Source organism: Triturus cristatus, chromosome 2_1, assembly GCF_964204655.1.
Source record: "Triturus cristatus chromosome 2_1, aTriCri1.1, whole genome shotgun sequence".
NCBI lineage: Eukaryota > Metazoa > Chordata > Amphibia > Caudata > Salamandridae > Triturus > Triturus cristatus.
The window spans coordinates 635069738-635358095 of NC_140581.1; positions in this window are offsets into that span (position 1 = coordinate 635069738).

The window sequence follows — 288358 nt, forward strand, 5'->3', positions numbered from 1 at the left end:
TCAGCAGTGTGCGACCATTTTAGATTAGTTATTTAGTGGCTCTTTGAGCCGGGAAGCCGACGGGCTTAGGTTACGCACCTGCGTTGCTACGAGAGGTACATACCTGATAATGATTTTAGCAGCCTACACAGCAACCCTGCACTCTTTCCTACTCCCTGTTGACGAGAGGCAACAACCTCGAAACACGTGTCCAGGGATGGCACACGCTATTCACACTTGCACTCACGACACGAGCATAGGTGTACTCGCCGACGCTGACTACAGGGACCACAGTTCTTTGGGGTAACACGCAGGTAGGTCAGCAGTGTGCGACCATTTTGGATTAGTTATTTAGTGGCTCTTTGAGCCGGGAATCCGACGGGCTTAGGTTACGCACCTGCGTTGCTACGAGAGGTACATACCTGATAATGATTTTAGCAGCCTACACAGCAACCCTGCACTCTTTCCTACTCCCTGCTGACGTGAGGCAACAACCTCGAAACACGTGCCCAGGGATGGCACACGCTATTCACACTTACACTCACGACATGAGCATAGGTGTACTCGCCGACGCTGACTACAGGGACCACAGTTCTTTGGGGTAACACGCAGGTAGGTCGCAGTGTGCGACCATTTCGGATTAGTTATTTAGTGGCTCTTTGAGCCGGGAAGCCGACGGGCTTAGGTTACGCACCTGCGTTGCTACGAGAGGTACATACCTGATAATGATTTTAGCAGCCTACACAGCAACCCTGCACTCTTTCCTACTCCCTGCTGACGAGAAGCAACAACCTCGAAACACGTGTCCAGGGATGGCACACGCTATTCACACTTGCACTCACGACACGAGCATAGGTGTACTCGCCGACGCTGACTACAGGGACCACAGTTCTTTGGGGTAACACGCAGGTAGGTCAGCAGTGTGCGACCATTTTGGATTAGTTATTTAGTGGCTCTTTGAGCCGGGAAGCCAACGGGCTTAGGTTACGCACCTGCGTTGCTACGAGAGGTACATACCTGATAATGATTTTAGCAGCCTACACAGCAACCCTGCACTCTTTCCTACTCCCTGCTGACAAGAGGCAACAACCTCGAAACACGTGTCCAGGGATGGCACACGCTATTCACACTTGCACTCACGACACGAGCATAGGTGTACTCGCCGACGCTGACTACAGGGACCACAGTTCTTTGGGGTAACACGCAGGTAGGTCAGCAGTGTGCGACCATTTTGGATTAGTTATTTAGTGGCTCTTTGAGCCGGGAAGCCGACGGGCTTAGGTTACGCACCTGCGTTGCTACGAGAGGTACATACCTGATAATGATTTTAGCTACCTACACAGCAACCCTGCACTCTTTCCTACTCCCTGCTGACGAGAGGCAACAACCTCGAAACACGTGTCCAGGGATGGCACACGCTATTCACACTTGCACTCACGACACGAGCATAGGTGTACTCGCCGACGCTGACTACAGGGACCACAGTTCTTTGGGGTAACACGCAGGTAGGTCAGCAGTGTGCGACCATTTTGGATTAGTTATTTAGTGGCTCTTTGAGCCGGGAAGCCGACGGGCTTAGGTTACGCACCTGCGTTGCTATGAGAGGTACATACCTGATAATGATTTTAGCAGCCTACACAGCAACCCTGCACTCTTTCCTACTCCCTGCTGACGAGAGGCAACAACCTCGAAACACGTGTCCAGGGATGGCACACGCTATTCACACTTGCACTCACGACACGAGCATAGGTGTACTCGCTGACGCTGACTACAGGGACCACAGTTCTTTGGGGTAACACGCAGGTAGGTCAGCAGTGTGCGACCATTTTGGATTAGTTATTTAGTGGCTCTTTGAGACGGGAAGCCGACGGGCTTAGGTTACGCACCTGCGTTGCTACGAGAGGTACATACCTGATAATGATTTTAGCAGCCTACACAGGAACCCTGCACTCTTTCCTACTCCCTGCTGACGTGAGGCAACAACCTCAAAACACGTGTCCAGGGATGGCACACGCTATTCACACTTGCACTCACGACACGAGCATAGGTGTACTCGCCGACGCTGACTACAGGGACCACAGTTCTTTGGGGTAACATGCAGGTAGGTCAGCAGTGTGCGACCATTTTGGATTAGTTATTTAGTGGCTCTTTGAGCCGGGAAGCCGACGGGCTTAGGTTACGCACCTGCGTTGCTACGAGAGGTACATACCTGATAATGATTTTAGAAGCCTACACAGCAACCCTGCACTCTTTCCTACTCCCTGCTGACGAGAAGCAACAACCTCGAAACACGTGTCCAGGGATGGCACACGCTATTCACACTTGCACTCACGACACAAGCATAGGTGTACTCGCCGACGCTGACTACAGGGACCACAGTTCTTTGGGGTAACACGCAGGTAGGTCAGCAGTGTGCGACCATTTTGGATTAGTTATTTAGTGGCTCTTTGAGCCGGGAAGCCGACGGGCTTAGGTTACGCACCTGCGTTGCTACAAGAGGTACATACCTGATAATGATTTTAGCAGCCTACACAGCAACCCTGCACGCTTTCATACTCCCTGCTGATGAGAGGCAACAACCTCGAAACACGTGTCCAGGGATGGCACACGCTATTCACACTTGCACTCACGAGACGAGCATAGGTGTACTCGCCGACGCTGACTACAGGGATCACAGTTCTTTGGGGTAACACGCAGGTAGGTCAGCAGTGTGCGACCATTTTGGATTAGTTATTTAGTGGCTCTTTGAGCCGGGAAGTCGACGGGCTTAGGTTACGCACCTGCGTTGCTACGAGAGGTACATACCTGATAATGATTTTAGCAGCCTACACAGCAACCCTGCACTCTTTCCTACTCCCTGCTGACGAGAGGCAACAACCTCGAAACACGTGTCCAGGGATGGCACACGCTATTCACACTTGCACTCACGACACGAGCATAGGTGTACTCGCCGACGCTAACTACAGGGACCACAGTTCTTTGGGGTAACACGCAGGTAGGTCAGCAGTGTGCGACCATTTTGGATTAGTTATTTAGTGGCTCTTTGAGCCGGGAAGCCGACGGGCTTAGGTTACGCACCTGCGTTGCTACGAGAGGTACATACCTGATAATGATTTTAGCAGCCTACACAGCAACCCTGCACTCTTTCCTACTCCCTGCTGACGAGAGGCAACAACCTCGAAACACTTGTCCATGGATGGCACACGCTATTCACACTTGCACTCACGACACGAGCATAGGTGTACTCGCCGACGCTGACTACAGGGACCACAGTTCTTTGGGGTAACACGCAGGTAGGTCAGCAGTGTGCGACCATTTTTGATTAGTTATTTAGTGGCTCTTTGAGCCGGGAAGCCGACGGGCTTAGGTTACGCACCTGCGTTGCTACGAGAGGTACATACCTGATAATGATTTTAGCAGCCTACACAGCAACCCTGCACTCTTTCCGACTCCCTGCTGACGAGAGGCAACAACCTCGAAACACGTGTCCAGGGATGGCACACGCTATTCACACTTGCACTCACGACACGAGCATAGGTGTACTCGCCGACGCTGACTACAGGGACCACAGTTCTTTGGGGTAACACGCAGGTAGGTCAGCAGTGTGCGACCATTTTGGATTAGTTATTTAGTGGCTCTTTGAGCCGGGAAGCCGACGGGCTTAGGTTACGCACCTGCGTTGCTACGAGAGGTACATACCTGATAATGATTTTAGCAGCCTACACAGCAACCCTGCACTCTTTCCTACTCCCTGCTGACGAGAGGCAACAACCTTGAAACACGTGTCCAGGGATGACACACGCTATTCACACTTGCACTCACGACACGAGCATAGGTGTACTCGCCGACGCTGACTACAGGGACCACAGTTCTTTGGGGTAACACGCAGGTAGGTCAGCAGTGTGCGATCATTTTGGATTAGGTATTTAGTGGCTCTTTGAGCCGGGAAGCCGACGGGCTTAGGTTACGCACCTGCGTTGCTACGAGAGGTACATACCTGATAATGATTTTAGCAGCCTACACAGCAACCCTGCACTCTTTCCTACTCCCTGTTGACGAGAGGCAACAACCTCGAAACACGTGTCCAGGGATGGCACACGCTATTCACACTTGCACTCACGACACGAGCATAGGTGTACTCGCCGACGCTGACTACAGGGACCACAGTTCTTTGGGGTAACACGCAGGTAGGTCAGCAGTGTGCGACCATTTTGGATTAGTTATTTAGTGGCTCTTTGAGCCGGGAATCCGACGGGCTTAGGTTACGCACCTGCGTTGCTACGAGAGGTACATACCTGATAATGATTTTAGCAGCCTACACAGCAACCCTGCACTCTTTCCTACTCCCTGCTGACGTGAGGCAACAACCTCGAAACACGTGCCCAGGGATGGCACACGCTATTCACACTTACACTCACGACATGAGCATAGGTGTACTCGCCGACGCTGACTACAGGGACCACAGTTCTTTGGGGTAACACGCAGGTAGGTCGCAGTGTGCGACCATTTCGGATTAGTTATTTAGTGGCTCTTTGAGCCGGGAAGCCGACGGGCTTAGGTTACGCACCTGCGTTGCTACGAGAGGTACATACCTGATAATGATTTTAGCAGCCTACACAGCAACCCTGCACTCTTTCCTACTCCCTGCTGACGAGAAGCAACAACCTCGAAACACGAGTCCAGGGATGGCACACGCTATTCACACTTGCACTCACGACACGAGCATAGGTGTACTCGCCGACGCTGACTACAGGGACCACAGTTCTTTGGGGTAACACGCAGGTAGGTCAGCAGTGTGCGACCATTTTGGATTAGTTATTTAGTGGCTCTTTGAGCCGGGAAGCCAACGGGCTTAGGTTACGCACCTGCGTTGCTACGAGAGGTACATACCTGATAATGATTTTAGCAGCCTACACAGCAACCCTGCACTCTTTCCTACTCCCTGCTGACAAGAGGCAACAACCTCGAAACACGTGTCCAGGGATGGCACACGCTATTCACACTTGCACTCACGACACGAGCATAGGTGTACTCGCCGACGCTGACTACAGGGACCACAGTTCTTTGGGGTAACACGCAGGTAGGTCAGCAGTGTGCGACCATTTTGGATTAGTTATTTAGTGGCTCTTTGAGCCGGGAAGCCGACGGGCTTAGGTTACGCACCTGCGTTGCTACGAGAGGTACATACCTGATAATGATTTTAGCTACCTACACAGCAACCCTGCACTCTTTCCTACTCCCTGCTGACGAGAGGCAACAACCTCGAAACACGTGTCCAGGGATGGCACACGCTATTCACACTTGCACTTACGACACGAGCATAGGTGTACTCGCCGACGCTGACTACAGGGACCACAGTTCTTTGGGGTAACACGCAGGTAGGTCAGCAGTGTGCGACCATTTTGGATTAGTTATTTAGTGGCTCTTTGAGCCGGGAAGCCGACGGGCTTAGGTTACGCACCTGCGTTGCTATGAGAGGTACATACCTGATAATGATTTTAGCAGCCTACACAGCAACCCTGCACTCTTTCCTACTCCCTGCTGACGAGAGGCAACAACCTCGAAACACGTGTCCAGGGATGGCACACGCTATTCACACTTGCACTCACGACACGAGCATAGGTGTACTCGCTGACGCTGACTACAGGGACCACAGTTCTTTGGGGTAACACGCAGGTAGGTCAGCAGTGTGCGACCATTTTGGATTAGTTATTTAGTGGCTCTTTGAGACGGGAAGCCGACGGGCTTAGGTTACGCACCTGCGTTGCTACGAGAGGTACATACCTGATAATGATTTTAGCAGCCTACACAGGAACCCTGCACTCTTTCCTACTCCCTGCTGACGTGAGGCAACAACCTCGAAACACGTGTCCAGGGATGGCACACGCTATTCACACTTGCACTCACGACACGAGCATAGGTGTACTCGCCGACGCTGACTACAGGGACCACAGTTCTTTGGGGTAACATGCAGGTAGGTCAGCAGTGTGCGACCATTTTGGATTAGTTATTTAGTGGCTCTTTGAGCCGGGAAGCCGACGGGCTTAGGTTACGCACCTGCGTTGCTACGAGAGGTACATACCTGATAATGATTTTAGAAGCCTACACAGCAACCCTGCACTCTTTCCTACTCCCTGCTGACGAGAAGCAACAACCTCGAAACACGTGTCCAGGGATGGCACACGCTATTCACACTTGCACTCACGACACAAGCATAGGTGTACTCGCCGACGCTGACTACAGGGACCACAGTTCTTTGGGGTAACACGCAGGTAGGTCAGCAGTGTGCGACCATTTTGGATTAGTTATTTAGTGGCTCTTTGAGCCGGGAAGCCGACGGGCTTAGGTTACGCACCTGCGTTGCTACAAGAGGTACATACCTGATAATGATTTTAGCAGCCTACACAGCAACCCTGCACGCTTTCATACTCCCTGCTGATGAGAGGCAACAACCTCGAAACACGTGTCCAGGGATGGCACACGCTATTCACACTTGCACTCACGAGACGAGCATAGGTGTACTCGCCGACGCTGACTACAGGGATCACAGTTCTTTGGGGTAACACGCAGGTAGGTCAGCAGTGTGCGACCATTTTGGATTAGTTATTTAGTGGCTCTTTGAGCCGGGAAGTCGACGGGCTTAGGTTACGCACCTGCGTTGCTACGAGAGGTACATACCTGATAATGATTTTAGCAGCCTACACAGCAACCCTGCACTCTTTCCTACTCCCTGCTGACGAGAGGCAACAACCTCGAAACACGTGTCCAGGGATGGCACACGCTATTCACACTTGCACTCACGACACGAGCATAGGTGTACTCGCCGACGCTGACTACAGGGACCACAGTTCTTTGGGGTAACACGCAGGTAGGTCAGCAGTGTGCGACCATTTTGGATTAGTTATTTAGTGGCTCTTTGAGCCGGGAAGCCGACGGGCTTAGGTTACGCACCTGCGTTGCTACGAGAGGTACATACCTGATAATGATTTTAGCAGCCTACACAGCAACCCTGCACTCTTTCCTACTCCCTGCTGACGAGAGGCAACAACCTCGAAACACTTGTCCATGGATGGCACACGCTATTCACACTTGCACTCACGACACGAGCATAGGTGTACTCGCCGACGCTGACTACAGGGACCACAGTTCTTTGGGGTAACACGCAGGTAGGTCAGCAGTGTGCGACCATTTTTGATTAGTTATTTAGTGGCTCTTTGAGCCGGGAAGCCGACGGGCTTAGGTTACGCACCTGCGTTGCTACGAGAGGTACATACCTGATAATGATTTTAGCAGCCTACACAGCAACCCTGCACTCTTTCCTACTCCCTGCTGACGAGAGGCAACAACCTCGAAACACGTGTCCAGGGATGGCACACGCTATTCACACTTGCACTCACGACACGAGCATAGGTGTACTCGCCGACGCTGACTACAGGGACCACAGTTCTTTGGGGTAACACGCAGGTAGGTCAGCAGTGTGCGACCATTTTGGATTAGTTATTTAGTGGCTCTTTGAGCCGGGAAGCCGACGGGCTTAGGTTACGCACCTGCGTTGCTACGAGAGGTACATACCTGATAATGATTTTAGCAGCCTACACAGCAACCCTGCACTCTTTCCTACTCCCTGCTGACGAGAGGCAACAACCTTGAAACACGTGTCCAGGGATGACACACGCTATTCACACTTGCACTCACGACACGAGCATAGGTGTACTCGCCGACGCTGACTACAGGGACCACAGTTCTTTGGGGTAACACGCAGGTAGGTCAGCAGTGTGCGATCATTTTGGATTAGGTATTTAGTGGCTCTTTGAGCCGGGAAGCCGACGGGCTTAGGTTACGCACCTGCGTTGCTACGAGAGGTACATACCTGATAATGATTTTAGCAGCCTACACAGCAACCCTGCACTCTTTCCTACTCCCTGCTGACGAGAGGCAACAACCTCGAAACACGTGTCCAGGGATGGCACATGCTATTCACACTTGCACTCACGACACGGGCATAGGTGTACTCTCCGACGCTGACTACAGGGACCACAGTTCTTTGGGGTAACACGCAGGTAGGTCAGCAGTGTGCGACCATTTTGGATTAGTTATTTAGTGGCTCTTTGAGCCGGGAAGCCGACGGGCTTAGGTTACGCACCTGCGTTGCTACGAGAGGTACATACCTGATAATGATTTTAGCAGCCTACACAGCAACCCTGCACTCTTTCCTACTCCCTGCTGACGAGAGGCAACAACCTCGAAACACGTGTCCAGGGATGGCACACGCTATTCACACTTGCACTCACGACACGAGCATAGGTGTACTCGCCGACGCTGACTACAGGGACCACAGTTCTTTGGGGTAACACGCAGGTAGGTCAGCAGTGTGCGACCATTTTGGATTAGTTATTTAGTGGCTCTTTGAGCCGGGAAGCCGACGGGCTTAGGTTACGCACCTGCGTTGCTACGAGAGGTACATACCTGATAATGATTTTAGCAGCCTACACAGCAACCCTGCACTCTTTCCTACTCCCTGCTGACGAGAGGCAACAACCTCGAAACACGTGTCCAGGGATGGCACACGCTATTCACACTTGCACTCACGACACGAGCATAGGTGTACTCGCCGACGCTGACTACAGGGACCACAGTTCTTTGGGGTAACACGCAGGTAGGTCAGCAGTGTGCGACCATTTTGGATTAGTTATTTAGTGGCTCTTTGAGCCGGGAAGCCGACGGGCTTAGGTTACGCACCTGCGTTGCTACGAGAGGTACATACCTGATAATGATTTTAGCAGCCTACACAGCAACCCTGCACTCTTTCCTACTCCCTGCTGACGTGAGGCAACAACCTCGAAACACGTGTCCAGGGATGGCACACGCTATTCACACTTGCACTCACGACACGAGCATAGGTGTACTCGCCGACGCTGACTACAGGGACCACAGTTCTTTGGGGTAACATGCAGGTAGGTCAGCAGTGTGCGACCATTTTGGATTAGTTATTTAGTGGCTCTTTGAGCCGGGAAGCCGATGGGCTTAGGTTACGCACCTGCGTTGCTACGAGAGGTACATACCTGATAATGATTTTAGCAGCCTACACAGCAACCCTGCACTCTTTCCTACTCCCTGCTGACGAGAAGCAACAACCTCAAAACACGTGTCCAAGGATGGCACACGCTATTCACACTTGTACTCACGACACAAGCATAGGTGTACTCGCCGACGCTGACTACAGGGACCACAGTTCTTTGGGGTAACACGCAGGTAGGTCAGCAGTGTGCGACAATTTTGGATTAGTTATTTAGTGGCTCTTTGAGCCGGGAAGCCGACGAGCTTAGGTTACGCACCTGCGTTGCTACAAGAGGTACATACCTGATAATGATTTTAGCAGCCTACACAGCAACCCTGCACTCTTTCATACTCCCTGCTGATGAGAGGCAACAACCTCGAAACACGTGTCCAGGGATGGCACACGCTATTCACACTTGCACTCACGACACGAGCATAGGTGTACTCGCCGACGCTGACTACAGGGACCACAGTTCTTTGGGGTAACACGCAGGTAGGTCAGCAGTGTGCGACCATTTTGGATTAGTTATTTAGTGGCTCTTTGAGCCGGGAAGTCGACGGGCTTAGGTTACGCACCTGCGTTGCTACGAGAGGTACATACCTGATAATGATTTTAGCAGCCTACACAGCAACCCTGCACTCTTTCCTACTCCCTGCTGACGAGAGGCAACAACCTCGAAACACGTGTCCAGGGATGGCACACGCTATTCACACTTGCACTCACGACACGAGCATAGGTGTACTCGCCGACGCTGACTACAGGGACCACAGTTCTTTGGGGTAACACGCAGGTAGGTCAGCAGTGTGCGACCATTTTGGATTAGTTATTTAGTGGCTCTTTGAGCCGGGAAGCCGACGGGCTTAGGTTACGCACCTGCGTTGCTACGAGAGGTACATTCCTGATAATGATTTTAGCAGCCTACACAGCAACCCTGCACTCTTTCCTACTCCCTGCTGACAAGAGGCAACAACCTCGAAACACTTGTCCATGGATGGCACACGATATTCACACTTGCACTCACGACACGAGCATAGGTGTACTCGCCGACGCTGACTACAGGGACCACAGTTCTTTGGGGTAACACGCAGGTAGGTCAGCAGTGTGCGACCATTTTGGATTAGTCATTTAGTGGCTCTTTGAGCCGGGAAGCCGACGGGCTTAGGTTACGCACCTGCGTTGCTACGAGAGGTACATACCTGATAATGATTTTAGCAGCCTACACAGCAACCCTGCACTCTTTCCTACTCCCTGCTGACGAGAGGCAACAACCTCGAAACACGTGTCCAGGGATGGCACACGCTATTTACACTTGCACTCACGACACGAGCATAGGTGTACTCGCCGACGCTGACTACAGGGACCACAGTTCTTTGGGGTAACACGCAGGTAGGTCAGCAGTGTGCGACCATTTTGGATTAGTTATTTAGTGGCTCTTTGAGCCGGGAAGCCGACGGGCTTAGGTTACGCACCTGCGTTGCTACGAGAGGTACATACCTGATAATGATTTTAGCAGCCTACACAGCAACCCTGCACTCTTTCCTACTCCCTGCTGACGAGAGGCAACAACCTCGAAACACGTGTCCAGGGATGGCACACGCTATTTACACTTGCACTCATGACACGAGCATAGGTGTACTCGCCGACACTGACTACAGGGACCACAGTTCTTTGGGGTAACACGCAGGTAGGTCAGCAGTGTGCAACCATTTTGGATTAGTTATTTAGTGTCTCTTTGAGCCGGGAAGCCGACGGGATTAGGTTACGCACCTGCATTGCTACGAGAGGTACATACCTGATAATGATTTTAGCAACCTACACAGCAACCCTGCACTCTTTCCTACTCCCTGCTGACGAGAGGCAACAACCTCAAAACACGTGTCCAGGGATGGCACACGCTATTCACACTTGCACTCACGACACGAGCATAGGTGTACTCGCCGACGCTGACTACAGGGACCACAGTTCTTTGGGGTAACACGCAGGTAGGTCAGCAGTGTGCGACTATTTTGGATTAGTTATTTAGTGGCTCTTTGAGCCGGGAAGCCGACGGGCTTAGGTTACGCACCTGCGTTGCTACGAGAGGTACATACCTGATAATGATTTTAGCAGCCTACACAGCAACCCTGCACTCTTTCCTACTCCCTGCTTACGAGAGGCAACAACCTCGAAACACGTGTCCAGGGATGGCACACGCTATTCACACTTGCACTCACGACACGAGCATAGGTGTACTCGCCGACGCTGACTACAGGGACCACAGTTCTTTGGGGTAACACGCAGGTAGGTCAGCAGTATGCGACCATTTTGGATTAGTTATTTAGTGGCTCTTTGAGCCGGGAAGCCGACGGGCTTAGGTTACGCACCTGCGTTGCTACGAGAGGTACATACCTGATAATGATTTTAGCAGCCTACACAGCAACCCTGCACTCTTTCCTACTCCCTGCTGACGAGAGGCAACAACCTTGAAACACGTGTCCAGGGATGACACACGCTATTCACACTTGCACTCACGACACGAGCATAGGTGTACTCGCCGACGCTGACTACAGGGACCACAATTCTTTGGGGTAACACGCAGGTAGGTCAGCAGTGTGCGATCATTTTGGATTAGGTATTTAGTGGCTCTTTGAGCCGGGAAGCCGACGGGCTTAGGTTACGCACCTGCGTTGCTACGAGAGGTACATACCTGATAATGATTTTAGCAGCCTACACAGCAACCCTGCACTCTTTCCTACTCCCTGCTGACGAGAGGCAACAACCTCGAAACACGTGTCCAGGGATGGCACACGCTATTCACACTTGCACTCACGACACGAGCATAGGTGTACTCGCCGACGCTGACTACAGGGACCACAGTTCTTTGGGGTAACACGCAGGTAGGTCGCAGTGTGCGACCATTTTGGATTAGTTATTTAGTGGCTCTTTGAGCCGGGAAGCCGACGGGCTTAGGTTACGCACCTGCGTTGCTACGAGAGGTACATACCTGATAATGATTTTAGCAGCCTACACAGCAACCCTGCACTCTTTCCTACTCCCTGCTGACGAGAAGCAACAACCTCGAAACACGTGTCCAGGGATGGCACACGCTATTCACACTTGCACTCACGACACGACCATAGGTGTACTTGCCGACGCTGACTACAGGGACCACAGTTCTTTGGGGTAACACGCAGGTAGGTCAGCAGTGTGCGACCATTTTGGATTAGTTATTTAGTGGCTCTTTGAGCCGGGAAGCCGACGGGCTTAGGTTACGCACCTGCGTTGCTACGAGAGGTACATACCTGATAATGATTTTAGCAGCCTACACAGCAACCCTGCACTCTTTCCTACTCCCTGCTGACGAGAGGCAACAACCTTGAAACACGTGTCCAGGGATGGCACACGCTATTCACACTTGCACTCACGACACGAGCATAGGTGTACTCGCCGACGCTGACTACAGGGACCACAGTTCTTTGGGGTAACACGCAGGTAGGTCAGTAGTGTGCAACCATTTTGGATTAGTTATTTAGTGGCTCTTTGAGCCGGGAAGCCGACGGGCTTAGGTTACGCACCTGCGTTGCTACGAGAGGTACATACCTGATAATGATTTTAGCAGCCTACACAGCAACCCTGCACTCTTTCCTACTCCCTGCTGACGTGAGGCAACAACCTCGAAACACGTGTCCAGGGAAGGCACACGCTATTCACACTTGCACTCACGACACGAGCATAGGTGTACTCGCCGACGCTGACTACAGGGACCACAGTTCTTTGGGGTAACACGCAGGTAGGTCAGCAGTGTGCGACCATTTTGGATTAGTTATTTAGTGGCTCTTTGAGCCGGGAAGCCGACGGGCTTAGGTTACGCACCTGCGTTGCTACGAGAGGTACATACCTGATAATGATTTTAGCAGCCTACACAGCAACCCTGCACTCTTTCCTACTCCCTGCTGACGAGAAGCAACAACCTCGAAACACGTGTCTAGGGATGGCACACGCTATTCACACTTGCACTCACGACACGAGCATAGGTGTACTCGCCGACGCTGACTACAGGGACCACAGTTCTTTGGGGTAACACGCAGGTAGGTCAGCAGTGTGCGACCATTTTGGATTAGTTATTTAGTGGCTCTTTGAGCCGGGAAGCCGATGGGCTTAGGTTACGCACCTGCGTTGCTACGAGAGGTACATACCTGATAATGATTTTAGCAGCCTACACAGCAACCCTGCACTCTTTCCTACTCCCTGCTGATGAGAGGCAACAACCTCGAAACACGTGTCCAGGGATGGCACACGCTATTCACACTTGCACTCACGACACGAGCATAGGTGTACTCGCCGACGCTGACTACAGGGACCACAGTTCTTTGGGGTAACACGCAGGTAGGTCAGCAGTGTGCGACCATTTTGGATTAGTTATTTAGTGGCTCTTTGAGCTGGGAAGCCGACGGGCTTAGGTTACGCACCTACGTTGCTACGAGAGGTACATACCTGATAATGATTTTAGCAGCCAACACAGCAACCCTGCACTCTTTCCTACTCCCTGCTGACGAGAGGCAACAACCTCGAAACACGTGTCCATGGATGGCACACGCTATTCACACTTGCACTCACGACACGAGCATAGGTGTAGTCGCCGACGCTGACTACAGGGACCACAGTTCTTTGGGGTAACACGCAGGTAGGTCAGCAGTGTGCGACCATTTTGGATTAGTTATTTAGTGGCTCTTTGAGCCGGGAAGCCGACGGGCTTAGGTTACGCACCTGCGTTGCTACGAGAGGTACATACCTGATAATGATTTTAGCAGCCTACACAGCAACCCTGCACTCTTTCCTACTCCCTGCTGACAAGAGGCAACAACCTCGAAACACGTGTCCAGGGATGGCACACGCTATTCACACTTGCACTCACGACACGAGCATAGGTGTACTCGCCGACGCTGACTACAGTGACCACAGTTCTTTGGGGTAACACGCAGGTAGGTCAGCAGTGTGCGACCATTTTGGATTAGTTATTTAGTGGCTCTTTGAGCCGGGAAGCCGACGGGCTTAGGTTACGCACCTGCGTTGCTACGAGAGGTACATACCTGATAATGATTTTAGCAGCCTACACAGCAACCCTGCACTCTTTCCTACTCCCTGCTGACGAGAGGCAACAACCTCGAAACACGTGTCCAGGGATGGCACACGCTATTCACACTTGCACTCACGACACGAGCGTAGGTGTACTCGCCGACGCTGACTACAGGGACCACAGTTCTTTGGGGTAACACGCAGGTAGGTCAGCAGTGTGCGACCATTTTGGATTAGTTATTTAGTGGCTCTTTGAGCCGGGAAGCCGACGGGCTTAGGTTACGCACCTGCGTTGCTACGAGAGGTACATACCTGATAATGATTTTAGCACCCTCACAGCAACCCTGCACTCTTTCCTACTCCCTGCTGACGAGAAGCAACAACCTCGAAACACGTGTCCAGGGATGGCACACGCTATTCACACTTGCACTCACGACACGAGCATAGGTGTACTCGCCGACGCTGACTACAGGGACCACAGTTCTTTGGGGTAACACGCAGGTAGGTCAGCAGTGTGCGACCATTTTGGATGAGTTATTTAGTGGCTCTTTGAGCCGGGAAGCCGACGGGCTTAGGTTACGCACCTGCGTTGCTACGAGAGGTACATACCTGATAATGATTTTAGCAGCCTACACAGCAACCCTGCACTCTTTCCTACTCCCTGCTGATGAGAGGCAACAACCTCGAAACACGTGTCCAGGGATGGCACACGCTATTCACACTTGCACTCACGACACGAGCATAGGTGTACTCGCCGACGCTGACTACAGGGACCACAGTTCTTTGGGGTAACACGCAGGTAGGTCAGCAGTGTGCGACCATTTTGGATTAGTTATTTAGTGGCTCTTTGAGCCGGGAAGCCGACGGGCTTAGGTTACGCACCTGCGTTGCTACGAGAGGTACATACCTGATAATGATTTTAGCAGCCTACACAGCAACCCTGCACTCTTTCCTACTCCCTGCTGACAAGAGGCAACAACCTCGAAACACGTGTCCAGGGATGGCACACGCTATTCACACTTGCACTCACGACACGAGCATAGGTGTACTCGCTGACGCTGACTACAGGGACCACAGTTCTTTGGGGTAACACGCAGGTAGGTCAGCAGTGTGCGACCATTTTGGATTAGTTATTTAGTGGCTCTTTGAGCCGGGAAGCCGACGGGCTTAGGTTACGCACCTGCGTTGCTACGAGAGGTACATACCTGATAATGATTTTAGCAACCTACACAGCAACCCTGCACTCTTTCCTACTCCCTGCTGACGAGAGGCAACAACCTCGAAACACGTGTCCAGGGATGGCACACACTATTCACACTTGCACTCACGACACGAGCATAGGTGTACTCGCCGACGCTGACTACAGGGACCACAGTTCTTTGGGTAACACGCAGGTAGGTCAGCAGTGTGCGACCATTTTGGATTAGTTATTTAGTGGCTCTTTGAGCCGGGAAGCCGACGGGCTTAGGTTACGCACCTGCGTTGCTATGAGAGGTACATACCTGATAATGATTTTAGCAGCCTACACAGCAACCCTGCACTCTTTCCTACTCCCTGCTGACGAGAGGCAACAACCTCGAAACACGTGTCCAGGGATGGCACACGCTATTCACACTTGCACTCACGACACGAGCATAGGTGTACTCGCCGACGCTGACTACAGGGACCACAGTTCTTTGGGGTAACACGCAGGTAGGTCAGCAGTGTGCGACCATTTTAGATTAGTTATTTAGTGGCTCTTTGAGCCGGGAAGCCGACGGGCTTAGGTTACGCACCTGCGTTGCTACGAGAGGTACATACCTGATAATGATTTTAGCAGCCTACACAGCAACCCTGCACTCTTTCCTACTCCCTGTTGACGAGAGGCAACAACCTCGAAACACGTGTCCAGGGATGGCACACGCTATTCACACTTGCACTCACGACACGAGCATAGGTGTACTCGCCGACGCTGACTACAGGGACCACAGTTCTTTGGGGTAACACGCAGGTAGGTCAGCAGTGTGCGACCATTTTGGATTAGTTATTTAGTGGCTCTTTGAGCCGGGAATCCGACGGGCTTAGGTTACGCACCTGCGTTGCTACGAGAGGTACATACCTGATAATGATTTTAGCAGCCTACACAGCAACCCTGCACTCTTTCCTACTCCCTGCTGACGTGAGGCAACAACCTCGAAACACGTGCCCAGGGATGGCACACGCTATTCACACTTACACTCACGACATGAGCATAGGTGTACTCGCCGACGCTGACTACAGGGACCACAGTTCTTTGGGGTAACACGCAGGTAGGTCGCAGTGTGCGACCATTTCGGATTAGTTATTTAGTGGCTCTTTGAGCCGGGAAGCCGACGGGCTTAGGTTACGCACCTGCGTTGCTACGAGAGGTACATACCTGATAATGATTTTAGCAGCCTACACAGCAACCCTGCACTCTTTCCTACTCCCTGCTGACGAGAAGCAACAACCTCGAAACACGTGTCCAGGGATGGCACACGCTATTCACACTTGCACTCACGACACGAGCATAGGTGTACTCGCCGACGCTGACTACAGGGACCACAGTTCTTTGGGGTAACACGCAGGTAGGTCAGCAGTGTGCGACCATTTTGGATTAGTTATTTAGTGGCTCTTTGAGCCGGGAAGCCAACGGGCTTAGGTTACGCACCTGCGTTGCTACGAGAGCTACATACCTGATAATGATTTTAGCAGCCTACACAGCAACCCCGCACTCTTTCCTACTCCCTGCTGACAAGAGGCAACAACCTTGAAACACGTGTCCAGGGATGGCACACGTTATTCACACTTGCACTCACGACACGAGCATAGGTGTACTCGCCGACGCTGACTACAGGGACCACAGTTCTTTGGGGTAACACGCAGGTAGGTCAGCAGTGTGCGACCATTTTGGATTAGTTATTTAGTGGCTCTTTGAGCCGGGAAGCCGACGGGCTTAGGTTACGCACCTGCGTTGCTACGAGAGGTACATACCTGATAATGATTTTAGCTACCTACACAGCAACCCTGCACTCTTTCCTACTCCCTGCTGACGAGAGGCAACAACCTCGAAACACGTGTCCAGGGATGGCACACGCTATTCACACTTGCACTCACGACACGAGCATAGGTGTACTCGCCGACGGTGACTACAGGGACCACAGTTCTTTGGGGTAACACGCAGGTAGGTCAGCAGTGTGCGACCATTTTGGATTAGTTATTTAGTGGCTCTTTGAGCCGGGAAGCCGACGGGCTTAGGTTACGCACCTGCGTTGCTACGAGAGGTACATACCTGATAATGATTTTAGCAGCCTACACAGCAACCCTGCACTCTTTCCTACTCCCTGCTGACGTGAGGCAACAACCTCGAAACACGTGTCCAGGGATGGCACACGCTATTCACACTTGCACTCACGACACGAGCATAGGTGTACTCGCCGACGCTGACTACAGGGACCACAGTTCTTTGGGGTAACACGCAGGTAGGTCAGCAGTGTGCGACCATTTTGGATTAGTTATTTAGTGGCTCTTTGAGCCGGGAAGCCGACGGGCTTAGGTTACGCACCTGCGTTGCTACGAGAGGTACATACCTGATAATGATTTTAGCAGCCTACACAGCAACCCTGCACTCTTTCCTACTCCCTGCTGACGAGAGGCAACAACCTCGAAACACGTGTCCAGGGATGGCACACGCTATTCACACTTGCACTCACGACACGAGCATAGGTGTGCTCGCCGACGCTGACTACAGGGACCACAGTTCTTTGGGGTAACACGCAGGTAGGTCAGCAGTGTGCGACCATTTTGGATTAGTTATTTAGTGGCTCTTTGAGCCGGGAAGCCGACGGGCTTAGGTTACGCACCTGCGTTGCTACGAGAGGTACATACCTGATAATGATTTTAGCAGCCTACACAGCAACCCTGCACTCTTTCCTAGTCCCTGCTGACGAGAAGCAACAACCTCGAAACACGTGTCCAGGGATGGCACACGCTATTCACACTTGCACTCACGACACGAGCATAGGTGTACTCGCCGACGCTGACTACAGGGACCACAGTTCTTTGGGGTAACACGCAGGTAGGTCAGCAGTGTGCGACCATTTTGGATTAGTTATTTAGTGGCTCTTTGAGCCGGGAAGCCGACGGGCTTAGGTTACGCACCTGCGTTGCTACGAGAGGTACATACCTGATAATGATTTTAGCAGCCTACACAGCAACCCTGCACTCTTTCCTACTCCCTGCTGACAAGAGGCAACAACCTCGAAACACGTGTCCAGGGATGGCACACGCTATTCACACTTGCACTCACGACACGAGCATAGGTGTACTCGCCGACGCTGACTACAGGGACCACAGTTCTTTGGGGTAACACGCAGGTAGGTCAGCAGTGTGCGACCATTTTGGATTAGTTATTTAGTGGCTCTTTGAGCCGGGAAGCCGACGGGCTTAGGTTACGCACCTGCGTTGCTACGAGAGGTACATACCTGATAATGATTTTAGCAACCTACACAGCAACCCTGCACTCTTTCCTACTCCCTGCTGACGAGAGGCAACAACCTCGAAACACGTGTCCAGGGATGGCACACGCTATTCACACTTGCACTCACGACACGAGCATAGGTGTACTCGCCGACGCTGACTACAGGGACCACAGTTCTTTGGGTAACACGCAGGTAGGTCAGCAGTGTGCGACCATTTTGGATTAGTTATTTAGTGGCTCTTTGAGCCGGGAAGCCGACGGGCTTAGGTTACGCACCTGCGGTGCTATGAGAGGTACATACCTGATAATGATTTTAGCAGCCTACACAGCAACCCTGCACTCTTTCCTACTCCCTGCTGACGAGAGGCAACAACCTCGAAACACGTGTCCAGGGATGGCACACGCTATTCACACTTGCACTCACGACACGAGCATAGGTGCACTCGCCGACGCTGACTACAGGGACCACAGTTCTTTGGGGTAACACGCAGGTAGGTCAGCAGTGTGCGACCATTTTAGATTAGTTATTTAGTGGCTCTTTGAGCCGGGAAGCCGACGGGCTTAGGTTACGCACCTGCGTTGCTACGAGAGGTACATACCTGATAATGATTTTAGAAGCCTACACAGCAACCCTGCACTCTTTCCTACTCCCTGTTGACGAGAGGCAACAACCTCGAAACACGTGTCCAGGGATGGCACACGCTATTCACACTTGCACTCACGACACGAGCATAGGTGTACTCGCCGACGCTGACTACAGGGACCACAGTTCTTTGGGGTAACACGCAGGTAGGTCAGCAGTGTGCGACCATTTTGGATTAGTTATTTAGTGGCTCTTTGAGCCGGGAATCCGACGGGCTTAGGTTACGCACCTGCGTTGCTACGAGAGGTACCTACCTGATAATGATTTTAGCAGCCTACACAGCAACCCTGCACTCTTTCCTACTCCCTGCTGATGTTAGGCAACAACCTCGAAACACGTGTCCAGGGATGGCACACGCTATTCACACTTGCACTCACGACACGAGCATAGGTGTACTCGCCGACGCTGACTACAGGGACCACAGTTCTTTGGGGTAACACGCAGGTAGGTCGCAGTGTGCGACCATTTTGGATTAGTTATTTAGTGGCTCTTTGAGCCGGGAAGCCGACGGGCTTAGGTTACGCACCTGCGTTGCTACGAGAGGTACATACCTGATAATGATTTTAGCAGCCTACACAGCAACCCTGCACTCTTTCCTACTCCCTGCTGACGAGAAGCAACAACCTCGAAACACGTGTCCAGGGATGGCACACGCTATTCACACTTGCACTCACGACACGAGCATAGGTGTACTCGCCGACGCTGACTACAGGGACCACAGTTCTTTGGGGTAACACGCAGGTAGGTCAGCAGTGTGCGACCATTTTGGATTAGTTATTTAGTGGCTCTTTGAGCCGGGAAGCCGACGGGCTTAGGTTACGCACCTGCGTTGCTACGAGAGGTACATACCTGATAATGATTTTAGCAGCCTACACAGCAACCCTGCACTCTTTCCTACTCCCTGCTGATGAGAGGCAACAACCTCGAAACATGTGTCCAGGGATGGCACTCGCTATTCACACTTGCACTCACGACACGAGCATAGGTGTACTCGCCGACGCTGACTACAGGGACCACAGTTCTTTGGGGTAACACGCAGGTAGGTCAGCAGTGTGCGACCATTTTGGATTAGTTATTTAGTGGCTCTTTGAGCCGGGAAGCCGACGGGCTTAGGTTACGCACCTGCGTTGCTACGAGAGGTACATACCTGATAATGATTTTAGCAGCCTACACAGCAACCCTGCACTCTTTCCTACTCCCTGCTGACGAGAGGCAACAACCTCGAAACACGTGTCCAGGGATGGCACACGCTATTTACACTTGCACTCACGACACGAGCATAGGTGTACTCGCCGACGCTGACTACAGGGACCACAGTTCTTTGGGGTAACACGCAGGTAGGTCAGCAGTGTGCGACCATTTTGGATTAGTTATTTAGTGTCTCTTTGAGCCGGGAAGCCAACGGGATTAGGTTACGCACCTGCGTTGCTACGAGAGGTACATACCTGATAATGATTTTAGCAACCTACACAGCAACCCTGCACTCTTTCCTACTACCTGCTGACGAGAGGCAACAACCTCGAAACACGTGTCCAGGGATGGCACACGCTATTCACACTTGCACTCACGACACGAGCATAGGTGTACTCGCCGACGCTGACTACAGGGACCACAGTTCTTTGGGGTAACACGCAGGTAGGTCAGCAGTGTGCGACCATTTTGGATTAGTTATTTAGTGGCTCTTTGAGCCGGGAAGCCGACGGGCTTAGGTTACGCACCTGCGTTGCTACGAGAGGTACATACCTGATAATGATTTTAGCAGCCTACACAGCAACCCTGCACTCTTTCCTACTCCCTGCTGACGAGAGGCAACAACCTCGAAACACGTGTCCAGGGATGGCACACGCTATTCACACTTGCACTCACGACACGAGCATAGGTGTACTCGCCGACGCTGACTACAGGGACCACAGTTCTTTGGGGTAACACGCAGGTAGGTCAGCAGTATGCGACCATTTTGGATTAGTTATTTAGTGGCTCTTTGAGCCGGGAAGCCGACGGGCTTAGGTTACGCACCTGCGTTGCAACGAGAGGTACATACCTGATAATGATTTTAGCAGCCTACACAGCAACCCTGCACTCTTTCCTACTCCCTGCTGACGAGAGGCAACAACCTCGAAACACGTGCCCAGGGATGGCACACGCTATTCACACTTGCACTCACCACACGAGCATAGGTGTATTCGCCGACGCTGACTACAGGGACCACAGTTCTTTGGGGTAACACGCAGGTAGGTCAGCAGTGTGCGACCATTTTGGATTAGTTATTTAGTGGCTCTTTGAGCCGGGAAGCCGACGGGCTTAGGTTACGCACCTGCGTTGCTACGAGAGGTACATACCTGATAATGATTTTAGCAGCCTACACAGCAACCCTGCACTCTTTCCTACTCCCTGCTGACGTGAGGCAACAACCTCGAAACACGTGTCTAGGGATTGCACACGCTATTCACACTTGCACTCACGACACGAGCATAGGTGTACTCGCCGACGCTGACTACAGGGACCACAGTTCTTTGGGGTAACACGCAGGTAGGTCAGCAGTGTGCGACCATTTTGGATTAGTTATTTAGTGGCTCTTTGAGCCGGGAAGCCGACGGGCTTAGGTTACGCACCTGCGTTGCTACGAGAGGTACATACCTGATAATGATTTTAGCAGCCTACACAGCAACCCTGCACTCTTTCCTACTCCCTGCTGACGAGAAGCAACAACCTCGAAACACGTGTCCAGGGATGGCACACGCTATTCACACTTGCACTCACGACACGAGCATAGGTGTACTCACCGACGCTGACTACAGGGACCACAGTTCTTTGGGGTAACACGCAGGTAGGTCAGCAGTGTGCGACCATTTTGGATTAGTTATTTAGTGGCTCTTTGAGCCGGGAAGCCGACGGGCTTAGGTTACGCACCTGCGTTGCTACGAGAGGTACATACCTGATAATGATTTTAGCAGCCTACACAGCAACCCTGCACTCTTTCCTACTCCCTGCTGATGAGAGGCAACAACCTCGAAACACGTGTCCAGGGATGGCACACGCTATTCACACTTGCACTCACGACACGAGCATAGGTGTACTCGCCGACGCTGACTACAGGGACCACAGTTCTTTGGGGTAACACGCAGGTAGGTCAGCAGTGTGCGACCATTTTGGATTAGTTATTTAGTGGCTCTTTGAGCCGGGAAGCCGACGGGCTTAGGTTACGCACCTGCGTTGCTACGAGAGGTACATACCTGATAATAATTAATTTAGCAGCCTACTCAGCAACCCTGCACTCTTTCCTACTCCCTGCTGACGAGAGGCAACAACCTCGAAACACGTGTCCATGGATGGCACACGCTATTCACACTTGCACTCACGACACGAGCATAGGTGTAGTCGCCGACGCTGACTACAGGGACCACAGTTCTTTGGGGTAACACGCAGGTAGGTCAGCAGTGTGCGACCATTTTGGATTAGTTATTTAGTGGCTCTTTGAGCCGGGAAGCCGACGGGCTTAGGTTACGCACCTGCGTTGCTACGAGAGGTACATACCTGATAATGATTTTAGCAGCCTACACAGCAACCCTGCACTCTTTCCTACTCCCTGCTGACAAGAGGCAACAACCTCGAAACACGTGTCCAGGGATGCCACACGCTATTCACACTTGCACTCACGACACGAGCATAGGTGTACTCGCCGACGCTGACTACAGGGACCACAGTTCTTTGGGGTAACACGCAGGTAGGTCAGCAGTGTGCGACCATTTTGGATTAGTTATTTAGTGGCTCTTTGAGCGGGGAAGTCGACGGGCTTAGGTTACGCACCTGCGTTGCTACGAGAGGTACATACCTGATAATGATTTTAGCAGCCTACACAGCAACCCTGCACTCTTTCCTACTCCCTGCTGACGAGAGGCAACAACCTCGAAACACGTGTCCAGGGATGGCACACGCTATTCACACTTGCACTCACGACACGAGCATAGGTGTACTCGCCGACGCTGACTACAGGGACCACAGTTCTTTGGGGTAACACGCAGGTAGGTCAGCAGTGTGCGACCATTTTGGATTAGTTATTTAGTGGCTCTTTGAGCCGGGAAGCCGACGGGCTTAGGTTACGCACCTGCGTTGCTACGAGAGGTACATTCCTGATAATGATTTTAGCAGCCTACACAGCAACCCTGCACTCTTTCCTACTCCCTGCTGACAAGAGGCAACAACCTCGAAACACTTGTCCATGGATGGCACACGATATTCACACTTGCACTCACGACACGAGCATAGGTGTACTCGCCGACGCTGACTACAGGGACCACAGTTCTTTGGGGTAACACGCAGGTAGGTCAGCAGTGTGCGACCATTTTGGATTAGTCATTTAGTGGCTCTTTGAGCCGGGAAGCCGACGGGCTTAGGTTACGCACCTGCGTTGCTACGAGAGGTACATACCTGATAATGATTTTAGCAGCCTACACAGCAACCCTGCACTCTTTCCTACTCCCTGCTGACGAGAGGCAACAACCTCGAAACACGTGTCCAGGGATGGCACACGCTATTTACACTTGCACTCACGACACGAGCATAGGTGTACTCGCCGACGCTGACTACAGGGACCACAGTTCTTTGGGGTAACACGCAGGTAGGTCAGCAGTGTGCGACCATTTTGGATTAGTTATTTAGTGGCTCTTTGAGCCGGGAAGCCGACGGGCTTAGGTTACGCACCTGCGTTGCTACGAGAGGTACATACCTGATAATGATTTTAGCAGCCTACACAGCAACCCTGCACTCTTTCCTACTCCCTGCTGACGAGAGGCAACAACCTCGAAACACGTGTCCAGGGATGGCACACGCTATTTACACTTGCACTCATGACACGAGCATAGGTGTACTCGCCGACGCTGACTACAGGGACCACAGTTCTTTGGGGTAACACGCAGGTAGGTCAGCAGTGTGCAACCATTTTGGATTAGTTATTTAGTGTCTCTTTGAGCCGGGAAGCCGACGGGATTAGGTTACGCACCTGCATTGCTACGAGAGGTACATACCTGATAATGATTTTAGCAACCTACACAGCAACCCTGCACTCTTTCCTACTCCCTGCTGACGAGAGGCAACAACCTCAAAACACGTGTCCAGGGATGGCACACGCTATTCACACTTGCACTCACGACACGAGCATAGGTGTACTCGCCGACGCTGACTACAGGGACCACAGTTCTTTGGGGTAACACGCAGGTAGGTCAGCAGTGTGCGACTATTTTGGATTAGTTATTTAGTGGCTCTTTGAGCCGGGAAGCCGACGGGCTTAGGTTACGCACCTGCGTTGCTACGAGAGGTACATACCTGATAATGATTTTAGCAGCCTACACAGCAACCCTGCACTCTTTCCTACTCCCTGCTTACGAGAGGCAACAACCTCGAAACACGTGTCCAGGGATGGCACACGCTATTCACACTTGCACTCACGACACGAGCATAGGTGTACTCGCCGACGCTGACTACAGGGACCACAGTTCTTTGGGGTAACACGCAGGTAGGTCAGCAGTATGCGACCATTTTGGATTAGTTATTTAGTGGCTCTTTGAGCCGGGAAGCCGACGGGCTTAGGTTACGCACCTGCGTTGCTACGAGAGGTACATACCTGATAATGATTTTAGCAGCCTACACAGCAACCCTGCACTCTTTCCTACTCCCTGCTGACGAGAGGCAACAACCTTGAAACACGTGTCCAGGGATGACACACGCTATTCACACTTGCACTCACGACACGAGCATAGGTGTACTCGCCGACGCTGACTACAGGGACCACAATTCTTTGGGGTAACACGCAGGTAGGTCAGCAGTGTGCGATCATTTTGGATTAGGTATTTAGTGGCTCTTTGAGCCGGGAAGCCGACGGGCTTAGGTTACGCACCTGCGTTGCTACGAGAGGTACATACCTGATAATGATTTTAGCAGCCTACACAGCAACCCTGCACTCTTTCCTACTCCCTGCTGACGAGAGGCAACAACCTCGAAACACGTGTCCAGGGATGGCACACGCTATTCACACTTGCACTCACGACACGAGCATAGGTGTACTCGCCGACGCTGACTACAGGGACCACAGTTCTTTGGGGTAACACGCAGGTAGGTCAGCAGTGTGCGACCATTTTGGATTAGTTATTTAGTGGCTCTTTGAGCCGGGAAGCCGACGGGCTTAGGTTACGCACCTGCGTTGCTACGAGAGGTACATACCTGATAATGATTTTAGCAGCCTACACAGCAACCCTGCACTCTTTCCTACTCCCTGCTGACGAGAAGCAACAACCTCGAAACACGTGTCTAGGGATGGCACACGCTATTCACACTTGCACTCACGACACGAGCATAGGTGTACTCGCCGACGCTGACTACAGGGACCACAGTTCTTTGGGGTAACACGCAGGTAGGTCAGCAGTGTGCGACCATTTTGGATTAGTTATTTAGTGGCTCTTTGAGCCGGGAAGCCGATGGGCTTAGGTTACGCACCTGCGTTGCTACGAGAGGTACATACCTGATAATGATTTTAGCAGCCTACACAGCAACCCTGCACTCTTTCCTACTCCCTGCTGATGAGAGGCAACAACCTCGAAACACGTGTCCAGGGATGGCACACGCTATTCACACTTGCACTCACGACACGAGCATAGGTGTACTCGCCGACGCTGACTACAGGGACCACAGTTCTTTGGGGTAACACGCAGGTAGGTCAGCAGTGTGCGACCATTTTGGATTAGTTATTTAGTGGCTCTTTGAGCTGGGAAGCCGACGGGCTTAGGTTACGCACCTACGTTGCTACGAGAGGTACATACCTGATAATGATTTTAGCAGCCAACACAGCAACCCTGCACTCTTTCCTACTCCCTGCTGACGAGAGGCAACAACCTCGAAACACGTGTCCATGGATGGCACACGCTATTCACACTTGCACTCACGACACGAGCATAGGTGTAGTCGCCGACGCTGACTACAGGGACCACAGTTCTTTGGGGTAACACGCAGGTAGGTCAGCAGTGTGCGACCATTTTGGATTAGTTATTTAGTGGCTCTTTGAGCCGGGAAGCCGACGGGCTTAGGTTACGCACCTGCGTTGCTACGAGAGGTACATACCTGATAATGATTTTAGCAGCCTACACAGCAACCCTGCACTCTTTCCTACTCCCTGCTGACAAGAGGCAACAACCTCGAAACACGTGTCCAGGGATGGCACACGCTATTCACACTTGCACTCACGACACGAGCATAGGTGTACTCGCCGACGCTGACTACAGTGACCACAGTTCTTTGGGGTAACACGCAGGTAGGTCAGCAGTGTGCGACCATTTTGGATTAGTTATTTAGTGGCTCTTTGAGCCGGGAAGCCGACGGGCTTAGGTTACGCACCTGCGTTGCTACGAGAGGTACATACCTGATAATGATTTTAGCAGCCTACACAGCAACCCTGCACTCTTTCCTACTCCCTGCTGACGAGAGGCAACAACCTCGAAACACGTGTCCAGGGATGGCACACGCTATTCACACTTGCACTCACGACACGAGCGTAGGTGTACTCGCCGACGCTGACTACAGGGACCAGAGTTCTTTGGGGTAACACGCAGGTAGGTCAGCAGTGTGCGACCATTTTGGATTAGTTATTTAGTGGCTCTTTGAGCCGGGAAGCCGACGGGCTTAGGTTACGCACCTGCGTTGCTACGAGAGGTACATACCTGATAATGATTTTAGCACCCTCACAGCAACCCTGCACTCTTTCCTACTCCCTGCTGACGAGAAGCAACAACCTCGAAACACGTGTCCAGGGATGGCACACGCTATTCACACTTGCACTCACGACACGAGCATAGGTGTACTCGCCGACGCTGACTACAGGGACCACAGTTCTTTGGGGTAACACGCAGGTAGGTCAGCAGTGTGCGACCATTTTGGATGAGTTATTTAGTGGCTCTTTGAGCCGGGAAGCCGACGGGCTTAGGTTACGCACCTGCGTTGCTACGAGAGGTACATACCTGATAATGATTTTAGCAGCCTACACAGCAACCCTGCACTCTTTCCTACTCCCTGCTGATGAGAGGCAACAACCTCGAAACACGTGTCCAGGGATGGCACACGCTATTCACACTTGCACTCACGACACGAGCATAGGTGTACTCGCCGACGCTGACTACAGGGACCACAGTTCTTTGGGGTAACACGCAGGTAGGTCAGCAGTGTGCGACCATTTTGGATTAGTTATTTAGTGGCTCTTTGAGCCGGGAAGCCGACGGGCTTAGGTTACGCACCTGCGTTGCTACGAGAGGTACATACCTGATAATGATTTTAGCAGCCTACACAGCAACCCTGCACTCTTTCCTACTCCCTGCTGACAAGAGGCAACAACCTCGAAACACGTGTCCAGGGATGGCACACGCTATTCACACTTGCACTCACGACACGAGCATAGGTGTACTCGCTGACGCTGACTACAGGGACCACAGTTCTTTGGGGTAACACGCAGGTAGGTCAGCAGTGTGCGACCATTTTGGATTAGTTATTTAGTGGCTCTTTGAGCCGGGAAGCCGACGGGCTTAGGTTACGCACCTGCGTTGCTACGAGAGGTACATACCTGATAATGATTTTAGCAACCTACACAGCAACCCTGCACTCTTTCCTACTCCCTGCTGACGAGAGGCAACAACCTCGAAACACGTGTCCAGGGATGGCACACACTATTCACACTTGCACTCACGACACGAGCATAGGTGTACTCGCCGACGCTGACTACAGGGACCACAGTTCTTTGGGTAACACGCAGGTAGGTCAGCAGTGTGCGACCATTTTGGATTAGTTATTTAGTGGCTCTTTGAGCCGGGAAGCCGACGGGCTTAGGTTACGCACCTGCGTTGCTATGAGAGGTACATACCTGATAATGATTTTAGCAGCCTACACAGCAACCCTGCACTCTTTCCTACTCCCTGCTGACGAGAGGCAACAACCTCGAAACACGTGTCCAGGGATGGCACACGCTATTCACACTTGCACTCACGACACGAGCATAGGTGTACTCGCCGACGCTGACTACAGGGACCACAGTTCTTTGGGGTAACACGCAGGTAGGTCAGCAGTGTGCGACCATTTTAGATTAGTTATTTAGTGGCTCTTTGAGCCGGGAAGCCGACGGGCTTAGGTTACGCACCTGCGTTGCTACGAGAGGTACATACCTGATAATGATTTTAGCAGCCTACACAGCAACCCTGCACTCTTTCCTACTCCCTGTTGACGAGAGGCAACAACCTCGAAACACGTGTCCAGGGATGGCACACGCTATTCACACTTGCACTCACGACACGAGCATAGGTGTACTCGCCGACGCTGACTACAGGGACCACAGTTCTTTGGGGTAACACGCAGGTAGGTCAGCAGTGTGCGACCATTTTGGATTAGTTATTTAGTGGCTCTTTGAGCCGGGAATCCGACGGGCTTAGGTTACGCACCTGCGTTGCTACGAGAGGTACATACCTGATAATGATTTTAGCAGCCTACACAGCAACCCTGCACTCTTTCCTACTCCCTGCTGACGTGAGGCAACAACCTCGAAACACGTGCCCAGGGATGGCACACGCTATTCACACTTACACTCACGACATGAGCATAGGTGTACTCGCCGACGCTGACTACAGGGACCACAGTTCTTTGGGGTAACACGCAGGTAGGTCGCAGTGTGCGACCATTTCGGATTAGTTATTTAGTGGCTCTTTGAGCCGGGAAGCCGACGGGCTTAGGTTACGCACCTGCGTTGCTACGAGAGGTACATACCTGATAATGATTTTAGCAGCCTACACAGCAACCCTGCACTCTTTCCTACTCCCTGCTGACGAGAAGCAACAACCTCGAAACACGTGTCCAGGGATGGCACACGCTATTCACACTTGCACTCACGACACGAGCATAGGTGTACTCGCCGACGCTGACTACAGGGACCACAGTTCTTTGGGGTAACACGCAGGTAGGTCAGCAGTGTGCGACCATTTTGGATTAGTTATTTAGTGGCTCTTTGAGCCGGGAAGCCAACGGGCTTAGGTTACGCACCTGCGTTGCTACGAGAGCTACATACCTGATAATGATTTTAGCAGCCTACACAGCAACCCCGCACTCTTTCCTACTCCCTGCTGACAAGAGGCAACAACCTTGAAACACGTGTCCAGGGATGGCACACGTTATTCACACTTGCACTCACGACACGAGCATAGGTGTACTCGCCGACGCTGACTACAGGGACCACAGTTCTTTGGGGTAACACGCAGGTAGGTCAGCAGTGTGCGACCATTTTGGATTAGTTATTTAGTGGCTCTTTGAGCCGGGAAGCCGACGGGCTTAGGTTACGCACCTGCGTTGCTACGAGAGGTACATACCTGATAATGATTTTAGCTACCTACACAGCAACCCTGCACTCTTTCCTACTCCCTGCTGACGAGAGGCAACAACCTCGAAACACGTGTCCAGGGATGGCACACGCTATTCACACTTGCACTCACGACACGAGCATAGGTGTACTCGCCGACGGTGACTACAGGGACCACAGTTCTTTGGGGTAACACGCAGGTAGGTCAGCAGTGTGCGACCATTTTGGATTAGTTATTTAGTGGCTCTTTGAGCCGGGAAGCCGACGGGCTTAGGTTACGCACCTGCGTTGCTACGAGAGGTACATACCTGATAATGATTTTAGCAGCCTACACAGCAACCCTGCACTCTTTCCTACTCCCTGCTGACGTGAGGCAACAACCTCGAAACACGTGTCCAGGGATGGCACACGCTATTCACACTTGCACTCACGACACGAGCATAGGTGTACTCGCCGACGCTGACTACAGGGACCACAGTTCTTTGGGGTAACACGCAGGTAGGTCAGCAGTGTGCGACCATTTTGGATTAGTTATTTAGTGGCTCTTTGAGCCGGGAAGCCGACGGGCTTAGGTTACGCACCTGCGTTGCTACGAGAGGTACATACCTGATAATGATTTTAGCAGCCTACACAGCAACCCTGCACTCTTTCCTACTCCCTGCTGACGAGAGGCAACAACCTCGAAACACGTGTCCAGGGATGGCACACGCTATTCACACTTGCACTCACGACACGAGCATAGGTGTGCTCGCCGACGCTGACTACAGGGACCACAGTTCTTTGGGGTAACACGCAGGTAGGTCAGCAGTGTGCGACCATTTTGGATTAGTTATTTAGTGGCTCTTTGAGCCGGGAAGCCGACGGGCTTAGGTTACGCACCTGCGTTGCTACGAGAGGTACATACCTGATAATGATTTTAGCAGCCTACACAGCAACCCTGCACTCTTTCCTAGTCCCTGCTGACGAGAAGCAACAACCTCGAAACACGTGTCCAGGGATGGCACACGCTATTCACACTTGCACTCACGACACGAGCATAGGTGTACTCGCCGACGCTGACTACAGGGACCACAGTTCTTTGGGGTAACACGCAGGTAGGTCAGCAGTGTGCGACCATTTTGGATTAGTTATTTAGTGGCTCTTTGAGCCGGGAAGCCGACGGGCTTAGGTTACGCACCTGCGTTGCTACGAGAGGTACATACCTGATAATGATTTTAGCAGCCTACACAGCAACCCTGCACTCTTTCCTACTCCCTGCTGACAAGAGGCAACAACCTCGAAACACGTGTCCAGGGATGGCACACGCTATTCACACTTGCACTCACGACACGAGCATAGGTGTACTCGCCGACGCTGACTACAGGGACCACAGTTCTTTGGGGTAACACGCAGGTAGGTCAGCAGTGTGCGACCATTTTGGATTAGTTATTTAGTGGCTCTTTGAGCCGGGAAGCCGACGGGCTTAGGTTACGCACCTGCGTTGCTACGAGAGGTACATACCTGATAATGATTTTAGCAACCTACACAGCAACCCTGCACTCTTTCCTACTCCCTGCTGACGAGAGGCAACAACCTCGAAACACGTGTCCAGGGATGGCACACGCTATTCACACTTGCACTCACGACACGAGCATAGGTGTACTCGCCGACGCTGACTACAGGGACCACAGTTCTTTGGGTAACACGCAGGTAGGTCAGCAGTGTGCGACCATTTTGGATTAGTTATTTAGTGGCTCTTTGAGCCGGGAAGCCGACGGGCTTAGGTTACGCACCTGCGGTGCTATGAGAGGTACATACCTGATAATGATTTTAGCAGCCTACACAGCAACCCTGCACTCTTTCCTACTCCCTGCTGACGAGAGGCAACAACCTCGAAACACGTGTCCAGGGATGGCACACGCTATTCACACTTGCACTCACGACACGAGCATAGGTGCACTCGCCGACGCTGACTACAGGGACCACAGTTCTTTGGGGTAACACGCAGGTAGGTCAGCAGTGTGCGACCATTTTAGATTAGTTATTTAGTGGCTCTTTGAGCCGGGAAGCCGACGGGCTTAGGTTACGCACCTGCGTTGCTACGAGAGGTACATACCTGATAATGATTTTAGAAGCCTACACAGCAACCCTGCACTCTTTCCTACTCCCTGTTGACGAGAGGCAACAACCTCGAAACACGTGTCCAGGGATGGCACACGCTATTCACACTTGCACTCACGACACGAGCATAGGTGTACTCGCCGACGCTGACTACAGGGACCACAGTTCTTTGGGGTAACACGCAGGTAGGTCAGCAGTGTGCGACCATTTTGGATTAGTTATTTAGTGGCTCTTTGAGCCGGGAATCCGACGGGCTTAGGTTACGCACCTGCGTTGCTACGAGAGGTACCTACCTGATAATGATTTTAGCAGCCTACACAGCAACCCTGCACTCTTTCCTACTCCCTGCTGATGTTAGGCAACAACCTCGAAACACGTGTCCAGGGATGGCACACGCTATTCACACTTGCACTCACGACACGAGCATAGGTGTACTCGCCGACGCTGACTACAGGGACCACAGTTCTTTGGGGTAACACGCAGGTAGGTCGCAGTGTGCGACCATTTTGGATTAGTTATTTAGTGGCTCTTTGAGCCGGGAAGCCGACGGGCTTAGGTTACGCACCTGCGTTGCTACGAGAGGTACATACCTGATAATGATTTTAGCAGCCTACACAGCAACCCTGCACTCTTTCCTACTCCCTGCTGACGAGAAGCAACAACCTCGAAACACGTGTCCAGGGATGGCACACGCTATTCACACTTGCACTCACGACACGAGCATAGGTGTACTCGCCGACGCTGACTACAGGGACCACAGTTCTTTGGGGTAACACGCAGGTAGGTCAGCAGTGTGCGACCATTTTGGATTAGTTATTTAGTGGCTCTTTGAGCCGGGAAGCCGACGGGCTTAGGTTACGCACCTGCGTTGCTACGAGAGGTACATACCTGATAATGATTTTAGCAGCCTACACAGCAACCCTGCACTCTTTCCTACTCCCTGCTGATGAGAGGCAACAACCTCGAAACATGTGTCCAGGGATGGCACTCGCTATTCACACTTGCACTCACGACACGAGCATAGGTGTACTCGCCGACGCTGACTACAGGGACCACAGTTCTTTGGGGTAACACGCAGGTAGGTCAGCAGTGTGCGACCATTTTGGATTAGTTATTTAGTGGCTCTTTGAGCCGGGAAGCCGACGGGCTTAGGTTACGCACCTGCGTTGCTACGAGAGGTACATACCTGATAATGATTTTAGCAGCCTACACAGCAACCCTGCACTCTTTCCTACTCCCTGCTGACGAGAGGCAACAACCTCGAAACACGTGTCCAGGGATGGCACACGCTATTTACACTTGCACTCACGACACGAGCATAGGTGTACTCGCCGACGCTGACTACAGGGACCACAGTTCTTTGGGGTAACACGCAGGTAGGTCAGCAGTGTGCGACCATTTTGGATTAGTTATTTAGTGTCTCTTTGAGCCGGGAAGCCGACGGGATTAGGTTACGCACCTGCGTTGCTACGAGAGGTACATACCTGATAATGATTTTAGCAACCTACACAGCAACCCTGCACTCTTTCCTACTACCTGCTGACGAGAGGCAACAACCTCGAAACACGTGTCCAGGGATGGCACACGCTATTCACACTTGCACTCACGACACGAGCATAGGTGTACTCGCCGACGCTGACTACAGGGACCACAGTTCTTTGGGGTAACACGCAGGTAGGTCAGCAGTGTGCGACCATTTTGGATTAGTTATTTAGTGGCTCTTTGAGCCGGGAAGCCGACGGGCTTAGGTTACGCACCTGCATTGCTACGAGAGGTACATACCTGATAATGATTTTAGCAGCCTACACAGCAACCCTGCACTCTTTCCTACTTCCTGCTGACGAGAGGCAACAACCTCGAAACACGTGTCCAGGGATGGCACACGCTATTCACACTTGCACTCACGACACGAGCATAGGTGTACTCGCCGACGCTGACTACAGGGACCACAGTTCTTTGGGGTAACACGCAGGTAGGTCAGCAGTATGCGACCATTTTGGATTAGTTATTTAGTGGCTCTTTGAGCCGGGAAGCCGATGGGCTTAGGTTACGCACCTGCGTTGCAACGAGAGGTACATACCTGATAATGATTTTAGCAGCCTACACAGCAACCCTGCACTCTTTCCTACTCCCTGCTGACGAGAGGCAACAACCTCGAAACACGTGCCCAGGGATGGCACACGCTATTCACACTTGCACTCACCACACGAGCATAGGTGTATTCGCCGACGCTGACTACAGGGACCACAGTTCTTTGGGGTAACACGCAGGTAGGTCAGCAGTGTGCGACCATTTTGGATTAGTTATTTAGTGGCTCTTTGAGCCGGGAAGCCGACGGGCTTAGGTTACGCACCTGCGTTGCTACGAGAGGTACATACCTGATAATGATTTTAGCAGCCTACACAGCAACCCTGCACTCTTTCCTACTCCCTGCTGACGTGAGGCAACAACCTCGAAACACGTGTCTAGGGATTGCACACGCTATTCACACTTGCACTCACGACACGAGCATAGGTGTACTCGCCGACGCTGACTACAGGGACCACAGTTCTTTGGGGTAACACGCAGGTAGGTCAGCAGTGTGCGACCATTTTGGATTAGTTATTTAGTGGCTCTTTGAGCCGGGAAGCCGACGGGCTTAGGTTACGCACCTGCGTTGCTACGAGAGGTACATACCTGATAATGATTTTAGCAGCCTACACAGCAACCCTGCACTCTTTCCTACTCCCTGCTGACGAGAAGCAACAACCTCGAAACACGTGTCCAGGGATGGCACACGCTATTCACACTTGCACTCACGACACGAGCATAGGTGTACTCACCGACGCTGACTACAGGGACCACAGTTCTTTGGGGTAACACGCAGGTAGGTCAGCAGTGTGCGACCATTTTGGATTAGTTATTTAGTGGCTCTTTGAGCCGGGAAGCCGACGGGCTTAGGTTACGCACCTGCGTTGCTACGAGAGGTACATACCTGATAATGATTTTAGCAGCCTACACAGCAACCCTGCACTCTTTCCTACTCCCTGCTGATGAGAGGCAACAACCTCGAAACACGTGTCCAGGGATGGCACACGCTATTCACACTTGCACTCACGACACGAGCATAGGTGTACTCGCCGACGCTGACTACAGGGACCACAGTTCTTTGGGGTAACACGCAGGTAGGTCAGCAGTGTGCGACCATTTTGGATTAGTTATTTAGTGGCTCTTTGAGCCGGGAAGCCGACGGGCTTAGGTTACGCACCTGCGTTGCTACGAGAGGTACATACCTGATAATAATTAATTTAGCAGCCTACTCAGCAACCCTGCACTCTTTCCTACTCCCTGCTGACGAGAGGCAACAACCTCGAAACACGTGTCCATGGATGGCACACGCTATTCACACTTGCACTCACGACACGAGCATAGGTGTAGTCGCCGACGCTGACTACAGGGACCACAGTTCTTTGGGGTAACACGCAGGTAGGTCAGCAGTGTGCGACCATTTTGGATTAGTTATTTAGTGGCTCTTTGAGCCGGGAAGCCGACGGGCTTAGGTTACGCACCTGCGTTGCTACGAGAGGTACATACCTGATAATGATTTTAGCAGCCTACACAGCAACCCTGCACTCTTTCCTACTCCCTGCTGACAAGAGGCAACAACCTCGAAACACGTGTCCAGGGATGCCACACGCTATTCACACTTGCACTCACGACACGAGCATAGGTGTACTCGCCGACGCTGACTACAGGGACCACAGTTCTTTGGGGTAACACGCAGGTAGGTCAGCAGTGTGCGACCATTTTGGATTAGTTATTTAGTGGCTCTTTGAGCCGGGAAGCCGACGGGCTTAGGTTACGCACCTGCGTTGCTACGAGAGGTACATACCTGATAATGATTTTAGCAGCCTACACAGCAACCCTGCACTCTTTCCTACTCCCTGTTGACGAGAGGCAACAACCTCGAAACACGTGTCCAGGGATGGCACACGCTATTCACACTTGCACTCACGATACGAGCATAGGTGTACTCGCCGACGCTGACTACAGGGACCACAGTTCTTTGGGGTAACACGCAGGTAGGTCAGCAGTGTGCGACCATTTTGGATTAGTTATTTAGTGGCTCTTTGAGCCGGGAAGCCGACGGGCTTAGGTTACGCACCTGCGTTGCTACGAGAGGAACATACCTGATAATGATTTTAGCAGCCTACACAGCAACCCTGCACTCTTTCCTACTCCCTGCTGACGTGAGGCAACAACCTCGAAACACGTGTCCAGGGATGGCACACGCTATTCACACTTGCACTCACGACACGAGCATAGGTGTACTCGCCGACGCTGACTACAGGGACCACAGTTCTTTGGGGTAACACGCAGGTAGGTCAGCAGTGTGCGACCATTTTGGATTAGTTATTTAGTGGCTCTTTGAGCCGGGAAGCCGACGGGCTTAGGTTACGCACCTGCGTTGCTACGAGAGGTACATACCTGATAATGATTTTAGCAGCCTACACAGCAACCCTGCACTCTTTCCTACTCCCTGCTGACGAGAAGCAACAACCTCGAAACACGTGTCCAGGGATGGCACACGCTATTCACACTTGCACTCACGACACGAGCATAGGTGTACTCGCCGACGCTGACTACAGGGACCACAGTTCTTTGGGGTAACACGCAGGTAGGTCAGCAGTGTGCGACCATTTTGGATTAGTTATTTAGTGGCTCTTTGAGCCGGGAAGCCGACGGGCTTAGGTTAAGCACCTGCCTTGCTACGATTGGTACATACCTGATAATGATTTTAGCAGCCTACACAGCAACCCTGCACTCTTTCCTACTCCCTGCTGATGAGAGGCAACAACCTCGAAACACGTGTCCAGGGATGGCACACGCTATTCACACTTGCACTCACGACACGAGCATAGGTGTACTCGCCGACGCTGACTACAGGGACCACAGTTCTTTGGGGTAACACGCAGGTAGGTCAGCAGTGTGCGACCATTTTGGATTAGTTATTTAGTGGCTCTTTGAGCCGGGAAGTCGACGGGCTTAGGTTACGCACCTGCGTTGCTACGAGAGGTACTTACCTGATAATGATTTTAGCAGCCTACACAGCAACCCTGCACTCTTTCCTACTCCCTGCTGACGAGAGGCAACAACCTCGAAACACGTGTCCAGGGATGGCACACGCTATTCACACTTGCACTCACGACACGAGCATAGGTGTACTCGCCGACGCTGACTACAGGGACCACAGTTCTTTGGGGTAACACGCAGGTAGGTCAGCAGTGTGCGACCATTTTGGATTAGTTATTTAGTGGCTCTTTGAGCCGGGAAGCCGACGGGCTTAGGTTACGCACCTGCGTTGCTACGAGAGGTACATACCTGATAATGATTTTAGCAGCCTACAGAGCAACCCTGCACTCTTTCCTACTCCCTGCTGACGTGAGGCAACAACCTCGAAACACGTGTCCAGGGATGGCACACGCTATTCACACTTGCACTCACGACACGAGCATAGGTGTACTCGCCGACGCTGACTACAGGGACCACAGTTCTTTGGGGTAACACGCAGGTAGGTCAGCAGTGTGCGACCATTTTGGATTAGTTATTTAGTGGCTCTTTGAGCCGGGAAGCCGACGGGCTTAGGTTACGCACCTGCGTTGCTACGAGAGGTACAAACCTGATAATGATTTTAGCAGCCTACACAGCAACCCTGCACTCTTTCCTACTCCCTGCTGACGAGAGGCAACAACCTCGAAACACTTGTCCATGGATGGCACACGCTATTCACACTTGCACTCACGACACGAGCATAGGTGTACTCGCCGACGCTGACTACAGGGACCACAGTTCTTTGGGGTAACACGCAGGTAGGTCAGCAGTGTGTGACCATTTTGGATTAGTTATTTAGTGGCTCTTTGAGCCGGGAAGCCGACGGGCTTAGGTTACGCACCTGCGTTGCTACGAGAGGTACATACCTGATAATGATTTTAGCAGCCTACACAGAAACCCTGCACTCTTTCCTACTCCCTGCTGACGAGAGGCAAAAACCTCGAAACACGTGTCCAGGGATGGCACACGCTATTTACACTTGCACTCACGACACGAGCATAGGTGTACTCGCCGACGCTGACTACAGAGACCACAGTTCTTTGGGTTAACACGCAGGTAGGTCAGCAGTGTGCGACCATTTTGGATTAGTTATTTAGTGGCTCTTTGAGCCGGGAAGCCGACGGGCTTAGGTTACGCACCTGCGTTGCTACGAGAGGTACATACCTGATAATGATTTTAGCAGCCTACACAGCAACCCTGCACTCGTTCCTACTCCCTGCTGATGAGAGGCAACAACCTCGAAACACGTGTCCAGGGATGGCACACGCTATTCACACTTGCACTCACGACACGAGCATAGGTGTACTCGCCGACGCTGACTACAGGGACCACAGTTCTTTGGGGTAACACGCAGGTAGGTCAGCAGTGTGCGACCATTTTGGATTAGTTATTTAGTGGCTCTTTGAGCCGGGAAGTCGACGGGCTTAGGTTACGCACCTGCGTTGCTACGAGAGGTACATACCTGATAATGATTTTAGCAGCCTACACAGCAACCCTGCACTCTTTCCTACTCCCTGCTGACGAGAGGCAACAACCTCGAAACACGTGTCCAGGGATGGCACACGCTATTCACACTTGCACTCACGACACGAGCATAGGTGTACTCGCCGACGCTGACTACAGGGACCACAGTTCTTTGGGGTAACACGCAGGTAGGTCAGCAGTGTGCGACCATTTTGGATTAGTTATTTAGTGGCTCTTTGAGCCGGGAAGCCGACGGGCTTAGGTTACGCACCTGCGTTGCTACGAGAGGTACATACCTGATAATGATTTTAGCAGCCTACACAGCAACCCTGCACTCTTTCCTACTCCCTGCTGATGTGAGGCAACAACCTCGAAACACGTGTCCTGGGATGGCACACGCTATTCACACTTGCACTCACGACACGAGCATAGGTGTACTCGCCGACGCTGACTACAGGGACCACAGTTCTTTGGGGTAACACGCATGTAGGTCAGCAGTGTGCGACCATTTTGGATTAGTTATTTAGTGGCTCTTTGAGCCGGGAAGCCGACGGGCTTAGGTTACGCACCTGCGTTGCTACGAGAGGTACAAACCTGATAATGATTTTAGCAGCCTACACAGCAACCCTGCACTCTTTCCTTGTCCCTGCTGACGAGAGGCAACAACCTCGAAACACTTGTCCATGGATGGCACACGCTATTCACACTTGCACTCACGACACGAGCATAGGTGTACTCGCCGACGCTGACTACAGGGACCACAGTTCTTTGGGGTAACACGCAGGTAGGTCAGCAGTGTGCGACCATTTTGGATTAGTTATTTAGTGGCTCTTTGAGCCGGGAAGCCGACGGGCTTAGGTTACGCACCTGCGTTGCTACGAGAGGTACATACCTGATAATGATTTTAGCAGCCTACACAGCAACCCTGCACTCTTTCCTACTCCCTGCTGACGAGAGGCAACAACCTCGAAACACGTGTCCAGGGATGGCACACGCTATTTACACTTGCACTCACGACACGAGCATAGGTGTACTCGCCGACGCTGACTACAGGGACCACAGTTCTTTGGGGTAACACGCAGGTAGGTCAGCAGTGTGCGACCATTTTGGATTAGTTATTTAGTGGCTCTTTCAGCCGGGAAGCCGACGGGCTTAGGTTACGCACCTGCGTTGCTACGAGAGGTACAAACCTGATAATGATTTTAGCAGCCTACACAGCAACCCTGCACTCTTTCCTACTCCCTGCTGACGAGAGGCAACAACCTCGAAACACTTGTCCATGGATGGCACACGCTATTCACACTTGCACTCACGACACGAGCATAGGTGTACTCGCCGACGCTGACTACAGGGACCACAGTTCTTTGGGGTAACACGCAGGTAGGTCAGCAGTGTGCGACCATTTTGGATTAGTTATTTAGTGGCTCTTTGAGCCGGGAAGCCGACGGGCTTAGGTTACGCACCTGCGTTGCTACGAGAGGTACATACCTGATAATGATTTTAGCAGCCTACACAGCAACCCTGCACTCTTTCCTACTCCCTGCTGACGAGAAGCAACAACCTCGAAACACGTGTCCAGGGATGGCACACGCTATTTACACTTGCACTCACGACACGAGCATAGGTGTACTCGCCGACGCTGACTACAGGGACCACAGTTCTTTGGGGTAACACGCAGGTAGGTTAGCAGTGTGCGACCATTTTGGATTAGTTATTTAGTGGCTCTTTGAGCCGGGAAGCCGACGGGCTTAGGTTACGCACCTGCGTTGCTACGAGAGGTACATACCTGATAATGATTTTAGCAGCCTACACAGCAACCCTGCACTCTTTCCTACTCCCTGCTGATGAGAGGCAACAACCTCGAAACACGTGTCCAGGGATGGCACACGCTATTCACACTTGCACTCACGACACGAGCATAGGTGTACTCGCCGACGCTGACTACAGGGACCACAGTTCTTTGGGGTAACACGCAGGTAGGTCAGCAGTGTGCGACCATTTTGGATTAGTTATTTAGTGGCTCTTTGAGCCGGGAAGTCGACGGGCTTAGGTTACGCACCTGCGTTGCTACGAGAGGTACATACCTGATAATGATTTTAGCAGCCTACACAGCAACCCTGCACTCTTTCCTACTCCCTGCTGACGAGAGGCAACAACCTCGAAACACGTGTCCAGGGATGGCACACGCTATTCACACTTGCACTCACGACACGAGCATAGGTGTACTCGCCGACGCTGACTACAGGGACCACAGTTCTTTGGGGTAACACGCAGGTAGGTCAGCAGTGTGCGACCATTTTGGATTAGTTATTTAGTGGCTCTTTGAGCCGGGAAGCCGACGGGCTTAGGTTACGCACCTGCGTTGCTACGAGAGGTACATACCTGATAATGATTTTAGCAGCCTACACAGCAACCCTGCACTCTTTCCTACTCCCTGCTGATGTGAGGCAACAACCTCGAAACACGTGTCCTGGGATGGCACACGCTATTCACACTTGCACTCACGACACGAGCATAGGTGTACTCGCCGACGCTGACTACAGGGACCACAGTTCTTTGGGGTAACACGCAGGTAGGTCAGCAGTGTGCGACCATTTTGGATTAGTTATTTAGTGGCTCTTTGAGCCGGGAAGCCGACGGGCTTAGGTTACGCAGCTGCGTTGCTACGAGAGGTACAAACCTGATAATGATTTTAGCAGCCTACACAGCAACCCTGCACTCTTTCCTTGTCCCTGCTGACGAGAGGCAACAACCTCGAAACACTTGTCCATGGATGGCACACGCTATTCACACTTGCACTCACGACACGAGCATAGGTGTACTCGCCGACGCTGACTACAGGGACCACAGTTCTTTGGGGTAACACGCAGGTAGGTCAGCAGTGTGCGACCATTTTGGATTAGTTATTTAGTGGCTCTTTGAGCCGGGAAGCCGACGGGCTTAGGTTACGCACCTGCGTTGCTACGAGAGGTACATACCTGATAATGATTTTAGCAGCCTACACAGCAACCCTGCACTCTTTCCTACTCCCTGCTGACGAGAGGCAACAACCTCGAAACACGTGTCCAGGGATGGCACACGCTATTTACACTTGCACTCACGACACGAGCATAGGTGTACTCGCCGACGCTGACTACAGGGACCACAGTTCTTTGGGGTAACACGCAGGTAGGTCAGCAGTGTGCGACCATTTTGGATTAGTTATTTAGTGGCTCTTTGAGCCGGGAAGCCGACGGGCTTAGGTTACGCACCTGCGTTGCTACGAGAGGTACATACCTGATAATGATTTTAGCAACCTACACAGCAACCCTGCACTCTTTCCTACTCCCTGCTGACGAGAGGCAACAACCTCGAAACACGTGTCCAGGGATGGCACACGCTATTCACACTTGCACTCACGACACGAGCATAGGTGTACTCGCCGACGCTGACTACAGGGACCACAGTTCTTTGGGGTAACACGCAGGTAGGTCAGCAGTGTGCGACCATTTTGGATTAGTTATTTAGTGGCTCTTTGAGCCGGGAAGCCGACGGGCTTAGGTTACGCACCTGCGTTGCTACGAGAGGTACATACCTGATAATGATTTTAGCAGCCTACACAGCAACCCTGCACTCTTTCCTACTCCCTGCTGACGAGAGGCAACAACCTCGAAACACGTGTCCAGGGATGGCACACGCTATTTCCACTTGCACTCACGACACGAGCATAGGTGTACTCGCCGACGCTGACTACAGGGACCACAGTTCTTTGGGGTAACACGCAGGTAGGTCAGCAGTGTGCGACCATTTTGGATTAGTTATTTAGTGTCTCTTTGAGCCGGGAAGCCGACGGGATTAGGTTACGCACCTGCGTTGCTACGAGAGGTACATAACTGATAATGATTTTAGCAACCTACACAGCAACCCTGCACTCTTTCCTACTCCCTGCTGACGAGAGGCAACAACCTCGAAACACGTGTCCAGGGATGGCACACGCTATTCACACTTGCACTCACGACACGAGCATAAGTGTACTCGCCGACGCTGACTACAGGGACCACAGTTCTTTGGGGTAACACGCAGGTAGGTCAGCAGTGTGCGACCATTTTGGATTAGTTATTTAGTGGCTCTTTGAGCTGGGAAGCCGACGGGCTTAGGTTACGCACCTGCGTTGCTACGAGAGGTACATACCTGATAATTATTTTAGCAGCCTACACAGCAACCCTGCACTCTTTCCTACTCCCTGCTGACGAGAGGCAACAACCTCGAAACACGTGTCCAGGGATGGCACACGCTATTCACACTTGCACTCACGACATGAGCATAGGTGTACTCGCCGACGCTGACTACAGGGACCACAGTTCTTTGGGGTAAAACGCAGGTAGGTCAGCAGTATGAGACCATTTTGGATTAGTTATTTAGTGGCTCTTTGAGCCGGGAAGCCGACGGGCTTAGGTTACGCACCTGCGTTGCTACGAGAGGTACATACCTGATAATGATTTTAGCAGCCTACACAGCAACCCTGCACTCTTTCCTACTCCCTGCTGACGAGAGGCAACAACCTCGAAACACGTGTCCATGGATGGCACACGCTATTCACACTTGCACTCACGACACAAGCATAGGTGTACTCGCCGACGCTGACTACAGGGACCACAGTTCTTTGGGGTAACACGCAGGTAGGTCAGCAGTGTGCGACCATTTTGGATTAGTTATTTAGTGGCTCTTTGAGCCGGGAAGCCGAAGGGCTTAGGTTACGCACCTGCGTTGCTACGAGAGGTACATACCTGATAATGATTTTAGCAGCCTACACAGCAACCCTGCACTCTTTCATACTCCCTGCTGATGAGAGGCAACAACCTCGAAACACGTGTCCAGGGATGGCACACGCTATTCACACTTGCACTCACGACACGAGCATAGGTGTACTCGCCGATGCTGACTACAGGGACCACAGTTCTTTGGGGTAACACGCAGGTAGGTCAGCAGTGTGCGACCATTTTGGATTAGTTATTTCGTGGCTCTTTGAGCCGGGAAGTCGACGGGCTTAGGTTACGCACCTGCGTTGCTACGAGAGGTACATACCTGATAATGATTTTAGCAGCCTACACAGCAACCCTGCACTCTTTCCTACTCCCTGCTGACGAGAGGCAACAACCTCGAAACACGTGTCCAGGGATCTCACACGCTATTCACACTTGCACTCACGACACGAGCATAGGTGTACTCGCCGACGCTGACTACAGGGACCACAGTTCTTTGGGGTAACACGCAGGTAGGTCAGCAGTGTGCGACCATTTTGGATTAGTTATTTAGTGGCTCTTTGTGCCGGGAAGCCGACGGGCTTAGGTTACGCACCTGCGTTGCTACAAGAGGTACAAACCTGATAATGATTTTAGCAGCCTACACAGCAACCCTGCACTCTTTCCTACTCCCTGCTGACGAGAGGCAACAACCTCGAAACACGTGTCCAGGGATGGCACACGCTATTCACACTTGCACTCACGACACGAGCATAGGTGTACTCGCCGACGCTGACTACAGGGACCACAGTTCTTTGGGGTAACACGCAGGTAGGTCAGCAGTGTGCGACCATTTTGGATTAGTTATTTAGTGGCTCTTTGAGCCGGGAAGCCGACGGTCTTAGGTTACGCACCTGCGTTGCTACGAGAGGTACATACCTGATAATGATTTTAGCAGCCTACACAGCAACCCTGCACTCTTTCCTACTCCCTGCTGACGAGAGGCAACAACCTCGAAACACGTGTCCAGGGATGGCACACGCTATTTACACTTGCACTCACGACACGAGCATAGGTGTACTCGCCGACGCTGACTACAGGGACCACAGTTCTTTGGGGTAACACGCAGGTAGGTCAGCAGTGTGCGACCATTTTGGATTAGTTATTTAGTGTCTCTTTGAGCAGGGAAGCCGACGGGATTAGGTTACGCACCTGCGTTGCTACGAGAGGTACATAACTGATAATGATTTTAGCAACCTACACAGCAACCCTGCACTCTTTCCTACTCCCTGCTGACGAGAGGCAACAACCTCGAAACACGTGTCCAGGGATGGCACACGCTATTCACACTTGCACTCACGACACGAGCATAGGTGTACTCGCCGACGCTGACTACAGGGACCACAGTTCTTTGGGGTAACACGCAGGTAGGTCAGCAGTGTGCGACCATTTTGGATTAGTTATTTAGTGGCTCTTTGAGCCGGGAAGCCGACGGGCTTAGGTTACGCACCTGCGTTGCTACGAGAGGTACATACCTGATAATGATTTTAGCAGCCTACACAGCAACCCTGCACTCTTTCCTACTCCCTGCTGATGAGAGGCAACAACCTCGAAACACGTGTCCAGGGATGGCACACGCTATTCACACTTGCACTCACGACACGAGCATAGGTGTACTCGCCGACGCTGACTACAGGGACCACAGTTCTTTGGGGTAACACGCAGGTAGGTCAGCAGTGTGCGACCATTTTGGATTAGTTATTTAGTGGCTCTTTGAGCCGGGAAGCCGACGGGCTTAGGTTACGCACCTGCGTTGCTACGAGAGGTACATACCTGATAATAATTAATTTAGCAGCCTACTCAGCAACCCTGCACTCTTTCCTACTCCCTGCTGACGAGAGGCAACAACCTCGAAACACGTGTCCATGGATGGCACACGCTATTCACACTTGCACTCACGACACGAGCATAGGTGTAGTCGCCGACGCTGACTACAGGGACCACAGTTCTTTGGGGTAACACGCAGGTAGGTCAGCAGTGTGCGACCATTTTGGATTAGTTATTTAGTGGCTCTTTGAGCCGGGAAGCCGACGGGCTTAGGTTACGCACCTGCGTTGCTACGAGAGGTACATACCTGATAATGATTTTAGCAGCCTACACAGCAACCCTGCACTCTTTCCTACTCCCTGCTGACAAGAGGCAACAACCTCGAAACACGTGTCCAGGGATGCCACACGCTATTCACACTTGCACTCACGACACGAGCATAGGTGTACTCGCCGACGCTGACTACAGGGACCACAGTTCTTTGGGGTAACACGCAGGTAGGTCAGCAGTGTGCGACCATTTTGGATTAGTTATTTAGTGGCTCTTTGAGCCGGGAAGCCGACGGGCTTAGGTTACGCACCTGCGTTGCTACGAGAGGTACATACCTGATAATGATTTTAGCAGCCTACACAGCAACCCTGCACTCTTTCCTACTCCCTGTTGACGAGAGGCAACAACCTCGAAACACGTGTCCAGGGATGGCACACGCTATTCACACTTGCACTCACGATACGAGCATAGGTGTACTCGCCGACGCTGACTACAGGGACCACAGTTCTTTGGGGTAACACGCAGGTAGGTCAGCAGTGTGCGACCATTTTGGATTAGTTATTTAGTGGCTCTTTGAGCCGGGAAGCCGACGGGCTTAGGTTACGCACCTGCGTTGCTACGAGAGGTACATACCTGATAATGATTTTAGCAGCCTACACAGCAACCCTGCACTCTTTCCTACTCCCTGCTGACGTGAGGCAACAACCTCGAAACACGTGTCCAGGGATGGCACACGCTATTCACACTTGCACTCACGACACGAGCATAGGTGTACTCGCCGACGCTGACTACAGGGACCACAGTTCTTTGGGGTAACACGCAGGTAGGTCAGCAGTGTGCGACCATTTTGGATTAGTTATTTAGTGGCTCTTTGAGCCGGGAAGCCGACGGGCTTAGGTTACGCACCTGCGTTGCTACGAGAGGTACATACCTGATAATGATTTTAGCAGCCTACACAGCAACCCTGCACTCTTTCCTACTCCCTGCTGACGAGAAGCAACAACCTCGAAACACGTGTCCAGGGATGGCACACGCTATTCACACTTGCACTCACGACACGAGCATAGGTGTACTCGCCGACGCTGACTACAGGGACCACAGTTCTTTGGGGTAACACGCAGGTAGGTCAGCAGTGTGCGACCATTTTGGATTAGTTATTTAGTGGCTCTTTGAGCCGGGAAGCCGACGGGCTTAGGTTAAGCACCTGCCTTGCTACGATTGGTACATACCTGATAATGATTTTAGCAGCCTACACAGCAACCCTGCACTCTTTCCTACTCCCTGCTGATGAGAGGCAACAACCTCGAAACACGTGTCCAGGGATGGCACACGCTATTCACACTTGCACTCACGACACGAGCATAGGTGTACTCGCCGACGCTGACTACAGGGACCACAGTTCTTTGGGGTAACACGCAGGTAGGTCAGCAGTGTGCGACCATTTTGGATTAGTTATTTAGTGGCTCTTTGAGCCGGGAAGTCGACGGGCTTAGGTTACGCACCTGCGTTGCTACGAGAGGTACTTACCTGATAATGATTTTAGCAGCCTACACAGCAACCCTGCACTCTTTCCTACTCCCTGCTGACGAGAGGCAACAACCTCGAAACACGTGTCCAGGGATGGCACACGCTATTCACACTTGCACTCACGACACGAGCATAGGTGTACTCGCCGACGCTGACTACAGGGACCACAGTTCTTTGGGGTAACACGCAGGTAGGTCAGCAGTGTGCGACCATTTTGGATTAGTTATTTAGTGGCTCTTTGAGCCGGGAAGCCGACGGGCTTAGGTTACGCACCTGCGTTGCTACGAGAGGTACATACCTGATAATGATTTTAGCAGCCTACAGAGCAACCCTGCACTCTTTCCTACTCCCTGCTGACGTGAGGCAACAACCTCGAAACACGTGTCCAGGGATGGCACACGCTATTCACACTTGCACTCACGACACGAGCATAGGTGTACTCGCCGACGCTGACTACAGGGACCACAGTTCTTTGGGGTAACACGCAGGTAGGTCAGCAGTGTGCGACCATTTTGGATTAGTTATTTAGTGGCTCTTTGAGCCGGGAAGCCGACGGGCTTAGGTTACGCACCTGCGTTGCTACGAGAGGTACAAACCTGATAATGATTTTAGCAGCCTACACAGCAACCCTGCACTCTTTCCTACTCCCTGCTGACGAGAGGCAACAACCTCGAAACACTTGTCCATGGATGGCACACGCTATTCACACTTGCACTCACGACACGAGCATAGGTGTACTCGCCGACGCTGACTACAGGGACCACAGTTCTTTGGGGTAACACGCAGGTAGGTCAGCAGTGTGTGACCATTTTGGATTAGTTATTTAGTGGCTCTTTGAGCCGGGAAGCCGACGGGCTTAGGTTACGCACCTGCGTTGCTACGAGAGGTACATACCTGATAATGATTTTAGCAGCCTACACAGAAACCCTGCACTCTTTCCTACTCCCTGCTGACGAGAGGCAAAAACCTCGAAACACGTGTCCAGGGATGGCACACGCTATTTACACTTGCACTCACGACACGAGCATAGGTGTACTCGCCGACGCTGACTACAGAGACCACAGTTCTTTGGGTTAACACGCAGGTAGGTCAGCAGTGTGCGACCATTTTGGATTAGTTATTTAGTGGCTCTTTGAGCCGGGAAGCCGACGGGCTTAGGTTACGCACCTGCGTTGCTACGAGAGGTACATACCTGATAATGATTTTAGCAGCCTACACAGCAACCCTGCACTCGTTCCTACTCCCTGCTGATGAGAGGCAACAACCTCGAAACACGTGTCCAGGGATGGCACACGCTATTCACACTTGCACTCACGACACGAGCATAGGTGTACTCGCCGACGCTGACTACAGGGACCACAGTTCTTTGGGGTAACACGCAGGTAGGTCAGCAGTGTGCGACCATTTTGGATTAGTTATTTAGTGGCTCTTTGAGCCGGGAAGTCGACGGGCTTAGGTTACGCACCTGCGTTGCTACGAGAGGTACATACCTGATAATGATTTTAGCAGCCTACACAGCAACCCTGCACTCTTTCCTACTCCCTGCTGACGAGAGGCAACAACCTCGAAACACGTGTCCAGGGATGGCACACGCTATTCACACTTGCACTCACGACACGAGCATAGGTGTACTCGCCGACGCTGACTACAGGGACCACAGTTCTTTGGGGTAACACGCAGGTAGGTCAGCAGTGTGCGACCATTTTGGATTAGTTATTTAGTGGCTCTTTGAGCCGGGAAGCCGACGGGCTTAGGTTACGCACCTGCGTTGCTACGAGAGGTACATACCTGATAATGATTTTAGCAGCCTACACAGCAACCCTGCACTCTTTCCTACTCCCTGCTGATGTGAGGCAACAACCTCGAAACACGTGTCCTGGGATGGCACACGCTATTCACACTTGCACTCACGACACGAGCATAGGTGTACTCGCCGACGCTGACTACAGGGACCACAGTTCTTTGGGGTAACACGCATGTAGGTCAGCAGTGTGCGACCATTTTGGATTAGTTATTTAGTGGCTCTTTGAGCCGGGAAGCCGACGGGCTTAGGTTACGCACCTGCGTTGCTACGAGAGGTACAAACCTGATAATGATTTTAGCAGCCTACACAGCAACCCTGCACTCTTTCCTTGTCCCTGCTGACGAGAGGCAACAACCTCGAAACACTTGTCCATGGATGGCACACGCTATTCACACTTGCACTCACGACACGAGCATAGGTGTACTCGCCGACGCTGACTACAGGGACCACAGTTCTTTGGGGTAACACGCAGGTAGGTCAGCAGTGTGCGACCATTTTGGATTAGTTATTTAGTGGCTCTTTGAGCCGGGAAGCCGACGGGCTTAGGTTACGCACCTGCGTTGCTACGAGAGGTACATACCTGATAATGATTTTAGCAGCCTACACAGCAACCCTGCACTCTTTCCTACTCCCTGCTGACGAGAGGCAACAACCTCGAAACACGTGTCCAGGGATGGCACACGCTATTTACACTTGCACTCACGACACGAGCATAGGTGTACTCGCCGACGCTGACTACAGGGACCACAGTTCTTTGGGGTAACACGCAGGTAGGTCAGCAGTGTGCGACCATTTTGGATTAGTTATTTAGTGGCTCTTTCAGCCGGGAAGCCGACGGGCTTAGGTTACGCACCTGCGTTGCTACGAGAGGTACAAACCTGATAATGATTTTAGCAGCCTACACAGCAACCCTGCACTCTTTCCTACTCCCTGCTGACGAGAGGCAACAACCTCGAAACACTTGTCCATGGATGGCACACGCTATTCACACTTGCACTCACGACACGAGCATAGGTGTACTCGCCGACGCTGACTACAGGGACCACAGTTCTTTGGGGTAACACGCAGGTAGGTCAGCAGTGTGCGACCATTTTGGATTAGTTATTTAGTGGCTCTTTGAGCCGGGAAGCCGACGGGCTTAGGTTACGCACCTGCGTTGCTACGAGAGGTACATACCTGATAATGATTTTAGCAGCCTACACAGCAACCCTGCACTCTTTCCTACTCCCTGCTGACGAGAAGCAACAACCTCGAAACACGTGTCCAGGGATGGCACACGCTATTTACACTTGCACTCACGACACGAGCATAGGTGTACTCGCCGACGCTGACTACAGGGACCACAGTTCTTTGGGGTAACACGCAGGTAGGTTAGCAGTGTGCGACCATTTTGGATTAGTTATTTAGTGGCTCTTTGAGCCGGGAAGCCGACGGGCTTAGGTTACGCACCTGCGTTGCTACGAGAGGTACATACCTGATAATGATTTTAGCAGCCTACACAGCAACCCTGCACTCTTTCCTACTCCCTGCTGATGAGAGGCAACAACCTCGAAACACGTGTCCAGGGATGGCACACGCTATTCACACTTGCACTCACGACACGAGCATAGGTGTACTCGCCGACGCTGACTACAGGGACCACAGTTCTTTGGGGTAACACGCAGGTAGGTCAGCAGTGTGCGACCATTTTGGATTAGTTATTTAGTGGCTCTTTGAGCCGGGAAGTCGACGGGCTTAGGTTACGCACCTGCGTTGCTACGAGAGGTACATACCTGATAATGATTTTAGCAGCCTACACAGCAACCCTGCACTCTTTCCTACTCCCTGCTGACGAGAGGCAACAACCTCGAAACACGTGTCCAGGGATGGCACACGCTATTCACACTTGCACTCACGACACGAGCATAGGTGTACTCGCCGACGCTGACTACAGGGACCACAGTTCTTTGGGGTAACACGCAGGTAGGTCAGCAGTGTGCGACCATTTTGGATTAGTTATTTAGTGGCTCTTTGAGCCGGGAAGCCGACGGGCTTAGGTTACGCACCTGCGTTGCTACGAGAGGTACATACCTGATAATGATTTTAGCAGCCTACACAGCAACCCTGCACTCTTTCCTACTCCCTGCTGATGTGAGGCAACAACCTCGAAACACGTGTCCTGGGATGGCACACGCTATTCACACTTGCACTCACGACACGAGCATAGGTGTACTCGCCGACGCTGACTACAGGGACCACAGTTCTTTGGGGTAACACGCAGGTAGGTCAGCAGTGTGCGACCATTTTGGATTAGTTATTTAGTGGCTCTTTGAGCCGGGAAGCCGACGGGCTTAGGTTACGCAGCTGCGTTGCTACGAGAGGTACAAACCTGATAATGATTTTAGCAGCCTACACAGCAACCCTGCACTCTTTCCTTGTCCCTGCTGACGAGAGGCAACAACCTCGAAACACTTGTCCATGGATGGCACACGCTATTCACACTTGCACTCACGACACGAGCATAGGTGTACTCGCCGACGCTGACTACAGGGACCACAGTTCTTTGGGGTAACACGCAGGTAGGTCAGCAGTGTGCGACCATTTTGGATTAGTTATTTAGTGGCTCTTTGAGCCGGGAAGCCGACGGGCTTAGGTTACGCACCTGCGTTGCTACGAGAGGTACATACCTGATAATGATTTTAGCAGCCTACACAGCAACCCTGCACTCTTTCCTACTCCCTGCTGACGAGAGGCAACAACCTCGAAACACGTGTCCAGGGATGGCACACGCTATTTACACTTGCACTCACGACACGAGCATAGGTGTACTCGCCGACGCTGACTACAGGGACCACAGTTCTTTGGGGTAACACGCAGGTAGGTCAGCAGTGTGCGACCATTTTGGATTAGTTATTTAGTGGCTCTTTGAGCCGGGAAGCCGACGGGCTTAGGTTACGCACCTGCGTTGCTACGAGAGGTACATACCTGATAATGATTTTAGCAACCTACACAGCAACCCTGCACTCTTTCCTACTCCCTGCTGACGAGAGGCAACAACCTCGAAACACGTGTCCAGGGATGGCACACGCTATTCACACTTGCACTCACGACACGAGCATAGGTGTACTCGCCGACGCTGACTACAGGGACCACAGTTCTTTGGGGTAACACGCAGGTAGGTCAGCAGTGTGCGACCATTTTGGATTAGTTATTTAGTGGCTCTTTGAGCCGGGAAGCCGACGGGCTTAGGTTACGCACCTGCGTTGCTACGAGAGGTACATACCTGATAATGATTTTAGCAGCCTACACAGCAACCCTGCACTCTTTCCTACTCCCTGCTGACGAGAGGCAACAACCTCGAAACACGTGTCCAGGGATGGCACACGCTATTTCCACTTGCACTCACGACACGAGCATAGGTGTACTCGCCGACGCTGACTACAGGGACCACAGTTCTTTGGGGTAACACGCAGGTAGGTCAGCAGTGTGCGACCATTTTGGATTAGTTATTTAGTGTCTCTTTGAGCCGGGAAGCCGACGGGATTAGGTTACGCACCTGCGTTGCTACGAGAGGTACATAACTGATAATGATTTTAGCAACCTACACAGCAACCCTGCACTCTTTCCTACTCCCTGCTGACGAGAGGCAACAACCTCGAAACACGTGTCCAGGGATGGCACACGCTATTCACACTTGCACTCACGACACGAGCATAGGTGTACTCGCCGACGCTGACTACAGGGACCACAGTTCTTTGGGGTAACACGCAGGTAGGTCAGCAGTGTGCGACCATTTTGGATTAGTTATTTAGTGGCTCTTTGAGCTGGGAAGCCGACGGGCTTAGGTTACGCACCTGCGTTGCTACGAGAGGTACATACCTGATAATTATTTTAGCAGCCTACACAGCAACCCTGCACTCTTTCCTACTCCCTGCTGACGAGAGGCAACAACCTCGAAACACGTGTCCAGGGATGGCACACGCTATTCACACTTGCACTCACGACATGAGCATAGGTGTACTCGCCGACGCTGACTACAGGGACCACAGTTCTTTGGGGTAAAACGCAGGTAGGTCAGCAGTATGAGACCATTTTGGATTAGTTATTTAGTGGCTCTTTGAGCCGGGAAGCCGACGGGCTTAGGTTACGCACCTGCGTTGCTACGAGAGGTACATACCTGATAATGATTTTAGCAGCCTACACAGCAACCCTGCACTCTTTCCTACTCCCTGCTGACGAGAGGCAACAACCTCGAAACACGTGTCCATGGATGGCACACGCTATTCACACTTGCACTCACGACACAAGCATAGGTGTACTCGCCGACGCTGACTACAGGGACCACAGTTCTTTGGGGTAACACGCAGGTAGGTCAGCAGTGTGCGACCATTTTGGATTAGTTATTTAGTGGCTCTTTGAGCCGGGAAGCCGAAGGGCTTAGGTTACGCACCTGCGTTGCTACGAGAGGTACATACCTGATAATGATTTTAGCAGCCTACACAGCAACCCTGCACTCTTTCATACTCCCTGCTGATGAGAGGCAACAACCTCGAAACACGTGTCCAGGGATGGCACACGCTATTCACACTTGCACTCACGACACGAGCATAGGTGTACTCGCCGATGCTGACTACAGGGACCACAGTTCTTTGGGGTAACACGCAGGTAGGTCAGCAGTGTGCGACCATTTTGGATTAGTTATTTCGTGGCTCTTTGAGCCGGGAAGTCGACGGGCTTAGGTTACGCACCTGCGTTGCTACGAGAGGTACATACCTGATAATGATTTTAGCAGCCTACACAGCAACCCTGCACTCTTTCCTACTCCCTGCTGACGAGAGGCAACAACCTCGAAACACGTGTCCAGGGATCTCACACGCTATTCACACTTGCACTCACGACACGAGCATAGGTGTACTCGCCGACGCTGACTACAGGGACCACAGTTCTTTGGGGTAACACGCAGGTAGGTCAGCAGTGTGCGACCATTTTGGATTAGTTATTTAGTGGCTCTTTGTGCCGGGAAGCCGACGGGCTTAGGTTACGCACCTGCGTTGCTACAAGAGGTACAAACCTGATAATGATTTTAGCAGCCTACACAGCAACCCTGCACTCTTTCCTACTCCCTGCTGACGAGAGGCAACAACCTCGAAACACGTGTCCAGGGATGGCACACGCTATTCACACTTGCACTCACGACACGAGCATAGGTGTACTCGCCGACGCTGACTACAGGGACCACAGTTCTTTGGGGTAACACGCAGGTAGGTCAGCAGTGTGCGACCATTTTGGATTAGTTATTTAGTGGCTCTTTGAGCCGGGAAGCCGACGGTCTTAGGTTACGCACCTGCGTTGCTACGAGAGGTACATACCTGATAATGATTTTAGCAGCCTACACAGCAACCCTGCACTCTTTCCTACTCCCTGCTGACGAGAGGCAACAACCTCGAAACACGTGTCCAGGGATGGCACACGCTATTTACACTTGCACTCACGACACGAGCATAGGTGTACTCGCCGACGCTGACTACAGGGACCACAGTTCTTTGGGGTAACACGCAGGTAGGTCAGCAGTGTGCGACCATTTTGGATTAGTTATTTAGTGTCTCTTTGAGCAGGGAAGCCGACGGGATTAGGTTACGCACCTGCGTTGCTACGAGAGGTACATAACTGATAATGATTTTAGCAACCTACACAGCAACCCTGCACTCTTTCCTACTCCCTGCTGACGAGAGGCAACAACCTCGAAACACGTGTCCAGGGATGGCACACGCTATTCACACTTGCACTCACGACACGAGCATAGGTGTACTCGCCGACGCTGACTACAGGGACCACAGTTCTTTGGGGTAACACGCAGGTAGGTCAGCAGTGTGCGACCATTTTGGATTAGTTATTTAGTGGCTCTTTGAGCCGGGAAGCCGACGGGCTTAGGTTACGCACCTGCGTTGCTACGAGAGGTACATACCTGATAATGATTTTAGCAGCCTACACAGCAACCCTGCACTCTTTCCTACTCCCTGCTGACGAGAGGCAACAACCTCGAAACACGTGTCCAGGGATGGCACACGCTATTCACACTTGCACTCACGACACGAGCATAGGTGTACTCGCCGACGCTGACTACAGGGACCACAGTTCTTTGGGGTAACACGCAGGTAGGTCAGCAGTATGCGACCATTTTGGATTAGTTATTTAGTGGCTCTTTGAGCTGGGAAGCCGACGGGCTTAGGTTACGCACCTGCATTGCTACGAGAGGTACATACCTGATAATGATTTTAGCAGCCTACACAGCAACCCTGCACTCTTTCCTACTCCCTGATGACGAGAGGCAACAACCTCGAAACACGTGTCCAGGGATGGCACACGCTATTCAAATTTGCACTCACGACACGAGCATAGGTGTACTCGCCGACGCTGACTACAGGGACCACAGTTCTTTGGGGTAACACACAGGTAGGTCAGCAGTGTGCGACCATTTTGGATTAGTTATTTAGTGGCTCTTTGAGCCGGGAAGCCGACGGGCTTAGGTTACGCACCTGCGTTGCTACGAGAGGTACATACCTGATAATGATTTTAGCAGCCTACACAGCAACCCTGCACTCTTTCCTACTCCCTGCTGACGTGAGGCAACAACCTCGAAACACGTGTCCAGGGATGGCACACGCTATTCACACTTGCACTCACGACACGAGCATAGGTGTACTCGCCGACGCTGACTACAGGGACCACAGTTCTTTGGGGTAACACGCAGGTAGGTCAGCAGTGTGCGACCATTTTGGATTAGTTATTTAGTGGCTCTTTGAGCCGGGAAGCCGACGGGCTTAGGTTACGCACCTGCGTTGCTACGAGAGGTACATACCTGATAATGATTTTAGCAGCCTACACAGCAACCCTGCACTCTTTCCTACTCCCTGCTGATGAGAGGCAACAACCTCGAAACACGTGTCCAGGGATGGCACACGCTATTCACACTTGCACTCACGACACGAGCATAGGTGTACTCGCCGACGCTGACTACAGGGACCACAGTTCTTTGGGGTAACACGCAGGTAGGTCAGCAGTGTGCGACCATTTTGGATTAGTTATTTAGTGGCTCTTTGAGCCGGGAAGCCGACGGGCTTAGGTTACGCACCTGCGTTGCTACGAGAGGTACATACCTGATAATGATTTTAGCAACCTACACAGCAACCCTGCACTCTTTCCTACTCCCTGCTGACGAGAGGCAACAACCTCGAAACACGTGTCCAGGGATGGCACACGCTATTCACACTTGCACTCACGACACGAGCATAGGTGTACTCGCCGACGCTGACTACAGGGACCACAGTTCTTTGGGGTAACACGCAGGTAGGTCAGCAGTGTGCGACCATTTTGGATTAGTTATTTAGTGGCTCTTTGAGCCGGGAAGCCGACGGGCTTAGGTTACGCACCTGCGTTGCTACGAGAGGTACATACCTGATAATGATTTTAGCAGCCTACACAGCAACCCTGCACTCTTTCCTACTCCCTGCTGATGAGAGGCAACAACCTCGAAACACGTATCCAGGGATGGCACACGCTATTCACACTTGCACTCACGACACGAGCATAGGTGTACTCGCCGACGCTGACTACAGGGACCACAGTTCTTTGGGGTAACACGCAGGTAGGTCAGCAGTGTGCGACCATTTTGGATTAGTTATTTAGTGGCTCTTTGAGCCGGGAAGCCGACGGGCTTAGGTTACGCACCTGCGTTGCTACGAGAGGTACATACCTGATAATGATTTTAGCAGCCTACACAGCAACCCTGCACTCTTTCCTACTCCCTGTTGACGAGAGGCAACAACCTCGAAACACGTGTCCAGGGATGGCACACGCTATTCACACTTGCACTCACGACACGAGCATAGGTGTACTCGCCGACGCTGACTACAGGGACCACAGTTCTTTGGGGTAACACGCAGGTAGGTCAGCAGTGTGCGACCATTTTGGATTAGTTATTTAGAGGCTCTTTGAGCCGGGAAGCCGACGGGCTTAGGTTACGCACCTGCATTGCTACGAGAGGTACATACCTGATAATGATTTTAGCAGCCTACACAGCAACCCTGCACTCTTTCCTACTCCCTGCTGACGTGAGGCAACAACCTCGAAACACGTGTCCAGGGATGGCACACGCTATTCACACTTGCACTCACGACACGAGCATAGGTGTACTCGCCGACGCTGACTCCAGGGACCACAGTTCTTTAGGGTAACACGCAGGTAGGTCAGCAGTGTGCGACCATTTTGGATTAGTTATTTAGTGGCTCTTTGAGCCGGGAAGTCGACGGGCTTAGGTTACGCACCTGCGTTGCTACGAGAGGTACATACCTGATAATGATTTTAGCAGCCTACACAGCAACCCTGCACTCTTTCCTACTCCCTGCTGACGAGAAGCAACAACCTCAAAACACGTGTCCAGGGATGGCACACGCTATTCACACTTGCACTCACGACACGAGCATAGGTGTACTCGCCGACGCTGACTACAGGGACCACAGTTCTTTGGGGTAACACGCAGGTAGGTCAGCAGTGTGCGACCATTTTGGATTAGTTATTTAGTGGCTCTTTGAGCCGGGAAGTCGACGGGCTTAGGTTACGCACCTGCGTTGCTACGAGAGGTACGTACCTGATAATGATTTTAGCAGCCTACACAGCAACCCTGCACTCTTTCCTACTCCCTGCTGACGAGAGGCAACAACCTCGAAACACGTGTCCAGGGATGGCACACACTATTCACACTTGCACTCACGACACGAGCATAGGTGTACTCGCCGACGCTGACTACAGGGACCACAGTTCTTTGGGGTAACATGCAGGTAGGTCAGCAGTGTGCGACCATTTTGGATTAGTTATTTAGTGGCTCTTTGAGCCGGGAAGCCGACGGGCTTAGGTTACGCACCTGCGTTGCTACGAGAGGTACATACCTGATAATGATTTTAGCAGCCTACACAGCAACCCTGCACTCTTTCCTACTCCCTGCTGACGAGAGGCAACAACCTCGAAACACGTGTCTATGGATGGCACACGCTATTCACACTTGCACTCACGACACGAGCATAGGTCTACTCGCCGACGCTGACTACAGGGACCACAGTTCTTTGGGGTAACACGCAGGTAGGTCAGCAGTGTGCGACCATTTTGGATTAGTTATTTAGTGGCTCTTTGAGCCGGGAAGCCGACGGGCTTAGGTTACGCACCTGCGTTGCTACGAGAGGTACATACCTGATAATGATTTTAGCAGCCTACACAGCAACCCTGCACTCTTTCCTACTCCCTGCTGACAAGAGGCAACAACCTCGAAACACGTTTCCAGGGATGGCACACGCTATTCTCACTTGCACTCACGACACGAGCATAGGTGTACTCGCCGACGCTGACTACAGGGACCACAGTTCTTTGGGGTAACACGCAGGTAGGTCAGCAGTGTGCGACCATTTTGGATTAGTTATTTAGTGGCTCTTTGAGCCGGGAAGCCGACGGGCTTAGGTTACGCACCTGCGTTGCTACGAGAGGTACATACCTGATAATGATTTTAGCAGCCCACACAGCAACCCTGCACTCTTTCCTACTCCCTGCTGATGAGAGGCAACAACCTCGAAACACGTGTCCAGGGATGGCACACGCTATTCACACTTGCACTCACGACACGAGCATAGGTGTACTCGCCGACGCTGACTACAGGGACCACAGTTCTTTGGGGTAACACGCAGGTAGGTCAGCAGTGTGCGACCATTTTGGATTAGTTATTTAGTGGCTCTTTGAGCCGGGAAGTCGACGGGCTTAGGTTACGCACCTGCGTTGCTACGAGAGGTACATACCTGATAATGATTTTAGCAGCCTACACAGCAACCCTGCACTCTTTCCTACTCCCTGCTGACGAGAGGCAACAACCTCGAAACACGTGTCCAGGGATGGCACACGCTATTCACACTTGCACTCACGACACGAGCATAGGTGTACTCGCCGACGCTGACTACAGGGACCACAGTTCTTTGGGATAACACGCAGGTAGGTCAGCAGTGTGCGACCATTTTGGATTAGTTATTTAGTGGCTCTTTGAGCCGGGAAGCCGACGGGCTTAGGTTACGCACCTGCGTTGCTACGAGAGGTACATACCTGATAACGATTTTAGCAGCCTACACAGTAACCCTGCACTCTTTCCTACTCCCTGCTGACGAGAGGCAACAACCTCGAAACACGTGTCCATGGATGGCACACGCTATTCACACTTGCACTCACGACACGAGCATAGGTGTACTCGCCGACGCTGACTACAGGGACCACAGTTCTTTGGGGTAACACGCAGGTAGGTCAGCAGTGTGCGACCATTTTGGATTAGTTATTTAGTGGCTCTTTGAGCCGGGAAGCCGACGGGCTTAGGTTACGCACCTGCGTTGCTACGAGAGGTACATACCTGATAATGATTTTAGCAGCCTACACAGCAACCCTGCACTCTTTCCTACTCCCTGCTGACAAGAGGCAACAACCTCGAAACACGTTTCCAGGGATGGCACACGCTATTCACACTTGCACTCACGACACGAGCATAGGTGTACTCGCCGATGCTGACTACAGGGACCACAGTTCTTTGGGGTAACACGCAGGTAGGTCAGCAGTGTGCGACCATTTTGGATTAGTTATTTAGTGGCTCTTTGAGCCGGGAAGCCGACGGGTTTAGGTTACGCACCTGCGTTGCTACGAGAGGTACATACCTGATAATGATTTTAGCAGCCTACACAGCAACCCTGCACTCTTTCCTACTCCCTGCTGATGAGAGGCAACAACCTCGAAACACGTGTCCAGGGATGGCACACGCTATTCACACTTGCACTCACGACACGAGCATAGGTGTACTCGCCGACGCTGACTACAGGGACCACAGTTCTTTGGGGTAACACGCAGGTAGGTCAGCAGTGTGCGACCATTTTGGATTAGTTATTTAGTGGCTCTTTGAGCCGGGAAGCCGACGGGCTTAGGTTACGCACCTGCGTTGCTACGAGAGGTACATACCTGATAATGATTTTAGCAGCCTACACAGCAACCCTGCACTCTTTCCTACTCCCTGCTGATGTGAGGCAACAACCTCGAAACACGTGTCCTGGGATGGCACACGCTATTCACACTTGCACTCACGACACGAGCATAGGTGTACTCGCCGACGCTGACTACAGGGACCACAGTTCTTTGGGGTAACACGCATGTAGGTCAGCAGTGTGCGACCATTTTGGATTAGTTATTTAGTGGCTCTTTGAGCCGGGAAGCCGACGGGCTTAGGTTACGCACCTGCGTTGCTACGAGAGGTACAAACCTGATAATGATTTTAGCAGCCTACACAGCAACCCTGCACTCTTTCCTTGTCCCTGCTGACGAGAGGCAACAACCTCGAAACACTTGTCCATGGATGGCACACGCTATTCACACTTGCACTCACGACACGAGCATAGGTGTACTCGCCGACGCTGACTACAGGGACCACAGTTCTTTGGGGTAACACGCAGGTAGGTCAGCAGTGTGCGACCATTTTGGATTAGTTATTTAGTGGCTCTTTGAGCCGGGAAGCCGACGGGCTTAGGTTACGCACCTGCGTTGCTACGAGAGGTACATACCTGATAATGATTTTAGCAGCCTACACAGCAACCCTGCACTCTTTCCTACTCCCTGCTGACGAGAGGCAACAACCTCGAAACACGTGTCCAGGGATGGCACACGCTATTTACACTTGCACTCACGACACGAGCATAGGTGTACTCGCCGACGCTGACTACAGGGACCACAGTTCTTTGGGGTAACACGCAGGTAGGTCAGCAGTGTGCGACCATTTTGGATTAGTTATTTAGTGGCTCTTTCAGCCGGGAAGCCGACGGGCTTAGGTTACGCACCTGCGTTGCTACGAGAGGTACAAACCTGATAATGATTTTAGCAGCCTACACAGCAACCCTGCACTCTTTCCTACTCCCTGCTGACGAGAGGCAACAACCTCGAAACACTTGTCCATGGATGGCACACGCTATTCACACTTGCACTCACGACACGAGCATAGGTGTACTCGCCGACGCTGACTACAGGGACCACAGTTCTTTGGGGTAACACGCAGGTAGGTCAGCAGTGTGCGACCATTTTGGATTAGTTATTTAGTGGCTCTTTGAGCCGGGAAGCCGACGGGCTTAGGTTACGCACCTGCGTTGCTACGAGAGGTACATACCTGATAATGATTTTAGCAGCCTACACAGCAACCCTGCACTCTTTCCTACTCCCTGCTGAGGAGAGGCAACAACCTCGAAACACGTGTCCAGGGATGGCACACGCTATTTACACTTGCACTCACGACACGAGCATAGGTGTACTCGCCGACGCTGACTACAGGGACCACAGTTCTTTGGGGTAACACGCAGGTAGGTCAGCAGTGTGCGACCATTTTGGATTAGTTATTTAGTGGCTCTTTGAGCCGGGAAGCCGACGGGCTTAGGTTACGCACCTGCGTTGCTACGAGAGGTACATACCTGATAATGATTTTAGCAGCCTACACAGCAACCCTGCACTCTTTCCTACTCCCTGCTGATGAGAGGCAACAACCTCGAAACACGTGTCCAGGGATGGCACACGCTATTCACACTTGCACTCACGACACGAGCATAGGTGTACTCGCCGACGCTGACTACAGGGACCACAGTTCTTTGGGGTAACACGCAGGTAGGTCAGCAGTGTGCGACCATTTTGGATTAGTTATTTAGTGGCTCTTTGAGCCGGGAAGTCGACGGGCTTAGGTTACGCACCTGCGTTGCTACGAGAGGTACATACCTGATAATGATTTTAGCAGCCTACACAGCAACCCTGCACTCTTTCCTACTCCCTGCTGACGAGAGGCAACAACCTCGAAACACGTGTCCAGGGATGGCACATGCTATTCACACTTGCACTCACGACACGAGCATAGGTGTACTCGCCGACGCTGACTACAGGGACCACAGTTCTTTGGGGTAACACGCAGGTAGGTCAGCAGTGTGCGACCATTTTGGATTAGTTATTTAGTGGCTCTTTGAGCCGGGAAGCCGACGGGCTTAGGTTACGCACCTGCGTTGCTACGAGAGGTACATACCTGATAATGATTTTAGCAGCCTACACAGCAACCCTGCACTCTTTCCTACTCCCTGCTGAAGTGAGGCAACAACCTCGAAACACGTGTCCTGGGATGGCACACGCTATTCACACTTGCACTCACGACACGAGCATAGGTGTACTCGCCGACGCTGACTACAGGGACCACAGTTCTTTGGGGTAACACGCAGGTAGGTCAGCAGTGTGCGACCATTTTGGATTAGTTATTTAGTGGCTCTTTGAGCCGGGAAGCCGACGGGCTTAGGTTACGCAGCTGCGTTGCTACGAGAGGTACAAACCTGATAATGATTTTAGCAGCCTACACAGCAACCCTGCACTCTTTCCTTGTCCCTGCTGACGAGAGGCAACAACCTCGAAACACTTGTCCATGGATGGCACACGCTATTCACACTTGCACTCACGACACGAGCATAGGTGTACTCGCCGACGCTGACTACAGGGACCACAGTTCTTTGGGGTAACACGCAGGTAGGTCAGCAGTGTGCGACCATTTTGGATTAGTTATTTAGTGGCTCTTTGAGCCGGGAAGCCGACGGGCTTAGGTTACGCACCTGTGTTGCTACGAGAGGTACATACCTGATAATGATTTTAGCAGCCTACACAGCAACCCTGCACTCTTTCCTACTCCCTGCTGACGAGAGGCAACAACCTCGAAACACGTGTCCAGGGATGGCACACGCTATTTACACTTGCACTCACGACACGAGCATAGGTGTACTCGCCGACGCTGACTACAGGGACCACAGTTCTTTGGGGTAACACGCAGGTAGGTCAGCAGTGTGCGACCATTTTGGATTAGTTATTTAGTGGCTCTTTGAGCCGGGAAGCCGACGGGCTTAGGTTACGCACCTGCGTTGCTACGAGAGGTACATACCTGATAATGATTTTAGCAACCTACACAGCAACCCTGCACTCTTTCCTACTCCCTGCTGACGAGAGGCAACAACCTCGAAACACGTGTCCAGGGATGGCACACGCTATTCACACTTGCACTCACGACACGAGCATAGGTGTACTCGCCGACGCTGACTACAGGGACCACAGTTCTTTGGGGTAACACGCAGGTAGGTCAGCAGTGTGCGACCATTTTGGATTAGTTATTTAGTGGCTCTTTGAGCCGGGAAGCCGACGGGCTTAGGTTACGCACCTGCGTTGCTACGAGAGGTACATACCTGATAATGATTTTAGCAGCCTACACAGCAACCCTGCACTCTTTCCTACTCCCTGCTGACGAGAGGCAACAACCTCGAAACACGTGTCCAGGGATGGCACACGCTATTCACACTTGCACTCACGACACGAGCATAGGTGTACTCGCCGACGCTGACTACAGGGACCACAGTTCTTTGGGGTAACACGCAGGTAGGTCAGCAGTGTGCGACCATTTTGGATTAGTTATTTAGTGGCTCTTTGAGCTGGGAAGCCGACGGCCTTAGGTTACGCACCTGCGTTGCTACGAGAGGTACATACCTGATAATTATTTTAGCAGCCTACACAGCAACCCTGCACTCTTTCCTACTCCCTGCTGACGAGAGGCAACAACCTCGAAACACGTGTCCAGGGATGGCACACGCTATTCACACTTGCACTCACGACATGAGCATAGGTGTACTCGCCGACGCTGACTACAGGGACCACAGTTCTTTGGGGTAAAACGCAGGTAGGTCAGCAGTATGAGACCATTTTGGATTAGTTATTTAGTGGCTCTTTGAGCCGGGAAGCCGACGGGCTTAGGTTACGCACCTGCGTTGCTACGAGAGGTACATACCTGATAATGATTTTAGCAGCCTACACAGCAACCCTGCACTCTTTCCTACTCCCTGCTGACGAGAGGCAACAACCTCGAAACACGTGTCCATGGATGGCACACGCTATTCACACTTGCACTCACGACACAAGCATAGGTGTACTCGCCGACGCTGACTACAGGGACCACGGTTCTTTGGGGTAACACGCAGGTAGGTCAGCAGTGTGCGACCATTTTGGATTAGTTATTTAGTGGCTCTTTGAGCCGGGAAGCCGAAGGGCTTAGGTTACGCACCTGCGTTGCTACGAGAGGTACATACCTGATAATGATTTTAGCAGCCTACACAGCAACCCTGCACTCTTTCATACTCCCTGCTGATGAGAGGCAACAACCTCGAAACACGTGTCCAGGGATGGCACACGCTATTCACACTTGCACTCACGACACGAGCATAGGTGTACTCGCCGATGCTGACTACAGGGACCACAGTTCTTTGGGGTAACACGCAGGTAGGTCAGCAGTGTGCGACCATTTTGGATTAGTTATTTAGTGGCTCTTTGAGCCGGGAAGTCGACGGGCTTAGGTTACGCACCTGCGTTGCTACGAGAGGTACATACCTGATAATGATTTTAGCAGCCTACACAGCAACCCTGCACTCTTTCCTACTCCCTGCTGACGAGAGGCAACAACCTCGAAACACGTGTCCAGGGATGGCACACGCTATTCACACTTGCACTCACGACACGAGCATAGGTGTACTCGCCGACGCTGACTACAGGGACCACAGTTCTTTGGGGTAACACGCAGGTAGGTCAGCAGTGTGCGACCATTTTGGATTAGTTATTTAGTGGCTCTTTGAGCCGGGAAGCTGACGGGCTTAGGTTACGCACCTGCGTTGCTACAAGAGGTACAAACCTGATAATGATTTTAGCAGCCTACACAGCAACCCTGCACTCTTTCCTACTCCCTGCTGACGAGAGGCAACAACCTCGAAACACTTGTCCATGGATGGCACACGCTATTCACACTTGCACTCACGACACGAGCATAGGTGTACTCGCCGACGCTGACTACAGGGACCACAGTTCTTTGGGGTAACACGCAGGTAGGTCAGCAGTGTGCGACCATTTTGGATTAGTTATTTAGTGGCTCTTTGAGCCGGGAAGCCGACGGGCTTAGGTTACGCACCTGCGTTGCTACGAGAGGTACATACCTGATAATGATTTTAGCAGCCTACACAGCAACCCTGCACTCTTTCCTACTCCCTGCTGACGAGAGGCAACAACCTCGAAACACGTGTCCAGGGATGGCACACGCTATTTACACTTGCACTCACGACACGAGCATAGGTGTACTCGCCGACGCTGACTACAGGGACCACAGTTCTTTGGGGTAACACGCAGGTAGGTCAGCAGTGTGCGACCATTTTGGATTAGTTATTTAGTGGCTCTTTGAGCCGGGAAGCCGACGGGCTTAGGTTACGCACCTGTGTTGCTACGAGAGGTACATACCTGATAATGATTTTAGCAACCTACACAGCAACCCTGCACTCTTTCCTACTCCCTGCTGACGAGAGGCAACAACCTCGAAACACGTGTCCAGGGATGGCACACGCTATTCACACTTGCACTCACGACACGAGCATAGGTGTACTCGCCGACGCTGACTACAGGGACCACAGTTCTTTGGGGTAACACGCAGGTAGGTCAGCAGTGTGCGACCATTTTGGATTAGTTATTTAGTGGCTCTTTGAGCCGGGAAGCCGACGGTCTTAGGTTACGCACCTGCGTTGCTACGAGAGGTACATACCTGATAATGATTTTAGCAGCCTACACAGCAACCCTGCACTCTTTCCTACTCCCTGCTGACGAGAGGCAACAACCTCGAAACACGTGTCCAGGGATGGCACACGCTATTTACACTTGCACTCACGACACGAGCATAGGTGTACTCGCCGACGCTGACTACAGGGACCACAGTTCTTTGGGGTAACACGCAGGTAGGTCAGCAGTGTGCGACCATTTTGGATTAGTTATTTAGTGTCTCTTTGAGCAGGGAAGCCGACGGGATTAGGTTACGCACCTGCGTTGCTACGAGAGGTACATAACTGATAATGATTTTAGCAACCTACACAGCAACCCTGCACTCTTTCCTACTCCCTGCTGACGAGAGGCAACAACCTCGAAACACGTGTCCAGGGATGGCACACGCTATTCACACTTGCACTCACGACACGAGCATAGGTGTACTCGCCGACGCTGACTACAGGGACCACAGTTCTTTGGGGTAACACGCAGGTAGGTCAGCAGTGTGCGACCATTTTGGATTAGTTATTTAGTGGCTCTTTGAGCCGGGAAGCCGACGGGCTTAGGTTACGCACCTGCGTTGCTACGAGAGGTACATACCTGATAATGATTTTAGCAGCCTACACAGCAACCCTGCACTCTTTCCTACTCCCTGCTGACGAGAGGCAACAACCTCGAAACACGTGTCCAGGGATGGCACACGCTATTCACACTTGCACTCACGACACGAGCATAGGTGTACTCGCCGACGCTGACTACAGGGACCACAGTTCTTTGGGGTAACACGCAGGTAGGTCAGCAGTGTGCGACCATTTTGGATTAGTTATTTAGTGGCTCTTTGAGCCGGGAAGCCGACGGGCTTAGGTTACGCACCTGCGTTGCTACGAGAGGTACATACCTGATAATGATTTTAGCAGCCTACACAGCAACCCTGCACTCTTTCCTACTCCCTGATGACGAGAGGCAACAACCTCGAAACACGTGTCCAGGGATGGCACACGCTATTCAAATTTGCACTCACGACACGAGCATAGGTGTACTCGCCGACGCTGACTACAGGGACCACAGTTCTTTGGGGTAACACACAGGTAGGTCAGCAGTGTGCGACCATTTTGGATTAGTTATTTAGTGGCTCTTTGAGCCGGGAAGCCGACGGGCTTAGGTTACGCACCTGCGTTGCTACGAGAGGTACATACCTGATAATGATTTTAGCAGCCTACACAGCAACCCTGCACTCTTTCCTACTCCCTGCTGACGTGAGGCAACAACCTCGAAACACGTGTCCAGGGATGGCACACGCTATTCACACTTGCACTCACGACACGAGCATAGGTGTACTCGCCGACGCTGACTACAGGGACCACAGTTCTTTGGGGTAACACGCAGGTAGGTCAGCAGTGTGCGACCATTTTGGATTAGTTATTTAGTGGCTCTTTGAGCCGGGAAGCCGACGGGCTTAGGTTACGCACCTGCGTTGCTACGAGAGGTACATACCTGATAATGATTTTAGCAGCCTACACAGCAACCCTGCACTCTTTCCTACTCCCTGCTGATGAGAGGCAACAACCTCGAAACACGTGTCCAGGGATGGCACACGCTATTCACACTTGCACTCACGACACGAGCATAGGTGTACTCGCCGACGCTGACTACAGGGACCACAGTTCTTTGGGGTAACACGCAGGTAGGTCAGCAGTGTGCGACCATTTTGGATTAGTTATTTAGTGGCTCTTTGAGCCGGGAAGCCGACGGGCTTAGGTTACGCACCTGCGTTGCTACGAGAGGTACATACCTGATAATGATTTTAGCAACCTACACAGCAACCCTGCACTCTTTCCTACTCCCTGCTGACGAGAGGCAACAACCTCGAAACACGTGTTTAGGGATGGCACACGCTATTCACACTTGCACTCACGACACGAGCATAGGTGTACTCGCCGACGCTGACTACAGGGACCACAGTTCTTTGGGGTAACACGCAGGTAGGTCAGCAGTGTGCGACCATTTTGGATTAGTTATTTAGTGGCTCTTTGAGCCGGGAAGCCGACGGGCTTAGGTTACGCACCTGCGTTGCTACGAGAGGTACATACCTGATAATGATTTTAGCAGCCTACACAGCAACCCTGCACTCTTTCCTACTCCCTGCTGATGAGAGGCAACAACCTCGAAACACGTATCCAGGGATGGCACACGCTATTCACACTTGCACTCACGACACGAGCATAGGTGTACTCGCCGACGCTGACTACAGGGACCACAGTTCTTTGGGGTAACACGCAGGTAGGTCAGCAGTGTGCGACCATTTTGGATTAGTTATTTAGTGGCTCTTTGAGCCGGGAAGCCGACGGGCTTAGGTTACGCACCTGCGTTGCTACGAGAGGTACATACCTGATAATGATTTTAGCAGCCTACACAGCAACCCTGCACTCTTTCCTACTCCCTGTTGACGAGAGGCAACAACCTCGAAACACGTGTCCAGGGATGGCACACGCTATTCACACTTGCACTCACGACACGAGCATAGGTGTACTCGCCGACGCTGACTACAGGGACCACAGTTCTTTGGGGTAACACGCAGGTAGGTCAGCAGTGTGCGACCATTTTGGATTAGTTATTTAGTGGCTCTTTGAGCCGGGAAGTCGACGGGCTTAGGTTACGCACCTGCGTTGCTACGAGAGGTACGTACCTGATAATGATTTTAGCAGCATACACAGCAACCCTGCACTCTTTCCTACTCCCTGCTGACGAGAGGCAACAACCTCGAAACACATGTCCAGGGATGGCACACACTATTCACACTTGCACTCACGACACGAGCATAGGTGTACTCGCCGACGCTGACTACAGGGACCACAGTTCTTTGGGGTAACATGCAGGTAGGTCAGCAGTGTGCGACCATTTTGGATTAGTTATTTAGTGGCTCTTTGAGCCGGGAAGCCGACGGGCTTAGGTTACGCACCTGCGTTGCTACGAGAGGTACATACCTGATAATGATTTTAGCAGCCTACACAGCAACCCTGCACTCTTTCCTACTCCCTGCTGACGAGAGGCAACAACCTCGAAACACGTGTCTATGGATGGCACACGCTATTCACACTTGCACTCACGACACGAGCATAGGTCTACTCGCCGACGCTGACTACAGGGACCACAGTTCTTTGGGGTAACACGCAGGTAGGTCAGCAGTGTGCGACCATTTTGGATTAGTTATTTAGTGGCTCTTTGAGCTGGGAAGCCGACGGGCTTAGGTTACGCACCTGCGTTGCTACGAGAGGTACATACCTGATAATGATTTTAGCAGCCTACACAGCAACCCTGCACTCTTTCCTACTCCCTGCTGACAAGAGGCAACAACCTCGAAACACGTTTCCAGGGATGGCACACGCTATTCACACTTGCACTCACGACACGAGCATAGGTGTACTCGCCGACGCTGACTACAGGGACCACAGTTCTTTGGGGTAACACGCAGGTAGGTCAGCAGTGTGCGACCATTTTGGATTAGTTATTTAGTGGCTCTTTGAGCCGGGAAGCCGACGGGCTTAGGTTACGCACCTGCGTTGCTACGAGAGGTACATACCTGATAATGATTTTAGCAGCCCACACAGCAACCCTGCACTCTTTCCTACTCCCTGCTGATGAGAGGCAACAACCTCGAAACACGTGTCCAGGGATGGCACACGCTATTCACACTTGCACTCACGACACGAGCATAGGTGTACTCGCCGACGCTGACTACAGGGACCACAGTTCTTTGGGGTAACACGCAGGTAGGTCAGCAGTGTGCGACCATTTTGGATTAGTTATTTAGTGGCTCTTTGAGCCGGGAAGTCGACGGGCTTAGGTTACGCACCTGCGTTGCTACGAGAGGTACATACCTGATAATGATTTTAGCAGCCTACACAGCAACCCTGCACTCTTTCCTACTCCCTGCTGACGAGAGGCAACAACCTCGAAACACGTGTCCAGGGATGGCACACGCTATTCACACTTGCACTCACGACACGAGCATAGGTGTACTCGCCGACGCTGACTACAGGGACCACAGTTCTTTGGGGTAACACGCAGGTAGGTCAGCAGTGTGCGACCATTTTGGATTAGTTATTTAGTGGCTCTTTGAGCCGGGAAGCCGACGGGCTTAGGTTACGCACCTGCGTTGCTACGAGAGGTACATACCTGATAACGATTTTAGCAGCCTACACAGTAACCCTGCACTCTTTCCTACTCCCTGCTGACGAGAGGCAACAACCTCGAAACACGTGTCCATGGATGGCACACGCTATTCACACTTGCACTCACGACACGAGCATAGGTGTACTCGCCGACGCTGACTACAGGGACCACAGTTCTTTGGGGTAACACGCAGGTAGGTCAGCAGTGTGTGACCATTTTGGATTAGTTATTTAGTGGCTCTTTGAGCCGGGAAGCCGACGGGCTTAGGTTACGCACCTGCGTTGCTACGAGAGGTACATACCTGATAATGATTTTAGCAGCCTACACAGCAACCCTGCACTCTTTCCTACTCCCTGCTGACAAGAGGCAACAACCTCGAAACACGTTTCCAGGGATGGCACACGCTATTCACACTTGCACTCACGACACGAGCATAGGTGTACTCGCCGATGCTGACTACAGGGACCACAGTTCTTTGGGGTAACACGCAGGTAGGTCAGCAGTGTGCGACCATTTTGGATTAGTTATTTAGTGGCTCTTTGAGCCGGGAAGCCGACGGGTTTAGGTTACGCACCTGCGTTGCTACGAGAGGTACATACCTGATAATGATTTTAGCAGCCTACACAGCAACCCTGCACTCTTTCCTACTCCCTGCTGATGAGAGGCAACAACCTCGAAACACGTGTCCAGGGATGGCACACGCTATTCACACTTGCACTCACGACACGAGCATAGTTGTACTCGCCGACGCTGACTACAGGGACCACAGTTCTTTGGGGTAACACGCAGGTAGGTCAGCAGTGTGCGACCATTTTGGATTAGTTATTTAGTGGCTCTTTGAGCCGGGAAGTCAACGGGCTTAGGTTACGCACCTGCGTTGCTATGAGAGGTACATACCTGATAATGATTTTAGCAGCCTACACAGCAACCCTGCACTCTTTCCTACTCCCTGCTGACGAGAGGCAACAACCTCGAAACACGTGTCCAGGGATGGCACACGCTATTCACACTTGCACTCACGACACGAGCATAGGTGTACTCGCCGACGCTGACTACAGGGACCACAGTTCTTTGGGGTAACACGCAGGTAGGTCAGCAGTGTGCGACCATTTTGGATTAGTTATTTAGTGGCTCTTTGAGCCGGGAAGCCGACGGGCTTAGGTTACGCACCTGCGTTGCTACGAGAGGTACATACCTGATAATGATTTTAGCAGCCTACACAGCAACCCTGCACTCTTTCCTACTCCCTGCTGACGAGAGGCAACAACCTCGAAACACGTGTCCATGGATGGCACACGCTATTCACACTTGCACTCACGACACGAGCATAGGTGTACTCGCCGACGCTGACTACAGGAACCACAGTTCTTTGGGGTAACACGCAGGTAGGTCAGCAGTGTGCGACCATTTTGGATTAGTTATTTAGTGCCTCTTTGAGCCGGGAAGCCGACGGGCTTAGGTTACGCACCTGCGTTGCTACGAGAGGTACATACCTGATAATGATTTTAGCAGCCTACACAGCAACCCTGCACTCTTTCCTTCTCCCTGCTGACAAGAGGCAACAACCTCGAAACACGTTTCCAGGGATGGCACACGCTATTCACACTTGCACTCACGACACGAGCATAGGTGTACTCGCCGACGCTGACTACAGGGACCACAGTTCTTTGGGGTAACACGCAGGTAGGTCAGCAGTGTGCGACCATTTTGGATTAAGTATACAGAAAGCAACTCTTGTATTTGTGTTTTTTTCTGCAGTAGGCTTTTTAAAAATGTTTCTACCACAGGCCATGAGTGCAAGCCTGACCTTAGGATGGCCACCTAATTGGTTTTTAGGTCAAGCCTAAGGGCAGCGTGCATGCGCTGCTCTCCCTTCAAGGCATGCTGTACTGGAGTATGCTATTGAATCCCCTCCCACTCTCTGCCCATATTTGTCATTGGCTTATGTCATTGCCCTTCGTAAAGTCTGGCTTCTGATTCGTACATAGGCTTGTTAGTCCCTCTTTAGTACTGCCTTGTCTTCACTTGTAACCTCCGATGAGGACTGGCACTTTTACTTTGGTTGTTACACAGACTGCTTTTTAAGTTGGTGAGCACTATTTTCTTTAATGTTCTTCCCCTATTCCACTCAGTGCATCAGAGAACCCGCCCGCTTTGTTTTCAAATTGTAATATGTTTTATTCAAATTACAGCGCAGTCCGCTTTATAGACACGCGCCTATTTAATTGTTTCATATACGGCGCGGTCCGCATTCACTTTAGCGCCCACGCCTATTTAATTATGTAATTTCCAGCAACGGCCACTTTCACTTTGACGGGCGCTACAAAGTTTTTGAATATACTTTAAAAAAAAAACTTTCGGTGAAAGCACCATACGCGCTTTCACTATAATGATGGCCATGCCCCTTTGTTTAGACGCTGCTCACTGTAACCTGAACATGCGAACAGCTTTTAAAAAAATGGGGCGTCGCTATCCTTATAGTGGTCTCGCATTCGCGATAGTTTGAGCTCTTGACATTAAAAACAACAATGCCTTTTATATATGTGTTCCTTTTAAAAACACATAAATAAAAGGCATTGTCATTTTCAATGCCAATAGCTGAAATGCTCGCAAATGCGAGACCTATTGCATTAAAAATGCTTAATTTGACCTACTGCGGCAGCTGAATTTAGGCACCGGCATCGTAGTAAGGAGGCGACTGCAGAGTTGGTTTAGGTATGAGCCGGCTGCCCTGGTGCGCCGATGAGTATGAGTGCAGTCTGGTCCGACTGGGAGGAATCGTTTCTTTTAGCAGCGCCATATCCCCATGTGGGCTTGAGGGGAACGCTGCTTTGGTTTAGCAGCCCCGCTGCACGATCTCGGGCGGTTGCCTGTTGAGGCATTCTTGGTGGGGTTAGACCGGGGTGAGACCTCGACGGAGGACCCCGGTGGTTGGGCCTGCCGCTTCCAATAGCATCTATGTGGGACACACAGACATGGTTATTGTCTGGCTGATGTGACTATACTGTGCGGTGCATTGGGCTGAGACTGTATATGTGTAATGTGCTATGCTGATTATTATCACAATGTTCATGCCTCATGCTTTGTGCTAAGTGCACACTGGCCAGCAGTTACTGACTGCTCTGCCAAGCTACCAAGGGGGTGAGCAGGGGTTATCTTCAGTGTGTAACTCCCTTGCCCTGACTAGAGTGGTGGTTTCTGCCTTGCTTAGGCGCATGCCCTAGCCAACCAGAAATCCCATTTCTAACACGGACCCTGTAAGTGGAAAAAACAGCACAGAAAAACAATTGTTCTATCCCTCCATGCAAACTGTCCCTGTTTATCCTAATAAAACAGTACATACCTTTACGCAAAAAAAGGAAATGTTTCTGGTTTTCTCAACATTTTCTGACAAATTCTAAGTTTTGAGAACCACTCCAGCCTATAAAAATTCTTCTATTCAAAAGCAGTACTACATCCAAAAAAAGACCAGTAGAGGTTTAATAACAGTGGGAGATGTATACACATCAGACGGGTTAAAATCTTTCTCACCAACTGAGGAAACAATATCTGTTACCCACTTCGCACTTTTTTAAGTATCTGCAGTTGCGTGAGTATTTTGTTAAATTAAATATCGTGAATGTGTCTAATCCTCTTATTGAGGCAAATAAAAAGTGCTCTCATATAGGAGTATTATATAATATAATTATCGAGACAATGTCCAACGACTTGGAATCTCATCGTACGAGATGGGAAGAAAGACTGGGGTGCTCTGAAATACCGTTGGAGCTCTCGATTGAATTGGCTAGCCGTTTATTTATGTCTGCCAATCTTAAGGCACAACATTACAAGACTTTGTTTTATCTTTATCGCACGCCCGATAAAATTGCAAAGTGGGGAGGAGATCCAGATGGAAAGTGTTTTAGATGTAATACTCTACACGCTGATGTCGTACATATTTTTGCCACCTGTGCTAAACTATTAGAATTGCTCAGACATATAAACAGGTTCTTGTCTGAGATTCTCGGTGTCTCTATGGAATTGTCAATTAGTGAGATTCTACTGGGTATAGATGTAGGTGGAGCACGCACAGACCTTAGCAAGGAAGTTAGGTATTTGATATTTATGGCAGCAGCAGTGCTTAGGATGTGCATTGCCTCAATGTGTTTACAAACTGATGCCCCCCCATTTGAGATGTGGAGAACTCGTTTCTTGTTTACGTACAATATGGAATATAACCTATATACTTTTAAGGGGAGGCGGAAAATGGCATTGGGGCAGTTAATCTGGGGCGCTGTTCGTGCATATCTGGACAAGTAGGATGGTCTTGAGTTATTTGGTGTACCTATGAATTATCTGTTCTTTTCTTTTCTGTATTGAACGATATAATGGAATTATTATTATTTTTTTTTTGTATCAGTTGTATCAGCCGTCACACAGCCTGAAATCTGCCAAATATTATTGTAATGTAAATTTTGTGAATCGATCCTGCATTGTATAACTAATTGAATGGTGGGTTATGTTTCTTTCTTGTTTGTACCCGTAATCTCTATTCAATAAAGAAATTCAAAAAAAGACCAGTAGTAAGTCCAGCAACACACGTGGCCAACTACTGGTACTGCAAATAGCATCCCATAAAAATAATACAGGCAGGGATTTGAAATAGAACTCCATAGCAAATATCATTAAATACATTATTTTTTTTCTATGTTTTAACAATGTATACAGTTTGTTTAAGGTAAAATAAGTATATATACTTATTCCCGGCTAATTTAAGAGTAGTAGCAGAGGGAAAAACGTGGCACTTTAACACATCGGAGGGGGCATGGGAATGGCTGGAAGGATGGCGACTAGTCGGAGTGAGAAAGAAAGGCACCAAGCCGGAATGCAGACATGAGCTGCAGAAGAGGCAGGTGCAAGTATCAGCCAGCCACGACACTGGGGTTTAACTGAGGGACTACCGCGGTGATGTCATCTCCCGAGGAGGAGGGGCCCCAGGCTCCTGACGGTGGAATGAATCTGGCCCATGAGAAGGCAGGGACAGCTTAGCTGAGAGCTGGGATGATATCCACAGATGCTAGCCACAGGGGGCTTGATGATCTCTGGACTCCAAAAGCACAGCTTGTGCCCAGGGAGTGGGAGAGTACTATGAAAGCAATAGTATGAAATATAAACAGAATAATATTAACATATTGATAAAACTATTCACAAGACTTCTATGAAACTTTATTGAAATTTCAATCAAAGTGTGCCTACTTGGGGACGTTACTCCCACGGGAAATAACGCTTGTTGTTACGATATATTTGTATGGCATATGGACTGCCTACAATCTATACTACATAATATATCATTGTAAACAAAACAAATACGTTTAAAAATCAATGGCATTCTAAATTGGACCTATTTGGGCCAATAGGGTTTCATTTCGCGGCAAAAAAAAAGATTTATAGTGTATCTCTAGGCGTGGATTTTAAAACTGATTTGTACACAGTAATAAATTTGTGATTATATTATAGCTTGAGATTACTTCAAACCAGTGGCGTAGCAATGTCGGGTGGTACCCGGTGTGGAACATTTCTTGTCACCCCTGGCTTGACAAAATGGCAAACATATGTGTTTAAAACACATATTTTTGCCATTTTATCACCCCCTCAGTGATGACACTTGTCACCCCCGGCTTGACAAAATGGCAACAATATGTGTTTAAAACACATATTTTTGCCATTTTGTAACCCCCCTCAGTGATGATACCCGGGGCGGGCCGCACCCCCCTTCCTATGCCACTGCTTCAAACTATGATACAATACAAAATAAAAATATATTAGACATGGAAGAGAATACATTACCATAAATGGAAACATGCACTTCTTTTATTGACCTTAGAGAATACTAATACAATCAGATCACATTAAAGTAAAACTTTCTTAAAAGGCGGATGACATCAAGTTGATTTTTAGAAATAAGAGAGGCGTTGACAATTGATTGAATGTATTACTAGTATTGCACTTTAATCACGCTAGTGGTTCTGAATATTGAATATCAATAAATTGCTGTGTGCACACCTGTTGATTGGAGTATTGAGTTTCGAGGCACGTAACGGCAGGTTAGGTGAAACAATGCACAGAAGGAGCTAACCATAAGGAGTTCATTTGAGAATATAAAGTGCAATCATAAAAAGTCAAACATGTCATAAGCTTGAAGGCTGAGGGATCTGGAGTGTTCTGCCGCCGTCTTACTCTCATAGCTTTGCCCTAGTGAATACATTGATTGATCAATGAACATCATAACAACTTTTAGGAATATGTTGGTTTTAGAGGGCTTCTCCTTCATCATGTGTGCACCTGACATCTGCCATAATAATTGTACTGAACGTCGCCAGAAATAAAATGATTGAATGGCTACTGGGAGTGATCTGACCTTTGTCATTAGGAGGTAATCTTTCGGGAGAAGGGTAGAAGTGCATAGTTTGAGTTTGACAGTAGAGCATGAATCTACTCTCAGGGATAAAAAAAACCTTGTACTATGATATATAGATCCATACTGGTTACCATGTACATCGTGTGTACCAGCATGGGTTTCTCTTGAGTATTCTTGCTGCATTATGGTTTAAGGCATTTTGTACACCTAAGCATAAATTACATTGGCAAAAAAGACACTTACAATGTTGTTTTTTCCCCTGAGTTAGGGGCACAGACACATAATGATTGTGTCAATACTTTTTAATCTTTTATATGAATTTATTTATAACTTATGACATCCAACTTGTTTCAGATATTTAATCACGCTAGTGGTTCTGAATATTAAATATCAATAAATTGCTGTGTGCACACCTGTTGATTGGTGTATTGAGTTTCGAGGCACGTAACAGCAGGTTAGGTGAAACAATGCACAGAAGGAGCTAACCATAAGGAGTTCATTTGAGAATATAAAGTGCAATCATAAAAAGTCAAACATGTCATAAGCTTGAAGGCTGAGGGATGTGGAGTGTTCTGCCGCTGTCTTACTCTCATAGCTTTGCCCTAGTGAATACATTGATTGATCATTGAACATCACAACAACGTTTGGGAATATGTTGGTTTTAGAGGGCTTCTCCTTCATCATGTGTGCACCTGACATCTGCCATAATAATTGTACTGAACGTCGCCAGAATTAAAATGATTGAATGGCTACTGGGAGTGATCTGACCTTTGTCATTAGGAGGTAATCTTTCGGGAGAAGGGTAGAAGTGCATAGTTAGAGTTTGACAGTAGAGCATGAATCTACTCTCAGGGATAAAGAAAAAACCTTGCACGATGATACATAGATCCATACTGGTTATCATGTACATCCTGTGTACCAGCATGGGTTTCTCTTGAGTATTCCTGCTGCATTATGGTTTAAGGCATTTTGTACACCTAAGCATAACTTACATTGGCAAAAAAGACACTTACAATGTTGTTTTTCCCCTGAGTTAGAGGCACAGACACATAATGATTGTGTCAATATTTTTTAATCTTTTATATGAATTTATTTGTAACTTATGACATCCAACTTGTATCAGATATTTAGATGCAGGTCTTCAATATTTGAGGGTAACATAATACAAAGGTTAATATAGACATTCATATATAAAATAAGTAATAGCTGATTTATACAATACAGAGACAGACAGATAGTCCACTAATAAGACAATTTGCCTACGAATACAAGAGAAGGAAAGGAAGCTATATCTGTGGTATAAGTCAGAGAGTACTTTCATTTTTATTAAATCCGTACAATCTAATGTGGGAGTGATGGAGCAAGGACTTGGAAAAAAGAGACTTGCTCATACGCAATCTGCTCCTTTAACATACTAACCAGCTATTAGGTTTGTTTTGTGTAAAACAAATGCGCACCACATAAACCCGAGGGTTTACTAATGTTAACAGAATGAACGAAGGACTAAAATGCTCTAAACAGGGAATCTTTACTGCGCATGCGTCAACTGCCTCTACGTAGTATGACGTTCTAACGCTTGGAGGGAAATTCTTGCGCATGAGCAGAAGGCACTAATATGGTGACTTGAAGGCTTGCATGCATGGCATCTGCTTTGCTGAAAAGAAAACAAGTTATTATACTAAAGCCAATGAAGAAAAAATAATAATAAGTAAAAGGGAATAGAGTAGAGGTGGGTGGTATACAGTGTGACCACTTTATTCTTGAAACTAATATTTGTCCATTAGTGCAACTTTGGGCCTCTTGTATATGTCTGAATTGAGCTGAGTCATGTGGTTTTGCGCATGACAACTGAGAGTCAACCCGGAAGAATGGCAGGCGGGTCGAGAAGAGGATAAGTTCGCAGTGTGCTTGAGCCTGAGAACCTGCAGTGAAAACAATACATTGATGAGACTATATGTTCAAATAAAAACATTTGTTGCAGATTAAATGTGAATGCAGGTGGGAAAATAAAGTATGAATAAAAATTAAGGGGATGGATTTGTTAACAAAGGGCTAACTGAAAAGAGTTATATGTAAGCATGGTGTGATGATCATCCTCCCCTTGCCCGACCAAATAAATCTAGAATTTTTACAATTTGAAACATTAATGGGTTGAACAATCCTGAACGAAAGGTATAATTGAGGTAACTTTAGTTAGTAAGTAGCGCAAATTTCGTGTAATGGGTGATGCTGATGCTGGGAGGAATGCTGTGAGATGCTGATGAAGGATCAAACACAGAAACTGAAGCAGAACCTACTTTCCTAATTTAATTGGGTTAGAAGAAGATTTGCGGAAGAATCTCGGGAGGAAGAGAGTGTCAGAGAGAGGTGCGGTGCAATCGTCGGTGAGAGAGGTAACTATCCTGTCCTGAAACCTGTCCTGAAGTCTTTGTCGTCTAAACTATCCCGGGGGACCCTTACCAGCCCTTTGGCCAGGGGCTGGTAAGGTTTCCCCGAATCCAGAAAGACCGTCACCCACACACTCATAACAAGCAGACTGGACTACGAAAATGCCCTCTATGCTGGAATCAACAAATCCTTGCTACGCAAACTCCAGAGCATCCAGAACACCGCATCCAGACTATTTCTTAGCATCCCACGACATCACATCACCCAACACCTGCGAGACCTTCACTGGCTCCCCATCGAGAAGACGGTAACATTCAAGCTTCTCACCCATGCTTATAAATCCCTCCACAACACTGGACCCAAATACCTCAATGAAAGAAACTCCTTCTACGTACCCAAGAGAAACCTCCGCTCCGCTGACCTAACCCTAGCAGAAAACCCACTCATCCGCAGAACCAGAGCAGGTGGAAGAACCTTCTCCTGTGTTGCGGCAAAGGCCTGGAACAAGGTCCCGGTCAACATCAGATGCTCCCCCACTCTGCACACCTTCAGGAAGAGCCTCAAGACCTAGCTCTTCGGTTGACTTAGACCTGCACCCCCCCCCCCCCGCGCCTTGAGACCCTCATGGGTGAGTAGCACACTTCACAATTCCCTGATTGATTGATTGACCCCCAACAACTGGTCTCCTGTTAATTCCCAATATGTTGTCAACAATTGGCTATACTATCTGAAAGGCCAGAAGTACAGAGAAGCTAATTGAAGCCCTAATAGTTCTAAAGCAAATTCTTCTGCCAATTATACTTAACTGATAATATCCTAAGATGGGGACACTGCTAGGTGGTTTTTCACTGAGTGAAGTCAGAGGGACTGAGATGAATTTCTGCAGTTTGTTACAATTGAGTAATCAACATGTTACTCAGAATCCTTATGTTTTGCTGATTTATGAATTTGTATCATTATTGTTCCAGAACTTAAAAACTGAATAAATTGCCATGCCTGTAATTTCTGACACAATTTTAATATTAGCTGTAGATGGTACCTCGAGCTATCTATAGTCATACAAACAGTTCATTCATCGTGTAGTTGATGCGACAGGGTACCTGTTGACAGTTTTGGTTATTATGAGGCAGCCTACCACTTGCACTGAGACAGCATTAGGCGCCAGCCACAAGTACAGCACAAACCTTTTTATCTTCTTACATTCACACATAAGAGTAATTATTATTATGAAAAGCCAGCTTGGTGAACCGGTTAGGGGCATCTGTTCCATTTCACACATTTGAGGTACTCAGCCTATGGTCTAGAAGATAAACAGGGATGGAAGGTACTCAGCCGAGATCTAGAAGAGAAAATAGAATGTGTAACCACCCTCAAAGAATGACTCAGGAATGACTGTAGGCAACACTAGCTTTTTTTAAGCAGTCAGGGGGGCGAGACTACAACCAAGGGATTTAAACCTGGGGTTTTTAATAAAATAGATAGTAATTGATGAGGGTCTATGTAATAAAGAGCCTGGTGGATGGAATCCATTTGAATACCTAAAGCATGGCTATTACAGTCCTATGCAAATGGCAAAAAATATTCTCCCAAATCCTCAATTTCTCCAAACTCTTGAAATAGAAGCAGGATCAGAAGATTAATGTTTCCTAAAAGTAACATTCGTTAAGAGGAGGGGCTGATATGTCTATTGAGCACATGGCTACCATTATGCCACCATGGTGAGAATAAACAAATACATCGAACCTCTCTTGTAAAGAAAAAACAAATAGATTTTACACTACGTCACTAAATCCTAAGCATCTGATATTTTCTAAAAATATTCAGGAAAATCTTAAGGATTTTGGGGGCCCTGGGCCAAAATTATTTTTGGGGCCCCTCTTCGGATCACCTTTGAATTTATTATCCATTTTCTTTGGACAGGTCACTGACAGTGCACAGACACACTTGTCCGAATTCTAAATTTGTTTACATTCAATATTCAGGGATAGTGATGTGTGTTTTCAATATTGTATCACAGTAGCAGCTAACTAATATTATTGCAAATAATCTCTGTGACACCCTCTCATTTCTCATATGTGAAGTCTTGTTTTGACCAAAAATAAATCTTTTTTTAGGGATGCTGCCTGAAATATAAACACAATATTTCTGTGCAAACTATCTGTAATGCACTCTCAGACATCACCCTCATTAAAAATAAATTAAAGGAAAGCCATATTTAAAAAAAAATTGTTCAATAATTATTCAAGGTCGTTGGGACAAGACTCTGCAGAACAGAGCTGGGTCTAAGGGGACCCCTGAAAAGCTGGGGCGCTGGGCCAGAGCTCACTTTGCCTACGCCTTAAAATGTCTCTGAATATAGTTCTTCTTGTTCAACGTAGCAAAATATAGTTATGCGTTTTTTAGGTAAATGTGCAAACCTCTTTTTTATGTCAGCATATTGATTCGTAGTCCTTTATTACAATTTTGCTAATATTCATATGTATTGCCATTACTTTTCTTGAGCACTTTCAGTTCATTAACAAAATACCATGGGGCAGATTTACAAGCCCTTTGCGCCACTTTTGCGTCACTTTTAACGTGGGAAAAGTGACGCAAAAGTGGTGCAAGGGCCTTGTAAATCTGCCCCTTGTCTTTCTGTTGGAGGGGGATGTCTGGCAGGGTGCAGGGGAGAATGGATACATTTAGAAATGATACGTCATTACTCCTTCAAGAGCCCAATCAAGGAGACCCCAAAAAGTTGAGCCAAGTATTTCTCTAAGTGACCTTTTGGAAATGTAGGCTGAGGATGAATACTTATGAAGTAGGATGTGTCAAGACAGAACACAGATGCAAGCACATAAACAGCAAGTCAGTTACGACTGAGCACATATTGGAAAACAAACCTTTAAAAAAAGTAATTTGTTAACTAATAACCACAAACAAGCACAGAAAAACAACGCCTACAGCTAAAATAATCCCTTTATCCATCTACTACATATAGGTTAAAAATAAAACAAAAATGTCCAAAAACAGCAATATGAAAGTATCTTTGGGATAAAAATTACCTAAACACTCATTAGACCTTTTAGCACAGCAGTGTTTGGCCAAATCGTTCACTGAATGGCAGGCGAACATCAAGGCCTCTCTCCAGATTGAACACAAAGACATGCAGGACTGGTATGAAATGATTCCCCGTGGCTGATGTACACTGATTCTCTTTGACTGGATTTCCAATAAGTGCACTGGCACTTTAGCTCAGCGTTAAGGGAACTCTGCAACTTTCTGAAAGAGAGTTCATAATACAACAACAGTAATACACTCATATGTATTGGAGTGAGTGAGAAGTGGAGCTACCCCATGCACTCTTTAATTCAGAATTACTCCTCCATCATAAGTATTGTATTACTAACTCTCTTGAAGGGCCAAAGTATTAGTTCCATCACAGGAGGAGATCCTTAAGAATATGTGTCACAGGCAAGTACAGGTCTGAAAGGTATCGTAGCTACCTAGGTTGTCATCATTGTCACACCTTGAAACTGCTACACACCTCTTTATGATTCCCAGTGGTAATATTCCTCAAATTGTAAACACACCCAGATAAACCGGAAAGAAATCTAGAATAATGTGCAATTAGGCTGTTAGAATGTTGTAAACCTCTTGCAATTTTAAAAATATGAGAGTCATGTTTAGTCTTCTAAATACTGCCTACATGATGTTGTGCTCCAATACCAGGTCTGATACCTGCCTATATATTTAGCTTATATGTATGTGCATGGCTTGTGGACGAAGGTCTGCTCTCAGTTTCCTTCTTGTAGACCTTAGAGTTAGAATACATTCTATAAAACAACACAAAATAAAATGTAGTACAAATGACATATAAATAGATCTCATAATACTAACATATCTCATTCAAAAAGATTCAGGGGCATTTGTAGAAGAAGTTAACACCGCCGTAGCGTCAATTTCCGAAGCTACGGTGGCTTTTTTTATTGCCGTATTTACAAGTTGCCGCTAACCGCAGTTAGCGGCAGTTTCCTTGTATAAACGTGCATTTTTCAGATTGCCACTTCTGTTAGCCGGACTTATTGAAAAAGAGATGCAAGGTGGGCATGCCCATGTAAAAATTCATGCAAAGTCTTCTTTGCGATATTTACAATGATTTATCGGTCCGGCGATACTTCAAAAAAACATACGCTAAGGCCACTTAGTGGCCGGATTTTAAGACCAGAAAAAAGCTGGTCTTAAAAATGGTGTAAATACACCTACCTGTACATAAGGGAGACAATCCCAGACCCTCCTTTACTCACCTAATGATGCCATGGAGGTACGACTCTTGCAGCTTGAAGCCCCAAGAAGACCACAACCACCACCACCACTGCCACCGCCACCAGGAACACCACAGAGGCAGTGCCAAAGAAGAGAGCGGGTGTACCGTCAATGCATCACCCTGATAGACCTCCGTCCAGAGGATGTGATGGCACACTACAGGCTGAAAAGGACCTCTATCTTACGCATGCTCACACAGATAGCACCAAGGCTGCAGGCACCATCACAGCGCTGCACAAACATCCCTCCGCAGACAAAGCTACTTGCAGTGCTGCACATGTTGGCCTCTGGTACCTTTCAACCAACCACTGGCAGAGTGGGTGGAGTCTCACAGTCATTCTTCTCCAGGCTCCTTCCCAAAGTCTTGGATGCCATTATCAGCCTGACGCCACAGCACCTACACTTCCCCAACACTGCACAGGAATAACTTGACAACAAACAAGGCTTCTATGACATTGCTGGGTTTCTGAATTAGTTGGGGCAATTAACTCCACCCATTTTCTACTTGTACCTCCTGCGGACACCACACATTTATACAGTAACAGGAAACACACACACACCATGGACGATTAGGCAATTGCGGACCACCTGGGCCTGTTCATTAATGTTGTTGCAAAGTTCCTTGGGAGTGTGCATGACTCATACATATTTCGCCAATCGGTCACCAACCAGCAGTTTGAGAATGGCACATATGGAAATGGATTGCTCTTTGGTAAGTACAAACTGAACACACCACACACCTCAACTACACAAGCATGTAGCTCAAATATGAGACAATGCACAGGTAGCCAATGTAATACGACATGCCTTGGAACAGGCCCAAAGTATATACACAACCACACAATGCAAATTAATCAAGACATTTGGAAGACAGCCCAACAAGGGAAGAGCCATAACAATCTCACACAAAACACTATGTCATTCTTGTAACATAGATTTAGCAGAACTCATCAGACACAATTTTAATTAATCAATGCGGTACATGACACAGAACATATGTTTCTGCTGTGCCACATACATATTGAAATCAACACATGTACCATATGTACAACAAGATGACATATCATCCTGCTCTCACTTGTGAAAGTGCACAATAGGCTGACATGCAAAAACACAGTCAGCCATGCACCATGCATTGGGTGTACCTGCATCATGGCTCTGCAAGTATTGCTGAATGAAGGGAGCACTAACTGCCTACAAATAAAATCAAAAGTTTTTCATCAGTCTGTGTTGTTACAGAATGGAGCATGCATAGGAATAGCATACAAACTATCCAAATCCAATTCTCAACACATGTCATTCATCCACATGTCTCCCCTGATGAGGTGTAGCAAGCAGATGCACTAAATAAGAAATCATAATGTGTGTTGATTGGGAACAGACACACACAAGGGAAAATTGATGTGTCATACCACAAAAGGCTTACATGCAGAGTCATTGGGCCCGATTCACAGAACTAACTTAAGACAAAATCCTAAACTTACTACCATTTTGGTATTCACAGAAAGCACTTACTCATTTTGGTATTCACAAAAGGCACTTACTCATTTCGGTATTCACAGAAGTTAGGAGTCCTAAATTTAGGACTCCTAAATGCCTTCTGTGAATACCGAAAGTCTTAAAATTAGGATTTTTCTCAATTTAGTAGTAGTAAAGTTAGGACTCCTAACTTTAGGACTCCTCAATGCCTTCTGTGAATACCGGAAGCCTTAAAATTAGGATTTTTCTCAGTTTAGTAGCAGTAAAGTTAGGAGTCCTAACTTTAGGACTCCTAAACGGAGAAAAATCCTAATTTTAAGACTTTTGGTATTCACAGAAGGCATTTAGGAGTCCTAAAGTTAGGACTCCTAACTTCTGTGAATACCGAAGTGAGTAAGTGTCTTCTGTGAATACCAAAATGAGTAAGTGCCTTCTGTGAATACGAAAATGGTAGTAAGTTTAGGATTTTGCCTTAAGTTAGTTCTGTGAATCGGGCCCTTAGTCACCTCATGCACAAGAACATCAATGCATATTTATGTTGTCTTCAAATGTCCCAGTAAGTCAGGTGCATCAGGTAGCAGTGCCACTGTCACCTAGACACTGACCCACCTTTGTGGCAAGGTGGATGTAAAGAGCCCACAATGAGTCCAACGTGTAGCACACAAGGATTTTCACTCTCAGTTACCCTCAGCACAATGACTACCAATGAGGTCACCAAATCATGTTCCAACATAGTATTCTTTCAAAAATCAAGGTGGATGCCTAATTGGGCACATATTCCAACGATGCAACCTCCACAATATGTGCACAGGAGATATTCTATTTGTGCAACAGGCCTGTAAAGAAACTGTCATGTTCTTTTTCATCGACCCATACATCCTGACAGTCACAACATGGAGGCAATACACAGGACCCGGACAATAACAACATGGTGATGCGTAGTCTGTCAAGGATAGGCAAGTTCATTGCACAGATGCTGGTAAATTGTTGGAAACTCAACATGACAAACCAGAAAATACAAAGTTGTACCACGCACACACCCCTAAAAAGGCACACTACAAACACAGCAGGCACATATAGTAATGGACACATATCTCTTTAATCTGTTTCAGGTGATCAAGGGTATGCACTCACGCCATGGCTGATGATGCCCCTCAGAATGAAACACACAAAGGCACAGAGAAAATACAACGTTGCACTAGGATGCATAAGGGCCATAGTTGAACAGACATTTGGTGCCCTTAAATCCAGGTTGCGGTGGTAAGATGTATAGGGGGGCAGACTCCTGTACAGTCCTGAATTTGTTAGCAAATTTATATTGGCCTGTTGCATACTGTACAATATTTGTGTACGCACAAACATGCCATTGGATGAAGTCCAGGAGGAGCAGGAAAACCCATATGATGGCCAGAACAAGGAGGCAGATGCTAAACACACCACACCTGCTGCTGGAACAGCAAGAAGAGATCAAATAATCTGTAACTTTTATACATAATCACAGGAAACAAATATCACTTCACATTTATATTTCTTTCAATAAAAAATGTTTGTCACTTTGTCAAATAAAATATCACTACACAAAAGTCCTGTATGCTTGTTTTATTACATCACAAGTTTATAAACCTGTCAAGTGAAAGGTAATTAAAAAAATGTGCCACTCAGCTATCACATGTAGCAGTGGACCGAACATGAATCATCTATGTAAACACAACATACAACAAAGTGCTCACTACCATGTGTGGCTGATAGGATGCAATACATGTTAGTCTCTTGAATGGCAAGATTGGTAAGCAGATCACATGTCACATATCGTCCATGTAAAACCTTTAGGTACAAGCAGTTCTCGTCCTGAATATTTTGCAAATACAATCCCTGGTCCTCCTCTCCTTCACTCACCACCATTACTAACCATTCAATAATACAGCAGGCATCAATATACAACATTCTCTCTGACTCACTGACTCAGCAAGCATAATCCTCGCTGAGCACAACTAGGAAAATACAGGGTACAGCATAGAATGCAAACTATGCAATTCAAAATACTAATGCAGGAGACGCAAGTGGACACTCTAATTTGCCTCATCACATGTCCTATGCATCACAAGTCTTGAAGAACAGATGGGCCTCATCCTTGACAGGGATGGACTGTGCAACATACTCTTGCTTAAATACGTTGAGAGGACATTCAAAGAGATAGGATGTCTACCCGGTAAAATCAGTGCACTCATGGTGTGTGTCCTGCAATTCACACTAACATTTGTACAATACCAGTAGCAGCCTTCAATTATGAGCACAACAAGTTGCAACATGGAGTCAGTCAGTCAGTCAAAAGTACTTTATTCGGTTCATATCAAAAACCATAAAAGTATTGTACATAATACAATAAATACAACGAAATCAAGACCTCTTATTAAAAATGTGACAAAACAATACTGCACATTATTATCAGCCAAACACTAAAATCACTTATGTACAACAATACAAACACATTTAAAAAGCAGAAGCAAGAGGCTCGGTCAGAATTCATAATTTCCCACCATGTACTCTATAACCAATTTATATTTTTCCTCAGTCTCAATGCTATTGATAAAAAATTTGCTATATTAAAAATCACCCAAGGGTTTTGCAACAACTGAAGATACAAAAGAGCAGGTTTAACTTGTCTAAAACCTCTATCTTTAATGAGAGGAATAATGAACTTTTTACGAATAGGGCAAAGATGTTTACAAAAGAAAATAAAGTGCACAGTGTCTTTAATAGAGAAGCTATCACTGGAACAAATCTCCAAATCCATTCCCTTCGTCCACCCTGGACGATCAGTAAGGAGAAGGTGGAATTTGTTCAGTCTAAACTTAGTTAACAGATATCTGTTATTCATGTTGTTTACAATTCTCAAGTAGGGTTCCAAACCACTGGAGGTAATTAACAAATGGTGAGCCCGTACTGTTGGTTTACGTAAATCCTTTTCTTCTCTTGCTAGGTATGCCGACTGTTTATATATGTCTTTCACCCATTTCTCATCCCCCTTTACTAAATTTTGTGGGTTATCAAACAATTCTGGACGACCCATTTCTATGGTCAATTTTTTGACATAGTTCAACCAGGGGATAGTGTTACCATGCTCAAGGGCTAAACAATCCCTGAGAATCTCATGATTCAACTCTAATTCAGGGTTTAACCATATTAAAATCCATTTTAAAAGCTGGGCTAAGGCGATGCGGTCCAAGAGATATTCTACCCCGCACTCCTGGTGAACAATATATCCAGGTGTTGACTGGGGAAGGGATAAGATAGATTTCAAGAACTTATCCTCTGCTACCTGCAGCGCCTTTACATTTTTCAACCACCACAGGTCGGCTCCATACATAGCTATTGAAATACATTTAGCATCATAGGTTTTCAACACTGCCTCTAAAGGCTTTGCCCCTAACTTTCGGGCAAAGTCCAAAACAGCCAGAATAGACCTAGCAAAGGCATTACGTTTAGCAACTAGTTGGGGCGACCAGGTAGACTTGTCATCAAAAATTACCCCCAAATAAGGAAATCTTGAAACCCTGGATAAAACATTCCCTTCACAGTGCAAGGTCTTGAATCTTTTGAATCTGCTACCCACAGTCATTACATGAGATTTCGAAAAGTTCACAGTTAAATCCAGTGCTTTCATAAAGTTAGCAAATACATTTAAAGACGTTGCTGCCCCACTGCTGTGCGTGCTATTAAAGCGGCATCATCCGCATGTAATAATGCTGGAATGGAAAACTTGCCAGCCCTTGGAATGTCTTGGCACACCCCCATGTGTGCCGCACCCAAATCATTAGAGAGTAAAAAGCAAGGGGGCTAAAATACACTCCTGCCTAACCCCTTTAGTGATCCCAATCTTGCCCGTGCAGTTACCTAGCCGGTCATATCTAACTCTGGCTGTTAGGTCCCTATGTAGGTCAGCAAGAAAATACACAATATTTTTATCTATGCCCAGTTTAAGGAGCAATCCCCAAAGTTTGGACCTATTCACTCGGTCAAAGGCCGAGGAAAGGTCCATAAAAGCTAAATATAGCGTACCCCTTTTGGCAATGGTGTATTATCCAATTAATAGATGGAGGTTGAGGCTTTGATTTATGGTCCCTCGTCCCTTCCTAAACCCGTATTGCAGGCAGGAAAGTCCTCCAACCAGGCACTTATTTTACCTAGAACCACTCGCCCCAGCACCTTCACCGCAGAGTCAATAAGAGAAATGGGGCGATAACAACTGGGGTCGCCTCTATTACCTTTCTTAAAAATGGGTATGATAACAGATTCAGACCAAGTGTCTGGAATCCCTACAACACATACCCTGTTAAAAACGTTAGTTAAGACTGTAGACCAGGTCTTGAGATCGGATTTAAAAAAATCAACTGGAACGCCATCGGGACCCGGAGCCTTGTTACTCGTCAAGTTACCGATAGCGTCTGCCACCTCACTCTCAGTGACCGTTAGAATGTAAGGGTGAAAAATGGGGGTAAACATATTCACCTCCTCCAAATTTTCCCCTTCATAGACTGACTTAAAATGAGAGTACCACAACTGTTCCTGAATACCGCAATCAAGTTGGTTATTACAATGGTCATGAAAAAAGGGTTTATTTACAACAGCCCAAAATTTGGCGCTATTCCTAAGTACATCCACGGAGGTTAACTCGTCCCGGGCATCTTCCCATATCTTCCTTCTTCTGGTTTCCAGAACTTTATTATAGTTTTTCCTTAATAAGGCCACCGTGACCCGATTCACAGGCTTACCATTCAGGGCGGCCTTCAGCTTTTTATTAGCTGACGAGCAGTTATGATCGAACCACCCTTTTTCGGCATGATCCTTAGCTATCCCTGGACAACTCAGGTCTGCTGAATCCTGGGTACAAATTTTTGAGTAAGCCTCTATAACCTCCTAATCATCTGCTTCCAAATTCAAACATGTGTCCAGCGCAGAACCTACCTTCCTTATTAAATTGGTATGAAAGTCTCCCGGTATGACTCTACTCCATCTAATCCTACGGGCCTGATCTGTTGGACGGATATCAAATTTGTCCTTTCTATTTTTAACTACCTCAGGCTTTGTGATCAGATCCGTGACACTGAGGACCACTGGGTTATGGTCACTAAATTGTGACCAGACCGGTGAATATCCAAGAATCCTAACTCCCAGTGTTAAACTAATGAAGATGTAGTCAATAACTGAGTGACTACCATTCCCCTTGAAGGTAGGTATCTCCTCATCCACCATTGGTGGCAGCATCAAACCGTTATCCGCCAGAATAATTTCAAGGAGATCTCCCTGTACAGAATGTTAAAAATGAGTATCCCCTTGCTCAGTCGGACCTAACAAGTCTAGTGGCAAGCATTTATCTGGGCAACCATGGATGTTGAAATCCCCCATAACTATGATAAAACATTCTTTTTTGTTGACTTCCTTATAATTTGCCAAAAAAAGATTTAACAGGGACAGGTGATCAGTCGGAGTGACTCTGTCATAGGAATTATAAAAGTTAATAATTAAAACGTCTGCCACTCCACTCAGGGAAATTTGTACAGCTAAACAGTTCCGTGATCCCGTATCTAATTGAATATGGGTACCGGGGATAGTGACGGAAATTAGAGTGACCAGTCCACCCTTCGCCCTCCCCATATTGGATGGAACCGCCGCAATAAAATAACAAGAATACCCATCCAATGTCAAGATATTCCCTGTATCCCAGGTTTCTTGTAAACCTATGATATCACCCAGACCCACAAATTCCCTCCAGACTGGGTCATCTATTTTGTGTTTAAGGCCAGCAACATTCCATGTTAACAGCTTTACAGGTGTTCCCCTGGACCCTAGATCACACTCATCTACAAGGGGGACATTTCTTACCGGTGTGACTGGAGTGCAGACACTAACCTGGGTAACAGGGAAAAAAGTGTCTTCTTGAGTCCATAGTCACTCAATTTCACATAGATTTGAGAAGGTATCAAATCTGTTAAAGACTGGGACGGTGAATTCATAAGAATCTCTCCTTATAAGTGGGTCACTGCACACTTGCCTGATATTATGTGGGGGATAAAAGAACCCCAAAGGGAGAACATTTACATGCTAATTTAAAATTCTAACTGACCCAGCCTGCCTCAAAATGTTATCCTCCAGCCTGGGAGGTCTAAAGCTTATGACGACACAGTCGCCTTCTAAGCTTTTCTTAGTCTTACCCACCCACGGCACCCTTCTAATCATCAGGAGATTGTTATACAAATGCTGTCCTATAACTGTTTTGTTGGATAAATAGTGGAGGGCCTTATTTTTTAATGAGGTCCAATGTTCGTTTTGACCGCCCTCAATTTTAGGAACATTAGCAAGTATTATTGTGTAAGGACATGCCTCTGCTGGTAAATGTAACAACGGTTCACTCTTAGGGGATTGTACTAAAGGTCTTAATCTCCCCACAGAACTCCCGAGACCTTGCTGCTCTCCCTGAGTAGCTCCAGTGATTTTTGGCACTAAAGATGAAATACTAGGTCCTACCCCCTGGAGAGCAGCTGGGGGTACCGGTTGTTGAGGTGGGGGATTAAAGAGTCCAACAAGTTGTTGACTGAAGCTGAAGCTACATTTAATGGGTAAGCTACTGAAGTACTTGGCCCCTTCTTTAAGTCCTTAATATTAAGGTGTGTTTCAATGGACTTCAGTCGTTCTTCTATTAGTTCCAACTTGGCCATTAGGGGTGAAGTAAATGACCTAAGGCGTACATCCAAAATCTTAACTAGATCCAGCATACTTCCCTCGTTACTATGTTCAATATCTAAATTAGTACAGTCATTTCTACCCTCCCCCCGATTCTCAATAACTATGGGAGGGACTATAGCTTCATTTTGATCCAACCCAGAAGCGGACTTACTATTTCTAGGCTGTTTTGCCTGTTGCCTGCTACCATGAAGAGTATTTTTGGCCTTCCTTTTCGTTGGGGCAGTTTTACTTCGATTGGTTGCCATGTGTGGTCCGGCCCTCAATAGCCTAGTACATGTAGCCACAGGGTAAGAGGCTATGCAAGTTGCAAGTAAGAGGGCAGGAGAAATCGTGGCACTGTCTGCTACTACTGACCCATTAGAGATCATATGGGGGTACGAGCAGACCGATGGGACATCAATAAGGGCGGTCAAAGACGGAGGAGCTAAATGGCTGATGGGATCCAAGGACAATCTGCGCTCAACTAGATGGATCTCCCTGGCAACAGCCGTTACTACCTGTTTCAAATAGCCGTCAAGTGTCCCCATACCCACCGCCTTCAAACCTGTTTTGCTCCTAACTTTAGCCATGCTAAACAGTAAATAAACGGCAGCTAATGTCTCCCCTTCACTGGTACACGCAAAATCAGACAATGTGCTGTCCCACACCACCCAACCTTACAGTACAAGTTATCAAAATATGGACACTAAATGAAAAGAAGTAGGCCCAGCCCAGCCTCCTCAGGCCTCTGAGGGCCTAAGAGGGCCCGCCCTTTGCCCGGGCTTAGCCCGTGCGCATCCTGCGCGCGCCCGCGACGCGGAGGGAGCCTGTTGGTATTTGGCGCCTCCGGGCACGGAAGTGGGTGTGTGTAGGGGCGGGAACACTGCCGGGGATTCTGGGTATTGTAGTCTGCTCCCTCCGCTCAGCTACCGCTACGAGCACCAGCAGCGGTGGCGGGAGACAGCGGCAAGTCAAACACCAAGCACTCGCCACGCAGGTCCCACCAACAGCCCGACCGTCCCAACATGAGGTCCCAGGTATGGATGAACACTGAAGCTGAGTGAAACAAGGCTCCCGCTCCACCGAGAGAGCCTGTTTGTATTTGCGCCTCTGGGCGCGGAAGTGGGTGTGTGTAGGGACGGGAACGCTGCCGGGGATTTTGGGTATTGTAGTCTGCTCCCTCCGCTCAGCTACCGCTACGAGCACCAGCAGCGGCGGTGGGAGACAGCGGCAAGTCAAACACCAAGCACTCGCCACGCAGGTCCCACCAACAGCCCGACTGTCTCAACAAGAGTTCCCAGGTATGGACGAACACTGAAGCTGAGTGAAACAAGGCTCCTGCTCCACCGAGGGAGCCTGTTCGTATTTGGCGCCTCCGGGCGCGGAAGTGGGTGTGTGTAGGGGCGGGAACGCTGCTGGGGATTCTGGGTATTGTAGTCTGCTCCCTCCGCTCAGCTACCGCTACGAGCACCAGCAGCGGCGGCGGGAGACAGCGGCAAGTCAAACACCAAGCACTCGCCACGCAGGTCCCACCAACAGCCCGACCGTCCCAACAAGAGGTCCCAGGTATGGACGAACACTGAAGCTGAGTGAAACAAGGCTCCCGCTCCACCGAGGGAGCCTGTTCGTATTTGGCGCCTCCGTTCGTGGAAGTGGGCGTGTGTAGGGGTGGGAACGCTGCCGGGGATTCTGGGTATTGTAGTCTGCTCCCTCCGCTCAGCTACCGTAACGAGCACCAGCAGCGGCGGCGGGAGACAGCGGCAAGTCAAACACAAAGCACTCGCCACGCAGGTCCCACCAACAGCCCGACTGTCGCAACAAGAGGTCCCAGGTATGGACGAACACTGAAGCTGAGTGAAACAAGGCTCCCACTCCACCGAGGGAGCCTGTTCGTATTTGGCGCCTCTGGGCGCGGAAGTGGGTGTGTGTAGGGGCGGGAATGCTGCCGGGGATTCTGGGTATTGTAGTCTGCTACCTCCGCTCAGCTACGAGCACTAGCAGCGGCGGCGGGAGACAGCGGCAAGTCAAACACCAAGCACTCGCCACGCAGGTCCCACCAACAGCCCGAACATCCCAACAAGAGGTCCCAGGTATGGACGAATACTGAAGCTGAGTGAAACAAGGCTCCTGCTCCACCGAGGGAGCCTGTTCGTATTTGGCGCCTCCGGGCGCCGAAGTGGGTGTGTGTAGGGGCGGGAACACTGCCGGGGATTCTGGGTATTGTAGTCTGCTCCCTCCGCTCAGCTACCGCTACGAGCACCAGCAGCGGCGGCGGGAGACAGCGGCAAGTCAAACACCAAGCACTCGCCACGCAGGTCCCACCAACAGCCCGACCGTCCCAACAAGAGGTCCCAGGTATGGACGAACACTGAAGCTGAGTGAAACAAGGCACCCGCTCCACCGAGGGAGCCTGTTCGTATTTGGCACCTTCGGGCGCGGAAGTGGGTGTGTGTAGGGGCGGGAACGCTGCTGGGGATTCTGGGTATTGTAGTCTGCTCCCTCCGCTCAGCTACCGCTACGAGCACCAGCAGCGGCGGCGGGAGACAGCGGCAAGTCAAACACCAAGCACCCGCCACGCAGGTCCCACCAACAGCCTGACCGTCCCAACAAGAGGTCCCAGGTATGGACGAACACTGAAGCTGAGTGAAACAAGGCTCCCCATGCATACTTTGCATGTCACTGATGGTAAAACAATAACATGACAAGACTTGCCATAATGTAATGTTCATTGTTTATGCAAGAAGTTCATGAAAATGGGACCACCTTATCATGCACAACGCAAACATTGTCATACCTGTAACTCTGCTGTAACTCAGCAGTATCTGTGTGTAGAGACCATAGTCTCATACAGAGGCACAGCAGGATCCTCAATCAATGAGGACTGCTTGTGGTAACAGGCATTATTCATTTTGCTTTAGCAAGGACTGTGACATGCAAAGTTCAGCCTTGCCATTCCAAAGTAACAATGACATGTTCACATGCGATGCTGGGTCTCCCACATGCTTATACATGGCTCAGTGTGTCATGTAGAGCTATGCATAAATCTGACATTTGAGTTCCATTATGCTATCTGTTACACACATTTAAGTATGCATTATCTGAGCTGTGTCTGTAGGATATTGTAGTCCATATGGTACTAATAATATAGGTAGACGCAACACCAAAACTAACTTACAATGGTATCTGTCCATTTAAAACATATTTTAACATACCAGATAATATTAGCTCATTGCTGGCATGCAGGACTTTACTTGTGATGTTTCGTGCTCAAGAGCATACTCACATCATGTGACATCTTGCCTAGCATTTTAGATAATCCTGAAAATTGATCTGGTCATTGCACACTGACCAGAGACCATGTAATGCAAAGCACTGCATGAAATGCATAGACATATCTTGTGTAAATTAAGCCATGAGTGCCATAGCACAGACTGTCATCAATGTTCCCCTCTGTGTCTCCAGCTATTCATATACTCAAATGTGAATGTGCAGACATAGCTGTGCATTTCATGCTGCTTTGCAGATATCATAGCTAAGTAGTGACTGCCTGATGCTCAAGTACATTTGTGTAGCAATACCATAATACTGGCACAAACATCACAGCAATGTGTGATGTTAGAGGCTCACATGTAGTGACACATTCCACCAATGCCAACCCTAATGTGTGACACTCTTGCATGGGTCGACGTACACACATGTCCAGTCATGAACAGACACCAATGTGAGTAAATAGTGCCTTGTAATGGCTCAGGACCACGCATACATGCACATTACAGATACAACACACAAAATGACAACACACAGATCATATCACAAATACATATTGTGCTGTTAGTCTAGGTAATTTTCATGAAATGGTACATATATTGATCATGTATCAACAAGCGATAAAAAATATGAGGCTAATCCACGTTTGTGGCAATATTTTTCATATCCGGCATGAAAAATACTCGCTAAAAACACATATACATATTCCCGCTCTGCCATAGGCATGAGCAGTTTTGTTGCACAACAAGAAAACGGGCCGCAAACTGACAGGAAATGATGTCAGTCTGCATCCTGGCACATGGAGGAGTGCAGTATACTTTCACTTTCTCTTTCAGCCACAGTGTTACTGCCTTATGGGAGTTGTGGAGGTTTTGGATGGTGTCTGCTGGTCTTGGTGTGTTTGAGAGAGTTCTGTGTGTAGTGTACTGTCCATACTGTCCTTCTTAAGTCCTGTGTTTCTGTCCGTATGTGTTAATTGCGACTGTCTGATTGTTTTGTCGGGTGTACGTCTCTGGGGTATCTTTGTATAGTTAAATAGTTATTAAGGGTTGACTGTGGTTTTTTTTGTTGGTTTGCCTCGGGGAAAGATAGTATTTGGGGATGTTGGGTCAGGGTAGGGAGGGCAGAGTGTCGGAGGGGGTCTAGGGGTCCTTCCCCAGGTTTGTTAAATCTTACCTGCCCAGGATGGTAGAGGCTGGGGGCATCCTAAAGCAGTACAATGATAAAGTACAGAAAGTGAGATGGGAGCACATCTGGGAGAAGATGCTCAACATTTTTGGTGTGGACAGGATTACCCAGCAGTGGAAGCACTGGTGGCAGGACTGTTATGGCAGTGAGGGGGACCTAATTGATCACCTTGGAATCATCGTCGGGATGCTAGGCGGTAAGTGCATGACCAACATTGTATCACATCAGAGGATGAATGCACAGGACACCAATTATGTTGAGAACAAGATATACACACACATCATTGCAATTGCCATTTGGCAAAATAGCTTGCCTGTCATGACATACTGTGCCACCCGTACATCATTTTTGTTTGGTACACTTCACATGATCAACTGCCTGACAATCTCTGTGAGATATACAATGTGGGTCACCAACACGTCAAAGCTCTTGACATACCTGTGTGTAGTGGAAAAACTGGTTTGAGCCTCAAACATCATGTCTATTGAGGTGTGAAAGCAAATTTTACATTCGTGGAGCAGTGGGACAGGTCGTAGTATGTTATGTCACTCAGACCGTGGCATGGATGCCCATTAGGCCACCAGTGTTAAATTGACATGTGTTGTGTGTGAGGCCGGCTCAGAAGATTGCAATATGTAAGTAACGTGGCAACACACCTGACTATTCCAATGACTGAAATTGTCTCATGAAAACATCAATGATATATGTGATTGTTGCAAAATATGATATCAATGACATTAATTGTACTTTTCACAATTTTTCAACAGCAGGAAGACCCTTGATCACACAAAGAGATGTGGATGCATTCATGGACCCACACGCCACAGGAGAGTGTGTCGCCCCTAACTTTAGATTATATACTTTAAACATATCCAAGCAATGCCACAGGCCCTGTATGTTGTAGTACACAGTGTGGATGTGCAACACATGAAACTCACCTCTGGTGTGATGATATTGCATGAAGTTAAGGGTAATGCACATCCGCTTCATTTGATGCTGGAGGACAGAATTTCCATTTTAGACTTGATGTTACAATGCCTCATATGGTTCACAACACCCTATCTATGGGTGTGATGTCAACGACATGTCATAGAGCCAATCACACAGCATCACACACATCTATGTGCCCTGACATGATTGTGCAAGTGTTCCAGATCTGCAGCAGTCAATTTCAATTGGAGACTGTTGTATTTGATGATAAGTTTGTTCTACTGAACATGTCAGATCTGTTGTCGATTATCATTATGCAAAGTGATGTGGCATTCAGACTTGAAATGTTGAAAAAAAAAACACATACAATCTTGTTGTAAACTAACTATGTGCTACCATCACCATATGATATTTCCCCCATGGCATCAACTGTGTCACCACAAAACAGTGTAGCATATGTAAAAGCCCCTATTGCCACCACAACGTCACTTTTATTGACTTTGTGGTGGCAATCGGGGATGCACATTGTTTACAAGGCAACGTTAAGTCACTAAACGTGGATCACCACTGCCTTGTAAATAAGGCCCACTTTCACGCTGTGGTTAGCGTGAAAGGGGTGGGCAGTGGGTGTTGCGGTGGGCGTACCACGGCAACACCCATTGTATTTGACGCTGCACCCTATGTACAAGGGCGGTGTACATAGGAGGCAGGGCCAAAATTAAGACCTGTTAAAACCTGGTCTTAAGTTGGCTAAACGAGGAGAAATGTATTATTCCTCCTAGTTTTTGCTTTTTCAAAGTGTGCTGGTGTGTGCAGAACACATGGAAAAAGCAAAATGCCATGGATTGTTCATGTGCAGGATGGTCCTCCTTCCTGTACATACACAGTCCTCCCCTGCACGCAGACGCTCTTGCAATATTGTGCAGCCTTGCATTTCAGAAGTGGCAGAAAGAGGTTTAAAGCCATGACGGCTAACACCTCTCTCCCCAACTTCCTTGTACATATCCCCCATTGTTTTTGCATAAGTTGTGTCTGTGTGTACTCAAATAAACAAGCCTCTGTAGCCCTAGAAAATGTTGTATTCACAATATAGTCTTGAACAGACTCTGCTGACTGACAGTGCTGAAGCATGCATGAGAAAATCAGCATAGGACAATCTCAAATCATGCATCAGACATCCTTTCACACTGCTTTTAGTTGATTAGTGTTTGACATTGTTACACTGCTAAGCGCACTCATAATAACACAAACCATTGCACACGGGGGCACCTTCAAAATTGTGCAGCTTTTTATTTTCAGACTGGGTGCAAATAATGTCTATAATATGCTCTACGGTGACATGCTCAACAGTTCTGCCAATTCACATGTTACCTGTTTGGTCATCTGAATGTGTCACACATGAAATACACAATAGTTCTCTGATGGATCCGGTGCATGATGGTGATCCTTGCATAACATTGACTAACATGTGCTCAAGTCAGACAACATAGCACATTTGTGCGAGGGTGCTTTCCTTTGCAATACCATAAATGTGTTTACACTGCCACTGTTTTAAAAACAGTGCAGACAAATGTGTGGTTCACATGCAGCAGCTTTGCTGTCCCATTGGGTCATGGCACAGACATGTGCAGAGTGGGTTGATACTTGTATACAAATCTTCATGCTACATATGCCCTCTTTCCTTGCATTCATGTCAAAATTTAGGCATTGTCCCTCAGATTGGCAAGTACATGATCTAATCAGGTTGTGTAGCTGTGGTGACACCTCCACGGGCTCACTAATACAATGATTATCCATATCCTCAAATGTACTACATGACAAACACTGTTGTGATTAGTCATCTGACTTGATTGCAGAATATGCAGCCTACTGTCTTTGTGTAGTTAGAATGGCAGGGTCTGCTATGGGCCTGTTATACTTCATACTTACTGTACTCCCCCTGTTGGCATTGATTGTTTTTCTTTTGCACGGCCAAATTGCAAACAGAAATCCAACAACTGTTGTGACTGCACTGTGTGCCTGCCTTGTCCAAGCACAAGATTAACCATGTTGTCATGAACATCTTATTCTGATTCCGGCTATGATGTGTTCATGATTTCTCAGGATATGTGTCTAGTTTCATATTATTTTTGATGATGTTTACATAACCTATGGCTTATTATTTGTAGATGTGGCAAATATACATTATGCCATCATGGTCTTGGACTCAGGAAACAAGACATGTATAAATTTATTTTTACAGATAACATGTCCGCATCAGTTCCTCCTGTGTAAGGAATGTTACCAGCACATCAGGCGTGTGGCTAAGGGGTACAATGCAATGGCTAAGAGATACCGGGAGGAAAGGGCTGCAGGCAGGTGGAAGTCCATCACAGACTGTACAAAGAAAGCTGGGAAAAAACACGCGTCCCTGCCTGCATCAACAACACACCAGAGCCAGCCCCAGCCAATCTATGGACCATCAGGAATTCCGCGGTCAACACAAAGGAAAAGGTCAGCTGTCCCAGGTCAATCAGGAACTGCTCCACATGCGGCACCCACATCTTCCACCCTAAGTCTACCTCCCTCACAGTGTGCACAACCAGAGAAATCCTCCAGAGCTGCAGGACACAGGGAAAGGTCTCTTCTCACAAACCAGGAGAGGAGGCTTATGCTCAATTTGAATGTTCGTGTGGCCTGACTTGAACGCAACAATGATGTCATTAAGGGCCACCTCCTGGATCTAAAGGGAACCCTGGGTCTCCCATATTGATGGACAATGGCTGTTCTGTTTCCCACCCTGTCAAGTTCAAAGTTTCCCCTCTCCTGTTACTAGATTTAGTAGCTAGTTAGTGTTAAATGTAGCTTTAGTGTTGGAATAACATATTGTTAGGTGTGGTTAGCTTTTTAACTTTAGGATATTCTCTTTTTAGTGCTTTTGTTTAAGTTTCCTTTTCCTTTGGGTGGGGGGGGGGGGGCGAGGTTGATGTGTTTTTGGACTTGTTAATAAAATAAAAAAATAAAAATTGAAAAAAAAATATAAATGTTTAGTATGTATGTTTATTTAGTTAGGGTGTCTTTGTGCAGTCCTGGATGTGCTGTAAGGGAGGGTGGGGGTGTGATGATTAATATATGTTGTTATGTGTATAGTCTTAGGTAAGCTAGTTAGTTTAGTGTAGTTTAATATTAGTACAAGTTAGGCTGGTGTAGTTTAGGATTAGTAAGTAGAATGACTTAAGTATTTTAAGAGTGCTTTAAAAAAAATGTTGCCAATGGTTGATGCTTTGTGCTCCTATTCTTTTTTGCTGTGTGGACATATCCTGTTGCATTGGTAGTTGATTACGACAGATGAACCCCCCCACAATCAATCAATCAATCAATCAATCAATCAATCAAGTGCTTATAAAGCGCGCTACTCACCTGTGAGGGTCTCAAGGTGCTGTGGGAAGGGGAGGGGGGGGGTTGCAGCTCCTGTTCAGTTGAAGAGCCAGGTCTTGAGGTTCTTCCTGAAGGTGTGCGGGGTGGGGGAGCGTCTGAAGTGTACAAATGTGATTACAGCATCTTCAATGGACAGCCTAACAACAATCATCATTTTAAATGTTTTTTAAACAAACTGATTGATGTTTAGGGTAACAAAGTTCTGTTGGGAAAATAGTTTTTTATTGGTCTGATAAAAATGTATCAATATGTGATTATTTTACTAGGACAGATTTGCACAGGATGCATTGTGGGCATTGTGCTCTGCACAGCATTGTTTGAATGCTGGGGGTATGGTGTCAGGATACTTTGTGACATCTTTGATTAAACCGGTCCCCACAACAGCTTCAGTTTCCACGTGGGTGTGCAGGGGATGCAAGCTTAGCATTCTTCACAAGTCATCCTTACGCCTCTTTACATGTTTCTACATAGCCTTGCACATTTTGGACAACACTGTGAACAAATTGGCAAGTGTTGGGTGAGGAATGTAGTGATGTGCGTTACAGCTAACCTGTGCACGTATTTGAACCATTATCAATTTTTGACCTATGCTTTCCTACACCATTCCTCTTCTTTATGATTGATGGAATAATTTTGAATATGTGACATGTTGAGTGAACTGTCTTTATATGTGCCATGACATACATCTTTTCAAACATTGTCCTCCACATTGAATATGGGTAGTTCTTCTGGGTATATATTTATAACGTATTTTTTGTAGACACTTCATGTGGCTTTACACTGATGTGAGTATTGTTCCAAGTCTCGATAAACATCATGGGCATGGATTTATTTATTTTTTATGAGACAGTGTTGTCTTACAGATCAGAGCATTGTTTAAGTCACACGTGTCAGGCCCTCACAATGCCTATCATGGACACAGAGTAATCATATTCCCTTTGACAAATTTCCTTGATTAGTAGTAATGGCTACCCTGAACATGCATTGTTGGCACATTTAAACTTAATTGGTCACAGGCAACACACATCTTAGTGACTCAAATAATTTAATTTACATGTGCAGTAACTGAGGTAGTAATTGGCCTAGATCTTTGTGCAACAACACCTCATTGTGTGAATGCCCGGGGGGGGCAGTTAGAGTCCAGGGACATGTGCAGAGACATGTTGAGGAAGAGGCAGAGTTCAGTCAGCAGGCTGATTACAGTGTCATTGGGAACAACACATAAATTTGCAATCCATATCAAAGTCCAAGGTGAGTGTAGCAGAGCCTTTCATGGAACAGTGGAAGCTGCCGTTCAGGGGCATGATGGTAGGCACAGTTCCAAGCAGAAACAGCCCATTTGACAGAGATGAACGCTACCGCTGACTTCTTCGCAAGATTGTTGATTCATCCACATCTTCTTCCTCTGATGTGTCATGTGCATCACATGTGCGTGATGGAGGGTTGGCTCAACCACTGTGAGGCTGTGACACTTCAGGGGGGTGAGATGTGGATGTTGAAGCTGCAGCAGCATTCATCTGTGCCAAAGGTTGTGGCAGCACGGCAGTGATGATTAGCTGCAGGGCTTGCATGACTCCAGCAACAACTCTGTGGTATGCAGCCAGTGTGAGGCCTGCATCCGCTCCATGTTCTCCATGATCATTCTCATGTGACTACTTGGTGACATCGCTGGAGCCACTTTGACTGGACAGTTGTTCTTGTCTCTGAGTCAGTACTCCAGCGATGTCAGCAATGGAATGATGGAGAGCATGGAGCAGACTGTGGGTGCCCGTGATGGACTCTAGGTGGTCCCTAATGGGACTGAGACACCCACGGACCCTATCTAGTTTGGCCGCCAGGCTGGCAAACCCCACCCGCACCTGACCAACCATCTCATGCTGGACCTCTACTGCACGGCGTTGAAATCTTTGAAGTGGGTCCTCAAGGTCCAGGGAGACAGTTGTGGTGGTAGGTGCTTGCTGCTGTGTGTTTTGTGTAGGGGGTGGAGCTTCCATGACGCTGCTGGATGTCCATGCTTCCAGGGATGGGCTGCCAATGGAGTTCAGCAGCTATTGGAGGGTGTCCTGGTCGATGGTTGAGATGTCTTCATCTTCATCATTGAAGAGTCGGACAGGCTGCTGAACAGGAGCTGATGTTTCTCCCTCTGCAATGTAAAGATGAGATGCTGTTGTATGTGTGTCTCAAGTATGATCATAAGTAGGGCTATCATGGTGTTAAGATCAGGGTTGATGTGATGTGGCTCATGATATGGGCAGGTAAATATGCTTGATTTGCCATGATCAAAAATGTGTAGATTCATTTTAATGTTACAAAATCACATTGACAAATGGCATTCTCATTGATGCATGTTGATATGCAGGTATGGTACTGCTTCTGTTTAATGCCCCTTATTTCTTTCACACATTGACCCTTGCACTTATGTACATTTACAATGGTGATGTGTTACAAGCTGGAGGAAATATTTCTTTTGGTCAAAGTTGGGACACTTGTGCATTGTTGGACTGCAGATGTCTTTCTTACATCAGTGGGTGTATGGATACGATGAAGTGACAGATTGACTCCGCACTCATCCACTTCAGTGACAGAGGCCTGCACCATGTTTACAAGTTTATGGTTCAGGCAGGCATTTCATAATGCACTGGCACTTGATTTGACAATGTGGCACACAGACAAGCACCTTAGCAGGGTAGTCCAGTGTGTCTGTGTTCAGGGCAAGAATGTTTATGCTGAAGGAGGGACCCCTTCAGGCACATTAGCAATGATTGACAAATTGCAATTTCTATGTATGCTGCACAATGCAGTACACATGTAAACAGCAAACACATTGGCAATTGAGGATTTTCTTAATTTTTTTAGTTTTCCTTGCATACATTGCTTACTGGCCTCCTATTGGCTTCAACATTGTGAGTATAGGACAGCATGTCTTTCTATGGGTGTTGCAGGGTGGACAGCCATAACAACACCCATTACGCTCAGCTTTCACACAACGTGAAATGTGGAATTCGGCCTAGATTACATAGCTGTGAATTTACACTAGCTTCTTAGTGGTGCTAAGCCCCTATCACCTTCAAGGGAAGAGGTGTGGCACAGCGACCAGGGCGACTGATGCCGGACACTGGGGATCACAGTTCGATCCCTGGCACTGGTGGCAGGTCAGCCCAGCCCCATGTGACTCTGGGCAATAGCTCGCTTAATCTTCCCGATGGCCCCCAGTGCCGGGATGCCTACGAGTAGCTGTGCGCTTTACAAATACTGGATTTAAATTTTCATCACCCCAACGTCACATTAAGTGGGATTGGCATGGGAATGTATGCTTGGGAATGCGCACCTCTGATGAACACATGGATGATACATGCTGTTCTGATCATGGTGATTGGATGCCTTTGTTTGTGTAAGGATATTTACAGACATGACTGCGTATTTGTTCACTGCCACTGTTGACTTTCCCCAAGGACTGGTTTCTATGCATGACAATGTGTAATGGCCATCTCACAATAGGAATGTGATTACTGTAGACTACTGTTATCTGTATGGCACATGTGGAGACTTTGATGTGGGTGAGTGCGTTTTGACAGTTAGGGTGAAGGTGAGATGTAGTAATTTGACATGCATTGGTGCTACATTGTTATTCTTGCTCGGTGTCATACGTCACTTGACATGCACCTTGACAGGGACTGTATGGTTCTGTGAGCAAGGCACACAGACGAGACATTAAGATCGTTTTTATGGGACACATTCCTGATATGCAGAGTCCTTACACTGCACTTTTTGAAGCATTTCTCTTCTGCTATAGTTGAACATCACATTGGCCCTCCAGTATGCTAAATTTGGTCATTGTGGAATATGCACCTTTTAGACACAAGGGTGCATATTCACTATGTTGTGGCAATGCATGTTTTTATGGTATTGAGATTCACTACATACTTTGTCACTTTCGGAACACAGGGATGCATCTCATGAACAGGCAAAGGGGCATATTGACTGGAGAGGTGGCATAGTGTTGCATTGGCTTCCTTGCCTCAACACCATGCTCATACTAATTGGCTACACAGGGCTGCATCTCATTGACAACAATACCTTGCTCAGGCATCTAAAGTTAAAGCCTTCAATGCAAACTCACATGGTGACTGGGACATAGGCTTAACCTCACACTTGTCCCAGTTCACTTTATAAGTGAGGAGATCTATGAGGGCAGGTAGAGATTTAGCCTGGTCATTAACAGTCATAAGGATGCCATCTGCATAAAGTAGATACTCTACATCCTGAAATGAGGGGGAGAAAGTCACAGTGCCATTGCCAGTGGCTAAAATGCCAGGAGGAACAAAAGAGGGGAAAGAGGCAACCCTGCCTCATACCTTTCCGTATGCAGAATCCACTGGAAAGAAAGCCACCACAATTAAGTTGTGCCTCTGTGGCCTGGTACAGCCATTGAAACCTCATGATAAATTGTTGTTCTAGTCCAAATCTGTACAGGACTTTAAACAAATAGGTCCATTACACGGTCGATTAGCTTCTCCACATCCAGGGAGATGGCCAATTTCCCCCGATCTGAGTCTCTAGAAGCTCACAGTAAGTGATCGAGCATCCTCATGTGGTTCCTGGACTAGAACCCGGGACAAAGTCAACCTGACAGGATATCAGTGTATCAGATATAGTCACCAGGATCTTTGTCAGAATGTTATTGTCCAAAATTATGAGGGAGATGTGTCTTTCAATTCCAAGCTCTAGCCGATCCTTGCCTTTTTCGGCTGCAAAGTGATAATCATTTTATTTGATATGGCCGATAAAGATTGGGTAGTCTCCACTTCCCAAGAAGCGTCAAACAGAATGGGTGCAAGTTGGGGTTTCCAGGCTTTATAGAAATTGCCTAGAAAGCCGTCCTCCTTGGGGGACTTACAAGTATGGATGATAAAGATGGCTTCTTTGGGTGTGATGGTGCCCTGTAGAAACTTTCTGCAATCATCCGAGAGGGAGTCGAGTGGGAGTGAGCCAAGAAATCTGTCCTCACCATCAAGATAAATGAAGTCCGATGCCTTATATAGGGACTCATAATACGAGGCAAATGATTCCTTATGTCCTCTGACTGATGAAAGAGGCAACTCTGGACATCTTGCACTGTGGGTATCGCTAACAGTGCCTCCCTCTGCTGCAGTTGGAGAACCAGCAGACTACTGGCCTTTTCCCCCTTGTTCGTTATGCCCCAATTTTTATTTCCTGACAGCTTTCACCATGCCTATAGTATAGTGTGTATGAGGGGCACATTTTTCCGACTCTGATTAAGGGTGTAGGGTTGGTATGGAAACAGCATTATACTTCGCCCTCATTTGTGCTATGATGTTTCCAAGTGTGTCCTCTAAGACTCCAAACCCTCCTTTTTTGAGTGCAGGGTCCCTCATCAGGAGGCCTTTCCAGGTTACTTTACCTGTCACTCACAGTACCAGAGGGGAAGTTACAGAGCGCAAGTTTTCCTCATAGTAAGTGTAGACTTGTGCATTCAGGAAGTGTTTCTCTGTTGGGGTAGTGCAGTTAGAGGTGTTCATCCTCTAGTGTCTTCCTGGCAGTTTGTGGTGGCCCAGTTGGATAGATAATAATACTGGGATATGATCAGAGATCCAACCAGGTAAAATGTCTGACCAAAACAGCAAGTTCAGGAGTTGCCCTCGAGGATGAAAAAATCTACTCTGAAGGAAGAACACTGCACCTAGAAATAAAAAGAGTAGTCTTTTTCCCGCTGATGGGAGAGGTGCCAGATGTCAAGTAGGCCATGGTCAGTGCTAACATCAGTATGAGCAGCTCTATTGGGGGTATTATATTTATTACTAGGCCCAGTGCGGTCCAATATGAGGTTGAGTGAAATATTCTAGCCCCACTCCCATGATCACACACACATGACCAAATTCAGCAAGAAGCCTAGTTAGTCGAGTGTAGAAGGGAGATCTAGACTGAGTAGAAGTGTAAATGACACCTAAAATCTGAACCTGGTTGCAGATTTTTATTTTTGCAAACACAAATCATCAATTCCATCCATCCATCCTGAGTGCTGGATCTTACAGGGGAGTGATTTATTGATCCGAATGTACTTCTTTAAAGTTTTGTCTGATGGGATCTAGGAGGTCTCTGTCGGAGCAGTACGGCATCTATGGCACCCCTTTCCTAAGCAGTCTAATTTTAATTTGCCAGCTTTGTCTGGGGATAGATAGTCTGGGCGATGTCTGTGAGTTTATGGCATAGGTAGGACTGTGTTCACTGTCACTTGACATAGCTGTTCAGAGCATTAATATTAGGTGTGATTATATTCAGGTCCTGTGGCAGTGTATGTGGGCTCTTTGGGGGTGTTTTTCACACAATGGCTGGTTGCAGCAGTAACCATACCCATTTTACATTTTATAACATTAATTGCTGCTCTCTGCCTAAACATCAAAACAACATCTTCGATCTCCTGACGAATAACCAACCGGATGCTGTCTTTTTAACAGAAACCTGGTTACAGGAAAGCTCAGGCGCTGATGTGGCAATAGCACTTCCACCCAACTATTTTATTTTAAGGAAAGAAAGGAAGTTGAAGATGGGGGCGGCATAGCCATTATTCACAAAAGCTCTTTAATATGTAAAACAGATGACTTTTGTGTCACTGATTGTGAAGATGTATTATTCAAATTAGCACTCACGCCTAATTTTACTTTCTCGGGCATTTTGCTGTACCGCCCCCCGGCCCAGCTGGGCTGTGGGTGCTTTCTTTGGCCGATCAAGCGGCCCCTCACATCCTGAGGGCCGCAATTTTCACCATTCTGGGCGATCTGAACTTACACTTAGACGATCCAAAATGCACTAAGTGTTCATCACTCATTGCTGATTTAGAAGCTATGAACATTTATCTATGCAACTCAGGTCCGTCCCATACAGCGTGTCATATGTTAGATCCTATTTTCTCCAATCTACCTGATCTTAGCTGTGTCCCTGCACTTCCCCTATGTTGGTCCAATCATTTTGCTGTAGCTTTCTCATTGAAAGTGACTTTTTCCCCTACAGCGACCTGTCTGGTACCTGAGCAAACAAGCATTTGCAATGCAATAGGTCTCGCATTTGCGAGAGTTTAAGCTATTAGCATTGCAAATGACAATGCCTTTTATTTGTTTTAAAAACCAAAACAAATAAAAGACTGTCATTTACAATGCGAATAGCTCAAACTCGCGTAAATGCGAGACCTATTGCATTGCAAATGCTTGTTTTAAGAACTGTGAACGTTTGCTCATTCACAAACAGGCAACTCCCTACTGTGCAGGAGAAGGGGGGGGCGTCAGTCAATCCCTGCAGATAAACCACTATGTGTACTGTTCAGCTTAGTTCAGGAAAGTGTGCAACATGTCGTTTTTACTGTGAAACCCGTAGATGCCAAGCCATTACATTTATTAAAACCTTCATGTTAGGCAAGCTGCCAGCAAACGATTGATTTGTCTCAAGCCCTTTTATTCTGTTGCAAGTAGTTATTCTGTCTACAGATTTCTATATTATTTTTCGAAAGGTTTTTGAACGTGAACCATGCAATCCCAGCAGAGAGGGCAGTGTGGAATCAGAGGAGACAGGGAGAAAATGGGGAACCGCCTGCGCTGAAGGAGGCAGGGAACAGAGAAGGCAGCCAGTGTTAAGGGGCTGCTGTGAGCAGACGGGTAAGCGGGAGGACAGAGGGGTAAGGGGCACTGTATGAGCAGAGTGGGCAGCGTTTGACAAAAGTAGACAGGAACAGTGATTTGCCAATGAAATTAGTGACTTGTTCCAGTCTTAAAAACAGTGATTAATTACATACGTGTCACATGCGTATGAGTCCCCAATCTCCCGCCCACCTGTTATTCATCCTGATTTATATTCAAAATTAATCTTTAGTCTTGTGACCGGGGCCCGCCAATGTTTTTGTGAACCTGGCTGCCATGGAATCTGCCCCTTGCGCCCAGGTCGTTCGCCTTACTATTCACCTAAAACGTAACATAACAGTTCGCGTCTATTTTGAACTGTGGCAACTTAAGATGTGCTCACATGTCGTGGTAGTGTACAACCACTGCATGACAGTTCCTGCTCACTCTACAGCATAACACACCTGTCTGTCTTCTAAAATGGACTACGTAACTCCATGCCATCGCGCACACGACTTCCATTTTTGACACAAATATTTGCTATCAGGTATGTAAGTCTAATTAAATCAATTAAAGAAAACTCAGACTAAGGCGCCCTGGATACATTTGGGTGTCACGCCAAAACCTGGGGTTCGTGTAGTTCCCTCGAGGGCATGGCATAACATGAATTGGTGTAATCGGTCACTATAGAAGAGTGCTTGCAACTTACACCCCTATGAAAGGGCACATAGATAACTTTACTAAACCACCTGTCCACTGTGTCAGTGACCCATTATCCTTTAAGATGGAGACCGATGATTTTTTCCCCCGTATTAATGTCCTGAAATCAGGTTATCGTTTTACCATAACTGATGGGAGTCCTTGGAGGAAATCTTCCCCATGTAGAGATTTAAAGCTGCCGCGCGTCTCCTACGCTATTCTAGCAGTCGCGGACATTTTGCGTCGTTAGAGACAGTTGTGTTCTGCGCATGTGCACTTCAAGAACGTCTGCAGAGAGAGGAAGAAATACTCCACTGTGGAACAAGCCAATACTCTTAATTTCCTCGCACAAACTGTTTATTTCTAATAGAATAAACATCAGTACTGTCAGACACCGTCCTTCAAGCCTAAACCATTTGCAACAGGTTTTGGGGGCATGCACCATCAGCTGATAACCATTCGTAAAAGTCGGTTTACTGCAAGCCTTTTATACTTCCACAAAAGGCACTTTACCGCAGATTACATATTAACCAGGTCTCGCGGTGCTTGATTCGACACCTTGGCCTCGTTCCAGTGATCGACCTAAAGGACACTGGCCAAGTTTATTTCCATGAGTGTAACTATTATTTCTGGGTTAAGAGATGCCAGGTCACCGTGCATTAACACGGAACTGTAATTTTCTGCGCTGTAGTTGGTAGTCTATTACCGTAGCAAGTGCACCCGAAGCAAGTTGCAAACACCGATGCGTGAGCAGTGCCTATGCTAAACTACAAGCAAAGCAGGCATGAAAACAACAAGGCGGAAATAATTCCAGGGAATATGTATGGTACTAACTCGACTATGCATTCATGTACACGAATGCTTGTGCTTTTCATTTGAACGGTCCCCCGGCTTTTTTTCTAGACGGGTCACGGCAATGTAACCAATAGGCGCCCAGCATGCAGGATGGGTCGGGCTCCGAGAAACAGGCTCAGCCCTGACTGGGAAGGGCTAACAAAACACAAACATTCACTGACAGGAGCCGACGCTCGAGCAAGTGTATCTGTTCCTCCTAACAAAAAAAACAATAAGATCATGATCTGATGGTTATTGAAAAATAAAGCGTTGTCTGCGCTGGGAAATAACGTTCAGGTGTTTCCCGCACCTGCTTCCGCTTGAGAAGAGGCCAGATTGCTTCTTGCGAAGTGATATATTTCGCTAACTTCCTATGTAATAGAATCTGTTTGCCCGAGAAGTGTTGTGAATGCCAGTTAAAACAAGCCCTGCAGGTGTGTATAGAGGGAAGCGAGTTGAGACACGTCTCGCAGCGTCGACGAGAGACTCACCTTGAGACACGCCATGATGGTTTCTGGTCAGAGGGAGGCCGCACGCGCGCCTCGCGCTTTAAGTTTAATAAAAAAAAAGACAAGCCCGGCGGAACGTGGCGTGGGCGCGCGTGCTTGGGGGCGGGGGAGCGGACCCTTTGAAGTGCTCCCAAAAGGTGGATTGCATGGGGGCACGATGCGCGTGATTGTGCACGTGCTAGCAAGGCAATCCGCTTTTTGGGAGCACTTTTCAAACCCGCTCTCTATAGTCTCGCTCTGCGATCGCTTACGCGATAGCAAGGCGAGACCTAAAAAGGAGAAATTGGGCTAAGCTTGATGTCCTGTCGCTAAATAAACTTTTAGTTGACACCAAACCAGCGGCAGAACAGATTACTGTTACTGATCTTGGTTCTATCCAAAATTAGATTGCTCAAGCAGTAGACACCTGCCTCCCTCTGTCTAACAAGCACGTTAAAAGACAACTGCCACCTGTTCCCTGGTTGTCAAGGAGATGAAAGTGAGAAATATAAAAGTAAATTCCTTGAAAGAAGTTGGAGGAAACATTATCATGAAGAAGATAAAGTGGCAGGTAAAAAAAGCCCTCAAGGAATACTACATTCTTTGTAAAGTAGCTTGTGCTGAGTTCTTTACACATAAAATCTCTCAGTCCCAAAATTGCTCCAAAACACTTTTTAAGGTGGTAAAAGAACTATCCGGTGCAGAAACTCAGACTACCCCCCCGCCCCTTTGCTCTTACTGGTGCCAAATGTGAAGAACTCACCCTCTACTTTAATGATAAAGTCAAACAAATACACTCTGCACTGCTTAGTAAACACTCTCAAACTATATCACCGGAGACCGAGACCGAGATCGCCATTATTGTCACCCCGGAGTCTGCAGGACCAGGGTCCCACGTTAAAACTCTCTCCTCCAATAAATTGGAAACTTGGACCCTCCTGGAACCTAGTTCCTTCGTCCACCTCTTGGCAAACATGAAATCAGGACCCCCCGTGATTTACTCCCCTTTCATGTGATTAAACAGCTGGACACGCCCATACTCTCTATAATTATGAATGTCCTTAATGCCTCCTTGTTGGAGGGCGTTGTACCTCGAGAATGGAAACATGCTATGGTCCTCCCTCTTCTGAAGAAAGCCAATGCTGACCCTACAAAGCCATACAACTTCTGCCCCATCTCGCTGTTCCTGGCCTTCTCCAAGATTCTGGAAAACCATATAAACGGTCAGCTGACTGCGAATGTGAAATCTCAGAACGTTCTCCTCACCTCTCAATGAGGTTTTAGAGCTGGTTTCTCTACCAAATCAACTCTTCTTGGAGTTACGGAAATGGTAAGACAATGATAAGATGAGGGTGAAACCGTGGTCCTTATCTTACTGGACCTTAGCACTGCTTTTGACACGGTGTCTCACTCCGTTTTGTTGAGAGCCTTTCAGGCAGTGGGCTTAGCTGGATTATCCTTGCAGTGGATCAGATCTTTTCTAGCTGACCGGACCTTCCAGGTTTTTCAGAGTCAGCTAATTCCTATTCCTATCCGTCCCCTTATGGAGTTCCTTAAGGGTCGGTGCTGAGCCCTCTGCTATTTAATGTGTATGTCCGTCCTCTGGCGGATTTTGTGGAAGAGGCTGGTCACTCCCTCTTTTCCTATGCTGATGACACTCAGATAATTTTTTCCCTTTCCTCGGCTAAGGGGTCGGGCACCTCTGCTCTTCAGTCAGGTCAGACTAAAGTTGCGTCTTGGATGCAAAACAATCCACTCAAACTGAACAGTGAAAAGAATCAAGTTATGATTTTAGGGAAGAAACATGATCTGTGGGGTCCTCAGCATTGGCCCCCCAAAATGAGTGCAATGCCCTTGCCGTTACACCACGTTTGCAATTTGGGTCTCATCATTGACGAGCATCTTTCTGTGAAGCAACAAGTCACTAGGATATCCGCCGTCTGCTTTACTATTTTAAAATGGCTGTTTTTTTATTTTTTATGGATGATTCCCCTCTCTGCCCAGAAAATGGTAGTACATGCCCTAGTCACTTCTAGGCTGGACTACGGCAATGTTCTCTACCTGGGCTCCAATAAAGCTATAACCCAAAGACTTCAAGTGGTGCAGAATGCGGCTGCTGGACTACTGTGTCAGGTGTCTAAATCTTCATCAGTCTCAGGCTTCCTCCATAGCCTTCATTGGCTGATGGTGGAGAATCGTATAAAATTTAAAGCCCTTTGGTGGCCCCCAAATATTTGCAAAAGTTAGTTAAGCACTGCCAACCCCGCGTTTTCTGCACTCTACCCACCAGATCAGGTTCTCTGTCCTGAAATTCAAACTCTTCCCCATGTGTGGCAGGTCCTTTTCTTATTTCCGACCAACCCTGTGGAATTCTTTACCTATCTCACTACATGAGGAAACCGTTTTTTGTGTATTCCGCAAAAAGCTTGAAGACTTGGATCTTCAATTCTTAGATCCTTCTTGCTAATTCTCTGCTCTCCTACCTGGCCAGTGCCGGGAAACCCCTCAGGGTAGCTGTGCGCCTTACAAATTCAATTCTAAGGGCAAGGGCACCCTGGCCTCCAAATGGGGTTATTGCGTTGTGCTGTTTCTGAAGGTCAAGTCCGAGGCCTATGACAAAATGGCAGCTGTTCCTCTTTCCTGGTAGACAGGAGGTGGGCTACAGGGGAAAGAAAAGGTGGGAGGATCCAGGGTTCTTCCACAACATGATGGGTGTGAGAGTGGGAACGGTATCTAAAGGCTAATGCTGAACAACCCGCTCTTCAAAAACGAAAACTTTAAACTGTGAGCCACGCTCCGCAGCCTGCCAATTGAGGGATACCCCTCACAGATTAGTGTGTGGTGCGGGGGAGTAGTGAAGGGGTTGCTGCCAGGTATGGGTGAGGTCACAAAGGCGTGCATAGAGTATGAGCGGCCACTCACAACACACAAGTTGAAGTAGGGCCTGTTGCCCTCCATCCATACCCAAGGAGAAATATCCCCACCCAAATGTAACTCTTAAGGCATGTACAATCCAGTTCCATAGACAGGTTCTAATGAGGTAATATCTACAGCCAAGCAGGTATGGGGAAAAGGGTATGGGGAAAGAAAAAGGGGAAGACCCATGTAAGGGAATAGCACAAGCAATCTCTCTCAATCATTTATAGAGTGCAGCAACTCACCTATTAGGGTCTCAAGGTGCTCGTGGCTACTGCCAGTTGTATCTCATTCAAACATCCTGGTCTTGAGATTTCTTCTGAATTGCTGGAATGATGGGGTGGTCCTTAGGTGCAGGTGAAGGGAGTTCCATGACTTGGCTGCTAGGTACAAGAAGGAGCGGCCTCTGCTATTGACTCCGTGGATCTGGGGGTGTCGGCGAGGAATCGGGAGGCGGATTGAAGATGTGTGGTTGGTTTGTGGAAGATCAGTCGTTTGTTGAGGTATGCTGGTCCTTCATTGTGTACTTCTTTGTAGGCATGGGTCATCATCTTGAACTGGCATGTCTTCTTTATGGGAAGCCAGTGTTGTTTCTTGAGGTGGGGTGTGATGATAGTCCTGGGTAGGTCAAGGATGAGTCTTGCTGCAGCGTTCTGTATTGTTAGCAGTCTCTTCAGAAGGCATTCTGTGATTCCTACATAAAGAGTGCTTCCTTAGTGGAGCCTGCTGGTGATGAGGGCCTGTTTGACAGTCCTTCTGGCATTGACTGGGAGCCACCTGAAGATCTTGCGAAGCATGCAGAGGATCTGAAAGCAGGCTGATGAGACTGCATTGACTTATTTTTCCATTGAGAGTTTAGTGTCCAGGATGATGCCGAGGTTGTGGGCATGGTCTGTTGGGGCAGGTGGTGGGCCGAGACTAGAGGGCCACCATGTGTCATTCCCAAAGATAAGGACTTCCGTCTTGTTGGTGTTGAGTTTCAGACACTTGACTCTCAACCATTCAGTGACGTCAATCATGCAGGAGTTGAAGCTAGCTCTGGCAGTAAATGGGTCTTTAGTCCGTGAGATGATGAGCTGGGTGTCATCGACGTATGAGATGATGTTGAGTCCATGAGATCTAAGGGTGTGAGTCAGGGGATTCATGTAGGTGTTGAAGAGGGTGGGGCTGAGAGATGACCCTTAGGGCTCTCCATAGTTAATCTTCTTTTGTTCTGACATGAACGGTGGGAGATGGATCCTCTGAGTGCTTCCGGAGAGGAATTATGCTATCCAGTTGAGAATGTTTCCCTGGATCCTAATGTGGTGGAGTCTGTTGATGAGTGTGTGATGGGAGAAAGTGTTGAACACAGCTGATAGGTCTAGAAGGATGAGGGATGCCATTTTGCTGCAGTCCAGAAGGGCCCAGTTGTCATTGGTGGCTGTTATCAGGGCCGCCTTGGTGATGTGGTTGGATCGAAATCCAGATCGGAAGGGGTCCAGGAGGTCGAGATGCCCCAGGTGGTGGATGAGTTGCTTATTATTCACTTTCTTGAGGATCTTCACTGGAAATGGGAGCAGAGAGATGGGCTGATAGTTCTTAGGCTCAATGGGGTCGGTTGAAGGTTTCTATGGCAGGGGCCTCACTTCCGCGTGTTTCCACTCTTCAGGAAAGGATTGATGGATGTGTTAGAGGTGCTTTCTGAGTTCGTCTCCGAATGTCTTGCTTCCAAGGTTGAAGACGTAGTGGGGGCAGGGGTCTCTGGATTTAGGCCCAGTACAGAGATCTGGGCCTAAATCCATCGTTTTTTTGCTCACCATGCCATTCCAGTTTGGACCCAGCCATATGCAAATCAGTCTTGTCCCTGCGCCCAATGGGAACAGTCTGGCCCGAACTGCCAGGCCAGGAACTCCCTGGACTGGAAACAAGCATCCTAGGACCAGTTTCAGTCTTTTAGCCCTCATCAGCCAGGAGAGTATGACTCCAGTGGCAAGGAGAGCACGGGACCCACTTCTGGGCATACCCGTCCCACTCGGGGTGACGAATGCAAAAACAACAATTGATGGACAGAATGCAGAACAATGCCAAACATTCACCCCAGTACAGAGATCCTGGCCTAAATCCATCGTTTTTTTGCTCACCATGCCATTCCAGTTGGGACCTAGCCATATGCAAATCAGTCTTGACCCTGCGTCTAATGAGAACAGTCCAGCCAGAACTGCCAGGCCAGGTCCTCCCTGGACTGGAAATAAGCATCCTAGGACCGGTTTCAGGCTTTCAGCCCTCATCAGCCAGGATATCTTGACTTCAATGGCATGAGAAGCACAGGACCCACGTCTGGGCATACCTGTCCCACTCGGGGTGACAAATGCAAAAACAACAATTGATAGACAGAATGCAGAGCAATGTCATATATTCACCCCAGTACAGAGATCTGGGCCTAAATCCATCGTTTTTTTGCTCACCATGCCATTCCAATTTGGACCCAGCCATATGCAAATCAGTCTTGACCCTGCGCCCAATGGGAACAGTCCAGCCCGAATTGCCAGCCCAGGTCCTCCCTGGACTGGAAACAGGCATCCTAGGACTGGTTTTGGGATTTCAGCCCTCATCAGCCAGGATAGCTTGACTCCAATGGCTCACTGTGCCACTGGAATCAAGCTATCCTGGCTGAAGAGGGGTGAAACCCCGAAACCAGTCCTAGGATGCTTGTTTCCAGTCCAGGGAGAACCTGGCTTGGCAATTCGGGCTGGACTGTTCCCATGAGGCACAGGGTCAAGACTGATTTGCATTTGGCCAGTTCTAAACTGGGGTGGCATGGTGAGCAAAAGAATGATGGATTTAACCCAGATTTCTTGACTGGGGTGAATGTTTTGATTTGTTCTGCATTCCGTCCATCAATTGTGTGTCTTTTGCTTTCTCGCCCTAAGTGCGCCGGGCATGCCCAGATGTGGGTCCTGGGCTACCTGTGCCACTGGAATCAAGCTATCCTGGCTGAAGAGGGGTGAAACCCCAAAACCGGTCCTAGGACGCTTGTTTCTGGTCCAGGGAGGCCCTGGCTTGGCAGTTCGGGCTGGACTGTTCCCATGAGGCACAGGGTCAAGAATGATTTGCAGATGGCCAGGTTTAAACTGGGGTGGCATGGTGAGCAAAATAATGATGGATTTAACCCAGATCTTTTGACTGGGGTGAATGTTTTGATTTGTTCTGCAGTCCGTCCATCAACTGTGTGTCTTTTGCTTTCTCGCGCTAAGGGCGCCGGGCATGCCTAGACGTGGGTCTCGGGCTCACTGTGCCACTGGAATCAAGCTATCCTGGCTGAAGAGGGGTGAAACACAAAACCGGTTCTAGGATGCTTGTTTCCGGTCCTAGGAGGACCTGGCTTGGCAGTTCGGGCTGGACTGTTCCCATGAGGCACAGGGTCAAGACTGATTTGCATTTGGCCAGGTCTAAACTGGGGTGGCATGGTGAGTGTTAGAATCCGGGTTCTCTGGTTGGCACAGGAAGGTACTTTTGACAAGCAGGGAACCTTTCCTCCAGTCAGGGTAAGGGGTTACACTCCTAAAATAACCCCTGCTCACCCTCTAGGTAGCTTGGCGCGAGCAGACAAGGCTTATCTCAGAGCGTTATAGGTTAAGCATTTGTGAACACATACAGTAACCAAGTGACAACACTACAGATGGACACCACACAAGTTTTTATATTAAAAATAAGGATTCTTTATATAGAGTTACCACAAGACCATTAAACGACAAACATACACAATACTGTTACTTTAGATGGTAGAAGTTTGCTTAGTTCTCTTAAGTTCTTAAATGCGACACTTTAAGTCAATGTACCTTAGATGCGACACGCAGGGCAACGAAAGTGTTGCAACGATGCTGATGCGATGAAGTTTTTAGTGCAAAGAAATAAAGACGTGAAGATCTTCCAGATGCGTTACGCTTCTCCGATGCAGCGGCGTCACCCCTTTACGTGATGCGACGACAGCGGCCTTGGCAGCGACACTCTTCTCCGACGTTTGCGAGACGCTTCCGCTCGATGTGATGCTGCAGCAGCGTCACCCCTTTAAGCGATGCGACGACAGCAGCTCCGACGGCGGCACGCTTCTCCGTGGAAGTGAGGCGCTTTTCTTGATGCGGTGCAATGCAACAACTACGATGGCTGCAATGGTGACACGCTTCTTCCTCGATGCAAGACTCTTCTCTTGATGCGGTGCAATGCGTCAGCTACGATGGCTGCGATGGTGACACGCTTCTTCGGCGTTGCGAGACACTTCCGGGATGATGCGAGACGCTTCCGCTCGATGCGATGCGGCAGCGGCGACACCCTTTTGTGAGATGCGATGACAACAGCTCAGACGGCGGCACGCTTCTCCTTCTCGAGTCGCGCTTCCAGCTCCTTGCGACACGCAGTCCCTCAGAAGGCCCAACAACAGCAGCAGGCACTTCCAAAAGACTCTGGGGAGCTGGGGGTGAAGTCCACCGGTCCTGGGACTTCGTTCAGGGGGCAAGCTCAGTACAAGCCCTTGGAGATCTTTTAAGCACAAGTTGAATTAAAGTCTTTGTAGTCTTTTCTCCTCTCCTTTCAGCAGCAAGGCAACCACTGCAGGCCAATCCCCCAGGTCAGGGACAGTACTCCTCCTTACAGCTTTCCCAGTTCCTTCTCCTCAGGCAGAGGTTCTTCTTGTCAAGCAGGATCTAATTTCTTGGGGGCAGGGTCCAAATACTTATACCCCTAATTCCTTTGTTCCTCTGGGGTAGAGGGGCCTTTGCCCAGTCCAAACCAGTTCTTGAGCACTTTGTTGACATGACTCTGCCTTTCTATTCAGGGAGCAGGGCAGAGACATCAGCTGCTCCACAGGAGGTGGAGCCAGCATTGTGGTGGCAGAGCACAGCCCTATTCAGAGTCCAGGTGCACTCCTCCCACCCATCTGGATGTCAATCTCACTATTCACCACCAGGCTACCTAGCCCTGCCCCTCTGGGTTTCCCCAGCCCTGTCACTCACACAAACCAGACAGGCAGATACACATCATAGCAGAGGCGGGCTGAAATTAATAGGCAAGCAAATACCAACTTTCTGAAAGTGGTATTTGCAAACACAGAATATTAAAATAAACTTTACTAAAAGATGTATTTTATTATTCTGAGTTCAGGCATACTAAACTCGATTTTCTACCATGTTCCCTGGGTCTGTTAGGATCATAGGATGTAACAATTCTAACAGCCCATTCTGGCCTATGGGAACAGGTAGCCTTACAATAACGAAAATGGCTGTAATTCACTATTAGGACATGCCACACACATCAGGGATGGTCCTACCTTATGCTTACAATGCACCCTGCCCTTGGGCCTACCATAGGGGTGACTAATATGAAGTTAAGGGAAGGTTTAGGGACTGGGAAGTGGGTGCACTTACCCAGTCAGCATGACAGTACCAGACTGCACGCAGGTTCTGCAATGGCAGACCTTAGACACATTTTACTAGGCCGCTTCTGTGGGGGGCACAACCAGTGCTGCAAGCCCACCAGCAGCATTTGTATTTATAAGCCCTGGGCACTCCTGGTGCACTTTACTGGGGTCTGACAGTAAACCAAATAAGCCAATCATGGAGTCCAACCAACATATACATTTTACATAGGGAGCACTTGCACTGTAGCACTGGTTGGCAGTGGCACAGTGCTCTGAGCAGCTAACACCAGCAAAACACATGAGGCACAGCGAAAAAAAGTGGAAGGGAGACTCACGCCAAGGTGCCAGGTCTAACACGTGTCCCCTCCAGCTGAAAAGTGGGGAGAACTACCCTACCCCAGGGAGTTCCTCATCACTAAGGCGGAAAAATCTGTACAGACCGTCAGCATTGGCGTGATCTGTACCAGGGCGATGTTCCACCGTGAAATCCATACCCTGTATGGAAATGGACCACCTCAACAGCTTTGGATTCTCACCCCTCATATGCATCAACCATCTGAGGGGCCTGTGGTCTGTCTGAACCCGGAAGTGAGGCCCAAACAGGTAGGGTCTTAGCTTCTTCAGCGCCCAGACCACAGCAAATGTCTCACGCTCAATAGCACTCCATCTCTGTTCCCGTGGTAGTAACCTCCTACTAATAAAGGCTACAGGTTGATCTAGGCCCTCTTCATTAATCTGTGAAAGAACCGCCCCCACACCATGCTATGAAGCGTCTGTCTGAACAATAAACTCTTTGGAGAAGATGGGAGCCAAAAGCACGGGCGCCGTGCACATAGCAGCTTTCAGGGCCTCAAAAGATTTCTGACAGGTGACAGTCCAAATCACATTCCTGGGCTGCTTCCTTGAAGTCAGCACTGTCAAGGGGGCAACAATGTTGCCACACCCCTTGACAAACCTCCTGTAATACCCGGTGCGACCTAGGAAGGCTCTCACCTCTGTCTGGGTTTTGGGCAACTCCCAATTCAGGATGGTTTCTATCTTGGGTTGAAGGGGTGCCACCTGGCCACTCCCAACTTGGTGCCCTAAGTACACCACTGAACCCTGCCCGATCTGGCACTTACTCGCCTTGATCGTGAGGCCTGCCCTCCGCAGTGCCATCCACACTACCCAGAGGTGGCGCAGGTGTTCCTCCCACATGGAGCTGAACACTGCGATGTCATCCAGGTAGGCCGCACTGAACGAATCCATCCCAACCAACACCTGGTTGACCAACCTCTGGAAGGTGGCAGGGGCATTTTTCATCCCAAAGGGCATAACCCGGAACTGGTAATGCCCATCAGGGGTGGAAAATGCTGACCTATCTTTTGCCCCATCGGTCAAGGCGATCTGCCAATACCCAGCCGTTAGATCAAACGTGCTGAGGTAGTTGGCAGCCCCTAGCCGATCTATGAGCTCATCAGCTCTGGGGATGGGGTGTGCGTCAGTCCTGGTGACCGTATTGAGTCCTCTGTAGTCCACACAGAACCGGAGTTCGGTGTGGCTCCCGGCTCTGCAGCCTTTGGGACCAAAACCACTGGGCTGGCCCAAGGACTGCTTAAGGACTCAATTACCCCAAGGGCAAACATCTTGGAGACATCCTCCTTGATGCCGGCCCTTACCCTGTCAGTCATCATGTAGGCCTTGTGCCGCACAGGTGTACTATCCCCAGTGTCCACATCATGGACACACCAATCAGTGACACCGGGAATCAGGGAAAACAGGTCAGAGATTTGTCTCAGTAACTGGCGACAATCGTTCTGTTGCTCAGGGGTCAGGGTGGAAGAGAGGATGACACCATCCACTGACCCATCTTGCTCCTTGGCTGACAGGAGGTCAGGAAGAGGCTCGGTCTCCTCCTCCATCCCAGCATCTGCCGCTAAGAGCATGCCCACTTGGGACCTCTCCAAGTGGGGCTTTAGGCGGTTGACATGAAGGACCCTCAAGGGGTTCCTTGGAGACCGCAAGTTCACCAAATAGGTGACAGGGCTCTTGTGCTCCACAACCTCAAAGGGACCGGTCCACTTATCCTGGATCGCACAGGGCTTCACTGGGGCCAAGACCCATACCTTCTGTCCAGGCTGAAGCTCTACCAGAGTGGCATTCTGGTTGTACCACCGCTTCATCTCCTCCTGGCTGGCTTCCAGGTTTGCCTCAGCAAGTTCCCTGAAACGCCTAGTCTGGTTTCTGAAGGCCAGCAAGTAGCTATATACATTCTGGGGAGGTTTCCTGGGAGATTGCTCCCAGCCTTCCTTGACCAGACTTAGAGGTCCTCTCACTGGGTGTCCGTACCGCAGCTCAAATGGACTGAACCCTAGAGACTTCTGTGGCACCTCTCTGTAAGCAAAGAGAAGGCATGGTAAAAGGATGTCCCACTTACACCTCATGGGTTCCTCAAGACCCATTATCATGCCTTTTAGGGTTCGGTTGAATCTCTCAACCAACCCGTTTCCTTGGAGGTGGTAAGGTGTGGTGAACTTGTAGGTTACAGCACACTCTTGCCAAATGGATTTCATATATTTAGATATGAAATTGGTACCTTGGTCAGACACCACCTCTAGAGGGAATCCCACTCGGGAGAAAATTCCAATCAGCGCACGTCCCACCACGGGGGCCGTCACTGTCCTCAGAGGGATGGCTTCCGGGTAGCGGGTGGCATGGTCCACCAGGACCAGGCTGAACCTTTTGCCCATCGCAGTCCTGGGGTCCAGTGGCCCTACAATGTCAATCCCCACTCGCTGGAATGGGGTACCGACCATCGGGAATGGCTGGAGTGGAGCCTTCTGCTTCCTTCCACTCTTCCCACTTGCCTGGCAAGTCTGGGAGTTCCTGCAGTGAGTGTCTGAATTACTGCGCATTTGGGGCCAAAAGAAGTGGATGACAAGCCTTTCAAAGGTCTTGTCCTGCCCCAAATGTCCTGCTAATGGCACATCGTGAGCCAGCCCCAGTAGGAAGGCTCTGAAGCGCTGGGGTACCACCAGCACACGGGCTGACCCAGGCTCAGCAACCTTAGGCTCAGAATACAGGAGGTCGTTCTCCCAGTAAATGAAATGTGACCCAGACTGATCACCTTTGGCCTGGTCTGCAGCCTGCTGCCGCATACCCACGAGAGAAGGGCACTCTTTCTGCTCCCTGCAGAATTCCTCCCTGGAGGGTCCTCCTTCTTGCTGCCAATGGGTCAGCTCAGGCAGGTCCCCCAGTTCAGCTATCTGTTCCCCTGTAGGTTCCAGGGCATCCCCCTCAAGGTCTGCTTCCTCCTGGACCGTGGGAACTTTGCGGGTCGGTTTCCCGCGCCCCCTGCCTCTTCTCCCTAAGGCCGGTTCCTGGGCCTCCCTCGTAGGCTCCAGGTCATCTTGAGCACCTCTACTCGCTGTCATGGACCGTGTGGTGACACACGCCCAATCTGGCATACCCAACATCTCCAGGTGAGCACTCCGCTCCACCTTAGCCCAAGGTGAGCTCTCCAGATCGTTCCCTAACAGACAGTCTACAGGCATGGCGGGCCTCACAGCTACCTGAAGAGTACCAGAGACTCCCCCACTCAAAGGGAACCTGAGCCACCGGGCAGTGACTCTCGGTGTTGTCGGCAGCAACAACTGGATAGAATGCTCCTGACACAACCTGCTCCTGAGACACCAGGTGGCGCTTGACAGCCGTCCCACTGGCTCCTGTGTCTCTGAGAGCTTCAACCCTATGGCCATTTATGGTCACCCACTGCCTGTATTTTTTAGTGTTGTCAGGCAGCTGGGTTTTGGGGACCACTTCATGGTCTCCTAATGAGACCAGGGACATTTCTACTGAACCCCACCCACCTTGGACACCCATCTCTCCAACCAGGGCTACACTAGCCATCTGCCGGGGGGTTGCACCAGGGGGTGCTGGTTTACCAAACTGGCGACACTTGGTGTTGGACCTGATAGCCCTAGGGTGGTCTCCCCTTCTATTTTTGTATCGTGCCTCATTTTTTCCACCCTCATTTTTATGTTGGACTAGGTCTCCGGGCACCTTTTCATTGCCAGGCAGTGTTAAGGTGCAGGTGCTCCCTTCTCCCAAGATGGCTGCCACAGACCCCTGCTACTACAGGGTGGTCGTTTTTCATAGTAGCACCCTAGCTGCCAGGAGCTGGCTGGGACCCACAACAATGTTGCGATACCAGCCCGCCTTTTTGTCCCATAGAGTGGGGAAGCTCCTGGAAGAAGCTGGAACCTTCTAGAAGGGAGGTGGGGTTTTACTTTTGCCGCCTTGGCTAGAGGTCACCTGACCTAGGGCTACTAAAGAGTGGGAGGGAAGCTTTTGTGGGGAGTTGGCCATTGGGGTGAAGCAGAGCTGGAAGAATCCACCAGGAGTGTAGGCGGTAGGGCCTAGCCAGGGACTTATGCCTCTGAGAGTGACAGGATTTAGGTACTGCCTCTTAAGAGAGGGAGGTGCCCTGTGAATCCCACTGATCTTGCCCAGTAGTAGGAGGACCCAGAGACTCTCTGCCAGCCTGACTAGGAAGGACCTAGTCGCCCTCTCCATCCCTACCCCTGTAACAGAACCCCTTAATGGCGCCAGATACATCTGCGCCAAAAGACTTCATCTGTCAACTGAGAACTGAAACCTAACTTTAAGAACTGAGACTGCATGACAAGAGCGAGCTGTAAGCCTTGAATGCCAGAGCTGAGACTGCGTGTCCAAGCTACCCTAGTGAACAAAATACTAAGCTGGTCTGGGACCCCCGGCAGCGTGCTCCGCTGAGCACTTTACCCCCATCCTTAATTTGAGCCCCCCCCTGCGACGACGAAGCCAGCGCGCTCACCGCCGCGGCCTGGAGGCCTGGAGGAGTGCCCTGCTGTGTCGCGAGGCCCAGGCGAAGTCCGGGGCCCCGTCGCTGCCGTCGCTGCCGTGTGAGGAGAAGCGCAAGGTCGGGGCCGAGTTCCCCCAACGTCGTAAGGACGGACGCCTGCTGACGCCGAGACGGAGGTAAGCCCGGAGGCCGAGATCCCCCCTGGTGAGCCCCCTGCTGGTCTGGAAACCACACCGCACTTGGCCCGGGTTGTCCCCTCCGTGGGAATCCCCTCCCCTGCCTGCGTGACGGAGAGACCCCGCCGAGGGATCCTGTCCGTGTCCCCCCTCCTGTGTTACTGAGCGCGGTGCTCTGTGAACTGCACCGGAGCATAGGGACTTGCTCCTCAAGTCCAGTATCTTCCCCGCTGGAAGCCGTTCAAAGTACTGACTGACATTACTCTCGTGTGGCGCTTCACGCCACCGACTCTGCTTCCTCAGCCGGAGAGACCGGGACGGCGAGTAACCCCATGTGTTATATGCACTGCTCGAAAGTAACTATATGCCAAGGAATGCGAGTAGCGCATCGTGTTATATGCTCTGCTCGAAAGTAATTACATGCCAAGGAATGCGAGTAGCGCATTGTGTTATATGCTCTGCTCGAAAGTAATTACATGCCAAGGAATGCGAGTAGCGCACTGTGTTACATGTTCTGCTCGAAAGTAACTATATGCCAAGGAATGCGAGTAGCGCATTGTGTTATATGCTCTGCTCGAAAGTAATTACATGCCAAGGAATGCGAGTAGCGCATTGTGTTATATGCTCTGCTCGAAAGTAGTTACATGCCCAGGAATGCGAGTAGCGCACTGTGTTATATGCTCTGCTCAAAGGTAATGACATGCGACTGATTACGAGTCACGCGATGTATTAAATGTTCTACGCAAACGTATCCACATGCAACTGATTGCGCGTAGCGCTATGTTTATATGCCTTGCTTCACAGTACTAGGGGCCCTTGATCACGAGGAGCGCTCAGTTCTACAGGCGCCATGTTAGTGAACCCAATGTGTCCCCTTTCAAGTATTACGCTTAGTTAGACGGCCGGTTCAGGGAAAGACTTTACGTAAGCGCGCACGGCGCTAGAACAAGGTTAGGCACTGCATAGATATCACCCAGAGTGTCGAATGTAATGTCACAATGGTATTATGATTCATGTATTACCTTGTTATTTCCTGAACTGCATCTGACCAGCTATACTTGGATAAACTTGAAGTATTTGCATAATTTAAACGGTGTGGCGTCCCTTATTGTGTGTGACTCTAGTCCATGAGAAGCGTGTGGTGTCTGGTTGCTTAACACATAGCCCTCTGGTTGCCCGACCGGCTCGCGCCACGCTACCGCGTTTAGGGCCTGGTGACCCCAGGTTCCTACATTGTTGGCCTTGATCCTTGGGACTTGTGACCATACAGCACCCTTCCGTGAGGCGAAGGGCGCCACAATTAAACGCCTATCCTACATTTTTTTTGTTCCACAGCTCAGAAACCATTGTTGCTGGATCATTAGTTCCACTGTCCAGGTAGAGAGTGCAAGAAGCCTGGTTAGCTATTGACTGTTGCCTACACCCTAGGAATTTTCTCCTTAGTGTCTAGGTCCCCATCTGCCGGAATGGAATCCCGGTTAGCTGACCTCGAGGGGTACACAGCGAAGCAACTAAGGGAGTTCGCGCAGGAGTTGGGGGTGCCTGGGATGCGGAGGGCCAAAGGGCCGGAACTCCGTACCGCCATTAGGGCATGGGTAGAGGCCCACCCAGACGGGAGAAGGGATGAGGGACAGGAAGTGCCAGAGGCACCTCAGGGGAAGAGCGCCCAGGAAGTCCTAGACATCTTGAATGTAGACATGTCTGAGAATGTGCCCCCAGGAAGACGTTCTGGGGCCAGTAGTAGGACAGGGTCCAGGAGGAGCGCGTCTCCACAAGAGTACGAGGACAGGAGGGAAGAGAGGCAATTAAAATGGGAGCTGGCCAAATTAGAGCAGGAGAAAGAAAGGGAAAGGGCCAGATTGGAACAAGAAAGAGAGAATAAGAAATGGGCAATGGAGGAGAAGAAGCTGGCGCACGAGCTTCAGTTAAAAGAGCTGGAGTTACGCGCCCTCCAATTGAACGCGTCTAACAAAGACAATGGTGGCAGCATACCCAGGGAACCTCAAGAACCAAAATTCTACCTACCCAAAGAAGTCATAGCCAATTATACATTAGGGGATGACATCATGAAGTGGTTGGAGGCATACGAGGTAGCCTTAACGGCCCATGGGGTACCCGAGAGTAACTGGGGAGGTGGTCTCTACCGGTATACCTCCCACTGTTAGGGACACCCTGTTATATTTGGCCAAGGCGGATCAGGTTAAGTACGCCCCCATGAAAGAGACCTTGTTAAAGAAGTTTGGCCTGAACCCCGAGAAGTATAGGCAGAAGTTTCGTGGCAGCCATAAGCTGTCCATCCAGACATGGGTAGATTTTTTTGATTATGCGAGGAAGGCACTAGATGGTTGGGTGCGTGGCAGCGAGGTACAGGACTACCAAGGGTTGTACGATCTTTTTTTAAGGGAGCACCTCTTGGATAAGAGCTTTCCGGAGCTGCGCCAACATCTGGTGGACCGCAAGCTGAAGGATCCTCGAGAGCTTGCGGAGGAGGCAGATATTTGGGTGAGCACCCGGGTGTCTCACAAGGGCCCCGGGGGAGATGGCTCGAAAGGCGGACAGGGTTTCCCCCAGAAGAAAGAGGGGGGAGATAAAAAGGTGGAGTTCTCGAAAGGTCCCCAAAATAAGTTTGGGAAGGGAGTAGGAACCCCACCCCCGTCCAATTCCACAAGACCCACTTACCCTGACAGGAGTCAGCAGCCAAGGATTGTGCGGTGCTACGAGTGTGGGGAGATTGGACACTACAGAGGAGATCCCAAGTGTCGCAAGCGATCACCAGCCCCATCGGGCGTGAAGAGTCCCGGGGTGAGTAGTATAGCGCTTGGGGTGGAGCTGCCCTTAGATAGGGAAGGGGAGTGGACAGGCCTGACACTGGTTTCACTCGGGGATAGAGAGGTGTTCCCCGTAGTGTCCCTGCCCCCGAACACTGCTAAATATCAGCAGAGGGTGAGAATTAATGGGGAGGAGGTGGAAGCTCTGAGGGACACAGGGGCCAGCATGACCACTGTCGTGCGGCGGCTGGTGTCCCCAGACCAAGTAGTCCCCGAGGAGTTCCATCCGGCCGTATTGGCTGACGGCAGTTTGAGTCACTATCCAGTGGCTCGTGTTCCATTCGAGTGGGGAGGAGTCAAAGGCCTACTGCGAGTTGCTGTGAGCCCTGCCTTGCCTGTGGGGTGTTTGCTAGGGAACGACCTGGAGCACACCAAATGGAAGGACGTCGAGTTTCACGCTCACACTGAGATGCTGGGATTACCAGGGTGGACTTGCGTGAGCACGCGGTCCATGGCTGCCCGGCATGGAACTCACCCGGAGTTGGAGCCTGGAATCATGGCCCAACCCAAACCCAAACGTGGGAAGAAGAAGGTGGTAGAGGACATGCCCCGTGAGTCGGATGGGGAGGCCGCAGAGGTGCCCCCGGAGTCCGCGGAGGTAGATGTCGTTCCTGTGGAGGACTTGCCGACCCTTGCTGACTGGCAAGTGGAAGGAGGGCCTACCCGGGAGGAATTTTGTCAAGCACAAAGGACGTGCCCCACTCTTGAGGGTATGCGGCGGCAGGCCGAAGCTCAAGTGGCTAGTCAGGAACTGGGAGGTTATCATGTGTATTGGGAGGATGGTCTCCTATACAGTGAGCCCAGGGTGCCGGTACATGGATCTTCGAGGGCCATAGTGGTCCCCCAGTGTTACCGGGCCTTCCTGCTGGAGTTAGCGCACGAGATCCCCTTAGCTGGACACCTGGGCCAGGACAAAACCTTTGCACGGTTAGTCCCCCATTTTTATTGGCCCAGGATGAGGATTGCCTCAGACGCCTTTTGCAAGACCTGCAAGTCTTGTCAGGCGAGTGGCAAGACTGGGACAAAGTTGAAAGTCCCGTTGGAACCGCTCCCCGTGGTCGGGACCCCTTTTGAGAGGGTCGGTATCGATATTGTTGGGCCATTGGACCCTCCGACCGCAGCGGGACACCGGTTCATCTTGGTTTTGGTGGACCACGCCACAAGGTACCCAGAGGCTATTCCTCTGAGGACCATCACTGCACCGGTGGTGGCGCGGGCACTGTTGGGAATTTTTACCCGAGTGGGATTCCCGAAGGTCGTGGTGTCGGACAGGGGCACCGATTTCATGTCGGCCTACATGCAGGCCATGTGGAAGGAGTGTGGAGTGACCTACCGGTTCTCCACCCCTTACCACCCCCAGACTAACGGACTTGTAGAGCGCTTCAATAAGACATTGAACGGGATGATTCGAAGCCTTCCCGAAGGCTTGAGGCGTAAATGGGACGTCCTCCTCCCCTGCTTGTTATTCTCCTATCGGGAGGTACCGCAGAAGGGAGTCGGGTTCAGCCCGTTTTAATTGCTCTATGGCCATCCCGTTAGGGGTCCCCTCAGTTTAGTGAAAGAGGGGTGGGAGAAGACTTCACAGAAGCTTCCCCGTGACATTGTCAGCTACATGCTGGCGTTCCGCAGCCAGATGGCCAAGCTGTGGAAGGCAGCCACAGAGAACCTGGAGGCTAGCCAGACCGTGATGAAGGAGTGGTATGACCGCAATGCTCGGACGGTCGAGTTGGACGTTGGACAGAAGGTGTGGGTTATGGAACCTGGGGAGCTGTGTGCCCTCCAGGACCGGTGGACTGGCCCGTTCGACATTGTGGAGCGGCGAGGCCAGACCACATACGCTGTGGATGTAAAAAACCCCCGTCAGCCCCTCAGGGTGCTCCACGTCAACCGCCTGAAGCCGCACCATGAGCGATCGGAGCTTGCTCTCCTTATGGTGACGGATGGGAGCGAAGAGGAAGAGAGTGAAGCTCTTCCTGACCTTCTTGCGGCACAAGAGAAGGATGGTTCGGTGGAAGGTGTAGTCCTCTCCCCATCCTTGACCCCAGAGCAGCAGAGGGACTGTCACCATGTCCTGGGACAGTTCGCCTCGTTGTTCTCCCTCACGCCTGGAATCACTCATTGGTGTACCCATGATGTGGACACAGGGGATAGCCCCCCGGTGAAGAACAAGTCTTACCGGCTCTCTGACCGAGTGAAGGATAGCATCCAGCGTGAGGTGGCAAAGATGCTGGAGCTGGAGGTGATAGAACCTTCCAGCAGCCCGTGGGCTAGTCCAGTGGTGTTGGTGCCGAAAGCGGCCCCACCGGGTACGACGCCAGAACTTCGGTTCTGTGTGGACTACCGGGGGTTGAACTCTGTCACGAAAACAGATGCTCACCCCATCCCACGTGCAGATGAGCTGGTGGACCGGCTGGGAGCAGCCCGGTACCTCAGCACCATTGACCTGACATCCGGATATTGGCAGATTGCCATGGCCGACGGAGCACGGGAGAAGACAGCATTCTCCACCCCGGAGGGCCACTACCAATTTCGAGTGATGCCCTTTGGGCTCAAAAATGCTCCGGCCACATTCCAGCGGTTAGTGAATCAGGTACTATCTGGCCTGGAGTCCTTCTCAGCAGCCTACTTGGATGACATAGCTGTCTTCAGTAGCAGCTGGGAGGACCATCTGCAACACCTCCAGGAGGTATTGCAGGCGCTGCAACGCGCTGGCTTAACTATTAAAGCCAGCAAGTGCCAGATTGGACAGGGATCTGTCGTGTACCTGGGACACCTGGTGGGCGGAGGTAAGGTGCAACCCCTCCAGGCCAAAATTGAAACCATCTTGGCTTGGGAGCCCCCCAAGACCCAAACATAAGTCCGAGCTTTCCTCGGCCTCACTGGGTATTACCGCCGGTTCGTCAAGGGATATGGTACCATCGTGACCCCCTTGACGGAGTTGACCTCAAAGAAACAACCTCGCAAGGTCATATGGACACCTGCATGCCAAGAAGCCTTTGATACGCTGAAAAATGCGATGTGTACAGCTCCAGTACTAGCAACACCCGATTTCAGCAAGGAATTTATTGTACAGACCGACGCCTCAGAGCACGGCATAGGTGCGGTGCTCTCGCAACTCAACACCGAGGGCCAAGACCAACCTGTGGCCTTCCTATCTCGAAGACTCCTCCCTCGGGAACAGCGATGGAGCACCATTGAGAGAGAAGCCTTCGCGGTGGTATGGGCTCTGAAGAAGTTGAGGCCATACCTCTTTGGCACTCACTTCCTTATCCAGACCGACCACCGCCCCCTTCGCTGGCTCATGCAGATGAGAGGCGAAAACCCCAAGTTGTTGAGGTGGTCCATTTCCCTACAGGGGATGGACTTTCGGGTGGAACATCGGCCCGGAGTTGACCACGCCAATGCTGACGGTCTCTCCAGGTTTTTCCGCCTTAGTGAAGAGAACTCCCTAGAGGTTGGGTAGCTCTCCCCTCTTTCGGCTGGGGGGGACGCATGTTGGACCTGTCAGCCCTAGGGTGGTCTCCCCTTCTATTTTTGTATCGTGCCTCATTTTTTCCACCCTCATTTTTATGTTGGACTAGGTCTCCGGGCGCCTTTTCATTGCCAGGCAGTGTTAAGGTGCAGGTGCTCCCTTCTCCCAAGATGGCTGCCACAGACCCCTGCTACTGCAGGGTGGTCGTTTTTCATAGTAGCACCATAGCTGCCAGGAGCTGGCTGGGACCCACAACAATGTTGCGATACCAGCCCGCCTTTTTGTCCCATAGTTAGAGTGGGGAAGCTCCTGGAAGAAGCTGGAACCTTCTAGAAGGGAGGTGGGGTTTTACTTTTACCGCCTTGGCTAGAGGTCACCTGACCTAGGGCTACTTAAGAGTGGGAGGGAAGCTTTTGTGGGGAGTTGGCCATTGGGGTGAAGCAGAGCTGGAAGAATCCACCAGGAGTGTAGGCGGTAGGGCCTAGCCAGGGACTTATGCCTCTGAGAGTGACAGGATTTAGGTACTGCCTCTTAAGTGAGTGAGGTGCCCTGTGAATCCCACTGATCTTGCCCAGTAGTAGGAGGACCCAGAGACTCTCTGCCAGCCTGACTAGGAAGGACCTAGTCGCCCTCTCCATCCCTACCCCTGTAACAGAACCCCTTAAGGGCGCCAGATACATCTGCGCCAAAAGACTTCATCTGTCAACTGAGAACTGAAACCTAACTTTAAGAACTGAGACTGCATGACAAGAGCGAGCTGTAAGCCTTGAATGCCAGAGCTGAGACTGCGTGTCCAAGCTACCCTAGTGAACAAAATACTAAGCCAATTGCCAAGTCACCGGGGATCGACCAGGTACTAGCGCTGTGACCCCCGCGCTCCCTGCCCTGGTCTGGGACCCCCGGCAGCGTGCTCCGCTGAGCACTTTACCCCCATCCTTAATTTGAGCCCCCCCCCTGCGACGACGAAGCCAGCGCGCTCACCGCCGCGGCCTGGAGGCCTGGAGGAGTGCCCTGCTGTGTCGCGAGGCCCAGGCGAAGTCCGGGGCCCCGTCGCAGCCGTGTGAGGAGAAGCGCAAGGTCGGGGCCGAGTTCCCCCAACGTCGTGAGGACGGACGCCTGCTGACGCCGAGACGGAGGTAAGCCCGGAGGCCGAGATCCCCCCTTGTGCGCCCCCTGCTGGTCTGGAAACCACACCGCACTTGGCCCGGGTTGTCCCCTCCGTGGGAATCCCCTCCCCTGCCTGCGCGACGGAGAGACCCCGCCGAGGGATCCTGTCCGTGTCCCCCCTCCTGTGTTACTGAGCGCGGTGCTCTGTGAACTGCACCGGAGCATAGGGACTCGCTCCTCAAGTCCAGTAATCTTCCCCGCTGGAAGCCGTTCAAAGTACTGACTGACATTACTCTCGTGTGGCGCTTCACGCCACCGACTCTGCTTCCTCAGCCGGAGAGACCGGGACGGCGAGTAACCCCATGTGATGTGTTATATGCACTGCTCGAAAGTAACTATATGCCAAGGAATGCGAGTAGCGCATTGTGTTATATGCTCTGCTCGAAAGTAATTACATGCCAAGGAATGCGAGTAGCGCATTGTGCTATATGCTCTGCTCGAAAGTAATTACATGCCAAGGAATGCGAGTAGCGCACTGTGTTACATGTTCTGCTCGAAAGTAACTATATGCCAAGGAATGCGAGTAGCGCATTGTGTTATATGCTCTGCTCGAAAGTAATTACATGCCAAGGAATGCGATTAGCGCATTGTGTTATATGCTCTGCTCGAAAGTAGTTACATGCCCAGGAATGCGAGTAGCGCACTGTGTTATATGCTCTGCTCAAAGGTAATGACATGCGACTGATTACGAGTCACGCGATGTATTAAATGTTCTACGCAAACGTATCCATATGCAACTGAATGCGCGTAGCGCTATGTTTATATGCCTTGCTTCACAGTACTAGGGGCCCTTGATCACGAGGAGCGCTCAGTTCTACAGGCGCCATGTTAGTGAACCCAATGTGTCCCCTTTCAAGTATTACGCTTAGTTAGACGGCCGGTTCAGGGAAAGACTTTACGTAAGCGCGCACGGCGCTAGAACAAGGTTAGGCACTGCATAGATATCACCCAGAGTGTCGAATGTAATGTCACAATGGTATTATGATTCATGTATTACCTTGTTATTTCCTGAACTGCATCTGACCAGCTATACTTGGATAAACTTGAAGTATTTGCATAATTTAAATGGTGTGGCGTCCCTTATTGTGTGTGACTCTAGTCCATGAGAAGCGTGTGGTGTCTGGTTGCTTAACACATAGCCCTCTGGTTGCCCGACCGGCTCGCGCCACGCTACCGCCTATAGGGCCTGGTGACCCCAGGTTCCTACACTTGGGATCATTGGCAAAATGACCCAGCTCACCACATCTGTAACAGGTTGCGGGCCCTCTTTGAACAGGGGTACCTGTTGGGGCCCCAGTCGGTTTCTGGGGTGGGGAGGCTGAGAACCTTTCCCTTGGTTCCCTTGGGTATTACTTTGGGGCCTCCTATGGAACTCCCTCTGTTTACCCTTGTCCCCCCCGCTCTTCTGCTGGGGACCCTGCCCACCTTTGGCGGAGTCTCCCACGGGACCCTTGTGGACCCTGGTACTGACCCAGCGGTCCGCCTCCTCAGCAAGCTTCCTAGGGTTAGTCAGCCTACTATCAATCAGGTGCTGGCGTAGCTCAGGAAAACAATTACTGGACAAGAGCTCCCATGCCATTAAATCAAGAAGCCCTTGAAAATTATCAACCTTGCTACCCTTCACCCAACCATCCAGTGCTCTGCAAAAAAAAGTCACATACTCCATATACGTACTATTGGGAATCTTAGTGCAACCCCTGAACCTCTGTCTATACATTTCAGGGGTTAACCCATACCTAGCCATTAAAGCTTCCTTCATATGGGGGTAAGAGTTATACACTTCTGAGGGCAAATCTAGCAGTGTGTCCCGCCCTTCACTCAAGAACCGTCCCCACAACCCCGCTTCCCAATCCTTCTCAGGGACCCGGTGGGAGGACATGGCTACTTCCTAGGCTTTGAACCACTGCCCTATGTCATCATTTTTAAAGAATTCTTTCACTACATCTTTGGGTATGTACACTCTGGACTCTACCTGCACTGGGGGTACTTACTTATACCCCTAATTCCTTTGTTCCTCTGGGGTAGAGGGGCCTTTGCCCAGTCCAAACCAGTTCTTGAGCACTTTGTTGACATGACTATGCCTTTCTATTCAGGGTGCAGGGCAGAGACATCAGCCGCACCACAGGAGGTGGAGCCAGCATTGTGGTGGCAGAGCACATCCCTATTCAGAGTCCAGGTGCACTCCTCCCACCAATCTGGATGTCAACCTCTCTATTCACCACCAGGCTACCTAGCCCTGCCCCTCTGGGTTTCCCCAGCCCTGTCACTCACACAAACCAGACAGGCAGATACACATCATAGCAGAGGCGGGCTGAAATGGTTAGGCAAGCAAATACCAACTTTCTAAAAGTGGTATTTGCAAACACAGAATATTAAAATAAACTTTACTAAAATATGTATTTCATTATTCTGAGTTCAGGCTTACTAAACTCGATTTTCTACCATATTCCCTGGGTCTGTTAGGATCATAGGATGTAACAATTCTAACAGCCCATTCTGGCCTATGGGAACAGGTAGCCTTACAATAGTGAAAAACGAAAATGGCTGTAATTCATTATTAGGACATGCCACACACATCAGGGCTTGTCCTACCTTATGATTACAATGCACCCTGCCCTTGGGCCTACCATAGGGGTGACTAATATGAAGTTAAGGGAAGGTTTAGGGACTGGGAAGTGGGTGCACTTACCCAGTCAGCATGACAGTACCAGACTGCACGCAGGTTCTGCAATGGCAGACCTTAGACACATTTTACTAGGCCGCTTCTGTGGGGGGTAAAACCAGTGCTGCAAGCCCACCAGCTGCATTTGTATTTACAAGCCCTGGGTACTCCTGGTGCACTTTACTGGGGTCTGACAGTAAACCAAATAAACCAATCATGTAATCCAACCAACATATATATTTTACATAGGGAGCACTTGCACAGATAATTAAACCAGCACCATGATGACCCAAGGTCGGCTTTCTAAGTGGACACACGGGTATTAGGTATCTTGGACGCTTGGTCCTAGTCTGTGGAGTTAGGGCTTCATCAGGACTCCGTCACAGTTGTTACTTAAAAGCATGTGCAAGAATTGCACAGCCCTGGACTTCTGATAGGTAGCAGATCTATCAGTTGCTGACTTGTTGTTGCTTTACGGCTTTTATTTGGTCTTCTGTGGTGGATAGCTCTATTTTGAATTGTCTCCTATCCTGGCAGGATGTCTGTGTGCACGACAATATTTGGGCCACTATCCCAGAGTGATTGGAGTCGTCGCTTCCGCTCGGGTTGACCAAACACCGTGCTTAATGCACGTGTATCAGAAGGGGCAACCACTCTGTCCAGTATCAATTGGGTTGGGGGGGCAGGTGCTTCCGCAGAGGAGGAAAGTTCGAAGAGCAAAGCAGTACCATGTGCAGGAGCAGGTAGCAAGAAAAGCTAGTAAACAAGGCTTTTTACTTGTTCTATGGGCCTCACTGTTACCGCCCCATAAAATGCCCTACAGAGCAATTTTCACGCAGGCCAGGTTGCATCAGAGATGTTTCAGGGTACAAGCCACTAACAAGGCATGATGGGGTGCCTCTTCAATGTGAGGCTGGCTGGGTCCTCACCAAGGAATATCCAGGCAATGGGCTGACATAGCTTGGCACAGTCAGGAAGCTGACACTCCTCAGGGGCGTCCATGGATGGAGGGGTGGGTGAGTCAAACCGCTTCAAAGAAGACCACTGCAGGTCACAAAGCCATGTCAGGAGCCCCTGGAAGCAGTCAGCATTTGGGAAAGGACTTCCATCATCTATCGCTTGACCAGTGAAAGCAGTTAGCCCCTGGGGAGAGTATGGACAGCCTGAAGGCAGAACTCATACGCAGGAGCAGGTTTACAGAGCAGCTGTCTTACTCTATGGCTGGCTCTGCTTTTAGTGCAGTCATCTTGCATAACTACTAAATATACACCTAGAACATACAAGACCTATTCTTAACACTATGGATGTTTCATCACTTTGCAGGTTGATTTCCCATGATGAGGGATTAGAACTCGGAAGTGATAGAATATCATTTAGTGTGAATGTCATTCTTCATTTAATGCATTCTATTGTGTAGCATACGCAGTTTATAATTCAGGAGAGGTTTTAAGTCCTAATATCAGGAAATTCTTTGGGCTGGAGTGTGGCTCCCACCTAAACCAAAATATTCAAATTAAGGCCCAGATTCTGAAAGTTTACAGGCAACGCAGTGCAGCACCCAAAGATGCTGCGCTGCATTGTGTGACAGGGAGGGAGCAGGAGAGTGCCATATTCACATAGAAATGGTCTAGTGTGTGAGTCTAACTTGTACAGGAAGGACTATCCTTTCTGCACAAAATACTATGCTTAGACAAGTGAAAAAGCTTTTCCTACTTTGTATGTGTGCTGCACAGTGCAGCACACATGAAAAGTCAGAGACGCACAGAGAAATTAAAACATTTCTCTGTTTAATGTCTGCTTTTCAGCAGTATACATTTTTTGCCCTAAACCCTATCTACTGATGTTTGAGAATAGGGTTTAGCATCAAAAAGCATGGGTGGTAGTACGGGTATGCCCATGTATCACCAATCTAACGCCCCCTTGAAGCAAAGCAATGCAAAGCAGAGTTTTGCGCTGCTTTGCATTACTTTTCCATACAAACCAAAGAAAATACCAATTTGCGTTGGTTTGTGAATCCCCAAAAATGTTTAGCGGCGGTTTAGCGTTACAAAAGTAATGCTAACCTGATGCTAAATCTTTGAGTTTCTGGGCCTAAGTTTTAAAACAAACTTTATTTTGGAAGAAGAAACTTAGACAAAGGGTACAAGAGTGTTGAATAGACATACCAACACTATGGGTCTCATATAGAATGGACCAAGAACTATCCTTTCAGACAACATGAAACAAGTCAATGAAAGCAGGACAATTCGAAGTTTACCAGCACTATCAGCAAAAACATGGCTGATTCATTAAACATAAGTATACAATTTGAAGATGGATATTGGGTGAAAAGCCAATTTAAAAAGAGATAGAAACAATGTATTGCATCACAATATAACAGATTCCAGCAAATATCACTATCAAAGCATTTATCATTTTCACTGATCTTATGAGTCAAAAAAGTGTCTCACAACAAAGCAGTTATCCAGATACTGTTCTTATGGGTGTTATGGAAAATAAAAGCGTAATACAACAGAACAATGATTACAACCCAAAGTATTCAAGGTACCTTTAAACAAACTATTCAATATAAAGTGTTTGCATTTGTAATCTCATCCGGCTTAGATGGAAATGAATCAATCTAGATAATGAATTTCGGCACATAATAAATTTAACTTGATAATTGCAGTTCCCCAAATTGGTGCACCCTTAGGTATGCACATATGGTATAATTCCATTCTTGCCTAAATCGTCCTATCTTTATAGGAAACGTAAGTTTCTTGCAAGCGTCCAATATAGAAATATTTTAATGAAACTCATGGTTAATAAACTGTTACTTTTTCCCAAAGTTCCATGTGCACATAGTAAAGCCAGCCTCTGTTCATGCAGACAATATCTACTGCAAAGGTTTAACCATACTCAACTGTCTAATCACCTCTGCCTGTTATCCATTTTTATGGTGAACTTGAAGGTCCTTTTCTGAGTATTAATTGCGCTTTTAGCTATGCCTGTTCTCCATTTTTATGGTGAACTTGAAGGTCCATTTTCTGAGTATTAATTGCGCTTTTAATCTGGATAAGAGTTGTTATACAATACTCCATTTAAGTACTGGCTATTGTCATAGTCTAATAGTTCGCCTTTGTTTCCTTGTGGTGGAATGAAAGCAGTGAAAGTAGAGGCAGCCTAGAGGGCATAAGAGGCAAGGTGTGATGGGAATTTCCTCACCGTGATCCTAGGTACTTTGGGCCGCTACCTCTGAATTCTCTGCTGCAGGCAGTAGAACGATATCTGTAATGAAGGCTTGTGTACATGAATAGGACAGGATAGGATAGGATACAATTTGTGTAAAGCGCACATATACCCGGGGGTGTCAAGGCGCTGGATTTGCGGAGACCAAACATTGAGCATGGGTAGCTGATTCTTGCACTGTGGTTCATAATTTCGCTTCCTATAGGTCGAGTGTGCCAAGCAATTGCCTGAAGGGGAAGAATATCCTTTTGAAATATCTTCTCTGTGGCATCATTGATTTCTACTTGAGGTGTGTCTGTCATTAACTATAACTACTCCTCTAACAGAATTAGTCCTTGAAATGGCCCTTGAAAGGGTTGGAGGCATGAGGGTTTGCTTCACAGAGGCTGTGTTCTTTGTTTCAAGCAATTTTGCCCTTTGGAGACAAGGTCAATGCTGTGGTGGAGGAGTTGCACCTTCCTATGCGAGGGATAGTCCAAAGACTCCTAAACACTTGCCCTCCTCTCTCAAAGGATTAAGAGCGTTGGCAGATCTAGGGACCATGGAGATTCTTGAAAAGTGCTGTAGGCAGTGCTGCCAATGTTGCAGGGTTTAAAACCTGCATGTACCGTGGGGACTGAGAATTTGATCCCTTTGAGGCACGATTTGTTTAATGTTTCTGTTTGGGGAGGACCAAGGGTAAGTTTTCTTCCTGTACTCTAGAAGATGAAACTTCATCGTTGGTCATGCTAAAGTTAATACCCCCGAATCATGATATTCCTTAAATATTTATTTTGTCCCTGCCCATAAGGGAAGTGCACTTCCTAGAGGTAACTCATTCAACAGTTTGATATTTTTCTACATTGTGCGCTTTGGAAATTGGAATTCGTAGGGCACCATTATGCTACCAGTAAGCCCTTCCCCAACTGAGACAGAGAGGTTGTGGCTTGTGGAAGTGTTCCTCGGCTACTGGAAACTTCCCTCAGCTACTACTTTAGCCTCTATCGACCTTTGCTAGCCCTGCGGGTATCCAGAATTTTCTTCAATTTTACATACAGTTGCACACATCCAGAGGGGCCACTCCTGTGTGCTCATGCCTCCATCCAGAGGCCTTCCCTCTGTGTACCCATCACCATCTGCAGCATTGCACACCACAGAACACAGGCAAGAAAACATCAGTGGTTAAGGAGGAGGAGGACCTCTGTGCCCACGATGCTATTGTGTGGAGCACTCAATATATTGCCCTAAAGAAAAAGCGAACCAATTCTATTGATTTTGTGTCACACACTGGGCCACAGGATTTAGATTTTAGCACTCTGCTTTTCAGGGGTTGGGGGTGAGGTAGCACTGGTGACTGTGGACAACAAAGCCACTGAGATTGTTCTAATCCAAGTGACATATTGAGCACAGGGAATTAAGATATTTTCTTCACCTGAAAAGACCTGATGGGGAGATTAAACACGGTGGAATCTTTTCTAAAGAAAACACTGACTGAGTTAGAAAAACCTTTACAGGTTTAAATACTCACAATCAATCAGGAGGTCGGGAGAGGAGATGCACTGAAAAATCATCAGTTCTGCAGGTCTAATCAAGACTTGTCTAAAGTGAAAGAATATGTAACACATTTGGATATAACATTGACCTAATCTATCTTGGCATAAACTATTATCAAAGACATTTCAGATCAGTCTAAAAAAAACCAATATAGCTTCAACATTTCTCTAAAGTCCTTCCATAAAACCTAGTTCCAGCTTCTGTTTTAAAGGATTCACCACTGCATACACTCTATTAACCTGATATCAATAATAAAACTGAGGTCCAACAGAGTCTTGTGCTTATACAGACATGACACCGAGGAGCCCATCCTCAGTAATGCCCCTAAATCCGCTAGGTAATAATAACCCTCATTCCCTAATAATTCCATGGGCTGCATAGGATCAGACATCGGAGCAGGGAGAGGAGCCAGGCAAAGCTCAGGATGTTACACGATCTGAGAGCAGCACACACATGGACCAACATATAGAAAGTAGCTATGTAGTGGTTATATAAAAGGAAAACCAAGATCAGAAAACAGCCACAAGCTGTTTGGATAGCCATTAATTGTTGAGGAGTGTGGAGACTGCAATAAAGGCAAAGCACTGCCACAGAGAGGTAGATAGGAACATGGACCTAAATAAAGGAGAAGCCTTCCACTGCTTCCACAACAGGAAAATGGTATCAATATAATTAACTCAAACAGAATTCCAGATCCTCAAGACCCACAGAATATCAGAGCAAATATTCTGTTATCTAGGGCCAAACATCAAGTATATATTCCTTGCTAGCCTTAGGAACCAACTTTTATGTAGCCCTTACCTTTTACCAGTTCAACTACAATGCCCTGCCTATGTTTTGAATGAGAGGAAATGACACCCCATCTAAATTTCAGAGAAAGCAATCAGTGCCAACTCCTAACAATGTCATCAGATCCTCCTAACTCCCCTGTACCATACAACCGAGAACTAGAAAGGCTGAGGAGGAGAATGGTATGGGGGACTATAAGTGAACAGCATTCTTCGACAAGACTTACGCAGGATATCCCTGCTAAAGTAGGCAGCTCTAAATTTTCTGAGATAACATAATTTTCGACTATAACATTGTACAAAATTATGTGAAGGAAAATTAAAGCTATTAAATACCTTCAAGGGGAACAGACCCCAAAGATCAAGTCTCTGATTAATAAACTGAATTTGTGGATGAATATCTGACTGTTCTGGGTGGCTCACTAATTCTAGCTTTAACTAGCCTGGAAACAGGAGGACAGGAGTGTTAAGAGAAATTTAAAAACTAGTGGAAGGTATTTAAGCGAAAATGTGGGTATCTGGAGGACTGGTTAAGATACTCTAAACTTGAAATAGGAGGGGAGTCTGAAGGTGCCAAAGGGGAACACAAAGGTAACTTAAATCCATGCATTTCTTGAACGAAGGCATAATGACAGACAGGGACAATGCTGTTCTTTGATCCATCTGCCCCACCGAAGATTGAAGTCACACCTTATACTATAATTTTTGACTTTCAGGACTATCTGCTGATGAAAACATTCTGCTGCTAGCCATGAGGAGCACATTTGCCTTAAAGAAGAGTACATATATTTTGTCTAGACAGCATTAGCTTGGCAAAGCTCCACCTTCTAGTAGAAAATGCATAACATACCTGGAACTAAGGGGCCTCTCAATTCCAACCACGATTGTAGCAGGTCCTCAATCAAAATCATCTGGCAAGATCATTTCAAGTTCTCTCTAAAATAAAACAGTTTGTCTCCCTATTTCACAACATAAAAAGCTAAAAAATTAAACCTTTGGAACTCTTAATGATGTAAAACACATGGTATAAGAAATGGGTGAAGGTGGGACATAGTGGGTGGGAAATCAATGGGGGCTATTTCCATCTTCTGCTGAGGTATTGTTGTGCAGATATAATGGGAGCGATTAGTAGTGGCTTTGCTCACCAGTAGAGCAGGGCTTCAGTGTTAGTGAACAAAGAGGGTAGTGGGTGTAATAGGCTAAGGGAAAGAGAAGAGAGTGTAGATGGGATGGATGAACAGGGTAGGGAAGTGGGATAAGATGGGCAGCTGATGTTGCTTTCTTGATATGGTCATACAAATATATGTTTATGACTGGTCCATTTAGGTGAAGCAACATAACATTAAGTTTGAACTAGCTTACTTAAAGCCAAATATAGCTTGCCTGCAGGATGCAAGAGTTGCATATAAGCATTGCGGCCGCTATTCAAGACCCAGAGCTAAATCATATTATTCTAACAGTCAAATGTCTTAAGTAGCTATTTTGATCTTTGAGCCATTGCTTAGACTAACTTACACTTTATCCAAACCCAGAGGCCATTAAGTGATTGCTGGACTAAAAATGGGATCACAGGAGATACATATTAGTTCAATCAAGGGCTTGAATGAAGATGACCCTGCAGCATCCACCCAGTTTCAGAATAAATAGCTGGCATGCTCCGATAGTATTGTATTGACTGAAGACTTTAATTCCATTTAATTGCATCTTCTGCCCAAAAATAAATACACAACAAATACACAGTGACTCCCCTGTATGACTAATACAGGACAAGCAATTTTCTCTCTAATGAAATCGTTAGACATAATAGATCCTGGAGTTTGGCATACCCTCATGATGAGACCTACACATTCTATTCATATATAGGTTATTTCTCAACTAGCAAAAAACATGTTTGAAAACTCAAGAGCTAATGCTCACCCTATGGTAGTCTCCCACTGCACCCTTTTACTTTTGAGCTAAGGGCCTTTGATTGATGTAGGGAATGATTGCACTGGACCTTTTAATGTTTGCTTCCTCCAGGTCCAGCATATGCAATTGATCTCAAGATTTATTTTCATACGTTTCTTTCACAGAATGCTCATTCCAATACTAGTTCTATGGTGTTAAATGTCAAAAAAGTTGGTATTCGGGGCTTTAGTTTGCAATATACTGCTCACAGACAACAAATAGCCCAGAAGGAAGACGTAATACTTTGAAATACATTAGGAGGAATGAGCAGAAAACATATTGAGGCGATACAGAATAGAGAGCCTCAACACCAAATCATCTGGTGGGAGTTAGTGATTATCAACTCACTGATCAAATTCCTTTATTTTAGGAAAATGGCTCAACAACACCACATATTTTGGTATTTTGAGTTTGAATATAGGCAAAACAGGCTCCCATCTTGCTTCTTATCATCATTATCGTGATATATGATCTTCCCAAACAATTCTGGAGATAGTAGATATAAATGGGGAGCATTGCTCGGCAACCTTAGAAATTACAAAAGCATTTTCCTATTTTTAACACAACTATTCCTTACTTTATAGAAAACCATTTAGACATGGCTAAGTTCACCCATTTCTTTGAACAAGTTTCTCTTCCAACATATCATTATAAGATCTGGAAACAATGACTAAAACAGTGATGTTTACGGAACTCTAAGATGTCAAGACAACTCCATTGTCCAAAGCAGATGTCAAAAATGCTATTTGAAGCAAACAATATAAAGTAACAATGAATGTCGTGGCCCCCTTTTTCTGGCTGGTCCATACATAAGACTGCTAAAGGAAAAAGGTTCTCTTTGGGATGAATGTTAGATTACTTCATTGTTTAACAATTATATAAATATTTATAAACATAGAAACGATTTAATCTATGTAGCAGTTATTTAAAAACGCATTCTTTTATTCCCACAGATAGAGCAAACAGAGCACTAGACCAGTGTTTCTTAACCAGTGGTCTGCGGACCCCTAGGGATCCGCAGCACCTACTCAGGGAGCCCGCATTTGCTTAGAAAATTAATAAATGATAACAGATAAAGAAGGATTAAGAAGCAAAATGTAAAACTAAAATTGCAACATGTTCTGTAAATGTGAGCAATTTTAAATTGGAGGCTAAAAATTAAGTTGGTGTCCTCAGATTGATTTGTGGGAGCAGTGCAAGTGCATTAAACAGAGTATAGTATAGACGATGGGTGGCCTCGGCTGAATTTAGAAAACCCCTAACATCTTCATTAAAATTTTGATATTTTTATATTTGTCTGTGAATTAATTATTTCATCATTTGTTTGTTTGCTTGATGAATGCTCATTTCAGTGTTTTTGTGTATGGTTTTGCGGCTCAAATCATAGAAAAGGCTCAGGCTGGGGTACCAAGCTTTCAATAATGACTCAATGGAATCCCCGTATTCCAAAAATAACTCAGTGGGGGGTCCCTAAATTCCAGTAATGACTTAGTGGGTGTTCCCATATTCCAATAATAACTTGGTGGGGCCCCCGGAATCCAGTAATGATTAAGTGGGGGGCCCACAGAAGTGAAAAGCTTAAGAACCACTAGACTATCAACCTATACCATTGTCATACTGTGACAGATGAAACAATTACCTAAACGTGTGCACAAAATATACAGTTATGCGTCACAGTTAATTTTATAAAATGTAAGACTTGAAACTATTGGGTGCTTGTCAATCACTTTTTCTACAATTTGGTATATGTGTACACAAATATTTTATTCCATAGTACATCCAACCAACTATGGCTCAATATTTTAAAGAAAATTAACCGCTTCTTAACAAATGAGAGCATCTGCTACTCACTCTCTTAGAATATACTAATTTGATCAAGATCATTTTATTACCCAGACAAATTTACCTATGTCGGGCTATTTCGATTCATATTCCACTGTCTTTCTTTAAAAAGATAGAGATATGGATATCCTTTTTAGGTCTCGCCTGCGAACGCAGTGCGAAGCGCTGCTGTCCGCCAGCGAGATCTATTGTTGCTGACTTGCCTCGGAAGTGGGACAGGAGATGGGCACGCGCAAGGTTTTTGGCGGATTTGAGCCGGTGTACGCGCACGTGAACACGCACAACTCCAGTCCCGCTTCCGACCACATGCCAGCCCCGTTGGAGTGGGCCGCTGCAAGATGGGGCTGCTCAGAATTGCAAAAGTACACTTTGCGCCAACAATAGCCCACACGGAGCCCCCCCAGCCCTTCTTCACTCACCGAGCTGCTCTTCTGGGGGGGGGGCTCCTCCTCGCGGCTGCAGCAATTCTGTTGCGGGGCTTCCCTGCACTCCTGGGAGCCCCGCGCTGCTGTGGTCAGCCTTGGCCGCCGCATTCTTCACCCGGGCCCCCTCCTGGGTCCCGGTGCTTCTCTTTACCCCGGCCGCCACCGCGGGGTTCTCCCTTCCGCATGGGAGCCCCGCGTTAGCACGGCACACCGGTTTCTGTTTTTGCCGGAGCAGGCCCCGCCCACATCCCAGGCAAGGGCGCCTGACTTCCGACTTGAAGACTAGTTAATTGGAGGCTTCAAAGGACAGATTTTGTCTCTGTTAAAGGGACACAAAACCAATTAACTCCTAAATTGAGTTGCAATCGTTATGACACCCTCCATCCCCCTCTTCACCCCCTCCTCTTCTGAACACCACGGACGATGGTGTAAGCACGGCGCATGGGTGCGGGATTATCTCCAATTTAATCAGATAAAGTTTGTAAGTATTACTTCTTTTACTGCATACACGTAATTAACAGTTGCTTTGAATGATATGTTTATGAAATAGTTGTTAGCAATGTATAGAATTGTTAAAATACATAGTGAGTGTTAGAGTCGGGGAACTCTGGTTGGCGCAAGGTTGCCCTTGTGTCAAGCAGGAACCCTCTCCTCCACGTCAGGGCGCAGGATAACCCCTCGCGAATGACCCTTGCTCACCCTCTAGGTGCGTGGCGTGAGCAGCCAAGGCGATTCCTCAGGCGTTGTTGGTTAAGCACTTACAATCGTACACACAGTAAATACATCAATCCCCCCAGAAACGGACACCAGGCTTGGATATATATAAAAATACGATTCTTTATGTAAAAATAAGGTATATATATCTCAGCAGACTTATCACAAGACCAATAACGTTTTCGCTATGCCACCAGGTTGTACAGCGGGCAAATGTTCGTTGTTCGTAGCTTCAAATGGATAGTTCGTAGTCTCTTTACTTGTAGTTCCAGTACTCACAGAGATCGGTTCCTGCGAACGGGGAAATAAGGCGTTGCGGGCCCCGAGCCCGATACTGGACTTCTTTCGTGATTAGGAGAGTCGGCACAGGTCGGTGCGACTCTCAACTTCGGGAAGTGTTCTTGGGTCCTCAATCAGCAGGTGTGGGCAAGTAGGCAGGCGCGGCCCGCGACCCTTTGGCACGGCGGCGCAGGAGGGTCTCCACAGCGGGGGCGGCGCGGCCTGAGATGTCCGGGGATAGCGAAGCGGGGTCACAGGGCACAGTCAGTGCAGCTGGACGACCCGGCGTAGATCACAGTCGTCGGACGGCTTCCGGCAGGAGGGGTGATAGCGCGTTCAGCGCACTCCAATGGCAGGCGGTGACAGGGGTGCAGGCGGCCTGGCCCGGGGACAGAGAGCGGCTCCGGACGGAGCGGGGCTCTCACGGGTTGGAGGCAGGCGAGCTCCTGAGTGTCACGGCCCTAGGAGGGGCGATGAGGGGCGCAGTCTCTTTTCCAGCGGGATGCACACACGGCTCGAATTGGAGGACGAGCAAGAAGCACAGAGAACCCACTGTTCCTGGGGTTCAGTTCAGGGGGCAAGCTCAGATCAAGCCCTTGGAGAATGTTCAAGCACAAAGTAGCAAAGTCTTTTCAGTAAGTCTCTTCCTCTCCTTTCTCAGCAAGGCAAGCAGCAGGCCAGCTCCTCCGGCGTCTTCTTCTCCTTCTAGTCGGGCAGAGGTTCTTTGTGGTAAACAGGATTCTGATTTCTTAGGAGCCAGGCTCCTACTTTTATACCATGATTCTTTTGTTCTTTAGCGCCAGGGGGCCTAGGCCTGGCTCAGTCCAGTTCTGGAGCACTTTGTTATGGTGACTCTGCTCTTTCCTTTCAGCAGCAGGGCAGAGACATCAGCCGCCCCACAGGGGGTGGCGCCGGCTTTGTGGTGGCAGAGCACAGGTCTATTCAAGAGTCAAGGTGTACTCCTCCCACCCATCCAGGTGTAATCTCTCTACCCACCACCTGGCAGCCAACCTGTCTCTGGGGATCCCCCCACCCTGCTCCTTACTGTTGCTAGGCAGAACACACACACACAGCAGAGGCGGACTGAGATGGTCAGGTCAGTAAATACTAACTTTCTAAAAGTAGTATTTACAAACCCAGGATATTAAAATAAACTTGACTACAAGAAGTATTTTATTATTCTGAGTTCAGGCATACCAAACTTGACACTCTACCATGCTCTCTGAGTCCACTGGGGTCACAGCGTTGGCGTGATCCCAGCAGCCCATTCTGGCCTATGGAGAGCAGGTAGCCTTCAATAGTGAAAAACGACAAGGGCTGTAATTCACTACTAAGACATGCCACACACATCAGGGCATGTCCTACCTTATGCCTACAATGCACCCTGCCCTTGGGCCTACCAGAGGGGTGACTAATATGTAAGTAAGGGAAGGTTTAGGGACTGGCAAGTGGGGGCACTTGCGCAGTCAGCGCGACGGTCCCGGACCGCGCACAGGGTCTGCGGTGGCAGACCCTAGACACACTTTACAAGGCCGCTTCCGTGGGTGGCGCAACCAGCGCTGCAAGCCCACCAGCAGCATCGGCATTCACAAGCCCTGGCACCCCTGGTGCACTTTACTGGGGACTGACAGTGAATCCAATAAACCTAATCATGGACATCAATTACAGGTACACTTTTACTTCGGGAGCACTTGCACTGCGGCACGGATTAGCCGTGGCGCAGTGCCCTGAGCGGACAACACCAGCAAAACAGTCGAGGCACACCATCAAAAAGTGGAAGGGAAACTCACGCCAAGGTGCCAGGTCTAACACGTGTCCCCTCCAGCTGAAATGTGGGGAGAACTACCCTTGCCCAGGGGGTTCCTCGTCACTAAGGCGGAAATACCTGGACAGACCGTCAGCGTTGGCGTGATCTGTACCAGGACGGTGTTCCACCGTAAAGTCCATACCCTGTAGGGAGATGGACCACCTCAACAGCTTCGGGTTTTCACCCCTCATTTGCATCAACCATCTGAGGGGCCTGTGGTCCGTCTGAACCCGGAAGTGAGACCCAAACAAGTAGGGTCTTAGCTTCTTCAGCGCCCAGACCACAGCAAATGCTTCTCGCTCAATTGCACTCCACCTACTTTCCCGTGGAAGTAACCTCCTACTGATGAAGGCTACGGGTTGGTCCCAGCCCTCCTCAGTCATCTGTGAAAGAACAGCCCCTACACCATGCTCTGAAGCGTCTGTCTGCACTAGGAATTCCTTGGAGAAGTCAGGGGCCAAGAGCACGGGCGCCGTGCACATGGCAGTCTTCAGGGTGTCGAAAGCTTTCTGACAGGTGTCAGTCCAAATCACGTTCCTGGGCTGCTTCTTCGAAGTCAGTTCTGTCAAGGGGGCAACGATCGTGCCATAGCCCTTGACAAACCTCCTGTAGTACCCAGTGAGCCCCAGGAAGGCCCTCACTGCGGTCTGCGTCTTGGGGGGTTCCCAAGCCAGGATGGTTTCAATTTTGGGTTGCAAGGGTGCCACCTTGCCACTCCCCACTTGGTGTCCCAATTACACCACGGAACCCTGCCCGATCTGGCACTTGCTTGCCTTGATCGTGAGGCCTGCTCGGCGCAGCGCCATCAACACTTCCCAGAGGTGGCGCAGGTGTTCAGGCCAGGTGGCACTGAACACTGCGATGTCATCCAGGTAGGCGGCACTGAACGCATCCAGCCCAACCAGTACCTGGTTGACCAACCTCTGAAAGGTGGCAGGGGCATTCTTCATCCCAAATGGCATGACTCGGAACTGGAAGTGCCCATCTGGTGTAGAGAATGCTGACCTCTCTTTGGCCCCATCGGTCAAGGCGATCTGCCAGTACCCAGACGTTAGATCAAACGTACTGAGGAACCGGGCAGCCCCCAGCCGATCAATGAGCTCATCAGCTCTGGGGATGAGGTGCGCGTCAGTCTTCGTGACTGAATTGAGTCCTCTGTAGTCCACACAGAACCGGAGTTCTGGTGTGGCTCCCGGCGCAGCAGCCTTTGGGACCAAGACCACGGGGCTGGACCAAGGACTGCTGGAGGACTCAACCACCCCTAGCGCAAGCATTTTGGAGACCTCCTCCTTGATGCAAGCTCTGACCCTGTCAGTTACCCTGTAAGCCTTGTGCTTCACAGGTAAGCTGTCTCCTGTGTCCACATCATGGACGCACCAATCTGTGACACCAGGAACCAGGGAGAATCGGTCGGAAAACTGTCCCAGCAAGTGGCGGCAGTCTTCCTGTTGTTCGAGCGTCAGGGTGGGTGAGAGGTTAACTCCATCCACTGACCCATCTTTCTCAGAGGCCACTAAGAGGTCAGGAAGAGGCTCGGTCTCCTCTTCCATTCCATCATCAGTGGCCAGCAGCATGCCCACTTCGGTCCTCTCTAAGTGGGGCTTAAGGCGGTTAACATGTAGGACCCTCAAAGGGTTCCTGGGAGTCTGCATGTCCACCAAGTAGGTGATAGGACTTTTGCGCTCCACAACCTCAAATGGACCTGTCCACTTATCCTGAAGTGCACACGGCTCCACTGGGGCCAAGACCCACACCTTTTGTCCAGGTTTAAGCTCTACCAGAGTGGCATTCCGGTCGTACCACCGCTTCATCTCCTCCTGGCTGGCTTCCAGATTTGCCTCAGCAAGTTGCCTGAAACGCCGAGTCTGGTTTCGGAAGGCCAGCATGTAACTATATACATTCTGGGGAGGTTTCCTGGGAGATTGCTCCCAGCCTTCCTTTACCAAACTCAGAGGTCCTCTTACCGGGTGACCATACAGAAGCTCAAAGGGGCTGAATCCTAGAGACTTCTGTGGCACCTCTCGGTAAGCGAAGAGCAGGCATGGCAAGAGGACGTCCCACTTACGCCTCATTGGACCGTCCAGGCCCATGATCATGCCTTTGAGGGTTCGGTTGAATCTCTCAACCAACCCATTTCCTTGGGGATGGTAAGGAGTGGTGAACTTGTATGTTACCCCACACTCCTTCCACAGGGATTTCATATATGTGGATATGAAATTGGTCCCCCTGTCGCTCACCACCTCTAGAGGGAATCCCACTCGGGAGAAAATTCCCATCAGTGCCCGTCCCACCACGGGGGCCGTCACTGTCCTCAGAGGGATGGCTTCAGGGTACCGGGTGGCATGGTCCACCAAGACCAGGATGAACCTGTTGCCCAGGGCTGTCTTGGGGTCCAGAGGCCCCACAGTATCAATACCCACTCGTTGGAATGGCGTACCGACCACAGGGAAAGGTTGCAGAGGAGCCTTGTGCTTCCCTCCGCTCTTACCACTTGCCTGGCAAGTCTGACAGGTTCTGCAGTAGGAATCTGAATTCTTATGCATTTGGGGCCAGTAAAAGTGGGTGACAAGCCTGTCATAGGTCTTGTCCATCCCCAAATGTCCTGCTAACGGCACATCGTGAGCCAGCCCCAGTAGGAAGGTTCTGAACTTCTGGGGTACCACCAGCACACGGGCTGACCCAGGTTCAGCAGCCTTAGGCTCGGAATACAGGAGGTCACTCTCCCAGTACACGTAGTGTGTTTTGGCCTGAACACCATTGGCCTGGTCTGCAGCCTGTTGCCGCATACCCACGAGAGAAGGGCATTCTTTCTGCTCCCTGCAGAATTCCTCCCTGGAGGGACCTCCTTCTTGCTGCCAATGGGTCAGCTCAGGCAGATCTCCCAGTTCGGCAATCTGTTCCCCGGTAGGCTCCAGAGTATCCCCCTCAGGGTCTACTTCCTCCTGGGCCGTGGGAACTTCGGGGGCCGGTTTCCCGCGCCTCCTGCGCCTTCTCCCTAAGGCCGGTTCCTGGACCTCTCCCTCAGGCTCCAGGACCCTCTCAACACCCCTACTGGCTGCCATGGACCGGGTGGTCACGCACGCCCAGTCGGGTAGACCCACCATCCTCAGATGCATGGTCTTCTCCACCTTTTCCCAAGGGGAGCTCTCCAGGTCGTTCCCTAGCAGACAATCTACAGGCATGTCAGTTCTCACAGCGACTTGTAGAGTACCAGAGACCTCCCCCCACTCAAAGGGAACTTGAGCCATTGGACAACGACTCTCTACGTTGTCAGCATTGACAACCCTACAGTAGGCATTGGGTACAATCTGCTCTTGAGACACCAGGTGTTGCCTCACCGAGGTCACGCTGGCTCCTGTATCTCTAAGAGCCTCAGCCTTCTTTCCATTGATGGTCACTACTTGCCCATATTTCTTAGTGTTAGAGGGCAGGTAGGTTACAGGGACCATCTCACTGTCTCCTAGCGAGACTAGGGTCATCTGCCCGGGACCCCCACCCTCCTGGACTGCTACTTCCTCCCCAAAGTTAACACTAGCTACTTGCCGGGGGGGAGCACCAGTGGGTGCGGTCTTACCAAACAGGCGACACTTAGGATCAGAGGCAATGTGACCCGGATCACCACACTTATAACAATTGAAGGGCCCCTTTGGAACAGGTCTACCTGTCGGGGCCCCGTTCTGCTGCGGGGGTGGGGGAGGCTGAGAACCCTTCTGCTGGTTCCCTTGGGAATTACTTTGGGGGCCTTTTTGGAACCCCTTCTGTTTACCCTTGTCCCCCCCACTCTTCTGCTGGGGACCCTGCCCACCTTTGGCGGAGTCTCTCACTTGACCCTTGTGGACCCTGGTGCTGAGCCAGCGGTCCGCCTCCTCAGCAAGCTTCCTCGGGTTGGACAGCTTGCTATCGATCAGGTGCTGGCGTAGCTCAGGAAAACATTGACTGGACAAGTGCTCCCATGCAATTAAATCAAGCAGCCCTTGATAATCATTCACTTTGCTACCCTTCACCCAACCATCCAGCGCTCTGCAGAAAAAGGTCACATATTCCACATACGTACTCTCAGGGATCTTCTTGGTCTCCCTGAACCTCTGTCTATATAGCTCAGGAGTTAACCCATACCTGGTCATTAAAGCTTCCTTCATATGGGGGTATGAGGTTTGGAGATCTAAGGGTAAATCTAACAGTGTGTCACGCCCTTCAGCAAGGAACCTTCCCCACAACCCCGCTCCCCAGTCTTTCTCAGGGACCCGGTGTGAGGACATGGCCACCTCGTAGGCCCTAAACCACTGCCCTATGTCATCCTTTCTGAAATACTCCTTTACTACATCTTTGGGGATGTACACCTTGGACTCTACCTGCGCTGGTGGAGTGCTGCCACCAGAAGGAGCGGTGTCCAAACTTTTCGCCTTCAGCTCCAACTCCTTCAATCTGATATCATGATCCATTTGGCGTTGTTGTGCCTCCAGGGCCAACTTCTGCTTTTCCATTTCCATTTGTCCTGCCAACTTTGCCATCTCCATTACATGCGCCCTGTCGGCTGCCCTGTCTGCCAGCTCCTCTGGCGACCGGACTCTGCTGGGCTCCTCAAGGTTGTCGGGTGGAACGATGTCCCCCGCATTCCGTAGGTCTCGTGACTCCTTCCAGGCTTTCAACGCCTTGGTGTACTGGGGCTTCCTCTTGCATCCAGCATGGGGGACTCTGAATTTTACACTGTAGCCTTTCAATTGCTCCATCGTGTAGCCTTCCAGTCTCTCCCAATCCACCTCATCTATTCCAGAAATCACAGAGAGTGCTCTTCCAGCGGAGTGCGAGCCAGGCATGGTTGCAGTAATGGCAGATGTCTCAACAAAGTTCAACAATTACAAACCTGTGGCTGCGTTATTTGGTCTGCTCTCACTATCTGGTGATTAATAATTCACTGTATGCAAATTACAAGTGCAAATCCGAAATCCCAACCGCTGCCAACAATGTTAGAGTCGGGGATCTCTGGTTGGCGCAAGGTTGCCCTTGTGTCAAGCAGGAACCCTCTCCTCCACGTCAGGGCGCAGGATAACCCCTCGCGAATGACCCTTGCTCACCCTCTAGGTGCGTGGCGTGAGCAGCCAAGGCGATTCCTCAGGCGTTGTTGGTTAAGCACTTACAATCGTACACACAGTAAATACATCAATCCCCCCAGAAACGGACACCAGGCTTGGATATATATAAAAATACGATTCTTTATGTAAAAATAAGGTATATATATCTCAGCAGACTTATCACAAGACCAATAACGTTTTCGCTATGCCACCAGGTTGTACAGCGGGCAAATGTTCGTTGTTCGTAGCTTCAAATGGATAGTTCGTAGTCTCTTTACTTGTAGTTCCAGTACTCACAGAGATCGGTTCCTGCGAACGGGGAAATAAGGCGTTGCGGGCCCCGAGCCCGATACTGGACTTCTTTCGTGATTAGGAGAGTTGGCACAGGTCGGTGCGACTCTCAACTTCGGGAAGTGTTCTTGGGTCCTCAATCAGCAGGTGTGGGCAAGTAGGCAGGCGCGGCCCGCGACCCTTTGGCACGGCGGCGCAGGAGGGTCTCCACAGCGGGGGCGGCGCGGCCTGAGATGTCCGGGGATAGCGAAGCGGGGTCACAGGGCACAGTCAGTGCAGCTGGACGACCCGGCGTAGATCACAGTCGTCGGACGGCTTCCGGCAGGAGGGGTGATAGCGCGTTCAGCGCACTCCAATGGCAGGCGGTGACAGGGGTGCAGGCGGCCTGGCCCGGGGACAGAGAGCGGCTCCGGACGGAGCGGGGCTCTCACGGGTTGGAGGCAGGCGAGCTCCTGAGTGTCACGGCCCTAGGAGGGGCGATGAGGGGCGCAGTCTCTTTTCCAGCGGGATGCACACACGGCTCGAATTGGAGGACGAGCAAGAAGCACAGAGAACCCACTGTTCCTGGGGTTCAGTTCAGGGGGCAAGCTCAGATCAAGCCCTTGGAGAATGTTCAAGCACAAAGTAGCAAAGTCTTTTCAGTAAGTCTCTTCCTCTCCTTTCTCAGCAAGGCAAGCAGCAGGCCAGCTCCTCCGGCGTCTTCTTCTCCTTCTAGTCGGGCAGAGGTTCTTTGTGGTAAACAGGATTCTGATTTCTTAGGAGCCAGGCTCCTACTTTTATACCATGATTCTTTTGTTCTTTAGCGCCAGGGGGCCTAGGCCTGGCTCAGTCCAGTTCTGGAGCACTTTGTTATGGTGACTCTGCTCTTTCCTTTCAGCAGCAGGGCAGAGACATCAGCCGCCCCACAGGGGGTGGCGCCGGCTTTGTGGTGGCAGAGCACAGGTCTATTCAAGAGTCAAGGTGTACTCCTCCCACCCATCCAGGTGTAATCTCTCTACCCACCACCTGGCAGCCAACCTGTCTCTGGGGATCCCCCCACCCTGCTCCTTACTGTTGCTAGGCAGAACACACACACACAGCAGAGGCGGACTGAGATGGTCAGGTCAGTAAATACTAACTTTCTAAAAGTAGTATTTACAAACTCAGGATATTAAAATGAACTTGACTACAAGAAGTATTTTATTATTCTGAGTTCAGGCATACCAAACTTGACACTCTACCATGCTCTCTGAGTCCACTGGGGTCACAGCGTTGGCGTGATCCCAGCAGCCCATTCTGGCCTATGGAGAGCAGGTAGCCTTCAATAGTGAAAAACGACAAGGGCTGTAATTCACTACTAAGACATGCCACACACATCAGGGCATGTCCTACCTTATGCCTACAATGCACCCTGCCCTTGGGCCTACCAGAGGGGTGGCTAATATGTAAGTAAGGGAAGGTTTAGGGACTGGCAAGTGGGGGCACTTGCGCAGTCAGCGCGACGGTCCCGGACCGCGCACAGGGTCTGCGGTGGCAGACCCTAGACACACTTTACAAGGCCGCTTCCGTGGGTGGTGCAACCAGCGCTGCAAGCCCACCAGCAGCATCGGCATTCACAAGCCCTGGCACCCCTGGTGCACTTTACTGGGGACTGACAGTGAATCCAATAAACCTAATCATGGACATCAATTACAGGTACACTTTTACTTCGGGAGCACTTGCACTGCGGCACGGATTAGCCGTGGCGCAGTGCCCTGAGCGGACAACACCAGCAAAACAGTCGAGGCACACCATCAAAAAGTGGAAGGGAAACTCACGCCAAGGTGCCAGGTCTAACAGTGAGAAAACCAATACCTCAATTTTTTTAAAATTTTCACGTTTGACAAATGTATTTATACTTGTTGGGAAAGGCGCTGTATTTATATATTAAAGTTCTGCAGATCCGTTACAAGTATTTAAAATCATGGCACACAGTGCCTTTACCTGCCATTTTAACGGATTTTAAAACTTAATTGGATTTTAAGTGAACTTTTTATTTTTAAATGTATGTATTTGTTTCATGACGCATGAACTAATGTATTTTGGAAATCTTTATAGTGCACTCTGTGTACTTGTTTTAAAAAAACGCTGGGTAGCCAGTGTTATAGTAACGCGAGTGATGCTCACACTCGGGTGTAGTTTCCAGTAACACGGCGTACCATCATTAACTGGGAGGCTCGCACTGTGCTTACCTTGTTGGGTTGTGGGGTGTGAGGTCCTTTCATAAACGAGTTTGGGAGGAAATACGTTGCTACGCAGCCTTGGGGGTTTGCCGCAGTATTTGTGAGAGTAAGTGTCATTTCTCTGCAGGAGTAAACCGCCACACACTAGCAGCCCATGGGGAAGTCCAACATCGCCACTGTGGCTAGGACATACCCGAGTCTCTATTTTCTTTTCTGGAAGGATGCCTCCCCTGTTTAATAGCAGGCAGATATCGGTAATTATTTTACGGTGTTGCTATCACAATGGACATTAACAGCAGGTAACAACATCCAGCGTTGAAACCGGACAGTGGCATGTGCCCAGAGGTGGTTCCCAGGACATCTGTCTCTAGTAATAAATGCCTCGACTTTTCCGCCTCCCCTGGGCCAGGCCTTAGTCGCAATGTGGTACATTTTACAGTCCCCCCTGGCTCGTAGAGATGCATATGTTCTTAATAGGACACGCAGATCTTAGGAGAGCTCCATCAGATGACTGCTGAGCATCTGGTCCTGCTTCTGACACATGTTATGTGCCTTTGCAGCTAGGATCATGCTAGTTCACCAGAGCCTTCTCATAACCTGGGGTCCCTGCATGTCCACAGTCCACTGGGTGTGATGCCACGGGTCCAAGCTCATCCATCATTTCACTGACCTTTCCTACTCTCCCCACTGTAGCATTATTTATGTATTCATTATATATGATGCAGCTCAGCCGACAGGCTTTAAAAAGACTAGGACAATTTATCATGTTCGATGTGCTGCTGTTAAACCTCCCCTTGTGTAATGCTTCTCAGATACAAAGTCTGAGAGCCGAGCTAGGGTGGGTAGGGGCTGGTGAAATTACTAGTTACTCACCTGTAATTCAACTGTGTTTTAGTGGAAGTAGTGGAATGAAATGGCAACAGTGTAAATTATACTGTGACGAGCACAATCTCCTAACACTTTTTGTTTAATTTTATAGCACGGGTGCAAGATACATTTGAAATGCAATAGGCCTCGCATTTGAGAGAGTTGGAGCTATTGGCATTGTAAATGACAATGCCATTTATTTGTTGTAAAAACAACACACAAATAAAAGGTATTGTCATTTACAATGGCAATAGCTCAAAATCTTGTAAATGCAAGACCTATTGCATTGCAAATGCTTGTTTCATATGGAAGCAAAAAAATGCTCATGAGGTCTTTGGTTTATGACACTCTCTTTGGAAAAAGGAGGCTACACTATTCTGCGCCTCCAGCTATTATTTTTAGGCGACATTAAGCAAGCGCTTGTTTAAATAAGTATAGTGTATACTACATTTTCATTTGAATTTATTTTTTTCTTCTGCCTTTTTTCCAATACGAATTCCCTGTCCACAAATGCCACCAGGCATATGAAATTCAAGGAATAATAATAGCCCCGTGATAGCTGGTTCCATTTGTAGCTGCCAAAAGATTCCACAATTCCATTGCTATCTGCCTTTGTGAAATAAAGAACAATTATCGGACTATTAGAGTGTGTATAACCAATCCATGTACTCAAACTCAAATAAAAAAAATATATCTGTTATTTCGTATGAAATGTTAAAGTTTTTTTACAATTTAGTCATAGAGATGGATATCTCACATCAATAATATTTTGACTGTTTACAAATTAAAGGAAGCCTCAACTTTACGAGGACAGAGTTAATTCCAAAACACTGTTCCGAATTTTTTCTCTTTTCTGTGAATATATTCATGAGAAAATAACTAACTTTTATCAGCTCATCTTCGTCTCCCTGGATGTTCACCTGCCAGAGTGGCCTGGCTAGGTAAAGACATTACTCCAGAGCATCAGAGCAATCCTTGGCACTGGGGTCCTCAGTCACCATCATTGCCAAATCCAGGTTACAGCACCATCACAGCTAACTTGATTTTTATGGTACTCCCCAAAAATAACTAGGTGGAGTTTTGATTTATCACCACTTTGCCTTAAATCTAACGCTCACCTTGCTGACTGTACACACATATACTTGCCACCTGTCCCATTATTCAATCTGTTTGGTATCTAGCTCTTCTGAGAACTACAGCGTGAATTTGTCATCTAGTTTGCTCTGATGTGCCTTTAATCATGCTGACACTGACAATCTAGGCCATAGTACAATTCATGTTTTCCATCAATTTTGGCAGCCCGATTCAAGTTGGCTTAAAATTAGAAAGGTGCTTTCTATCTAGATATGCAGGATTCAGTTTAATAAATTGTCGATATGTACCATTTTGACCAACATATGTATTTATCACAATGAACTATGAGGTTCAAACGAGTCTTGGGTAATGTTACTATTAAAGGAGTAATTACAGGGAAATGGATTAACTAAATAGTAACTAGCTGAGAACATGTACTGTTGTGGTATTAAAGCAAATTGCTATAAATCATTTCTTTTTATGTTTGTAATTGACTTGTGGAAAATCAAAAACTCTAGTTTTGAAAAATGTGTCGTGAAATATTCATCCCTTTCCTGTGCCATTTATTAGTCATACACAATTTTTTCGGTGCCGGAAAATACCTTCAAAGTTGCTCATATTATCTATTGGCATGCAGCCATTATGTATCTGAGTACTTCTAATAATGATGTGAGTGTTGGTAAACTATTGTGGTGCTACCTATCAATATGATGCTCTGCTTTTCACAATTTGGTCGAATATGTGAAAAATTTAGATTAGGACACATAATTTCAGATACACAAGTGGTCTGCTCTGGTAGACAGGCTAATACATAGAGGTTCTAGGATTAGTACATTACTTATTATCCTCAGGTGACGGATTTTACATATTGTGAGCCTCATTTAAAACTTTATGGCACAGTGCAGCGAAGCAAGGCTTCTTGCTGTACTGCCATGCATCAAAAGGAAAGGGCAGGAATGCACCGTAATAATGAAATACGGTGCATTCCTGTCCTCTCTCCCTGCGCTGGAGCACAAATTGGTGCCTAGTGGCAATGTCTGCATTGTTGGCCTGATTGTTTTTGTGCCGGAAGGGACATTCCTGCCAAAAACTATCAATTGAGGCGTCATCCTCTTTCTATGTGCACGGCAGAATGCAGCACACATAGAAAGAGGAAAAACAAGGAGAAATAAATGTATTTGTCCTCGTTACACCTCCCTGGTGAGGTGCACAGTTTTGACGCATTCCCAAATTAACAGATTCTTGTGAATCTGGAAATGTGTCAAAACTCACGGGTGTTGCGTGGGAGCAACCACTGCAACACCCATGGAATGCCTCTTTGACAAGTAATTCCCTTACATATACTTAAGTGGTAATTCCTGATCTGAAAGGAGTAGCATTGCCATATGTGGGATGTGTAAAATGGTGGTGATAAATCCTGCTAACTGGTTAGTTAAAGTTTACGTTATTTTAGAAATGCCACTTTCAGACGGTGGCCTCTTCTCTGTGCTAATAACTCCTTGTGCTTTGCAGCCTGACTCCAATCCACGTCTGACCTGGGTGACAGCCTACTTTCCAGACAGCCACAACACAGGATGGGGTGGGTGTGATGGATTACATCTGCATTCATCTGCACACTGATAGTCTTCCTGGGCTGAGAGAGGGAGAGGGTGTTCACAATTTACATTTGTATAGGTTGTGTCCTGCCCTTACACAAAGGGCTGATTTACCCCCTATTGACATCTGGTGCTAGGGCTGCATTGAAAGGGATTGGTGTGCACTTGAAAGCGTTTCTTTTGAAGTTACCCCTTGAACAAAGGAATTTGTGAGTATAAGTACAGGACTCTGACCCCATGATTTTAGACACTGAGTGGACTTGCAACCAGATGCTGCTGGCTCTACAGATTGCACATTGCCAGAGGACTGTTGTGCTGCCAGGAGGAACCACCATTTAGACTGCCTGCTTTGTTCTGTACATTATAAACAATGGAGTAACCCGATTAAGTCCTTGGACCTTGGTATTGATTGATACAGAGAACAATGGCCCTTGACCAATAATTCAAGAGGAATTTATTTTGTTTAACACAATAATCAGTTTAAACATTTCAGAGCTAGCAAATGTCAGCTCACAGTTTATATTCAACCATTTGGATTTGCAAAAATATAGAAGATATGCAACAACCAATTTACAAAACAATTCATATTTATTCAATTGATAAAATACACAACATGGTTCAGAAAAATGGAGAGGGTAGTAATAGGAAGAAAGGTTGTTCCAAGGGAAACGTGTAAAGGAGAGCTCAAGGGTGTCAAAAAATTCAAAGTATAGGGGGACATAGAGTTTTAAAGACTGTGCATAGAACTGATACTGAATAAACAGTTTGTTGTAGCCTGGCCAATCACAAGATAAAGTTTGGCAATTCAAGTCAAAAACCAAAAGATTTTTTCTTGGTTGGAATGGAGGTGACAGGAAATTGTGGTCCTCACACATTCTAAGGTATGGAGCAGACTAGAACTTAGAGAAACTTTTGACAATGCTTGGCAAAACTAAAACTATAGCTAAGCTATACTTTAGAAAACAGCACCTACTCCTTACCTCGTACTACACTTAGGTTAGGTACACTGGGGTAGAACTATTTAAAAGCATCAGATGAGTATCCACATTTTAGTCTGTGTTATTTATGTATGTATTTTATGAATATATGTCATAGCTACAAACCATGCTATTGCAGTATTATTTTATCTTACTGCTAACTCTGTACGTATTGTACTTCGCATCCTGTCTTACGATTGTAGCAGTTCATATCTCTTGCATGAGAAATAAGACTGTTCAATAAACCCCTTTTATTGAAACACCTGTCTCTCTATTTCTGTGCAACTCTGTAGAAACGAAGCATGCACGATTGACGGAGTGAAACTGTTATCTATTATTTCCACGATTCTGAGATTCTAAGGTAAACAAAGTTGTCATGTTTATGCGGTTGTCAGAAACTAATCCCTTCTTGTATATTCGAGAAGTTTCTAGTGTCCTCTGAGTTAGCTGGCACACACAAGTAATTAAGTTTAATGTACTCGATAGAGACATACTGACCTCAGTCCTATGTCAAAACTATAATGTATATTATTCCAGTGCGCAGAGCCTATCAGGGATATAGGAACTACACTACATGGTGCCCAACGGTTTGGTAAGGCACTAATTTAACACTAAATACTGAAGTAACTCAGTTGTGCTTTTCTCAGAGACCCCTACTCATTTAACTCCATAAGACATCTGGAGTGGGTAGGGATAATATCCGCTATGGCTGAGTAGGACAAAAATCCTATGTATTAGCTGTTTGGTTTGTTCAACGTTGAAGGATACAGTGTTCCAAAATATTGTGCACCTTATCTTTGCTTCCTTGAAACTTGTTTAACATTTTTCATTAAGCAAAAATGTCTGATACAGAGGCTCCGGCTGACCAAGTAGTAGCAGCTTTTAATACTACAGGTTTAAATGAAACCGTTGAGGGTCTTATAAACATCCATCCAAATTTAAGGAGTGTCATCACTCTAAAACTTATAAAACATGGCCTAACAACAAGAGGTGGTAGAGCAGTTTTTGTGATAGAGGCACATGAATCTCACAAGGCAGAGGTATTCTATTCATGGATAGTATTCCCAGAATCAAATCCAGTTGCTAAAATGTTTTACTTCTACAAAGAAGATGAACCACCTGAGGAATATATTCCTTTCGAGGATATTGAAATTCCACTCACATACCAGGAGCATGATCTCTGGTTTAAAGGTGCCCTAAAACATTACAATCACATTACCAGGCTCGGTCCACTAGGTAGACCAGGAGCAACATGGCCGATTTTAGCCGGCTACACACCTCATCCTGACATTGAAGAAATGTCAGATGTAGAATTACTAGCTGAACTCAAGGAGCTAATCAAAATCTACAGACAATTAGTTCAATATGTCATGCGGACTTTCACAGTCCAACCACAATTAACTATTCAAAATCCAGCCCCTCATCAGGGAAATACACAAAATATCAAGCAAAGGCAGCGGTGCAGTGTTACCTAACAAAATGCCCACTCAAATACTCACATATAATTGATGCAAATAGCATTCCGTTTGCTCGAATCCCTGGAGTGGGGGATAGGGTACTACCAAACATGGAACGAAGAGCAGCTTTGATTTACGAAGCACATCTGGGAGAGGTTCTGACACATCAGGGGATCTCAATTCTAGAACTAAAAGAGATGTACTTGTGGCCAGGAATGAATACACTGATTCATAGCTTCATCAATAACTGAAGAATTAGGCAGAGACAGTTGGGAGGGAAACCAGTTAAACCACAACTGTCTGAAAGTCCTGAAAAGGCCTTTACTAAAAACAATCCTACTTCTTCCAAAAAGAAGTGGGAAAATAACAAACAACAAAAGGAGCCCTCTGAAAGGAGGTATTACCTCAGGAATAGGGATAATTTGAGAAAACCTGACAGATATCAAGATACTGATACACATTCCTCTCGTACCTTTCAGATATCATCACAGACATCCGAAAGAAGAGGACGGTCAGAGAACAAAGATGAACGCGTGAAGTCCAAAGACGATCAACACGTTCAGAAAAACAAACCAAAACCTCAATTCTCCAAAAAGAAGGTAGCAGGTCTGAATATCAGACATGCCGAGGATTCTGAGAACACAACTGAAGAACGGAGAATGGGCTCAGACAATGTTGGACAGTGCAGCAGAAGTTACAGTAGCTCTGGAGACAGAAGACTTGAATGAGGACATTCAAGTTGAAACTGCAGATACCAAGGTTAGTTCTCCGCATAGATTATATGAAATAACATTCCGGATGGAGGGAGACATACCAAGAAAAGTGAAAGAACTCTTTTGGAAGCGGCTTTCAAAGGGTTATGATATACTTCTAGCAGAACAAGACTGGCCACCAGAATTTGTCAGAGAGTGCCCACATGGCAAAGACATCATTATGCCAGCTTTCTCTAACCATGTTCCAGCACATTTAAAATATACTTATGCCAGGAAATGGGCAGTGGCCCAAACCCCAGCATTATACAAAAATCATGTAGGATGGGATAAGGACTCACCTCACCACAAAATCCAGTTAAACAAATCAAACAACTGCACAAAGGTAACCCTGGGCGTACTGGGGCTACGCGGAGCATCACGGAGTTTGGCCAAACCTACGCACACCCTCGCGAGAAATGCCCATGCGCGGGTGCCCGCGCATGTGCATTTGTGACGAAGAAGTCGCGATAGAGCAGGACGAGGGAGCCCCAGGACGCCGCAGCTCAGGTAAGTCATTTTTAAGTACTTTTACCATGCTTTTAAACATTGTAAAGGATTTTAAAGGAGGGCGGGAGGGAGTCAGGTGGCAGGCAATTCTGCTCCGCCGTGGCGTGTGCGTAGCCTGCCTGCTACGCCTACTTTGCGGATCGCGAAGTAGGCAACACTACGCACGCTCTGCGGGCGGAGCGGAGCACTACTCCCACACTTACACAAAGGCAGTACCCAGTTAAGCAAGAAGCTAAAAAACCAGTCAGGGAGATCTTAGATCAACTTGAATACCAAGGGGTGATTGAAACATGCACCTCATCAATGAACAATCGTTTGTTTCCTGTTTCCAAACCAGACAATACATATTGTCTAGTTTTGGATTACAGACACCTAAACACATGTTGTAAAACATTTGCAGTGCAAAATGCACACAGTAAAACATTAATAAATGACATTGTGCTTAAAAAGTACAAAACCACATTAGACATTTCAAATGGTTTCTTTTGTCAAAATATTTCACCTGAAAGTAGATATTTCACCACTTTCTCAATAATGGGGACCCATCGTCAATTTTGTCGACTCCCACAGGGGTTCAACAACAGCCCGGGGCTATTATCAGCAAGATTAACAGAGTTACTACAAATTCATGATGACGAGGCATTGTCATATGTCGATGATATATATCTGACAGACGATGACCTGGACAGACACTTGAACAGGGTGAACACCATTATATTGGGCTTGCCTCTGAGGGTTACAAATTCAACTTAAAAAATTCCAGAATTGTCCATCTCAACGTCCTTTTCCTTGGATATGAACTATCAAGTGAATGAAACAGCCTGGCAGCCAACTTTTTAGAAAAGTGTGTGCTGCTCCAAACTCCAAAAACACTGAAGAACTTACAGTCAATTCTAGGTTTCCTGAATTTTGGAAGAAAATACATTCTAAACTATGCAGAGAGGGTTACACCTCTCTATGAATTAATCAAACCTGATTTCAAAGCCACAACTTGGACACAAAAACACACAGAAATTTTGCGTGCACTTCAAACAGACATGTTAGCAACAAAACACTTGCACACAAGCATAAAGATATGCAACTTAGTGATCCAAATCATTCCGGGTCAATGCGGATTCACCTACTTAACTTTTAACGAATGTGAAAAAGTAAAAATTCCATACAAATCACACTTGTATACACAAGCAGAAATGAAATTCAATTCTACAGAAAAGTGTCTGACAGCAGTTCAAACCGCTGTAGCAAAAGAAAGAGCCCTAGCACAGGGGAAACGCATTATGGTTGTGACTCCTGTACCAGCCTTAGAGGCAGTTACAAAAGCGAGTATTCTGAATGCAAAAGCTTTACATCCAAGATGGATACATTGGGTTAATTCTCTTGCTGCAACTGATGTTGAATATGTTTTTGATCCTTATTTGAAAACACAAGCATTCCTGCAATACGAACAAGAATGTCCTCTGCCTACTGAAATTCTCCCTCTTGATCAGTACGAATTTATAATTTATACTGACGGATCTGCACAACCCGCTACGCGGAGTAAACAAGCTTACAGTGCAGCATGTGCGATCTTTAAAGGTCGTATGCGCGATGGCAAATTCAGACCAATGGTCACAAAAACACAATCGCTAGGAGATTGTACAGCTCAGCGAGCTGAACTACAAGCATTCAAGATGGCACTTGAAAACACAGATCGCGAATTCCCCACACTCATAGTGTGCGATTCTTTTTACTGTTTTCAATCTTACAATGAATATTTACAGAATTGGCTTCAAAATGGTTTCAAAGATGCAAAAGGTGGCACAATCAAGCATAAAACGCTTTAGGAATAAGTAGTTCAGTTGTGAAACGGACTACAAAACACTCATGTAATACACATGCTGAGTCATCAATGTGATGGCGTTCACATTGAAGGGAATTTATTGGCTGATGAAGCCGCGAAAGGGGCTGTGCAGATGGCTTCCGTAGCTGCAATCACTTGTTCAAAAATGAAAATAGACAGTGAAAAAATGCTGGCTGTCAATGCTTCAAGCAAAGGCAGCGGTGCAGTGTTACCTAAAAAATGCCCACTCAAATACTCACATATAATTGATGCAAATAGCATTCCGTTTGCTCGAATCCCTGGAGTGGGGGATATGGTACTACCAAACATGGAACGAAGAGCAGCTTTGATTTACGAAGCACATCTGGGAGAGGTTCTGACACATCAGGGGATCTCAATTCTAGAACTAAAAGAGATGTACTTGTGGCCAGGAATGAATACACTGATTCATAGCTTCATCAATAACTGCATAGACTGCAATAGAGATCGCAGTACAGAACACCACCAGATACCTGACTACAACATAGCCAGCCCAGTTCAGACACCATTATTAGACAGTATTAGACTATCTACGTGCAGGCGTCCTCTTGGACAAATGCAGTCCCACAAACACTAAATCAAGGTTCCTATGGATGTGACCTCAGCGCTTGGCTGACGCTCGAACTGTTATAAAAGATTTGCAAGTCTTTATCGACACATACGCAATTGGCACACTACATTCTGACCAGGGTCCTACGTTTATCTCTCGAGCTTACAAAGAAGCCATGGCCAGTTTGGGCGTAGCATTGCGGTATTCTTCTCCATTCCATCCTGAAGGAAATTCTGTTGTGGAAAGAAAAAACCGGGACATAAAGCAGTCTATAACAGCTAGGGTATTAGGTTCGGGTGATAGGTGGGTCAAACACCTTTATGGGGTCCAGCGCACACTTAACAACTTGCCAAGAAGTTCTTTAGGGGGTGTCGCTCCATATGAAGTTCTATTTGGAACTAGAATGTTGGTACCGGACCTTGATATGCAAGGCACAGTGATAGAAAATAAAAAAATTGATATCAAAGATCATTTGGCTGTTTTACAGGACTTAAATGAACTAAGAACAAAACAAAGCAACGTGCTCCTGAAGCCAACCATCACTGGGGAAACGCTGGCCGTCCCAGGAAGGCCTGTCTGGATCCCAAAGCTTGGGGATCTAGTCAGAGAAAAGATCGCGGATAAGAAGGAATTTGGGCTTTCATACAGACAACCAGTACCTGTCCTAGCAATCCACGGATCAAGAACAGTACTTTTGCCGCCCCTTGCTGGTAAAAAGGAGAAAAGATTTGTGTCCATCGACCTGATCAAACCACACTATGTGGCCGATACTAAACAGTAGGCCAAGTGGACTCCGCCAATGAAGCAGACACACTCCTCTAGCTACAATCCAAGAGGTTCAAACTGAAAGACTCATCACCTTTGAAGATTCTGAGGTGAGAAATGAAGGACTAAGCAACAAAGCAATGAAGCTCGTCCCTCTTGAAACCCAAATAACAGTTCGTCCTGATACACATGTCAAAAACAAAGTAACAAGTGATCAACTGGTTCTAGCGAATTTGACAAATCCTGATGCAATTCCAACCATTGACAGATCTGCCTCTGGCTATTTCATGAACTTTGATACATTTTCTGAGGATCCCAGTGAACCTAAAACGACACCAGCACAAAGAACTTTCAAAGAACAAGCAACAGACTTTTTTCATCTCTTGAAAAAAACTTATCTGGTTTCACCATGGATTGAACTAAGGATTGTTTTGGGAATATTCTTCTTTCTACGTTGGTTAGCTCTGGTAATAACTCTGGGCATGCTGATAAATGGAAGATATATTCAAATGGACACAGCAAGTGAAAGAGTGAACTTACTTCTCCAGCCACACAAATTGTCCCATCGTGAAGCAAGAGACTTGTCAACAGTGAACATCACAGACGTTCCTATACCAGATGGTATAGTTTGGGACAGAACTGAATATGACATTTTTACCTCTAGTACCTTTTCTGATGATTGGGACTTTGAGACTGATAATAACATGATGTCTGATCTAGAGATGTCTACAGTATTCACAAATCATGACTATTTAGAGGGTTCATCAGACTATGAAAAAATGTATTGTTATAACCACTATGGTCATCATTTCTTGCATAAATCTGCAACATCTAGAAATTTCTTTATGAGTAACCAATGGGAACATTGTCCTACACCTCCAAAGGGTAGTTCGAAAACTTTTGCAATTAAGTTTCCATATTTTTCAGGCTACAATTTGTCTAATCCGGAAACGTTTTACTTTAAAAATGTGAACAAGACAGGAACAAAAATATGTTAACAAATACGAAACAGATTTATTCTGCAGCCTTTATTGCCCAACTGTCTAGACAGGGCTTTGACTTTTCGAAAGACAACATTGAGACAAAATCTGTCTGGGGTACAAAAGATTGGCAAGTGCAGGGGGTAGAAGCTTTGTTTAGAGCCTGTATCATCCCTGAGCAAATTATGTTTTTGAATGACACTGTCCAACAAATGTCTTGCCTTGGATTAGCCAGAATCAAAGACATGAACACACCGATCATACCTATACCTGCAAGTGATAGCACTACACGGGGGAGGTCGACGTACATAATATTTTGCATCACAACAGATCAGATCCAGAATGGAAAAAATGGTTGCTCTGGCCCACAGACACGAATAACTGTCAAGATCGATTCCTGAACAAAACACAGGGTTTCACTATCAATAGGCCAGACCCACAGCATCCAGGGGTAGTAACAACATACAGTGTAGGGAAACTTCGCCTTGATTGGCTACAGAAAGCTACACTGAAGGATGTAAAACAACACTTAACTTTACTTCAAGAAGGCGCAGACCTTAGGGAATTCTTGCTAGGACCAAGAAAACCACGTCAAAAATGTTTCAAATATGCCGGTATCTACGCTGCTTATAATGAAGCATGGAAGGTTACCCAAGCAGAGACTGCAGAACAAATACGAGAAATTGATCGTATTAATTTAGAGAAAACTCTCTCTGTAGTAGACAATGGGTTAACGACGCTGTCGTCCAGAATATATTCATTGGACAGCATTGTGTCTTCTGTCATAGACATCATGGAACAAGACTTGGTCATGTTGCAACATGGTCAGTCTCAGCTACGTTCTATCAACACTACGTCACTGTTTTCAGAATTCGATCTCACTGATAAACAGATCAGACTGGCACAAAGGGGAGCAGACTACACCATGCTGAGCATTGAAAAACTGGATAAAATTATAATTCAAAGTGGCAGAAAAACCAGCTACTGAGTGGATCATACATGGTAAAATTACGCTGCGTGTTACAACTTTCCATTTTCAGTATTGCCTAAAACATATACCAGTAGGCAGATATGAAAGGTTGGGTAAAGAATACATCAAGACATCCTGGGATTTATCTTACACACATAGATTATGGAGTGGGGAACGTGAAGCATTTCTTAGCGGTGAAAACTGTGAACACTCACTAAGAGGTTCTCTCCTTTGTCAGGGTATTAACTTACACGGGCCTGTGATGGTTCCACTACAAACTTATCCTGTCACCTGCAAGGTTCACCGGCTGCAGTGATTCATCCAATTTTTGGCCAACTTTCGAATGGGAGTTACATTATGTTGAATGATCACAGCTGCTGTGGCAAGTTGCCAGGTATTCCATATCTAGTTACGGTTACGTCCAGGGTCACTTGCTGTATGCAAGTCTTGTTACCACAAATAGACACAGTCAGGGAGTCACCTTTATGGCCTTCACTGAACATCTCTGCTATATGAATTGATACTCTAAGCAGAATGAAAGCCATTCTTTTACAGAAAACAGTGCCACTGACCTCGGCCAGAGAAACCTAGGATCTCCAAGTCGCAAGGACTTCTGCCGAGATACATACCCTTTTGTATGCAAAATGTTAGGTCGTATCTTAAACAAGTCTGATACGAGCGGTATTATACATGTATTTAAGACCGTATGTGCAGGACTGTTAGCACTTTTTCAAGCAATCCTCAGCATATTTTCAAACTTCGTGCACTCTGTGTTTGGCGGACTGCCGCTCCTTTTGGCACTCGTTGCAGGGATCCTATTTTTGCTCCTAGTGCTACGATATGGCACGCTACATCACCAGCGTCACTCCAGGCACCATAGAGAGAGAGAGCTCTATTGAAGTTGAACAGTCGTGAGCACATCGTCCAAATTTTGGGTTTACCTCGTCTATGAGAATTAAACACCACATGGTTTCTGTCATTCAGACCAATCTGGCAAGATTGCATCTTACCTGTCCTACGCAGCCTGCTTTGTGGTGCAGAATGCGTGCTAGACATCTGTCTAACACTCCCATCAGTCATGCCTACGGATATCGATACTCTGCTGGACCCGGTCACGGCCCATGCTCTGTGTTGTCCCAAGCGGCTACCAATCCTGATGACGGCATTCATTGAGATTAGGGGTGGGCGGAATTTGTGAAAGTGACTTTCGCAAATGATCGTGAAAATGTTACAAATCTCTGCAAACACGCGGAAATATTGCGAAGATGCGGAAGTTTTTTTCCCGCCCTTTCGCGGTATTTTATGCATGGTCGCGGCTCGCCAACTTACCCATGCGGTTGCTTGCGGGCGCGGCCATCTTGTTTTCACTCTTCTCGCGGTGCATGATCGCGAGAAGAAAGACGTGATCGCGCGACCAATGACATTACTGCGGGCGCGAACTGTCGCGAGACAGCACAAATGGCTACCAACAATCCAACACCTTGTGGAGAAAGCGACCGGATTGGGAAAACTTGTCGGCGAACGCGGGGATTCAGGTAAGGCGATCGCGCACGCGCGAGAATGTATTATTTTACAGCGCAAGCAAGAACCAAATTATCGCTAAGCTGCGGAATGCAGAAATTTTGACATTTTCGTGCTCTCCGCGGAACGCGAAAATGTCAAATTATCGCAATTTCCGCGAGCGGAACGGAAATTTAGCCCAGGCCTAATTGAGATCTCACAGACGCAAATTGCTACTACTGAGGTACGAGAGGAAATATCAGGCACTCAGGTAACATCTGATTCGAACATTGCTGATGCAACCAATGCTGAAGGCAATAGTTCACATCTATGTGCAGGTAATCTTCTAAACGAGGTATTCCAACTTTCACCTACAACGGTAGATGACTTTTTGTCTACAGGATTAGAAGATTTCATGTTTTCTCGGGCCCACACACTGACTTTTGATTCAGGCACACGGTGTTCCGATGAGACTCTGAATTTGGCCTTCTTCTTTTCAGACAAGGGACTAACTTTGGAACTTTTTCCTATGATTCATTTTTTTTTCTCCAAATTAGTATTTTTTTCATTTTTTGGCACAGTAATCTGCTTATAGTAGAACTATTCATAGAGAACAGAATTCTTTGAAAATCTTCCAGGGACATTATGCCACCTTGTCACATCAACAATTGATTTGTGTTAACCTGCTCTGAAATGGTTTCGGTCCCTTTTTCATCTGTATTAACGAGCCATTTCATCGTTTGTATATATTTCTGGTTCATTCTATTTAGCATTTCCAATGCATACATATGCTTAGAATGAAATATTGATTTTAATATGCACAGTATCTTATGCATAGCAATGGTTTTGTAATGCATTTTTAGGACATATGTTTTTAGATATGTTTTAGCATGTTTTAGCTAATCATGCGATACTCTCTTTTGGATATGTTTAGTATGTTTGGGATTTAGTAATGTCGTTCATACGAAACTGGAGTGGGTGTTGTGTGTAGATTTAGATTCCGTATGTAGGTTTCCCGATTTATGCCCTTATATAGGTACAATTCATATTGCCCTTGTTTAGGCATAGAAAATCTAGCCCTTATTTAGGCATTGTCCATGCTAACCAAATACAGGAATGGTCGCCTACATCCGTCTATCCACGTCACAACGAGTTCTTGGAAAACCAGACTCTTAAGCCTTTGGGAATTTCTCTTGCTTGGATATTGATTTCTCCAAGAACTCATTTAGTATGCATGAACATCTATTCCTTAGGGGTTCATTCATGACGTTCCGATGCCTGACTTTTAAGTCAATACAGGCATTCCTAAACACCTTCAAGGTATAAATATACCTGCACTTGCCCTGGCAAACCACGGTTCCGGTACGGTCCAGTTCTACTGCCTAATTGCGGTTCACCACAGCAAGTTCGGAAGGAGATAGAGTTCCTGCCTGATGCACTGACCAGACGCTGTCATCCTCCTCGCAGAGAATCCAGCTCCAGTGTTTCTGACTCCCCTTGCGGGTTTGTTAGATATCGAGTCCCGGAAAGAGATTCCAACCTTACACAGTCTAAGGTATGGAGCAGACTAGAACTTAGAGAAACTTTTGGCAACTCTTGGCAAAACCAAAACTATAGCTAAGCTATAATTTAGAAAACAGCACCTACTTCTTACCTCGTACTACTCTTAGGTTAGGTACACTGAGGTAGAACTATTTAGAAGCATCAGATGAGTATCCATATTTTAGCCTGTGTTATTTATGTATGTATTTTATGAATATATGTCATAGCTACAAACCATGCTATTGCAGTATTATTTTATCTTACTGCTAACTCTGTACGTATTGTACTTCGCATCCTGTCTTACGATTGTAGTAGTTCATATCTCTTGCATGAGAAATAAGACTGTTCAATAAACCCCTTTTATTGAAATGCCGTCTCTCTATTTCTGTGCAACTCTGTAGAAACAAAGCATGCACGATTGACTGAGTGAAACTGTTATTTATTGTTTTCACGATTCTGAGATTGTTCCTATTCTAAGGGAAACAAAGTTGTCATGCTTATGCGGTTGTCAGAAACTAATCCCTTCTTGTATATTCGAGAAGTTTCTTGTGACCACTGAGTTATCTGGCACACACAGGTTATTAAGTTTAATGTACTCAATAGAGACATACTGACCTCAGGCCTATGTCAAAACTATAGTGTATATTATTCCAATGCGCAGAGCCTATCAGGGATATAGGAACTACACTACAGTATATGACCTCAATCGTAGTTGTGAATCATCACTTATTGAGGTTGTGATGGGAATGGCATCAGTACCCGCAATAATGTCGCGCTGAGTGCGCTCAGGCAGCGGATCTGGTCTCTAAATTGGTTAGGGCCACAGCCTAATGAATAGAGCTTGTGGTGCTTCAAAAAACCAGCTTTCTCACTCCAAGACAGTCCCAGTCACGATTGAGGTCATATACAGAATATAGTTGATGCCTAACCCCCTGGACGCTTCGGGCACCTAACGCGGTTGATGAGGGTTGCCCCCTCCCACTCCCTATCCTGAGGAAGATCCGCATGGCTGAGGTTTAAATTACCCCTCTTTGTCGTCAAGTCGGATTGAAACATCAACAAAATCCCCCCATGGGTACCTGGACCACAATTTCCTGTCACCCCCATTCCAACCAAGAAAAAATCTTCTAGTTTTTTATGTGAATTGCCAAACTTTATTTTGTGATTGGCCAGGCTACAACAAACTGTTTATTCAGTATCAGTTCTATGTACAGTCTTTAAAACTCTACGTCCCCCTATACTTTGAATTTTTTGACACCCTTGAGCACTCCTGTATACGTTCACCTTGGAACAACCTTTCTTCCTTTTACGACCCTCTCCATTTTTCTGAAAAAAAGTTATTTCTTTTATCAATTGAATAAATATTAATTGTTTTGTAAATTGGTACTTGCACATCTTCTATATTTTTGCAAATCCAAATGGTTGAATATAAACTGTGAGCTGGCATTTGCTAGCTCTGAAATGTTTAAACTGATTATTGTGTTAAACAAAATAAGTTCCTCTTGAATTATTGCTTTGTTGTGTAGGCCTGCTGCCTGCTGGGCTGCAGGAGGGACTGCCACTTTGCTTCTGCCTTATGTGCAAATCTGCCTATCTCATCATGTACCAGTGCTCTCCCAGGGTTCGTGGTTTGCCCTGGGTCCTCTAAATCAGTGTGCTCTCATTAGGAGTTGTGATGAAGTGTTCCTGTGCCGGTGAGCACTTCATTCTAAAACCAGTGCGGGTTGAGTGCTCCTTGAACTACCAAGGTTGCCAGAATTAAAGTTGCCTTTTAGCCCCTGTGTCTGCAAGGAGAGTCCAGCGTGGTGCTGTGGCCAAAGTCAGGGTTTCTCCGCTGCCTCCTGCTGCTCCCTGGCCCCGATGCATGACTGTTACTGGCCACAGCATGCAGAGATTGTAGTTGGCAGTTGTTCAGAAGGAACCGCTCAGCACCTCCCTGCTCTTGCTGCCCAGGTACGGTGCCTAGCAATCCAGGTGGCGGGCCAGGCACAGGAATGCCGGATAGCCCACCTCTGCCCTCAGAATAACACTTTGTGTAGCCAAACCAGGAGGGCTGAAATTCAAAGCTGCGGGCCCGGTTCCCAAGGCCTGCCACCATTTCTGCCAGAGTCTTCCCTCAGGCCAGCGCTGCACTCTCCAAGTGCTGAGAGACTACCTGCAGTGCCAGAGGAAGCCCTACCTACATCAGCCCTGGCTTGCCCCATCCACCGGGAGTCCCAACGCCCAACTACCCTACGTCCACAAAGGTACAGTGAGGTGGGTTGGGCCCAGATGGGGAAATAAAAGCCACCACGTGCTATCTCGCAGGCAGCTCTGCTATCTTGTGGCATCGGTGGTGACCCATTAGACCCCAAAAGGGCTACGGGCTCACCGGAAGACGGGGCATTGCATTTCATGGTATACCACATTGTGGGGTAAATCCTCAGTAGCAGACCCCGAGAGAGGCATGGGACTGCCTCTCCAACACCAAACTGCCTTGTGCAGTTCACCACAATCACTGTATACAGTGGGGTGGGCATGCAGTGCTCTGTGCCCTATGTGTACCCTGAAATGGGTATGATTCGCCTTACTCTCTGCACTTGTTTCAGTTAGGCTTACAAATCGACTATACCCAGCTAAGATGAGTGCAGGGGTTCCTGGGCCTATGTGGACTGATTGATACTGATATGCTTAAGGTGATTTGTGTACTACTGGTGATATATAGTGATTTATGTGTTTTGCCTCTAACCTAACTGCCGCATTTCATGCGCTGATGTCAGTATGTATCACGTTTTGATTCTTGCATTGTCAGGATAATGAGTACGATCTAAGGGTTTGCATAGTTTGCACAGTATTTATGATTTATGTCATTTTGGTCTTGGTTAATGTATAAAATACAATATTTTTTTATATAGTACTGTGTGGACTCTCTTTTTGTGAGGGTGTTGCACAAACACTTTACACATTGCCCTTGATGATAAGCCTGACTGCTCTGTGTCAAGCTACCAGAGGGTGAGCACAGGTTATCTTTGGTGTGTAACTTACTGCCCTGACTAGAGTGGTGGGTTCTGCTTGGGTTAGGTGCCTAACCTAGCTAACCAGAAACCCAATTTCTAACTAAGGATAATAAAGTGTGAATGAAAAATGTTCTGGGCATTTGAGTTAGGAAGTCCTTCAAGTAAAGAGATGGGTAGACCCATTAAGTGTTGACATTTCGACCCCTATTAAGATCAATGATCCGGGGTCTTCATCGGGACAAAGACCTGGTAGTGACCTACAGAGTGAAAGACATAGATAGTCAGCCTGAACGCTTTTGAAACAATACTAGGTTGGAGAGAATGGAAGGCAGATAGATATGTCTTACTTAACCAGATCAGTATGAATCAATGTGAAATAAAAAACAATAATTGTCTCTCTCTGGATAAAAGAAAGAGAGAAGACCCATACAATTAAAATAAGGGGGATGAATCCGCAGAGGAATATCTAATAGCAAAACTGCTGAGGATATGGCCAATGAAAAGCGGCCCTAAGGGGTAAATGAAGCATGAAGACACATGCACACAGAGCAATGTGTCTACATGATCATGCTACAGATGATGTAGGGGCAAGTGATTGGGTGAAGACTCTACTCTTGCAGTGTAATGACATATGGTTGCACCATAATGCAATACAGAGCAGCAATGTTCAAACTGTACCTGAGGTACGCATGTACACACACATGCATAAGCGAATAGCCGTGCATGAACATCCCATATTAAAAAAAATTAAGACACAATAGTCTATAATGACATGCAGCCCACAAGTGAATCTGGTTGGACTAACCAGATTACAGGTTTATGTAAACCAGACTGGCAAACAGAAAAACACGGTGAAAGTCTGACCTGAATGGCCATGCATGTGAATCAAAACAGGCATAATAGACATACGGTCCATGTATAAGACGCACAAGGGCATATCAGCCACAACCGCCGATAATTATCAATAAGCGCACTTAGCGCTAGGATAATTATCACCAGCTAGCGTGGATTTTTATCACTGAGATAGCGTGCTATTAGCAACGCTTATCTCAAAAGCGATAAAAATCCTAGTGCTAACTGCCAAACGTGAGATTATCGCTGGAAACCCAGCGATAATCCCACGAAGTTTGGCGATAGCTTGCTGATAGGGCCTCACATACTTAGCCATGATATCCACCTTACATAGGATATCATGGGTAAGTCAGTTTCAAAGCAGGCGTAAGGAAAGTAGCGATAACAGATGTTATTGCTACTTTTCTTGTCGCTTTTGCTGCTTTGCGTGAGGCTTGATAATAGGAGAAATGTCGCTTAGCGACATTTCTCCCGTTATCCTGGGGAGGAACGCCCACTTTGCATCTCATTAGAGATGCAAAGATGGGCATTAGAAATTCAGGTGGTAAGGCAAGGTTGCACGCGATAGCGTGACCTTGCTAATATAACGATAAAATTATCGCCGCTTTTCGGCCGAAAACGGCCGCAAAAGCAGCGATAATTTTATATCGCCGCCTTGTAGATATGCCCCACAGTGTGTAGTGCTGCACATAACACAAGTATGAGAATTATACAATATTGACCTAACCTGTATGGCCAATTTGTGGGATAAGTCACTGCATTTTGAAAAAGGGGGCAAAAAATACAGTTGAGGCAAGCGATTAAAATACCCTGTAAAACAATGCTCAATCTTCAAAAATCCTGTAAGACAGTGCTCAGTAGAGCCCATACCTTGAAAGACACTGGTCAGCTGATCCAGTAGAGCGTGGTCCCTTCAGTGCTAACAACAAGAGTGATCCTACCCAAGTGCGATCATCAAACAAGGCGCAATCACAGTATTGTTGGAGCAACTAGACAAACAGTAAAAACAGCATCAGGCACAGGCCTCCTACCGCCCCATTGAGATTGACTAATTGGGGGCGATTTTGTCTCTCACATTGGGTTCACTTTTGAAAGAACGAAGGGTTGGATCCTTATGTTGGATGGTATTGCTGTTGGTGGGAAATGTGCTAACAAAAGTCATTCTTCCCTCCGTCTCAGTGCATGTCTTGGGAGTCAATAAATGTTCCTTATGGGTGTACAATCCTTGTTTCCTGGCTCTCCTTAATAATCAGGTGGGATAACCTCTCTCTTCCAAACAGTTGATGAGCAGGTCAGATTCCTTGAAGAAATGTTTTTTCTTAGAACAGTTTCTGCCTACCCTCAGAAACTGGGCATAGGGAAGGTTGCCCCGTAGCCTCTAGGGTGGTGACTGGAGTACATCAAATGGTGTTTCTCAAGATGGGTTTTCTAAACAGGAATGTATATAAAACACCATCCCCTGTCTTGATTGTGAGTTCTAGCAATGCATATGTTGCTGTGTTTCATGGTGAAGTACATATCGGGAGAACTGGAGTTTACTCACCTTACATAATTTTGGAGTTCCGTTATGGTGCCCTCCCAGATTAGAAAAACCTCATCAATGTATCGGCACCAGAAACCAATGTTGGATTTATCAGGACTGGTAATGCTGAAAAAATGCTTATTTTCATAATCACCCTTGAACAGATTTGCCAAGTCTGGGCTTGAGAAATTGAGAAATTAACTCTATGTGCAGAAATAAAGTAAGCATAGGATCTCAAGAGAGATGGGGGGGGGGGGGGTTTGCTTTTGAAGGTGGACAGGAGCAGATCTGTCTTACTCTGTGTTGGACCATTGAAATATAGGATTCAACAATATAGACCGTTCTTAATGTTCCAACAGAGAAGAAACCAGTCAAAACTAAGCATTCACAAACTCCTGGTCAGCCCCTTTCCTATAAGTCATACAATAGAAGATTTCAGCTTCATGGCCTTTATGGATATCTTTTAAGAGAGGATACAACTCAGCCCATCTGCTTCGGGGAACAACCTTTACAACGCAACTTTTACAACGCACTACCATTACAACAAAACTGTTACAACGCGAGTGCATTGACAACGCAGGACATTACAACGCAAGTCTTTACATCGACTTGCACTAGATGGCATGCTAACATTAAAAATAGTGTAGTTTACTATCCCAACACCTTCCCTACTGTTACGTGTACTGGAGTTGGAATAGTAAATTACAGTTTTTTAATGTTAGCACGCCATCTAGTGCAAGTCGATGTAAAGACTTGCGTTGTAATGTCCTGCGTTGTCAATGCACTCGCGTTGTAAAACTTTCGTTGTAACAGCATGCGTTGTAACAGCATGCGTTGTAACGTCATACATCCTCTGCCTCACGTGCCGGTGTTAGAATTGACTGCTCAGCTTATTAAGAGATACATTAAATGGCCTTATCACAGATGTAACAATAACAGCACACTTCTAATGAGTACACTGTTGGAACTTGGCTTCTGAAACAAAAAAAATGTTAGGCACAGCAAGCAGACATACATTTTATTTAATATGGGGCCTTTCAAATTAAGTCCTACAATCACTATGGTTTACTTAACGTAAAAACACTGTAACTATGATTAAGTATTAATATAAAAATCACTATGATCAAATTAAATATAAAATTACACTTGATATGAATAAGCAATGATTATAAGTGATTTGCATTAGCATGCCATTAAACAAAAATGAAATACAGTGAGAACCCATCATCACCATTTTGCTATTATCTGTCATTGCCAGTGGTGTGGAGAGGTTTAGGGATTTTTAAACTAAATCAGCAAATCCCACAGCTGAACTATACCAGAACAGCAGCCGCCCATCCTGGCATGCCTACTTGCTTTCTAGCTTACACTGTGCCGCCCTCTGTTTCAGAGAGGAGCCAGAGCCATTTACAGTACACAGCAGCAGCAGCAGCACTACCCTGTTCACTTTCCTAGAGCATGCTCCTCAGAAAAGGGTAGTGCTTTGCAAGTTTTGAATTCTTCAAGCCGGCCATCCATCTGCCCTCTAATGGTAGATGTCTATAGTCAAAGGTCTAGTATTGATGTTCTTGCCACAGTGAAAGAATGAAAATGTACAAGGGTGTAATATTGTATGCTGATTACTTGCTTAACTAGAGATGCTCACTACAGGTCTGGCTGATGGGGAAAACCTTACACAGCCCTAAAATGAACTTACATTTACAATCCTATTTTGAAATCTCTGAACTTCCTTATAGGTCAGCTCAGCATAATGTCAGCAGGATGACAGGTTTCCAATCCTGAGGCTTCATTTGGAAACCTAATGAACTATAAAAGTTGTGGTCAGGCCCACTGGAATTATGTGATTTTGTGGTTGTTGACTTTTCAACATAATTAGAGATTTATCAGAGTTGCCACACAATTCATCATCTATTGTATGATCAGATGTTAACAAAAATATGTTACTAGCTCAAGCAGACCTAAAGTTACAAACAATTTGGCAATGCATATTGATGCGCAGGTGAAGGCCCTTCGCAAAGGTTGACTGGTCATCTTTCTGTAGCTTATTGCTTTATTAAGGTGTGAGACTGATATCAATGAGGTGCAAAACTTTTCCCAAATAGTGTTAACATCTATGCAATTTACAAAATAATGAGGTAATACTATCATAAAATGTGCTATATTTCGCAGCATACCTTGACTTTTCTTGCCGCATAATTTACAGAACACTACCACGTAATTTGGTCCACATCTGCTACATAATCCTGTCCTGTCATGTGTTCCTTTGATCCATTAAACCAATCAGACTAAAGTGCCAGAAAACGATTATTTGTAAGAGAAAATCCCAAGATGTAATACTTGGTGTCCAACCAAGATGAAGCAAACCCTACTGTTGGGTGTTCAGCATCCCTTTTCTTCCTCATTATAGAGATACAGACGTATGGATGAATTTGGAGTGGCCCTGGTTTGGAAAGACACAAGATGGAGGTTGTGATACAGCCTCTTACACAGTGGAAGAATATTGCTTCCATTCCTGGGCTGGAGAGTGTAGTCCTAAACACCAGCCTTTGAAATTCTGTGGTAATGTTTTTAGCAGAGAACTACTGATTAGCCCTTGCTGAGCTGGCACTCGAATATTGGCAGTTGCCTGACTACACTATGAGTAACTGCCAGGCCATTCCCTGATTTTAAAATGTCTACCGGCCTGTCAGTTTCTTACGCAGTCTTACGCAGTCCTTCCAAATTGTCTGACTTGCACTTCTCTCCAATTGTCTGGTTCGTTCAATAGTCTTCTGACTACGGAGATGCCAATATTTGTACGTGTTTTATCTACAACTTATGCATGATCACTGGTATGCAGAGTATGGGGTGGGAGGATGTAGTTACAAGTACACCTTGTTTGGGATGTTTCTGCATGGCTAATTGGTTTTAGTGCATAATATCTATGTTCTCTGTGAGAGAGACACATCTCTGACTGTCAGCACGACAAAGACGAAAGTGCACCGCAGAGAAATGCTGGAAGACTGGTTTCATTTCTCAAAAAAGACATATTAAATTCTCCCTTGGGATTCCTAATTAAAATGAAATATGAAATGGAAAGTTTGGAGACGCTTCAAATAAATTAGCTGCAATCGAGACTTTTAATGTAAGCTGCTCCTTTAAAAAGGAGGCTTGCAAAAATGCCTTCAAGCATCTAAAGAAGATTAATGCCCATAGTCTTTCTAAATTATTCCTGTGTCAGTCACGGTGTCCTTATTCCTGCTCACAGCTGAGACAATATTGGTCTTGGCATGAGACTAAACATGCTGCAAAACTTCAAAACAAAGGGTCTGCTTTGAAATATGTGTCCGCAGTAAAACATGCATTTTGCATCAAATAGTTACTTTCTCTTTGGTGACCAGAATTTGGAATAATGCAGCTGGTTTTCTACAGTTGTGGTGCTAAGTATAATAGGATGCGTATCAATACTACATCATTAATAAGATCTCTGAAATCACAAGCAATATTAGGAAGGAATGACAAGGAGGACACAACATGCACTTTGCTGCTAGATCTAAAATCACAGATTTGAACACGTTGTCTCACAACAAATTTACCTTGTGTTCAAGTACACATTTTGCCTCAGAGAATCAATATTTGTGGATTTTTAAATGCAGAATTTAATTCACACATTAGTGACGGTCCAACTACTTTCTCAAAAGGGGAGAAATAATATTCGAGTCAATAGCCATACACACTCCTGTGAACACACATAAGGTTGTAACGTTGTTAGTATGTGCAAAGGTTTCCTTGCTTTATCTGTCCTGGAATCACTATCTCGACAGTAACCATAAGAATACCTATTGTTTCAAGTGTGGGAATGAACACTAAGATCCATATTCTTTTAGGTTTTTTTTCTAATTATTTGTGTTTTATCCAAGTCCTAGGTGTGAATTACTCCAGAATGTACAGGTCTGGTACACAAATACATTTCTGTAAGTAGATGTATCGTACTCCAGACCTCAGTGTGAGTTGCTCATGAATTTCTAGGAAAAATTAATACTTATCTAAAAAAAAAAAGATTTCGGAATCAGGTGAATGAGTATGGGCCTTTTCAAACTAGTATAGATGCATTTGCTAGTCACCATCAAAAAATAAAGGGAGTAGAAACGGCCTGTTACACTGACAAAAACGTTTAGTACATGTTTGGGATGAGACTGCCCCCTACATGATAATCTGACATGCTCTCCTGCCTTGGTAACCCGACTGCATGTAAAATTGGGATCCTAGTTTTCTTTTGGTCCCAGCAAAGACAAAATCCTACATGGAGGCTGAGGAATAGACCCATAATTGACTACAAGGCCCAAGATATTGCTTGAAGGTTCGAAGGTTAGGAGGAGCGACAAAAGTATAGTTTTGAGCAGACAAAGATGGCATATGGTATGTTGGTAAATATACTTGCAACACTTGTGAAAGTTACACTTTATCATGTCCAGGCCTTGCACTGACATCCCTGCTTGTATGTCGAGGGCATATCTAAATAAGGTGAATTGTGAAATGTTGTTTGCAAGTGTGTGAATACAGAAGCCGGTGTGATCCATTTGGATTGCCCCAAGTTTGTCATGACACGAGATGGAGATTTTGATACAGCCTCACCATTCAGTCGAAGTGTATTGCCTGCATTCCTGAACTGGAGGGCATAGCCCTATACACTGACGTGTGAAGGGGGAGAGACAGAGATGATATTAGAAATTCTGTGGTAAACTTTTTAGCAGGGCACTGTAGTTTGATTCATGGTGGAGGAATGGGGGTGCGTTAGCAGATTCAGTTATTATAGGGAGAGAAGTTTCTGGGCTGATCCTGGACCTTTTGTTTTTCTCTTGAGTGGTGCACACAGGAAGACTGATAACTGGTAGGCATTGAACTTTGCACTTATTGTGCTTCATTTTAGGGGTTTTCTACTTGCTGGTTTTCTACTTGCCAGCCTCATCACTACCTGTTAGGTGAGCCATCGCATTACACTTCAGCCAGTAAGTGAAATATGAATATGAAGCCCTTTAAATATGTTCCTGAACTTTAGACTATGGAACCACATCCCTTTTCTGGAAATCGTGAGTGAAAGAGGGAGCCAAACTTTCCCACTTTCTTCCACTTCCAAGCTTCTTCACTCACAAAGAAGCAGATAACTCCACAGAGAGCTGCTGTGATCCAGGACTGGTATTCTTGATATGCAGGCTCCCAGAGGTGAGGGGACACCAATTCCAGTCTACACATCATACTGGTGAGATGTGGGTTTTCCAAAGATCTGGAAGCCTGCCGACCTGCTGACTGAGGAGAAGGAGCAGCTTGACACACAGGAGCTGTCTGTCTGAGGAGAAGAAACCCAGCCACTGAGACCAGAGAGATGAACGACCAAGGAGAAGCAGACTGCTGTGGAATCATGCCCAGAGTTGACCCGAGTGTGCTCGAGGGACTCTTTGTTTCTGTATGTGCTCAAAAGAAGTCAATGTGAACCTGCGATTCAGCAGGGTACCCATTCCAGTGATTGTTGCAGAGGAAGACCAGAGTACCTGTGCTAACTCTGCCTTTGCAGCACCATGATAACCACCACAGAAGGAATAGCTCAGCTGTGTATGCCAGACCAGTCTGATCAGAGTGCCTTCACTTTTGCCTCCGCAGCTTCCATTGGCCTAATGCAGAAAGCAAGAGATGGGGCCACCCAAATGAACCCCTGTGACAACGAGTGCGATTGCTTGGACCATGCAGCCAGAATATGCTTCTCCTCAGATACCCCTAACACTCAAACAGAATATGAAAAGAGGACTTGATTAAGAGATTTTGATGGGACTTTGTTGAGATTATTGCAACCCAGTCAGAGAACTGCTTGATCAAAGAATATGGATTAAACTAGGGGTCACAGAACTCAGTAAAGCTGTTCTATTTGACTCTAGTGAGCTTGCACGTGTGCTTATATCCAAAGCTTCTGTTTGTGTCTCTAGTAACCCCTGCAGCATTCAAAGAATACCTTCTCTGCAGCACTGCATATTGCTTGTGTATATAATATTGTACAGTGGAGTGATTAAAATACTGCTCTTTTTCTTAAAAGAAAAGCGCTGTGCTGGACATTCTATATATTACATATTCACATATCTTCTGTGTCTATTTTTTGTCTGCTTGTGTTTTAAGGTCTCAAGCCCAAACACTACCTCCACGATATGCGTTATACTGCTCCCCCTTGCTATACTGAGGGTCAAGTGCAGTAGTAGGGTACTTGGCCCAGTTTGGCACTCCAAAGTAGGCCTTTGAAGTGCACAGGGGTCCACCCTTCCTGTTCTGGTTCCAGACTCACTTCAGAAGGGTATGCAGCCATTTGTGTAGGGCAAAGGCTATTTAGGTGTAAGTGAGGCAGCACCCATCTTGCGGGATGGCCTATCAAGTCACACCTAGGCTCCCTTTGTGTGTGGCTGTCTAGAGGGAATACACAAAGCCTAGTTGTCACCCAACCCAGACATGCAAACAGAGACTGGCTGCAGGCACACAGGGCTAAGAGCAGGATAATGCCAGCTTTCCAGAAGTTGCACTTTCAAAATTGTAATGATAAATTTGACTCTGCCAGTAAAGAAGATTTATCATTACAATTCCATAGGTTCCAAACATGATAGATCTACCTCCTCTCAATTAGGAATTACAGCCTATTAAGTGCAATAAGGAATCCCCAATGTTATCCACTGGGAGGGGTAGGCCTCAGAGTAGTAAAGAAAACAATTTGGGAATTTTTCACCAACAGGGCATGCAAAACCTAAACGAGCATGTCCTACCTTTAATTTACACAGCACTTATCTTAGGGGTGACTTATATGTACAAAAAGGGGAGTTTAAGGCTGGGCAAGGGGTTTTAAATACCAAGTCGACATGGTAGTGTGACACTGTAATCAGGCTGCAATTGGAGTCCTGGGACAAGTTTTAGAGTGCTACTTAAGTGGGTGAAACAAAAGGTGCTGCAGGCCCACTGGTAGCATTCAATTTACAGGCCCCGGGTATGTGATAAACCACTCTACAAAGGTCTTACAAGTAAATTAAATATGAAAATTAGGTGTAAAACAATTATAGCATGTTTTAAGGACAGAGCACAAGCACTTTAACTCTGGTTAGTTGTGGTAAGGTGTACAGGGTCCTAAGGCAACACAAATAAATTCAGCAAAAAATAGGAGAAGCAAGGCAAAAAGTTTGGGAGTGACCCTGCAGAAAGGACCATTTTCTAACACACAAGAACATCATATGGACCATGTCTTTAAGACCCTGTTTGCTCAGCCTGCAGTTATTCTGGGCTTCATTTCTACGCCATGATGAGGCATGAATCAATGCAGGTAGAAGTCCCAGCTTGAATCTTAGGAACTTTTCCTTTATTGATTTATTGTAAAGTTCGCCAAAATAACACTGTGGCCTAAGTTTCATGCAATTATTGAAAGTTAGCCATCCAATTTGATGTCTTGTTAGGGCAGATTTTTCCTGAGTGACAGAGTTTTAATGCTTGATGGTGTTATTTTCAAACCCTTCATTGCCAAGTGGTTGGTCCCAGGCTGAGTAGAGGTCCATATTAGTAATGGATGAATTGTTGGAGATCTGGCCCAACCTTGCATTTCAAGCCAGAGATGGTGATTTAAAGAGTTCTCTCTTGGAAGTTTAAAAATACAACGGCAGTTCAAAAAGACCGCCATCCTGATCAAGGATTGTCTAACACAGCTAGATGACAGTGTGGATGACTAGGGTGGGTCCTTGACTGTTAAGTGTCTTTTGCCCAATGGTTTAGTTTAAGTCAGTGAAAAATGGACTTAGGGTCTCAGGGAGAGTTACCAGTTTTTTTTCAAAACTGGCGAACAATTACATGTTAGCCTGATGTTGGATGCATCTGCTTGTAATCGTCTTATCAAGCTGTTAAAATCAGTAATTTTCTCATCAAACCCCAACACAAACACAATCAGAGTGTTTTGAAGGCCGACCTGGACCTCTATTTTGTTGCCTTGATAGTTCATGGCTTCCACTGATAGTTATAGAGTTTTAAGCAAGGAAGGCCAGATTTCTCCTGCGGGTTCCATCTGGTTACTGCTCTCATTTCATTGTGGGTTCTGTTACCTCATCTTGGACAGCTTGTGGGGCTTGGCTCTCGCTAGTTTCTCTCATAGCATCCGTTCCCCACACAAGTCTGCCATTTTCGGATTTATATTGGGAGCCTCATGTCCTCCCAGCTTTGATGTTTGGTGTCCCAGTTATGACTAGAGCAGCCTCCTCCTCCGCCAGCTAACCAAGCGGGACAGGTTGTCCATTCTCAATGAAGAACTGGAAGACAGAGCCTTGCTGGCTTTATGAGGGGTCAAATATTGCTTGAGGCTCTTGGCCCGATAGTTGCTCCCAGATTAACAAACTTAAGTTTGAGTTTATAATTAGTGAATGCAATCCAGCTATGCTCACACTGGCCCGTTTTGCTGCTGTTTCCGGAATCTCAGTTTCATTGTTGACTTCCTTTGGGCTTTGGCTTTCAGAACCCCTTTTATTAGCTGTCTGGTTACTCGGAATACTCAACGGTGTATATATAGCAACAATGTGGCAAAGCAGGGTGAGTAGACCAAATATGTCTTCAGTGCTTGAATATATTGCTGCCCTAGCGTCCCTTTGAAATGTACACTTTGCAGTGATTTTGTGCGAAGTATGTGCTTTATTTCCCTTCCTTATCGGGGCTCATTTTCTCCTATGGCACAGGTTTATTGCAGGACCTCTGGTACTGCCTGGTTGCATTCTTTTAATTTGGGGCTTATTTGATTCTGGTTGGATAATGTCTCCTATTCACTCTGTGTTAGCCCACTTACAGGGTTGAAAGCAGCTGCCATGAGCTTTACTATGTGTCCCTAGATTTCATTGATTTGCCCAGATTTGGATACAGTTAATCTATTTCTGTAATTGGCCAAAATCCCAAATTAGCCCCAAGCCCCCTGCAGTCTAGGGACCTGTAGCTTGTGATTTTTAAGTTTGTAGAAGTTTGCAAAAGCAGGCACAGTCTCTTTATGTAGGAGAGAAAAAGGTTCACACTTCTTCGGTTGGACTCCTCCTGCTCCTCCAGCAGTATGTCTGTGTAATTGTGAGCAGCACCTGGTAAGGGGGTGCAAACCCAATTCACAAGCTGCACCCAGTCCTGGAAGGACGCTGCTATGTGCTCGGATGGCTGTCTTGTGCAGGGGCTGCTAAAGCCTGAGGCCTTGTGCAAAGGCTGCTAAAGCCTCCTGCCTTACCATATTTATGTGGGATTAGAACAAGCTTTGTGTGGAGTACTTTATGCATGGCCCTTGTGCCTTTTCATTGACTCTTCTTTCAACTGTATAGGTTTTGGATTTAGTCCACTCAAGTGCTTGGATGGTGTACGCCTGAATTCATGCTGCTGGACTGCTGCTCAGCTGCTGCATTTACTGTGCAGACTGAGGGCTACTGGGCAGGTCACTATTCACAGAATACGGCCCCTCAGGAGGAGAGCCTAGGAACGGGTTATGGCACCTCCATGGAAACATTAGATCCTCCTAACCATGGGCTGTGGTGGCTGCGATGGACTGGAGACTGGATCCAACTGTGTCCTCCCAGCAAAGTGAGGGTCTTCGGAAATTGCAGAAGTATCAACTGTAGTCGCAACACAATAGATGCTAGTGCTGTAATCTGACCATGTTCCATCCCTAACCAACTGTCCCCCTAGCTTCAGCCCTGCTCTTCCTCCTCCAATCAATCACCTCTGGCTCCGTGAGTGAGTCTGGGTGCGACGTGCTTGATGAGCTCCGTTCTCTCTTACTACGGTTAAGTGGATCTTACTTCAGATGTGGATGTGAGGTATACTTGGATAACCATGCCTTTTTTTATTTTCGATCATAGTGCCAATCTCCAGGGATAGGTTGATTCCATTTGCGCCTCTGCTTTTCGTATCCAAAATGTTAATTCTAACCAAAGAAAAGTTCACTGATCTTCTGCACTTTGCAGAGTAATCAGGTAATGTTTTTGCTAGTGTTGCAGAAAAAAGATTTTAGACCAACAAACTCTTCTCATAGTATCTGCTTGTTTATATCATTCTTAATTGTCAATGTTTAAAAGGCCGAGGACTGGGTTATAGCAAGATTTGTTATGCAAACTGTATTTCTGTGTAGCTTTGTTGCTCAGCTCAATGGACTCCAAGCACAGATGAATTAGATAAGATTTGCAGTGCATACTTCTCTTTCCCACAAGGCACTTAACCCTTTATCAACATTTAAGTTCCATGAGCACATAGACACATTAAGTAATCAGTACTATGCTTGGTGTTGTCTGTGAAAGAGGAAGCCAGGTTTTCCACAGTTTAATTTGGCGGCAAGCTATACCTTGTACTTGTTCACATTGTTATCCCATATCGTTACTGATAATTTGTTGATTCTCTTGTTCTTATTAGGTGCTGTGATCTCTCTTGTTTACTTTGGTCTCTCGTTTCTAGCAGCCAGTCAGTGGGGTAGTGGCACTAGACTAAATGCAATGATGGTTGAGGTGGACTGTGATGTTCCTGACTTTTGCAACTGCTTTTCAGTTGCTCTCTGTGAAAAGATGAACTACCCAATTGTGTCCCAGACCCTAAAACATTACATTAAAAAAATCATTTTCCAGCCTGAAACATAGGTCACACCCAAGTTAGATATGGTGTTCTTAGTGTCAACATAGAGAGTTTACTAAATTTGATGTTCTGTTCATGAGGTCTCTATGAATTTTGTATTCAATTTCCTCAGCAGGATTTAGGTATTAGAACATCAACTGGTCTCACGTCAATTGAAATTGACTGTCGGTGCTGGATTGGACAATCCTTGAGTTATCAAATTTCAGGGGCATCTAAACTGGCCGGTAGTGCTCAGTTTCTGGTAGGTGGGGCATACGTTGAACCAGGCCATCAACTTGAGTCTGAGGGACTGGATTAGCCATGTAGGAAAAGGAGTAATGGTATTGGGATAAGAACCAACCATAACTTGAAATAGATTAGCTGCAGAACTGTAAGGGTAACAGATGAAATTTGATCTGTTACAAAATGAAGGCATCTGGTTACAGCTTTTGAAACACTCTCTGAGGGTTGGGTCTGGAAGAAAAAACTATTTTTCTCCTGAATGTAGTAATGGGCAAGTAAAACCTTTCCTAAGACCAGGGAGATTGGATCTAGATCTGGGGCAAAGCTCGTTCATCACTTTATCCTTCACAGAATACTACTTTTCTTTTTCTTGAATTCTGGCGAAACAGATGTTTATTGGATCAATTGTGGTTATCTGGCCTTGAGTGGCTTACATAGGTTTATGTGACATTGACTTTGGACTGCATCAAACTGGTTAAGAGTCTATTCCACCCACCAAGTTTTGCTACTCCTTGCAGGCCATGTCAAACCAACATGGCTTCCTCAGAATCCAGTCCTACTCAAGGCCTGCTGGGAAAATGACACAGTAATATCCTGTTTCTGATAAACCTGTCCTTTCACTAGTGGACAGAGTTTCCTTCACTGTTCAACTAATATATGCTGATGGAAAACAGAGCCAATCAAAAAAGAACTTTTTGTAAACATATCAAATACTTCTCCAGTCAGTAAGGAGTGCATCTATCCAGGCCTTTCTGAAAAGCAGAGGGAGAAGCAAGTATCAACTGGTCCATTGAAGTAGATTGGCCTCAGACCAAATGCTCTACAATTAAGGCCCTGGTTGCAAAGTGATGCCCAGCACAATGCACAGAAGGGGAATAGGATATCAAGTACTCTGGAAGGTAGAACCTGGGTGGTAAATGGCTGGTATTTATTCCAGGAGTCAACTAGACTTGCAGAGTTTTTCAAGGTAAGGTCTTCTTCTAGACAACATACGTGCAGACTGCCATGTCCAAAGGGAAAGGAAAAGTGTGATCTAGTGTGTAGTCACCATTTTGTGCAGGCTGTAATTATCCATGCAGAGTCCTACATATTAAACATGGTATTTACATCAATCAATACAACATTTGGATAAATGAAGGACCTAAATTAAGAGGGTCAGCACAGATTTTACAGGCAAAAGATAACAGCCCATGTCCTCTTCAAGGGTACAGGTAAACTGTCTGTGCACCTGTCGTCAAGCAGATAGCGATGCTCTGTTGGTGAATACCACTTAATCATGGATTACCACTAATGGATCCAAAAATTGTTGAGTCCTCTGAAGGATAAACAAAGAACAAGCCAGAAAAAAAGCTAGCAACACAAATACAAAGCATTCTCCACAGGAAATGTGTACATTGTCTCCTAATATGGTCAGAAGTATGTGGTACAAAAACATCAGCTTTAACCCCTTCCATGCTGCGCAGATTCCGCCGCTGTGCTGACGGAATCTTGCGCGGGCGTGGTCATGACGGAACGGTTCCGTCATGAGCACAGCTCAACCGTGGCTCATGACGGAACCGTTCCGTCATGAGCACCGAAGGGGTTAAAATAGACCTTCAGCAATATTGACTTAAAAATATCAAAGTGCACAACATTCTCAGAGTAAGTAGATGTAGAGTTAGAACAGTAAATCTATTTATGCTCCCCTTTACAATATTGTGCACATAGATATTTTGTGGCCTATATTTTCACGTGTCAATATTTTTGTGATCAATATTTTAACATATAGCTTGTCAGAAGAGGGAGAGTAATCGCTGGGCTAAAAGTAAGTGAGATTTGGAGGTTGAATTAGATTTTTTAAATAGATGCTTGAAATGTCCTGCTTTCATTAATATGTGATGCAATGATCCATCTTTCAGGGAGGAAATGAAAATGTCATAGATGAATTCATACTGCTTAAAGAGCAAGGCAGCAACCAGGTTGATAACAACGTTTTGGGTATACGTTTTTAAGAAGGTAAATACAGGCATCATCCAAGTCGAATTAAATGTCAAAATGTTGGATGAGGCATCCTGAATTGAGTGCACTGAAGTCCATGCATTCTTTGGGTGATTTTGTTGCTAAATAAAGATGCTATGATAAGGCCAAGCTCTACTGAAGGCAGGTAACTGTCACTATGGTTAATATCCAAAAAGGTACAGAGCTTTATCTTGATGCATACTTTTCTATGTAATATAACATTCCAGTTAGGACAGTGATTTCTCTCATTAACCATACAGATTATGGGTTTTCTTCCTTCATGGAAAGAGAGTGGCACTACAATTGAGTGTTCTGCCGATCTACAGGCAGCAAAGATGAAATAGGCATTACCTACATCAATGACTTTCAGTCCTTAATTTAACGGGGAGAAGGACAGATTGACAAACCTTTTTCCAATTTTTCTTCTCAGATAAACTTAGATGAGTCCAAATATTAATACAAGATAAGTACTAAGCTGGTGGAAAATGATGCTCAAGTTTCAAGACTTGGGTAAGTTAGTTGATATAGCAGTCTTCCTGTGTATAGTTACCATTAGATCAAGAATATTGAAGTGTGTATGGGTATTATTAGGGACAAATTCTAAAATTGTTAAAGTATCCATACTATAGCCATACATTCATAATACTGAGAGAGGCATGATAGTTTGGTCTGTTGCATAAACCGAGCCTCTGGCTCAGTTCTACAAGGTTTGCTTTCTCACGCACGGATGACAGGAGTGAACTTAGTTCAATACACCGACACTTGAATGTGAAAGACAAGTTTTTGTAGCCCTGCATCACTCCACCCAATACATAATTGAAGTGGAGTCAATACTTCAATCATACACACCAGATGCGCTAAGTAAAAAGACACTTTAACCAAAAAGAGTCCACCTTGTTGCGCAACACATCTTAAATAATCAGACCGTACACAAATAAAACCACTCAAAGGCACTTTGTGAGCAACAAAAATAAAAAGAACAAGCCTAACATGTTTAAAAGGTCACCTAAACACATAGGACTTACTTCTATGTGCTACACTAAGAGATCATGGAAAGTAGAATAACTTGCATCTAGATTTTCTCAGGGAGAATGACAGCACCGCATACCTTATGGCTAGCAAAATGTTGTAATTATCACGAGTCAAGGAGGTCATGTTCCCTGCAAAAGGCAAACACTCGTTCAGCATCAGCATCAACTCCTCCCGGGCTCAGGCTCAATAGCAGCTTTTAGTAGGAAGTGTGATACGGCTGCAGAGTCTCTGAAAGGCAGGATCATTTTCTGTTCTGGAAGTCTCTTGCTCATGATACTCAGAGGCAAAGGACCTCTCCTGACAGGTGGTCAACTGACATTTCTTTTATACCGATCTTATCTGAGATGGAATTTGCAATGTCACCTTAGAAATGTTTTATTTAACCAATAAGCATCATATGCTAGTCTAAGCCTCATTCCTTTAAACATATAAGGTAAAAGTACGACAATTCAACTACACTATTTTGACTAGTGTTCTTTGTTTGACCTTAAAATTGAGATAACAAGCCCCTTGTTCCAGACTGATAACACATCAGGTATCTTGTTTATGTCTATATCTAAATGACTTGACAGTTTCATGGTTCTTGAAAGGTTAGGACAGACAATGTCTGCATCAAATGCAGACAAGTTGATCATTCTATAAAATGAATAAAACATAGTTGTGGCCCACTTAAAAATAGAGTTGGACCTTATGTCTTTATGTCAGGTCATCAGTAATATATACTCGTATATTAAACTCTCTGATCATCTATGGGCTATCGCCATGTATAGTGAAAATTGTTGTTAATCTTTTTTCACAGCAGATGAAGGTAACAGCATCTTTTCTGTCAGTAAGTTAGGGTAAATGCTATCCCTATTTCCTATCTGTCTTTATTATGAGCAGTTGTCATTGTGAAACTAGACCTTGTTCAGCAGCCTCCTGTTTCAAGATGCTTTGACAAATGAACCTCATATTTGTCCTTCTGTTTGTAGAACCAGTATTATTAGTGATGCAAGGTAATATTTACTTCAGTGTGCAGAACTAGGCAGTTAACCTTTGGTGTTTTTCACTCTTTGTACTTGTCAGGATGCTGTTGGACAACCTGATGTTGTGTAATCAGTAATGAGTTAGCATTGTTCTATATGATTTCACAATGATAGGCACTCAAAACTGCATTCACTCCCCGAGGAAGATCTTCACCACAGCGATTTTAAACAGTCCAAAGGCACACAAATATGCTTCCTTTGATGGATACCAAGGGGCCCCAATCCTTCAACCTTCACTGCGGTGCGGGTGGCGAGCAGGACAAGCAGTGGCCCCCTCCACCTCGGCTCCAGGCAGTTCTTCCATTGAAAATTATTTATCAACACGAAATCTCCAGGCTGTAGCTGATGCCCGGGCCCCTCTGGTAATGGTTGCAGTGTGGTGTGAATCTGTTGGTGGATAGAACAGAGATCTTTAGTTAACTAGTACAAATAGTCCACAAGCAGGGGGTACTCTATCTCGGAGAAGTGCTTGGGTCTTGGGACACCCCAGACCTTGGCTAGGCACCTAAAGACCACCTCATACGGGGACAACCCTGTTCTAGAATGCGCTGTCGCTCTGGTTGATAACATAGCCAAAGGTAGAGCATCTGCCCATTGCAAACTTGTGTTTTCTTGAATTTTGGCTAACTTCAGTTTGAGAGTACCATTGTACTTCTCAACCACGCCCGCTGACTGTGGTGGTTCGCTGAATGAAACTTCTGCTTAATATGCAAGCCTTTTCACACCAATTCAATGACTTTTGATTTGAAGTGACTTCCGTTGTCACTCCAGACCACACGTGGCAATCCATAGCATGGGAAGAACTCTTTTAAGAGTGCCTTCACTGTCGCCATAGCAGTATTCTCCTTAGTGGGGTAAGCCTCTATCCATTTACTGAATGCACAAACCACTACTAGCACATACTTCAAATTGTTAACTCATTCCATTTTGATGAAATCCATCTGGAGAACCTCGAAAGGGAAGGAAGGCGGTGCAAAGTTACCTGTGGGTGTAGGAGTACCTTTCCCAGGTTTATGTCTCAAACAGATAAGGCAGTGTTTCACTAGGTGTGTGGCTACCTTACAGATATTATTGTTCTGCCAAACAGGGTTCAGTAGCTTACATATTCCCTTGGCACTACTGTGTGCTGGGCCACGGGCCATGGTGACAACAGGGAGCCAGTAGGCGTTGGGCAGTAATCATCTCTGTTTACCAGACAAGTCAGTCCAGCACCCATCCTCGCCCAAACGCCCTGTCCTCTCCTCCCATATTATCAGTTCATCTACAGTCGCCTCACTCTATATTTCCCTGGCATTTTCCAATGTGTCCTCGAATGTTCCATTGTCTGGAACCCACCAAGCGGGACCTGCCACAAACATCTTTTACATCTTTGATCTAGCTGTCTCCTTAGCTGTCTGATCTGCAAACGCATTTCCCCTTCTAAAGTTCTCTGCCACTGCTTTATGAGCGCTGCATTTTATTATTGCCAACTTATCAGGAAGTGTCAATGCTGACAACTGTCAATATCAATGGACCATTTTGTATTTACAACCCATGCGATGTCAAGAACCCTCTCTCCTCCCAGAGGTGCCCGAAATTATGGACAACCCCAAAGGCATACTGGCAGTCAGTGTAGACATTGACAGTCAGTCCCTCAATCATACCCACAAGCCCTAAGGAGGGCAACCAACTCTGCAGCTTGGGCCGATTGGTATGGAATATTGGATGTCTCAACTACAGTGTGTAACGTTGTGATTGCATAAGCTGCAGTGGTAGTGCCATCTGGTAGTTTGAAACAAGAGCAATCGACATATAGTTCCCCTTGGGGATCAGATAAGGGAACATCAGTCAGGTCTACCCGTAGTTTCATTTCTTCCTCAGTCCAAAATAAACAATCATGGACATCATTGTCCTTTTCTTCGGAAGGAAGGGGTAGTGACATGGCTGGGTTCAGAGTAGCACATCGCTTGATGGTAATGTGCGGAGCAAACAAGGTTAATTTATATCCAGTCAGACACGCACTAGTAAGGTGCTGCGTCTCTCTGTCTTATTCAATAGCATATCCACAGCATGCGGTACCATTACTATGAGATCAGTATCAAGGAAGAGCCCTGCAGATTGTCTGATAGAAACTACCCCCACTGAGGCAGCTCTCAGGCAGCTCGGGAGAGCTCTGGCAACGTTATCAAGAATAGCAGAGACATAAGCGAAGGGTCTCTGCTTACCACCGATACCCTGTGTTAGAACAGAAAGCGCGCAACCATCCGCCTCGTGTACGTAGAGCACAAAAGGCTTCTGGTAATCAGGAGTACCAAGCACAGGAGCAGAGCAAAGCACAACCTTTAATTGCTCAAAAGCTTGCTGACATGCAGATGCCCAAGGCAAGGGTTCATGCACGTCTTGAGTGGTCAGTTAAAGGAGGGGTTTTGTTAGTAAGGAGTTATTAGGGATCCAGTGCCGAAAATATGAAGTTATACCAATGAACGCCTCGCGTTGGGTGTTAGGAACAGGCATATTAGTAATAGCAGCTATGCATTCAGGTGTTAGTTTTTGACCCTCCTTCGACAGTAGGTGACCTAAATAGGTGACCTCCTGTCAACATTATTGAAATTTTGAAAGGGACACCTTGTGTCCATAGTGAGCCAAAAGCAACAGTAATTTAACTGTGGTCTCTTTACAACCATCTTCAGTGTCCGAAGTCACAAGGAGGTCGTCAAGGTACTGTAACAGCACATTACCAGGGGGAAGTTCTAAAGAATCCAATTGACCTTTCAAAGCTTGGCTATAGATACTGGGACTTTCTGTATAGCCTTGTGGAGCACGGCAGAATCTAAAGCTCCGTTCGGCTATTGCAAATACAAACAGATATCTGCTATCTGTATGGATTGGAATGCGGAAGAAAGCATTCTTCAAATCGATCACAGAAAATAATTTTGCTGACGGGAGAATCATTGTCAAGATCGTGGTAATGTCTTGAACCACAGGGACTGGGGAACCACTATTTTGTTCACCTCTCTAAGGTCAATGACAAAGTGGGAAACATCAGGGTGAGCATCAGAAGAATCCAGGGGTGTCTGTTTAAAAATGGGAAGAGTAGGGCTATTACACACATTCGCCACTGTCTCCTCGACCACAACAGACTTAATCAAATCCTGTATTATTCGTAATAAGGCCATTTCTCCTGCCTGGGATATCTTGTACTGGGGAATAAGTGGCAATACAGCATTGTCCTTAATCTGTATAGAGACCCGTGGGATTCGGAGTAACCCCACATCCACGTCTCCTGTAGCAAACAGTATACGTGGCACATCTTGGAACTCAGCGGCGAGGGGGGCATCTTTTGCGTGGCATTGTTTGGCAAAGGCCATTTGCAGTCCAATATTCTTGTAAACGCGGTTTGGAGAACAAAAAATTGTCGCATGTAACCTTTTTAACAACTCCAATCCCAACAAATTCTCCCCACAATTTGACGTTATTAGAAATGGAGAATCAACCGTGAAGGGGCCAATAGTCAAAGCAAGAGGTTTGGAAATGGGGCACACCTGAGAAACCCACCGAAACATTGTTTTGGCCAGACAGAGCTGCCCCCGGGACCAGTAAAAGGGAAACGGAGCTATTCATAGCCCCTGTATCAACTAAAAAATTCTCGGCCATACCTTGTAAAACCACAGTGACATAGGGTTCGCGCTGATCTACAGGCACCGGAACTGGTCCCTTGCCCTGTCCCTGGATATCCTAGCTGTGAGAAATCCCCGTCTCTTCATCCATGTCATAGTCATCATGATAGTACTGTCTCCCTCGGGGTTCATCAAAATAGTCCCAGCTCTGTCTATTAGACGATGTATTCTCAGATCGGATCTCCCTAAGGTCTCCTCCCCCTCTTCCATGTCCTCTAAAACCCCGTCCTCTCGGGGTCTCACCTTTCTGCAATAATTCCGGGCACTCATTCCGCCAATGTCCCTCCAGCTTGCAATATGCACATTGGTTGAGCCCAAGGGGTGCATTCGAAGTACCACCCCTGCTGGTTCGGGGCAGCCACTGGGCCAAACCCGATCCTCTTCCTCTTCCACTTCCCCTCGCAACTTGCTGCACCAACACCCATGTCTTCAAATCCTTTGACTTTTTCTCCACCTTTTCTTTGTCCTCATTCTCTCTATGCTCCTAGTACTGTGCCATACTCAAAATCACTGATGGGGATGAGGTCCGTGAAGTGACGAGAGTCCCTCAGAAAGAATGAGGACACTCTATGACCTTGAATTTAGTTGCTTTATTCCAAGTCAGAGCCATAGAAATCTCATCCTCCAAGTAGAACTCCATCTGACTCAACTTTAAACATTAACATTCCTAACAAGAGACCATTCTATAATGGAACAAGAGACCATAGTAACAAGATGGAACTTGGTTAGCTAAAGAATACCACATCAATTCCCCTTTCCCAGTAACAAAACAACAGTAACAAAAGAAAGAACAAAACGAAAGAAATTAAAACCAAAAAAAAGCAATTAAGAAACACAATCTTGTAAGTGCAGAGGAACCCTTATTGGTCTAATAGACCTTCTTCTCAAGACTTGCGGAGCACAAGAAGATTCTTCATCCCCTTCCTCACTTGAGCATCGTGGTAGATACTTTACAATCCTGTTGAAATTCCAAACTCTATGATCTCAAATTTTGACAGCATTACCCAAAAGTCTGATAACTTTTATTGATAGTCCAAACTTCGACATACCAACTCTTCTCTTGGGAAGTTTTACCCTAACCAAGTCACCAACTCCGAAAACTGTTTTCTTTACAGCTTTCCTCACATCAAAACAAATATTTCTCTTCTCCATCCTCTCCAACTCTCTGTCCTTCCACACATCAGGACAGTCCACCACTCCACCTGCCTCCTTTCTCCTAGAAGTTACCCAGAGAGGAGTAACTTGGGTATTCGCCAGTCTCCCTTTAAACAATCTGATGGGTGAGACTCCAGTCGAACTATGTGGAGTGAACCTGTACTCACGCACCTTTGTCTTTATAGCATCCTCCCAGTCACCACCAGAGACTACGGCCAATTGCATTGCTCTTAAAAGTATACCACTCAATATAGATAACTCATCCTTTACACACCAAAACCCTTTGAGTAGGTCAGAAGAATCACATTTGTCACACCATCCACCACGCATATAGGCCATGACTTGTAGTACAGTGGGATCAGTACCAAGGCACTCCAACCACTCAGCCTCAGTTAAAAAACCTTCACTGATCAAGCAAACCTTACATTCTTCCTCAACATCCTCACTAGCAAAATTATCATCACTTTCAAGACAATCCTGGATCTCATAACAACCACCAAGCCTAGACAAACAATCCGCCAAAATGTTACAAGAGCCTGGGAAATACTCTACATTGAAGTCAAATTCATGTAGAGCAACCACCCACTTCCTTATTTTGTGAGAAACGTAATTAACACCTTTCTTACCAAACACCTCTTTCAAAGGTTTGTGGTCAGAAACAACAGAAAAATGTTTACCCCACAGAAACTTCTTCAGTTTGCGAACTGCCCAATAGACACCCAAAGCTTCTTTTTCAATAACTGAGTAGTTACACTCAGCTCCCCTAAGAGGTCTCGATATGAAGAAAATGGTTTGTCTGTCTTTTCACCAGTTTATAATAAAACAGAGCCTAAGCGTTTAGAACTGGCATCAGTCATGATGTATGATTCCTTTGCGGGATCAAAACCTGACAAATTAGGAGCTTCATTCAAGCACTTCTTAATCACGTCAAACTCTTCACAACAAGCCTTTTCTCAGGCATACTCACATCCTTTTCTCAACAGCCCTCTCATGCATTCAGTCTTCTGTGCAAAACCAGGCAAAAATGTATTATAAAACTCTGCCATGCCTAAGAATTTCATAAGCTCATCTTTACTTTCAGGATAGTTAAATTGAGAAATGGTGTCAACTAAGGATGGTTTTGTCTTAATACACGACCCTGAGACCAAATGCCCCAAATACTCTATCTCTCTTACATCAAACTTACATTTGTCCAGTCTCAAGGTTAGACCTGCTTCTTGCAGCTTGAAGAATACTTCAGACAACCTTTTGTCATGTTCTTGCAAGTCTGCCCCATGAACTAGAACATCGTCGTTGTAAATTTTGATCCCTTCACTACCTCTCAGAACACTCTCCATCACCCTCTGAAACACAGAGGCTGCAGAGATTAATCCAAACGGCATCCTGAGAAATGTATAAGTTCCAAATGGGTAATAAAGGCTGTGAGATCTTGACATGAGGGATGAAGTCTGACTTGATGATAAGCCGAGGAGAGATCCAATGTCGAAAAATGCGTAGCACCACCAAGAGAGGACAGCATCTCCGAAATGATTGGCAGGGTAAGGATCTGTAACAACAGCTTTATTCAGTTCTCTCAAATCAGTACACAATCTGGCCTCCCCAATTGCCTTGTGGGCCATAACCACTGGAGACACCCATTATGTGGCTTCCACTTCTTGTATAATCCCATTCTTCAATAACTTGTCCAATTCCATTCTCACCTTACCCTTGACCAACAATGGGACATTCCTAACTTTCGCTACTCTTGGTGTGGTATCCGATTTCAACTTAATTAGCTGTGCATAGTTTTTGAGACAGCCTAACTTACTATCAAACAACTTAGGAAATGTTGTAGGCCAAGACTCACCAGTCAACAGTCTCAATGATAGGTAACTATCTCAAACACACAGAGGGAGACTCATTTGGATCTAGGTAAACATGTAAGTCCCGCTGATGACTCCAGCTAATGAGAGAGTCACCCCTCATTGAGACATAAATCTTCCCTGTAACAACCCTTCCTTTAAAATCAATGGCCCCCCAAAAGTAACCTAGTAAAGCAATATTTGACTGCCATAACGTCTTGGTATGATGTCCGGTATGACAAGTTCAAACTTCCCAGAAAGACATTTCTCATAAAATATTTTTGGTATAAGAGTGATTATGGCACCTGAATTGAAAAGCATTTCAACCGAATTATCATTGACTAAAACATGCTCTAAGGGTCCCTCAACAGTATGATCCTTAACCTGAGAAACAATTAATTCCTGATCACTCTGATCGTAAATGTCAATTTCCTGGACCTTCTTCTGATCTTTGCCAGATCTGCAACACTTAGTAAAACGACCCTTTTTTTTACAAAGAGAACACACAGCTTTACACCCTGGACAACTTGTAAAGTTTGCCATGTGGCCTGAATTACCACATCTGAAATACTTAACCTGGAAGACCTTAGAATTACTGTAGGACGTGTAACTTTTATTGAAATAGGGATACAGGGAGACACAGATATGTGAGTCTCGTCAGTGGGTTGGACCCTGACTTCTTTAACAGGTTCATTCTCACTCTTAACAACATGAGAATCTTTTGCGAATGGCTTTAACACATGCTTTAGAGTGTTTGTGCATTTTCAGAATAGTAATTACCTCTTGAAGAGGAGGGATATCTTTTTGCCAAAGGCTTTCCTTTGCCTTACCTAAGGCACAACCCAGCATCAACTGATCCCTCAACCTTTCATCTAAGCTATTGCCAAAAGAACATGGAGATGCTAGTTTGCGCAAAGCTGTAATGTACTGTTCAAAAGATTCCTCATGCCTCTGCATTCTCTTCCCAAAGTGATAATGCAAATCCATCTTCTTTATACAAATCTCATACTCATTCAATGACAAGGATTCAGTATCAGGGAGATCTGGGAGGTGTTCGAACACTTCTTGTCCTTCAGACCCTAGGCAATGTAAAAAAAAAGATTTCCTTACTGCACTCAATAAAGTGCCGCAAACCCTGGCATAGTTTGCAAAACTTTTTTCCATTTTAGCCAGGTTATAGTAGGATCACCAGGAGCAGACAAAAAGAATGGAGGTGGAGTGACGTTCTGCATAACTAACTTTGCTGAAGTTTCATTTGCAATTAAGCTGTGCAAAACAGTGTGAACAAAGATGTCCAAACAAGCTGTGCCGAGCAGCGCATAATGATGAATTTAACCTGCACTTGAGCTGTGCAGATCAGCATGTATAAATGTCATTAACCTGCACTGGAGCTGTGCAGATCAGCATGTGAGTGAAAGACAACTCACTTACCAGATCAGTGCAGGAGTGAGACATGAACCTGTCTGCACCGGTTAGCAAATATGTGGTCAAGGGCGCATTGGGTGAAAAGATCAGCACTCAAGCTGTGCAGATCAGCGTGAACGTTGTGAAGATATCTTATATTTTATGGTGATACTCAAACTCGGACCAACCCTCGCCGCGAAGCGCTGGACTTGAACACGGCGCGGCGAGACAGTGACAGCAAAGAGGTTGCCAAGGCAACGTGACATCTTTACATTGCTAGGAAGTCAGGCAAGGAGTTTCTTGGTTACCAAAATGGTGGTTGCACGAGATGACGTATAGCTCAGCGTGACGTTCTTACGTTGTAGTTGTGGCAGGCAACGAGAGCCATCCACTAAAATGGCAGAAAGAAGATCAGGTAGCACAATATGGATGCTCCTCCAAGAGTCCACAAACATCAGGGTCACACGTTGTCCCGGTGGCACAGAGGTGATCAGCAGTCTTCGAGGGGATCAGCAATGAGCGAGAGAGGATCAGGCAGCATCTAATGGACGCTACGGCAAGAGTCCGCAAACATCAGGGGCAACCTTTGTCCCGGTGGCAGAGAGAAAAGAAGAGAATTCTTCGAGGGGATCAGGATCAGTAATCAGCGAGAGTCACTACCACTCCCATCCTGATAGTTCCATAAGACAGGTAAATTTTGAATCTGTTGGCAACATGAAGATAAGCTGTAGATTTTGAAATCTTGAAATGTCGTTCTTTGAATCTTGAAAGATGTTGAGTTGAGGTTTCTTCAATATGGATTTTCACAGGTTTTCACTCATCGCCAAAATGAAGTGGGGAGAGTCCCTCAGAAAGAATGAGGACATGCAATGGCCTTGGATTTAGTTGCTTTAGTCCAAGTCAGATCCATAGAAACCTCATCCTCTAAGTAGAAGCTGCAACTGACTCAACTTTAAACATTAACATTCCTAACGAGGCCATTCTATAATGGAACAAGAGACCATGGTAACAAGATGGAACTTGGTTAACTAAAGAATACAACAGTCTTCCAAGTACTTTCCGACGTCTGCAACCTAGTTGCAATCTCGGGAAGCAAGTTAGTGACAAATCAGTTAACAAACAAACGAACATCACCCTCCTGTGATAGGTCCTGACCACTAAAGTCCAAAACCAACTCTTCAAACCTGGTAAAGAAATCAGACACCCTTTCATCCTTCTTCTGTCGACACGCAGTCAACTTATCCCAATCCATTTGCCTTGGTGGGATAAGGGAGTGCATGTAAGTGATAATATCCCCTGGCAAAGCTAGGAGCTCCATTTTCGACTTCTCGCTGGGCTTACGCTCCTTATCCCAAGCCCTCATCTCATCCCATGTGCCACCCAACTCCAGTGCATGATCCTGCGTACGAACCTGCCTCCAAATATCTACCGGTACCAGCAGACCAAAAAATAACTCTATCTCAGCTAATGTCAACATTGTGGAGGAGTCCGCCTCCGTCAATTCTTTATAATATGCAGTCGGGTTTTTCTGAGGGTCTTGCAACTGGCTCTTTAGAGATAGGACCTCATTCCTCTCCCAAGGAGCATAGGTCCACTGTTCCTGAAACCGAGCGTCGACTCGTGGTCTGATTACAGTGTCCGTGGAGTCGTGCAGTTCTGGTATTTCAGGATGGTAAATGGGATGGACCTCCCTCATGGGATGCTGTGTTCCTATCATCGGAACCTTTTGGAGCAATCTGCCCCGGTAACCCACTAATGTCGTTACATTGCTAAAAACTTAATTGGGAGCCATACCTGTAGCATATACCCTATCCTGTATGTCACAGATGATCTGTGGTGCAACACTCTGAAAACATTACTCCCACAGTCCTATCAGCGTATCCGACATATGCTTGAGAGCATGATGCTGTATGAAGGGCTCATAATCTTTCATCACACTCCACGCATCTTCCACACTATAGATCAGGTTCTGAGTAGGCCTGGGCCAAAATTCCGCTCCGTTCGCGGAAATTGCGATAATTTGGCATTTTCTCGTTCCGCAGAAAGCGCGAAAATTTCAAAATTTCCACATTCCGCAGCTTGGCGATAATTTGTTTATTGCTCGCGCTGTAAAATAATACTTTCTCGCGTGCGCGTGATCGCCTTACCTGAATCCCCGCGTCCGCCGACAAGTTTTCCCGATCCGGTCGCGTTCTCCACGAGATGTTGGATTGTTGGTAGCCATTTGCACTGTCTCGCGACAGTTCGCGCCCGCAGTAACGTCATGCGTCGCGCGATCACGTCTTTCTTCTCGCGATCATGCACCGCGAGACAAGTGAAAACAAGATGGCCGCGCCCGCGAGCAACCGCATGGGTAAGTTGGCGAGCCGCGACCACGCAGAACATACCGCGAACGGACGGGGAAAAAAATTCCGCATCTTTGCGATATTTCCGCGTGTTTGCGGAGATTTTTAACATTTTCGCGATAATTTGCGAATCTGAATTTCGCAAATTCCGCCCACCCCTAGTTCTGAGCCCACTGAGCTGCTTGATTTGCCACCATTTGCTTTTCCTCATTACCCACAGCAGAAGGCACCAACACTTTTTCCATGCAGTCTCCCGCTGTCGCCCAATTCCCTTCATGAATCCCACGTACAGGGGTTTCGCCATTTTGCAGTGCTTGGAGTGTCATACTCAAGGGAGAAAGAGCAGATGAGGAGACAGGTATCATCATGAAAGGGACAGTGTTGTAGGATTGAAAGGGGGTATAGGGGCAGATGCGGAGTCAGTGGACAGAACGGGGGGCTAACGGCTCCCACCCCTTTACTGGTGCGAGCAGAGAGGAAGCAGGCGGGGCTGGGGCCAAAGCAGTCTGGCTAGAAGCAGAGGTTTTAGGGAGCGCAGCATCAGGGACCGAGGTCTGTTGGAATCTGTGGGTATATTAGCTCAGGAGCATAAGGTGGATGCGGGCGAGAATCCAATAGCTCTTCACTAAAACATCACCTTCCTCTCTAGTAACATATCTGCACTTTCTATGCCTTTCTCTATCTTTACCCTTTCATAGGCCACTGCTTCTTGCGTTATAGTTTGCGTCTGTGTCTTTCGGGCCTCTTTCTCTGCTCTCATATGCCGTTGCTTCGCCTCCTTCTGCCATACTCTTAGAGAATCAAACTTCGAGTTCCTGTTATTTTTAGCGAACAATTAGTCGTGCAAGAAATTCTATTTTTGTTCAGCAAATGAGCCAGTGAGTGGCCATTGTAACTCAGCATTGTCCCTCGTATATTTATTCCAGAATGTGCTAAACTTAATAGGGCCAATACCATGCTTGATGTACATGTCAAAATTTGGGGAACCCTCCGGAGGGGCAGGCTGGCTCTCTTACAGTTGAGCATCAGTCGAAAAACATCGACATCCAAAACATCCTAACTTACTTAAACAAGGCATCTTAATATAACACACACACGCTGTCCCCGACGTACAAGTATAACACCAGCAAAATTAATAAAAGGAAAGATAAATAATAAGAAATTATTCAAGAACTAAACCACAACGTTCCGGAGACTACTCCCTGCAGCCCAGAGACTGTACCAAGTTCAATAAGACAGGCTCTAGCCCCAGGCCTTTTTAAGCGCAGATCAAATTTCCAGTTGGCCTGGTAGACTATTCACAAACACTCTGTGTTTTTTAAAAGGGTCCGCAAACCCACCAAGTTCAACCCAATACAGCCCAAAGACCGTACCAAGACAGAGCCCGTCGACTCGTGTCGTTCAAGCAAGGCAGTCCGAAAACTGCACCAAGACAGTCTGGAGACTGTACCAAGACACAGCCCGTAAGCTCGTGCCGTTCAAGAATTGCATGATTTGTCCAAGAATAAAATTACTCACCTGGTGCACACAGGTCGAGTGAAGTTATTCTCCAATCAATCAATCAATCAATCATGCATTTGTAAGGCGCGCTACTCACCCATGAGGGTCTTAAGGTGCTGGGGGGGTTGCTGCTACTGCTCGAACAGCCAGGTCTTGAGAAGTCTCCCGAAGGTCAACAGGTCCTGGGTCTGTCACAGGTGGATGGGGAGGGTGTTCCATGTCTTGGCGGCAAGGTGGGAGAAAGATCTGCCGATGGCGGTCACTCTTCGGATGCAGGGGACGGTGGCAAGGGCGAGGTCATTGGAGCAAATCTGGCAGTTCGGGGTGTAGAATGTGAGTTGCTCGTTGACGTATGCTGGTCCGGTGTTGTGGAGTGCTTAGTGAGCGTGGACGAGGGGCTTGAAGGTGATCCTCTTGTTGACAGGGAGCCAGTGCAGGTCTCTCAGATGGGGTGTGATGTGGCTATGGCAGGGAAAGTCGAGGATGAGGCATGCATAGGCGTTCTGTATGTGTTGTAGTCGTTTCTGGAGTTTGGCTTAGGTTCCGGCGTAGAGGCATTGCCGTAGTCCAGTCTGCTGCTGACGAGGTCCTGGGTGACCGTCCTTCTGGTTCCGGTGGGGATCCATCTGTAGGTCTTGCGGAGCATGTGGATGGTGTTGAAGCAGGAGGAGGAAACGGCATTGACTTGCTGGGTCATGGAGAGCGATGAGTTCAGGATGAAGCCCAGGTTGCGTAAGTGGTCGGTGGGTGTTGGAGCAGCTCCCAGCATGGCCAGCCAGCAGGAGTCATCCCAAGCGGAGGGGGTGGAGCCGAGGATGAGGACCTCCGTCCTGTCTGAGTTCAGTTTCAGGCAGCTGTTCTTCATCCATTCGCCGACGGCCTTCATTCCTTTGTGGAGGTTGGTTTTGGTGGTGGTGGGGGCCTTGTTGAGGGAGAGGATCAGCTGGGTGTCGTTGGCGTATGAGATGATGTTGAGGTCGTGCAATCGGGCTATGTAGGTGAGCGGTGTCATGTAGACGTTGAAGAGTGTCGGGTTGAGGGATGATCCTTGGGGTACGCCACAGATGATCTTGGTGTATTTAGATAGGAATGGAGGGAGGCGGACAGGACACTCTGGGTTCTGCCGGTGAGGAACGAGGTGGTCCAGTCCAGCGCTTTGTCGTGGATCCCTGAGTTGTGGAGGCATGTGCATAGGGTGTGGTGGCAGACAGTGTCGAAGGCGGCCGAAAGGTCCAGGAGGATGAGGGCCACTGTTTCTCCGTTGTCCAGCAAGGTCCTGATGTCGTCGGTGGCGGCGAAGAGGGCGGTTTTGGTGCTGTGGTTGCTGCGGAATCCGGAATGGGACGGGTCCAGGATGTTGTTTTCCTCGAGGAAGAGGGTCAGTTGCCTGTTGACAATCTTCTCGATGACTTTCGATGGGAACGGGAGTAGCGAGATGGGCTTGAAGTTCTTGAGGTCCTTAGGGTCCGCCTTGGGTTTCTTGAGTAAGGCGTTGATCTCGGCGTGCTTCCAGCTCTCCGGGAAGGTGGTGGTCTCAAAGGAGTTGTTGATGATCTTGCGGAGATGGGGTGCGATGGTGGAGCTTGCTTTGTTGAAGATGTGGTGCGGGCAGGGGTCTGATGGTGAGCTGGAGTAGATGGTGTTCATGAATTTGATGGTGTCGTCGTAGTTGACGTGGGTCCAGGAGAGCAGGGGGTCGGTGTGGCTGGGGGGTGGTGAGTCTAAGGTGTTGAAGCTGTCGTGGATGTCTGCGATCTTGCGGTGGAAGACGGTAGCTAGGGAGTCGCAGAGGTCTTGTGATGGTAGGATGCCGTTGGAGTTGGAGCTGGGGCTGGAGAGTTCCTTCATGATGTTGAAGAGCTCTTTGCTGTTGTGTGCGTTGTTGTTTGAAGGAGGTCTTTTTGGCGGTTCAGATGAGTTGGTGGTGTCTGCGTTTTTGGCGGTTCAGATGAGTTGGTGGTGTCTGCGGATGGCACTCTTGTAGGCTGTATTGCTGTCTGGTGTCTGTTCGTGGTGCCACTTCTTCTCGAGCCTTCGGCAGGTTTGCTTGGATGCCTGGAGGTCGGAGGTGAACCATATGGCTTTTCTGTCTGTGCGTCTGTTTGAGGGTTTCTTGATCAGGGCAAGAGTGTTGGCGCAGTCATCGATCCATTACCTGAGGTTGCAGACGGCAGTGTCGGTGTCAGAAGTGTCAGTTGGTGGGTTTCAGGCGAAGGTGGCGATTAACTGGTTTTTGGTGATTTTGCCCCAGCTGCGGTGGGGGGTCAGTTGTGTGTTGTGGTGCATGGTGGGTTTCTCGAAGGTGAAGTGGATGCAGCGGTGGCCGGTCCAGTGGAGTTCGGTGGTGTGGCTGAAGGTGATGTGGTTGCTGGCGGAGAAGATGGGGTTGAGTTCCACTGCCAACTCTTCGGACCAAATGGTCAACTCCAAGGTTTCGCCTTCTCAGGACCCCAGCCGGTGGCCACTAGATGAGGAGTCGCCCGATCAGACAGGCGGGGCAGCTGCGAGAACCAAGCTCGATCGTGTGGGGTACCTTGATCCGCGCGACCAACCAGACGCACCCCGACCCTGCAACCCAACAATTGGTGAGTCGGATCACCTTGCGGGGCCCCTGTTCGGGTGCCAACTGAAGGAAGTGGCCCTTAGAGGCCGCCAGGTTTACTTACAACCACCTGCTTTGCCTTCCTAAGAATGAAGAGTCAGTCAGACAGTAGAGAATACAAACAGGTTTCATTAGCAATACCCTGCAGAGGAGTACAATCTGACCTGCACCCTAAGATGTCTGCCGAGGGACTGACCCCCCAACAGTCTCTAACTGTAACACGTAATGATTCTTCCCAAGAGCCTCCAACCACGCCCTCAGTGGAAAGTTAGCAGCCTGGGCTGAACATGAACAAAGGAGGCACAGAAGGATGAGCTCCCACCTGCCAGATGGGTACATACTATCTGCAATTCAAGGTTACAGTGCCGAGTCTCAGCGTCTCCTAACGTGGGAGCAGAACTACACACTCGGATAGGTATGCAAGCGCAGAATGGCCTATTCATTTTTTAAGTCGGGAAGCAGCCTTGAACAGGAGAGAAAATAATAACGAAGTACAGTGCTCTGCTGAGGCAAGCAATACTGAATATTGAGGCCTAGTTCGGGCAAGGCCTAAGCAGCCTAATAGGGATTACGAAATACAAAATGGAGTCACACTTGCTAACTAAAGCCTGCACATTAGGGGAATAACTGATTGGGTTGCATAACGTGGATACAAATGGCATCTATTCAGCCACACAGTACTAACCTAATATAGCAAGAAACGAGTGCATTGCAGGAATAGGATTTTCAAACCTAACACCTTGTGTAGTCTGTATTATATATTTGAACCCTGCGGTGTCTCCAGGACAACAGATACAATTCAACTTCAAGCTGTAGAATGCTACCACAGGGAACAAACATGCAATGTGGAATACATAAGATTCCAGGCATGCTTAAAGCTACAACACATCTCCATCCCTTCATTCAACAAAGAAAAGTAGGGAACCGGTAGCAGGAGAGAATGAAATATACAATGTGAAATGGGAACTGTAATAAGGACCACAAAATTGATTTGAATGATTTAACATAAATCATGCTCAGTTTAAATAAAACACAAGATTAAGGTGTTATCAGCCCTTTGTAACAACTGCAAGATAATTCAACTAACATAATTGCCAGATTACAAGACACAGTGAGGCACAAGAGTAGACAAACATGAATGAGATGGCGCAAAGGACAATGGAAATTGCACAATATGAAAAGGAAAATTAAATTTTCGAGAATTAAAGTTGCAGACCCAGCTAGTTGAATGCTAATATACTCAGACACACTTCAAGGTAAACAGTGAGAGATAGAATATTTAGGCCCGACTTACACTTAACTCCCTTGTCTGACAGCAGTGGTTGATGTGAGTCCTCACTACTCCTAGTAGTTCATACCAAGTTTGCTTTGTTCCTTCTCCTTTGCTGTTTTGACCATGTTCTGTTCCCTGAGTCTCCCTGCACCCTCTGCTGTTGTGACTTGTTATCTGCCTCCTTATCTGTTTGATGAGTTTCTACTTTCTATACAGTCTCCCTGGTGCTGCAGTGGTCTTCATCTTTGGCTCCTGTATTGGTTTTGTGATTTACTGGGGTCTAGTTGAAATATATCTTCTATTTGCACTAGGTAAGTCCCAGTCGTACATACCTTCTCTATTTTACCCCCTAGCAATTTGTGGTATCTCACCAGTAGGTGGAGACATAACATTGATAAGTCTGATTCGAGATGCTGTGCTTAAGTAATCCAGTAGAGACCTTCCAACTACCAACCTGTAGCAGTTTCTGCCCCTCTCTCCATTACTCCCACCCTTTTTCACCTTATCATGAGATTTTGGTACCATTCTTGACCTATTAAAAAGGGTGAGACAACTGCACGGTGGAGAGGGAGGTACTGGCCTCAATATCCTCACTGAGTCTGTGACATTAATCCTATAATCATACTGTAAACCATCATGGACTGATGTAGTCGCCATTACCTTGGCCTAGGGGCCCTCTCCCCCTTCAGACACACCAACAAATTTATCTCACGTTAACACCTGATGAATCCAAATAACCAGCTCCTAATTTATGTCTATGTGAGGGGTACCATGCATTATAAAAATAAAGCAATAATGGAATATTATTTAAAAAAGGAACTAAGGGGGTGGGGCCATGATTGCATTACAATAAGATGCATCTGTTGGCTGTCCATCCCAGCTGTAACCTGCTAGACGCTTACTGCCATCATCTCCAATGAACTCTGCATGCCCCCTGACAGGCTGAAGTGGAGGGGGAACCCCAGATTCAGCTGTTGGGGCTGTGGAGGTGAGGTGCGGTGTGGCCTGCAGTCTTGGTACAGAGATAAGAGGAGCACCTGGAGTGGGTGGCTTGGAAAGGCCTCCAGGAGTGGACCCCCACCGGTGATGGTCTAGGCCGAGATTGAGTGACCAGACCACAAAGCCAGATGGCCAGGAACAGTGCACAGACAATAGTGCGGATCTGAGGTGTGGACTGGGGCAGCTCAATGGGTCAAAGCCAGGGAAGCTGCTAGACAGGAGTGTCTGATCAGTCATTGGCGGAGCAAGAAGGAGCAGGGTCTTGCAGACAGTGAGAGCAGGCAGGCCTGAAGAATAATGTCCAGTCTGACCAGTTGGCCTTAATCCAGAGGGTGGAATGGAGCACAGGCCTGAGGAGGCAGTCCATAGGATCGTGTGGCCCAAAGGAGGAGATCAAGAGGGCCCACAGAGAAGCAGTGAGGGACCATAAGACGGCTCCAACAGAAGAGACAAGGTAGGGGGCTTGGGGGGCACATTATGTAAAGAAACCCACCAGAAGAGAAGAGCAACAAATCCTGCTTGGAGTTGGCCATGAGGTTAGAGCTAGGGACAGACAACAGTGCGAACCCAGGGAAGAACGAGGACAGGCATGCAACAACAGGGGGGTCCGCTCAACCTTCATCATGGAGGCGGCCAGGAATAAAGGGAAAATTGACTTTGAGGGTCACATTTTGAAGATCTACCAGGACCAATCCATACTCACTCTGTAGTGGAGACAGAACTTTCGCCCTGTGATTAGGCCTGGCCAAAATTCCGTTCCATTCGCGGAAATTGCGATAATTTGGCATTTTTGCGTTCCGCGGAAAGCGCGAAGATATCAAAATTTCCGCATTCCGCAGCTTAGCGATAATTTGTTTCTTGCTCGTGCTGTAAAGTAATACATTCTCGCGTGCACGCGATCGCCTTACCTGAATCCCCACGTTCGCCGACAAGTTTTCCCGATCCGGTTGCGTTCTCCACGAGATGTTGGATTGTTGGTAGCCATTTGCGCTGTCTCGCGACAGTTCGCGCCTGCAGTAACGTCATGCGTTGTGCGATCACGTCTTTCTTCTCGCGATCATGCACCGCGAGACAAGTGAAAACAAGATGGCCGCGCCCACGAGCAACCGCATGGGTAAGTTGGCGAGCTGCGACCAAGTAGAAAATACCGCGAACGGGCGGGAAAAAAACGTCCGCATCTTCGCGATATTTCCGCGTGTTTGCGGAGATTTATAAAATTTTCGCGATAGTTTGCGAAAGTGAATTTCGCAAATTCCGCCCACCCCTACCTGTGATGGGATACTTGAAGGTCCTCAACATCAACTAATGCTGAGGTCACCAATTCCATTTGATTTTGGCATGGGAATGTACTCAATACCAGTAAAGATCAATACAGGAAGCATGTTGTGTGTTGGGGCTGGACAAATCCTGGAATTATGGCCCATATGTAGGCTGACAAGGCACAGCCTCTCCGACACGCGCCCCAAGATCAAGCTGCTGGAGAAAGGTACAATTGGGAAATACATTTTCATAGCACCCGTGCAAGGTCATTGCTGCAGATAGGCAGGCAGTTCTTGCCACAATAACTAAAATGGCCAACCAGCAATCAGGCAGAGGCAGAAAAGATTTTGGGTCAGTGGACACCTACAGCCGATAGGCAAGTGGGCCAGAATGAGCTACCATCTTCAGGTCGGGTCAGAGGATGCAAGAACAGTCTGACCTGTAGTATGAGGGAATGGCCTATCATGCCTCAGGGAGAGGTTATAGGAACTTGGCCCGTTGGTTCTCCGGTGTCCATGTTGGAGGGTGGACGCATAGGACTGTTAAGGTAATGTTGAGGGGGTTTCTATGTTTGGTTTTATCGGAAGGGGCAAAGGGGGGGTAGGCGGCATTTCTGTCCCATCTAAAACTCAGCAGACTGGGTACGCAGCCAGTAAATGAGCTGGTATGCAGGACATATCAGTGAATCTATACTTCCCACGCCCATACAAGCTACCACACCATACCTATGCTTTATCTCAAAATACTGAGCTCGAATGTTTGGCCCTTAATGCCCCGGCAAAGAGAGGGGCAGTAATCACCCTCCTTAGAGATTCAGGTGCGCACAGATTCCTGCTTCAGGAAACTCATCTTTTGTCTAAAGAGTAACATCGATGGCACACTAGGTGGTTTACCCAGCAGTACTTCTACTTAGACCCGACAAAAAGGCTGGTAAAGCAGTTTTCCTGCCACCATCTTTTAATCGGGAAAACTGTAGTGGCAGACATCAAAGACAGGACATTAGCACTCAGGCTTTCACTGGGGAATTACGCCATCACTGTGGCTTCAGTTTACCCCTTAAACACCACCCAAGAACATTTCCTGCGTGCCACACTCACTCACGTCATGCACTCACCAGACAGTGAGATAGGAGGAGGAGGAGATTTCATTCTGGTAATGAATAATGAACTAAACAGATAGACACAAATGGAATAACAAATGGTCCCAGGATGGGTGGGCATGGTGGGCATGGTTAATGGAAGTGGGGCTGACTTACATGTGGCACTACCTGCATCCACCGGAACACACCTACACACAACACTCAGTAGCACACAAAAGGTATGTCAGACTAGATCACCTATTGGTGACAGATGTGGAATTACATACCTAACCAAAACCGAGATTGGGGTGATGACCCTGGTGGATCATGCTCTGACCTTGGCCTTTATATACATCCTGCCCCCATGAAAGCACTGGGGGTCTGGGTGGTGCCTGAGGGATACTCTCTCCCACAGCAAGCATGATAATGGTCCATTCAACAGGCCATACCACACATCATACAGGAGAATGACAGGGAGGTGATAGACCTTTGCACAGTGTGGCAAGCCCTTAAGCTACCATAGATGCTTCTACATAGCTATCGCTGCCTCCAACAACATTGATTGGGCTATCAGGCTCACACAGCTTGAAAACAAGATTCACCAATTAGGAGGGGGAGTATAAAAGGAGGAGGACATCAAAGGCGTGGTGGACTTTACAAGTGGCTCATGCTTAAATGAAAGCACCGGACACGGGCAGAGCCAAATATGCCCTGTTATGCATCAAACAGAGATATTACAAGAGGCGGAAACAGGGCAGGCAGAATCTTTGCTTGAAAGCTCAGAGTTCAAGTGTCTTGTAGCCACCTAGCCATCCACTCTGATTTTAGGAAGATGCACACCATGGCAATGGATATTGAATGGGCATTCACCTCCTTCTACACCACACTTTACATGGCAGTCGAGTCAAAAGTGCCAACACTGGAGGCCAAATTAGACGCCATACCTCTGCCACAGCTCCTGGATTCTATGCCACATGCACTGATAAAGCCTATAGCAAATGAGAGGGTCATATCTGCAATATCACACCTTAAATTACAAAAACCTTTGGGCCTGATGGCTTTATGGCGATGTTTTATAAAACCTTCAGCAGAGAGCCGGTGAACTACTGGCAAAACTGGGGACATGAGTCAGGCAACTCCCACAATGCAACAAGCCATTATTACACTCCTGTCACACCCAGGGAAATATTCAGAAATTTGCTCCTCCAACCATCCAATTTCTTTACTCATAGATACTAAGCGTTTGTCTGGGATACTGGCACATCGCCTGGGAGGGGCACATGTAATACCTCATGGAACCGGATCTAGCTTTATCCCCTGACTTCTAAATGTGAGCGGTTCACTTACGGCACCCATACTGATACAGAGGGATACCTAACAGGATGCTCACTATCCCCACTATTTGCTATTCACATTGAGCCACTATAAAGAACAAAGTGATAGCGGGGATCGTTATGCGATGCACAGAACATAAATGAAGCCTATATTCGAATGATGTACTTCTAACCCTGTCTCTCCCTGAAACCACACTATCCCATGAGGCCCTTGGAGAATTCTCCATTTTGGAGAGGTTTATGTATTCATGGTAAACTCATATAATTCTCAATTGCTGGGTATTGCCCTCCTGGCAGGAGTTCGAAGGAGACTGCAATAGCAGCTCTCATTTCCATCGGCAAAAGATAGTGTGCTTTACCTAGGCCTCCACATTGCCTGGTAGCTTGCTCCACGGCGAAAGTAAACTATGCAAGACTCATGTAGCAGTTCAAAATAGACTTTCAAGCAAAGCATGGCAAGGGCCTGTTGTGACTAGGTCGTATCACTTTAGACAAAAGGACAGCTCTGCCACGGTTTGTATACCTGGCCCAGGCGTTGCCACTCCTAACCCCGAGGGGCAACCTCTCAAAAATACAGACAATTTTCAACAACTTTATTTTAGCTGGGAAACAGCCCAGAATGGTAGTGAAATCCATACATTGGCCAATCAGTAACGGTGGGCAGGGGGTCCCCAATATCACCAACTAATACTACCCCGTCCAACTCAGTTACTTGGTGGAGTGGCAAAGTCAAGACAGTGAAAAGCACTGGCTCTATATGGTTCAGTCTATCATGGGATGCATATATGGTGACCACTCTGGTTTCTGAGAAAATATCGCCCGTCAGGTCTTGAGTATTCCCCGATCACACGTGTAGAGGCCTGGTAGGGGTCTGGTAAGGAAAGGGCTGGTGACGGTGCCATCATCACCGCTGTGTTGGAGAAATATTGCGTAGGTGCCCTCTTAGCGACCAAAAATCATGCTAGAACATGCAAAATCTCACTTGCGCTCAAGGAAAAACTCCGCCATAGAGCGGTTGGCAGAATTTAGCTGGAACTCCGCAATATAAACATAACATGGAGTGGCCAAAACTCTGCATGCTCTGCCGGCAGAGCGGAATATATCACCCACCCCAATTTATTATGTCAGATAGATGAATTTAAGAAATTGTCTTTGTGGTTGAAATTGAATAGTTAACACCAGTGGTATTTATTTTAGGTAAAGGCGCCACAGAGAATATTCACATATATAATTTGGCCAGAATTCAGTAATCGATGGTGTTAAAAGGTGAGAAGAACCACCCAACTTCCCAGAATCATGGGCCTTGACCCTGTACAATATAATAGCAATCCTTAGCACACGTTATAATTTTCAATGTCAATACATATAGCGTGTCTCCACATAAGCTTCAAACAAATAAGCACAAAAATGAATTTGTCTTTCTTCTTCTTGGTTGTTCTTTTATTAATTGCAAGTCTTCTCAGTTATTCAAAACAGCCACAAGCCAACACGTGTTTCGTCGCTACTGGGGAGTGATGTCCCGTGACTTTTTCAAGGCTGTGTTCACATAAGAGAATAAAGACTGGTATATATATTGTGAAAATATATATGTTGAAAACAGTATTAATACCACAACACCCAGGTGGTGGAACAGAAACCAATGCGGGGTGTAAACAAAGTTTACATCCAGTTGAATGCTTATATCTAAGGAAGAAGTTGCCATAGTAAACACATAGTGTACCTCTGTGAGTATGAAACAGAAGGTTTATGATCCTAATCAAGATGGAGAGAGCTGTCAAGAGTGCACTAGGTGAAATTATCTGTTCATAATCGACTTCAATAAGTGCTGAAAGTTGACCTGTTGGTTTTAACGATATGATGTGAAGTGAAAAATTCTAGGTGTTCAAACAGACCAAGAGCTGTGCAATAGTGCAATTACTGTGATTCGAGCTTAATTCGGTTAAAACATTGCTACCTATTTCCTGTTTGATTGTAGCATCTGGAAAAATTAATGTCACATAGTCAAACTATCGTCACTAGAGCCATTTACTTTGACATTTATTAGTAAATAGCAGTAATAAAAAACGAAGTAAGACCTACTTAATCGGCGGTGATAATTCCAAATCACCAATGGTTTCTGGTGTGGCGGCGTCACACGTGACCTCAAGAATCTGTAATCCTGTTCTTGTATATGCAGTTTACCTTTCAGTACTTTCAGTACTGTAAATATTAAGTGAATTCCACATTTGTAGGCTGTTGCTAGTAAGATAACTTACAATAACACTACAGATATCTATCTACCAGTAGAATATATAATATAATGCTTAGTGACCAGTTTAGCATCTTACATCAGGGACACTAAACACATCTTGGGTACTTTAGCTGATTTGAACTGCATGACAATAGTTACATTGGACGTAACAGCACTATACACCAGTATTAAAAGGGACATTGGCCGATCAGCAGTGAGGAGGATGCTAAACAGAAGGGCAGCTAGCTCCTGGAATCACACTGAGATGTTAATTGAAATGGTAGAACTAATACTGGATAATAATGTGTTCCTTTTGGTAGGATCTTCATATGCTGTCATCTTATTTTTATATGTAACTTTGAAAAAGACCAAATCGGGTATTAAGAGTTCTTAGTTCTGGCCACGATGTGAAGAACTGCTTATATCTGTCGGCAGTGGCCTTAGTAATATCTTAAGAGAAATATAATTTATGATTAGACAATGAAACTTGTTTCTTTGCATTTATGCTGCATTTATTGCATAATAACCTTGAGTAAGTCAGAATATTCAAGAAAAAGGATAATAACACCTTTGGGTCTGTTAGATGGAGAAGCAATCTATGTGCTCTTTGAATATTTAAAGAAACTGATCCAACACCTTTGGGTATAATGGATTGAATAAACTGAAAAGGAAGTCTCCCTTCTGATCCTTCTGGCAGGCCATAAATTCTAAGATTATTCCTCCTGTTGCAATTTTCCAAATCCTTCACTTTTTTTGAGGAAGAGATATTTGAGACTGCCGTTTGCTGACCTTTGCATTGGAGTCCTCTAGGTTGCACACCCGTTGTTCAACATCAGCTACTCTTTTTTTCAAGTGAGTCTATTTGTCATCCAGAGTTTGTGATTTCTTGCTTGTTTCTTCAATACATTGTCACAAATCTCTAATCTCTTCTATTGATATGGAGGAAGGTGTTTTGCTGTCAGACCTGCCATAGATGTGGACCACACTGGGAGGTCCAGGACTCTAACTCCAAGCCTGCAGTGCTGCCGCTGCCGCCGCGTCACTTCTTCGCGGCCTGAGGTGCCAACAAAAGCTCTTGTGGGCTATCGCAGTGCGGGAAGCCCTTCTTGCTGTCAGACCAGCCTTACCTGTGGACCACAACGGGAGGTCCAGGACTCTAACTCTCAGCCTGCAGTGCAGCCGCTGCCGCCGCGTCACTTCTTCGCACCCGAAGGCACCAACAAAAGCTCTCGGGGGCTCCCGCGCTGCGGGATTCATGCTGGCCACGCCTGGGCGAACCCAGGCGATGGGTGGGCCCATCCATGCCCGTCAGTGACAGGAGGAGGCAGGGCAGGGGCCCCCCTCGAACAACTGGTCATGCGGACCTGACTTTGGATCTTCCTTGCCAGGTATCATAGTGTTGCTATACCCCTGCCTCAGATTTTTGCTGTCTCTGTGTGTGACGAGATGATATCGATCTTTCTTTTCATAATGAGCCAAAGCAAGGGGTTTATGGGGGTTACATGGACCCTGGACGCATTTATTATAAGGGCAGAATCCCTGATCAGTCACAAGATTGAACTTACGTAGAGGAGGTTATCTCTAGGTCCTTCCTCCTTGCAGAGGCGCTCCTCATTAGGTATTGCTGCTCCAACCACCCCTCCAGCCTGCTTGTCAGCCACTCCGCAAGGGACGCCACAGGCCTCTCTCATCCACGAACAGAAGATCTCTATTATGGACACTTCCAGCGAGCCTAGTATAGCCTTATGGACTCGGACTTCTAAACTTCAGAGTGAACAGGCGACAAGAGACTTACCAGTGAAGGGTAAATGGGGTAAAGGTATGGGTACACATAAGCCTAAAGCACAAAAGGACCCCCGGCGTACTTACTCTGCATCGACCCAAACAAATTCCATAAGTACTCAGACTGACAATCTCTCGCCCTCTACATCAAGTATTTTTTCAGAGAATGTGGCTAGTGAGGCTGGCAAGTCTGCTTTGGATAGTGCTCTAACCCAGCTTATAGATCAGATTGACACTAAATTTGCCCTAATGAACGGATGCTTAGAACTTATAGATATGGTTCTGAATAACTTGAAGTTGAATGATCAAAATGTGCCTTCTCATATTGCTGCTGCTAAAGGGGAGGGTCTGGGTTTGGATAACTTTTTCTCATCAGTTAAAGCTACCATAGGGAAAATACTGGCCAGAGTATCTGCTATTGAGGATGTACTGAGTACAGCTCAAGGGGTATGCTCTGTTAATAACTCTGACAACCTCTTAATACCCACTCACACACCGGATAACGGTAGGACAACTCACGCCCCTCATATAGAGAGTATTACAAACATAAAACATACTGAAGTCTCAATAAACAATAATTCTAGTCGCTTCCAACCATTGCCTAGTCCTCACGCAGCTCCCATGAATAGGGAGAATATGGAAGGGGTGAGACTGAATCTGCCGCCAGAAGCTACACCGTACATAATAATATTGGCAAATGTACCATCTCTTACCCCCCAGCTAATGAAACTTGGGAGGCATTAAGGAACAAGGCGCTCTGCTGGCTCTGAACTAAGACTGGACTAGCAGAAGCTCTGTTTGCAGAGTTTAAAATGGTAAGAAGAGTTGGATGGGTAGGGACAAGGGAGAAAACGCTAACTGGCGACTGTATCGTTTTCACATTTAGATCACCCGGCCTGATACGGGAGAGCTTACAAAGACTTGGTAGTGTTTATGTGACAACTAGAAGTACAAATGTGCTTCCCCTGGGATACTTCTACCCTCCATCAAACTATATCCATCATCAGGTATCACAGCACAGACCTACACTCTCAAACAACCATCTCCAATCTAGTGTTCCACTTTACAATAGATTTTATATATTCTCATCCCTGGAAGAGATAGATTGATCTAATCAAACATCTAGATATGTAGCGAAGAGCCAGTCCATCGTAAGCCACTCACTTGGATTAATTCCAACTCTGACCTTTACACTTTCCGATCGGAGGGCTGATCAAAAAATTCTTGGCGTCACACAAGATGACAGTGACTTCTATAGAGTGGGGCTACTGGCCGATATCCATCTAGATACTGAATGGGTAGGTGATAGTAATGAGCTATGTAATAACAAGCACAGCCTACATCAGTTAATTATAACAACTCCTCATGTACCTCTACCAAACAACAACAGTCTCCTTTTCAATGCTTTTTCTCCTTTTAATAACTGTGATGCCTCTAGCAGCAATTGTGGTGACCAGGGTGCGTATGGGTGTAGCTTAGAGAAAATTATCAGCGGAAACTTGGTTCATAACTCTACTGACCACTGTAATCTAACCGGAAACACCATTGATGATATTGATGACAACAATATGACTTTGATAATATCATCAGGAAACAGTATTAGCATTTTAAGTTGGAATGTTGTGGGGCTTCACAGCAAATGTAGTATCACAGAATGGTTGGAGTTTATGACAGCCTTTGTGATTACGATGGTGCAAGAAACCTGGGCCAATGACCCTATACCTCTTAATGGTTTCAAAACCTTTCACTCCTGAATGACCCCATCCAGTCATGGAAGATCAAAGGGTGGCCTCTGTGTTTATGTATCTAACAAATTGGCCTCCACTGGTGTAACGGCATATCCATCTAACTTGTTCTACCACTCAATCAATCAATCAATCAGTCGGCTTAAAGCGCGCTACTCACCCGTGAGGGTCTCAAGGCGCTAGGGGGAGGGGAGATCTGCTGCTCCGTGTCACTTGAGGAGCCAGGTCTTGAGGTCTTTCCTGAAGGGTTCCAGGTTATGGGAGCGTCTGATGCTCACAGGGAGCGTGTTTCAAATTGTCCAGATTGTTTGCACGACCTCTATTTCTTTGATATTAGTACATTTCTATAATAATGCCCGTAACTTGGACATAATAGATTCTCTTTGTCAACTTGATGAGGATTTGGAATCTATTATGGACAAGGGTTCAAAAGACAAAATCCTGCTTTGGGGGGGGGGGTGATTTTAACATTCAACCTTGTCAATTGCTGGCTAATAAAGTCTGTGGTATGACCTCTGCAATGGGTACGGGGAGAAGCTTAATGAGCTGCTTTTTAAATATGATCTAGGTTTCAGCAACAAACTTGGAGGCAGCCCAGTTGTAGTACCCTGTACATTTGATGGGAGCCGAGGTAGGAGTGTCATTGATTTTCTCTTATTTCCCAAAAGCTGCTTAGCACTAGTCTTTAAATTTACATTACATAATATCGTATTAAGTGATCATTTTCCAAAGAGCTTCTCATTCGATACTAGTTTTCAGAGTAAGCCTGGCAAAGGGCAACCCACCCTTGCCACGGAGAATATAGCACTCTCCCGTTTAAACGGCTTTGCCCTGCGCTGGTCCATGGTCAACCCATCCCGATTTTTACAGACAATTCTTATAAATCAGAGCAGGGCTTTTGAGGTCTGTTTGGACGAGACTGCCGATGCTAATACAGTTGTGGAGGCTTTTAGACATATTAGAGAGGAAATTAGTGCTGGGTTGACTACTAATCAGATTAGAGGGGTCACAAATTAGCAAGGGCGGTTTGACCACGCGTGCACTCTTGCACACAATAAGCTAAGGAGGGCTTTGAAGGAGGTACCTAGGAATAACTTAGAAGTACAGAACTGCAGGCGGGCTTATAAGCTAGCATTAAATCATCGTAAAAAGATTCTGAAAGAGGAGGCCTGGGACCATCTGCAGGAAGCGAGCCAGAACAAAGATTCTAAGTTATTCTGGCGTGTGGTAAATTCTCACTTTTGTTGTGACGATGAAAAACCTAGTATAGAGGTAGCAATCACAAAACAAGAATTGGTGGCCCATTTTGTGAAATTATATATGGGCCCAATTGAAGAAGGACAAGATAACTCTGCGACAGGGACGAGAGTTGTCTCCCCTGGGCCTACCTTCTTGAGGAAATATTTTGATTTTAACTTCACACTGGAGGAGGTGATACGGGCACTTGGAGCTAGTAAGGAAGGAAAGGCACCTGGCCCCGACAGGGTCCCGATTGATATCTTTAAGGACAATACTGATCTTAGGGGTCCTCTCGTGATCCTGGTCTTTAAGTCCTTTCGGGAAGCTGGTTTTCCAGTGTCATGGTCGGAATCACACATTGTACCAATATTTAAAAAGGGAGATCGCAACTACTCCGCACACTATAGACCCATCTCCTTGCTGGATTCGCTGGTCAAGGTGGTGGGCCGTATTGTGCTGGACAGATTACAGGAGTGGGCAGACTGCAATAATATTTTTTCCGACTTCCAATATGGCTTCCGTCAGGGTGTCTGGACCATAGAGCAGGCCATTAACTTGAATCTGCTAGTGAGCAAATATACACAAAGAAAAGGGGGTAAACTGTTTTGGGCGTTTGTGGACCTGTCCTCCTCATTCAATTGTGTTGTCCATGATAAACTCTGGTCTATCATAACCTCCATGGGTGTTGACTGTGCCATCGTCAATCTTCTCAGATAATTGTATTCAATGAGTTCTGCCAAGATTCGATATGGTATGAATGGTGAATGCACTAGCCCAGTTGACATCAAGAAGGGGGTCCGTCAGGGATGTGTGCTTGCGCCATTATTTGTTAATTTGTATATCAGTGGCCTGGGTGGTACCCTTGTGGACTCCTGTATGAACCTGTCTCAAATTGGTAATAGGCCAGTACCAGTATTACTGTAAGCTGATCATGTGGTGCTCATGGCCCGCACCCCTAATGCTCTTCAGCAACTTTTAGATAAATTTGTAAATTTCAAGGAGAATCTGGGTCTTTTAATCAACATAGGTAAAACATACGTAATGAAAGCTGGCAGAAAGTCAGCTAAGGGACGCAATATTTTAATAGGAAACAAGACTTTACCTCAAACATCAACTTTTTCGTATTGAGGAATATCGTTCGATAGTATTGGTAACTGGAAAAGTGCAGTAAAATTGAGAAGAATGCAATTTCTCAGATCAATTGCGGGCCTGAGTAACTTCTCTAGGAAACTGGGATGTAAACTTCCCAGGGACATGTTGAGCATTTATAACGCCAAATGCTGGTCAATAGCGATGTACGGTTCTGAGTTGTGGGGACATACAGACGTTGATTCTTTACAGCTGGTAGAAAATGGGTTTCTTAAAAACCTTTTAGGGCTTCCTATCAGCTTTTCTAACTTTGTGTGTCATGCAGAATTGGGTATAACGTATCTCGAGGAACTGATAAGGGTGCAGCCAGTCCTCCTCTGGCACAAGTTATGGACAACGGATCATACGAGCTTTAACAGAGCCATTGTACAGGACTGCTGCAGTGCTGATCATGCAATGAAAATAACATGGTTGAAATACATAAAAAATGTCATGCATGATATCTGCCACCCTGAATACTACGCAAAGCCTGAATCTTTAATGCATATATCATGAGAATCATTAAAGAGAGTATGTTTGAACAACTTAGAGGAAAAATGATTAACATTGGAAGTTGTGAAGCCCACCGTACAACATAATCAAATGGTAATGACCTGTTACAAGATGCAACCGTATTAAATTGGTGTTTTAAATGCTCAACACAGATTTGAATTGACACGTTTCAGATCAGACATTTTTCATCACTTTACTAGTTTCCCTAACACTAATATTTAGTCTCGTCGACTGATATGTTGTCCTTGTGACCAGATCTCCAAACAATCAACTATCCATGTACTGTTTTTCTGCAAATTTTATACAGACTTAAGGACTATTTTTATCAAGCCTTTAATGAAATCTCTAAATTTCAGACAATGTAGACCTACCCATTTATTTTTACAATTGCTCCCGGATTTGTTTACATATGTGGCAGTGGCATGGTTTTTGAGGTCAGTCATCACCAGAAGGAAGTTTTTAACGGATGCATCCTAAATCTGTAAGTGTTTTTATTGAATTTGTTTTTAATGACTTTAATAACTTCTTTTTTTTAAATTTGTACTGAATTGCAAACTTTTATGATTCTTTGTATAAATCGAATATAGTTGAATGACTGACTGGTAAGGGAGGATCATTTTTAGGCTGCTTATATGTATAGCCACAATGGTTTAGTTACACCTTAGGTATAAGGGAGCTAGAAGTGTTTGCTGTTGGAGACCATTTTGCTAACAAGGAAAGGGCATATGTATTTTGCTTGACATTATGAGGTTCTTCCATATTTTCAGGAGAAGTTTCTTCTGGGTTCAAAGTATTGCCAGAAGATTGAGCAGAACAAGTAGTGTTAGTTCATTGTAATTTTTTCATTAGGTCTCGCTGAGCCCCAGCGCTTGCGCTGGCTCGAAGAGACATTTTGTATGTGGGATTTTCAAAGTGCTGCTGGCTGGCCTAACGCTTGCGTTCACGCGATCGTGCACGCGCGCAGCCGGCCGCCAGCAGCACTTTGAAAACTCGTGTGCGTCATCGCGATCACTTTCGCTTTCAGAGCGATCGCGATGACGCACGCGCACACACAACTCCCGCTTCTCCCCCTCCCCCACCACATTTTGGGTCTCTGGCCGCTCGCGCGCGGCCAACGCTTGTTTAATCATGTAGTCATTGCTTTTCTTAATGTATTGTAGATTCTTATTCGTGTTTCACAAATTGCTGAAATTCTGTCAACCCAGACCTCTTTTTCGAGCAGCTGTTTTTTTGCTGCCTGTGCTGGCTGGAAGGAATGTAACGTTGTCCGCCTCCCAGTGGTGGTAGTGAACCGGTCTTTGTGCCAGTTGTGCTACACCCTGTTCTCATATTAGGGTGGCGTAATGTGCGCATGACCCTCTGCACTGGCCTTTTCCCTTTACCATCGATCATCTTCCTTAGTCTTTCACTCACCCACCCCACACCCCACGCATTCTAACCCTCAGCCTGTTTATATCACATTTGCCCATCTCTCTCATCTTGCCTTTGCTTTGCTGTGTGTGTCTCTGCAACACGTTCTCAGCGGTCACTTCATCTCCCCACACTCCTGACTTTGACTTCCTCCTCCGATGCTGCGGTGCTCGTTTTTGCTGTGTTTGCGCATGCGTCCCAGGCTCTCCCTGCCTGTCTTCTATGGCCTGTCATTTCCAGATTCTTTCGACCCCTCAGTCCGGGCTGTCTCTGCCTCCCCCTTGTCTGCAGAGGCTCCCTGTTTGTCTCTCGTTATCATCGCAGCCTGGCTTGTCTAGTGTCACTCTCTCAGCCTCTCCCGAGTCTCCCCTCTCTTGTTAGTTTTTCCCTCTCTATCCCCGTCTCTTCACCCCATGTGACCCTCCACTTGGCCTGCACGCGCTCCCATCGCTAGGTGACTCCTCCTCGTCAGCTCTCCGACCACCCTCCGCCCGTCTGCGTTTTGTTTTTTGTTCGTCATAAATATTTAAAAATTTAAATTGTGCTAAACTAAATGCACCAATGCCAAGACTCTTAAAAAACGAAAATACTAACGTTTATTGAGTATTTGTAAGTTTTATGTAGCCAGGAGTACGCTGCACGCTGGGGCTTTTAATCCAATACACACAACACTAAAATTAGGGCTGTAGAAAACTGATCAGGTGGCCCCCTAGACATGAGGTGTTCTTGCTGCGAGTTTCTTGTATTTGGCACACTTAAGAATCCACAACAGTAATGAGAGGTGCATCTAAGGGGGCGTGGGGGGCTCTCTCGGGAGCCATGTAATTCCTCTGAGCACCCAACACTTCCAGTGAGCAAGGAGTCTTGAACTGTGCAGTGTATTGGAGCACTTGCATTTACGTCATCTGTGGGACACAGGCTTGAAAACCAGCGGGGCATACGCAGCCTTTCATTCTTATTAGGTCGGTAAAATAAATACCAATGAGTTGTGTAACGCGAACACATGAACATCAAATTCTAGTTTTTCCTTTGCTTTGGAATTCGATGTGGTGACTAAAAAGTTGTTACAGCTGCAGATTGCTCTGCTAAGCACTCTGCCCCAGCCCTGCAAGCTTTTCTAAGGCTTCTAACACGACCACATTTTTGCAGCATCATGAAGTAACAGTAGATGTTATAGCACCCGGGATAATGTGTTGCATGGCTAAATACTTAGAAGGTCCTAAAGGCGAGACCTATTGGCTATACCAATGCTTGTTTTTCCCATTCAGGAGAAGATCCTTCTGAATTCAAAGTATTGGCAGAAGATTGAGAAGAACAAGTACCGTTAGTTAGAGAACTGGCTGCTAAAATATTGGTAAAAATCTCAGAACTTGAGGAACTACTGGTAACTAATGACAAAAGATATCTCATGTGGAACTAAAGTAATCTGAAAGTAAAGCTGAAAAACTTGTTGAAATTACCAGCTCTCGCTAAGCCCGCACTGTCCACATGAATAAAGGTGTTTGTCAAGAAGCAAACATGAAAAAGTGCAATCTCTCATTCAAAGGATGACTGAAGTAATAGCAGATAATTGAAAAGGGCATTTGGAATTTGGAATTTTCGAAACCTGCTGTAACACCAGGCAAATACGAGAAAAAAACGATGCTTACAAAAATATATATTTTATTTTGGGACATTTTAATTGCATACACGCAAATAAAATGCCATGTTGCCAGCCAAAAAGCAAAAATAGATTGCGGCATTGCCAGCCAAAAAGGGAAGGACTGTTACAAATATGTGAAGTGTGATCCCTTTAAAAAGGCACCAGGACACTCCAGGAGCTGACTATTAAACTGCATTCCTTTCTTTCCTAGTTGTTTTTCAGTATAAACTTATTGCAATTTGCATTTCATTTGAAGCTAGAAATTTGGCTTCCACTTCTGGAGATTTATGGCCTGCTCATGGCCTTTAGTCCATAGTTTGTGAAGATTACAATCTTTTCTCTCCAGCTGTATTTGCCTTTTAATTAGACGGCACATTAATCTAAGCAGGGTTGGAGATTTTAATATGGATGTCTAAAGTAAACAAAGTAGGTGCAAAACAGACATTCTTCAAAAAACAAAGTCAGAAATATATTCAGAAAGCTCTCCACGCATCATAAATAACATGACATGGCAGCTACACCTGAAGAGACAGCTGGTTGTATCATGCAAAAGTCCTTCCATGTAGGAGCAGCACTGAAAAACAGTTTCACTTTTGGAATTAAAGAAAGGGATAACTCACACCTTGGTATCTTATAGTTTTGGTATGTAGAAAATAAATGTACTGCTGCCATTGTCTAATTCCTTACCTGCAATCATGGAGCTGATCAGCAGGCAGCCGTCTTCTCTTGGATCAAGCCACGCCCCCTTGCACCTGTGATGCGACCGGCTAGTCCTTAGTGCTGTGCTGCTTGCATAAACTTTGAAAAGCATAACTCTTCCTGCAGGAAGTCTCTGAAATACGTCCTAGTCAATAGCCTTGAAGCAAGATTCCTTCAGTCAAACCATAAACACAGCTGAGAATTCAGAGGTGCATAACGCCACGAGACAGCAAACAATCATCATGCATCAGCTTTTGCAATGTTGCGGTCTTGTGAGCTCTGCTCCTTACAAAGATAGGGGGTCCAATGGCAAGCAGTGGCACATCATGAATGGCATATCATAGGGATCGGGCACAGGTCTGTCAATAGGATGGCTGTTGGTTCCCTTCATGATACAGACAGTAGAGTAATGCAAAATGATGGGGCCCAGTGCAGAATGTGAGGAGGGGCTCTTAAGTCTACCATATAACACACATTTCCATTGTCATGGGCTGAATAGAGGCCCCCTGGAGGGCTGGGAACCCCCTGAAGTGTGTGGTGCCGCTGTGCACAGCATAGGATGCAGAAGCTTAAGTTCTGCCCCTGGATACTGGCAGCTGTCATTTGCAAAAAGAGAACTGTCCCTCGTGGGCATGCTCCACGCTGTCACTAGTAACCGACTTACAGCAGATACTAACTACTCAATGCTTACTGATGACAGAAGCAGTCACAACAAATCAATATCTATCTATAAAAGGGAAAACGCCTCTTCACTGGTCTACCTCACAATTCACCAGGAATCACAATGTGTGCCTGTTAGGAGCACTGGTGATTGTGACTGGAAATGCTTTGTAATAGTTCACATTGTGGGGTTTCCGATTCGTTCAGTGTCCAGCTGCAAGCTTTATGAAGGGAAAAGTGCTTAGTATGTGGCTAAGCATATGTCCTTTCCAGACTGTGACTCCTCGTTGAAGCTTGCATCATAGTTATGCTCTTCAAGAGTCCCAGGAGGACCTCCTCGCAGTTTGCGCCCTGAATCTGTGTACTGCTGTCAATGACGTGGATGGTGGGTAACTTCAAACCATTGTGACTCGCTGGTTCTTGCAATAGGGGATTATCACTGGGCTCATATAATAATACACACGCTAAACTTTCAATACATGGATTCAGTTATTGAACATTGTAATTCATTTGTGTTGCTTCATTAACTAGATCACAGAAAAAGTGCTTTGTTAAAATGAAAGGTACGGCCTCTCAACACCGTGTTGCATAGCTGTGGGTTTTAGCCTTACTTGGTGCTGGATATGTAATCATGACAGTAATTGGAATCTCTTAGATCCCTGCTTCTGCGAAGGAGGAAGTTATTTCTAAGAGGCACTCGAAGCCTCTGTCCTCACAAAGGCCGTTTTGCAACAAGCACACACTGAGCTTGCTTTTTATGCCGTGAACATTTCCAGTATTTCCCTCAGGCTGAAGAAAATAAAACTGCATGATATGTGTAAACAGGGATTCGTCTAATCCCGCCTAATCCACACATTGCTGAACAAGTGATGTTTGCAGAGGATTACGAATATAGTATGATTAGACACAGCTTGACGTCTTCTTTTGAGACAGTACCAGTTACCTTTTTTCTGTTTAGAAAGCAGGATAAACCCACACCCTTGTCAGGTTCTGAAAGTTTTCGTGGAAATTTAAATCGCAAAACGTTTTTGAAAAACAGCTATAGAGTTGTCCTCAGACTCACTTTCATCGCAGGAGCTGAATTTGGCCCTGCAGGTTTCCCGTACTCATTGTTTGAAAGAAAGGTGTTTTATTCATCAGAAATCTATGACTTTCACCAAATATCAGAATGCAGAAATGTGCATGTAGTTTAGTCTGGTAATGTTAAGCTAACAAACTCTCAAGACTGCTGGCCTATTTTGTATTTTGGGAACGTGTACCAGTATTCCATCACAAATGTGAGTATATCCCAATTGCCTTCTTAGAATTATATATTTGTATATCTTTGTAATAGGGCGTACAGGATATCTGTCACAATACCCCTTAGAATGTGAGGGCCCGGTTCACAAAGGTAAAGTTACACTTTTGTGTGAATTTACTTTTTTTTTGGTATTCACAAACTACGAGTTTAATTGTACTAACAGTAATATTGTTACTGTAGATCCTCTGGCTCGGGGAGGGGATTCTGCATGTAAAAAGCTAGGCCTGTCCTCTCATTTTATGTGTTGGCTTCTCTGGCCACCACTGCAAATCTAAACAATTAAAATAATATTTTGTATATCTAAAATAAACATATTGCTGTTTTAATGGATTCTGACATCCTTTTTGTTTTGAACCCCCCATTTTTTGCCCATCTTCCCGTTCTTTGTAGAACTCTGTGTGCTTTACCTCTGCTACACAGTGGTGAAAAGCCTGTGCTTCCCGTCTAAAACATACGCTGTGCAATTTAGAAAGTGTGACTAGTAAGTCCACATGGAAAGGTGCCCTAGTATTTAGAAAATGTCACACTGGGCCTTATCTACAATTAGGCAGATGCACCAGAATTCCTCTGGAATGCAGATCTGATCACCTGTGTGGTTGGGTGTATTGCCCATGACAGGAAAGGCCCCAAGAGAGAACAAGCATTTGCAATGCAATAGATCTCGCAGTTACGCAAGTTTAAGCTATTCGCAATTTTGCATTGTAAATGACAACGCCGTTTATTTATGTTTTTAAAACAAAAATAAAAGGCATTGTTATTTGCAATGTCAATATCTCAAACTCGCGTAACTGCGAGACCTATTGCATTGCAAATGCTTGTTATATACGGTGGAGAACCATAACCATATTGGTAGAATGATACTTCCAACTGGTAATATTTTTCTTTATGTCTCAAAACAAATATTAAAAAGTATAGAGGCCAACTAACAGGCTTGGAGCAATGACACACTCTGAAAGGCGTTATGTAAGTGTGACTTCTGAGACAGAATTGCCTACCTTAACATATTCGAGTTTGTTTGGGGTACGATAGAGGACGTCATCATCAAGGCCGGTATTGGAGCGCTTTACAGGAGCACTAGTTACATTAAACAAGGACACATTAAACTTTTTTGTAGACACAGGGAGATGAAATGATTTTCCCAGAATCACAGGATGTTGATCCGACGCCAAAACTGGAACCCAGTTTCCCAGTTCCAACATGGACAGCTCTGACCTTTACGCCACACCAGGGGTCTCTAAAGTGTGGCCTGCAAGTTGCACACAGTGCTTCACGCTGTACCCATCAGCTGTTTCATGAGTAAACAGCACAGTCATCGCTCAGCATTATCGCCATTTGAAAGTCCAGTTAATAGCGATATGCTGACGAGCTGGCAGGCTGAGTTAAAACTCAACTACGTAACTTCACGTTGATTAAATTGCAAAGTGCAGTGTGACTCCGCTGGCACCTGTTTCCGCGTGTCTCCAGAAATACAACTGGCATTTGGGAAGGCTGGCAGGCCCTTGGCATGGAGATATGCTCCAAGGCTTGGCAGTCAGAGAGCGACTGCGGATACACCCTTGCCGGTGGCATGGAAGATGAAGGGAGCGCCGTGGACTTCACAGGGTCCGACGAAGGCTCACCCCGGGCCCCAACGGTGAAAGATATTGAGCAGCTGCTGGCCACGGGGAGGCGGGCGTGTAACCACATCGACGAAGTTTGGCCACGTCTATTCCTTGGTGACTTGTAAGTAAAGATGACCTTTGAACCTAGGATCACAGCCATTTTATGTGTCAGTGGCAGACTTGGGGGCATATTATCAAGAACGGCGTTAAAAGTATCGCCGCTTTAGCGGCAGTAAGCGGCGATAATGTGCTTGATAATATGCCCTTGTGAATTCCCATAGCAGCTCAGGTTCACACCAGAACCTGGGCTGCTATGGGAATTCACAAGGGCATATTATCAAGCACATTATCGCCGCTTTAGCGGCAGTTTCCTGCCGCTAAAGCGTTGATAAGTTAAACACCATTCTTGATAATATGCTGCTGACCGTGGCCCCCATAGGAGGCCACTAGAGCGGTCAGCGCCCTAGTGTCGCCTGGGCACCGGTCACCCCTCCACACCTCCCCTTCCAGGGGGGCAGGGACTCCGGCCGGTGTCCCCCTCCTCTTTCCCGCCCGGAAGTGACGCGAGGGGCGTCACTTCCGGGGCTCCTTTGTGCGAGGGGGGAGGCTATATAGCCATCCCCCACCATGCTGGCGACCTCTTGTTCGCCTCGGACGCCGCATGGTCGTCGGTGGGAGATCACGGGTTGCATCTCCTGGGTACGGGGTCGGAGTCCTGGTACGGAGTCGCGACAGCAATTGGTGGTGAGTTGGCCTGTGCCCCTCCCCCTCAGGGTCTCACCCCTGAGAGGCCGCTGCCCCCGTGTTTCGCCCACAGACAATACTCCCGACTTGCACATTTGCTGCCGCCCTAGGTCAGCGGTGATCGGGCGCGAATGGGCAGCATCGTGGTCGGGGTAGGGGCATCGGGGGTTTGGTCATCGTCAATCTGGGCTCCGTGAATCCCTCCCACCCGCAATCCCGGGCTCCTCTGGAGGGGGGTTGTGGGCAGAAGCCAGGGCTGCTGACTCTTCAGCGCAAAGCTCACGGGTTGATCCCTAGCGCCGTTGGCAGGTCATCTCAGCATCCTGTGACTCGGGGCACATAATCTCCCCCACTTCCAAAGCGGGGGAGGCAGCCTTCCCTTGTCCCAGTTTGGCCTGTGGGCACACCAGGCGGCCGCTAAGTCGAAGTGGCTCTCCGGGTTACTTCACATAGCTGGGCCCTCTAGAGAGTCTTGCCCACCCCCACTCCACCGTCGTGCGCTCGGTCACCGAAGTGACCCTTGGGGGCGGGATGTGTAGACCCGTGCTGGGCAGTGTCGGGCCCCTCCCGGGAATGCTTGCATCAGCCCTGGATGCAGCTCTGCCTGCTGTGTCGGGCTCCTGGGTGCTACCTATGAGGAGCCGCGTCTCGGGGGCGGTCCGCACTTGGTCCGGTAGCAAAATGATAAGTTTGCTCGCCTATTGGGGAAACGCAGATGCTGGGAATAAGTGCAGGGAATCTGTTTTTTCGGCAAGGCCCACGTTATTGGCACTCTGGGCTGGCAAGGTGGTGTGGCAGACCAGTCAGCCGCACATGTCCGGGGCTCCTGGGAATTACTCGGAGAGGGCCACGGTCTTGACCCGACTTTACTCCCAGGCCTGGTTACGAATGATGGGGAGACTGCTGGGGATAACAGGCGCGTTGGGTCTCTCTCACCTCGTATGCTTTCCAACCCGGTAAAAACAGCGAGGAGGCACTTTGTTTAGGTTTTACCGTTTCCCTCGCAGCGGGACGAGCATGCTGGCGCACGTGGCGCTGGCTGGGCCACGGCGTACCATTTTAGGTTCGTTCCTCGATGCGGCTCCTGTGATCCTGGGCATATCCCATGGTTTATTGCTGTTCTAGCCAGACGCGGCAGGGTGTAGATAGCCGCCTATGCGCAGGCGAGGCTCCAGTGCAAGGAAATGAAATTAAAAGAAAGCCCCTTTATTAGTGAGTCTGCCGCTGCCCGCGTCCCACGCAGGGGGACATCAGCAGGGCAGCTCTCTAGTGGCCACTCGTCGGAGCCTCCCCCCCCGTCCATCTCTCTCGAGAGGCCGCGCCTTGGGGAGGGGAGGCCCCAATGGGCATACGCTGTGGGAGGCGGGCCGCTGGGCTGGGCGGGGCCAGGACCTATTTATGCCTCCCGCCACCGCAGATCGCCCTCTGCTTCCTGTGGCACACCCCTGACTGCGCGAGATCCCACCCTTTCCGCTTACCCTGCACGGCGTAGGCAGCGCGCAACTGGAATGTTATAATGTTTTTTCTTCTGTTGCAGGCGGAGTTACAGGGCGATCTGGAGGCAGAAGGGTACAGTAAGGGTACCTCTGCGACAGTCGGTACAGTAAGGGTACCCCTGTCCGGCACAGTAAGGGTGCCCGAGCCAAGATCCGGGAGCCGAAGGAGGTTCTGGGAAGACCGCGATGGCGCCCCGTTAGTCCTTCGGGCGGTTGGGGGGCCTGACCAACCGGGGGTGTGCCATAACACGCTCCGCCCCCGTTAAAAGGGGCGGGAGTATTAGACAGATCACGTGATCCAAAGGAGGATCTGAAAAATGTGCCGCACTGCCGGGCATCGACCCACCGTGCGTGCTGGCTAGCAAGGCGGGCGGAGCAGCGAGGGGCTGCTTGCCCTGGATCGCCCGTAAGATAACCCACTCTATCGTCATACTTATGTTGTATGAAATAAACCTGCAGCAGTTCTTCACCCATAACTAATGTGTCAGTGTAATCATTGGGTGATGTCTGTGCATACGTGTTGAGTGGAGCGGATGACGGTGTGGTCACTATGTTTTCATCGGGCGAACTCAGCAATGACACTGGGTGGCTCATAGCTGCGCGTCGTGTGGCCCCCTCTGTGACTTTCCAATTGAAGTTGGACAGAGGCCCTAACCCGCTTGTGCGGCACCAGGCTTCCCCCCCACCGCCCTTTGCCCCGGGCATAGTGCCTTGCTCCAGATCGGTTCCCGGAGCTAGAGAATGTGGCATTTTGGAAGCCTGCAGTCATACTGGGGGCAGTACGTGCAAGATGGCTCAGGGAGGGGGATCCATTTGAATGCCCGGTGCATTCCGTGGTGCTTAATGCAGTCCCGATTTGCACGGCCGCACAGCCGTGTTATGTTGGAGAACGTGGCTTCTGCGGCTGCCGTGGGGTGGCGACACTTGTCGTCTGGTGCACGATAATGAAGGGGTTCAAAGGTTGTGCTGCAGCGTAATGTTATGCAGAAAACCCTTGCATCTGTAGCTTTACATTGTTTACCCGGGCATATGTTGTGTTGCCTACAATGGCGGTCTTCTCGCCGCAATGCGCAATTGTTTTATTTGGGCAGTGCTTGTTGGTAAAGGGCGACGTAAGTCGATGTGTATACGGCTTCATGGTAAGGTAATTTTGGTACGAAGGTCGCGTAGGCAAGGGTATGTTATATGGGCAGCATGGCGGCAGGGGGCTGAGTTCTTAAGCTGCTCTCCATATGCACCGGCTAATCGATAGGAGTTGTTTGGTAGATATTTGTGCCGGGGATCTAACTTTGTTTGAAGAGTAACCAAGGGCCTCCGGCAGTGTAGGGGGGGGGCCTCCTGTTCCTGGCCGGGTGGGGCAAAAATGGCGGCCGCACCTGCGGTGCGTGCTTTCTCCCAGCACAAGCCCTTGCGGGCATAATTGGCAGCGGTCCCTTTCCACAAAGATGTCCAAAGGTTCTCATTTCTCTCCTTCTGCTGGATTGCGGTATGCCTCCAGTTGGCATTGCGGTTATGGCCACAGCTTGTGCACATTGCGGCTACTACTAAGGGGCTGAGTCAGCCAGCTCGTCTTTAACCCCACCGACCACTGGCTGCGCGTCAGCAAGGCCTTTGCGCAGCATGTCCAACGTATGGCAGTGGATGATAGAGCAAATTTTGGGGCCATGATTGCATTTCTCACGCGTGGCTGGCTGCATGGGGGTCTGCGCACCATTAGTTGATAAACCCTCTGGCTTCCAGGCGCAATCATGCCTCATGCTGATTGCTCGGGGAGTAAAGATAATCTCCCTTTCTTTCACCACTTTCAGGTGGTCCGGAGCGGTAAATACAGTATTCACGTATTAGAGGCCCACAGGCTTCTGTGCTCCACGCGGTGGAAATTAGTACCAAGGGGATGTTAACGAGAGGGGGTAGAAGCTGCAGCTTAGTCCCTGTATGGAGACAACTGTATGCACCATCGTGGGGACCTCCACAGACCTTAGTGGGGCAGGCGGTTATTAGGCGAGGGTGTGCCTGCAGTTCATCGTTTGCCGCAGAAACAGTGGGACGCATCAGAATGTCCGGATCCTAGTCGTAGGGAAGTGTTGTGGCGCCGTCGGCCACGGTGCGACTGCTGGCCCTATGGTGCTCCACGAGGGCCAGCCAGTCGGGATTGTATATGTAATCATAAATGTGCCAGTGTGCCTACCATGTGGCAATTTACTGTGTAGCTGTTTAAATTTGCCATGCTTTTGTGAACCTTCCGCGGGCTAGTTCTGCCGGAGAATGAGATGCTTTTAGCTCTGCCTCGCAGTGCTTGTTCCGGACCGTTTGGCAGTTGTCTTGGAGCCCACGTCTCCCTGGGGAGGGGAGAGGGGTGAAGCATGTCACTGAAGTACCACTGGGACATTAGGTCGCTGCCTCGGGTGACCAAGTGGGCCCCTTGACTACGAGGGCACAACGGAAGCTCTTGGTGGGGGAACAACCTTTACAACGCAACTTTTACAACGCACTACCATTACAACGCATTTTTTACAACGCATAATCCATTACAACGCATGATATTACAACGCATGACACTACAACGCATTTTTAAAAACTACCTTTACAACGCATTCCATTACAACGCATACTACCATTACAACGCATACCATTACAACGCATAATATTACACTATACTATCCAACACTTACCCTACTGATGCACCCCCTGGAGTTAGAATAGTAATTTTTACCCCTATACTATCCAACACTTACCCTACTGATGCACCCCCTGGAGTTAGAATAGTAATTTTTACCCCTATACTATCCAACACTTACCCTACTGATGCACCCCCTGGAGTTAGAATAGTAATTTTTACCCCTATACTATCCAACACTTACCCTACTGATGCACCCCCTGGAGTTAGAATAGTAATTTTTACCCCTATACTATCCAACACTTACCCTACTGATGCACCCCCTGGAGTTAGAATAGTAATTTTTACCCCTATACTATCCAACACTTACCCTACTGATGCACCCCCTGGAGTTAGAATAGTAATTTTTACCCCTATACTATCCAACACTTTCCCTACTGATGCACCCCCTGGAGTTAGAATAGTAATTTTTACCCCTATACTATCCAACACTTACCCTACTGATGCACCCCCTGGAGTTAGAATAGTAATTTTTACCCCTATACTATCCAACACTTTCCCTACTGATGCACCCCCTGGAGTTAGAATAGTAATTTTTACCCCTATACTATCCAACACTTACCCTACTGATGCACCCCCTGGAGTTAGAATAGTAATTTTTACCCCTATACTATCCAACACTTTCCCTACTGTTGCACCCCCTGGAGTTAGAATAGTAATTTTTACCCCTACACTATCCAACACTTACCCTACTGTTGCACCCCCTGGAGTTAGAATAGTAATTTTTACCCCTACACTATCCAACACTTACCCTACTGTTGCACCCCCTGGAGTTAGAATAGTAATTTTTACCCCTACACTATCCAACACTTACCCTACTGTTGCACCCCCTGGAGTTAGAATAGTAATTTTTACCCCCTATACTATCTAATACTTACCTTAAATGTAATTTAATATTATGCGTTGTAATGGTATGCGTTGTAAAGGTAGTATGCGTTGTAATGGTAGTGCGTTGTAAAGGTATTTTTTAAAAATGCGTTGTAGTGTCATGCGTTGTAATGTCATGCGTTGTAATGGATTATGCGTTGTAAAAAATGCGTTGTAAGTGCATGCGTTGTAATAGTGTGCATTGTAACGTCATACATCCCTCTTGGTGTGTTTGTGCAGCCATGGTGGGTCCCGCGGGACCAGTGCATCTGCAGACCCGACCCATGGTGTTACCGGGCCTCATTGGGGGAGGTCGATTGATTGTATTTCATGCCGCAACAGGGGACTGAGTTGTTTTTGGGGCGTTTTGGGGCGTTTAGTGCAATGTGGTCCCATCGGCAACTGAGGATGAGTGGCTTGGGCACTGGCTTATCGTGCTTGGTGTTTTTTGGGCTCAAGACAAGGGGCCCAGCAGTTTGTGTCACGAGTTCTGGCCACCGGGTGGCACTGTTCCACTGTTGAGCTTTAAATTCGGTTACGGGTGTTAAGGTTTGGCAGGTTGGAGCCCACAGTAACCTAAGTGGGGCAAACTGCAGCCTCCAAGACTAGAGCCATGCGTGATCTGATAGGCCCCTAAGTGTAGCTGCACGATTATAGTATGCAAGCAATAGGCTCCAAGGCACATAAGAGGGATAGAACATGCAGCTTTAAGACAGATACAAGAGAGTTTTCATGTTTAGGGAATCAGATGTCGCTGTTTCGAGGGGTTTAGACTAGGGGTGGGTGGAATTTGCGAAAGCGACTTTCGCAAATTATCGCGAAAATGTTAAAAATCTCCGCAAACACGCGGAAATATCGCGAAGATGCAGATGTTTTTTTCCCACCCGTTCGCGGTATTTTCTGCGTGGTCGTGGCTCGCCATCTTACCCATGCGGTTGCTCGCGGGTGCGGCCATCTTGTTTTCACTCTTCTCGCGGTGCATGATCGCGAGAAGAAAGAAGTGATCGCGCGACGCATGACGTTACTGCGGGCGCGAACTGTCGCGAGACAGCGCAAATGGCTACCACCAATCCAACATCTCGTGGAGAACGCGACCGGATCGGGAAAACTTGTCGGCGAACGCGGGGATTCAGGTAAGGCGATCGCGTGCGTGCGAGAATGTATTATTTTATAGCGCGAGCAAGAAACAAATTATCGCTAAGCTGCGGAATGTGGAAATTTTGACATTTTCGCCCTCTCCGCGGAACGCGAAAATGTCAAATTATCGCAATTTTCGCGAGCGGAACGGAATTTTTTTTTTGATAAACAAGTTTTTATTGTTTTACACGGTACAACAACAGAAACAGTCTGGTATTCCGAAGCAGTTCCACACAGCAATACATTAGGAAACACCCCCCGCTCCACCCTGCCCCCAGAAGCCCCCCCCCCACCCCCCGAACCACCCTACTAAAGTATATTGCCTAGCCATTTCCCCCAAACTCTCCGGTATTTCTTGGGGCATCCGCGTGCCCGATAGAGAGTCCGCTCCTGCGCCGCGCACCAGTCCACCCCAGCTCCCCATTTAGCCACACTTGGCGGCAACGGCTGCTTCCATGCCGCTGCAATGTCGCGCTTGGCCACCATCAAGGCCGTCATGAGAAACAGCTGTTCTGAACGTGTGCCATCTAAGCCATCCGTGATGCCCAGCAGCGAGTGTCGGGGGTCATGTGGCACCTCCCACCCCAGGACCTCCGTAAGCTCGGTTTCAATGCCTCTCCAGAACCCCTCCAGGGCCGGGCAGGACCACACCATGTGCAGGAAGTCTGCCGGCTCGGAACCACAGCGGGGGCAGGCCGCGTCCCCGGAGAGGCCCGCACGGTGAAGGCGAGCCGGTGTGAGGTATGCCGCATGGAGATAATAAATTTGGATGAGTCGTAGTTTAGCGGAGGCCGTCACCAAGCGGGGGGCCATAAGGGCGTCCCGCCAGTCGGCCTCATCCAGGGGACCCACCCACCCCTCCCAGCGCTCCCTAAGACCCGCTAGGGATGTAGGGGTGCAATTGACAAGGGAACGGTAAATCCTGGAAATGCCCCCCCTCCCCAGGTTGCCCAGCAGGACCTGAGCCTCCGGGGGGCTGTGGTCTGGCAGCCTGACGTCCAGTGGGGTGTAGGTGCGTATGGCGTGGCGCAGCTGGAGGTACCTATAAAATTGAGAGGAGTGAAGGGAAAAACGCGCTTGCAGCTCTGAAAAGGAACACATCCGCCCTCCCCGCCAGACGTCCCCCAGTTGGGAAATGCCGATGAGGTCCCATGATTTGAAGCCTTCCAGCTTCGTGACGTCCCGCAACCACGTCCCGTGCCACAGGGGGGTGACCCGGGTCAACCGTCCCGTCCATCGGGTGAGGCGGAGCGCCGCACGCCAGGACAGGAATACAGCCCTGGTGATGTCCGGGCAAGAAGCAGGGATGGGGGCGCCGTACAGGCGATCTTGGATATCGGCAAAGCCCAAGCCGTTAAGTTCAACCCTGTAGGACGGGTCGGACCAACCCCCTCCAAACCAGTCGTGAATGACCAGGAGGCGGGTGGCCATGTAGTAGAGGTAAAGATCGGACATGCCCAGGCCCCCGTCAAAGGGGGGTATGCGGCACGTCGACAGAGCCAGCCGCCGCCGCCCCTCGCCCCAGAGAAATCTCGTCGCCATCCCGTCCAGTTCACGGAACCACGGTCGCGGAAAGGAGTGGGGGGTGTTTTGCAATACATACAGAAACCGGGGAAGGATCATCATTTTGTAGAGGGCGATCCTCCCTAGCGGGTTAAGGGGCAGCTGTTTCCATCGCTCCAGGTCGACCCTGGCCCTCTTGACCAGGGGGGCGACATTGAGCGCCCAGCTCAGCTCCGGGAGGAGGGAGACCCAGATGCCCAGGTACTGAAATGATAGGCGGCGCAGAGGGATGGTCTCCTGCCAGTCAAAGCATTCCCTGGAGGGGTGCAGCGGAACCAGGATCGACTTTCGCGGGTTGAGGGAGAGACCCGATGCCCGGCCGAAACGGCTCAGAATGGATAGTGCGCGCGGTCCGGAGCGCGCTGGGTCCCCAAGGTACAATAGGACATCATCCGCATAGAGGGCGATTTTGTCGGGTTCCAGGCCAGGCCATTCCCACCCCCGAAGGAGGGGGTCAGATCTAATCAGGGCGGCCAGAGGTTCCATCGCCAGAGCGAAGAGAAGGGGCGACAGTGGGCAACCCTGCCTCGTTCCCCGGCCGATCCGAAAGGGCCGCGACAACGCCCCATTAACCAATACTCTGGCACGGGGCCGGGCATAGAGGACTCGCACCATCCCCACGAACCGAGGGCCAAAGCCCATGCGGGACAGGACGTCGAAGAGGTAGGCCCACCCCACCGAATCGAAAGCCTTTTCGAAGTCGACGAGGAGTAGAGCGTGGTACGGGGTCAGACGATGGCGGTGGGCCAAGGCCACGTGGAGACGGCGCAGACAGTGGCGCGTACCCCGAGCGGGCATGAAGCCACATTGATCCGGGTGGACCAAGGTAGACAACAGGGGCCTAAGCCGCTGGGCCAAGACCGCCGCATAGAGCTTCACATCGGTGTTGATGAGCGAAATTGGGCGGTATGCAGCTCTATCGGTGGACGGCGGCGTGGATTTGGGCAAAACCAAAATCGTGGCCAGGTCAGACTCCGGGGGGAAGGAACCCCTCTCAAGCGCCTCCGCATAGTGAGCTTTCAGCCGCGGGACCAGCGTGTCCCTATAGGCAGCAAAGAATTCCTGCGGAAAGCCGTCCGGGCCTGGAGTCTTCCCCGCTGACATACGCCCAATTGCTTCACCGATTTCTTCGACGGAGATGGGGACCTCCAGGCTCTCCATTTCGTCCGGCCGAAGCCGGGCCAGGCAGGCGGTCCCGGGCGCAAGCAGGGTGTCCAGAGAAAGGTCCGGCGCACGCTCTCGGTAGAGCTGAGAGTAGAACTGGGCAAATGCCGTTGCCGTCCCCACGGAGGAAGACTGGAGCACCCCCGACGAGTCGGTGATCGCCGGAATGATGCGCGACGCCCTGGGGTAAGTGGCCAGGCGGTGCAACAGTGCACCGTTCTTGTCCCCCCAGCCATACACCCTCGCTACCGAGGACTGCCAAAGAAGCTTGGCCGCCTCGAGGGACCGCTGACAAATCTCCTGACGAAGGAGCCGCAACTGACGGTCCACCGCCGGGTCGTCATGCTCGGAAAGCGATTGCTCCAGCCGCAGCGCCCGGGCTTCGCAAGCCGTGAGCTGCCGCAGCTGTGTCTGGCGATGCCGCACCACATGTGCCTTGGCCGCCCCCCTGATGGTTGCCTTGCAAGCCTCCCAAAGGGTGCCCGCCGACGAAACGGAGCCCTCATTGGCACCGTAATAATGAGTAAGCTCAGTGCCAACCGCCTCGCGCAGTGTCTTATCCTGGAGGAACCAGGCGCTGAACCGCCACACCGGCCTGGCCGCGTGGGGCGGGGGGCCCAGACTCAGGAGGACTGGTGAGTGATCTGAAATGCCCCTGGGAAGGATGCGGGCATCCTGGACGCTTCCGCACTCGGCGGGAGGGACAAAAATCACGTCAATACGGGCATGAGAGTGGTGAGCGGCTGAAGTGTGGGTGTATTGACGATCGTAAGGATGCCAGAGCCTCCAGGCGTCGCACAGGCCCTGGGCCTCCGCCCATCCCGCCAGCTGTCTCGCCCGCGCGGCGCGGGAATCCGAAATCGGTCCCGACGAGTCCAGCCGTGGGGCCAGGACCGCGTTAAAGTCGCCCCCAAGGACGGTAGCGCCCACGGGGAGAGAGTCCAGCAACGAGGCAGCGTGGGATAAAGCCTGCGACAATCCCGAGGGGGGCACATAGAGCGAAAGGAAGCTGACTGGGCGCCCCTCCAGTGTACCACAAATAGCAATCCCGATGCCATGGGGCGCACGGGCCACCCTCTGAAGGACGAAGGGGAAGGAACGACGCAGCAGGACCGCCACCCCACGGGAACCACGGGAAAACCCCGAGTGCCACACCCGATCGTACCCGTAACGCGCCAAGAAAGGGCATTTCTCCCCAAGGAGATGGGTCTCCTGAAGGAGGAGGACGTCGGCCCCAACGCGCTGAGCATACTTAAGGACCGCCGTGCGCTTAAGCCTATCCAGCAGGCCGTTCACATTCCAGGACAGGATACGCAGCTGCGCCCTGGGGGCTACGTCAGCCATAGATACAACGGGCGCACTGGGACGCCGCAGGGTCGGAGCCACCCCAGGGGAGCCCGGAGGACATCATGCCGCACCGGCGCACAGGGACCAGGACCCATGGGGAAAGCAGGGGACAGGCAATGGGGGGCCAGGGGTGCCAGGCCGGGAGCGGGTGGCAGCAGACCGTGTGTGTAAGCCAGCGCGGAGCGCTGCAATGACGCCCGCGGGAGGAAGCCTAGGGGCGCCAAGACGGGAGCGGGCAGCAGCAGGCCGTGTATGTGAGCAAGCGCGGAGTCGTGCAGTAACGTGCGCAGGAAGCAGCGATGTGGCGCACCCAGGAAAAACCAGACACAAACGAAGAGGACCACCCTCCCTAGGAGGAGCATCCAACAAAACATCCAACAAAACCCACCCCCCAACCCCCAACCCCCCACCCTACACTTCGAGAACTGAAGCATCTGTCGCCCGAACTCCAACAACAATTACAAAAAGCCCCAAGCGAACCGCTCGGGTGTCAAGAGCGTGGTGGACCCCTCCAGAAGTACGGATGCAAGAGTTCCGGCCTGAACTACCATCCATGAGCGGAGATCCGCTAAGTCCAGGACATTGGTGGAGGCCTCAGCCGCGGGGCCGGGCCGCCAGAGCTGCCGCCAAGACAGAAGACCACTCAGAGTCAAATGGTCGGGCTGCGGGAGAGATCAGACAGGTCCACAGGCGCGATGAGGGGGGTCAGGGATGGGTGCGGCGGGCGCGGCGACCGGCTCCGGGGGCCCCCAGCCGCCCGAGAGGATGTCCCGGATGAGGCCGACGAGTCCCTCGGCCTCCTGCCCGACATGCTCGTGGAGCGAGGCCCAGCTGCCAACCCCCCCCGGGGCCGCCGGGACTGTGTGCGTCTTCTGCGGCGTGGGCGAGGGGGTCTGGTTGTATCTAGGTCCGAAGGCCTCCGAGCCGGGGACACCCGCCCGGATTGGCGCAGGGGTCGCTCCTCAGTGAGCCAAGTCCAGGCCGCCCGGGGAGTGTCGAAAAACAGGGTCTTATCCTGATAGACCACGCGGAGGCGGGCCGGGAATTGAAGTTGGTATCGAAGACCCAAGGAGCGCATCTTATGTTTCACCTCCAGGTATGAGCGGCGTTGCTCTTGAACCTCCCGGGTGTAGTCAGGGAAAACCATGATGGTGTGGTTATTGAAGGACAGGGGAGACTGCCCTCGCGCCTCCTTCAGAATAGCGTCTCTGTCTCTGATATTGAGGATCCGCAGGATGAAGGGGCGCGGTGGGGCCCCCACCGGAGGTTTGGCGGCCAACGACCGGTGCGCTCTCTCCACTACAAACCAGGAGGACAAGCTGGCCGCCGGCATCCAGGACTTAAACCACTTCTCTAGAAAGTCGTCGGTGCGGCCAGATTCAACCCCCTCCGGAAAGCCCACCAGACGGAGGTTGTTGCGGCGGGCCCGGTTTTCGGCATCCTCCGCCCGCCGGTGCAGTTCCTTGGAATGGGTCGTGAGCTCCCGGACCTGATCCTGGAGCTGCCGGATGTCGTCCTCCGCGGTCGAAATGCGGGACTCCGTCTCGGTGATGCGGGCCGTGGCATTGCGGAGATCTTGTCGAAGGAGCGCCACGTCCACCTTCACCTCCCCGACCATCCCCTCCAAGGACGTGCGGGAGGCGGTGATGGCCTGCAGAATGGCGGCAAGGTCCGTGCCGGGAGTCGGCGCCGCCTCCCCCCCAACACCCGGGGGGTCGGAGGTCGTGAAGCGATCAATCTTGGTCTGGTGGGGCGCGGCCGCCGACTTGGCACCCCTCTCCTTGCCCATGACTGCCCTCGGGGCTCGTGCGCCGGTTCCCAGGCGCTGTGCGGCTCGCCGTCCCAGTGTCCCAACAGCCAGCTGGTGCGGATTCGAGGGGCAGGAACGGTGCCCTCCTCCCGCTGCGACGGGCCAAGAGACCACCGGGGGAGCCGCAGCCCCGCGTAAAGGTGACCCGGCGTGGTCTAGGCCCACCGGTATCTCAGGCACAGGGCCCGTGTCCAATTAAGACCCCCACTGCGGCCTCCCGGGCACCCACCGGTGGCGCTCCCCGCCGCGATCTGCAACTGAGCCCCCCCCCAGGGAGGGGGGAGGAAGTAAGGGTCCCTTTTATTGCTGCCCAGGCGCCGACGTCAGTACCTGCTGCTACACGTTGTCCGGGGCTGCCCTCGGCCCCCACAGAGAAGGAATCCAGGCCCGGGGCCGCTCACTCAGGCGCGGATCAGCGTTGTCTCGGGGTCTCGCGGGGTCTCTGCAGGGCTCAGGAGTCCCGTGGGCACAGCATGCAGCCGCCAAGAGCCGCCCCAAACCCCCGTTAGGGCTCACCCACTCAACAGGCACCGGATCTGCGGCCCCGGAATCTTCCTCCGGTGTCCTTGCCAAAGTGGGAGTGCGACCTCTCTCTCTCGTGCCCACGCTGTCTGGTACGGCAGCCGGGTCCGCTGCAGCGCCGCCGGGAGGGCCTCCGGTCGTGATCCAGAACCAGGCTGCCGAGGCTGCTCCGTCACTGGGCCAGTCCCGCCATCCACGACCACAAAGCACCAGGCGGCGAGGGGAAAGGCCCGTCAGGCCAGCCGCCACCTCCCCGCAAAACACGTGGCCAAGGTGTGCCCCTCACCGCAGCAGCACATTCAGGAGCTCCCAGCGCCGCGAAGGCCCGCCATTTTGCGAGCGAGCAATCCGCTCCTCAGGCACCGGAACTGCAGCCCCGGAGTCCTCCGCTGACCTGCCAGAGTCGGAGCGCGGCTTCACACTCGCCCCCGCGCCACCCGGTATGGCAGCCGATACTGCCTCAGCCGCAAGCCAGAGCCGGGCCGCCGAGGCTCCTCCCCCGCAGGTCCGTCTCCGCCAGCAGCGACCAGGAAACACCAGGCGGCGATGGAAAGGGTCCGTCGGGCCGGCAGCCGCTTCACCGCCGGACACGCGGTCAGGGTGCACTCCCCACCACAGCAGCACTCGGATCCAGGGAGGGCACCTCAGGGGCATCCAGCGCCGCGGTCACCGCAGGGATGCCGCCATTTTGCGAGCGCGGCGCGATGCCCCGAACGTCGGCAGCGGGACGGCTCAGTGAAGGCTCGGAAGTCCCCGGGATGCAGGCAGGGCTGGTCCGCAGCGTGGACAGCAAACTACTCCGCTGGATGGCTCGATTCAGGTATGGATATCGGGCGGATAGCGGAGGGGTCCCGGAGCACTCTTAAAGTGCGTCCACCATCTTGGCTTCGCAAGCCACGCCCCCGCGGAACGGAAATTTAGCCCAGGCCTAGTTTAGACGCCTCTTATTAAGGCCTAGGCGGCAGACCACAATAACAAGCCAGAGGCTGTCTATATATTGACAGGTAGTGACACCTGGTAGTGTTCGACGTGCTGTCAAAATAACCCGCACCCTTCGAGCTCATACTTCCTTCTTTGGTGTGTTTCTAGATTGTCGGAAGGGGGAGACGCCGTTTGCCAAATCTTTTCGCATAATGAACTTTAATGCTGAAACATGCTCCTGGTCAGGTGCGCCAGGAGACGTGACTAAATTACGGTACAAAGTTTACCGGTGGAATGTGACCAAGTGGTTGCAGGTGCGCTGCACTGAAGTTAATTGCACACTGGCGCTTGGGACAGTCTGCCACGGGTTGGCGCTGTCTGTCTATTGTAGAGATGACCCAACAGGCATTGATCAATACAATTGGCAGTAGGATCACTGTTGCCAGCTGACCAAGCCAGTCGTACTGTTTTGGAGGGCTTGGAATAGGCAGAAGTATCATGCTTGGATGAGTGTCAGGGTTGGTTGTGGTGTTACTATGAGGGGCAGCACGGCAGGAGAAAGGTGTGGTGCAAAAGGAAGTGGCCGCCTAACATGAGTCCTAGCATGTAGTCGCACAATTGCCAGGTGTTCTGTAGAACTGCCCTGGGGTATGAAGCGCGCGCGAATGCCGATTCTAGTTTTGCGCAATTTGGGTTCTCTATATGGGTTTCGCCGTGATTAGCTCTAGGTCTGAGAAGGTGTGTTACCCTGCCTCCAGTTGGCATTGCGGTACGTCTGCCTTGGTGGTCACCAGACAGGGTATTTGTCCTTTGACTTTGAGGAGCGATTCATACAATGCTTTTCTTCATGGAACTATTCTTGCCGACGTTATTTCAGTGGTTCAGATGGTGCCTTTGTCGCCGCCCCGTCCCCTCCTAACACATTCATTTCTGTGGAATTGGCCGCACCACCGTGGCAGGTGGCACTGCACTCCCCGGGCTTTGCTGACCCGATTGGCCTTACGATTTCCCTGCGACGCTCCATTACTAGGGAATATGTTTCCTGGCAGACGGGTTTTGCGCGGGCAAAATATTTGCCTACGGCCTCGCCATCATAGGAGGGCCCCCATTCCCACACTTGGTTAGTGTAAGCGGAATCGACCGAACACTAGATTAACCTGGGATTCGAGTTGCACTACGTGCGAGGAGGGGTCTCACGGTAAGGAGCAGTGGGCACTGCGTTAATACCCTCGGTCTAGGATGCGTCCTGGAATTTTAGAAGGCACAACATTGCACGGTGTATGCTGTTTCCACGGCGCTCTGTGGGGTGTCAGGCAGAGATCAGTAACATGGCACCACCCACATGCCACGTTATTTAGGATAACTTTGGCTACATGGCTTAATGCTTGTGCAACACAGACAGTCCCACCATTCCAGAATGGAAGCATTTTCTAAATGCTACGCGGCAAACCCAGAATTGTGGCTTCGGTCATCTTCAACAACTAACGAGCTTTGTTAAGCCATTGATACTGGCGTGTTGTAAGGTCGTATGGTCCTGTATATATTTGGAGGTCATGTAAGAAGCAGCAAAATACCAGCCGACAGCACACTGAGCTTAGCACCAAACTAAGGGTTAGGCCCTGATGAGGAACATCTGCGGGCACCATATAGAAACAGGTCCAGTTTGCACTGGGGTGCCTTCCTCTGCAACCAAAGGCAGGTTTCGGGTTGAACGGGTTAAAACCGATCCACCCGCGCTTTAGCCAGGGCGGTATGTGGGTGGCCTAGTTGTAATCTCACAAGTGTGCGGCGGTTCAAAAAGCTTGGTAAACACTACGTTAGAGCCTTATGGCGACAGGGCATTATTGACCGTCAGCATTCTCAACATTCAGGAAAGGGCCGGTATTTGCACTGAAGCTTCCAGTCTGGTTCCCACAGAATTGCCTGCCCCCAGGGTTATCCTTCTATGGGTTAGAACCTGAGACGTGAAGGGGCATCTCCTGCTCTGGTGTCCCAAATACATCGATAGTCCACGCTGGGGTGGAGGTACCATGAAGGTCCTGACTACTACTTGGGTTTCCCCCAAGCTATGGGATCAGTCTAGGTGGGACCACGAAGTCTACAGTTCTTGGGAAGCATCCAGCAGTAAGGGCTCTTTCATCTAGATTGCAGGAAGCTCCAGACAGGAGAGGTTGCAGGTAAGACTATAGTGGTTTTGGTGGGGGGCTCGGGCGGCGACGGTGGCCGCCTCCAGAGCTGTGGAGTTACAGGGCGATCTGGAAGCAGGCCGGTACCAAGGGTACCTCTGCGCGGCACCATAGGGGTTGCCAGAGCCTAATCCGAGGAGCCTCATGGGAGGGTCCTGGGAGCCGTGTCAGCACCCCGATAGTCCTTCGGGCGGTTGTGGGCCTGAACAACCAGGGTTTGCTATGCGATGCCCTGCCCCTGGAAGGGGCGTGAGTAGAAGTTACCAACGGTCACGTGATCCTGTAAGAGAATCACTTGGACGGCAGCAAAGGCAGGGTTCGCCCCAGTGCTGCCCGGCTCATCAGGTGGGCAGGAGGCCCAGTTGGTTGCCTGCCCTTGGATCGCCCGTAAGATAACCCACCTATTACATAACGGTGTATGTAATAAACCTGCAGCATTTGTACCCAATCAAACAGTCTGTGTGTGTGTTATTATGGGTAATGTATTTTGTGGGAGGGGGGACTGACGGGTGCCAATGGCGATACTATGCCGCTGACCGCGGCCCCCACAGGGGCCCACTAGAGCAGTCGGTGCCCTAGTGTCGCCTGGGCACCGGTCACCCCTTCCCGCCTCCCCTTCCGGGGGGGCAGGGTCTCCAGCCGGTGTCCCCTCCTCTTTCCTGCCCGGAAGTGACGCGAGGGGCGTCACTTTTGGGGCTCCTTTGTGCGAGGGGGGAGGCTATATAGCCAATCCCCACCATGCTGGAGACCTCTTGTTCGCTTCGCACGCCGCATCCCTCCCTACCGCTTACCCGGCGTGGTGATGGCAGGTGGGGGTGAGAATATTGTAATGTTTCCTTTTTTCATTGCAGGCGGAGTTACAGGGTGATCTGGAAGCAGGCCGGTACCAAGGGTACCTTTGCGCGGCACCATTGGGGGTGCCAGAGCCAAATCCGAGGAGTCTCATAGGAGGGTCCTGGATGCCGTGTCGGCGCCCCGCTAGTCCTTCGGGCGGTTGTGGGCCTGAACAACCGGAGGTTTGCTATGCGATGCTCCGCCCCGGGAAGGGGCGTGAGTAGAAGTTACCAACGGTCACGTGATCCTGTAAGAGAATCACTTGGATGGCAGCAAAGGTGGGGTTTGTCCCAGTGCTGCCCGGCTCATCAGGCGGGCAGGCGGCCCAGTTGGTTGCCTGCCCTTGGATCGCCCGTAAGATAACCCACCTATTACATAACGGTCTATGTAATAAACCTGCAGCATTTGTACCCAATCAAACAGTCTGTGTGTGTGTGTTATTATTGGGTAATGTATTTTGTGGGAGGGGGGACTGAGGGGTGCCAATGACGATACTATGCCCCTTGGTTAGCGAGCTCCGTAGTTTACTAGGCCCGTGAACGAGTTGCACCTTCTGTCCAAATCTCTTTTCTGGGACTTGCGGTCCTGCTCGTGTCATTTTAAATTAAGGAGTTCAAGTCCTACAATGACTATCTGCCCGCTTATGGAGCTGGGAAACTTCAGATCTCTGACACTACTGAAAACGTAGGAGAAATCATGACTAGCAGATAGGGGCCGTTGAAAGGCTCATCGGACTGGTGCAGCTACTCACATGTCATTAATTGCCTAGCACATTAGTGTCTGTCTGGCCCTGCCAGCCTTCCTCATTTGAATGGGGCAAGGGGCGTGGCCGATGTAATTAAAGGCGTGGCTTAAAAACACTTAAGGTAAAAATCTGTGCTTAGCATAGTGTGCTGCCCGACTGGTATTTTGCTGCTTTTGTCATTGCATCCAGATATATAATGCAACAAGTAACATTACACCTACAACACACAAGTACTATTGGCTTTGCCAATGGTTGATAGTTGCATAAGATAACAAGCTAGAAAAAAATGTACCCCTGAATACGCTGGACACTTCTGCCCCTAACCAAACAATTTTCTAAAGAGGCAGTGTGAGAGCGCAAAGTTTTCTGCAGTTTTCATGCAGGCAGTCATCAGCATCTGTGGTAGAAGTGAGTCCTGTTTTAACAGAAATAAATTAGGCATCACTTATTGTAATCGTTTTTTAATGGACTGAGCACTGGTGTTTGTGAAATATGGAGGCAAAAGAATATGAGAGGTAGAGGTAAAAAAAAAAACACTGATGTGAGATGCGGACATGAAATTGGGGATATGGAAGCAAAAGTAAAACTAAAAGAAGTAAGAATGCGCCTTATCCAGATAGGGGTGAGAACATGAGAGGTAGAGAGGAGAGAAACTGGATGGAGACAGCGGTGAAAGAATGTGAGCGGAAACTGGAAGATAGAAGTGAAAGAATAAGATGGTGATGAACGAGAAAATAGGCAAGATGGAAACAGAATGAGAGTGGTGGATGAAAAATCGAAATTGTTAAAGTCAGAACCAAACCAGGAGAGGAGAGCAAAAAAACACAAGCATTGGCCGCATGCGCGCCTCGCGCTTAAAGTTTTTTAAAAAAAACAAGCTCTGGAGTTGTGTGCGTGTGCGCGCGCGCACGCTAGAAGCAGGGGAGATTTACTTGATGGAGCGATAATTGCTACCATATGGCGGCGCTCGCTCCCGCAAGTAAATCGCCTCACATGCACGCGTTGCCATTGAAGGCAATGGAACGCGTGCATGTGTTTGGCTAAAAAGCCATGGCGATTGGAAAAGGTATTTTTGCCTATGCAGCGCATGCGCGCTGCATAGTCGAGATCTAAAAAGGAAACATAGGGATTATGGCTTATTAAATTCATCCTTTCTGGAAATGTGGTTTACTGAGGTATTTGCACCCTGGCGTTGCCAGCAGGGGTTGGCGGAATTTGCGAAATTCACTTTCGCAAATTATCGCAAAAATGTTAAAAATCTCTGCAAACCTGCGGATATATCGCGAAGATGCGGAAGTTTTTTTCCCGCCCGTTCGCGGTATTTTCTGCGTGGTCGCGGCTCGCCAACTTACCCATGCGGTTGCTCGTGGGCGCGGCCATCTTGTTTTCACTTGTCTCGCGGTGCATGATCGCGAGAAGAAAGACGTGATCGCGCGACGAATGACGTTACTGCGGGCGCGAACTGTTGCGAGACAGCGCAAATGGCTACCAACAATCCAACATCTCGTGGAGAACGCGATCGGATCGGGAAAACTTGTCGGCGAACGCGGGGATTCAGGTAAGGCGATCGCGCGCACGCTAGAATGTATTATTTTACAGCGCGAGCAAGCAAAAGATGTCCGGTAAAATGCGGATTGCGGAAATTTTGACATTTTCGCGCTCTCCGCGGAACGCGAAAATGTCAAATTATCGCAATTTCCGCGAGCGGAAAGGAATTTTAGCCCAAGCCTAGTTGCCAGCTTCTAGAGAAACCTACAGGTTACCTGCTAGGTAAATGTACAATTAAGACAAAGTTGGAAGTTTGCAGGGATTTGTCAGTAAGAAAACTTTGTGGGATTCACGCGTGGCATACATCCTGGACTTCCTTGGGAGTCTAGTTTCAGAAAAGTCTGGGTTTGGTAGGTTTCCCTAGGTGGCCATCGATACCCGTCCAAAAAAAGCACTTCTACCTCATTACCAAATAAGATAATTTTTGTAACAGGAAATCCTGATTTCTTCACATTGTACTGTTGCGGGCAATAGGCCAACCCACACAAGCGAGGTGCCAATTTTCAGGAGACTTTGGGAAATGGTAGGTGGTATTAAACGTATTGCTCTCTGCAGATCCCAGAACATTCCATCACAGAAATGTGTGTGTTTTTAGTCAACGTTTGAGGTTTGCAAGGGCTTCTAGGTAAGAGAACCTTTTGAGAGGCACACAAGTCACCGCATCCTGGAATACCCGGGTGTCTAATTTTTATAAATGTGCAGGTTTGCTAGGTTTCCTTAGGTGCCGGCTAAGCTAGGGGCAAACATCCACAGTTAGCAACATTGTAAAAAAGGATCAGTTTTCAGTTGAAAAATGTGAGGTGTCCATGTTGTGTTTTGAGCCCTTTCCTGTTGTGGACACTAACCCTACCCAAACATGTGAGGTGCCACGTTTATCAGGAAACTTGGAGGAACACTGAATGGTAGGACATTTGTGGCTCCCCACAGATTACAGAAGATTTCATGACAGAAATGTGAGAAAAACATGTGTTTTTGATCAAGGTTTGAGGTTTACAAAGGTTTCTGGGTATGAAAACATGGTGGGAGCCATACAAGTCACCCTACCCTAAATAACCCAGTGTATCTAGTTTTCAAAAATGCTCAGGGATTCTAGATTCCCCAAGGTGCAGGCTGAGCTAGGGCCCAAAATTCACAGCTAGTCGCACTAAAAAAAGGTTCGGTTTTCAGTTTAAAAATGTGATATGTCCATGTTGTGTTTAGAGGCCTTTTCAGTTGCGTACATTAGCCTTACCCACACAAGTGAAGTGCTATTTTTATTGGGACACTTGTGGGAATACCAGGAGGTAGGAAATGGGTGGCTCCCCACAAAGTCCAGAAGATTTCATCAGAGAAATGTGTGCTTTTAGTCAAAGTTTGAGGATTGCATAGATTTCTCAGTAAGAAAACCTGGTGGGAGCAACACAAGTCACCTCATCCTGGATAGTGCAGGGCGTCTAGGCTCCCCTAGGTGCCGGCTGAGCAAAAGACCAAATCTACAGATAGCCGTACTGCAAAAAAGGCACAGTTTTCCTGATGTTTGGGCTCCATGTGACCCATTTGCACCAAGACTCTGCTGCCCACGACAACTGCTCGAAGTTCAGATCAAACCAGCTGTTTACAAAGACAAAGACTGTTCGTGGCAACTGCCAACACAAGACATGCAGTTCAAGCAACAGCAATGACAGCAGATGATGTCCACCAATGGAAAGCTACAGTGATGACCGTCAACAAGAATCTACAGCGACGACAGTCTGCCATGCCCAAACTGCTCTTTGTGGTACAGAGGTCACCCTTTGCTGCACTCTGCCTCCTCCTCCTCAGAGCCTCCTCCCCCATTAATGGAACTCTTCCCACCAGACATTGAAGGTAACTGTTCTATGGGGACTAACCTGGTTTCTGTATCCGACCCGCACTCCATTTCAGTCAGTCTGAATTTGTGACCTTCCCCTGGTCTAGCTTGACCAGATGATCACGAGTGCCGTTTTGTGCTGTTAGGTGCTATTTTCACTTAAACTTTAAAACTAAATATTTCTGGTTATACTGATTGCATTTTTATCATTCCTCTATCATTTCATTGTATTTATTAAATGTAATTTATTTTCTAAATTGGTTTAGGATTTTTTCATGTGATATGTTTTTAGTCTAATCTTATTGGTGTTTTAAGCCTGGCTGCTTTGCAGCAAGATAACAGAGGGTTAAGCTAAGATTAATTTAGTGACTTTAGTGTTTCACCCTGACAAGAATTATGGTTAGTGCCTGAGTGGGGTTTCCACTCCTTCAATCAATATTATTGGTTGCAGCGGTGATTTTGGCAAAGTTATTATCTCATATAAATATCTTGACATTAAATTCTAACTCTTTTTAAATTCTCTTTGATTGGCTATTTCTTCTTTCTTTCCCAAATTTGACTCCTACCTCATTTGTGCACCTGTAACTCTTGCCTTCAAGGATAGAGATGAATCTCAGAGACCTGGGAAGCTACACTGTGGTAGAGTTGAAAGGATTCAGCAGGGCTAGGGGGCTGTCAGTAAACCAGAGACAGGAGTTCCATAAACCCCTTACAGCTTCTGAGGAGGCCCACCAGCTACTTACTATAGCACATAAGCAACAGGAGGATGAGGTTGTGGAGGGAGCAGGAGAAAGAAGTATTGGAGGAGGATGAAACCCTCCGACCATGGCCTCTGAGGAGAGAGGAGGGCCCACCAGAGTAAGATCCCCTACCAAATCCATAGCAGGCAGCCGTTTGTCTGACGGCAACCTGGCCCCTGAGGAACTTGAGGACAGGAGGGCTGAAAGGGAGTTAGGACTGCAGCTGGCCAGACTCAAAATGGAAGCAGACAAAGAAGACAATGCTGCAAGTAGAGCTTTGGAGGAAAGAAGGGCTGGCGCACAGATTGCGTTAACCAAGCACAAAGCTGAGGCCATTAGCAGAAAATAAACTGTTGTTGGCTCATGAGGTGAGTCAGAAAGAGCTGGGCCTAAAAGGGAAAATGATCAAAATCGCCCTGTGGAGAAAGGAAAGTCCACACCCCTAAAGACCTATTGCCTAGATATGTGGTAAGGGATGACATTGACAAATGAATTTCAGCCTATGAGGTAGCCCTAAAGATGCACAGTGTCCTAGAGGAGGATTGGGAGGCAAGTCTCTGGAAACACAAGGAAAAGAAATGTTCCTGAAAGCATTGGACAGTGATGACAATGAGCCAGTGATTATCACTATAGAGTGAGGCTCAAAGAACACCAAGATGATCCCTCCAATTCAACCGGCTCTGAGGGATGTGGTTTTCCCACCAACATTGGCTGGCTTCCATATTTGTGAGACCCATGCCAAGACCTGACCCATCACTACCAGACTTAAAGTATGCCCTACCCTACAGAGAGCAAACAACACACCCACCTACTGCCTGTTCATCAGACATTGGCAATGGTCCACTAAAAAAGTTATTCTCTCCAGTTTAGAACTCCTTTACGATTGACAAGCAAGAGTATAACATTGCATTATGTTCCATTTCGTCAAGGTAAGCCAGGTTCATACTATGGTACTGGAGGCTAAACATCCAGAGGGATGATTCTGGCACCTATACATTTATAAAACTCCAGATATATGAATGGAAAAAGGCCTTTAATACCAGATAAGGACACTTTGAATAACTAATTGTTAGAAATCGCTCACCAGTGTTCCGGTTGTCTCCTGCTTGATGTTGCTTGGTCCCAATTCCTCCCTGAACCAGGCAGCCCGGCAAGAAAACAGATACTCCGACCAAGCTGGCCTGCTCCGGGAAGGGAAGGGGAAGTGGGAAGAGAGAGCAAGAGAAGATACTGAACTCGCGATCTTCCGAGTGGAGGAAGTCGTGAAGTCTGCTGTCTCTCTGCTAGAAGTGTTCGGGGGGCTCAGCTGAAATCGTGGAACCTTCAGACCTTGATATACAGATATCTGTGAAAACAATAATACAACAACATGTAATGTACTACAATTCTGGAGCTTTAGATTCTACTCTGGACTTGCTTTTATAACTACCTACCCGGTTGTGAACACCCCTTGCATACACTTCGCGATTGTTTTGCTTATGACAAAATTGGTATGAGCAACCTTTAAGAAAAAGAATCATCAATCAAAACATAGCCGTGCAAATGCCCAAATCCATCCCCTCTAACTTGTTAATGTGGTTATGTGGTTAGTTGTGGAATTAAAGAATTTCAATGGTGCATACCTTATATCTTTCAGGATCTTTTCTTCTAAAGGATTCTGTAGAAAACAAACCAAAAAAAAAAAAAAACTACCTAGTCTGCCTGCAAGCTCTTCTATTAGCGCAAATCCTATACAATGTGTCAAGCGTTACAATTTACACAGCATAACCCTAATAACATATCAAGCGCTAATTTCTATACAAAAATGCAAGTGCTGCTCTTATTCAGCATATCCTTCATAAAACATGATTAGCGCTAATATTAATTCCTGCGCCGTCTTTGTGCTTACAATCTCAAATAATGTGTCTAGTTTGTTAACAGTCTTTTCTTTGAAATATTCACAAGCCCTTGAAGCGCTTAATAATCTGTCCATTGTTGAGAGCGCTAAATGAGCTACACACAGAGGATTTCCGATTTGCCAAGGTTTAAATGTCAAACGGTAATAAAAAGTCTTACCGATTCCGATTAAGAACTCTGCTTACTTGACTACATACAAGTGCTGTTCATGTCTTTGTGTTTTCCTCTTGTCCCGTAGATGACGTCCTGCTGATGTTGTCCCAGGCGCCGGAGGAAGACGAGGAACGGGCCGGAAGAAGATGAGGGACGATCCGATGCCGAAGCGGACCAGCGAAGACAGGAGGTTTCGCCGAAGGCAGCTGACTCACGACGAGGTAGGATCCGGAACTCCAGTGATGACACTGAAGCGAAGCATTGGGTGAAAGACGGATGGGGTTTTTATAGCCTCAGGGCTTTCTGTTAATTGAAGCACGTTCAAATACTCGTGCGTTTCCAGTAGTCATGTAATGCTTGTTTTTCTTGACACGTGAGGCCCGTTCCAGTACTCGTGCTGCATTTGTCTCGTAAAGCACGTGGAAACTTTGACAGTTGTAATATGTAAATGCATGAAACCAACACGTGAACAAGGAAACGCTGAACAACAAGCACTGCTACTGTCAAATACACATACAAAGAAACGCTGGCTAACAAGCATTGCTACTGTCAAGTACTGTTCATTACAACAAGGATAAAGCAATCATACAGCAGAGGGAATGCACGATGCTACCCTGGTACAGCACCTAACACTAATAATGCCCCCCGAATTTTTAAATGCTGAAACAGCCTTCCAGCTCTTTATGAATGACCACTTCTGGTCAATTTTTTATACGCATAGCATCATCTATCTACATGGTAGTCTTTGCAGAGACTCTGGAAAAGTATGATATACATGTGAAAGAAGTATGGAAAATATGGCAAAAGCATACTCTCTTTGCAAAATTGGAAAAATGTGTCTTTGTAATACCAGAGATGGTTTTCTATAATTACGGTTCTCTGATAGGGTTCTACATATGGATCAGGAGAAAATAAAAGCTGTTTGAAAGTCGCCCACATGAAAGACCATAAAGGAAATGCAACAATTGCCTTTCTCCACCACTCTGCAAACGTGACTACCAGTTAAAGAAGCATTTGTAATTATATTGGTCTCGCATTTGCAAGAGTTAGAGCTATTGCCATTGTAAATGTAAAGGTTTTTTACTAATGTTTTTTGGTGTAGAGTGGATGTACGTTGTGTGTAGTGGAATTATGTGGTATGTTGTGCAGTGAAATTATATGGATAGAAAGTATGTGGTATTTAGGGTATAGAAATTATGTAGAGTCGGATTATGTGTTATGGAGTGCAATTATGTGGTATGGTAGTCTGGGTTGTGGAGTGGTAACCTCAGGTTTAGTCTTCCTCATTTCCATAGATGCTAAATAATGAACTCTATGAGACGAAAAAAGAAGGAATCACTGAGGAGCACTTCTGGACCTAGTCAGAGGTATGAGCAGGGCTACTGGAATTATGCGACTGTTTGGCAGCACCGACTTTCACATAATTCAACGTTTTCAGCATTTGCCAAATATTCCATCATCTGTCGCCTAATCTGCAGATTTGAACAAAAAAAAGCCTTGTTTCTAGCTCCAACGGCTCAAGTGTTCCCAAAAATGCAGCATCATGTGTTACAGCATGGTGGAAGACCCTTTGCAAAGCTGGAATGGTCATGTGTTACTTACTGCAAAATGTGGGTGTTAAACTGGTACTAATGGTGCACAAATCTCTCTTCTTTCTTTGACTCTCTTGCCACTTTCTGCACTTCTCTTACTTCTTTCTGCATCTTTCTTCTTCTTTCTGCACTTCACTTGCCTCTTTCTGCACTTTTCCTGCCCCTTTCAGTACCGCACTTGCCTCTTTCAGCACCTCTGTTGCTTTTTACTGCACATCTCTTGCCTATTTCTGCACCTCACTTGCCTCTTTCTGCACTTCTCTTGCTTCTTTCTACACCTCCCTTGACTCTTTCTGCTCCTCTCTTGCCTCTTGGTGCATTTCTCTTGCCAGTTTCTGCACTTCCCTTGCCTCTTTCTGTACCTTTCTTGCTTCGTTCTGTACCGTACTTGCCTCTTTCTGCACCTCAGTCTCTTCCTTCTGCACCTCTCTTGCCTCTTTCATCACCTCTGTTGCTTTTTTCTGCAGATCTCATGCCTGTTTCTGCACCTCTCTTGCCTCTTTCTGCACCTCTCTTGCCTCTTTCTACACCTCACTTGCCTCTTTCTGCACTTTTCTTGCCTCTTTCTGCACCACACTTGCCTCTTTCTACACCTCACTATCTTCCTTCTGTACCTCTCTAGACTCTTTCTGCACATCTCTTGCTTCTTTCTGCGCTTCTCTGGCCTCTTTCCATACCTCTCTTGCCTCTATCTGCACATCAAGTGCTTCTTTCTACACATATCTTGTCTCTTTCTTTACCACTCTTGCCTCTTTCGGAACCCCACTCTCTTCTTTCTGCACCTCTCTTGCCTCTTTCTGCTTCTCACTTTCTTCTTTCTGCATCTCTCTTGCCTCTTTCTGCACCTCTATGGCCTCTTTCTGCAACTCTGTTGCTTCTTTCTGCACTTCTCTTGCATTTTTCTGCACCCTTCTTGTCTCTTTCAGCACCTCAGTTGCTTTTTTATGCACTTCTCTTCCTTCTTTCTGCTCCCCTCTTGCTTCTTTCTGTACCCTTCTTGCCTCTTTGTGCACCTCTCCTACCTCTTTCTGCACCAATCTTGCCTCTTTCAGCACCGCTGTTGGTTTTTTCTGCACTGCTCTTTCTTCTTTCTGCACCTCTTTTGCAAAGTTCTGTATCCCTCCTGTGAGAAGGTGGCCTGATATATGCTGTCCACTAGTTCTAGTGGGCACCTTGTATCAGTCCAAACAACCTTTACTGAAAGCTATCCTAGCGGTAGCTATGGAGAGCAGCCTTCAGGCTAATTCTTGAAGGAATTTAAAGCAGCTTGTTTTACCAGTCTATAATCTCTTGAGTGATCAAAAGAAAAGACAACCACACCAGGTATATATTTAAAATATGTGTATTTAGGTTAACACACACTCCTCTAGTCTCTTTATGAGACTGGAGTTCGAAGTACTTAAGTTACAAGATAGCAATCATCAGTAATAGCACAAATACATGTTTGGGCCCTAGGGGCGTACCAAACCATATACCAAAAAAGTGGTATAAGAACCGTGACTGAACTAGACACAAGGCCTAGAGCCTGTAGAATCGCTGGGACCCCAAGGAACCAACTGAGGTAGTGACACAGGGGACACACGGGACACACAGGGACTGTATGCAGTGTGAGAACACAACCGCGGGTTCCCGTTATCTTCTATGGGCAATGTCGCGATTGGAAATGTAAAGATTAGGGACACTTCTAATCGAGTCAGGACCAAGCCCTTTTGAACTTAAGAAGTTCTAGGGCCAGCACCCATGGGAGCACTGGAGTACTCGAGTTACCTCACCCAGGGAAGCCGGGTGCATAGGCGTCTTTTGGTGTCAGGTTCCGTCGTCGATTTCAATTGAAGCCTGCAAAGAACTGCTGCTGCCGTGAAGAGTAGAAGTGTCCGAAGAGATCCAAGCCTGGATCGGGGATGGAAGGAACCTGAAAGCAGAGGGGACAGAGTCTGGGTCACTTGCCAGTGACCAAGGGCAGGATGGACCAAAGCCCACAGATGTCGGGTGCTTCAGGTGAGTTGATGGGTGTCTTGACTCTTCAGCCACGAGGTCCAGGAGGTGTCAACGAAGTCCACGAGCCGGGTTCAAGCTGTCCCACAAAGTCTGTTGAGTGCTGCTGTGCCGGTGACCAGAATGGACCCAGAAGCCTTGGCAACGGCAAGTCACAGGTTTTCAGAGAAAGGACTGCGGTGCAGACCAGCAGGGTCTGAGGGACTCACCCAGTGAGGGTAAGTCAGGATACGTCTGGAGCAACCAGGAAAGCCCAATTAGAAAAGGAGTTGCTTTCATGGGGACCTGCTAGCCAATGGGCTAGTGATCGAGAAGGAGCCTCGAGCGGTCGCACTTGAAGCTGGCCCACGGATCACTCGTGGAGTGGAGGCCAACAATCTTCGGTACTGGAGGTGCTCAAGGCTCGGGCTACTCAGGGCCCAAAGTACAACTTTGAGGAGGACCAGGAAAATAGTGTTGCTGCAAAAGTTCACGGTGTCCAGGGGTCACGCTTCCACGTCACCCACCATAGCCACGGGCCTCAGCTTTGCTGTGGACTCAGGGTAGCCTTGGGAAAGTCTGGAAATCCACCTCTGGTGATGCAAAGACTTCGGCGTCCGGCAGGAGCTTCAGCGATGCAGACCAGTCAGTTGCTTCTTCGGTGCCTGCCAAGCAGGGGAGTCACTCCTTGACCCCAAGGGAGATTTCTTCAGTCTTCTAGTCAGGACAGAACGTCGAAGGTCCAGGATACATGTTGCAGAGTTTCGTCCAGGGTAATCTAAAGTTCTAGGGACTGGATTCCTATACTTATAGTACGTTTCGGGGATGGACTAACTCTAAGGCACCACCTATGGGTGGGCTTGGAAAGAGGGGTGTTTACACCCATTTCCTTTGTCCAGTTTTGTGCCAGAGCAGGGGCAGGTAGCTCCCGCAACCGGTTTGAACTGGGCTACGCACAGGAACAGCAAACGTGCCCCCAGTGCAGGACTTCAAAGCACCAGAGAGTGCTCTAAACCCATCCCCAATACACATCTGCCTGTCTGGGGAGGTGGTCACACCTCCCTTCAACAGGAAACCTATTGTCCAGGCCTCCCCTGCCGGAGTTTCGGTCAGCAGCAGGAGGCCAGACTCGTGTCTGTGGCAGACGCATCCATTTTGTGATGGAGGCAACAAAGAGGGGGACCGAGGAGCGAATTATGGTCCAGTGCCCATGCTCCTCTAGTATTACTTGAACTACTAAAAAGGACACTGTTCCAAATGTAGGGTGACGAGGAGTACCCCGTAACCATTACCAGGAGACAAAAGAGAAGAAAGGGAAAAACCTAGGTATGAATGGGGACCCCCCATGAAGGAGAAAGAAAAAGTCCTATCCCCTGTTGCCCTCACACACCCGAAGGGTGTCATGCTTCATCATCGGGCATTTGCTCCTCGTGGGGCCCGGCGCTGCAATGCCCTACGGGTCCCCCAAAGGGTCACTTTAGCGGAGATCATTTTGGGGAAATGCCGGATGGTGCCTGTGGGTGTGTGGGGGTATGAGTCCCTGAAAGAGGGTGAAGAAGTGCGTGCAAGGTAGTATAAAATTAAATCCGGGGTTACTAAACCGGAAACCAGGGCGGGAATTATGCCCATATAGAATGGAATTAGAACCCCTCGGGTACGAGGTTATCCCAACAGGCATAAATATGCCTGCGGTAGACCAACATGTTTCGCGCCCCTATTGCCACTAGGGTCATTGGCGCTTCGTCAGGATCAAAAAATAGAAAGTGGTGAAGTGCACATGAGGTGAATAGTTAAAAACCAATACCCTCATGATCAGTCAGGGCCCGCCAACATCCTGTATCCCCTACAGGGTGGCTGAAGATAGTAAAAGCTTGTGATGAATACCTAGGGGGACCCGTAGGGCATTGCAGCGCCGGGCCCGACGAGCAGCAAATGCCCGATGATGAAGCATGACACCCTTCGGGGTGTGTGAGGGCAACAGGAGATAAGACTTTTTCTTTCTCCTTCATGGGGGGTCCCCATTCATACCTAGGTCTTTCCCTTTCTTCTCTTTTGTCTCCTGGTAAGGGTTACGGGGTATTCCTCGTCACCCTAGCTTTGGAACAGTGTCCTTTTTGGTAGTTCATCCATTTTGTGATGCCAGGGCTTAGAAAAGTCCAACCGTGTTTAGCCAATGTGAACATGTCTCTCCCTCTAGAAGGGTGGAATGCTACCCCCGCCGCCAGAATTGGTGGGGGGGTAGTATTCCAAAGCGTTTAACACCAAACACGACATGTTTTGATGCAGCCATTCCAAAGTTAGCATTTACCGCGAAGTTATAATGCACTTAAGAGTATGTGGTATGACTGTATCACAGAACAGCCATTAGGGAGTATTTCCAAAAGCTGCAGAGGGGCTCAGCTCATGCTTGGGCACCCTCTCACACAAAACAAAGCACTCTGCCTTCAGGATTGTCAAGGCCTGACATAGGAGTGGCTTATAGGTTTATATGTGTCTGTACAATGGTAGTGATATAGGTAGCCTATACCACAGTAAGGGGTGCAAGCACACCCTTACCCAGGCTGCAGCAGCAGACCTGTGGTGCCATTTTGGAGTGCTTCCCAGGGGTGGCATAATACATGCTGCAGCCCCTGGTATCCCTCTGAGGTACCTATGCCCTAGGTACATAGTATACCATATACTAGGGGCTTATAAGGCACTCCAGAATCCAATTAGATATGTACCTAATGTACATGGAAACCATTTTAGAGATGAAGCAGCTAGGCTGTGGTCCTGATTAGCAGGGCCACAGCCAGACTATGGTTGAAAAACAGTGAAACACCAGCAAAAAGTGGGGGTACCCATGTGAAGCAGATCCTACTCTCCTATACCTCCTTCCTCTTTCTGCACCCCTGTTCCCTCTTTCTGCACCTTTCCTGCCTGTTTCTCTACCTTTCTTGCCTTTTTCTGCACCTCTTGCCTCTTTCTGCACCTCACTTGCCTCTTTTTGCTTTTCTCTTGCTTCTTTCTACACCTCTCTTGCCTCTTTCTGCTCCTCTCTTGCCTCTTGGAGTAATTCTCTTGCCTGTTTCTGCACTTCCCCGGCCTTTTTCTGCACCTCTCTTGCCTTTTCCTGCACCTCTCTTGCCTCTTTCTGCACCTCAAGTGCCTCTTTCTGCACTTCTTTTGCCACTTTCTACACTATTCTTGCCTCTTTCTTTAACTCTCTTGCCTCTTTCTGAACCTCACTCTCTTCTTTCTGCACCTCTTTTGCCTCTTTCTGTTTCTCACTGGCTTCTTTCTGCATATCTCTTGCCTCTTTCTGCACCTCTATTGCCTCTTTCTCCAACTCTGTTGCTTCTTTGTGCACCTCTCCTACCTCTTTATGCACCCCTCTTGCCTCTTTCTGCACCTCTGTAGATTCTTTCTCCACTGCTCTTGCTTTTTTCTGCTCCTCTTTTGCAAATTTCTGTATCCCCTTTGCCTCTTTCTGCACCACTCTACTTACTTTCTGTACCTTTCCTGCATGTTTCTGCACCTCTCTTGCTTCTTTCTGCATCTCTATTGCTTCTTCCTGAACTTCTCTTGCCTCTTTCTGCACCCCTCTGTGAGAAGTTGGCCTGGTAAATGCTGTCCACTAGTTATAGTGGGCACCCTGTACCAGTCCAAACAGCCCCTTATTGGTTATAGGTTAAAGACAACCTTTATTGATAGCTATCCTAGTGGTAGCTATGGAGGGCAGCCTTCAGGCTAAGTCTTGAAGGAATGTAAAGCAGCTTGTTTTACCAGTCTATAATCTCTTGTGTTCCTAAAGGAAAGAAATCCACACCAGGTATATATATAAAATATATGTATTTATTACTAAACACACCCTTCTAGTCTCTTTTATGGGACTAGAGGTCAAAACACATAGGTTACACTTCAACGATCACAGTAAAATAGCACATGTCAGGCCCTAGGGGCGAGCCAAACCATATACTAAAATACTGGTATAAGAACCACGACCTAACAAGACACAAGGCCTAGAACCTGTAGAATCACTGGGACCCCAAGGAACCACCTAAGGTAGTGACACAGGAGACCCACGGGGGCCGTGTGCAGTGTGTGAACACAGCCACGAGCTCCCATTAGCTTCTATGGGGAAAGTCGTGGTTAGATTTTTAAAGATTAGGGACACTTAGAATTGAGTCAGGACCAAACCCTTTTGGACTTAGGAAGTTCTAGTGCTAGCACCCACTGGAGCACCGGAGTACTCGTGTCACCTCACCCAGGGAAGCCGGGTGCATAGCTTTCTTTTGGTGTCGGGTCACATCGTCGATTTCAATGGGAACTGGCGAAGAAGTGCTGCTGCCGTGAAGATGTGAAGTGTCCAAGAGATCCAAGCCAGGAATGAAGATGAGAAGAACCTGAAAGCAGAGGGATCAGAGTCTAGGTCACTAGCCAGTGACCAGAAAGGCGATAGGCAGATGCCCACCGATGTCGGGTGATTTCAAGTGAAGAAGGTGAAGCTTGACTCTTCAGCCATGAGGACCAGGAGGTGTCTAGGATGACCAGGAGCTGGATTCGAGCTGTCCCACAAAGGATGTCGAGTGCTGCAGTATCGGTGCCCGCATTGGATACAACAAGCCTTTGCAACAGCAACCCACGCAGAAATTAGAAAGGTGCTTCGGTGCAGACCAGCAAGGTTTGTGGGACTCACCACTTGGTTGGGAGTTAAGGCATGCCTGGAGCAACCAGAGAAGCCCAAGGAAAAACAAAGTTATCCCCTCAGGGACCCACCAGTCAACGGAGTAGGGATCGCAAATGGACCTCAAGACGAAACACAAAATGGCAGCCCACGGGTCACTCGGAATGATCAGGCTGACAATCTTTGGTGGATTCAGTGCTCGAGGTGGGGGCTACAAGTTAGCCCAAGCACGACTTCAAGAGACTTCGAGAAGTCAATGCACTTGCAAAAGTGCACGGTAACAAGGAGTTCCAGTTCCACATTACTCATGAGGGCTGCGGGTCCCAGCTTTGCTGGGGACTCAGGTCAGCCTGTGAGATGTCTGGAAATACTCTTCCTGGGCTGCAATTACTTCGGAGTCCGGCGGGAGCTTCTGAAATACAGACCGGCAAATTACTTCATTGGTGCCTGCCAAGCAGGAGAGTCACTCCTTGACCCCAAGGGAGATTTCTTCAGTCCTCTAGTATTGAGTAAAGCCTCGAAGTTCCAGGATTCAGCTTCAGAGTTTTGTCCAGGGATATCTAAAGTTCTGGTTACAGAGGTCCCTTACTTATACCTAAGGAAGGGGTTGGACTAGCTCTGGGGACCCATCTATGGGAGGGTTTGGAAAGAGGGGTGGCTACACCCATTTCCTTTGCCCAGTTTCGTACCAGAGTATGGGCTGGAAGCCCCTGGACCAGTTTGAGCTGGACTATTCACAGGGACACCAAATGTGCACACAGTGCAGGACATCAAAGCACTCAGAGAGTGCTCCCACCCAGCCCCAATACACATAAGCCTGTCTGGGAGGTGGTTACACCTCCCTGTGACAGAGAAACATATTGTCCAGGCCTTCTCTGCCAGAGTTTTGGTCAGCAGCAGGAGGTCAGACCCGTGTCTGTGGCTGCAACATCCATTTTGTGATGCCAGGGCTCTGTTAAGTTTCTACCGGGTAACCCAGTACTGTCATGTCTCTCCCTCTAGAAGGGTGGAATCCTACCTCCACCACCAGACCTAGCAGGGGGGTCAGATTCCAAAGTGTTTGACACCAAACACGACATGTTTCTGTGCAGCCATCCCAAAGTTAGCATTTACCACGAGGTTATAATGCACTTAAGAGTATATGGTCAGGCTGCATTACAAACAGCATCAGAGAAGGGTCTCCGAATGCTGGAGAGGGGCTCTGCTCATGCAGGGGCACCCCCTCACATAAGAACCAAGCACTCTGCCTTCAGGATTGATAAGGCCTGCTGTAGGAGTGACTTATAGGTTTATATGTGTGTAGATATATATATAGTGATATCGGTAACCTATATCACAGTAAGGGATGCATGCACCACCTTACCCAGGCTGCAGTAGCAGACCTGTGGTGTCATTTTGGGTGGCTTCCCAGGGGTGGCATACTACATGCTTCAGCCCCTGGTAGGCCTCTGGGGTAACTATGCCCTGGGTACATAGTGTACCATCTACTAGGGACTCACAAGGGTGCCTCAGGATCCAATCTGTGGTGTACCTAAAGTACAGGTAATCAATTTAGAGAGGAAGCAGCTAGGTTGGGGCCCAGAATAGCAGGGTCCCAGCCAGACTAAAGTAAAAAACAGTGAAACACCAGCAAAAAGTGGGGGTATACATGTGAAGCAGATCCTATTCTCTTACACCCTCTTGCCTCTGTTGCTACTTTCTGCACTTCTCTTGCTTCTTTCTGCACCCCTCTTGCCTCTTTTTTAACCCTCTTGCCTCTTTGTGCACCCCTCCTCCCTCTTTCTGCACCTCTCTTACCTCTTTCTGTACCTCTATTGCTTCTTTCAGTACTTCTTTTGCCTCTTTCAGCACCTCTCATACTTCTTTCTGCACCACTGATGTCTCTTTCTGCACTCGTCTTCCCTCTTTCTGCACATCTCTTGCATCTTTCTGCACATCTCTTGCTTCTTTATGCACCCTTCTTCTATTTTTTGCATCCCTCTTGCCTCTTTCTGTAGTTCTCATGCCATTTTCTTTCCCTCTCTTGCCTCTTTGTGCACCTTACTTGCCTCTTTCTGCACTTCTCTTTCTTCTTTCTACACCCCTCCTGCCTCTTTATGTACCTCTAATGCCTCTTTGTGCACCTCTCCTACCTCTTTCTGCACCCCTCTTTCCTCTTTTTGAACCGCGGTTGGTTCTTATATGCACTGCTCTTGCTTCTTTTTGCACCTCACTTGCCTCTTTTTGTACTTCTCTTGTTTCTTTCCACACCTCTGCTGCTTCTTTCAGCAATTCTCTTGCCTCTGTCTGCACTTCTCTGGCTTGATTCTGCACCTCTCTTGTGTATTTACGCACCTCTGTTGCTTCTTTCTGCACCCCTCTTGCCTCTTTTTGCACTTCTGTTGGTTCTTTATGCACTGCTCTTGCTTCTTTATGCACCTCTTTTGCAAATTTCCGTATCCCTCATGTCTCTTTCTGCACCCCTCTTCCCTATTTCTCCCCCTCTTTCTGCACTGCTGTGGCTTCTTTCTGCACCTCTGTTGCCTCTTTCCATACCTCTCTTGCCTCTTCCTGTACCTCTCTTGCCTCTTTCTGCAACTCACTTGCCTCTTTCTGTACTTCTCTTGCTTCTTTCTACACCTCTCTTGCCTCTTTCTGCTCCTCTTGTGCCTTTTGATGCATTTCTCTTGCCTGTTTCTGTACTTCCCTTGCCTCTTTCGGTACCTCTTGTGCGTCTTTCTGCATCGGACTTGCCTCTTTCTGCACCTCACTCTCTTCCTTCTGCACCTCCCTTGCCTCTTTCTGCACTTACCTTGCCTCTTTTTGCACTTCTTGAGCCTCTTTCTGTACCTCTCTTGCCTCTTTCTGCACCTCAAGTGCCTCTTTCTACATTTCTCTTGCCTCTTTCGACACTTACTTTGCCTATTTCTTTACCTCTCCTGCCACTTTCTGAACCTCACTCTCTTCTTTCTGCACCTCTCTTGCCTCTTTCTGCTCCTCAATTGCTTCTTTCTGCATCTCTCTTGCCTCTTTCTGCACCTCTATTGCCACTTTCTGTAACTCTGTTGCTTCTTTCTGTACTTCTCTTGCCTTTAACCTGTACCTCTTTTGCAAATTTCTATATCACTCTTGCCTCTTTCTGGACCCCTGTTCCCTCTTTCGGCACCTTTCCTGTTTCTTTCTGCACTTCTCTTGACTCTTTCTACACCGCTCCTGCCTCTTTGAGCACCTCTGTTTCTTCTTTCTGCACTTCTCTTGATTCTTTCTGTATCCCTTTTGCCTCTTTCTGTACCCCTCTTGCCTCTTTCTGTACCTCTTTTGCTTCTTTCTGCACTGCTCTTGCTTCTTTCTGTATGCCACTTGCCTCTTTCTGCACTTCTCTTGTCTCTTTCTACACTTTGCCTCTTTCTTTACCTCTCCTGCCTCTTTCTGAACCTCACTCTCTTCTTTCTGCATCTCTCTTGTCTCTTTCTGCTCCTCACTTGCTTCTTTCTGCATCTCTCTTGCCTCTTTCTGCACCTCTATTGCCGCTTTCTGTAACTCTGTTGCTTCTTTATGCACTTCTCTTGCCTTTTTTCTGCACCTCTCCTACCTCTTTCTGCACCCCTCTTGCCTCTTTCTGCACCTCTTTTGTTTCTTTCTGCAATGCTCTTGCTTCTTTCTGCACCTCTTTTGCAAATTTCTATATCACTCTTGCCTCTTTCTGCACCCCTGTTCCCTCTTTCTGTACCTTTCCTGCTTCTTTATGCACCTCTTTTGAAAATTTCCGCATCCCTCATGTCTCTTTCTGCACCACTTTTCCCTATTTCTCCCCCTCATCTTGCTTCTTTCTGCACTGCTCTTGCTTCTTTCTGCATCTCTCTTGAACATTGCTGTATCCCTCCTACCTCTTTCTGCACCCCTGATCCCTCTTTCTACATCTCTGTTGCCTCTTTCTGCACCACTCTTGCTTCTTTCTGTACCTCTGTAGCTTCTTTCTGCACTTCTCTTGCATCTTTCTGCACCCCTCTTGCCTCTTTTAAGCACCTCTGTTGCTTCTTTCTATACTTCTCTTGCTTATTTATGCACCCCTCTTGCCTCTTTCTATATCCCTTTTGCCTCTTTGTCCACACTCCTGACTCTTTCTGCACTTCTCTTTTCCTTTTTATGATGTTTTCTTGCATCTTTCTGCATCTCTTTTGCTTCTTTCTGCACTTCTCTCCCCTCTTTCTGTACCCGTCTTGCCTCTTTCTGTACCTCTGTTGTTCTTTCTGCACTGCTCTTGCTTCTTTTTGTATCTCTGTTGCAAATTTCTGCATCCCACTTGCCTCTTTATGTACCCTACTTCCATCTTTCTGCACCTCTCTTGCCTCTGTCTGCACACTTGTTCTCTCTTTCTGCACCCCTTTTGGCTGTTTCTGCATTCTCTTGCCTCTTTCTGCAGTTTTCTTGCCTCCTTCTGCACCTCACTTGCCTCTTTGTACACCTTACTTACCTCCTTCTGCACCTTCTCCCTTTTTCTGCACATCTCTTGCCTCTTTCTGCATCTCTCTAGTCTTATTCTGCACATCTTTAGGTTCTTTATGAACTGCTCTTGCCTATTTCTGCACTCCTCGTGCCTCTTTGTGCACCTCTGTTGCTTCTTTCTGTACTTCTCTTGCCTCTTTCTGTACCCTTCATGCCTCTTTCAGCCCCTCTTTTGCTTCTTTCTGCAATTCTCTTCCTTCTTTCTTCACCCCTGTTCCCTCTTTCTACACCTCTCTTCCCTCTTTCTGTACCACTCTTGCTTCTTTCTGTACCTCTCTTGCCTATTACTGCCCTTCTCTTGCTTCTTTCTGCACCTTTCGTCTTCTTTCTGCACCTCACTGTCTTCTTTCTGCACTTCACTTGCCGCTTTATGCACTTTTCTTGCCCCTTTCTGCACCTCACTTGCCTCTTTCAGCACCTCTGTTTCCTCTTTCTGCACCTCTCTTGCCTTTTCCTGCACCTCTCTTGCCTCTTTCTGCACCTCACTTGCCTCTTTCTGCACTTCTCTTGCTTATTTCTACACCTTGCTTGCCTTTTTACTGCTCCTCTCTTGCCTCTTGATGCATTTCTCTTGCCTGTTTCTGCACTTCCCTTGCCTCTTTCTGTACCTCACGTGCCTCTTTCTGCACTTCTCTTGCCTCTTTCTACACTTACTTTGCCTTTTTCTTTACCTCTCCTGCCTCTTTCTGAACCTCACTCTCTTCTTTCTGCACCTCTCTTGCCCCTTTCTGCTCCTCACTTGCTTCTTTCTACATCTCTCTTACCTCTTTCTGCACCTCTATTGCCTCTTTCTGTAACTCTGTCGCTTCTTTCTGCACTTCTCTTGCATTTTTTCTGCACCTCTCCTACCTCTTTCTGCACCCCTCTTGCCTCTTTCTGCACCTCTGTTGTTTCTTTCTGTAATGCTCTTGCTTTTTCTGCACCGCTTTTGCAAATTTCCACATCCCTCTTTCTGCACCCCTTTTCCCTATTTCTCCCCCTCATCTTGCTTCTTTCTGCACTGCTCTTGCTTCTTTCTGCATCTCTCTTGAACATTGCTGTACCCCTCCAACCTCTTTCTGCACCCATGTTCCCTCTTTCTACATCTCTCTTCGCTCTTCCTGCACCTCTATTGCCTCTTTCTGTAACTCTGTTGCTTCTTTCTGTACTTCTCTTGCCTTTTTTCTGCACCTCTTCTACCTCTTTCTGCACCCCTCTTGCTTCTTTCTGCACCTCTCTTATCTCTTTCTGCAATGCTCTTGCTTCTTTCTGCACCTCTTTTGCAAATTTCTATATCACTCTTGCCTCTTTCTGCACCCCTGTTCTCTCTTTCGGCACCTTTCCTGCTTCTTTCTGCACTTCTCTTGCCTCTTTCTACACCTCTCCTGCCTCTTTGAGCACCTCTGTTTCTTCTTTCTGCACTTCTCTTGATTCTTTCTGCACCCCTCTTGCCTCTTTCTGTACCCCTCTTGCCTCTTTCTGCACCTCTCTTGCCTTTTCTGCAGTTCTCTTGCCTCTTTCTGTACCTCTTTTGCTTCTTTCTGCACTTCTCTTGCCTCTTTCTGCACCCCTCGCGCCTCTTTTTGAACCTCTGTTGGTTCTTCCTGAACTGCTCTTGCTTCTTTCTGCACCTCTTTTGCAAATTTCTGTATCCCTCTCTTGCCTCTTTCTGCACCCCTGTTCCCTCTTTCTCCACCTTTCATGCCTGTTTCTGCACCTTTCTTGCCTCTTTCTGCACCTCTGTTGCTTCTTTCTGCATCCCTCTTGCCTCTTTCTGTACTCTTCTTGCCTCTGTGCACCTTTCCTTCCACTTGCTGCACCTCTCTTGCCTTTTTCTGCTGTTCTCTAGCCTCTTTCCGCATTTCTTTTGCTTTTTTGCACTTCTCTTGCCTCTTCCAGTTCCTCTCTTGCCTCTTTCTGCACCTCTGTTGGTTCATTCTGCACTGCTCTTGGTTCTTTCTGCACCCTTGTTGCAAATTTATGCATCCCTCTTGCCTGTTTCTGCAACTCTTTGCCTCTTTCTGCAGTTCTTTTGCCGCCTTCTGCACCTCTGTTGCTTCTTTGTGCATGTGTCTGGCCCCTCTACACCCCTTTAGCCTCTTTCTGCTCCCCTGTACTTCTTTCTGCACTTCTCTTACCTCTTTCTGTACCTCTATTTCTTCTTTTAGCACTTCTGTTGCCTCTTTCTACACCTCTCTTACTTATTTCTGCACCCCTGATGTATCTTTCTGCACTCGCCTTCCCTCTTTCTGCACCTCTCTTGCATCTTTCTGCACTTCTCATGCTTCTTTCTGCACCTCTGTTACTTCTTTATGCACCCTTCTTCCCTTTTTTTTGTATCCCTCTTGACTATTGTTGCAGTTCTCTTGCCATTTTCTGTACCTCTCTTGCCTCTTTCTGTACTTCTCTTGCTTCTTTATACATCTCTGTTGCTTCTTTCTGCAATTCTATTGCCTCTTTCTGCACTTCTCTTCCTTCTTTCTCTACCCCTCCTACCTCTTTCTGTACCTCCCTTGCCTCTTTCTGTACCTCACTTGCTTCTTTCTGCACCCCTCTTGCCTTTTTCTGTACCCCTCTTGCCTCTTTATGCACCTCTTGACTATTGTTGCAGTTCTCTTGCCATTTTCTGTACCTCTCTTGCCTCTTTCTGCACTTCTCTTGCTTCTTTATACATCTCTGTTGCTTCTTTCAGCAATTCTATTGCCTCTTTCTGCACTTCTCTTCCTTCTTTCTCTACCCCTCCTACCTCTTTCTGTACCTCCCTTGCCTCTTTCTGCACCTCACTTGCTTCTTTCTGCACCCCTCTTGCCTTTTTCTGTACCCCTCTTGCCTCTTTCTGCACCTCTCTTGCCTCTTTTTGCTCCCCTGTTTCCTCTTTCTGTACCTTTTCTACCTGTTTCAGCATCTCTCTTGCCTCTTTCTGTGCCTCTGTTCCTTCTTTCTGAACTTCTCTTGCCTCTTTCTGCACCCTTTTGCCTCTTTCAGCACCTCTGTTGCCTCTTTTTGTACCTCACGTGCTTCTTTCTGCACTCCTCTTGCCTATTTCTGTACCCCTATTTTTTCTTTCTCCACCTCTCGTGCCTCTTTCTGCACCTCACTTTCTTCTTTCTGCACTTCTCTCGCTTTTTTCAACACCTCTGTTGCTTCTTTCTTCAATTCACTTAGTTCTTTCTACACCTCTGTTTCCTCTTTCTGTACCTCTCTTGCCTCTTTGTGCACCTCTCCTACCTCTTTTTGCACCCCTCTTGCCTCTTTTTGCACCTGTTAGACCTGGCACCATTGGTGTGGGTCTCCCTTCCATTTTTCTGCTGTTGCCTCATGTGTTTTTGCTGGTGTTAGATGATTTGGGCACTGTGCCACTGCTGTCCAGTGCCACAATGCAAGTGCTCCCTACTTTAAATGAATGTTTTGATTAGTGATTCCATGATTGACTGATTTGGTTTACCTGTCAGACCCTAGTATAGTGCACTGAGTGTGCCCAGGGCTTGTAAATCCAAATGCTGCTGGTGGGCTTGCAGCACTGGTTATACCACCCACAGAAGCAGCCCTGTAAAATGTGTCTAAGGTCTGCCATTGCAGAGCCTGTGTGCAGTCTGAATGACTGACTGGCTGCTGACTGTGCAAGTGTACCCGCTTGCCAGTCCCTAAACCTTCCCTTTTCTTCATATCAGACACCCCTATGATAGGCCCAAGGGCAGGGTGCAATGTAAGTATAAGGTAGGACATGCCCTGATGTGTGTAGCATGTCCTAATAGTGAATTACGGCCATTTTCGTTTTTCACTATTGCAAGGCTACCTGTTCTCCATAGGCCAGAATGGGCTGTTAGATTATTACATGTTTATAATCTTAACTGACTCAGAGAACATGGTAGCGATTCGAGTTTAGTATGCCTGAACTCAGAATGATAAAACACATCTTTTAGTGAAGGTGGTTTTAACATTCTGTGTTTGAAAATACCACTTTTAGAAAGTAGGTATTTTCTTGCCTAACCTTTCAAGCCTGCCTCTGCTAGGTTGTGTATTCCTTTGTCTGGTTTCTGTGAGTGACAGGGCTGGGGGATTCCAAGAGACAGGGTGAATCAGCCCAGTGGTGAATAGAGAGATCTGCATCTAGATGGGAGGGAGGGATTACACCTGAACCTTGAATAGGGCTGTGCCTGCCTTCCACAATGCTGGCTCTACCTCCTAGGGAGCGGCTGATGTCTCTGCCCTGCACTGTGAATGAAGAGAAGGAATCCTGTCAACAAAGTGCTCTAGGGCTGTACTTGCCTTCCACAATGCTGGCTCCACCTCCTGTGGGGCGTCTGATGTTTCTGCCCTACACTGTGAAAGGAAAGGAGAAGTCTGGTAAACAGAGTGCTTAGGAACTGGTTTGGACTGGGCAAGGGCCCCTCTCCCCTCAGAGAACAAAGGATTTTGGGGTATAAATATTGGGACCCTGATCCCAAGAAATTAGATCACTTTTGGAACAAGAAGAAACCTTTACTGAGGAGCGGAACCTGAAGAAACTGAGGAGAGACTATCCCTAAGCTGAAGTGCTGCTTGGGGTATTGGCCTGCAGTGGTTTGCCTGACTGTCAAAGGAAGGAGAAGAGACTTTGTGTGCTTATTTCAACTTGTAAGGATCTCCAAGGGTTTGGAACAGAGCTTGCCTCCTGCTGAAGTCTCAGGGACAACAGACTTCAACCGCCAGCTCCCCAGAGTTCTTTGGAAGTGTCTGCTGCTGTTTTGGGCCTTCTGAGGGACCACCGTGTCGCAAGGAGCTGGAAGCGTGACTAAACGAAGCCGAAGAGTGTCGCAGTCGCTGCTGCTGCCGTCGCACTTCTGAACAAGGGTGTCGCCGCTGGATTTGTCGCACTGCACCGCATCGAAAGAAGCGTCTCGCAACGAAGAGGAATCGTGTCGCCATCACTGCTGCCTGCCGTCGCACTTCTGAACAAGGGTGTCGCCGCTGGAGTTGTCGCACCGCATCGAGATAAGGGTCTTGCAACGAGGAAGAAGCGTGTCGTCGTCGTTGTGCCTGCCGTCGCACTTCTGAACAAGGGTTTCGCTGCTATAACTGTTGCATTGCACCGCATCGAGGAAAGCGCCTCGCATCCCAAGAGAAGCACGCCGCCGTCGGAGCTGCTGCCGTCGCATTTCTGAACAAGGATGTTGCCGCTGTAGTTGTCGCATTGTGCGGAAGCTTCACGCAAACTGGGATAAGAGTGTCGCTGCTGAAGCTGTTGCCGTCGCACTTCTGAACAAGTGTGTCGCCGCTGCAGTCCACGCATCGAACCGAGAACTTCTCACATCCCTGGAGAAGCGTGCCACATCTGGAAGATCTTCACGTCTTTATTTCTTTGCACCAGAACTTTGCCGCATTTCCATCTCTGTGACATTACTTGTCGTGGAAGCGCAGCGCATCGTAAGGTACATTTATGCAAAGTGTCGCATCTTAAGAACTGAACTGAACTAAGCTAAAAACGACCATCTTAAAGTAATAGTATTGTGTATTTTTGTCGTTTATGGTCTTGTGGTAAATCTATATAAAGTATATGTATTTTTTATATAAAACCTGTGTGGTGTCCATTTGTAGTGTTGTCACTGGATTACTGTATGTGGTCACAAATGCTTTACACACTGCCTCTGAGATAAGCCTGTCTACTCATGCCAAGCTACCAAGGGGTTGAGCAGGGGTTATTGTAGGAGTGTACCCCCTTACCCTGACTAGAGTCAAGGGGCCCTATTTGTCACAAGTACCTACCTGTGCCAACTAGAGACCCCCACATCTAACAGCACCTCTGTTGGTTCTTTCTGCACTGCTCTTGCTTCTTTCTGCACCCCACTTGCCTCTTTCTGCACTTCTCTTGTTTCTTTCTACACCTCTGTTGTTTCTTTCAGCAATTCTCTTTCCTCTTTCTGTACTTATCTTGCTTTATCCTGCACCTCTCTTGCATCTTTCTGCACCTCTGTAGCCTCTTTCTGCACCTCACTTGCTTCTTTCTGTATCCCTCTTGCCTCTTTCTGCACCCCTCTCCCCTCTTTCTGCACCTCTCTTGCCTCTTTTTGCTCTTGCTGCACCTTTCCTACCAGTTTCAGCATCTCTCTTGCCTCTTTCAGTACCTTTGTTGCTTCTTTCTGTACTTCTCTTGATTCTTTCTGCACCCCTCTTGTCTCTTTCTGTACCCTATTGCCTCTTTATGCAGCTCTCTTGCCTTTTCTGCAGTTCTCTTGCCGCTTTCTGTACCTCTTTTGCTTCTTTCTGCACTTCTCTTGCCTCTTTCTGCACCCCACTTGCCTCTTTTTGAACATTTGTTGGTTCTTTCTGCACTGCTCTTGCTTCTTTCTGCACCTCTTTTGCAAATTTCTGTATCCCTCTTGCATCTTTCTGCACCCCTGTTCCCTCTTTCTGCACCTTTTCTGCCTGTTTCTGCACCTTTCTTGCCTCTTTCTGCACCTCTGTTGCTTCTTTCTGCACTTCTCTTGTCTTTTTCTGCACCCCACTTGCCTCTTTCAGCACCATTGTTGCTTCTGTTTGTACTTCTATTGCTTCTTTCTGCATCCCTCTTGCCTCTTTCTGTACTCTTCTTGCCTCTTTGTGCACCTTTCCTTCCACTTTCTTTACCTCTCTTACCTTTTTCTGCTGTTCTCTTGCCTCTTTCCGCATTTCTTTTGCTTTTTTTGCACTTCTCTTGCGTAGGAGAGTAGGATCTGCACAGATGTTACCCCCACTTTTTTTCTGATGTTTACACTGGTTTCTGGGTATAGTCTGGCTGGGTCCCTGCTAATCAGGGCCCCAGCTTCTCTGTTCTCTCTAAACAACTTGGAGTGCATATTAGATGCACTAGTGATTGGATACTGTGGTACCTTATGAGCCCCTAGTATATGGTACCTTAGGTACCAAGGGCATAGGTACTTCACAGGCCTACCAGGGGCTGAAGCATGTATTATGCCACCCCTGGGAAGCAGACTAAATCTGATACCACAGGCCTGCTGCTGCAACCTGGGTGAGGTAGTGTTAGCACTCCTCACTGAGGTATAGGTTCCCTATATCTCACCTTACACACACATATAAACCTATCAGTCACCCCTAAGGCAGGCCCTATCAATCCTGAGGGCAGGGTGCTTGGTTTTCCATGTGAGGGGGTGCCTCTACCTGAGCAGGGCCCCTCTGCAGCTCTCAGAGTCTATTCTCTGTAGCAATTTGTGGATGCAGTTAAACCATATACTCTTAAGTGCATTATAACCTAGCGGTAAATGCTAACTTTGGGATGGCTGCATCAAAACATGTCATGTTTGGTGTCAAACGCCTTGGAATCATACCCCCCACCAGTAACTGGTGTGGGAGTATGATCCCATCCTTCTAGAGGGATAGACATGTACCTACTGTGGAAACACGGTAGAAATCTGAAAGAGCCTGGCATCACAAAATGGATGCCACCAGCACAGACACTGGGCTGCCCTCCTGCTGCTGACTGAAACTCGCAGTGGAGGAGGCCCAACAATAGGCATGCTGTCACAGGGAGGTGTAACCCCCTTCCAGACAGGATTTAGTGGACTGGGGCTGGGTGGGTGCAATCCTAGAGTGCTTTGAAGTCCTGCACTGGGGGAGCAGTAAGCTCCTCTGTGCATATGCCAGCTCAAACCGGTTCAGGGGCTACCTGCCCCTGCTCTGGCAAGAAACTGGACAAAGGGAAGTGGGTGTAACCACCCACTCCCCTGACCCTCCCATAGGAGTGGTCATAGAGCGAGTCCCTCCCTTTCCTTTAGTATAAGATAGGGAAACCTTACCATTGCAAACTAGATATCCCTGGACGACGCTCTACAAGAAGAATCCTGGACCTTCGACGTTCCACTACCTTTGGAAGACTGAAGAATCTCCCTTGGAGTCAAGGAGTGACTCCCCTGCTTGGCAAGCACCAAAACTTTGAATCAACAGTTGCAAACGTTCCTGCTCCCGCCGGAGTCCAAAATCCCTGCAGCCCTGGAAGTAGAATTCCTGACTTCTCGATGGCCATTGTGAGTCCCCAGCAATCCTGAGGCGAGTGGACCCCACGAGTGATGAGGAACAGCAATACGCGGGTACTGTGCACTATTGTCAAGTACAACCCCTTCACAACGTTCTACGAACTTGTGCATTGGACCACATGTGGTCCAATCCTCCAGCAGGATTTCCATAAAAAAATCAGAGGCCTACCTTGTCCCGAGTGACCGTGGGCTCCTGTGAAGTGAATCCTCATGAGGCATCTTTGGAATCCCTTGCCATTTATCTTGTGGGTCCCCTGAAGACTTTTTCATCAAACCAAAGAGCTCCCCTTGTTGCTCCAGGTCTGCCCTGACTTACTGTTTCTGGGTGAGTCCCTCAGACCTTGCTGGTCTGCACCGCTGACTTTCTTCACATTCCATGAGACTTGATGTTGCCAAGACTTGTTGGCTCCAATCCGGTTGCCGACACCTCAGTAAGCTGCAGACTTTGTGGGACACTCAGAATCCAGCTCCTGGTTGTCGTCGACACCTCCTGGACCTCGTGGCTGAAGAGTCAAGACACCCATGAATCACCTGAAATCACCCAACTTCCGTGGGCATCCATCTTCCTGGCCCCGGGTCACTGGCAAGTGACTGGGAACACTGTCCCTTCTGCTTTCAGGTCTTCTTCTGAATCCCGCAAATCTTCTTCGGCTTCCATTGAAAACGACGCCGTGACCCGACACCAAAAGACACCTATGCACCCGGCTTCCCTGAGTGAGGTAACTCGTGCACTCCGGTGCTCCTGTGGGTGTTGGCCCTCGAAGTACTTACCTTGTAAGTGGCTTGCTTGTAGACTCTTCCGATGTACCCTAAAACTTTAAAAATCCAACCGCGACTTGCTCCATTGAAATCAATAGGGAACCCGCGGCTGTGTTCTCACACTGCACCTGCCTCCCGTGGGTCCTTTACTTACCTGCCTTGGGTGGATTAGTGAGGCCCCAGTGATTCTAAATGCCCTAGGCCTTGTCTCCTTGCAAGTCCTAAAACCTCTTTTTTAGTATATGGTCTGGTATGACCCTAGGGCCCCAGCCATATAAGTGCTTAATTTGTTGTGAAACATTGATTTGTGCTTATGTTCCTGACTTCTAGTCTCATAAAGAGATTAATAGAGCGAGTCTAGAAATAAATACATATATATTTTATATATATACCTGTGTGGTGTCCTTTCATTTGGTAATTCAAGAGATTATAAGGTAAAACAAGCTGCTTTACATTCCTCTGAGACTTAGCCTGAAGGCTGCTCTCCACAGCTACCACTAGGATAGCTTTCTTTAAAAGGTTGTCTTAAACCTATCTACCATAAGAGTCGAATTGGACTGGTGCAAGGTGGCCACTTTAACTAGTGACCAGCATATGCCAGGCCAACTTCTCACATTGGTGGGCAGCGTGTGGGATTCCAGCTTGCCATTGTTTTACCAGAAAATCTTGTAGTACCCACTGTGGACTGGTTCTGATATCACCTTGGTGATAGAATGTGCATGCTTCGAGGGCTTAACGTTATTCCTGTCATTCTCTGGAAGCTGTATTGGGGAGCAGCAATAAATACATCTCGTTTGATCATCTACTGCGTGTGTGGCTACTTCAATTGGCGACGCGATCAGATCTGGCTGCTCACCCACGAACCCATGTGTGGGGAATCTCTCAAGTTGAAACTCGGTGTTGGCAAAAGAATTTTTTTTTCTACCTATAACTGCATACTCGTAGTTGGATTGGAACAGAATTAATATTTCTTTTAAGGGCATTTTTCGGTGATATCGCTGCCGATGGGACATTCGGTCTCGGCTTTCACAGCTGTCGTCAAGATTACGTGAAAAACTAGTGAACTGCACGGGTGATAAGAAAATATTCACGGCGCAGTGTCAAGCGGGGCTAAGTAGTTTCACCTTACTTTCTGGTTGGCGATTGGTCTCCCGGTGCAGTTTTGGTTATCCCAGGATTGGTGCATCACGGTGAAAGGAGTCTAAATTCAATCAGGCAGTTGGTCTTCACTCTTTGATGCCGGACGAAGTAATGATGACGTGTGATGCGCGGGGGCGATGACGAGTTCACGTTCATCACGTCGTCCCAGAAGAGTCAGCAGTGAAGCGTTCTGAGGTGTTTCATGTCGCGTCACATTCTTCGAGTGTTTCAGAACAGCTGCGAAGCACTCTGAGGTGTTTCACTTGGCATTGTTTCGTGACAGTCAATTAAGTACTCATTACACAGCCTAATATCTACGAAGAGGTCTACTGGCCAAGGTACTTTTGTTTTGTTCTGCAGCTCGTTATTCAAAAAAATAAAAATTAACCCACCGGAGCAACGAACGAGTGTCCATTCTTAAGATATTCACAGTGGTTGAGCGCCATCTGGTAGATATTTGTAGATATTTAAAAGACTCGGTTAAAGTGCCATGTAAATGGTATATGTTTTTGTTTCTCACATTACAAGATAAGTTCAACAGTAGTGTAACATGTATCAGGTTTTCCAAAGGAGATAGTGTCAGACAATGGTGTACAGTTTGTCTCCAAAGAAATGTCCAGTTTTTTAAATCAATCAGGTATTATCCATCGGCGAGTGGCTCTTTATCACCCACAAGGGAATGGGTTAATTGAGCGCATGAATCGAATTTTGGTGGACTGTGTGCAATGGGCAATTGCCGGAAACATTGACATTAAAAGAGCTGTACAGAGTATGTTATGGGCTCATCGGACCATGCCAGGCACTGAGCTTGGGAAAAGTCCTTTTGAATTGTTGAGAGGGAGAGTGGCTACGTTCAGTATGTGTCCAGCTTGGATGAGGCAGTGGGGACTATCGTCCAGGTTGTCTGTGTTGTATTCTCAAGGAGAAATGGAGAGAGATACGCAGATACTTTCATGTAAAAAAACTAATGTGGAAGAAAACAGGTCAAACCATTCAACATAAATGGATAACAGAGAAGGATGGTCCCACAAAATCATGGTGGGAGATTGGGTTAAAATTAAAAGTCCTCACAATGTACCTAAAGGCCTTTCAAAATTCAGTCAACCAATGTGTGTTGATTCAGTTTCGCGTTTAGCGGTGAGAGTAAATGGGAAAAATTGGTGGAATGTTTCCAGAATTTATAGAATACCTGATAAAGTTGTACATCAAATCCTAATTGCTCTACTGGTAAATCATCAATTGATAAGATGGAGATAGATTTGAGTAGTAACAGATCTACTGGAAATGGTTCATGTCAAAATATGTTTACTACTCCATCTGTCAGGAAAAGCAGCCGTATGAGATTTGTTCCCAAACGTATGGATTTATGATATGCATTAGTTATTAGGAATGTTAAATTTGTTCTCTTATGTTTTCAACTATTCTGATTTGTCTATTTATTTTATTTAGTTTTGGTTGCTCATTTTTTCTTTTAGTTTGTTTATTTTAGTTCATCGGTGAGAAAGGGAGATATTGTAGTATCCACTGTGGACATGGTTCTGATATCACCTTGGTGATACAATGTGCATGCTTCGAGGGCTTAACGTTATTCCTGTCATTCGCTGGAAGCTGTATTGGGGAGCAGCAATAAATACATCTTGTTTGATCATCTACTGTGTGTGTGGCAACTTCAAATCTTTAATTGAATTACTAACTGAAAACCACTAAAGGTACTCAAGGTACATATAAAAGTCAAGTTTAGTATCAGCAAGTTCTACTGAACTTAGAGCTGTTTGTGAAGGGATAGCACACCCTTGCAACAGCTCAAGCTAGGATCAGTAGCCCACAAACTAGTGTAGGTAGTACAACACTGCACAACACTAGAATGTCCTCAAGGGATGGAGCCAGTGGGTCCACCCAGCTTCAGTATAAGGACATGACCTTCTTTGACTTGAAGGCCATGTGTGTTGCAAGACACCTGAAGCTAGGACAGAGTCCCTCCACACTACACCTGATAGATCTGCTGACAGCAGATGATCTTAGATTAGGTCTAGCAGCTAATGGATCTGGATCAGGAGGTGGGTCAGCTATAGTCTCTGGGTCAGATGATGAAAATCAAGATGACCTGGACTCTGTAATTGAAGGGCCAGACCCACATGGGTCTGAAAAGGACAGAGGAATTCTCCCTAAGAGAACTGACAGAGTGGAGGAGAGGCCTAGATCCCTTTCTAGGGAATCTGAGCACTCATATCACTCTGGCAGAGAATCTGTCCAGCAGAGGAACTCATAATTTCATAGAAGAGAGACCTCCTCTGAAAGAATGTACAAACTGCTACAGTATGATGAAGCAAGAGTTTCCCTTAAGGCCAAGCAGATGGCATTAGACAAAGAAGCCTTTGAGCGCCAGAGAGCTTCTAGACGAGAGGGTTTAGAAACCCCTGGTGGCAGCAACAGTGTCCCTAGAGTCAGAGATTACATTCCAGACCATAGGAACCTGTCCAAGGTTGTTCCTCCCTACCAGAGTGGGGATGATATCCACAAGTGGATAACTGCTATGGAGAGGGCCTGTAAAGTACAACAGGTTTCCCAGAAACAGTGGACAGCAATCTTGTGGCTCTCCTTTTCTGATAAAGGTAGAGACAAGCTCCTCACTGTTAGAGAAGAGGATGTTGATGATTATGTGGTCCTGAAGAGTGCACTGATAGATGGGTTTGGCTTAACCACTGAACAGTACAGGTTGAAGTTCAGGGATACCAAGAAAGCACAGACTCAGGACTGGACTGACTTTGTTGATTATGCAACCAAGGCTCTGGAGGGTTGGCTGGTTGGTACTGGTAGTAGAGTTTCTGATTTTAAGGGATTGTATAATCTTATGATGAGAGAACAGATCCTTAATAATTGCCAAAAACAGTTGTTGCATAAATACTTGGTGGACTCTGATCTGACCTCTCCCCAAGAATTGGGAAAGAAGGCAGATAAATGGGTCAGAACCAGGGTGAGGCAGAAAACCCAGAACCAATGGGGGTGACACTAAGAAGCAGGATCCTAAAGGCTCTGAGAAAGGTGGGGATAAGTCAAAAGATCAGAAGTCTTCACAAAAATCTGCATCTGGTTGGGATTCACAGTCTAACAAAGGGAAATGTCAAAAGAAGTCCTGGAGCAAATTCTGTAAACAGAAAGGGCACTGGACGTCTGACTGTACCAAGTCCAAAGACCAAACCACCACCACTCCTGCCCCTAAGGCAACTGTTCCCCCTAGTACAGCTACTGGTGGAGGGGGTAATCAGAATAAGTGTATAGTAGGGTTGACCCTGGGTTCTGAAGTGGACTCCGGCCTAGTCAGAGTACCCACTCAGGCATTGCTGATTTGTGATGGAGACATTGATATGTCCTTCCTAATGAGCCCCAGTAATCTGGGCAAATACAAACAGCAGCCTGTAATAAATGGCAAACAGGCTTTGGCATTCAGGGACACAGGTGCTAGTGTCACCATGGTGGCAGAGGATCTTGTGGACCCTGGGCAGATCATCCTGGGTGAAATCTACCAGGTTACCAATGCAAGCAATGTCAGGACCAACCATAGTCTGGCAGTTGTGAATTTCTCCTGGGGATGGGTAACTGGCCTCAAGAAGGTAGTAGTCAGTGCAGACCTACCTGTCGAATGTCTATTGGGCAATGATCTAGAGACTTCAGCCTGGTCTGAAGTAGAGTTATGGACTCATGCTGAGATGTTGGGCATACCTGCAGAGGTAATTGCTGTGACCAGGTCACAGGCCAAAATCCATAAAGCTGAACCAGCTCTGGATCCTGAAACTATGGACCTGATGCTACCCAAGAAGAGGAGCAGTAGGGTTAAGGCAGTGCCTTCCCCTCTGTCTCAGATCACAGATTCACCTCCTGAGGGAGGAGAAGCAGATCCTGAAGATGGAACTGCCCCAGAGGGACTTGAGCCTGATCAGGTTGAGTTCTTGGGGGCAGGGGGGCCTTCTAGGGAAGATCTGAGCAAAGAGCAGCAGTGCTGCCCCTCTCTTGAACCCCTCAGACAGCAGGCTGCTGCTGTGGCTGCTGAGAGTGCTAGTGGGTCCCATAATGTATATTGGGATGAGGGACGCCTATATTCTGAGGCAAGAGATCCTATCCCTGGAGCCACCAGGAGGTTGGTAATACCTAAGAAGATTAGGGGGTTCCTCTTGACCCTAGCCCATGACATCCCTTTAGCAGGACACTTGGGCCAAAACAAGACCTGGGACAGGCTTGTTCCACATTTTCATTGGCCACATATGTCAGAGGACACCAAGGAGTTTTGTCGCTCCTGTGCCACTTGCCAAGCCAATGGCAAGTCAGGTGGCACAACAAAGGCCCCCCTGATACCACTACCTGTGGTGGGGGTACACTTTGAAAGGGTAGGGATTGACATTGTTGGTCCCCTTGACCCTCCAATAGGGGTGGGCGGAATTTGCGAAAATCACTTTTGCAAATTATCACGAAAATGTTAAAAATCTCCGCAAACACGCGGAAATATCGCGAAGATGCGGAAGTTTTTTTCTCGCCCGTTCGCTGTATTTTGGCCGGTGACTGCATTGAGGCCTCTGTAGTCTACACAAAACCTCATTTCTTTCTTACCACCCTGGGTATGAGGTTTGGGTACTAGGACTACTGGACTAGCCCAAGGGCTGTCCGAAGGCTCAATTACACCTAGTTCCAACATTTTCTGGACTTCAGTCCTGATACAGTCCCTGACATGGTCAGGTTGCCTGTAGATTTTACTCTTGACAGGCAGACTGTCTCCAGTGTCCACCTCATGGGTGCACCAGGAAGTCTGACTGGGTGTCAGGCTAAACATATGTCTAAACTGTTGCAGAACATGTCTGCAGTCAGTTTGCTGATGATCAGTGAGGCTGCTTGCCAAAGCAACACCATCTACTGACCCATCATCAGGGTTCTGTGAGAGCAGGTCAATATGCACTCCAAGTTGTTTAGAGAGAACAGAGAGACTGGGGCCCTGATTAGCAGGGACCCAGCCAGACTATAGCCAGAAACCAGTGTTAACATCAGAAAAAAAGTGGGGGCAACCTAAGTGCAGATCCTACTCTCCTACAGTAGGTCTGGTAGGAGGTGCATTATAATGTGGTTTACCTATTGTCTTTATGACCAAGAACCCATCAATTCCAGTTCACTACAAATTTGAGCAGACACATGGCTGAGTAAAATCATAATTGTTTGATGTTCTGGTTTAAAATTGATCCAAAAAGGCCACTTGTCTTCATTGTGTCAGGAGTGGTGCTCCCTCACTACTGTGTCTCATGTGATGGTAGCCCTATTCCATGCGACATAGCTGACAATGCACTTTAGTAAAAGTGACTGGACAACACTTCTCATTGGTAAGTTGGGATTTTGCAGTAACATGAGTGTGCAGACATCATTGGTGCCACAGCATTAGTGCCTATATGTTGCCTGGTGTACTTTTCCCTGTTATTGTTTCATCTGCAATACTGTTTCAATATTCATTCGCTGGCTGGTCACATGCATCAGGGAGTGAGATGTAGACATGTAAGGATCATATGTGAGTGTCGACACTCAGTCTTACAAGGCAATTGGTGTTTGCAATACAAAAGGGTACTGTAATGTGCCAGTCCATTAGGACTAAAGTCATTCAAATCTTCATGTCATATATAATCATTGACATACTACAACCTTCAAATCTGTATTGGCTGTTAGGAATGCAATCTAAGAATGGTGTTGTCACCGGTTCCAAGCAGGATTGGGGATGCTTATAGGGCTATATGAACTCTTATGATGTGTGCATTTGTAGCATATATCTCCCAATACTTCGGCTCTGAATGTCTCCAGAACACCTTTCTATGCTACATGTTATACACAGCCAAACTACTTCTGTACAGCTTTCATTTGCCCTGTTTGACAGTGGACATATGATGAAATTTCAACAAAAAAGTGACATCAGTGTGAAATAAGCATTTGCATGTGACATGATTTCTGCTATAGCACATATAGCTGCTACATTGCTGTAATACTTGACTTTCATTACATCATGATGTTGTTTATAGTAAATTAACATTTGCTGAATTCAGCGGCTTATGTGAACAGTGTGGTAATGTATTTTTGGTAGCCATTCTATTTGGTGACATCAGTTCACTATGGTATACTACAAGGACCAAAGTATACAAAGTGATCAATTATCCTAGTTTAGACATAAGGATGGAGCTGTCTGGGGTTATGAAATCGCTGTGACCAACTGTTTTCTGGTAATGTGGCATGCATGCATGTGCGGATGCTAATGTTGAAGCCTATATAGTGAACCATGGAGCTGGTGTAATCTGTGCACTTTAGAAATGCTTGTGTTTATACCAGTTCCAACATCATCCTTGTCCACCACCCCCAGTTCCAACTCCACCCTCCCTTTACCTCCTCAAACAGTTGGCCGGGCCCGCTCCCATAAGAGACGAGCAGTCTCCATCACTCCAGGAACTCAGCCCCTACCCACCCCGCTTCGCAGAGTGAGTAGGCAATTGACCTCCTGAGAAACATCTCTGTGGGTCAGACAGCACTACTGAATACCATCCAGGGGCAAGGCAGCCATCTGCAGCAGATGGCGGCCTACCTGGAAGGCATTCACAGTGCAATGTCTGCCCTATAGAGATCTTTTCAGGCTCTGGTCTCTTCCCTCAGCTCAGCCTGCCATCCCACCCAAACTTGTGTCCTTCCCCCACCCCTTACCAATTCCAATACCCTATTTGCAAACCTATCCAAAGAGCATGCAAACATATGCACTTACCCAATCATGCAGACCCAAGCTGCACATCCAAACATAAGCACAATATAAAACAAGCATTTGCAATGCAAATAGGTCTCACATTTGTGAGTTAGAGCTATTGACATTGTAAATAGAAATGTTTTTTATCTATACATTTTAATTTTGGAGTGAATGTATGGAGTGTACAAAATCCCTTGAAAAGGTCCTGCACTTCGTAATAAATATATTGAAAAAGATGTAAAGTGTAGATTGTATCAACAATTGCTGGGAACGTACCTCATGGGTCAAGTGTCGCCACACATGCACACCGTGGTGCTTAACTAATGCGAGACTCATTAATAAAAGTAGTGCATACAGACTAACCAACATGATCGGGATCAGAGCATGTGAATCCGAATCCCGGCTTCTCTTTCATTTTCTAGACTATTTGACTCACTCTCCTGCGTCTTGGTTATCCCCCAAACACTGGGAGGCAATGAAGTTTGCCAAGGGGGCGGGCGGCAGGGGGACTTCGGGGGTACATGAAAATGTATTCATTGCCTAGTTGTCAAAGGTCACCCGGTGCTATTAGTTAAAAGTGTGTAGATTTCATTAAGATATTAAGAGTACTTTACTCGCATCTATGAGAAAATCAACATTAACTAAACAAAATGCCAGAATGCGTGTCAGTTTTAACAGTGTTTTAGACAGTACTGTTTGCTTAGTTTCATTGCATTAATTTTTGTATTTACTCTTTTACACAGCATCCAAAGTAGGTTACCTAACCCCAAAGGCCCGAGATGTTAAATGACCCATAGAAGGGAGTGTTTTACAGTTGAGCAAATGTGTCCAAATGTAATTTTGGTAGTGCCATGGAATGATCAGCCATTGGGGTACTCGATGAGCACATATTTAACTACACATTCAAAACGTACGGTATTGTGGCTGTTGTTTGTTTGCACACAACCACCTCTCTGAATGTGTTTATTAACACAGAGCTTCATCTACCAGACAGTGCTCACAGAGGGGCGACTAAAGCACAGAACAAAATGTATTCATTTATCCTGAGTGTGAAGGCATCCGGAAGGCTCAGGTGCCCGCCCGGAGAGACTAGGGAACCCAGCAATTCCACAGGCTCTGCCTTGCTCCTCTGCACCAGCAGGGCACAGCTCAGAATCTGCTGCTTCTGCTAAGAATAGGTGAGGGGGATGAGATTGGGGAATGCGGGAGTTGCCGGCAGATTTCCAGGTTATTGAAAGTGATGATTCTGACGTGAGGCAATGGAGACTGACTTCGTCAGTTTGTCTGCACCAGTCTATTTCTCTTCCATCTACCGGGCTCACTGTCATGTATCCATTCATCTCTCTTTGTTAGAGGTGCGCAAGCCAATATATTAATTAACAGGTAGAGCCAGCCGGGATGAGCCAAGCGTATACGAGCCAGTGGGCGAGACGTGAAAATGATCGGCATGTTAATCATACAGTAAACATGATGTAAATGTGCGATAATGTCTCTTCAGAATTAAAAAAAAGTGCATTTCTTTAGCGCGTCACCTCAGTACACAAGATTATAGCACTGAATTGAGAGGAAGTTATTAAAAGGGCTCGTTTTACGCATGAGTTAAAACACTGCCGCTCCTCCCGCCCGACAACAATGCCATTTGTAAACTAAGAGGCGTCAGTTGCCATGCCTACCCCGAATGTTGCCTAGAGTCTTATTATATTTAGAGTAACATTAAAATCTAGTTCATTAAACACAAGAGGTTTTTGTACAGTACGCATCTTGAACTCGTATATTTCAAGATGGCAATAAGAAAGATGAAAACGGAAGTGCCGGCAGGCAAGAAAACACGAACAGGAGTCACAGACTGAGGGAGGGGGCGGTGGAGTGGGGAGACAGGGAAGAAAATAGTGTTAGGAGTAAAGGGGCCAATAGCTGTGGAAGGATACAAATGAAGAATGAGGAGGGACTAACAAGCCTCAAATCAATCAGAAGGTAGCATTTAAGACAAAAGTCAATGGGCAGAGAGTGGGCGCAGCTTCCACGAAGCTTCCACACTACAGTATATACTGCATGTCTCGCAAAGCGATGGCAGCGCATCCGCGCTGCAACGCTAGGCAAGACCTAAAAGAAAATGGTGCCAGGAGTAAAGGGGCCAATAACCATGGAAGGATACAAATGATGAATGAGGAGGGACTAACAAGCCTCAAACCAATCGGAAGGCAGCATTTAAGACAATTTTTTTGCTTCTGTTGTATAGGATAGATTTCTGCTCAAGTGGGTGAATTTCTAAAGGTGCATAAGTCAGTAGGGATATTTGAGTATGGGCAATCTGTGGATAGGGGAACTTATTTTACTTATGTATCAGACAGGTTAATTTGAGAGTGGCAAAAAATACTGATGGACTGTCAGGGTTCAAATGAATGTATGCAAAACTGCCCCACAAAACCGCTTTATGTACTCATCTATGTATATTAAACTGCCACCAAGAAACAATTTAAAACAATAGAATAAAATGCATACATGCCACATCAAAATGTTGCTGATATTTTTCATCTTGGGATACATGATGCATAAGCTGGTTTCACAGCATGCCACAACACAACTGTTGTACTACAAATGTTCTGCCCCCGAAGCTGTGAAGTGCTCTGCTAGAGTCCTTGGATTTGGAGTGTGCATATCTTTTCATCCCTTTGTTGTCCAAAATATATTGGGGGGCGTGGGTTGCAAAGATTGTGTATAAGGGAACAGCGAGCAAGGATATGGTAAGATTTATTGAATAAAGAGGAATTTCTCTCAGAGATAAATTACAGGATAAGTCATATGAAAAGCTTCCTGTTTATGGCAAAGTTTAAAGTTCATCACAATTCCAATGTTCTTCACCTTGGAGGTCATATATGAATCTCCAAGAGATACACACCATGTAATTAGCAATAACTGGGAAAGTTCTGAGGAGTTTGTATGTCACTCATAGCTGGCAGCATTCTTGTATCCACCATAAAGGAGTCATGGATGGTCAGAGACTTCAACAGTTGCATAAGCACCTGTTGGCACATCGGCCTCAAATTCCAGACAACATGAACTAAATGTTAAGTTGCTCAGAGAACGAGAACATTTAACAGACCCCGATATCAAACAAGCAATCTAGGTCTGGACTACAGTCTCTATTAACATTAGGAAATTCCTTCCTGGATTGCAACCAGTAGCAACCTGCATGCATCTTAAACATCTCCAAAATAAGTATGTAGAACGTCATTGTGTGAGTCTCAATCTGAGACCTTAGTTCTCAAATCTCCTAAAAAGGCATCAGTACTTGCATGAGCTTTGAAATTACTCTCTACAATTAACATATTTTTGGGCTGAGCTGTTTGCAGGGGCAAATAATTCACTTTCATCTTAGCTGACAGACAGCACCACCACAGTAAAAATATTATCTACAAAGTTTAGAATTGACGCCAACCGTCATCAACAACTGATGTAATGCAAAAGTGCACAGTAGAATGCACCTATCATACGAATCCTCAAGGCAGCCATTGCTGGGATCACACATTCACCAGATGAATATTCATGATGAATTAAGAGATCGCAATGAAGAGTACAAAGAAACAGCACAATGACCTCAAGAACACTTTGCTGTGGTCCTGCAATGAGCGGTTCACACTGCCAGCTGGCAGAAATAAGATCTGGGCAAAGGAGGGGACGTGACTTCCAGCTTTCAAGGTTCTCTCCAATAGGAGCAGTGATTTAAATACACAAGTAGGGCTTTCCTCAACTCCACAAAGCTGAGCTTTTCCCACTCCACCATCGGTACCGCCATCGTGTGCACAGCTGCCAGACTCATTCCTCCAATCAATGTTACTTTTTATGTCAAACTTAAACACAGTAAACACATCTTTCTCTGTACTTTAACAGACGTGCTTGAAGCCCGGGGTCAAGCATCTGAAAGTAGTTGTGCAGACATCTGCACTGGACTGGCACAAAGCCAAGTCCTACTTCTGGACTGAAGGTTTATTAAGGCAGCTTTGTGCTGTTGGATCTGTAATCTAACAGGTTGCAGCAGGGGTCCACAGTGGAAGCCTGGAGTGTCCAGATATAGGATGATGTACATGGACTGTGCGTATCTATACCTGCCTGGTCAAATACAGACTCTCTTACATATCCGTACAATTGCACCATCACTATGCACATCTGCACAATCCTTTTTAGCCCAGGCAGAGTACCAAAACGGACAACTGACTTGTGTAGCAACAATTCTGCCACGGACTTAAAAAACAGAACCCGAACCCACGAGCATCCGTCCACCGAGATCCGAAACCCTATTGTCTATAATAATAAAGGGTAGTTTCAAGGTAACAAACTTTTTAAGGGTTATTGAAGGTGCAAAGTTCAATTAGATGTTCTTCTGCCCTCAGAGTCACCACAATGATAAATAATGAAACTCACTAAGTAAGTACATTTATTGTATATAGATAGTTAAAACATTTACAATTTTTCTGCTAAAATATTCTTGGCTTTTAAAAAATAGAAAGTACACAGGCATGTTATACAGTCGTATTTAAAAAAAATGGAACTTATCTTTAGATTCTAAACTATTGTTTGCACCTCGGTCATTTAATTGTAAAGTTATTGATCTCATATGCTATTTTTCGATTTTCTGTATTAAGAAGCTGACTTTCTGCAAGAATCTGGTGGCCCTGCATGCTACCTGTAACAGTTTGCTGTTCAATGCTAACATGACTGCTGGCCGTCATGATCTAATTTGAAATATACGAAATGCATGTAATAGATAAGAACGTCTCAAGTTATTCAGAGATGGACAAATACACAATAAATGAGTCAGAGTTTCTTCTGCTTGACCGCAGAGTCTGCAGAGTGATGTTGGCCATGTTTGTTTCCATGCTGGAACCTGATCTTTTGAGATAAAAGCCCCCATCTGAATTCGAAGTAGCAGTTGTTGGGTAGCAGTTGTGATGTGGTTGACTAAATATGGTTGTGGGGAGCATCTCTCATATGTAGCTAATACCGTCCAGCCATGTTTGTTCTTTGCTAATGCGGCTTTATCTATAATCCAGTCTTTTTGTTTTGCCGCATTATTGGCTATTGTTTTAAAAGTTGCAAAGGTGGGATTGGTGTTCCATGCTTCTTGCATTTTGAGGTTTGTCAATGCTTCTTCTAGGACTGTGTTCCAGGCGTTTTTTCCTTTTATTTGATTCTGTATTTCAATCCAACAGTACCCCATCAACGAATCTTCTTGTGCTGCTTTTGATTTCCAACACATTTTTAATATTGCTGCTTGTCTTACTGGGTGCTGGTTTAGTAACCCAAATTCCAGACATACTTGTGCTTGTGATACAAACTTCGGGATCTGAAAGATGTATTTGAATAACTCTGATTGTTGAAGATTCAGGAAGTTTGCGTCTTGTCCTCTGAATAATTCCGAGCCGTACGTAAGGGTAGGGAGAAATTTGGCTGTGATTACTTTTAGTAAATATAAGTTGGATGGACACTTCAATTTTGTTTTTAGTAAATTTAGAGCAAAGCGTAGTTTGTTAGCCTGGGTTTTTCTGTACAAAAAATGATCTTTTAAAGTCAACCTTGAGTCTACCACTACTCCTAGGTACTTGTATGTAACGCTTTGCTCTATGATGTTTCCTGCCACGTGCCATTTACATTTTTGCCGCCCTGTACGTGATGAAAAACAGATGACCTTCGTTTTTTAATAATTGATGAGCAAGCCATGCTCCCTGGTGTATTCGTGCAACCTTATGATGGAATGCTGTAGGCCCATTGGGGTCTGGCTGCATAGGACAATGTCATCTGCATACTGCATGCTACTTATTATGCGGTGTGCTAACTTTGGGGGATCGCTCTGAATTTCCGATATCTTCTTCTCCAGGTCTGCAGTAAAAATGTTAAAAAGGGTGGGGGCCAGTACACATCCCTGCTTTAGGCTAATGTGGGTTGGGATCTTTGCTGTTGTTCTTTCACCATTCCCTAATTTTATCTTGACCCAGGTGGATGTGTATAGGTTGATGATGGCCTGCAGTAACTTAGGTGGGATACCCCAGTTTGCCATCTTTTGCCATAGGATCTCCCTGGGTACCGTGTCGAACGCGGATTTTTGACAAAACAGGAGTACAATTTTGTAGACTTATCCTTTGCTTTTTCGACAAGAAGATTTAAGGCGAACAGATTGCACAACGTGTTTGTTCCCGGCCTGAACCCGGTCTGTGTAAATGGGAGGATCTTATTCATGGTGACCCATTCTTCCAGTGCCATCAGGAGGTTTGATGCGTATATTTTGGCAACTACATCTATGAGAGCGATCAGCCTATAGTTTGCCGGGTCCGATCTAGCGCCTGCCTTAAAAATTGGATGCAAAATGCTCCCTCTCCATGATGATGGTATACTTCCCATTTGAAAAGCATGGTTGAACAATGGGGTGAGGTATTCTGCCCAAAACGATTGGTCGTATTTAAAGAGCCCGTTTGGCAAACCATTTGGGCCAGGTGCACCAGTGGTCCTCAGTTTTTTTATAACCATTTGTACTTGATGTGGTCTGATCCTATTTTCACCAAAGTTTTGTTTGGGTTCTTCCCCTTTGTGTTGGTGATGAGTAGTGTAATCTAATTTCAGCACTTGAAGGTTGCAATTGTTCCCTTGATTTTGCTCTAGGTGATGTATCCAGTCTGCCTCTAGTATATTTGCCTTATGTTCGTGGAATGCTCCGTTTGCTATTTTGTTAATTTCTGCCCAAAATTTCCTGTTATTATTTGATTTGCTTGTTTCCAATAATGTTTGCCAAATTTCTGTTTGTTTATTTTTCTGTACTATCCAAACCTCTTTTTTATATTTTTGCCCTAATTTATAGATTTGTCGCTGTGTGTCTTCGCCCATGATCTGATCTTTTCCTTGTAACTTTCAAATTTCCTGGTTCAAAATCCTTTTTTTACACACTATCGAGCCAAGATGTACCGGCGATGCTATCATTGGATTTCTTCTATGGCTTTTGTTTTGGGAACCGAATTTGTCTATTAAACTTATGATCATCTTTTCCCAATTGGCCCGATGCTCTGCCGATCTTTTATCTTCGCCTTTTTCCTTTACCTTTTTTACATGGGTCATAACTTCTTCGACATTCTTTCCATTCCATACGAGTCGTTTTAGGTTATATGGGCTAGGGGTTTCCGTCAGGTCGTTGCTTGCTGGTGCCGTTACATATTGAAGGGTAAGAACAATTGATTGCAGACTATGATCGCTCTCCAATTTGTGTATTATTTGGTAGCTGGCGATCCTTTGGAGTACCTCCAGGCCCACTATGGTATAATCTAGGACTGATTGAGTCTGTTTAGCTGTTCTGGTCGTAGATACGGGCTGGTCTTGTAGGAAGCGACCGTTCAAAATGATCATTCCGATTTCAGCAAAATTTAAGGCACACTGCTGGCCTTGTCTATCCTTTTTTCAGAAATTTGTTATCAATGGTGGAATTATTTTACCTTTCAGTTTATTTTGTTGGATATTTTGTGTGTGGTCTACTTGTAATAAAAACATGTTGAAATCGCCTGATACTACCAATCCCGCCTGTGGGAAGGTGGATTGCAAAGTTTTGACCAGTGCTTTGAGAGTCGCGATTTTCTCTTGTTTCTTCTTAGATTCTGAGTGAATGTAGGTATTACAAATTACCAATGACCGTATGTCTGGGGAGTCCTGCGATCCTGGACAGAGGGCTGGTGGTAGTTCAATTTAGATACACTGAATCCATGTCTGTCCTGAACCAATTAGATCGTACGTCCATGGTATGCTGGTGTTCAGGTAGATTGATAATCCGCCGGCTGCCCTACCAAGTGAACCTCTTTTGGTGGCATTTTGTTGGAATTCTTTGAAGCTGTTTATCCGAACGGATGTTATTGACCATGTCTCTTGGAATAATAAAATATCAAATTGTTTTAGGAATTCTAATAAATCTGCATCCTCTGTTTTGTTGCCTAGTCCGTTTACGTTCCACGAGCCCATTTTCAAGTTACATTTTCATGCTTCTTTTTTCCTGTGGTCCATGGAACTTGGTGTTGGGGGTAGCACTTTCCGAGTCTAATTGGTTGCTCCGGATGAACCTTGATGGATGATTCGTAAGTTGGTCCCTCCTTCCTTGGTACGACCAACCGCCCCCCAGAGTAGACCGCTATCAGATTGTGATCTTGACTCTGCCATCGGGGATAACAGGCCTGGATATCTTTCAGGTTCTATTAATCTAATTTCAATTCCCCATTTGGCGAACTCTTCTCTGTGCTGCCAAAATTTTTTGGCGTTCTTTGGATCACTCCAAGTTACCACTGTCTTTTCTCTCCCTTTTACATTTGAGAGTGGTTTGAATTGAATACTTTCTATATGATTTGTATTCAGATGTTTTAGTGTTTCAATTGAATTGGCGAGTTTTAAAATGGCACTCCGATTAAGGATGTCATGATTCCCTCTGGAGCTGTAGTGCGGAATAATTTCAAGTGTTGTTAGGCTTACTGGATAAATTAGTCCAAAAGCATGCTTTGAGCGCTTGTTTTTAATTTGTTGTCTAGATTGTACTGATTGGTGACCTTTCCTGTACCATTGCCTTGACGCCAAATGACGGCGAGTGGACTCTTAAAATCTCTGGCCCTTGTATCATGGTTCTCGGTTGATACGCTTTGGCCATGGAATTTTCTTTTTGGACCTTTGTGATTATTGAAAAGTAATGAGATATGCTTTTTTGTCCTGCTTGGGTCTTTTGTTTTGATGGGCCATCTGCAAGTTGTTTTTTTGTGTTGCCTTGGATGGACTGAGAGTCTTTTAGACTACTTGGCTGTGCTGTTGGTAGGTCTATTGAGGGCGTCTTAGATCTGTAATGGTCGCGTTCTTGACTAACTTTCCCTGGTTCTTCCTGAGCCCTTTTGCTTGACTCTATTCCCTTCATCCCATTTACTGATGTTGATCTGGGCGAGTTTATATACTGGTAGCTTTCCAGTGATGTCTCTTGGGCCTGATGCTGATTGAAGAATGCTGTTGCTTTTTTACTTTGTTGCTTATTTTTCTGGCTTTTCTCAATCTCTTACGTTCGCGTTTGGTTAAAGAGTTATAACATTTTTGTTGCACATTTGATTGTAGCCCTGTTTCTTCGGTCAATTGATCATCATGTTCTTGTGTGTCTTTGTAAATGTTTTGCAATGGCAGACCTTTTGGTGTTTCTGACAAGGTATCTGATGTAAGATTTTTTGATGTAAGATTTTTTGATGTGCCTTCCATTGAGTCCACACTTGTTTCCTCGTTTGCTGAAGTTTCAAAGCTAGCAGTGTGCTTCAAATGTTCTAAGTCATTTTCTGTGTAGGTGCTTGGAATACTGTTCTGGTAGTCAGTTGTTTTGTTTTTTACCTCTGCCAGAATGTCTGTTAGAATTGCCGTTAGGGCTTTAAGTTGGTTCATTGTCCCGGAGCATTGGCATTCATGGTACGTTGTATGGGGGTCTTTCTGTACCCGTTCGATGAGTGAATTTAAATCTTGTATTTTTCTATCTATGCCGACCACGTGGGATGCCAAAATTTGCAAGAGATCAATTTGTAACTCTAGTTTTTCAGAGTGTTGCAGTGGGGCTGAAGAGATAGTTTCCATGAGACCTATGAATGGCATCCACAGTGGGGCCTGTGATGGTAGGAAGTGGTCTGTTTGATTAGCGCCTACTTGCTGGCTTGACCAGGTATCCTCCCCTGATTTGTTCCAGATGTTATCATGTAGGTCTCCTCACAGGCAAATGCCTGGTTCGAGTTTTGTTAGTTTGTCCCTTTTTGTTTGGGAGCAAGGACCGTTCGCTAGTTGAACTTTGATTGGTGAAAGAATAGTGTAGTAGGTGTGAGGGCGCCCTATCGGGCCACATTGTGGAATTTTGTTTGGCTCGTAGCACATTATTGAACTGACTAAGCAATCATGTGCTTTCTGTGTTTCTGAAACTGAAGCAGATTTTGTTGTTTGCACTTCCTGTGGTAGCTCCTGAATGATTGTTGAGCCCTTCTGTGACTGCTTTGTTACTAAGTTTAAATAAACATTTTTTGTCTGCCCCCCTGCTTGATATGCTGTTATTTCTTTGTCAATTGTTTCCATGTCCATTGTGTCCATACTTGCATGAGATAGCCGACCGCCCCCACAATCAGGCCCCTGAGCACAGCAGAGTAATCCAAGACTTATTGATCTTTGCTTGTTTTTTTTCTTTGTTGTTTTTTCC